This window comes from Mirounga angustirostris, unplaced genomic scaffold, assembly GCF_029215605.1.
Source record: "Mirounga angustirostris isolate CCGP_5_RB_7025 unplaced genomic scaffold, mMirAng1.0.hap1 SCAF_2, whole genome shotgun sequence".
NCBI lineage: Eukaryota > Metazoa > Chordata > Mammalia > Carnivora > Phocidae > Mirounga > Mirounga angustirostris.
In genome coordinates, this window is record NW_026991710.1 from 148,875,485 (window position 1) to 149,163,842 (window position 288,358).

The following is a 288,358-nucleotide window of genomic DNA, read 5'->3' on the forward strand; positions in this document are numbered from 1 at the left end:
GTGTACAAAAGGAAATTGGTAAGAAAATATAACAAAAACCAAAAATACCCTCCATAAAAAGAACTATTCAACTTGTTAACTTGTACCTTTTTTATGGTTTGTAATTTGTTTTTATCTGTCTTCTTGTCAGACTTACTGCTGAGGTAGAAATAACTGCCTTTTTTTTTTTTCTTCAGTGTTATTATTTATTTCGGCCTCTGCCATGGCTTCCAACGATCTATAGTTAAACTGCGCTAATCTATTGGGGGAAATCATGAATGTTCCACATGTAATGAAACTATTTGCCTATTTGATAAAGTAATTTATCCCCATCCAAAGAACTTCTAGTCTTACAAATCAATGAAGTATTGTATCAGGGTTTACTGTGTAGTCTATAAGGCTAACTGTGACATAAGCATTTTTTCAAATCAGAAACAGGATTTCATATTTTTGAAGGCTTCAAAAGGGTTTAATCTTATGGATTAGATTACATTCAGAATCCATAGTAAGAGCTCTTTTTAACTTTGGAATAACACCTAATTCTGTACAATTATGAAACCTCTCATTTTGGTCTTGTTAGGGGAGGGAAAACATTTTTTTTTCCACTACCCATCTTAGGATCATTGGCTGAGGCCCTATAAATTAGGCTGGCAAAAGACAGATTACCAAGAGAAAAACAGAATTTTATTAACATGTGCACCACACTTGTACACATGGGAACACTCAGTGATGAGTAACCAGAAGGGTGGTGAGAACTTAGGTTTATCTACCGCTTTTGGCTAAACAAAGGGAAAGGAGGTTGGGGGTTCTGGGTAAGGGATACAGGCTATGGGAAGGTGATCAGGAAATTTGTGGTAAACAAGGGTGGTTTAGTAATGTTTGTTATGCAGATTTCAGTCAGGGCCTACTTCATGGATAAGAGTTACTAAGGTTACTGAACCCAAGTTAGGCTGCCCGTTGCTCAAGAGAGGAGTTTTTGATTGGAAAGGAATTTGAGCTTAATTCAGGGGGCCAGCAACCTGGGAAGAAGGCGGACTCTCGTCCAAAAGCCAACTCTGAGGTTTCTGCCTGGCCTGGGTTTTTTTTTTAAGGGGTTTAGGGTAGTTAATTAGCAAAGGGAGTGCCGTGGCCAGCAACATTTCTTGATTACATGCAGACGCCTGGGATGCCAGCTACAGAAACTATCCCAGGGGGGTGGGTGTGTCCCCCACGCAAGGGGGTTAGGTTCTCGTCTCATGATGTGCAGGAATACTCTGTTCGTTCTGCAAAGGAGGGCCAGGTCTACAGATGCACAAAGGGAGGTCAGTAAAATCACCACCATGTGAACCTAAAAAAGGAAAAACATTTTGCTAAAAAATTGCTAGGCTAATCAGAAAGCGGAGGCAGCTTCAGACTTGCTGGCTTCAGTGGTCTGGGAAAGTTCTGGTCCTTCACTCCTCAAGGCCCGTAGTCTGCAAATCTCAAAGAAAGTAAATTAGTTCAGTTACAGATCAAGGGACTTAGGTCAGCAAGTAAGGAGTGTGTTGACTTGAAGCAAGTTAACCCTTAAGACTAGCAGGAGTGCTGTGACACGAAGAGTCCTCTATGGGGTACTGGAAAGGGAGACATCTTTACAGAGAGAAATTTCCTTTATAAATATAAATTTCTTTTAGTAAAGGAAAATTTGGGCCCCCTTTTTAGAGCTTGTCCCAGGTTTGTTGGTCTCACTGGTTTTTAGCTCAAAATAATCTATATACCAAAGAGGTATATTTTGAGGTAGCATATTCTGGTAAATTTCAGTGTCTATTCTTTAGGCCAATTTAAAAAAATCTACCTTTTGTCTTCCAACATTTGGTCCACAAAATGGTTTTAGTATCCTCAACTACTTAAGAATAAATCCCTAAATAGTTAATTTATTTTTTTTTTCATTTGGACTCTCAAATGAATATGAGGATTCCATTTTCTCCACATCTTCCCAACACTTGTCACTTCTTTCTTTCTTTCTTTCTTTTTTTTTTTAGTTATTCTGACTGATGTGAGATGATATTTCATTGTGGTTTTGATTTGCATTTTCCTGATTAATGATATTTACATTTTATACTCTCAAAAACAAACAAAAAATTGTTAAGGAATAATCTTTTTAAATAATTCAGAAAATCCAAATCAATTGTTGTATTGTCTTTTTTGTGTATGGGGCTTACTGATGGGCCTTTGGGTCAATGCTTCTTATTATAGTACTCTTGGGGCTTTTTTGCAGCTCAGATTTGGACATGTAGCTTTGATTTCAGACAGAAATACAACTGCATTTTTTTTTTGCTTGTTATTTAAATGATAATTTTAAATTTTTGTTAATAAAGAGCTTCTGCTTAGTTTCAGAGTTCTCCATCTAATGCTTTTTAATGCTTCTTAAGCTTTTAATTTTAAAATTTAAAGTATTTTTCATTTTTAATTGAAGCATAGTTGACATGCAATATTGTATTTGTTTCAAGTATATAGCATAGTGATTCAACAATTCTATATATTATACAATGCTTACCACAGTAAGTGTAGTTACCATCTGTCACTATGCAAAGTTTTTACAATATTATTGACCATATTCCTTATGCTGTACTTTTCATCCCCATGATTTATTGATTTTATAACTGGAAGTTTGTATATCTTAATTCCCTTCACCTATTTTATCCATCCCCCTCACCCATCTCCCCTTTGTCAACCACCAGTTTGTTTTCTGTATTAATGAGTCTGTTTTTTTGTTCATTTGTTCATTTGTTTGTTTCTTAGATTCCACATATCTGACATATGCCACTTAACATAATACCCTCCAGGTCCAACCATGTGGTTGCGAATGGCAAGATTTTATGCCTTTTTTTTTTAAGATTTTATTTATTTTTTGACAGAGAGAGACACAGCGAGAGAGGGAACCCAAGCAGGGGGAGTGGGAGAGGGAGAAGCAGGTTTCCTGCTGAGCAGGGAGCCCAAAGCGGGGTTCGATCCCAGGACTCTGGGATCACGACCTGAGCTGAAGGCAGACGCTTAATGACTGAGCCACCCAGGGGCCCCGATTTTATACTTTTTATAGCTGAGTAACATACCATTGTGTGTACACACATACATACACACAAACACACACACGCCACATCTTCTTTATTCATTCATCTATCAGTGGACACTTGGGTCGCTTCCATATCTTAGCTGTTGTAAATAATGCTGCAATAAACATAGGGGTGTTCTATATTTTTGATTTAGTGTTTTTATTTTTGGGGGGATAAATACCCAGCTGGGGAATTACTGGATCATATGATATTTCTATTCTTAATTTTTTGAGGAAACTCCGTATCTTTCCCACAGATGCTGCACCAATTTGCATTCCCATAAACAGCATATGAGGATTCCATTTTCTCCACATCTTCACCAACACTTGTTACTTCTTTCTTTCTTTTTTTTTTTTAGTTATTCTGACTGATGTGAGATGATATTTCATTGTGGTTTTGATTTGCATTTTCCTGATTAATGATATTGAACATCTTTTTCATGTGTGTTCTGTATGTCTTCTTTGGAAAAATGTCTATTCCAGTCCTCTACTTATTTTTTAATCAGATTAGATGTTGTGCGTGTGTGTGGTTTCGTTTGTTTTTTTGGTGTTGAGTTGTATGATTTCTTTATATATTTTGGATATTAACCCTTTGGGGGATTATTAACCTTTTGGTTAATATCCAAAACCTATAAACTCAAAACTCAACATTATCAGGTATGTTTTTTGTGAATATCTTCTCCCATTCAGTAGTTTACCTTTTTATTTTGTTGATGGTTTCCTTTGCCGTGCAAAAGCTTTTTCAGTTTGATGTACTCCCAATTGCTTGTTTTGCTTTTGTTTCCTTTTCTGAGAAGACGGATCCAGAAAACTATTGCTAAAAGCCAACGTCAGAGAGATTACTGCCTATGTTTTCTTTTAGAGTTTTATGATTTCAGGTCTTATATTTAGGACTTTAATCCATTTTGATTTTGTGTGTGGTGCAAGAAAGTGGTCCAGTTTCATTCTTTTGCATGTAGCTGTCTAGTTTTCCCAACACCACTTATTGAAAAAAACTGTCTTTTCCTCATTGTATATTCTTGCTTTCTTTGTTATAGGTTAATAGATCATATAAACATAGATTTATTTCTGGGGTCTCTGTTCCATCGATCTACGTGTCTTTTTTTTTTTTTTGGCCAGTATCGTATATTTTGAATACTTCATTTTTTGTAGAGTTAGAAATCTGGGATTGTGATACCTTCAGTTTTGTTCTTTCCCAAGATTCCTTTTGTTTTTCAGAGTCTTTTGTAGTTCCATACAAATTGTAAGAATTATTTGTTCTAGTACTGTGAAAAATACTATTGGTGTTTTGACAGGGATTGCTTTACATCGTCAATTTCTTTGGGTAGTATGGACATTTTAACCTTAATTCTTCCAATCCATGTGCATGGAATATCTTTCCATTTATTTGTGCTGTCTTCAATTTCTTTCATCAGTGTCTTATAGTTTTCATAGTACAGTTCTTTCACATCCTTGGTTAAATTTATTCCCAGATATTTTGTCCTTTTTGATGTAATTGTAAATGGGATTATTTTCTTAATTTCTCTTTCTGCTACTTCATAGAAACAGAACAGATTTTTGTATATCAGTTTTGTATTCTGTAACTTTATGGAATTGATTAGTTCTAAATATTTTTATGCTTTATATTTTCTTATTAATGTTCTAAAGTGAAATAAAATAGTTAATGCTTGAAAACCCTAAAAAGTTTAAATTTTTCATTGCCAAGAAAATTGTTTTTCCCAGTCTTGTTTCTGCCCTCTTTCCTTCTGTCTCTCCCTCTCTCTCTCCATCCCTCTTTTTCTTTCTTTCCATGCTTCATTCTTTTCCCCATCTCCACACTTTTTTGAACAAATTTCAAATACATTGGATATTAACATTTCTGGGCTTTTGATGTCCCCTAAGGAATCCAGTGTCTTCCTGAAAACTTCTCCCATTTATTCTATTCTTACAGCTCTGTGATGAAGCACACATTATAACTAAAAGAAAGAAGAATTAGAAGAGGAAAACAACAGAAATTGGCTCTTAGCTACTTTGATATATGTAAAAAGCCCAACTAATTAATGTTAATATGATAAAAAATTAGCTTGCCCCTCTAATATGATTACTCATAAATATTCTCATTTATATCTCTGCCTTGAAAAATGTTCTCTCTTGACCTTCTCCATATTCTACTTTTCTTGCCCTATGATGTTGGATATAAACATATTTAAATAATACAACTAGGTGTTACCAAAATCCAAATTATGAAACACAATTATTTTAATGACCTCCCTCATTAGTGTGGTTTTTCAAACATGAACACAGGTCCTGTTCGACGGTATGGAGGCAGCAGATACCTGGGACTCTGGGGACACACAAAGGGAAAAGTTTGAGAATCTGAAGAATCACTCTTTCTTTCTTTCTTTCTTTCTCTTTTTTTCCTTCCTTCCTTCCTTCTTTCTTTCTTCTTTCTTTCATTTCCGTAGGAATGTGTACTAATTAATTTCTACTCTATCCATTTCAGATTGTAATGTTTACACCTAGTAGAACAGCAGAAAGGAATTAGAGATGAGAAGGAGAGGGAAATGAGAGCATTGATAAGACTAACTAGGGTTCAATTAAATACTGAAAGCAGGATGTTGAGTGGAGTTCAATAGTTTAAATACTGTTTATCTAAATTCTATTAATTTGACATTTTCTAGCTTATTTATTTCTTCTTTCTCAGACTTCAAGGAATGATGTAATTTGTTTCCATGATGTTATATAAGGCTTCTTCAGATACATATTTTATTTCTTATTTTTCCATTCCTTAGTTTTGGATTTCATTCAGTGGGCCATATTTGAATTTGCAAGTTTACATATTTCATAGAAGTATAGTTTTATAATCCACAAGGGAATAAATTTTCATCAAATCAAGTTACTATGCAGGAGGCAAATTCCTAGACACCTGACTGGGACCTTTATGGACCTTCAAAATCTATTCAACACCAATTTGGCCATCTTTTTACCAATTTACTTACAGAGAAAGTTTCTATCTGTTTAAAGAGACAGATATAAATATAAGCAGAGGTAGAAATTAATTTAACTCAGGCTGACTACAAAAAAAGAAGTGATACTTGAATTGGACTTTAAAGGATGGCGAGGGGGCACCTGGGTGCCTCAGTCATTGAATGTCTACCTTTGGCTCAGGTCCTGATCCCAGGGTCCTGGGATCAAGTCCTGCATCCAGCTCCCTGCTCTGCGGGAAGCCTGCCTCTCCCTCTCCCACTCCCCCTGCTTGTGTTCCCTCTCTCGCTGTGTCTCTCTCTGTCAAATAAATAAATAAAATCTTTAAAAAAAAGTTTTGAGGGGTGCATGGGTGGCTCACAGTCATTAAGCGTCTGCCTTCGGCTCAGGTCATGATCCCAGGGTCCTGGGATCGAGTCCCACATCGGGCTCCCTGCTCAGCGGGAAGCCTGCTTCTCCCTCTCCCACTCCCCCTGCTTGTGTTCCCTCTCTCGCTGTGTCTCTCTCTGTCAAATAAATAAAGAAAATCTTAAAAAATAAATAAAGGATGGCTAAAATTTCAATAAATCTTGGTGGCTGAATACTACCCCAGGAGTCACCCCATCAGATTCCTTTTTGTCATCTACTAGGACTACTAGCACACCACCTTAGGTACAGTAGATGTTCATATTTGTTGTGAGTTTGCCTGTGTTGCACTACTTAGTTTTTAATCTTCCCTACATTTTATTCTCTCAATAGTATATACTGAGAATCTACTAAGTCCAGGCGCTGGGGATGAAACTAGGTAGAGAGAACACATTTTCTTCCCCTCATGAAATTTCTGACATTATAGAATAAGGTTTCATTGTGTAACAACTTACTCCTACCACTAATATAGTCACTTTGTACTATATAAAAAAAAAAATCTGGGTGCATGCCATGAAATTCCAATAAACTTGAGCCTTGATGGGTTTTTATCTGAAGGACAATATAAGAGAGTTGGATTGTGCTATCATCATTTTTTTAACAAGTTGTAATATGCACAGAACTGTACTTTGAAAACTATTAATGTCTCCATTTCCTCCAGTTACCTCTACATAAATCTAAATCAGAGCAATATTTTGACACTTAAATTGTATTTTTAATACAAGTACAATAAAAATCTCCAATAAAGGTTAGTTGTTTTTAATGATACCAGTGTATATTCATCTTCTGACACTTGGTCAATTATTCTGTAAGGAAGTTAACCTACGATTATATTTGAAAACTTTTAAAATACAAAACACCTGTTTAAATACTTAGAAAAAAGGGCATAGTTTCTTTAAAAAGAAATCTTTTTTAACTGACCTCTCAAAATTATATATATATATATATATATATATATATATATATATATCTTCATATTTCTTTTGTGATCTGGTCTATGATTTTCACCAGACCCTGAAATAAATTCTAGAAGCTCTGTCTTAAGAGAATTTGCAAAAGTTATAAAGATTAAGAAAATTTCAAAACTAATATTTAACATTTGTGATAAGGGGATTGAGATGGTTAATTGAAAAAAAAAATTAACTGACTAGCAAAGAAGATGAAAGTAGATCAGGGGCACCTGGGTGGCTCAGTTGGTTAAGCTCTGACTCTTGGTTTCAGCTTAGGTCATGGTCTCAGGACTGTGAAATCGAGCCCCGTGTTGGACTCCATGCTCCGTGGGGAGTCTGCTTGAGATTCTCTCTCTCCCTCTCCCTCTACCCTCCCTCACTTGCACACAGGCACTCACTCTCTTTCTTTCTCTCTCTCTCAAATAAATAAATAAATCTTTAAACAAAGAAAGTAGACAAATATTTTGAATAATCAGTTATTATCTCCTTGATTTTTCTATTTTGCTTGGAAAAGAAAGAAAGGAAGCATAGAATTATAGGAAAGAGAAGCCTTGTGAAACAGAAATCTCTAAACTTACATGAAAAAGCCCTTCGTACCAAATGGATTTCCGTAAATCCAACTACAGCTGAGAGGCTTAAGAGAGCAAAATGTATTTTCATCAGTGGAAATGGATAAAATTTACCAGATCTTCTTGTAATGAAAAGAAACTGAAACCTTTTTTTTTTTTTCCAGTGAGTAAGGCAGATACCTGAATTACACTAAACACACCAGTAACCATTTTTGAGAAGATACTGACTTATTCTTGGTTGTTTATGTAGCTATCAACTGAACCATGAATTATATAACATAGTTTCAAACAAAAAGTGGATACTTAGGAACTTTCATTTTTATGCTACTAAAAAGTATTAAAAATCAAAAATTAAGAACTCTAAGACCTATTTTCCACATCCACCTCCCAAGAAAAATCTACTCTGATTTTCTAGGCAGTTACAATGAAGTGGGCCTGCTTCCTTCCTTGTTTGCCTTCTTTTATTCTTCCTTCAAGAAGTCATTATTGAGTGTTAGCTGAGTGCCAGGCGGGATGTTAGATGCTAATGCTTAGAGATGAAAGAGAGCTTCTGCCTTTCAGGGAGATCAGTCCAGGGCAGACAGGCAAGAAAACACACAATTAGAGTGCACTAATGTTAAGTTCTAGAAGAGAATACTGAGGATATTTGCCAGGATTTGGGAAAGCCAGATGAAAGAAATGTAGTGCTCGGGTTGAGGATGCGGACTGGGTGTGGGTGTGTCATGGCAGATATCCAGTAGGAGGTGGCACCTGAGCAGAGTTTAAAGAAGTTAGAATGCCTGGCTGGATGAGAAAGGGTATGAATTTTCAGGAAATGGGGAGACATACAAATACAAGGTAGCATGAAGAGTAAGACAAATTCAAAAATTGGGTTTTTTTTTTAAGATTTTATTTATTTATTTGACAGAGAGAGACAGCGAGAGAGGGAACATAAGCAGGAGGAGTGGGAGAGGAAGAACCAGACTCCTAGATGAGTGGGGAGCCCGATGCGGGGCTCAGTCCTAGCTTAATGACTGAGCCTCCCAGGCGCCCCTCAAAAATTGTTAAGAAAGACTAGAGCAGGGGCCCCTAGGTGACTCAGTTGGTTAAGCATCTGCCTTGGGCTCAAGTCATGATCCCCAAATCCTGGGATCAAGCTCTGCCTCGAGCTCCTTGCAGAACAGGGAGACTGCTTCTCCCCCTTGCCCTTCACCCTGCTCATGCTCTCTCTCTCTCTCGCTCACTCTTTCTCTCTCAAATAAATAAAACCTTAAAAAAAAAAAAAAGAATGACTAGAGCACAGGATGTAGATGGCACAGTGTCAAATGGAGTTGGAAAACCAGATCAAAATATAGCTATGTTATGTATATATAGCTTCCCATCATGTTCACAATATTATCCACATTCCTTAGTGTGGCACCTAGATCTCATAGACGCTCTTGCAGGGTCACTTCACCATTCACCCCTCTGAGTCTTCTCGTCGCTCAGGGGTGCCTCTGGACTCTCAAACTATCTGCTTCCTCCTATAGGGGGCCTGGATCCCTTTAAAAAAAAAAAAGAAAAGGAAAAAAAAGAGAGATTTTATTTATTTATTTGAGAGAGAGAGAGAGTGCTCAGGGAGAGAAGGGCAGAGGGAGAGGGAGAAGCAGGCTCCCCGCTGAGCAGGGAGCCCAATGTGAGGCTTGATCCCAGGGCCTGAGATCATAACCTGAGCTGAAGGCAAATACTTAACCTACTGAGCCACCCAGGCACCCCGTGGATCCCTTTTATATCACATGGAAATCGGGGCCACCTAGATGCTGACCTTTTTTTTCCTTCTTGGTTTTTCCATGCAATAACTTCAGTTTTACTCTGCCGCAGGAGCCCTATGCAAGTGCTGGGTCACCCCACATGATAGACAACAGACACCACTCAGAGTGTTACACCAAGAATAGGACCCCAAACCCTTCTAATTTCAGCTCCCCCTCTAACCCACGCTTCCTCTTTGAGAATTCATTCCAGAGGGGACATGAATTTTTCACCCTGTGTCTCTCCCTATCTCTCTGCCTCCCCCAAACGTCCATATTTCCCTGAGAGAGGAAGGGGTGAGTTTTTCCCTTTTGGCAAAGATTTCTCTTTTGTCCCATATATTGGCTTTTATGTATCCCTGGCTTATTGGAACCTTAACGGTCACTTTGACCAGATACTGGGTCTTGTTGTATTATTTAGCAAATCCTTTTGATAAAGGTTTTTATTTAAGTCTATTTGCTTTTTGTAGTCTCAAAAACCTTATTTTATATCTCAAAATCTGAATATTGACTCTCTACATTCTTTATTAGAAATTCTAGACCATCTTGAGGCAAAGCATGCCTTTGGTAGAATAGAGATGAGGTGGGTAGAAGGAAATGCAAAGGAGAAAAGGTACATTCATAACATTCTACAAATAATGCCATGCTGCACTGGTGATGCTCAGATGCTGGAAGGAACAAAGCAATGTTTCAGAATCTTGATCTTTTGATAGTAGAGACTGATGTTCGCAGGGAACAACAGGGTGGAATTTCAGCAGGGAAGACTTCAAAACCAGTTAAGTGTTTGGTGCCTGCTACCATAAAGTAGAGCAAGAAAGCCAACCACAAAAACAGAAACACTAAATAGAGCAAAGAAGGGAAGGGAGTATGTTACAACAGAAGTATTGGAGGGCATCCATAACTTCCCTGAATATTTTTGCTTCCATTTTAAACTTTGACATCACTCACTCGTTTCTCTCAATTTTATTTGAGAAGTGACTTATGGGAGAGAGTAATTGATAATATGGTATTCCTTCAGTATGGTAGAATGCAAGGCATACATTGCTAATTTGGATGATATTTCTTGTGGGTTTTTTTTTATATAAAGAAGGTATATCTAGAAAATTTAAATTAGATCATGACCATATTAAGCCAGTGATATAGAATGAAAGCAAAACAAATCATATAAACCAAGCCCCAATTTATAACCCAAGGTCCAAAAGTTTAGACCTATGGAGAGAAGATAATGATGATTGCTTTGAAAACTTTAATTTGAATATATATCACCTGGGGATTTTGTTAAAATGTAGATTCTGATTTGGTGGGTCCGAGACCTGGCGTGAGATTCTACATTATCCACAAGCCCCTGGGACACTCCAACACCCCTAGTCATAGATCCCTCCTTGAGCAAGATACTAGAAAAGAACTCTCTGACTTGATTGGCTTACCTAGGTTCCATCATTATCATGGGATTTTTTTGATTTGTACTTTTCCAGATGAATTTTAGAATTACTTTATGTAGTGAAGGATGGGAGAATATGCCATCCCCAAATATACCATTTAGAATAAACATTATTTTTATCCAAAGGCACTTGAGAAACAGCAGATACAAAAGGGATGTCGTGATCTCCTCTTTCCTTCCTAAAAGCAGGAAATAAAACTCCCATATGAAAGATGCTCTCTCTGTACCAGGAAAAAAGAAACATTCTATCACCAGAGACAGGGAATTTGAGGTCAGAAAAATCTATACAAATAGACCTTGTTAAGATAACTCTGATCTTCCTTTAACCTCCCTATAATTACTTTTTTACAATTGCCACTCTGTTCAATCTAGCATGTGGGTCTTGCTACTTCTTTGGGTCTTCATTTTCCTGTGGAGGCTCCCATGTATGAGTAAATATCTGTATGATTTTCTCCTGTTAATCTGTTTTATGTCAACCTAATTCTCAGGCCTACTCATAGACCCTAAGTGGGTAGAGGTAAAGTTTTGCCTTCCCTACAGTAGCTTCATAAAAAATTCCCAGTAGCTTCATAAAAAAAATTTCACAAAAAATATTTTGATTGCAATTGCATTAGACTTTTAGATAAATTTGAGGAGAAATTGAAATATATAAAATGTTGAACTTTCTTAAATTACCTAAATTTTATGTCCATCTATAGTATTTTGCAATTTTTCTATACAGCAGTTTTGCTTATCTTTTATTAATTTTGCTCATAGAACACAATGTTTATGCTGCTATCACAAATAGAATATTTTTATATTATTACATTTTCTAATAGGTTATTGCTGGTGTGTAAAAACACCACTCACTTCTTCATATTGATCTTTTCCCCACAACTCCTGCAGAACTCTCTTATTTGTTCTAACAGGGCATGTCTGTGTGTATATTTTTAAATTTTCACTAAAGACATACATTTACAAATGTCTCCTCCTTTCTTACCCCGTAACACCTTATTTCTATTACTTCCTTCTTTTATTGGCAAGGCACTCCAGTGAAATGTTGACTTTTATCAATGATAGTAAGCATTGTTGTGTTATCTTCTCTTAGTAGGTGTTAAAACTATTAGTTTCTAGAACATGTTACAGAATTATTTCCTATCTTAGCAAATTTTCACATACCATTTTTCCCTGCCTGTGATGCTGTTTTCTCCACATTCTTCACAGCTGGTTCATTTATATCATTTATGCCAAAGCTTAAATCTCACCTGTGAATAATTCATGAATTTTTCGTGAATAATGGTACAGGAACCAATGACAAACTAAGGTAAGCAACTTAGGGATAATTTATTGGCCCCAGACTGAAATGTGCAAAGGTGGGTTGTGGCTTTAGTCACAATTGCATTTGTTAAGCTCTCCCTCTCTCTCTCTCTTTCGTTTCTTAGACAAACTCCTTCTAAGTTGTCAGCACGACACAGCCCACTTCTTACAGGCTTAGCAGCTCTACTGGAATGGGACTTCTTTCTTGTTAAAGTACCAGATTCTGGTTGTCCTCACTTGGGTTACGCTCATCCCCAAACAAATCACTGGTACAAGGGTAAGGAACCATGATCCTACCTCTTTGGTGGATGGAGTGGGCACCTTGGCCGACAGTCTCTTCAGTTTCTCAGTGCAGAGAACGAATAGTTCACTAATCACTCAGATGCAGGCTTGATAGACCAAAACATCTGAAGTCGACTAAACTTGCTCTGAGATAATCTTTTCTGACACCACCCCACCCCCCGACCCTTTTATTGTCTGTCAGCCCTCTGTAACTTTTATATCACTGATCCTGACTGGGAATTATTTCACTTATGTGTGTTTCCTGAACTAGGATGTCAGTTCCGTGACAGAAGGGACGCTGGCTTCCTCGTTTACTGTGGCATCTCCAGGATATAGGAAGATGTGTGCCACACGGGAGGAATTCAGTATTTTGTTAAAAAAGGATCAATAAGCTTAACTGTAAATATCAGGAATCCATAATTGTAAAAGTTAACATTCTAATATTTATGAAGAGATGATGATATTCAATATTGTTGTCCTCTTAACTTTTTTTTGAGAAAAGGTGACAAGAGAAAGTTGAACATTGGCTTTTTGCTTCTCTTTTTTAAGAAAGTCTGTTGTGAGATTCCTACTTACTGCCCAGCAGATCTGTTAATCTCACCATGAATTTGAATGAATGAAACATTTAGGCTGATATGTATGCATAATTTAAAAATTATCTTTTTTTCATAACTATACCTTGCCTTAATGTATTTTCATATATGTCCTTGCTAATGTTATTTTAGGCATTTTACTTTTCTAAAAGTCTTTGTTTTCTTCTCTGCAAAACTGCAGTCTTAATATTTACCTCACAATGTATCATGAAGATTAAATAAGATAATGTATTTTTAAAAACAAGCACAAAACTGGGGCATCTGGGTGACTCAGTCAGCTAGGCATCTGACTCTTGATTTCAGCTCAGGTCATGATCTCAGGGTTGTGAGATTGAGCCCTGGGTTGAGCTCCATGCTCAGCGGGGAGTCTGCTTGTCACCCTCTCTTTTTGCCTCTTCCCCCACTTATTCACACTCTCTCAAATAAATAAAGAAAGAAAGAAACAAAGAAAGAAAGCTAGCACAATATTTTACAATTAAAGAATTTAAAATGATAATCATTATTTCAGTTGTTTCTTGCCTTGTGGTGTGAGGTATCTTTTTTGGGCAGAATTCATGTCAACCATAATAGAGGTATCTGGATCCATTTATAAACAATCCCTCATTTAAAATTACATTTGACAAGTAGAGTATATATATCACATTCTTGGCAACTTCCTCTGTCTTTAGGTTAGTAAATTTTTTTTTCAGTTCTCTAAAAATCATATTGCAGAAGTCACAGTGAGTAAAGAGAAAGGAAAAAAAAATAGCTGGGGTCATTTTCTCATAAGATGTCAGTGCCCATGGCAGGCACCCAAGTCTCAGGAACTCACTGATATTCATATCTTTGGTAGAATGGTGGAAGCAAGGAACACTGAGAACTGAACTTCATTCATGTTTTCCACTATCTTCAAGCCATTCCTTTCAACTGGCTTATGAAATATTATCTAGGGTTATTATGGATCAATATATTCGATGGGTTTACCATTAAAGACATTGGTTTACATGTAAAGTAGTCTAAAAAACGCCAAGTAAAAAAGAAAAAAAATAGGAACAAGTGCACATTATCCCGGGCAGCAGGAATAGTCTGAGCTGTCTAGATCTGTTTGATGGAAGCTTTCCTTTTGGCAGATACACTGCTTCATCTGAGCCAGGTGCTCTCACAGTCATGCTCCCAGATTCATGACTTAGATTTGCCTTTCTAGAACTTTCCAAGTGAAGATATGAGGAGCAGAATGGAAGGCAGAACTCATCCAGTGGGGGGCTGCAGGAACTCCCTTTTTCTGGGAGAACTTCTTGGGAAGTCAAATATCAGTAAAGTGAAAGATAGCTGGAACCAAAGAGCCAGTAGAAGCAAATATTGAAAGCCTGGGTTCAAAGCCAAGAACTGCAAGACAAAGGAAACAATAAGAGAGGCAAGTTAAGGTGTTCCAGCCTATTTCTTGGAACAGGTTTTGTTGTTTTTTTACTTCCTTTTATGTGTAAGCCATCGTAGGGTGTGTATATGTATGGAGGGGGTGTTTAAGTGCGAGTGTGTTCATAAGAACCATGGAGGAGATAGACACTGATTCCAGTACAAATCAAATAGTGTAAACTAAAGCAGACAGCCATCTCAGTCATTAAGAGCTCAGTACTGGTGCTATGTGCTTGTTTGCTTTTCCAAATTTTGTGGATTTCCTATTTTTCTTTTCATTTATTTACTTTTTCCTTTATTTCTCTCTACTTTCCTACTGCATATCTGCGTGTTTGATGTATCTTCCAGGGAACAGCTTCCCTTCACATTTTCTCCTGGCCTATTCTTATCCATTCATACCCTTGCCTGCTTTTCTGTTTAGTTGGTTTTCTTATTTTCTTTTGTTTTCATATTTATCCAGGTGTTGATTTCCTGTTCATCCTGACCTTTGATGCTGGTTTCAGCCTGTAGGTTTTGCCTGAGTGATGACTCACTTCCTGGATCATGGGACAGGGTTGGGTGGATTTTTCAAGCCCTGCAGTGGGCAGCCCGAAGTCACGAAGTAGTATGCTTAGTCCCTGAGTTGGAAGAAGGTAGCAGGTGTTGAAAGGAGTAATCGCCTCCACAGATCTTTGGTTATTGTATGGTTTTAGCCAAATCCAGCCAGTGGATCATAATTTGTTTCAATTTGTGCAATTCCTTTTTTTTTTTTTTTTTCCGATTTAAGACTTTTATTTTTTTTCATGCCCAACGAGCCTGAGGGGCTGAAGGCTCAGTGGCGTTGATCCACCTCGGCATCCAGTAATGGGTCAGCCAGTCGGCCCGGCCCAGGTAGTGGCGTCCAAAGATTTGGTGGTAGTAATAGTTTTAGGAGTGTTGAAGGGAAATTTTGGGGCCGCCACTGCCATCATTGCATCATCACCTTGATGTTCAATATATTCCTGTAAAATCCTAAACCAGGAATTCTTAACCGAGGTTATTGCATCCCTGAAGGCTTCTTTTGGCCACCAGAGAATGTCTTTAGGTATCAGGTTGGAGTCCTCAAAGGTCTCTCTCAGGAGATGTTTTTCTATCCCCTTCTTGGGAATTCTCATATCTGGGGGCAGAGACAAGTAATAGGAAGAAAATCGATGATCCAGGAAGGGGACTCTCAATTCAGGGCTGTGGGCAGCAGTGGTGCGATCTGCCCGGGGCACATCGAACAAGCAGAGTTCCTTCCTCTCACTCTCCTCCTCAGCTTTTTCAGGAGAAGGAGGCTTGTGAAAATATATGTAATCCTGTGTCAGTTCATCTGAGCCTTCTCCGGAGAAGATCACCATGCTATCTGTGTTCTTCCAAATGTAGTGTGCAATTCCTTAAGTGGCCTCTGTGTCACCACTCTTTCTAGTTCATCCATTTCACAAATAAGCCCTGCTTGTCTTTCTTCAAGTAAAGCAAGTTATGGCACTCCTCTAATAACAAGCTCTTCTTGATTCCCATTATCTAGAAGAAAACCTTCTTAACGCCAAGCTTGATTACCAGGATTTTCACAATTCTGCAGCGGCGCCATCTTTCAAGCCTGACCTCCCACTACCCATCACTCTTCTCTCTACACCGTGAACCTACACTCCATCACAGCAGTACCTCCTCAAATCATTGGTGTGATGATTTGTCAACATTACATACAGTCTTTCCCCTGGAATCATTTTCTTCCATTTCACTTCATTTTTTAAAACTCACTTTCAAATATCATCTCTTCTTCCCAGGCTGACTATGAAATGTTCATTCATTTTTAATGCATTTTCTTTATATCTTTTTAAAGAGTTGTTCTCTTCACTTTCCCATCTCGTGTCTTTCCTCCTTGTCTTCTTTTACTTTCCTTCTTTCAACAAATGTTTTTGGCATGTGTACTCCGTGCCAGATAATGTGTTAAATCAAACTGTATGGTTCCTGTCCTCAAGGACCTTACATTTGTAGTGCCATCTAATTGTTCATGGCCTATGTTCCTCATTAGGCATAAACCACTTGGGGGCAGGAACTATGTCGTCCTCATCAAATTTTTAGTAATACTTAACACAGGAGAGGGCACAGGATAGGCCCCAAGAAATGTTTTTAGAAAGAATAGGCAAATATGATAATTTTTTAAAATAAATATCTTTCTACCTGTGTTATGTATATTTAGTATGTCTTTATACCTGCCACACAAACAAAACCGTAAACAACACTACCATTTGGGTGCTGGACTAAGCTCAGTATATGCAGGATCTCATTTATGCTTCACAACTCCCTGAAAAAGTTCCTCTTACGATCCCTGTTTTGGAGCCAAGGAAACTAAGGCGTGGAATAGTTACTCACAGAGCTACTGTTTAAGAGGCACAGCTCAGAACTGCACCAATCCTGATGAACTTTAACACCTGCGTTCTTAATCTTTTAAGAACTTAATCTTTCTCTCAGTTGTCTTCAGCTCCATTCTTCTGGTCTCTCTTTATTAACCATTGGAAATGTAATAAAAGGTGTGTTGTCATTTTTTAAAAATCATGTATATACTTTAAAACTCAAATGGCTTAATGTTTATTCAGTATATCATGATTTTTATGAAAGAGAAGGTGTCTTTTTTTTTTTTTTTTGCTTAACAAATGAATTCCTTTTTATTCAGAGAGTCCATACAAATACAGGTACCTTCATATGTGCAATATTAGTGGAGAAATTCAAGTTAACCTGACGCAGAACGAATACTGCCCGCATTTCCTCATAGGATGATGGGTATTATCCAGGCCATCATGTTTACACCATCTGATTCCATCAACAACAGAGAGATGAAATGGAAGCAAATGGGAGAAAGAAAATATCTGGGTGCTGAGATTATGACCCCTGCAACTCTCTACTGTAGTGTTCAGAACCATTTCACCATCTTGCAGTTGATATATGACGTTAAAGGAAAAAAAAAATCAATGACATACGATGATGTCTGGGAAATTTCAGGAGGCCTTGGCTTTCACCTTGGATGGCAGCACCTTATTCTTGCAGCCCTCCTCCTTGAACTCCTTCACAGTCTTCAAGTACAGCCTCTGCTTTTCTAACAGTTCCAAGTACTGGTCGTTCAATGGTTTCTTCTCATCTTGTTCTCTTGCTTCTTCTTTTCCATCTTCATTCTGCTCTGCTTAATTCCTTCTACAATCTGTTCCATCTGATGTAAAAACTGGTCCCGGGCAGTAGGGGAGGCCATGGCTTGTGAGAAGTTCTCATGAACTGAGTTCAGCAGGCTGATCTCTTTTTCCAAATAAACATTTTTACCATCCAGGGTATTATATAAAGTGAAGAACTGCTTGGTTTCTTTGTGCACTGTGGAAATCTGGCAGTAGAGTTCAATAAATCTCTTCTGATACTGTATTAGCTAGAAAGGCAAATAAAGGCCACTTTCATATTTGTAGCCTGCTTAATGTTTTTAAATGCTAAATCAAATCAAAGAAGTAATTATAGATGTAAATATAGATATAGATTTAAATATAAATCCCGTAACATTGATCATAAGGTTGGCATTTTGTATCATACTTTCGCCACTCCTGAGGGCCTACTAAGCTTCTGTCTAATATGTTCACTATTTTATTTATTCAAAAGTTATTTATTGAGTATTACTAATCAATAGATGTTGTGTTAGTCATAGGCATATAGAAATTAAAAAAAATAAAGATTGATATCAAAGAACTCAGTAAATCTGAGGAGACAATCAAGAAAAACAATGGTAAAATAGGGAATAGCTCTTAAAATAGATGTATACATAGAGTATTTTGGAAGTCAGGAAAAGAGCCCAGAAGAAAAACCTGGGTTTACTATATTCAGTATGTTTCTATAATTTATTTGATAATATTTTCCAAGGGGAATTGAATATTGTACACATGATAACACAGTGTTAACCATGGGTATTAGAGAAAATGCCACGTATAAACCTCCCTTATGAAATATGGTAATGTTAAAAATTTGTAACTAATTTAATATATTCAGAGCAAAAGATATTTGTAGGTCCTACATGAGGGACAGGGCTGGAATAGTACGACTTCCAGACCATGAAAGGCTTTCTTAGTATTTTATCAATAACAGAGTTCCACTAGAGAATGTTTAAATCTAAGCATACACCTGAAATAAATCCCATTAGAAGCTATGTGATTAATGATATAAATTCTCTAACTTTTAATGAGAAGGGACTTTAGACAGACTGCATATTACAATCTTAACAATATAACATTCTGGTGTGTTTGACTGTTCTATTACATTTTTTTAAATGTTTCATTTGTTAGGTTTGGCTTTTAAATAGTTTTACAACCCAGTAGAATTAGAGTATGGAAATTATATATTTTTTTAAACTAAAGAGAAAGAAAAATAGATTACAGATATCACTAATGTAATACCTTTTTAAAAAATTCATTAAATGTTTTCAGCATTAGCTCATGATTACAGATAATTGTACTAAATTTTTTCTTCTTCCTTAAAAGTCTGCCACCTTAAAAAAAAAAAGAGAGAGAGAGAGCATGGCACACTCTAGTGATATTTCTGAGAGTGAGAGAGAATACAAGGAAGTTATGTTTTGGGTTATGCTAAGTCTGGCATTAGAAATGAGTTTAATGTGTTTATGGGGCATACAGATGGAAAAATAGGAATTTAGAACCCAGGAGAGTGAACTGGGTTGTTGATGTTGATTTGAGAGTTGTCACACATAAGTGGTAGTGGAAGCTTTTTGTTTAGATGGAATTGCCTGCGAATAACATGCAGTGTGAGATGAAAAGAGAGCTAGAATTGAAGATAGCTGCCAGAGAAGGTCCCTAAAAATTAAGGCATGGAAGTGTCCACTAGGTTTGGCAGTTATAAGGTTGCCTTTGGGAGATAAGATAGAATGAGTAAGCTTAAAACCAGATGTAAGTATGATATAGATAATAATGTATTGATTTATAACAAATATCCTAAATATTTGATATTAAGAGGATCCAGTGCCATTGCAGTAAATGGGTAGGTCACATGAGATAAATAGGACAATGATATTGTTTTATGTCCTGGAGAGCACCCAGTTACTCTCAATGTAAATAATCCAATGAATGTTAAAAAAAGATGTTATTCGTACAGAGTCAAGAAGTTTTCCAAACTTAGATCAGTATATGACTGATAAATTCAAGTTGGCTAATTTGGAGTGTCCAATCATGCTATTTTGAAGGTACTCTATTATAATAAAAGGAGTTTCTTCAAAATTCAAAGGTTCTCATAAGAATTTAGGTGAAATAGGTCTCTGAACAGCAACAACAAAAAATAGTAGTTTTTTCCCCAGTAAGAACAGCAGCTTTTATCAGCTTTCTTGCTTAATGAAAAAAATCATTAGGCTTTCAAATAGACAAGGCATTTTTTCCCCCAAGCATAGAATTTGATTAAAGTTGCTGGTTGTGTTTCTCATTGAGTTCAGCTCTTATTTTTCTTCATAAAACATCCACCTGAGAAGTAACTGTGTTGAAAGCCCTAAATTAATTTATGCTGTTCATTTTTTTTCAGACTTTGTAATTTCAGTGTCAAGCATATATTTTTTTAGTTGCCTTTAACTTGCTGTTTTCATGCAAACTCTTACTTTCTCATTCAATGTCCAATACACTTAGACTCTTCCATCATTTATTTATTCTGCTTTTTCTGATTTTGGACATTATTCCTGAGCAGTTACATAAAACATATATCTCACAGAAAAAAAAAATCTTTATAGTTGCCATATTATGAGTAGCATGGCAAGAAAAGGCAAGGAGTTTAAAAACAAACTGAAAGATCCAATCCAAAAAACTTAAAGTATAAAGTTCATAAATACATTAACCTAAATTAACAATATTAACATAATACAAAACCTAAATTAACTGGTACCCAAATAAAGTAAGAAGGCTTAATTAATGGGATATACATGGATTTACTTTCTTGATTTAATATTCAAGAGGAAACATAAATTAAGCATGTATGTTTGCTATGTACTTCTGCATCTCTATTTCTGTACAACAAAAATTGTATATAGAATGATTGCCTTTTGGCATTTAAATTTTCATCTTTTCAGACAACATAATTTTACCCTCTTACTGGATCATACTTACTATAACAGAAAAGTAAAGTACCAAGTCTTTGAAAAATTTTCTATAGCAGTACTCAAATTAAAATAGGTTCTTATATTAATACTCAATTTAAAAAAGAAAACCCATTCTCCAAGCATATAGGTTGACTGCAGGTTAGCTACATCATGTTTATAGAGTGCTTGCTCAGTGAATTATGCAATAATTCTAATACATGGCAATCATATGTCATTGCCTTAGAATAGTCATATCAAGTAATAGTGAATATATTTACATTATGGACAGTGTTTAGGACATCCCCAGTATACAATAAATGTGTTTTTTTTTAAATTTTTAAAAATTTAATCATTTGATACAGGGAGATACAGAGAGAGAGCATGAGCAGGGAGAGAGGCAGAGGGAGAGGGAGAAACAGACTCCCCATTGATCTGCGAGCCCGATGTGGGGCTCGATCCCAGAACCCTGGGATCATGACCTGAGCTGAAGGCAGACACTTAACCATCTGAGCCACCCAGGCACCCCTACAATAAATATGTTTTAAAATAGTTGAATATATTACAATCTTGTAATTTGACTAATAATGCAGATATGACTCAATCCCAAAGAATCTGAAGAGCATGATGCCTGGATTGTTTCCATATTACAGTTGGGAACAATGTGTGATCTACAATATCTTACACTGTCTTCTTATCACCTAAGACTCTGCTTAATAATGAAAACAAAATAGGATATAATTCTCAAAAATATGAGATGAAAAATCAACTATTAATTTTTATATTTGAACACTTTATACTCATACTGAACGCTTTTCTGAGATAAGTGTTCAGTTAAATCACATTTTGAGTTGCTACTTTTAGAGACTTGTAAGCTGAATTGATTGATCATTTTAGCCCAAACAGTTGAATTATGTTTGCTTGTAGATGGCATTTTACCTATCTATTCTTGCCCAGAAGAGTGTTTTGCACAATGGGGTCTCAGCAATTCTGTTCATTGTATTTCTAAATGCTATAACAAACCCCCACAACATCTGTTATATTCATACAATGGGATAATATTCTGCTGTGAAAAAGGAATAAAATATTGACTCATGCTACAAAATATTGACTCATGCTACATGGATGAACCTTGAAAATAGTATGCTAAGTGAAAAGAGCCAGACACAAAAAAGCCATATACTGTAGAATTTAATTTATGTAAAGTGTTCGGAATAGGCAGATCCATAGAGACAGTGGTTGCCAGTGGATGGGAGAGGGATAGGAGGAAATTAGAGAGTAAATGATAATGGGTAGGGAGTTTCTTTTCAAGGTGATAGAATGTTCGTTCCAGAATCAGTGATGGTGGATACTTCACTGTGATTATACTAAAAAACCACTGAGTTGTACATTTTATTTTTTAAAATATTTTATTTATTTATTTTGAGAGAGAGAGAGTGAGAGAGAGCACGGGCAGGGGGAGGGGCAGAGGCAGAGGGCGCTGCAGACTCCCCGATGAGCAGGGCGCCCGACCCCAGGATCTGAGCCAAAGGCAGACGCTTAACTGGCTGAGCCACTCAGGCGCCTGAGTTGTACATTTTAATTATGATCTGTGAATGACATCTCAAAGCTGTTATAAAATTTAGAGTTTTAAGGCTTCAACTTTTATTAAGCACTGATTAATACAATGTGTATCTTTTACCTTTTTTTGCAATTTATTCTTAAGACTGTGTTTTTCTTGGGGCGCCTGCGTGGCTCAGTTGGTTAAGCTACTGCCTTCGGCTCAGGTCATGATCCTGGAGTCCCGGGATCAAGTCCTGCATTGGGTTCCCTGCTCAGCAGGGAGTCTGCTCCTCCCTCTGACCCTACCCTCTCTTGTGCTCTCTCTCTCACTCTTTCTTTCTCAAATAAATAAAATAAAATCTTTTAAAAAAAAAAAAGTGCGTTTTTCTTCGAGGAAAGTGTGACGTGACAGATGGGTTAATTAACTTGATTGTGGGAATCGCTTCACAATGCATACTTTATATCAAATTGGCACATGGTACACACACTTTGTACATTTTTTTTTTCTGCCTGCTGGGGCCTTTATTCACATTAGATACTTTAAATATATTACATTGTTAAATATATCTAGTAAGACAAAGAAAAATGAGAGGCTTAGAAAACTACAGTTGAAGAAGAGAGGACTGGCAAAGTACAGGTAAGTGATGAAGAAACAGCTTAGTGAGAAGGAATATGAAAGCAAGAGGAAGATTTGGTGGGAATTTCTTCTATGCCTTTAAATGCCATCTTAGCTTTGGGAACATAGACATTTTTCTTTTCTTATATTAGAACTTCTCTGCTCAAATAGGAAACATTCAGGGCACAATAAAAACAAACCAACGAATGTGTTTTTCTTGTGCTGATCATTGTACTAGAGATAGGAACTGAAAATTCTTTCATCAAGCTGATTGAAGTAGTTAGAGGAAAACTTGAACTTCAGATTCAACTTGGCAATGATATTGGTGGTAGTTTTGAGTTATAATGACCTGTTTTAATAAATTAAAGATGTGATGTATGGTTACATAATTTAATTTATGTGCATGTGCAAAATATTTAATGACCATGGGGGGCTTGTAATAGACGAATATATGCCATAGTGGGACCTAGTTTGTGTTCCAATGTCTATGGAAATACAACTCCACATTCTGCAACTGGCTCTGTTTCAAGGATCTTCATACATACAAGAATGGATTGGCAAAGGGACAGGCAACCCCTGACATCTAATGCTCTTTCCATAAGTTTTTACTAGTCTCATTTATTTTGGTGGTGTGACTGGTGAATAATGGAATACCTCTTAAATGGATGTTTCATCCCTCTTAAAATTACTTCTGCTGGTTGAGCTATTTATAAACTATTCCTTTACATGTAAGTGGTTGCATCTCACCAATGACATTATTATTTTGTATACCTGAGGGTTTTCCCCCTTTCCCAAATGAAGCCATAACGTTTTATGAATTTGCTTGGATAGGACAAGTAAACTTTTTTGCTCTTTGTATAGTCCCTTTCTAGGAAGCCTCCAAATGAGTGCTTTTCATTCATTCTTCTTGATATTTTCTCACACACAGATTGCATGCCATACCAGCTCTATATTAGATGACTCTCTTATCTTACCACAGCTAATGAAACCAGTATTGGTTGCCTAAACCAAATCAGGACCACTCAAAAAGGGCTAACAGATTAAGAGGATTTAAAAAAAAAAAATGCAAAACTCTGCCCAATAGAAGCAGACTATATTAGAATGTGACTGGCTGAATCTATTAAATTCTTGCTTTGGGGGATTGACTAGGAGACTGATGGGAAGGTTAGCAGTAGGTAATGGGAGCAGAGCTGAGAGACAGTATAGAGAAATGAAAAGTCCGGACAAGCCATTATATTGAGAGAAACATCTAGGAAAGACTCAGTTGTTACTCACAGGAGAAGTTGGAAGTAAAGACACGGTATGCTTGAGGCCCATAACCATGAAGTCGTGAGCCCTGGAGCAGAGGAAGCTGTATATGTCTGCTGTGAGGGTATGACCAAGTAGTTATTTATTGCTAGAGTTTTGGCATATATTTTGAATAACGTTCCAATGTCTAGAAATATTGGCTTTGCAGTGTTATTCACTCCACAAATACTTATCAAGTGCCTATGTGCCAAGTGCATATTCTAAGTGGGAGATTCATTAGTGAACAGGAGAACTCTCATCTTTGTGGAGTTTATATTCTGGTGGCCAAGATGATTTTCGTAATTTCTCCATATCTTTATAATAACCTTTTATTGCCTGAATTAATACAAGTGTGCCTTTGTTCCTTTCAGTCTGAAAAAGTTTAATAAAAATGCTGTTCCTATTTCAATTCACAGGCATTATTTTAAAGTTTTGTGGTTTTTTTTTAATAACTATCAATTCATTAAATTTTCACAGCAGTTCTGGAAGTATCTGAATTTTACAGCAAAAAAAAAAAGACGGAAAACAATTTGCCTAAATAGATGGTGATGGTCATACCATCTACTACTAGCAGATGGTGCAACCAAGTTTTTAATTCAGGTAGTCTGGCTTCCACGTTCATGTTCTTCATCACTTTTATTTTTTTGTTTTATTTTTTTTTAAAGATTTTATTTACTTATTTGACAGAGAGAGACACGGCGAGAGAGGGAACACAAGCAGGGGGAGTGGGAAAGGGAGAAGTAGGCTCCCCACTGAGCAGGGAGCCCGATGCAGGGCCCGATCCCAGGACCCTGGGACCATGACCTGAGCCCAAGGCAGACGCTTAATGACTGAGCCACCCAGGTGCCCCCTTCATCACTTTTATACACTGACTTTTAAAACCTTGTGGTAGAATTCCTTTTGTGTTTTGAGAAATTACATTTATATGGATATGATTCTTCTAATCTAGTGCTCATCTTGCATCTCCTAATTAGTTGTATTTTTTTTGAGGACAGGTTTTCTATTCATCGCAGGCGTCCATGGCTAAGGTACTATAAAGGTTATGGGATGATGGAGTGATAATTCTACTGGTTATGTTGGTCACCACTTATATCAGAAGGCAATTCTACTGGTTATGTTGGTCACCACTTATATCAGAAGGCAATCATTGTGCTTCCTTGACATCTTCCCAGAACCATCCATCATGAATGAAGCACACATCATCATTATACAGTAACATCATGGTGAATCACGGTACTCCTCAGAGGGCTGTGCATATTAACATATCTTTTATATGCTATAAGCTCTGAGTCACAAGGGTGAACTGACGTAACACAACTAGCCTCCAGGCACTACAGTAATTCTTCTGAAAGATGACTAATGTTGTTTGTTATATAATATCATTGAAACAGTTTTCCATATTATTCTTACCTTTGTTACATGGTAAATCTGTATTGGTTTAAGTACCGTTTTTTGGTTTTTTGGGGTTTTTTTTGCATTTTCTTTATGTGGAGTTGTGTGATACAGTTGAAAACAGTAGATACTTAAAATCCATACACAACATCCAGTTGATCTTACTCTGCCTCCTCAATTTATTGACAGTGGTAGACACCAAACATAAAGTATTATAGTCACACTACGCTACTTACACACATATATTGAATATGATCTGTCTTCTCATTTTTTGTTTCAACATATTGAATTTGGATGTAATTCATCCAGAGCCCCAAATCTACCACAGATGTTTTTTTATATTTACCCAATAGCGCCATCGGAGAAGTTCGTTAAAATTCACAGTTGAACATATTTCATTGAAATTCCATGGTGCAAAAGGATCCAAATGTTCGAGATGCTGCAGGTGGTTTCAAAGTTATTCCGTGAGGTATGAATCTGTTGCCAAGGAAACATTTTGCAAATGTTAGTAAAGCTCTCACTTACTTGCTTTTTCACACGTCCCTGTGGTTTGTGTGTGTGGTGAGCCCATTTCACAGAGTGCTGCTGGTAGCTTCCATCCTCACTATAAATACGTTATAGCCCCACAAAGAACTAAGCAGAATTATCTGGAAGAAAATTCTTCTGGTTTTCTTTTCAATGAGAAAGCAAAAAATAGAAGATAACACTAATTAGCAATGGTTTTACCAATTCAAAAAAATCTTGAGTGATAGGGTTGGAGAGAATTTGGAGAAAACTAAAAAAAAAAAAAAATCAGCAAGTGTAATGGTAACAATATTTAAACTAAATCATACTAAATAATCTGGATAATTGTAAATTTGAATGTTGGTAATTATGGGAACAATGTGATTAACAGAAGAGATACTAAGTTTGGCTTATAATAATATCATTTTCTGGGACAAATAAAATGCCATTTTATATTTTAAAATGATCTTAACCACATTTAGTGTTCATTACAAAAATTTATTAATTACCTTGTGATCCAGATTCTTTTCTATTCTCAAATTCTCAACTTCATGGATAGACATAGGTTTTGAATGTGAGTGGTATCTGGTACACTAAAATGCATATGTTTTGTGTATTTTGAAAAGGTAATTTAACTCTAATATAATCTTATAAAAGAAATTTTTAAGGAAACTAGGCTGTGAGCACACTGACGATTCATTATATGCCTCAATTTCTACAATACCCAAAATTTGGTAATTTGTTTTAATTCAATAATTTATAAAACAACCATGCATTAATTGATCACTTACCAGATAAGTGCTTGACGTTGAGGTTACAAAATTAACATATGGCTGCTATTCTGAAGAATGCAGTTAGCCCTAATACGAACATGTAAACAGATAAATGATAGTCATGTGGTATTAGAGATGAATTGGGGAGAACATGTGGGTTTTCTATTGATCCTGACCCTTATTACTAAACTTTTAATTCCATCAATAGGGAGATTGTATAAAATATTAGTCTTGTTGTATATGAAGAACAGCTTATTCATGGTTTCATGCCTGGAGTGACATTTACATGCTTTAGGGAAAGGTCTAGGTGACTGAACAGGTCTAGTACTAGATAGAAGTCCATGACTTCAGCATTTATAACAAAGGAGAATGCACATAATTTTGGCCTTCGCCCTCTTTTCTCACTCCTGATTTTTTCCCCACAGAGGACCAGAGAAAATTAGTCTGCGGCAGAGGTCTGAAATACTGCTGGGTCACCCCGAAGGTTTAGATTGCTTTTATATGGGCCAATTGTCCTATTTAGTGGGGTACACATTGAGTAGAGACCTTGAACTAAATTAATCCCCCCTAAATTCTAAACTCTGAGGATGACGTAGGGCAGGTATGAATTAAAAGGGTCACAAGAAGATAACATATTTATCTTGGAACATTCCAACTAAACTCTACTTGACATTATTGTAATAGTTTCTAAATTGCCAGGGTTGTATAAGAATTATTTTATTCATTGAAAAACCCTTGGGATTTATTTCAACCATGACTATCATTTGATTTATGTGCTTGCTTCTCAGTGTCTGAAAATGGCCACTAAGCAGAGTTTATAAACTACACAAACATCTTAAGGAAATTTTATTATTAATAAATAAATAGAAACTGAAAGTAAACTCATAGTTTCAACATTTATACTCTACATCAAACAAACAATAAAAATATCATAAATATATTGAAGAATAAATACATACTTAAAGAAAGATATAAGGGTGAATAATGAGGAGCACAGAGGCTTCTGAAGAACTTTTAAACATTAGTTCAATTCAAAAAATTTCATGTTCACTTTCTCTAATACATGTTTCTCTATATAACAATTTTAGCAGACTCAGCATGATTTTCAGGACTGATGCCAGTTCCTGTGTTTTTCAATTATTCTTATAGGAGGGGTAGATTATCGATAATTTTTCTTCCCAAATTATAATTTTACCATGTAAAAAAATGTTGATTTATAATATATTTTATTTTTCTTTGAATGACAGAACAGAGATGAATCAAAGAATTTTATCCAAATGCTTTTCAAAATTAGGCATTCATGCATGAGCTAAGTTTATAATGTCTAATTAAAATACTTCTATTTTTGTTGTTAAATAGAAATTGAGTAGTATTCCATTGTATATATACACCACACGATAAAGAAGATATCTATATCTTCAACGGAATATTAGTCATAAAGAAGAATGAAATCCTGCCATTCGCAGTGACATGGATGGAGCTAAAGAATATTATGCTAAGTGAAATAAGTCAGTCAGAATAAGACAAATACCATATGATTTCACTCATATGTGGAATTTAAGAAACAAGACAAAGGAGCAGGGCTCCTGGGTGGCTCAGTCGTTAAGCGTCTGCCTTTGGCTCAGGTCATGATCCCAGAGTCCTGGGATTGAGTCCCACATCGGGCTCCCTGCTTGGCAAGAAGCCTGTTTCTCCCTCTCCCATTCCCCCTGTTTGTGTTCCTGCTCTCGCTGTCTCTGTCTCTGTCAAATAAATAAATAAAATCTTTAAAAAAAAAAAAAAAAGACAAAGAAGCAAAGGGAAAAAAAAGAGAGAGAGAAAGCAGGGCAAACCAAGAAACAGACTCTTAACTATAGAGAACAAACTGATGGTTACTAGAGGGGAGGTAGGTGGGGCTTGGACTGGACAAAATAGGTGATGGGGATTAAGGAGTGCACTTGTGATGAGCACTGGGTGTTGTGAGGAAGTGTTGGATCACCATATTGTACACATGAAACTAATATTACACTGTATGTTAACTAACTGGAATTTAAATTTAAAAAGTAAGCAAAAAAGAGAATTGTTTATTTCTTTGGCTTCAATATTATTCAATTTTTATTTGGGAATTTGCGAATTTATGCAAATGACATCACTGAGGTGAATTTATTCAAATGACTAAAAAAGCTGGAAAATGATGATGTTAAGTAACAGCTGAAAGTAGGAATCTGAAATATCTTACCACACTATAGCCTAGTGATTATGACATTGTGGCTGTAAATAAATATTATAATATCACAGTATTCAGATTATCCCAATGCTGGCTAGTGTTATTTCATTAAAAAAAACCCAAATTTTATTTTGTGGAATATACATAATTACTTAAATTTGATGAAAAACATGGTGCTAATTTGAAGCAGTTCTTTCTCTGAATAGAAGCTGTCAAATTAATTAAATTTGAATTAATTGGAAATTCCGTGGCTTTGTAATGAGATAAGGCACTAATTAGAGCCCTACATTTAACTTGGAAACATATATGTATTTTGACCTTGGAGAAGAGAGAAGAGAAAGGAGATAACAGAAAAGTAATATGATAGCAAATAGAGGCATAGAGAGGAAAAAAAAAATAGGAGTGGAGAGAGAGAGAGAAAGCACTAATAGCAATCCTTATTTTTAAAATTTTTTTAACATTTTATTGTGATTGTGTACTTGTACTTTGAAGAGAACATTCAAACAAGATTTATGATGTATGTTTCCATTCTTGGATATTTCGTGTACTGAATTATTTTTCCTATTAAAGATTTTGAGGAACGCTTTAAAAAAGCAAAGAGATGGGGCACCTGGGTGGCTCAGTCGTTAAGCGTCTGCCTTCGGCTCAGGTCATGATCCCGGGGTCCTGGATCGAGTCCCGCATTGGGCACCCTGCTGGGTGGGGAGCCTGCTTCTCCCTCTGCCTCTGCCTCTCTATCTCTCTCTCTCTGACTCTCATGAATAAATAAATAAAACATTTAATAAATAAATAATTAAATAATTAAAAAGCGAAGAGAAATTTAAATTAAGATGAAATAGCCATATATTGAAAGACAGAAATAGTAAAAGGAAACATCTAAAGTAACAAAGCTTTGCTTTTGTGGTTTAAATAACACAATTAACACTATTGCTACTTTGAAGGTAGAGATTTTAAATCATATACTGAAATAGGAGATCTACAAGATACAGTAGAACTAAAACATGGTCATCTTGACAACATATTTTAATTTCCCATGGATTATTTTCTTTTAAATATTTGACATGCTGGGACCATGTCTTCTACAGTATTAGTGACCAGTTAACTTAATCAAGAAATTAAGCCAGTTATGTCAGATGGAGGCTTTTCACATGCTCGGATGATGGAGACACTAAGTAAGAATGTTTCTTATTGGGGCACCTGGGTGGCTCAGTCGTTAAGCGTCTGCCTTCAGCTCAGGTCATGATCCCAGGGTCCTGGGATTGAGCCCCACATTGGGCTCCCTGCTCAGTGGGAAGCCTGCTTCTCCCTCTCCCACCCCCCCTGCTTGTGTTCCCTCTCTCGCTGTGTCTCTCTCTGTCAAATAAATAAATAAAATTAAAAAAAAAATGTTCCTTATCTCTTCTTTCCCTTCATGTAAAGTTGTCTCTACATCTAGCCTTCCCAGCCTTTTCGCATCCAGTCAGGTGGGGAAGAGTAAGTTGATATAAAGTGAAGCACAGAGAAGAGGAACATGAACTTAGTGTTAGGATGTAAATGGTGATGAGAATCCCTGGACATGTTTTCTTCACTTCCAAATTAATACCTATCCTCAGCAGTGGACTGTATTTATGCTTCTTAAAATAGCTCAAAGAGAGACTGCGTGGTTCCCAGCACTTGTTAAACATTTCCACCAAGAACCCTTACTGAAATTGGAATGGAATTGGAAAACAAAGTGGTACCTGAAGCAGATTTTCTTCTATAAGAAAATTTCTTTTCTATTTCTGTTTCATATTTTATAATCATTTTAACTTTACATTTCTTTCATAACATAGGTTTTTCAAACTTTATGGTAAAGTTGTCAATCCAGGAAGTTGCTAATATTTATCTTGTAGCTTCTGATCCCAGTAACCCAGGGCCCTCTTACCTTAGCTTGAAGATCAAGAACAAGGATCACCTGAGAGGGGAGTAACAGCTCTGGCTTCAATAGTTGCCAGGGTCAGTAACATTGAGCAGAATTGCCTTTTATCTTTGGGCTCCATTTTATCACTTGTAAAATAAGGGTTTGGAGTAGGTTATCCCTCAACACCCTATTTAATAAAGGTGTTAAACAGCAGAATTATACTGATTTGTATAATTTCTTAAAACTGTAATATACTTCTTATGCCAAAATAGCGCCCTCAGTCATTAGTGAAATTAGTCTTATCATCTTTAATGACATTTATAATTCCCAATACAATGATAGGGAGCCATCTTGTGGTTTAGGCTCAGAGTGGCTTACATTTATTAGAAAAGAATGTATAATCTGCGAAAATATAATAGCCCTAGATACCTTATAAATGTGATCTAAATTTTTAATTTTAGGTAATTTTAAAAACTCCAATTATGAGTATGAATAATGGTTCTTTAGACAATTTGGGGGACTTGCTCAAAACTAAGGGTACGCAGCGCATAGGATGTTACTGCTTGTGATTTATTTTGTGAAAACTTTTCGGTATGTACTGAGTTAGTACTTGTAATGCTTACTGAAGATTCCAAAGGGGTTTGGCTCATCTTACTTAGAAATAACAGAATAATGATATTAAAATAGATAATTGCATATTACTTTTTATATTTTGTAAATGTATTTCTGAGTCATAAGAATCAAAATTTTTGATCTGTTAGGGATTTAAATATGCTAATTATGGCAAGTGAACTCATCAGATTTTATTGCTTAGGAATATAATACATAACACATATTAAAAGGTATGCATGTTTAGCATAAAAAAACAATGTAAGAGTTATTAAAAATATGCTCACAATGTTAAGTACTATCACATTAATATTACTTTTTAAAGTTTCCTTTTAGAAACTAAATTATATTGTCTATTAGGTAAATAACTCTTACGAACATAGTGTCTCCAGGTGTATTTCTTTATGATATAAGATAACATCTTTTTTCATTAGTTAACTTTCACAGACAATATGAAAATATCTCGAACATAACCAACTCAACAACTAAATGGGTTCTGATTTTATAGATTCAAAGTAAATTACAAAGAATATACAATCTCTATTTCTCATCCTTTTTTATTTAAAAAGGGAAAAAAAACAAATAGCTGGAACTGTAAAAATATTTTAATTTGCTATATGCAACATATGAATTTCCATAATTTTAGAAAAGATTGATCTTATTATGATTATTGATTACCTAGGAATAATATGAACCCTACATAAAATAAGTCTCTTGCCCATGACACATGGTTCCTGCAGATGTTATTTCCTTCCTTGCTTTGCTCCTGAACGTGAAAGAAGCTTTCCTGTTTGCCACCCCTTGAGGTTTTCAGGGCCTAATCAGTAAAGACTCAGAAAGATCTGTTGATGATGATTAGGAGAACAAAGGAAGCAGCCAGAGACAATATTACCAGCAGGTAGACTTGCAGTGTCCATCCTAGTATTTATTAAATAACAATATGCAAGATTAAAACTATATTTCAAGGGATTTAATAGTTTATTAGCAACCACGTTCTGGCAATTAAAAAAATAAATCTATGCTTTTGGTTTTCCACTCTATTTTAAATATTTCGGAATTTCGAGTGCCTGGGTGGCTTAGTCGTTAAGCATCTGCCTTCGGCCCAGGTCATGATCCCAGAGTCCTGGGATCAAGCCCCACATCGGGCTCCCTGCTCAGCGGGAAGCCTGCTTCTCCTTCTCCCACTCCCCCTGCTTCTGTTCCTTCCCTCGCTGTGTCTCTCTCTGTCAAATAAATTAAATAAAATCTTAAAAATAAATAAATAAATAAATAATTTGGAGATTTGAATATATTCACTTTGTTATTTATGCTTCATATCATATTTAGTTTTTGATTAGCTACTTAGCAAATACAATGTTACACTAGTAAGAATGATCTTTCATAGAGTAAATATTTCAAACAAGGTCAATGGTATGAAATTACTTTTTTGGGAGAAGTAATTGTTTCAAAAAAGACCCTACAAATCTATAAATGCAATTATTTCTGTAACCAACCCTTTAGAAAAGCTTTTTATTTTTTCAGAAGAAAATGGAATCCGACATCTACTCAAAACCTGAAAGAATGAATTTTATGAATGACTTAAAAACAGAGCCCTGTTTGGAAGACCAAGAGCCATTAGGCTACATAAGTAAACATTGTCATTTGATTTCTATCTAGTATTCCTTGTTTGGAGAACATGTTTTCAGACAAGTCATTCCCCACGTCACAGAATGGACTATGAGTGAGCTTTCTTTCCCAGCCCAGCTTCCAGTCAGCCATGTGCTGGAGTGAATTTTTTAAGGCAGACCACTGTGACATAAAGAACATCTACTGAAGGGGTACTTGGGTGGCTCAGTCAGTAAAGTGTCTGCCTTCCACTCAGGTCCTGATCCCAGAGTCCTGGGATCCAGCCCAGCATTGGGGAGGTCCCTGCTCTGCGGGGAGCCTGCTTCTCCTTCTCCCTCTGCCTCTCTCTGTCTTTCTCTCTTTATGTCTCTCATGAATAAATAAATAAAATCTTAAAAAAACCCACGAACATCTACTGAGGTAACTTAATTTTTGAAATGGAGTCAAAAATAAGGAAGCAGAAAAACAAAATACCTATTTAGTATACTATAGTTCAGTAATGATGGCTTCCTTTCAACTTAAGATTTCCAAGGATGCATAATTAAAAATGTAAACTGTAGGGCGCCTGGGTGGCTCAGTCGTTAAGCGTCTGCCTTCGGCTCAGGTCATGATCCCAGGGTCCTGGGATCGAGTCCCACATTGGGCTCCCTGCTCTGCGGGAAGCCTGCTTCTCCCTCTCCCACTCCCCCTGCTTGTGTTCCTGCTCTCGCTGTGTCTCTCTCTGTCAAAAAAATAAATAAAATCTTAAAAAAATAAAAATAAAAATAAAAATAAAAATGTAAACTGTACAAAGTTACAAAAAATATAATTAGAAAATAAGTTTCTCAAGGAAGAAAGCAACTGTCAGCAAGAGTAAATTGTGATAAAATACCTGGATAAAAACAACCAATTTAGTGGTATTGAAATGGATATAAATGAGAATAATTAAAATATTTTAAACTGTGGTAGTACACTTTGATTTTTAAAAATCAGAGTTTACCAATAAGCTGTAGTCACATTATGCTTATTCATGTACATTTTGTTTAAGCATCTATTACATATAGATACCTCTCGTACTTGTACTTACAGATGACCTTGCCTAATTCTTTGGAAGCATTCAGTCAAGAATCTGGTGACATTATATGACTATTCAAGTACAGTTCAAGTAGTTAGTGAAGGCCAACTTATCAAGGAATTTTCAGTCTATCAATTTTCCTCAACCTTGTGCAGCCAATAAATATCTGAAATTCTGTAAAATATTGTTACATATAAATTATAGGTGGTTCCCAAATGAGAGACTAGTTTTCACATACTGCAATATTTTCTTGGATTTTTTACACATTAATTTTCCTCTTATTTCTTTACCATTAAACTCTATCCTTCTCATGTAGAGGAAAAAAATTCCAGATAAAAACAAAACAAAACAAAAAACAAAACACCAATGTTCCATTCTGAAATGGTCCTTATGGGCCAGTGAGGTAAAAGTGGTTTATTCAATACGTAGCTTTTCAGGAAAAGGCTTTCAAATAAAAATTATAAATATGATAATGTCAAATCACTTTTCTAGATAGGAACACATCTCTCATTCTATTCTGAGTAGAAAAGCTCCATTCCCGTTTCCCTTAGCATACTTTTCCTATAATGGAATGCATATATTAAAGCTTCTCTGCATGGATATATGACTGGGTTTGTGACCTCGATGTGATAGTTTCCGTCAAAACAGAAATCTAGTATGACTTTTATCAGGAAAACAACACGACCTTTTGATAAAATTTGATCTTTATAAAAATGGGACAAAAGAGGTATCCACATCCTTGAAAAGTGTTAATTTTTATTGGTTTTGATCAAATTATCTACAGTTACATGATAAATACCACATACCGTACATGAGTTAATGACTCTGATTAGAGAGTTTGTTAGTTGCAGAATTGAACTAAAGACAGTATCATGAGAAACAAGTTGATAAAATCATGCATACATTTTTAAATATATTTTCAGCATAATGTCCTGAAAAATATGACACCATCTTGACAGGAAGACAGACATCAGACCCAGGAAGACATTTTAAATTTACAGAAAAATAGTTAACACCATAAAAGAGCAATACATTTTTTTTTTGGTAGTCTTTTAAACATTTTGGCTCACTAATAATAAAGTCACTGTATGTGATATTAAGATGGCCCATTGAGAATATATGGCACATTTTCTTTTTTTTTTGTTTTCCACAGCATATTATATAATCATAAAACGGTGGGCCACTTCACTCTATTTTACCCCCTCCATTATGATCTGTCATACACTAAAATATAAATTTAAGGAATTAAGGAATGGCTATTGCATAATTCATAGAGATGAAAGTGAAGGAGTGCAAAATTATTCAAGCATGTTTAAACACAGTCTTACATGCGAATCCCTTCCTGGCCTTTAACCCACAGCTCCCTTCTCTTTGTTCACATTAACAAACCAGGCTGGATAATGTGTGTACTAGTGGGCTGCCTGAAGGCACCTTTACTAAAGCTCCCGCAAGAGAGAAATCAACTCTTAAAATACAACAACTTAATTCATTACATTTTTACTCTACCTTTACTCTAAAAATATGATTTACATTTAGCTGATAGTTTTTTTAATGCAGATTATTTTGCAGGGTTTTATATAATATCTTTGTATGATGAAATATATTTCTAGGGACTTCATTTAAAATATTTGCTATGTTAGAGAAAGACATTTAAAGTTACTGCAAATAATTTCCATAGAAATCTACATAGACAATTAATTTTATATTTCATTATTTTATAAACCTGACAATGTCTCATCATTGTTTAATACATAAAGTGCATTTATAAATGGCTTACATAAGGATAAAGTCAGTTAATAAGGGGTTGAGAAAATGGTACTGACTGAGCCTAAACATAGACAAAAGATATGAAAAAATAAATGAAGCAATGTCTCCAGGGAATGGAGTAGACTTATTTGCAATTTACGAAGTAAAAGTAATTTCTTACAAAGATTAGCTTTCTTTTATCATTTAGATCTATGTCACAGTGGAACAGGCTGCCTTCAGAATAATGAGATACCTGTTAGTGAAGAAATTTAGAAGAATGTGGATAATTTTGGATCAGGAATATAATGGTGAACATTCTGACATTGGGAGGGAAGTTGATCTGAAACATCTCAAAGGTTTATTTTTTAATTCTAAGAATGTAAATGAGAGCTAAAATGAATTTGAAGAAAGAAAAAATTATAAAAAAATTCAGGTTTAAATTGAGTCTTCTTGGAAAAATAGGTTTATGTATGTTCAGATCAATTGTTCTCACTTGTGGAACTTTGCCAATAATCCAGAATTTCATGTCTTACTCCAAACATACTGAATTCAGCACTTAGAACAATGGCAGATTCATAGAAGGTTCTTTTTTTTTTTAATAAAGATTTTATTTATTTATTTGAAACAGAGAGAATGAGAGAGAGAGAGCACATGAGAGGGGGGAGGGTCGGAGGGAGAAGCAGGCTCCCTGCCGAGCAGGGAGCCTGATGCGGGACTCGATCCCGGGACTCCAGGATCATGACCTGAGCCGAAGGCAGTCGCTTAACCAACTGAGCCACCCAGGCGCCCTCATAGAAGGTTCTTGACAAATATTTGTTTAGTCAGTGATTGGATTACAATCTTCTGTGTTGAACCTCAGCCTCTATATGTTTTTAAAGACGCATAAGGGATTCTGATGTACAGCCAGCGATCAGAATCAATATTTTTTAAAACTATTTTAAAACAAAAATAAAAACATTTATTCTATCACCTCTAAAATTCTCTTTTTATTTTGCTTATGAGTGAACCATGAAAAATACTGAGAAAAATGCCTGTTAAGACATGAAATCATCCAGCATTACTGGTTATTACTAGTTGTTTTTTGGAAGAATGGTCTGACAAATATTTAGTCATTCTTCAAACACAGTCCAAGTAGTGTTTTAGAATTCTATTGTTAATAGTTGGAGAAAATTTTGACCCATGTAGCTTGTTCATGTGTTGTTGAGGCAAAATATTATGCTTCCATCCTTAAGAGATGGCCAAATCAAATGACTGCACTGCTCATATTTCCCATCAAGCGTCATTTATATTGAAAACATATCACAAAATTATTAACTTTGCCCAGAAAAGTTGACTTCCTTTGCATTTCCAATTTGAAGGAATTTATTCCACTAACAACCTATAAGAGTGTGTGTATACACACATATGTGTGAATGCATTTGTGCATGAGATAGAAAAGGAAAGAGATGAAGGCACCATTAACATGGAAAGTGTAGAAGAAAAAGAATGAGTGAGAGGATCTTTGCTATTAGCTCAGGATTTCTCTTTCTGTTGGTCTGACTTCTGGGAGAGGCTTCTTCAGAATATTTTCCCTGCCCTTGTTATTTGCAAATCATAGGTAGTTATATTTTTAATAATGCACAGGTTCTAAGATCTTTGTAATGGAGAAAATAAGCATCACTTCTTTTTTTAAGTAATTAGAATAGCAGCTGCAGCCCTGTAGAAGTTCACTGCTTAATATCAATATGTTTCTAAAGAGAAATGGGGGCTGGGACAAAAGTTTAATTTCAAAGTTAATTATATTAATACAACTCATAGTGTACAATTGATTGTTTATTCATGAAGAGTTTATATAGCAATGAGATTATGGGACCGCTATATTTTACCACTCTTTGTAGGATCTAACAAGAAAATAAAAGCCAATGTATCTGCTGAGGAAGACACCTCTTAGAAAGGAATAAAAGTGCGACTGGTATAATGGATATTTCATTCAATCAAGAGCGAACCCGTGTGTCATGTCCATATACATTTCATTTTCTAGAATATTGTGTTAAAAATCACCAGATTGTCTTATAGCCACAAGCAGTAATTCTTATTTTAGCATCTCTTTGAAATGTCAAAGTGAATGAATTGATACACTTCAAGGTCTACAATATATATGTCATGGAATCTAAGATTGACTGTGTTTAAAGACTATGTGGTGATTATTGAGATGGACATGGTTATTCCTACACTATTACAAATGGCATGGTGTTCTGAAATAGAGAATGCAGTAAGCAATTATGAAGGTATTGTGGAGAATAAGACTTGGTTGCCATTATATTCAAAATTTTAGTCTTTTATAGAATTCTTATCTTCATTTCATACTTTTCCACTGCCCATTATTCAGCTAAGTTCAGTTAAAGAAAGTGGTCTTGTCAAAATTACTTTAAAAACTGTACCAGAGAGTCCTTTATTTTTGCTTGAGCAGATATGGTAATTGAGGTACAGTTTAAAGAGATATTAAAATTTGTCACTTAAAAAAATTGTGCAGTCTTTTTGACTCAATTTTTCTCTGAAATGCACATGAAACCAGCAAGTGATGATGCACCTTTATAGTCTGTCAGAACTGATTGTGCTAAGTTTCAATACCTCTACAATAGCAAGTTAACAGTCCAGAAGCCAAACAAAGGCAATAAAATTATCTGGTTCCCAAACTGAATCCCCAAATTAAAGGTAGTTATCATAACTGTGCTTAATAAGTGATTGTAATTCAAAAGACAAGGTTGCTATTATAAAGATACAAAAAAATACTCTCTGAGTCACTAGACAATTCTTGACCAATCTCAGTGAACTAAGATTACTATTAGTTTATAAGCTATTTTCTATTGATTATATTTGTCTTGGCTGGATCGTTAAAATGCAAAGCCCTGTGGTAGAACCCATACTTATTCTTTTAATATGTTTAAACCCATCTCATTACTTTATGGTCTTTGCCTTGTCAGCATCAATGAATATTAATAGATTAAATGTAAATTTATGCTGTATACATGGAAAGGCTTGCTTTGTTCAGCATCAACTAGATGAGAAATACAGATGGTATGTGCTGACAAATTTTGAGAGGTTTTGCTCTTACCTCTGTTGCAAAGTACATGAAATCTGTCCTGGAATAAGAGACATGACCTCAAATATTGTTAATGACTGATTGCTCTAAGGACTGTGACACATTTTCAATCTAAGAGCTACATTTTTAGAGTGCTCTAGTTGTCGTTAGGGACATCTATGAATATCAGTATTGCCAATTTCCTATTTTTAATATGAGAGTATTTTCTACTTTTAATATTGGCAATTCCCATATTCCCTGGAGTCCATTTCATGGAATGTACTTTATAGATGAGAAGAAAATTTAACTGCCAATGTAACATTCAGTCCTCTGAAGTGACTAGCAGGTTGAGGTATATCATGCTAAGAATAGACAAGTATATTTTTAAAAAATAGGATGTATAGTATGGAAGATAGATTTATCTTTCTCTTAAAATCACAACAACTTCAGTTACACAGAGTGCTAAAGTAGCCAACAAATTTTTTCTGCCTGCTTTTTCACATTTTCTTTCTAAAATTTCCATGGTCTTCCATAAGATCCTGGGAATTCATAAACCTAAGGTATTCATATTTTAGGGATAAATAGCTTTTAAAGCATTTATAGTTCAAAATTAGGGTAAATGTTATTAGACTATATCCATAGAATAAGAATTAATTATAGAATAAAATAAGTAGTCATACAATCTTTTAAACACAGCAGCTGGGAGTTGGCTGGGCTCTGCAGGTTGAGTAATTGCCATTGAGTAACATGTGGAAAGGTTAGAGAAATTTTAAAGATCTTTGGCCTTCTTGCTTCTACAGTTTCTTTCTGGAATCTATTTTAAGTAGTAAAGAAAGTTCTAGATCCCCACTATAGATGAACTTCAATTCTAATGTTTGAGGAAGAAAGAAGTATGGCATATATATGCTAAGATACAAGGTTTCCTAAAAATTCATATACTATGGAACCATAAATTTCAATGATTGAGATACATAATAATAAGAAAAATTGCAATAAACTGCATGTCCAAAAGTTACAAACTTTCTAATGTGGCTACTTTAAAACACTTCAGAATAACTGCATTAGAATTCCAACATGCATGTGGGTAATTAGTGTATAAGAACACATTTGAATTTTCTCACCACTAACAGTTTTTTGTTGGCTTGGATTTGAAATATTAGGATTTGACACAGAACTTACTGAGACAACTACTACCTTGAAATGTTAATTGCTATGTAGTTTTCCAGTTTTAAACAATCTGTAAGAGTTCATTCCGGGGGACACATTTCTTTAAACAATTTGGAATCTGTCATACAAATACTGCCATTGTTGCCCATATGAGTCACAACCATCAGAGTATTTTCTTAGTATTGTTAAGACAATGATAAATATATATACCCAAGCAAAGTATAATACTTTTAAGATAAGAGATTTCTACCATACCAATGCTCCTGCTGACAAGTTGTCTTGTGGCTAATATTTTTACGTTCCAAGTTTGAGGGATAAAAGAGACATTTTTTAATATTCTCAAATATGAAAACAAGCGATGTCTGTGAATTTCTTTGGGGGAGGAAGTTCATTACATTTCTGTTTGCTTCTGGCAGAATTCACTTAATTGAAACAATGATGGAGAACTTTTGAAATAAGATGTGTAAAGTACAGAAAAATATATTCAAGTATTTCAGAGACATATTGAGACAATGTAGTTTATCATAACTTCAAACCACCCAGCTTATCCCCAGGGAACACAAGCAGCATATCTGGCTCTAATCTATCTTTAGTACAAGAATATACTCCCATGGTTTTGATTCATACACACCACATGAAAAAGACTGTGTTCAACGTCCCGGCCCACTTACTCTGTAAATAAAGAGTAACACTTTCTTCCAGTTGTGGCATTTGCATTTAATGACAAACATGATTTTTTTTTTTTCCCCTGCATAGTGTTTTAACTTATTTATAAAGGAGGGCAGTTTGGTCCTCCACTAGCAAAAATTGCTGAATAAACATTATTTTTTCAAAAGTTGTTTTTACAAACTACTATTGGGTAGACCAAAGTTCAATAGCATTGAGAAACTTTTAACATTAAATGGCAGTTCTTGCTTTTAGTTTGAGAGTGGTTAAAGTTCAGAAAATAATACCATTTGATTAAAAGACTGGCTTATTTTTTCCTCTTAAATTTGAGTAAATTGTTTTCTTAATGTTTAAACCTTTCTCTGTCTATCATTTGGCACATTGAGTTTCCATTTAGCAAATCTGACCAATCATTAAACGTATCTAAAAAGCATTCTAGAACTTTTTAAAAATAAAACAATACTGGTAAGAAATAATGCAAAAAATTGCCAAACTGAAAAAGAATTAGAGTCTGGTGCAATTTCACCGAGAACTCGATCATATATTTGTACTTAATTACGCTGCATGAAATGAGTTAATGCCCCATTGCAGTTAAAATAATTCCATGGGGTTGTTGATAAATTTTAAGTAAAAATTTTATTTAAAATTATTCACATCTACTGCATGGCATATATATTGAAATAATTAATTCAGAAATATAAAAACAACCAATCCTCATTTTATAGAAATGACTTATTTATATAATTTAGAATTAAAATCTTCCCTCCTTACATTGGGAGCTAAGAGTTTGAACCCATATAACTTTGATGGGAAACTGTTCTTTTTAAAAAAATCTTTCATAAATCCATTTTTGTTTTAATTAAATTCATTTTTATCAAAATGTAAATACTATAATCCCATTGAATTTTAAAGTCTCATTCTAAGCTAAAATATAAAAATCTTACTGAACTTTGTTCAATTATATCAAAACATTAAACATAATTACGTATAGACAATTAAGCAGCTATTAAAAATCTAACAAAACAAGGGTGCTGGCTTGCATTCTGTGGTATTTGGCAATAATTCAAAATACACAGCTCTAGCACTTATTTAAAAACAATGCTGTTGTTTTCAGTATTTCCATCTTCATTTATAGAGCTATAAAGTTAAGAAAAGTAGATTTTGTATATAATATGATCTCTTAAGCTATTTGTTTTAAATTTCCAAAGAGGGAAATTTTGTGTTCTAAACAATTAAATTTAGTATGTAAATACTAAATTTTTTTATTCTAATTTTATAATTTGAATTTTTTGGTAGTACGTAAGTTTTAATTTTATAATTTGAATGTTTCTTGGTATTACATAACTTGACCCCATGGTATTTGTATGTACAATCCTCAATTACTGAGTTATCTACTGAATTAATTGATTACTTTTCTGTTTTGTAGCTACAGTACAAGAAAATATTTTAAAACCTCAAGCTACTGATATTTAAAATCTTCAACATTTCCACCTTTTCCATTTATAAAGTTAATTGTGCAAATTTTACTTTTGTAAGATTTAACGTCATTGAACTGAAAACCAAGAATTTCCAAAGTAGTTTTCACATGTACTATTATGTGATTTCATATAACAATACAAACACATTGGCAATAATAGTTCCACTTACATGATATACTGTGAAAGGACAGAAAATCTTAAATTAATATGAAATAGAATCCTTACAATATATATTTTTGTATCCATTAAAAGACCCTTAATCTGCCTTGTGACTTTGCATAGCATATCATAACAATACCTTCCCATATGTCATTTTAATATGATGGTCATCATTTGTACATCACACCCACATATATACACACACCTATGGCAAAGAAACTTTCTTTTGAATTGATCATTTGCACTTGCATGCCCCCAGAGGCTTAATCTTGTTGCTGATGAATATCCTCATGCCTAAGAATTTTATAGATAACCCAGTAGAAAATATTAAAAATCAAAAAGGCTAATGGGAAACAGGCTCGAGAGATGGTGTCAATCTTCTTGGCTCTGTCGATAAAAACCTTCCTCATTTCATCAGGACTTTTCAGCATTACCTGGGCAGGATGGTTTGGGCCCTTTGGGGTCACACCATCTTTTGCTTGCAGACATGGTCCCATTCCATAGGCTGTGAAGCTGAATCGACTTTCCCTTACCTCATCATCCTGTCATAAGAAAAACATGAGAAAACACTTTAGTCATGGAATAGAGCATGTATTTCAGAATCATAACTAAAACTTTATCATGAATAAATGTTACCATTATTGTAATGGAAAGATAACTGAAGTATATAAAGATTGAGTTGCTTTTTTTCCCATTCAAGTTTTATTGATTTATCCTGCTGCATCATATAAATGTGTCCATTAAGAAATATGAAACTCTCAATGTGTTTTATTGGGACAACTACACATTCTGATATTGTCTACGTATTGTTAGAATATCTAAATAAATTGAGCAAGAAAAAGAACCTATTGGGATATTATGTGTTATATATTCATATACTAGGTTTTACATTATGTGTTTAAATGGATAAATATACGATGTCAAAGGGGGATATATCAAGATCATTGACTGGATTTTTTCTTTTTCATAGAGGCAAACTTTAATGTTTATTTCCTATGATTTTTTACATTACTTCACTGGAAAATACAGTACAGCTCAAGAACACTGCTTGGTTTTTGTTATCCTCCCTTAATGTCACTTCTCCGCTTTATGCTAACCCATTTGGAAGACTATAAGATAGTCACATGTTCTAATTTATATGCAATTACTTTTCAGGTACATTGACTGAGTTGAAATTATGAATGAAATTTGGCAGAAGTTTATTTCATGTTAAGGAAAATTGTTTAACTCACTATGTTCCGAAACCTATTATTTAACTTATGTTACTTTTCTCTTGAATGTTGCAATTAAAGAATTAAAGAATTCTCCATACACATATATACATACATGAAAAGAAAACCAAAATTTAAAAGAAAAATGAAATATGATAAATGAAATGTGCTTGTGATAGGAAAATATGGTATTTAGGAGTTTATAATGAAATTCATTAATGAGTAATTTAATTAAATGCACTTATTTAGAATGTAACAACAGATGATTGCCAATTAATTAGTTTTTTTGCTACTAAAACTGAAAGTTTAAAAGATGACATTTTATAAAGTTGCTACAGCTCTCCCTTTATGAAAGTAATTTTTAATAGTAATATAGGAGACAAAAAGTAATTGGCTCAAACTCTTAAAAAATTATTTTGAGTCTGTGAAAGTAGAGGCTCAATGAACAGTATATTACAAAATATGAAAGTGAAAAATTGAAGTTAAAATGGATTCTAAACATGAGAAGATGACCATAGTTTATGTAATAATGTATAAAATAGTTTTTTGGGAATTATGGAGTAAGGCAATTTCACATGACAAAAACAAATAATTATTGGAAAATACTTAACCTTAGGATGTATGAGCAATTCAATTTTGAGGAAACCAGTCTGAAATAAAAGCTAATGATCCTAATTACACATAACTACTGTTGTAATCTTATAAAAATTGGAAATTGATTTTTCACTACTCTTTAATAAGGATATTCATTTATACTGGCAATTTTTTTAACTTCCATGGAAATTTTAAAGCTAAATTATTGTTTGCCTTGAATTTTCTATGTCTTGGAAAAAAGTGGATATACAAGAAATTAAACCGTTTGTATGTAAGTGCTAAAGTAACACCCTTATAGTTTAGGAAATCATGCTGGTGTTCGCATTCCAGAAAAAAGATATAGTTTGTTTGGATAATTTGTCTAATTTTGAGTGCAAGTCAGCTGAGTGCTGAAGTATAAAACAGCCTTTTAACCTATATTGACCCATGTGTCGAAAAAAAAATCCATCTCAAAATAGGACAAAAAGTAATTTCTCAATGAACATTTATGATGAGGGGTTGACATATTAGTTGAACCATTAAGAGATAAATTACAGGGCGCCTGGGTGGCTCAGTTGGTTAAGCGACTGCCTTCGGCTCAGGTCATGATCCTGGAGTCCCTGGATCGAGTCCCACATCCGGCTCCCTGCTCAGCGGGGGGTCTGCTTCTCCCTCTGGCCCTCCTCCCTCTGACCCTCCTCCCTCTCATGCTCTCTGTCTCTCATTCTCTCTGTCTCAAATAAATAAATAAAATCTTAAAAAAAAAGAGATAAATTACAAAAATACTAGAATTTTAGGATTTAGCTACTGTGTTTTGTAAAGTAGGATTCACTTACTTTTGTCCCCCCCGCCCCCACACCGGTTTTACTAAAGCAACTGACCTATGTACACTGTATAAGGTGTACAGATGATAGTTTGATTTACATATATGGTGAAATGATTATCCCAACAGGTTTAGTTAATACCCATCATCTCCTATAGATAACAATAAAAGGAAAAGGAAAAAATCTCTTCTTGTGATGAGAACTCTTAGGACCTACTCCCTTAACAACTTTTCTGTAGATCATGTAGCAGCATTAGTTCTGGTGGTCACATTGTATGTATGTTACGGTCCTAGTACTTAATTTATCTATTTTTTTTAAAGATTTTATTTATTTGCCAGAGAGAGAGTGAAGGAGAGTACAAGCAGGGGGAATGGCAGGCAGAGGGAGAAGCAGGCTCCTTGCTTAGAGCCCGATGTGGGACTCGATCCCAGGACCCCAGGATCATGACCTGAGCCGAAGGCAGACGCTTAACTGACTGAGCCACCCAGGCGCCCCTTAATTTATCTTTTAACTGGAAGTTTGTATCTCTAACCTTCTACCCCCACTGACTACCTTTCTAACCATCTATTCTGAAGAACTTATTATTTTGAAACCTTAAAGATGCCCAGTTGCTCATCTCAAAAAATCTCTTTAAGATTTAAGATATTCAGTGATCAGCGACATTATTTTCAACTGTATCTTTCCACATAAGTGCAAGTAGAGGGTTAACATCAGGCCTGGGCTGAGGAATGACTGCTGATTCTTTCCACAGCATTTCCTTGAAAACAATAGAGTTAAACTAAGTGGGGAATGTGGAGTTGGCTACATTTACTGCACAGGGGTTGCTGTGTGGGGCCTACGTGACCAGAATGTATACAGGCTTGGTAAGAAATCAAGGCTGTGGCTTCTCTGTGTCGATGAACTATAATATAGGCCTTGACGTTTGTCCGAGGCAGTGCCTCTCCATGGCCTCTTGATGAGAACAAAAACAGCTGTTCTCTCAAGCAACTCCCTGCCTCCCGATAAGATGAAGATGCTGCGTCTGATGGGTTGGCTGCCTCGCATGCTCCCGTAGGACTGAGTAAACTTTATAATAGGTTATAAAGCCTGTTGTGTCCGGAGGGTTTCATTGGCAATCTTCGCCTCAAATTTCAGGGGTGGTGACGGAAGTTGACCGGGCTTTCAGATCGTTTCAGGCTCAGTATGGCCCAGAGTTCTAGGAGGGAGTTTGGTGAGAATGTGATCCTGATCCACCCTGGGGTTGAGGTTGCCCAAGCTCTGCAGAAAATAACCGGGGTAACTCTTGCTATCAGGATGTGACTGACAAAGAATTCTCCCTTGTTGAATTGGCAGATGGGTGATTAATGAAATAAAACTGAAGGAGACCAGGGTGAAGGAACTGAGGGGAAAGTGGCTCAAAATACAAGGAATTTTTTCTCTCCTATTTCACTGATTATCTATGAAACTGAAACCACTTGGCAGAGAGAGAAATTAGAGTAAGTAGAGCAAGCAGCTTCATGGCCTTGGCTCAAGATGAACATGAAAGTCCACTTGGGACTTGGAAGGACTCTGCATTTAATCCTGATGGTACTTCTTGGCAACCCCAGGCAAGCAACACAGGAAACTCATGAGTATCCTGTAGGCCTGTCCAATAGAAATCTAATGCAAGCCACAGATGAAAACCATGTGTATAATTTTCAATTTAAATTTTACATTAGCTACATTTTAACAAGTTAAAAGAAAGAGGTGAAATTAATTTTAGTATTATATTTTCCTTAACTTAGTATGTCCTAAATGTGATTTAAACATTTCCTCAAGTAAAAATTGAGGAGATAGCTTACATTCTTTGTTTCCTACTAAGCCCTTGAAATCAGAGTATATTTGTAATGTACCTCAGATCAGACTCTACATGTCCAGTGCTCCATAGCCATTTGTGGCTTATAGCTACCGTTTTGGAAAAAGCAATTCTAACATAACATCCTCTTCACTGTGAAGTACCAGCCACTATCTGGGGAATCAGTGTTTCTAGGATCTTTAGGTTAATTGCCACAGGAATGAAAAAAAAACATGAAAAGCAATGTTGACTGTGAATGCTAACTTCTAGCTTGTTGCACTTACTGGCAGGCATGGAATCAGTGACCCTTTCGGGGAAAGCCTGGGGTGGTATGAGGCTGTGCTGAGAACCAGCTCCCTAGTTCTCTCACTGCTGTGAAATTGGACAGTGCTTTGAAAGAAGTAGCCAACCTGTGCTGGCCATACAATGAATAAAAATAAGCCTAGCCAAACCACGTTCTCTGATCTCAACTCTGGTAGACACTGATTAGGGGAGTCCCCCAGGCATGGGTTTCCCATGTGGCTCTCCTTTTGGAAAGGCAGGAGGGTATGTATGAGTCATGGGGATGCTTGCTTTTATAGCTGCCATGCTGGGTTTCACTGATGGGACAAACTATCTGGGCTATTCAGAAGAAAGAGCATGGCCAGAGGTAAATCCATTAGGTGACCTCTAAGACATGGAATGAAAATTGAGAGGAGTCCTATGACAGATTTCCTGGCACATTCTTGCCAGCTGGGAGGAAGGAAATCCGTTGCAGTTCCGGCAGCTGCTTCCCTGAAGGAGCCCTGTTAAATCTGCTGCTTTCGTCTCAGAAGTTAAATCAATGATGCCGATGGGGGGTGGAAACAAAAAGCACTGATAGAAGTTGCTGAGGTTACTCCATCCATTAAGGCTGTTGAAATAAAGACCGGCTTTGAAGGCCAGGCTCTCCTTGCCCAGTGCTGTGTGGGCTCTCCAGTGGGTGCTATCACCTTGGGTTAAATGTATAACTGGAAAGGATGGGACACGTGAATGAAGGACCTTGCCATTTCTGGCTTGAACTTAATCTTGGGCTTTCCATTTGGAATTGGTTGGATGTCCTAACACAGGAAGCCCTAAGAACCACCTCAACCTTCCGCTGTGGGAACTATTAAGCAGCACAAGATTCCAGGGAGGTAAATGAAACTCTTAGTTCTGATTAAGGAAATAGTGGAAGCAGGGATGCTAGTCCTTCCTTAGTTTTCTCTAGAATAGCTTTATCTGGCTTATGATAAAGCCAAATGGGGCCTGCAGTCTGACTGCTGACCACCTGGGGTCACTAAAGAAGTCGCCCAACAGCCTCTACCATGATAAATGGGAAAAACAGAAGCGTTTCAGGACAAAGGAGGCTGGTATGCCTTTTTTTTTTTTTTTTTCAGATTTTTATTTGTAAGTAATCTCTACACCCAACGTGGGGCTCAAACTTACAACCCAGCAATGAAGAGTTGCCTGCTCCGCCGACCGAGCCAGCCAGGCGCCCCAAGGCTGGTATGCTTTGACAGACTTGAACACGGCTTTCTTTTTAAGGCCGATGTAAAGGAAAAAGTCTGACACTGTGTGTCTTCCTGTGGGGTAGACCCAATTAAGGAAACCTGAATTCTACAGCATATGATCACCATGTCACTGTCAAAAGGAAGTTGGTTAATGATAAATGGTAGTTTCCCTTTCTGAGGAGAAAGTCAAGGGAGGGTTTGAGAATTAGTGACTAGGGAAAGAAGACTGACTAATTCAGCTGAAATTCAGGGCCTCGCCCCCTCGGTCCAGTTTCTGGAAATAATCTGGGTAAACCATTAGACACAATTTATAAACAATAAAGGACAAACTGTTATCTCTTCTGCATCCCCCCATGAGAAAACCAGCTCTAGCACTTTTTGAAATTTGGCAGATGTATTCTGATTTCTGTGGCCCTCTTGTATAAAGTGACTAGAAGACAGACTGAATTGGAAAGGGGAAGAGGGGCGAACAGGGAGGTGGGTCTGAGGCAGGCAATAGCCCAAGTAACCTCTCTGAGGCCTTACCATTCATCCCCTCTAGGGGTATCTGCTACTAACACACATGTTGACTGGCATTTCCGGAAAAGGCTCAAAGGTGGTGCCCTAAGATGGCTGTTAGAATTCTAGACTGGAAAACTCTCCATGCTGTGAGTAGGTTTAATCTATTTGAATGACAACTACTGGCATTCTCTTGTGCTCAGGTAGAAACAGTCCCCAAACTGAAGGAAACTGAAAGGCACCAGCCTATATTTAGATTTAAAATGTCAGCAAGGTATTTCAATCTAAGTGACTTATTAAAATGAAAATGATATTATTGAGGAACAAGCTAAGGGGAATTACTCAGGCAAAGTAAATCATATCCATGAAAAGGTGGCCTACTGGACAATGGCCCAGAGATGGAATCTCCAGTTGAGCTACATGGAGTAAGTGATATGAACCTCATGATTCTCTTCCCACTGAGACAAAACAGGTCACCTGGTTCACTGATGGAAACTTTTATGTAGAAGGTCAGGACTCAAACCATACCTGCAGTCTAATAAAAAAAAAAAAAAGTGTAGTTGAAGAAAGCAAGGTAAGTCTACAAAATGGGCTGACTTGAGACCCAGTATGGGTGGCAGTATCAGAAGAACTGGTTCTTGCTCTCAGAGTCATATCTGGATATTCAGAGACTCCTGGCCCTAGCCAGTGGCCCTATGGTCAGGCAAATGGGCCGGGTTAAGTGGACAATTAAGAACATCCCAGGGTGGTTGATGAAATTCCTTATACAGATTCTAGGGTAGAATTAAATTAGGTCAAGTAGTCCCTGCCTAGTTGCTGGCTCAGAAGGGGACTAGAATGCCAAAGCAGATGTCTTGGACAGGCCATGGATGTGGCCACAGTGGTGTGCAGGCCACGCAGCTATGGACAAAACCGTGACGCATTCCTCTGTTGTCCAATAGAGCCACTGATGTAGTGAGAGCTTGACCTGAATATTAATGAAAGAAAATATTGCCTGAAAATTGCCTTTGAGCTAAATCTCCTGAGTGTAAGTGCTAACACGTAGCTGGCAGATGGAATACTAAGGTCTTTGATTATGGCTCCTGGGGGATTCAGTGGATTTTGGCAGAAATAGACAGTGAGTCCATCTTGGGCTTTGTTTATACTGTTAATAAGCCACAGCTGAAAATACTATTAATGGCTTGGAACAAAGTGTTTTTATATCAATCTGGGCTCCTGGAACAGATCTCATTGGACAAAGGAATACATTTAAACATGACCAGTGTATAAAATGGTCCATGAGAACAACATAACAAAGGCATTTAAATAGAAGTTGGAACGAGCAATTAAAACACTTACTACTAAAGACAGGGTGACAAGGACGTAAGAGCTGGCTAGTTCACTAGATGAGTGTGTAGATGCTGTGGGTATGAGTGATAGTAACGAGGAATGCCTTTAATAAGTTTCTAGTGTCTGGTGGTGGAAGTGTGAGGAGTCGGGAGCAATGCTGGGACACAATTCTGTCCTTCCCACCTGACAGGTACTTCTTTTGTGTTATAATGGTTCTGATGTAATATATGAGATATATATTATATACTGATATAATGGTTCTGAGTCCATGATTGCATTTTCTAGCTAAAGGGATTATTGCTACGTATGATACTATATCTATTTCTCTAAACTAGGAAGACATTCATACTTTCTGTGGGTGAGGGGACAAGACATCTTGTGCACTGGAATCTCGTGAAGCCTCCCAATTAGAGGAAGATGCTTTCTTTGCTGTTTCTCCTGCCTTTTGTCCTTCTGTACAGTTAAGTAAATGACATATGAGATTAAAGCTTATTTCTGTCTCATAAGCATGATTGCTTCCTCAAACCTGTAATCAGGGCTATGGTGCAGTAATGAACAAAGCTACTTGACATTTGGATGTTGGTTTTAATAGAAAAATGACACACTGGAACAATTTAAACTTAATCGTCTTTATGTAAAGATGGTACCTCATAAAATTTGGCAACAACTTGTAAGATTACCATCATTCTATGTGCATGCAATAATGACAGTCTAGGGGAAGGCAATGTTTCTCATACAAGTCCAACACCTATCTTGGGAGGGCTTGCTGAGATCCAGTTTTCTGAATGGGCAATTGTGGAGGTTGGAACTCATTAGCCTTTAGGTTGTCCCAGTAATCTGCATTTCCACCAAGCTCTCTAGATGATCGGAATGCACAGTCAAGTTGTGGAAACAAGCGTTTCCAAGAGGCAAGATGTATCTATCCTAGTAGGCTTGAATTTTTAGTGAGGTAACTAACACTCTTTGGATTCCTCTAATACTCTAATTTACATGTTAAGTGGCAGTTTATGAAAACATACTCTGGGATGACTTTTGTGTTAGTATTTAACTGTATTTTACTATTTAATAATTTCTGCTTTTAAGTAAGGCTGTTTCTAGGTAGGGCTATACATAAGGCAATCTATAGGATCTGTATCTTTATCCATTTTAAGTCTACAGGGCCTAAGGATATCCTGGGCAATAGGTTTCGGATAATTATGTGTTACTGTGTGATTTAGTGCATTATTGTTTTCAAAAGCATCTGGAAGATGATTTCACTAACATATCATATTTCTGATTAATTGTGGAGTTGGAAAAATAGAAACTTTTAATTTCAGTAAAAACATTTCCCTCGTGAAAATGTCTTGTTCAAATACTTATTCCCTGGTAATGGCAATAACACCAAGATGTTGAGGAGAATTTAGGTTCTAAAAACATGAAAATAGCTTGGGTATTTGCAATTATAAAACATATGTGCTAGGGGAAGTAATTTTCAATTATTTCCTATGTCACAAAAACACTGGATGGTCCAAATTTAAAATCTGACTCAAGATTGACATTCAAAATGCAAATGTATAATTAAGCATTCATCATCTGTTGCCCGGAGTCTGGATTGTCTTCATTATTTAACTCTCAGATTCTTGGTTTCTTATCCCAGGGAAAGATTATAGCACTATCTAGCAGGTTTTTTTTTAGGGTGAGGGAAAGAATATAAAACACTTGATAAAGTACTCAAATTACTGTTATTGTATTTTTTAATATTTTGTTTGTTATAATTGTGTTATTATGGAAATTGCATAATACACAACCTGAAAGGAAAATACTAATAACAACTTGAATCATTGTCCTGTTAGGTATTTTAAATATCAAACTAGCAACAAAGCACTATAGAAAATAGGCCAGCCCCAATGCTTACTCTGCAGATGGCCTTGCACTTGCGTACTGTTGCACTAAAAATTAACCAAGGGCCTAAAACTGAAGCTGCTGCCATAGCCTTCACTGTCATATTGTTAATAATAAATGGGTTTTGCTATCTGGCTGCTAGGATTCTTTGCAAATCTAGCTTCTGCAATCAAGGAGTCATTAGTGTTTTGAACATGTTCTCTGAAACAGCACAAGTATTTTGGGTGTGCCCATAAGATAAGGCACGTGGAGACATCTCACTTCTTCAGAAACAGGATCTCAGCTCTGTTGGGCCTGATTGGAATCTGGCCCAACAGTCCAGGAGGCCGGAGAATGAGGGAGAGAGCAGGGACCCTTGGACTGCAAAAAAGTCATGTGATTTTGTTGTTGTTGTTGTGTTGTTAAATGACTGGCCTGTAGCAGTTTTTTTTTTTTTTTTCAAAGGCTGCACTTAAAATAATAATTTTAAGCATGGATGAAACATTTCAATAGTTCACTATTAGTATTAGATTACTATATTAGAAGGCGCATCAAACTATTTTATGACCCAAAGTAATTTCTTTGTTTTGTAAAACTCAGTCACAAAATCACCCTGTGTTTATGTATGTTTAGTTGTGCACTGATATTCTTTATTCTAATTAGTACTCAAATATTTCTTGGGGATAATTCGGTTTTCTACAGTCATCTTCAGCTTCAGGTTCTAAGAGACTGAAGGCCAAGCAAGCAAAGGGTTTAGACAAACATATAAAACTTTTGCCTCTGATGCTATGTGTTGGCCAGTAATTAATATTCATAAAATTAAGCACTTTCCAACTCAAAATATAGGCAATAATAAAGATTAAATAGAATGAACTAAAAATGAGCAAAAGAACACGGCTGATTAAAAAGGTAAAATTGAAGAAATGGCTTAATTTATTCACAAGTAAAACCTCCTAATATGCTTTAAGCAGGTTAGAAGGGTAGGCAATGAAAAATGTAAAAACCCATTTAGTTAGTATATAATTCTTTCTGTAAGGAGGACCTGTTTTCACTGAGTTTGAAAGTGAGAAAAATGTTTCAGTAATTAAGCATCAATACCACATTGTGAAACATTCTATATGCTTTTTCATTTTATTAGAGAACTAGGCCAAAGGCTGACTCACACTAATGTGCATATTATAACTAGAAATATTAAAAATAGAAATCCAAGGGTAGACTTAGTCATTCAGTTGAATTGCTTCATCTCCATCACAAAAAATATATATATTAACCTACATGTGAGATAAGAATTAATTTCCTATCCTCTTCTTATTCCTCAAAAATGACCAAAAAAAAAAAAAAAATCTTATTTTTGGGTGTGGAAATGGTGAAGACATGAAGCTTACTAGTGAGTGGTAATAAAACATGGAGCCTCTAAGATGGCATGAGTGATGATTTATTGTGTGAACTGCTGTGAGATACAACAGCATTAAATACATTATTTTCATCCTAATGTTTCTCTCCTGGTAGGTGCCTTTGGGTGTTCTATATACACTCAAGATGTTTAGTAGTTATGCCAGAGGTCTTTCTGTTAAAATAATTTTCTGTAACTTCTAATTGCCAAATAGGAAAGTGACAAAGGAAGGAAAAGTGAATTGCTATTAATTTCCACTTACATGACTTCAAAGTGTGTGGATTTTGAAAAAAAAAAATTACTAATAAACATAGCAGTGGCTTATTTTTGTCAGGAAAATAGCCATCACTTAGAGAAAATTCTGAGGTAAGATGAAATATGTGAATAAATTAAAAATTCTTTTTCAAAATAAATGCCAGCTTAAAATAAAATACTCAGTTTAATACATCTGTATACATTTCTATATTATTTTGAAATTTGAAAAGCTTAAAAGAATACAATTATGGATGTGGTTAAAGATACTTTATAGTTGCAGGTCAATTGTCAATATAAAATTCTTTGAAATCTAGTTCCCGGATGCCTGGGTGGCTCAGTTGGTTAAGCGACTGCCTTCGGCTCAGGTCATGATCCTGGAGTCCCGCATCAGGCTCCCTGCTCCGCGGGGAGTCTGCTTCTCCCTCTGGCCCTCCCCCTCTCATGCTCTCTGTCTCTCATTCTCTCTCTCACAAATAAATAAAATCTAGTTCCCAGGAGAATTTTGCATTTATTCTTGATGACACGTGAATTAGTTATGAATTAGCCAAGTTTATGTTTGGCGTATTGAATTTAGATTCGGAAATGGTTTGGAAATTATTAAATGGTAAAAAGTAAGCTTGAAAAGATGACTACTTAAAATAAAATAACATAAAAATGGAATACATACATTTTAGGAGATTGATGAGAAATCAATAAAATAATTTTTTAAATACCCATATATCTATTCCTAGCACAATATGTTAGATTCATTCAGTGCCAACTCAGAATTATGGAGTGACATAAAATAATACATTAAAAATAGACAACATGTGTAAAAAGCACTATATACATTTTAGTTAACTTTGAGATGTAATTCACTATAATGCATGTGAAATTAGATTAAGTAGAGATTGTATTAGTTTGTTGAATACTATTTTCCTAAACTGATATTTCAGAGGGGATGTAGCTCTATGAATTAGCTGTGTTTAACAAAAACTCTGAATATTTGTTTGCAGGAAATCATTAAATTCTTACAATTTTTGTTTTACTTGAGAGGATGAAATTTCAAACCCCTATATATCAGAGTCACTCATATATAATTTAGTTTGAAATTAATTGAAAGTACTTTTCCCAGAAATGTAGGAAATCTGTAAGAAGTGTTTTCCTACTGAAAGAATATCTTATACGCCAGAATATAGCATAAACTGAGCTAGAATGGAAACTTTATTAAATAATTTAATATATATGGGTGCCACATTGCCTTCAACTGTCTGTGGAGCCTCCTCCCTTCAAAATAGTATACATATATATTTGTATATATAGACTACAGAGCTGAAAAACTGTAGAGGGCAGAAAAAAACAATCATTTGTTATTCTTAGAAGTTACCTTGAGTTATTTTTAAAGTAAGACAGCATGTAAACACGTAAGTCAATAAAAAGACAAGTTTTGTACAGATAGTCAAGATGCAGTCAATGATAATCTTAAAAAGATAACCATCGTGCCTCGCAGGATCTAAACTTGGCCGTTGTTTCTCAAATCTAGGACTAATGGTCCATCTTTATTTCATCTGAGTGTGTAAATAATAATGACTATACAATAACAAGCAGGTAGATAGAGGCGCTAGAATACGTGTGAATGTTTTCTCTTCGCAAACCATTGCGTCATTACACCGTGATGCGGAAGAAGCTACGTGAAATGCAACCCCGTATCAGCCATTTCTCTCAACAAATAACATATTCAGAAACATTTTGGCACGTCTTTATAACCCCGCAGGACTAAAGTAATGATACCACACGTGGGAAGTGCAACTTCTGACCAAAATACTTCCATATCATGCATACACCCAAACATATACAGCAGTGGGGATAAGCATCTATGACATGGTGCGGTGGGTAATCAGCACACAGCAGGCTATGACAGTGTGGGGTGGGGAAATTTGGATACAAGAGCAAACTTGTATTCTTTCACATTAGACCAAAGGTTCACCCGCTTGTACCTTAATAGAGAAAAGGTCAGATATAAGAGATTCCATATAATTCTAAGCCAATACTGAACCAAGTTAAAACTTTCCTAGGAATAATGTAAGGTTCCCTGTTGTAACAAACTTTTTATACTGAGGCTATTTTATTTACTTTACCTATTCTGCCAACTTAGAGTGCTTGGAAAAACTATGTAAACCCGTACTCATGAAGATAAAGGGCTTTGGGCCAACATTTAGACTCAGTTAGATTATGTTGATTTAAAGATTTAGATTGCTCAGACTGTTTATAAGCAAAATACATATATTTTTTTTTTAAAAATGATGAATTCAGTCAGCCCAGAGGGTTGTTAGGTTGAGAAAAATAGTTTTCAAAAAGGCAAAATGATCAACCCCAAATTTGCATAATGATTGGAATATTACAAAATAAATGGAATGCATAAATTTCTAATGAATGTATTTGCATTACCATATTGTTTCTTCTTAAAAAGTAAGTATTGATTGATTGTTGCTGAGGTAAACCTAAGTTTTCATCAGACTTCTTTGTGCATTGTTTTGTAAGGCAATACTTCAATATATTTTTTTTATACTAAAGCTCCTATAGGCATTAACTACTTAGTTACTAGAAATTTAAATATATTCTCTCCCAAAGTGGCTATTTGTGTTATGCAAATACAAAGCAATTAAATTTTTTTTTAATTTACAGTTAAGATAATTAAGTAAAAGTAATTGGATCAAGTGATTTTTTTCCTCCAGGGATGAAAAAATAAAGAAGTGGCTAGCTATGTTGGGAACAAATATGCAATTTTAGAAGAAAAATTAGTTGAATGATTACATATTATAAGAAAACTTAGTAAGGGCTTTAAAATAATACTGGCTCTAGATACCTGCTATGAAATTGAGAATCCTTCAATTAGATAAATGTAACATGTTTCTGGTCTGTTTATCTAAGGTTATTATCTATTCTTAATGAAGATGTGCAGCAGAATCATCTGAGGAGGTATTTTTAAATGCCCTTTATTCCAGAAATTTAGTTTAAAAGACTGGACTGTTTATGATTTCCCAGCCCCAATTCTTGGCTTGAGTATGTTTAAACGCAATCATTGAATGCTAATATTATGGTGGCCAAGTCCGACGACTAATACGCTCTAGTATAGACTACCTTGTGATCTCTTTTTAATTGAACATTTCAAAGGACGCTGCTATCAAAAACCGAAATTGTTCATTTATTATAAAGAATCTCAACTTCTCTTCACATTAAGGGATTCTAAAAATACATAGGTTGGACAAAGTATTTTTTTTTTGCCTTATTTTTAGGTCTCTATTTTCTGACAAGAAAGGCTGCATTTAGAACTTCTTTGTACAAATAATTTTTCTATTAATTTTTGGAACTAATTTTGTCAAAACAAATGACTGTTTCTTTCATGGAGACTATTATAAGATTATATGCGTTATTTTTGTTTATATATATTTAAAGATCATTTTGACCAATCAAATAACTCAGCTGATTAGATAAAGGATAATATTTAAGTATCTTTTTACTGAGTGAGGGAAGACAAACGGAGTTTGAAAAAGAGAATATCCTTAGCTGAAGGGGGATGGTCATTGTTTGGCTTTAAATATGCAAGGGGCTGTGTTTCCCCACCAAACACTGCCTGGGTGCAGAATATGCTCTCTGCTTTTTTCACTGATGACCACATTCCTCTACTTAGAGTTAAGAAAGTGAATTTACCGTGTCTGAGAAACGGTAAAACTTCTCCAATGCAAAAGCTTCTGTCTGTGGGAAGGTAAGGTGGACCAAGAGGGATTGAGAAACCAGAGAATCAAGTCATATATGAGTAAATATAATTGCACAATTGGTTTTAATTGCATATATCATTTTCACATACATATGTATCAATTAATCGATTTTCACATATGCAAGGTATCCAACCCCCAAAGGATGAAATGAACTAAGAACAAAGCAAAACAAAAACCCTATATTTTCCTGCACTAAATCTCAATTATAATATTTGCTGCTTGAATATTTCAACTAGTCATTAGAAAATAATAAGATATTACTCTTTTTGCATTTCTATATTTCCCTAGAGAGCCACTCACTAGAAAAATTAATCTTGTCATTTTTCTGTGAGCTAAAGAATAATGGGCTTCATTATATATCCTGATATTCTTACCGGTAGTGAAACTCAAAAGCTGCTTTGGTAGGATAATTTTTTTTTAAAGGAGAACCAAAATTGAGCATCTACACTTACAGTCTATTATGTTACCCATTGGACACTGTGTCTGTTGTTGGATGTGTGGTGGGTGTGGAAAGTGAGCTCTCTACCCCCATTTGGACATCACATACCTAATACTTCCCGGCACCTGGTCGATACATTCTAAATTGTATAGGGAGGAGGAGAAAGGTAGAGAAATGGAAAATAAAAGTGAAAAAGCAAACCAAAATGAGAAGGGGAAATAAGTATTACTTTACTTCGGATTAATGACATTAGAAGAAGTTGTCTTTATCAGTCATTTAAGGGAAAGGAAAACAGGAGCTTTACCCTAGTGATATAGAATTTTTTGTCCTGCGATAATGTTTCAGCCAGTGCCAAGTGTCATGAAAAGAAAGAGGAGCAGGTAGACAGTAGGGAGGGAGAAAAAAGGGGAATAAAGAGCGAGAAAAAGAAGGAGAAAAGTATAAGGAAACCAGTAGATGGGGCTGTGGGGGGGGAGAAAGAGATAGAGAAAAATAAATTTCCCTATTAAAATGTTTCAATATACAAATGATGTGCCTTTATTTTCATAACAATTTGATCAAATAAAAGCTCAGGCACTGTTTTTGTCCCATGTATTACTCAGAGTATCACAGTCCTCGATGTTCCTTCCATGCTACTGTGAATTGGGTATTTATTATGATTTGGGGGAGTTAATTAGACATGACTGAATTCATTATTACTTTAGAATATGTTTAATGCTCAGTACTGAGAGATCATGGGCTTAGGGCTTTAAACAATTTTATGAATATGTAAATTGCAGCGAATAATTCAGAAACTACAAGGAAGCCTCAAAAAAAAAATTTAAATCCTTTCAAAATCCTTAAAAATGCATCCTATATGAACCAGACTATTATTTCTAAGATTTGAGTATGTTTTGACTTAAGTATTCCAATACACCAGATTCTGGCCACAATTTCTCCTGTTACATAATTTGACATTTCTCTATTGCGTATGAGTCCATTTGCTTTTAAATGTCAGTTGGCACATTCACATTAAGAGAAGTAAACTGATAGATACGCTTGTCAATAGAAACTCTCCCTTCCAGAAGAGGAAAGGGGGTTGATCGAGCTTATGTGCATATAAAGACAACATTACAAGTCTTAATAGAGGGGAACAACTCCATTCTGTGCATCCAAATTCAATTATGAGATTACTTCTACAACTTCCTGTGGTCTCCTAATGATGTTCTCAATACAATTTCTTCTGGATTTCATTTAACAGTTAACAGCAAGGCAACAGTAACACATTCTTGTGTTTCCCATAGAGATTCAGAATAAATATCTTAAAAACAGGAAAGTATGCATGAGCAAGAGACCACATAGTTCTACATGAACATCATAGCATTAACAAATAGGTAATATTTTATGGAAACAATGAAAGGAATTACTTTGATAAAAGGAACAACTTTAATAGCTATATCCAATGACGTGTTAAGTAAGACCATCAGGAACACTCTCACGTTGCAAGTAAGAAATGATATATTTTGTTAATTGAAGCAAAAAATGGTGTTGTTCCAGGAAGTACATTAGAAAGAGATTGATAAAGCTCTCATGTCGATAGATACGCTATATAAAGTAGAACTGGATGTCACCATTTCATCCCTGAAGCTATTTTTGACAATTTCAGTTTCGATTGGACAAAACCAAAGGAATAGTTGTATCCTTTGGTTCTCAGACTCCACTTCCTCTCTGCACCACTCTATTACATATAACAAATTTACTTTCCAGTGACAATTGGTATCCTGCCGAACCCGATGCATTTAATCGCCTACCTTATTCTTTCTCTTTCGTCGAAATCTCAGAAGTTCTTTGTGCTGTCTTGATACAAAATTTACAGCTGCATATTCCAGAAGTGCTGAAAACACAAAAAGGAGGCATACTGCCATCCAAATGTCAATAGCTTTGACATAAGAAACCTAGCAAAGAGAGAAAGAGTGAGCAAATTGAGTTATATTGTTGTGTCCATCAAGAACAAAACCAAATGTCTGATGCTAAGTTGTACCATTTATATCAGCTGGAAAAAGAAAGCAACAAGACCAAGACTTTTTTTAACTTAATAAACATTTTTTTATTTTTTAATAATTAATTTTTGCAAGTTTGTGTATCAGTCACACATTACAACCTGTGTATGTTTTGTTAAAAATTGTTGTCCAATGAAACACAAGACCAAACACATGATGAAGAAAAAATAAGTTAAGTGTAATTTTACCTTCAGTGTAGTATAGGATAATGCTCAAAAAAGTATGAAGTAACATTGAAATATAGATAATGCCACTTACCTTTTAGTTCCATATTTGCTTCACTAAATGTTTTTATTTTGAAATAATTTTTACATTAACAAACATGTTGCAAGAACAGTAAAAAAAATAAAAAAATAAAAAACAAATAAAAAACAAACCAACCCCCCCACCAAGTTCCCCAGTTGTTAACATTTGACCAAATGTTATATTTGTCTCTATCTCTATCATTTATGTTTTCCCCTTGAACTATTTGAGTATAATTTGCAGACATGATGGCCTGTTACCCTGAAATACTTATGTGGATTTTCTAAAAGAAAATGACAATCTCCTCCTACATAACTCTAGTACGACCACTAAAATCAGATTGACGTTAATAAAATACTACCATCTAATCCTAAAAGCTCATTCTCATTTCAGCAACTGTCCCAACGATGGCCTTTTTAGCAGAAAAACAGTTTTCGAACCAGTTCCAGGATTTAATCTAGAACTGTGTGTTGCATTTTGGCATCATATCTCTTTAGTCTTCAGTGTGGAATATTTTGGTCAGTTTTTTCTCGCCTTCTGTGACCTTGATATTTTTGATGAGTGTAGACCAAATATTTTCTGAGTGTCTCCCACTTTTGGTTTATCTGATGTTTCCTCATTTTAAACTCAGATTATGGGATTTTGATAGGAACAGCGATGCCCCGTTCTTCACAGTGTACCATACCAGAAGGCACTGAACGTTGATCAGTTGGTTAAGGTGTTGTCTACCAGGTTTCTCTACTATAAAGATATAAATTTCCCTTGTGTGGAGATATTTGAAACTACATAGTATCTTCTTACTCTTTAAACTTTCATCCCTTAGACACTGATGACTTTTGTCTGCATCAATTATTACAATTATGATTTCCAAATGTGGGTTTTCTAATTCCATCTACATGTATTAGTTAGCATTCTACAGTAAGGAAAGTTTCTGTCTCCCACATTCATTTATAATAATAATGATTTTGTTTAATGGGTTATAATGCATTAACATCACTATTTTGATGCTCACACTAACTATACAAACTGGGTCAGGCCCTAGAAGTTAGGCCATGCATCCTTTTGTCAAGTCTCCCTCATGATTTGGGGGCTTTCTTACTTTCTGGCACGAGGCATTGCCGACTCATCTATAATTTCCTATTCCAGTCCTTGATTAAGGCCTTCCTTCCTTCCTTCCTTCTTTCCTTTCTTCCTTTCTCTCTCTTTTTCTCTCTCTCTTTCTTTCTTTCTTTCTTTCTTTCTCCTTTCCCCTAGAGTCATTTCTTTAGTGAGGAACGGCTTTTAGAAACCGAGGATCTAGGCACTGGGTGTGCTCATTGTTTCCTGGGTATCACTATTTCTAGGCCCTCTTAGCAGACAGAGTTAGGAATTGTATACATACATACACACAAGCATCCATAACTAATATATATATTTTTATATATATATCACTGATATATATAATATGTCATATATATCTGCATATATACAATATATTATAATATATATAACATATCTGTTTATCATCTATCTGTGCATCTTTTTTTTTTCTTTTAGAGAGAGAAAAAGAGAGCAAGAGTGGTGGGGTAGGAGGGGCAGAGGGAGAGAGAGAGAAAGCATTTTAAGCAGGATCCATGCCCAGCACAGAGTGCAATGTGGGCTCGGTATCAGACCATGAGATCATGGCCTGAGCCAAAATCAAGAGTCAGAAGCTTAACCAACTGCGCCACCCAGGTGCCCCTCTTTGTGTATCATTTATCTATCTGTATTTAAAACATGAATTCCCACTGGCATCTATAATTCCAATTCACTACCACAGGGTTCACTCTAGCTTTCACCTTTTTGATCGATGTAACACTTTCTCAGACAGCGACAATCTTGCCTCTCATTATCTTTAACATATATTTAAAGAGTCTCCCTGTATGTAACTAATATCTTAATTCTGCTGGTCACCTCCAGCCTGAGCCCCATTAACCCCAGATGCCTTACTGGCTCTGGCTTCACGCAGGAAGACCCCACTGGCCGCCTTGGTCTTGACCTCCTCCTTGACCCATGGACCCAGGTCCTGCCAACCCCAGCCAGCCTCCTTCACCCTCACTACCTCGTTAGCATGAGGTCTTGCTGTTTTCTGCCTCGTCAAGGGTAAGGAAGAGAAGATAAAGAGAAGAAAAAACAAAGAACAGAGAATTATTTTTCTTACTATTTTTAAGAGAAAAAAACCCACAAAGAAGTGAAACAAAGAGAAGCATAAAAGGAAGAAATATGTCCCTGTTTCTTAGAAACAGATTCATACAGACTGAAGACCTTTGGAGGAACAATTCAGTAAACTTTAAGAAACTGTTTTAATTTTTCTCTCAGCTTAACAGGGCAGTGATTTGAGGATGTAATTGGACAAATGTTGCTGTATATGTCAATTGCTTAAGGATGAAAATTTTCTGTAAGTTTTAGTATCCCTTCTTATTGTATATGTGTCTGTATTACACACAGTGTTATATCATGATAGCCATGCTGGTAAAATCATAACATTTTGTGCTATGAGCAAGAGCCGTTCATTTTGTTGGGTACCTTAGACACATCAGTTAGATGTGGGGGAAAAAATTCTCTCATTTGCCAGGAATGAGATTAAGAATGAAAGATATTGGGCGCCTGGGTGGCTCAGTTGGTTAAGCGACTGCCTTTGGCTCAGGTCATGATCCTGGAGTCCTGGGATCGAGTCCCGCATCGGGCTCCCTGCTCGGCAGGGAGTCTGCTTCTCCCTCTGACCCTCCCCCCTCTCATGTGCTCTCTCTCATTCTCGCTCTCAAATAAATAAATAAAATCTTAAAAAAAAAAGAATGAAAGATATTTATGTGAAATAATTTTTTTTTTAATTTTTCCTGGGAAATGGACAATTACCTAAAACTTTGCTTCCCCACTGATAGAAACAAATGTCCCTTCCCAAGAAGTCAAGGAGAGCAGAACTCGAGGCTAGATGTAAGCAAAGATGTACTAACTACTTCTTTGGACTCAATGTATCGTTATCTTAAGGATCAAAACCTTACACTTTGGAAATTTGACTGTTTCTGTGCTGTTTGTATATTCTGTATTTTTTTTTCCTCTCTATTCATTCTTAATATCTAGTGGTGTTTTTGTCAATATCAACCTGTGGAAATCTTGATCAAATTTAGGCTGTGGTTTAAAAGGGGAAAAGTGGCTTACTCTTCAGGGGAAATCTATGTTGGGGAGAGCAATAAATAAAGTAAGGACAAACCTCTCTCCCCCTTCTCATTTGGCCTTTTTGGTCTCAGGCTCGACTTTGCCCAAGTCTGGTTCAGAATCCCACGGCACTTGCGGGCTTACCTGAAGACAGTACCTTGCAAATGCTCATGCTTGTTCTTTTTCTGTTTAGACTGTGAACTCTTTGAGGGCAGATGTCATCTCTGAGTTGTTCACCACCACAATACTGTTTGGCATGTGTGTACATATTTGCTAAATAAATGGGCAGATAAACTAAGGTGTACAATGTTAAAATACAGGGGAAGAATGAATCACAGATGATGATTCATGTGGAGATTCACTTTTGAAGTGATGCTCTGTTCATACCTTGGGTTGGATTAATTCTCTTTTAAAAAGAGGCCATTTCTTGACACTTCCAACGGTGTCAACTTACGTATGAAATATGTCAACAAAGGAGCCCTCTGCATCTCCTCCACTTATTTTAAATGTGACTTCTGTTTATCAGAACGACCTCTACTGAGCAAAGACAGGTATGCCCTCATTTTATTCCCGTGCTTGCTAAGTGTCCAATTGTTTATAAAATATAGATTTAAAGCTCATAAGTTCTGCAGTTATGCCAAAAATCTTTGGCTGTCCTCAAATACATACTGTCCCAAAAGATAAAATACAGATTTCAAAAGCGCTGTCTCAAGCTACAACATTCCTGGAAGAATATTACTCATAAAGCATGTGCTCATTCTTTAACAACCTGAATCTATAATGACATGAACTGGAGATAAATTAGAAATTTAATTTCCATGTTAATCCAATGAATGTCTTCAATGACAACAGAGATATGCAAACATCATTTATGCCTGTTAGGGTTCTGCTAATTGTGAACAACTCCCGAGTGTTGAGCCTAAAGGGCCTACTTTCCTCATCTTCTTCTCTGACCTTCTTCACCAAATTCAACTCTTTTTCTCCTCCTCCACCCTCATTGCCCATCCAAATGCAGCAAACTTGGGACCTGGGAGGTTTGGAACTCTAGGGCTAATAACTAAAATATGGACAGCGGTTCTTACTCCAGCCCATGCCCAACATATTCGTGACATACAACACACCCCATGTGTTTCAGATTTATCACCTTTTTTTCCATCCCCTACTGGTTGCTATTCCTTGGGGCATTCTCACTCCAATCTGGTTCATTCCTCTGAACTACCATTTCAACAGTCCCATAGTCCAATGTGCTGTTGGAACCCTGATTCAATTTTAAGCAACAATCTCTCCTCAGTATTACTCCTTGAATACAAAAGTATGAGAAAATAAAACCTAAACATTTATTAGTTAGATGCACCAGTCAGGGGGACCTTTGTACTGGAGACCTGTTCAAAGCCACCATATTGAAGACTGCTTCTTTCTTGGAGCTTGCTCTTCCCATGGCTCCCGTGACCCAGGTTCTTCAGGTTTCCCTCCCTCAGGTCTACCACACTCTGCTTTGTGGGCCCTTCCTCTTCATCCTGAGTTCCTCAGGGATACAGTCCAAGCACTCTTCTATTCTAACTGTGAAGCTTCTCATGAGTCAACTTCATCTATTACCATGGATTCAATTTCTCCTCTGTGCTTATGGCCTCCAAATCTCTCTTTGCTGATTTGACCCTTCTCTAGCCAGGTTCTTACTTGACTGCACCTTGTGGATGTTTCACACACCTCAAATTTACTCTAACTAAAAATGAAAGTTATGAATCTCTACCAGACTCCACCAGACAAACAACAAACTAACATAACTGCTTCCTCCTTCTCCTCATTGGAAGGTTACATTGTGTTTGCAGTTGTTCACCCTCACACTAGGAGTCCTCTCATTCTCTCATATCAAAGACCCACCTGTTAATTATACTTTCTTGCTATTTCTCAAATTTATCATTTTCTGTTTTCCATCCTTCCTACTGCCATCCCAGTGATCTCAACCACAATGATCTGTTCTTCAGTCCCTCAAATCTATCCTTGACACAACAATAAATGATTATTTTAAAATCCTTCTACTTAAAACTCTTCATTTGCTTTCAATTAATTGAAAGTCTCAAGTCTGTTTTATAGTGTATAAAGGCCTACATGGTTGGCCTCCAGCTTACTTCTCTTACTACAGGCATTCAATATATATATATTTTTTCTCATTCATTGAACACCATTAATGTACCCAAGTTTGGTTCTTAGTGTTGTAGTTATGGAGATGAGTAAGATAAATAAGATCCATCTTTAATGGAACTTACATTGAATTTGGGGAAAACATACAATAAAAACACAAAGGTGATTTAAAAGAAGTGCAACAGAGAAACCACAATGGGGTAATGGGAAGAGTTGGACAGGGTGAAGGGGGCTATGTTAGATGAGGAGGGTCAGTGAAGGCCTCTGAAGATATGATAATTACCATCTTATGCCACTTTCTTACTTACTTATTATACTAACTATTCTTCCCTGCTTTTATTTTTTGGAACCTGAAAGCAACTGACAAGCAATTGATAGCAGGTTGTATTCCCTGTTATTTCTGTCTGGAAAACTCCTTCTTTTGGGTAACTGCCATTTGTCCTTCAGGTCTCAGCTTAGACAACACATTATCAGGGATCCTTCTCCTAATGCCAGGACAGCCTTTCTCACCTTCCTACCTCCCCTTTCCTCATAGAAACCTTTTCCCAGGTCACTCACTACAATTGTAATTATATTTATTTGTAAGCAGGTCTTACAAGATGACTGCTGGATAGCAACATTTGAATGTCCCACCTTCAATTAACTATTCTACTCCACGATCCCTAAGTGCTTTCTATTTTTCAAAAACTTTGGTTAAGGTGATACAAAAATGAGTATGTTCTTGAAGATTTCAAAGTGAAATATCTATACTGCTGTTTTAACAAACTGTGTGTAAGCAAACACGAAATAATTCATCTCATTGTTGACCTTGCTCCACTGCACGGACACGATCCATTTATGTATCTTTCTCTTTTTAGGCTAATATATCCGATGAGCTGAGACAAAGGCCAAGTCTTACCCATCTTGATATTTCTAGGACCTAGACTGTTCGTCATACTATGTGCTCTCAGGTCATGTTGAATTGATTGAGTCACGTACAGCAACTTCAAATCACTGGCTATTTATTATTAGAGAAATAATTATAATAATTAACATGTCAGGAAATGCTCTTGGTAGTATCCATGGAACTACTGAGTCTTCTTAGTAGTTGTCTAAAAATAACACTTTTAATCCTCACAATCACTGAGGAAACTATCCCCATTTTAAAGATGAGATTTAGGCACAATAAAAGAGCTTGCTTAAGTAAAATAACTTGTCACATAGCGACTGTTATGGACTGAATATGTTCTTCCAAAATTCAGATGTTGGAATCTAACCCCCAAGGGGATGGTATTAGGAGGTGGGGCCTTTGGAAGATGATCAGATTGTGAGGGTAGAGTCCTCATGAATGATGTTAGTGCCCTTGGAGAAAGGGTCCCAGAGAACTCCTTTGTCCCTCTACCATGAGGGGACATGGCTAGAGGATCACCGTCTATGAACCAGGAGGAAGGCTCTCACCAGACACTGAATCTGCCAGTGTCTTGACCTTGGACTTCTCAGGTTCCAGAATTGTGAGAATAAATATCTGTGGTCTTTAAGTCACCTATTCTATGGCCTTCTGTTATAGGAGCCTGAACCAATTAAGACAGCTACCAAGTTGCAAAGTTAGATTTGAATATAACTCATCTGGCTCCAAAGCCCATAAATTTAACTATTACTTTTGTCCTCTGCATCTTAATATTCCAGCCTCTTTAACTTTTATCTAATAGTTAAGACTAAAATCAGTATGCAGAATATATATCATAAAGTCCTCTTTATTTGCTGGTTCTGATCCTAAAATCTGGCAAACAACTTCCTAGGTAATGTAGAAAAAGAGACATGAGCATTGTATTTACCACATAAAAACAAACTAGTTGCTCTGAGGAAGCAAAACTAGATTAGGAAAACATTTTATCCTCTGAAATGCAATGAAAGTCCCCTCGACGACACTCTTACATTAATTATAATGAAGTGTTTTCATGAGCTGGGAAATCACTGCCTACTTGCCATGTGATAATCTAAGAAGATATCAGCTTGATGAATTATGATTTGAGTATGCAGAGTTAGGTTACTGCAAGGCCTTGTCTTTTTCATTCTAAAAATGTTTCATAATGTAGGGAGAGGAATATAAGCATCATTATGTTCTATAGACTTCTTATGCCATTTTTTCCAGAAAAATTATGCATTCATTCTACTTTTAATGTTATCATTAGAAAATAGAGACAGTCTGCTTTTTGTGTCCCAATTATATATATATATATTTATATATACATATATTCCAAATGTAGATGTGTATCTATATATATTCCAAATGTAGATATGTATGGATATATGTATATATCCATACATATATATATATCCATACATATATATATTCCAGATATGGATATATGTGTATATATATTCCAAATATATGATAATGATTATATATATATATATATATATATATATATATATATATATATATATATATATGGATTTTATCATTATCAGTCATCCGATAAAGACCGGAATCAAATTTATCTTGACTCTAGGAAGCAGTCATGTTCTGGGAGTTCGTTTAAGCATGAATTTCTACACATCTACCTTTCCGATGATGCAAGGAAGTGGGCACCAGGAGGATTCAAGCTAGGATAGCATACAGTAACCAACAGTCCCGAAATCTCACTGGCTTGAAACAAAGAACAGTAAAGGACACGGCCATTTGTCCTTCAGGTCTCAGCTTTGAGTTCAATGGTGACTCTTGTCACTGTCATTCTCACTGACCTCAGCTGACGGGGCGATCACTATCTGGAACACGGTCAGCGGCAACAGTCGAGGAAAACCGGGCCCTGACGGCTCTCATGTTGGCTAACAAATACCTGAGGCTAGCAGCGGTACAGGTCACCGTGCCCAAAACTCCTGAGCCGGCACTACTCACAGTCCGCCCCACCCCGGGACGGTGAGGCGCAACCTTACCCTGTGCCTGGGAGGAAGAGAAAGCCAGCATGAGTGGCAGAGGGAGTAGCGGTGGGAGAGTTCCCACTATTTTTATGTTTGAAACAGAAACACGGATTCCTAGAGGCACAGGACTGCGGACAGTGTGGATTATGATTTGGCCGCTGTTTATGATATCTTCCTAGAGGACTACAGCAGCTTTGTCAAAGAGCAAAACTCGCTGCTTTATTAAAAAAAAAAAAAAAAAAAAAGCTGTTGATTAATTAAAGTGTGGCATAGAAGTGCAAACCTCCCTTGATCTTCAGCCAAAAATTTCTTCAAACCTTAGTGTCAGGTCAAATTTCAATACCATCAATTGTAAAGGGGTATAAATAGAGTCCAGGTAGCATTCTGAAGCACACACTTAATCTAAGAGAGATAATAGATTGACCAGCTGGTGGAGAGTAAAGACAGGCAGGCTGCAAGCCAAACGTGGGCATGGCAATGAGTTCGCTTGTGCTACAGCATATGGAATTCACCTCACCAGTTGACCATAATGCTCATCTCCACCCCTTAATAACTACACCAGAGCACTTTGTGGTGTAATTTATTTGTGCCTATGGCCTCTGAAGCCGTTTGCTTTTGTGTTCTCTAATTAAGAGGAAGAGATGAGTTGCATTTATCTCAGACAATCCTTCATAAATACATTTACTTTTATGCTAGCTTTCGGTAGGATTATTGAGTAGCAACAATTTCAGAATACATTCCTTTACAAGTACACTGGGTGAGCTGTATTACAAGCATGGCCCCAAATGGTATAGTCAAGAAGTCTGGCAAGATACATGCCTTTGCCTTACCCTGCATAAATGTGGTTAAAAGAATTGCCTCCTGAGACTGATAATGCCCCACACTAGAGCTCATCGATGACAAATGCATTAGTGGGTAAATATTTATTAGATTATAACCCAGACTACTTATTTATAGTAAATTATACTTATTAAATTATAAATTATAACCCAGACTACTGTTAGTCAATAGCTTCTAGAAATAGAATTTTAAAATGCATTTACAAGGAGCACAACTTAAATTTAAGAATAAGGGGTGGATTCAGCCAGAACCAGGAGTTGGCATCACAAAATCTCATATAAACCTACATGTTGGCGCTCTAGGGAAGTAAAGGAAGGTAGATTTTCGAGGAACCACTTGAAAGTGAGTATTTTATCAATTCTTTTCTCAATCTAAATTTGCTTTTTATTTGAGAAAGAGGCATAGCAAAACATCACAGAGTATTGCTTTTGATTAGCTAAAATAGCCCTTCAACCAGGATGATTTTTCTCCCTTTAATGACAGTCAATCCTGATGGATACTCCCAGTTCCTTAGAAATGTAAAAGAAACTGTGAGGAGCACTTCTGGCTGTGGAATGGACAAATGACTCAAGCATTCAACTAGATGCTTTTCTTCTGAGATATGCTGGAAGATTTACTGCTACTCCCCCCCGGGGATTTAATTTCAGATCATAATTACTATTCCTTAATCTTGGTTTTGTAAAATCCAGATTGTAGTGTATTTAATCCTGCATTTCTCCCTAGTGTAAAACATGTATGAGAACTTTGTGTTTTGTAATTTGTCTAGGAAAAAATATTAGTCGCAAAATCATTTTGAGCTTCCTTCCAGACCTAAAGTGAGAGAGAGACAAGGGAAAGAATAAACAATGTTTTAGAAATAGGTGTTAAAGGAGAATGAAGTGGCTGTTGAAAAAGTGAAAGAAACTGTCTGGAGGACTGCCTTCTTGAAACACTAGGCAGTGGATCACACAGTACAAGGTTTTGTGAGTTGGACATTTATCATCCCGGAGGGCTGCTCACAACAGCAGAGTCCTTACGATGTCGCATTCATACTGATTATGATCCTCGTAACCCTTAGTGAATGAATGATACTTTGAACACAGTATTTATTTTCCACATAAAAGTTTTTATTTTAAGAGATGAAATCGTAAGAGAACAGAGCTGCAGCTTTCCTAAGTAATGGACTTGGCCAATCCCTCCAGTCACCAGATGAGAAAAGTACAACCAAAAAGGCTAAGGGATTTTGAAAGCTCATCTCGTTATCTCTGACTTCTGATTCAATTCTGGGAATTTTACCATCGTCTCTTCTACAGGACAAGGCTCTGATGTTTACCGTTTATATGAAATGAAATCTAGATATCGCAGCAAATACTTCTTAGGTGCATACTATTAGTTACTGGGATTTCTTACTATATTATCTTTTTTAACTGTTCCGTTAAGGTTGAATTCTGTGACTTCTCTCTCCTCCACATTTTTGTACTGGAGGCTTTGCATGTCTATAACATCATCTTTATTTTAACCATATACCTACTTTATCCCTTTATCTCGGAGGTCAAGACCTTCATTGACAACTTCAAACAGGAATTACAAAGACAGAGAAAGCTTGTTAGTTGCTTAAGGACACTGATGTTGGGACGGTGTTCTTTATTCCGTGGGTGAGGGGGAGTTTTCCATCCATTTTTAATCTGTCGGGAGGGTTTGTGGTATGATTCTAGGATATATGTGAACGCAGTAAAGGGGGTTTCAGACATTATTTAGGTAAAATTGTCTCAAAGTACCATATACTTGTTTTGTTTTTAAATTTAGTTTGATTCCAAAACCATTGTATTATATCCTATTTTTTTTAATTAAACTTCGTGATTTGATTATATGCTTTTTCCTAATTGTGCCATCAGATTTAAGAATCTGTGACGTGGTTATGCCTCTATGTCACCTTTAAAGGACATGCTTGATAACTGTTAGTTTTCAGCCTAGTGAGATCTAGTAAGCCTAATAAATGTAGGTTCTAACATTAAATGTAGAACCAGAGATATCTGTCAATTTCTACCCTTCCTATTATAGGACCTACCTTATGTTTAGGAATTACCTGTTTACAGATAATAGATAAAACACTATTACAATTGGATGACATTCACATGCATTATAGTCTGTGATTTTTAACAAAAAATGGAACGAATAAATGATTCTTTCACTTTCTAGACTTTTTTCTTTTTCTCTGTTTCCTAAGTGAACCTAATATGAAACCAAACTATTAGTATATTCAATACATTTTTAAAAAAATTAAGTATATTGCTCACATCAAATAGGTATTGTAAGTTAAGTATGATTATTAAAATTCATTAAAAATGAACCTACTTGCACCATTTTTGTACTGAATGTAACTGAAGTAATTTTAGTTAACTGTATTTTGAATAAATATTAGAATGCTGCATTTAAATGGCGAGGACCAAAACTACTGACAGTAATAGTTATTGCTATATTAATATGATTACTATGCAGTCCCCTCCCCTCATTTATATTACTGCTGACATTTACAGCTTACTCTCCTTTAAAACTGCAGGGTTTTTGTTTGTTTGTTTGTTTGTTTTTTGAGAATGAGAACTAATTAGATAAGAACACAATAGTGAGTACAGATCTTCCAGTTTTCTTCACATCCCTGTCTTTTCAATGTAATCTCACATATAGATCTTTGTGTGCCCACACAACCATGGTATCCAAATAAAAATATATTAGTTCAATTGATATTTTCTAACATTTGCAATCATTTCTATAATTGATGTCTTTAGGAAGAGTAAAAACTTAATATAAAAGCTATCTTTGTTACGTCTTCTAAAACCAATGTTTTCATTATACTATAAGGTAGACACATACAACATTTAATTTTTTTTCATTAATCTGGTGATTTTCAGGGGGGAAATATGGTTCTGTACAAGAGTAACTCAATTGAGCTTTTACATTCTCTTAGAAAGATATGAAAAAAATGATAGACTTCTTTGCTTTTCAAGTTTGGATGAAGTACTAAGTAAATATTTAAAAGTTCTTATCTTTAAATATCTGCATGATATTTACTCATGTACTGATTTAGTTACATGAGGATAGAAATATGTAAAAGATCTTTTGTTCTCTCAAAAATCTACTCGATGGGTTTCACAGACAAACCGAATGGGGAAAAAAAGTCAAAAAGAAATTATTCAAGATAAACAGCTTTTGTTGCAGAATTTGAGATTTTCATAGGCTACAGCCTTCTGAGCTTCTGTGAAATATTTAATTGATTATCCACATTTGAAATTTCAAGTGTTTCTTATTTTCTAGCTCTGCTCCAAATGAGATGGCCATAGTGGTGGGGGCAGAGTAGGAGAAATTCACATAGAACTTTCCAGGAATCCCTCCATCTTTCCTCTCTCCATTCCTTTTTCTTCTCTTGTTTTCTTGAGTTTTTACTAATATGACAGAGTCTGGTCTAGGAACGGAGACAGAAAGTTTTAACAAATCATTGTCCCTGAGATAGATAAGATTATTTGTTGACAGTCCTTTGTTTCTCCTTTCCACTCCAAAGCTACCCTGTGGGTGGAGTACACTCGCCCCCACCCCCTTGACTTTGGGTTTGGTTGTGAGACTTGGGAAGATTTAGAAAATAACCAAAGTGACTGTGTGCTAATTCCGAGCAAAAGCGTTGCATGCTTCTGCTTGCCTTCCTATTTTCCTGCATTCCTCCATGAAAAGAGTATGCTACTGTACCTAAAGTTCCACATGGGTGGGAACAGATGTGTGTCTACTCCACAGCCTCGATCTAAGCCCATCCAAATCAGCCAATCTCAGACAAACCTGGAAGAGTCAGGCAACTCACAGGCCTATGAGCAAAAATAAATGTGGTAAACCATTGAGACTTGGGATTATTTGTTATGCAGAACAAGTGCAACCTAACTATACTGAAACAATCCTGGGCCCCAAGACTCTATTGTGTTAAGACCTAGGGTTTGGGGGCACCTGGGTGGCTCAGTCCACTAAGCACCTGACTCTTGGTTGCAGCTCAGGTCATGATCTCAGGGTTGTAAGATTGAGCCCCACATCGGGCTCCATGCTTAGCATGGAGTCTGCTTGTCCCTCTCCCTCTGCTCCCCTCCCCACCCCACCCCCGACCCCCAGCTCAGGCACACACCTGCTCTCTTCCTCTTAAATAAATAAATAAATAAATCTTAACAAAAACAAGAAAAAGAGCTGGGGTTTGGATGAACTTGGAATCTAGAGATTCTCTGGCCCCTGCCAAGCTTGTGTCTGGGTGTGTGTGTTGGGGGGGTGGGGTGTGCACACACATCTGTCTGTTTCACATACTATGTTCAAAGATCTCTGGTATGACAATAGATTTGAAACTCATTTTTAAGACTAAACTAGTGTGTACATGGTAATATTTGTGTACTTCAGCAGATGATATGAAACAAAAAACATGTAAAAAGCTGGACCTTAAAAAAAAAAAAAAGCTGGACCTTAGCTGGTCCCTGCGAAAGAGAATGAACGGAGTAGGTCTCCAATAAGACATAACTGCTCTTTGGGAAACGAAGGGTAAAGTATATATCATAATGCTGCATAACTGAGATTTTCCCAGAGTTCCCTGGTGTGGAGTCTTGCTAGAACCCATAGCTTCCAAATTAAAATTATATTTTATTCCTTCTACTGATTTTCTGTATTCTGACCCATTTCTATACTTAATAAAAAATATAATTCTCTCAATGCCAAGATTGTAACTAAGTATTAATATAAATCAAATGTATACTCAAAAATAATTAAATGATTATTATTATCCTCTCTTTCACCCCTGATTAAACCTAAGTCTGCCAGGGAGGATTGCTTTTCCACATCTAAAAAAAAAATAATCACAGAATGTTGAGATCTCAAGAGTTTGAAAGTAAAGGGTCTTGCCTTTAATTCAACTGTCTAACTTATTCTGTGTGGGGGGGTGGGTGGGAGATGGCTGTGGGGAAAAGGAAGGAGAGAGAAGACTTTGAATATTCAGGTCCATTTCCAACTGGAGGAGGAGGGCCAACCACAAATACATCTTTTTTTCCCTTCTTTCTCGGCTTTCTTTCATTCTTAGAAAAATCATCTCTATTCTGCTTCCTTATCCATCTATGGTTTTACTCCCTGAAATCTGAGGCCTGAGTGTCCCCTGTCAGAACTTTGGAAGTTCTGACTTTTTTTTTTTTTAACATTTTATTTATTTATTTGACAGAGAGACAGAGCGAGCACAAGTAGGCAGAGCGGCAGACAGAGGGAGAGGGAGAAGCAGGCTCTCGCTGAGCAGGGAGCCCGACTCAGGGTTTGATCCCAGGATCCTGGGATCATGACCTGAGCCGAAGGCAGCCACTTAACTGACTGAGCCATCCAGGTGCCCTAGGTTCTAACTTTTTGACAATCCCATGTGGCTGTCTTATAAACATCTCAAAGTTAACATGTTCAACCATAGATTAGTTACCTCCCCCAATCTTCCTCATTAATTAACTATTACCATTACTTGCCCAGTTACCTGAATCCTGCCATCGACTCCTGCTTTTCCCTTACTCCTCAAGGTCCAGTTCATGAGCAAATCCCGTCTTTTTCACTTCCAAATGCATTTTCTTTAAAACACCCACCTCTTTCTAAATCCATCTCCTACTCTCCACCTCTACTGTTACGAATCTAGCCAGACCATCATCTGCTCTAGACTACAATAGTTTGCTTGGCAGTTTCTATGCTTCCACATTCCCTCCCCCTTCTATCTGATCTTCAAATAAAAGTCAGAATGATTACTCTTCTCATTAAAATCCTTCCAAAATCCACTCAAAATAAACCTGATCTTTATCAAGGTTTATAAAACCCTCCATTGACATGGCTCCATGATCATCACCATTTTTTCTCACTCATTCTTCTCCAAGCACAGTGTTAGGGAGTGTCCCTAATATTATACAACTTAGAAAAATTGCTGGCAATAGAATGTATTGTCACCCCCTTCTGGTCACCTAATGCAGGCATCACAGAAACACCAAATAGTTCCATGTTCAAGAAATGAATCACAGGAATCTTCTTGCTTTGGGCCGTTACACGCTTGATTTATTATGACACTGTAGAGGACAATGCAACAGGAAATATCAGAGAGGAATCTGATCTCTGTAGTTCTCAAGGTGCTGGCTAAGGTATATCCTTTGAGATTTTCTACCCTGAGTCTTACTTGACTGATTTCCAAACTCCTTTGTATCCTGCAGGAGATGCATTGGCACACAGCCTGGACAAAATACTAAGCAATTATAATAAATTAGTGCTTTATTGTCTCTTCCTCCTCTGTCTGATAATCCTCTTCGTTTCCTGAATTTAATTTTGTTTTCCTACTTCCTAGATTTTGTCACTAAGAGAATGGTGGATATTTCAGCGGCAAGACTTTTAGGCATCCGAGGGTTCTTTTGTGAGGTTGAGACTATATCAGGTCTTAAGGTGTATGATTTAGCCATCTGTTCCTAAAGGCAAGTGTGGGCCCTCGCCTCTTGCCTTTCTAGCCCCCCCAAATCACAGAATCAGAATTGCATTTTTCAAGAGATTTTCTACTTTTTGGAATTATTCTTTCCAATAGATTAACTCTTGTTGTTTATCCTGGGTCTTCAATGTCCGCCTCCCTGAATTCTAACGTAGGTAGCTGAATATGCTCAACCTCCCATTCCCTAACTATCACAAAACCTGGCTTGGATGGTTAGGCATCTGCCTCTGGCTCAGGTCACGATCTCCAGATCCTGGGATCGAGTCCCACGTTGGTCTCCCAGCTCAGTGGGGAGTCTACTTCTCCCTCTCCCTCTGCCTCTCCCCCTGCTTATGATCTCTCTCTCCCTCTCTCTTAAATGAATAAGTAAAAAATCTTAAAAAAAAACACCTAAAATGATATTGTCACTCTCTCTTAAGATACCATTTTGTTAATCAGTTATTTTTGTGGGTTGGAAATAAATCTGTTATCACATTTCTAGAGGTCATTGCCTCTATGTCTGGAGAGATGTAGAGGTTTTGTGTGCATTTATGTATATAATTGAGCTCATGGTTGAAAATTTACTCCTTCCCTGAGATCACAGTGAAATTAAAGATTTTTAAAAATGTTTTCCTATGTCTTAAGAAAATGAAGCCATCCCAAGATTTTCTTTCCTTTAAAAAACAAAAACAAAAACTTGTGTTTTAATTTTGTTTTTGTTTTTTTTTTTTTAATTTGTTGCTTTCTTTATTTCTGCTTCCTCTACTCTGATCTCCATGCTCTCCCAATTCTGCCTTAATGTTTGTATTCAAATGTCTTTATACTGTGTCTCATAGAAGCTGTAGTTTTCTGAAACGGAGCATTTTGTTCTCTTCTTTTGTTGACAACTTACAGAAGAATGAGCTTTCACTTCTGTTTAGCATTTGAGGAAAATCAATGAGTAAACTGGCAATTTCCTTTACAAATTGACTATGGGACTTCAACTGTTACTCAGAGTCCTTGAGACATTTATACATATATAAATGGGCATTGAGACTTATTAGTTTAATCTTATAAGCAGATCTGTAATTTTCACTTGAATAATATTTTATAAAGCACTAGTTGATATGGATCATTTTGAAAATTCAATTAAATATTAATAAAAGTAGACCTTATTTTGCAAGACAGCCATTAAATTTTATCTAGGCAGTGTGAGCATTGTTAAAGATCAAGTCTTCCTATTTGAAGTAACTTTTTTAGTGATAAAATGTCCTGCCATCAACTTTTATTTATTTAGGTATTTTAATCTAATAAATTGAGTCATACAATGCAATTCATGGTAAGAGTTAAGGAAGCCATGACAATAGATTTATAATTTGCTTGGCATTACAGGTAGATAGCACAAGAAAAGTTAATATAATTTTACTACATCTACATCATTGTAATGAAAATAAAAGTGAAGGTTGTTGGAAGCTAGACAGGATTACTTAATTTGGATAGTAGGAAATTTTTTTAGAAGTCATTTAGGAGAGGAAAAGAATTTTCTATTGCTGTTTGCTAAATGGATTAAAAGAGTTTCCTATGTTTTATTTCAGCATATGTTTTAAAAAGAAATATTGGGGCTTTTTACAAACCTCATAGAGAGAACAGTTTATTTTAATTCTGGCAGATCCACATGGACTAAAATCATGATATTAGATAAACTTTCCTTTTTATTGACCTATGGCAACTTAAAAGCCAAAAAGGGAAAGAAAAACAAACACAAAAATAATAAGTGCTATATACAGTACTATGGACACCCTCATACACTACTTGTGGGAGTGTAACTGCTGTAAATTTTTCTGGAGGGATATTTGGCAATACATATCAATACATACAACCATCAGTGTAGCGACCCCAGTTCTAAGAATTGATACTAAGGAAAAAATGCAAAATATATGTAAAGCTATACACACACACATATATATTCATGAATATAAATAACATTCATCATATAAATGTTCATTATTGTGTTAGTCCTAATAGTAAGTATATTATTACAGTGCATCCATACAATATGACAAAAGTTGGTAATTACATATATGTGAATTTTCTATGTAAAAATATTATATATCTATAAATATTTGTGCACATATATGTGCATGTCCCTTTGGTGCACTTACCTTTGGTAAGGAGGCTCGCGATCCTGAGCTCTGTGTGGTCATAGTCAGCACAGTAGTTATTCCCAAGGCTACCCTTGCTGGCGCAGCATCCATATTGATCCAGAATGAAACCCAGGATAGAATAACGATCAGGAGACTGGGAATGTACATCTGGATCAGGTAGTATCCCATTTGTCGTTCAAGATGGAATCGCACTTCTATACACGTAAATTTTCCTAATTGGTTGTAAAATAAATGCAGCAATTGGTAAAAATAGGTCTTTGTAGATGACATCAAATGTCACATTTTTCCCCCCATATTTTGTCCTAAAATTTTCCATTACAATGTAAAGGGATCCTGAATCACATATACAAATTGGTTTCTGAAAAATATTTTTCTTATTTTTCTGCTGGCATCTGGAAGCAACACGAGAGTACACTTTCCAGGAAATAGTATGTCATCTTATTACTTCACATTTGGGGGCGCCTGGGTGGCTCAGTCGGTTAAGCCTCTGTCTTCAGCTCAGGTCATGATCCCAGGGTCCTGGGATTGAGTCCCACATCAGGCTCCTTGCTCAGCGGGGAGTCTGCTTCTCCCTCTAACTCTGCCTGCCACTCCCCCTGCTTGTGTTCCCTCTCTCTCTCTTTCTCTCTCTGACAAATAAATAAATTAAAAAAAAATTATTACTTCACATTTGGTTAGCGTTTCACACTTTGAAAGTACTCAAAGATAGATCATTTCACTTGATTCCAGCAACTGTTTCGGAGACAGGAGAAATGCATATCTACTATATAAAGACCTTCCTTACTCATTGATTCTGTCGCCTGGTAGCTTTTAGTACTTATTGAGAGCCAGGTGCTATTTGTTCCAGAGGCCTTTATATTTGTTTTAAAGTAAGTGCTAAAGGATAAATTCAACTGAAGATGAATAATTCCTTAAATGTAATTTATGTAAGTTAATTTATGCATTAATAATTTGGAGACTATTAATGCAAAAAAGCAAAACATGTTATTCTCTATCAATAAATTTGAACATAATTTAAAAATGCACTTACTAATAAAAAACCTGAGACATATGTGTTCTATATATTCATGCCCTGTGTCTCTATTATGGTAAGTAATTAATAGAGGAATAAATTGTGTCTTAATTAACCATTTTGTTGATATCTCTGCTTATCCTCTGATTATACTCCCTACTACCATGACCATGGTATCTCTCCTTAAAATAATTGTTTATCTGAACAACCAAAATCTTGGTTTTATTCTCTCCTTATTCTAACTATGTTAAGAAAGATAAGGTCAGTGAATTAACATGCTGATCTTTTTTTTTTAGGTGATATTCTCTGATCCAGTTGTGAAAGAGAATCAAAGAGCACATCCAGGAAACTTGCTAGTGTATTTTTAGATAGGTTTCAGTGCAAAACTTCCAGGCTTGTGGCTTGAGCCATGTACTAACCGTGATTCATGAGCATAGCCACTGGATAAAGGGATGGATGAGATTCCAGGGCTTAAAATTCCTAACAAAGTTTCAGAAACTCTGGGAAAGTTGGATTCTACCCTTAAGTGTTTAGGGATCAGAAACATACATGCAAACTATCTATGATCCTTTCATATCAATTTATCAACTACATACAGAATGCCTAAAAATTCTTAAAATATATGAATATACTTTAGATTTTTAAGACTTTACTAAAATACAAAATTTTTTAAATAATGAAATGAAATAGGGCAAGAATAACTGAACTATTTTCATGATATCACTGTTAAATTATCCAAGTAATCTCAGGGCACCTGTGTTGGGGTTAATATAGAGCATGAAATCATTCCTAATACCTGGCTTGCTAAAAGGTAACACGGAGGTCACTGAGGGCAAGGGAAGGTTTTGGAGAAGGGCGTAGGCCTTTGGAATGCCAAGGCCTGCATGACCACTCTGCCATAGGAATGTAGTGGGGAGTTGCCTTTCCTGAAGCTTTCTTAGCCCAAACAGCTGCCCTGTGATCTAAAGAGATATATGCATTGTCCCTTAGGGTATGTTTAGCAGAACTCATAGAACACGCAGGTTAGCATATCGTATCTTTCCTGTAAACAGATCCTCCTAGTTCCAGTAAGGCCCCTTCTCCCACTTTACATGCTTGAGAAACAGTGATAGATTTATGATTATCCTGAAGGACCAATAAAGGTGGGAGCGAAGAAGAGCAAAGGGTCTTTGTCTCTGAGCAGTGACTCCCCCCCCTTGCTTTCTCCTCTCTTTCACAGAAAAGTCTGGAGTAATCTTTCATCCCTCAGTACAGGGATTGCTGGCCATTCCCAGCAAGCCTGGGTGGCACAGTCAGTTGAGCGTCCAAGTCTTGGTTTCAGCTCAGGTCATGCCCTTAGGGTCGCGGGATCAAGCCCCCCCTCCATCAGGTTCTGCACTCAAAGGGGAGTCTGCTTAAGAGTCTCACTGCCTCTCCCTCTGCCCCTACACCCCCTCCAACCTCCCGCTCTAGCTGGCTCATGGGCATGTGTGTGTGCTCTCTCTCAAATAAATAATATGTAAATCTTAAAAAAAAATAAAAAAATAAATTATCCAAGTAATCTCATGATGAAATTAGTAATAATTACTAACCATTTGGGTACTTTGAATAGATTCTGTAAGGTTCATGCAATTCTCAAAAAAAAAAAAAAAATTGCCTTATAAAGAGTGTTTTCATAACTATCACTGGGAGTAAAAATAATGGTATATTGTATATACATATATATAAATAAATATATAGTACATGGGTATGTGTGGCTCTAGAGAGAAAATGAGCAAGTGATGCAAGTTCTGACATGGTAACCCTGGTACAACAAGACTGGAGCTCTTCAAGCACGTTTATATTTTAACTGTCATTTTACTTTATTTTAATTTATTTAATTATATATTTTACTTTTCAGACTTAAAGTTTATTTCTTTCAGGTGATTCAAAATTTATTTTGATTTATTGATTCATATTCTAGTTACAAATTTTAAAAAATCTGCATTCTAGTCTCAATTCTCCTTCAAAAAAAAAAAAAAAAAACTAGAAACAATATAAACCATACTACAATTCATTGATAAAAAGACAAATAATCCAATATAAAAATGGGCACCAGATGACAATTTTATAGCATTCGAGCTATTTATTTTTGGTTGTCCATGATTTGCAATTAAAAGTATCCTGGCTGTGGGGCACCTGGGTGGCTCAGTTGGTCAAGCTTCGGACTCTCGGTTTTGGCTCAGGTCATGATCTCAGGGTCATGAGATCCAGCCCCAAGTCCAGTCCCGGCTCAGCACAGAGTCTGCTTGAGATTCTCTCCCTCTCTTTCTCTGTCCCTCCCCTCACCACCCCCCTGCTTGTGTGCTCTCTTTCTCTGTGTCTCTCTCCAAAATAAATAAATAAATAAATAAATAAATAAATAAATAAATAAATAAAACCTTTAAGAAAGAAGTATCCTGGCTCAGATGGATGAAGCAAAAAAGGAAGGAGAATCAAATTATTAAAATCAGGTATGAAAGAGGGGACATTACTATTTAGAGAAATTAAAGGATGATAAAGAAGTATTATGAATAACTGTATACCAACAAGTGGAATGTCTTAGATGAAATGGACAACTCTGTAGAATGACACATATTACTGAAACTGATTCAAGAAGAAACAGAAAATCTGAATAGACCTATAAAAAGTAAAGAGCTTAAATTAGTAATCTTAAAACTTTGCACGAGGGAAAACTGAAGACCTCTGTTAAACATCTAAAGAAGAATTAATAACAATCCTTCTTCATAAAATCTTCCAGGAACTAGACAGCAAGGAATAATTCCTAACTCATTCAATTAGCTCAGGGTAATACTGGTAAAACCAGACAAAGACATCACAGGAAAAAAAGTATATAGACAATGTCTCTTGTGAATATAAATGTAAAATCCCCAGAAAAATACTAGCAAACTGAATCCAGCAACATATGGAAAGAGCTATACAACATAACCAACCAGAATTTATCATGGAATGCAAGCAAGTTTGGCTTAATGTAATACAAGTCAATGTAACACACTATATAAATAGAACCAAAACAAAAACTATATGATCATCTCAATAGAAGTAAAACTGTCAAAAATCCAATAGTCTTTCATAACAAACACACTCAACAAACTAGAAACAGAAGATAATTTCCTCAACTTGATAAAGGGCATTTATGAAAACCTTATAGCTGATACCATACTTAATGGTGAAAAGCTGAATGCTTTCCTACTAAATTCTGGAACAAGGCAAAAATGTCTTCTCTTGCCACACCTATTAAACATTGAACTGAGAGGTTCCAGCCAGGATAATTAGGGCAACAATTAAGGAAAAGGTATTTAGATTGAGAAGGAAGTAGCAAAACTATCTCTATAAGGAGAAGATATTACCTTGCATAAAGAAAATCCTAGAGAATTCACTAAAAATCTAGTTGAACTGCTGGGTTCAGCAAAGTTATAGGATACACTATCAGTATACAAAAATCAACCATGTTTCTATACGCTAGCAATAATCAAAATAATTGAGCAAACAATTCCATTTACGATAGAACCAAATAAAATAAAATACTTATAAATAAATTTAACAAAAGAACTGTAAGGCTTCTACACTAAAAAATACAAAACACAGCTGAACAAAATTAAAAAATTGGAACAAAATGGAAAATCATTCTGTAGTCATTAATTAGAAGACTAAATATGGCTAGATCAGAATACTTCCCATATTGCTCTACAAATTCATTGCAATCTCTATCAAAATTTCAACCGGCTTTTATGCAGAAATGTACAAGCTAATCCTAAAATTATTATGGAAATTCAAGAGATCTAGAATAATTAATATAGCCTTCAGGGTAAAACGAACAAATTTGGTGGACTCACATTTCCCCATTTCAAGACTTGCTACAAAGCTATAAATAACAACAAAATAGGATAATGTCTTAAGTATAGATCTGCAGATCAGTGGAATGGAATTGGAAGTCCAGACATAATCATTTATGGCCAGCTGATTTTCAACAAAGAACTAAGGCTATTCTATAGGGAAATAATGGTCTCCTCACCAGATGGTACAGGAAGACCTTGGTATTCACATGCAAAAGAATGAACTTCTACCTTATCTCATACTATTCAAAATGGATCATAGACCTACATTTAAATGCTAAATTAAAAATTCTTAGAAGGCATAAGAGTAAATCTTTATGACCTTAGGTTAGGCAACAATTCTTTTAAATACGATACCAAAATCACAAATGACAAAAGAAAAAAGAATGATCAATTTGGCTTACTGAAAATTAAAAGGTTTTGTGCTTCAAATGACATCATTAAGAAAGTGAAAAGACAACATACCAACTGGGGAAAAGCATATGTAAATCAACAATAAAAAGAGAAATAACTGACTTAGAAAATGGACAAGGGAATCTAATAAACATCTTTTTCCAAAGAGGATAGGGAAATATCAATAAGCACATGAAAAGATGCTCATCCTTACGCATTAGGGAAATGCAAAACAAAACCACAATGAGGTAGTAGTTCACTCACTAAAATGGCTATAATAAAGAAGATGGACAATGACAAGGGTTGGTTAGGATGTGGAGAAGCTGGAATCCTCATTCATTGCTGGAAGGATTGTAAAAAGGTGTGGTTACTTTGAAAAACAGTTTGGTGCATTGATATGTCATATGATCCAGCTTTCCACTCCTAATTCTATACCCAAGAGATATGACATATATCCACCCCAAAACTTGCATGTGAGCATTCATAAGTGGTCCAAAGTTGGAAATACCCCAAATGTCTAGCAACTGGCAAATGAATAAACAAAATGAGGTATATCCATACAATAGAGTACTATTTGGCAATAAAAGGAACGGAGTATTGAAATATGCTACCAGAGGGATGAATCTCAAAAACATTCTTCTAATTGAAAGAAGACTATCACAAAGACCACATGTGATTCCATTTATATAAAGCATTCCCAAAAGTACAAAACTATAGAGACAGAAAGTTGATTAGTGATTGCCTGGAGTTGCTGGATGGGGAGGACTGCTAATGGATATAAGGTTTTTGTTTTTTTTTTTAATTCAGGAGATAAAATATGGTGGTGGTTGTTGCACACCTAAAAATCATTGAGCTGTATTCCTTAAACAAGTGAATTTTATAGCACCTAAATTAAATCTCAGTAGAGTTGTTTTAAAAAATTCTTTAGGGGTGCCTGTGTGGCTCAGTCATTAAGCATCTGCCTTCGGCTCAGGTCATGATCCCAGGGTCCTGGGATCGAGCCCTGCATCGGGCTCCCTGCTCCGCGGGAAGCCTGCTTCTCCCTCTCCTACTCCCCCTGCTTGTGTTCCCTCTCTCGCTGTATCTCTCTCTGTCAAATAAATAAAATCTTAAAAAAAAAAAAAAATTCTTTAGTTACAAGATGAACAAGGTCTGAGGATCTAATATGACATGGTGGCCATAGTTGATAACACTGTACTGTATAATTGAGATTTGCTAAGAAAGTAGAACGTAAATATTCTCGCACACACAAAAGGGTAACTAGGTGAGGTGATGGATGTGTTAACTAACTTGATGGGGGGAACCCTTTCACAGTGTATACATACATTAAACCACCCCGTTGTACACTCATTATCCTATTATTTTACGTCAATTATACACCTCAATAAAACTGAAGGACAAAAAACCTTCTTGCTGATACAGATCTAAAGGAAAAGTTTCCTGTTTAGGGTAAATCTGCTCCTCCCCGGGGGCAGGTTGTAATATTCTCACATGTACAGAAAAATTTGGGGTTCAAATCCACTTTTTATTTATTATTTTACTCAACAAATGTGTATTGAGCATCTATGTACTTCAGCAGAGCCCAGAAAACATACAAATAGAAAGCATATCTATAATGGTTGGCTTTAAAAACTTTTGGTAATAAGGGAAACAAACCATACATAAGTAAGCATATAAATTAAAGATAAATATTAGACCGTGGAAGCAGTAAGTGGAAGGTGGGATGTGGGTGTTTAACATATACTTGTTATGGAGATGATTTGAGGACTGGTATTTGAGCAGTCCTGAAGAATGTGAAAGTATTTGGTTTGGGATAATTTGGGGAAAGAGTATGTATGTATAGAAATATGTATGTAAGGAAGAAGGTGGGGGAATGTGGTTGCCGGGTGATGGGTATGAAGGAGGGCACCTGTTGTGATGAGCAATGGGTGTTATATGCAACTAATGAATCGTTGAACACTACATCAAAAACTTATGATGTACTATATGGTGGCTAACTGAACATCATAAAAAAAATTAAAAATTAAATTAAATTAAATTAAATTTAAATAGCAAAAAAAAATAAAAATAAAAAGAAGAAGAGTATGTGCAGAAAGAAGAGCAAGTACAAAGGCCCTGAAGCAGGAATCAGTGTGGCATATGTAAGAAAACAAACCACTGTGGCCAAATTACAGAGTAAGGGGAAGAGGGATAAGAGGGTCTCGGGGAGATGGGCAAGGGATACCACCAAGTTTGTGGTACTTTGTTACAGCAGCCCTAGGAAACCAGTCCACCAACTTAAACCACTTCTAGAGGCCTCTTGGCATCTCTCTAAAATTTTCTTGTCATTGTAACCGCCCCTAGAGAATGGAGCAAGGACACTGGTATTGACCTGCTTGCCCTTTATCTTTGTGTTGAGATGTTAACCTTGAACTACCCAACTACACCTCACCTCTGGGTTAAGAAAATGGCAGTGACTTTTTCACCAGACAATATGAATTGATTAAAGAGATAAAAGAGATTAAAGACTTGGCAGAGTGAAAGGTCAGGTCACAGTCCTGGAAAATGATGAGCCAAAGAGGAATCATAGTTACTGTAAGGAAATAAGAGCAGCAGTTGATGCTAGTGGGAGGCTGTGGACTAACTACATTGAAGTGATGACTCATTTGTGGGTGGTTTAACAGAATTTGTAGGAATAGGTTAGGCAGCGAGAATAGATATTATGAGAATAGCCTGTACTGGTTGAGAGAAGTGAACAGATCCCATGAATGTGCAAATATCACATTAAGTCTATCAGTCCTTGACAACAATATCTTATATCTAGCCTCAAAGGCAAAAAGCCACCGTGTCAGTGTGAGTAGTAGGTACTTAAATAACAAAAACTTGAAATGCATGAAATTGTAGCCAAAAAGAAGTTTAGGCAAATGAAGCCTTAAAAAAAAAAAAAAAAGCAATTTCTTCCATTTTGTTTTTTTTTTTTAAGATTTTATTTATTTATTCATGAGAGACAGAGAGAGAGAGGCAGAGGGAGAAGCAGGCTCCCCGCAGAGCAGGGAGCCCGATAGGGACTTGATCCCAGGACCCTGGGATCATGACCTGAGCTGAAGGCAGTCGCTTAACCAACTGAGCCACCCAGGCGCCCTCTTCCATTTTGTTATCAAACACAATGTATATTGCCCAAGAAGAGCTAAAAAGTACATTTTATTGCTCACATAGAAATTAAAGGAACTTTTTGGAAGCATCATTAGTATGTAACTATGGGCTTTTGGCAAAAAAAAAAAAAAGAAAGAAAAAAAGATGTAACTGAATACCAAGCATTTCTTTGATCCTATACAAATCAATTATATCACAATATGCATTGAGTCCAAGTATTCATAAATTTCATATGCATTCGTTTTCTGCTCTATGACTGTGAAAGACACTAAGCTATAAATAGGTAAAATAATTAGCCTACCACTATGATTAAGAAACACTGGCTATCATAAAACCAGAAGTCATAAGTGTAATAAAGAATGCTTGACCCCTACCTGTGTTGTAATGTTTAGTGCAGTATCGTAAATCTTTCTCTTCTTTCAGCAGGAACTGGGGCAAAGTGAGTCCTTCGGCCACTTGTACGGGTGCCTCCTCTTGCCATTCAAAAATGAGATCATTCATTGTGTACCCAACTAGGCAAAACATAATAAAAATATTCATAGCATAACAGGGCATTCAAAGAAATCAAATTGTTTTTAAAAAGCTTGTACATTTCACATAGGGTGGGATGACGAGGGTCATCTTAACTCAACAGTTTGAGGTATGCCTTGCACGATTCCACCTCACCAAGGTCTACTGAAGTTTATGCACATGGAATACTCCTCAAATAACATAAGAAAATGTAGTAGGTTAATAAAAAGCATGACATGGCATATAGAAACTTCAAAGGACATGCATATACATTCTTTCTTTGGAATGGGCAGCTCCTGGATTAGTTCAACAATTCATTTTGGTTCCACTCCATTAGATAGCCCCTCACCTTCTCTCAAATTATTCAGGGCTCTTTTTTTTTTTTTTTTAAAGATTTTATTTATTTATTTGACAGAGAAAGACACAGCGAGAGAGGGAACACAAACGGGGAGTGGGAGAGGGAGAAGCAGACTCCCTGCCGAGCAGGGAGCCCGATGCAGGACTCGATCCAGGGACTCCATGATCATGACCTGAGCAGAAGGCAGTCGCTTAACCAACTGAGCCATCCAGGCGCCCAGGGCTCTTTCAACAAAAACTGAAGTTGTTACTGGTTAGGAAAAGACCTGAACTACAATATCTGTGGGGGAAAGTACCAAGGCTTTTATCTTTCTTGATTTCATCATTAACTATTTTAGTTAACAGCATCTGCTTCTATGTTCCAAATCCCAAAATGAACAAACCGATATTTTAAATAGAAATGTCAGCTATTCAGAGAAAATCAGAGTACAAAGAAAAATTCATGTGGAACAGTTTGTGGAGGAGGAAACTCTTGCACATACTATCAGTGAATTCAGGATAGAATTAGCTAACATATTTTGTGATAAGAAGTCAGCATCTAAGGGCGCCTGGGTGGCTCAGTCGTTAAGCATCTGCCTTCAGCTCAGGTCATTATCTCAGGGTCCTGGGATCGAGCCCCGCATTAGGCTCCCTGCTTGGCGGGAAGCCTGCTTCTCCCTCTCCCACTCCGCCTGCTTGTGTTCCTTCTCTTGCTGTGTCAAATAAATAAAATCTTAAAAAAAAAAAAAAAAATAAGAAGTCAGCATCTTTTAGTAAATGGAAAATTCATATTTATACAGGAGAGGTATCTAAGAAAAGCAGAATTTCACCTTTTCTTTTCTTCCTCTGAATGAGAAGCTATTAAAATATACACTTAAAGCCTGCTGCCAGAGTGGGGAGTCAAAAGTGAATGGAACTTGAGGGGCAAGACTATTGTTACAATGTACAACTACCATGGAGGTAGAGAGAGAAAACACACGATCTGGCTTTTGGACTAAGTCAAGTGGGCAGATAAAGGAAGCTGAAGCTCTAGATTCATAAGCAGCAAGCAAGGGAAATTGTCCCAAACAAGTTATCCTGGAGGCAAGCTGGTATAGTAGGAAAGAGGCTGTTTAGTGTCTAGAAAGAGCTGGTGTGGAGCAGATTTGGCTGGACAGAGCAATGTGTAAGGAAGACAAGATACGTGAAATTGCATCCCAATTTAGACAGACCAATAGAGAAACTAAGCATTATAATTTTATTAAATTTTAACCCTTATATAAATGTCCTTTTAATATTCTCTGTGTTAAAAGGCACATATGAAGTGCTTCTGCTGCATACTGTATTATGTTGATTCTTTTAAGGAAGAGAACTGGGGTGATTGACTTGCAAGTTAAATCAAGTTTTTGGGTTTTTTTTGTGAAACACTGTTTTTCTTGGAAAAAAAAGACTGGTAAACTATGGTTATTACATATGGCAGACCATTTTCTCAAAAATAAAGGAAATGAGGCTAGCATATTGAGGGAAACAACTGAGAGTATTTGTCATCAATGATAGATTTTGAACTTTTAAGTCAAAATTAGAATTTTGAGAAAAATCGTTTGCTCAATATGTAATGATTTTTTGATGAGCTTAATGGTGATATTAACAAACGTGACCTTTCAATATTGTACAATGATATGCATCAGTGTTTGGAAGATCTAAATAACTCTTTAAAGTAACATTTCCCAAATGACCAAAGCATGATGTTAAAAATTATGCATCGGCAAAATATCCATTCAAAGTGCAAGATAGACAAATGGATTTTAATTTACAAAAGTATGAATAATGTGTTGATGGGTTTCCAATTTCACATTGCAACTAACCTTTCAGAGAGTACAGGTTTTTTTGCATATTGCAGAATTTTTTTAAAGGCTGAGTAGTATTCCATTGTATGTTTATACCACGTTTTCTTTATCCATTCATCTGTCAGTGGATATTTAGATTGTTTCTACATTTTGGTTATTGTGACTAGTACTGCAATAAACATAGTAGTGCTAACATTTTTTGAGATCCTGATTTTAATTCTTTTGGAAAAATACCTAGAAGTAGGATTACTGGATCATTTGGTAGTTCTCTTTTTAATTTTTGCTACAACATGGATAAACCTTGAGGACATTATGCTAAGTGAAGTAAGCTAGTCACAGAATATCAAATACTGCATGATTTCAATTATTTAAGGTATATAAAATAGTCAAATCAGTAGAATCAAAGAATAGAATAACAGTTGTCAGGAGCTGGAGAGAAGGGAAAATGAGAATTACTAATCACAGACAAAGTTTTAAGCAAACAAGATGAATAAGTTCTAGAGATCTGCTGTACAACATTGTACCTACAATCAACAATAATGAATTGTATACTTAAAAATTTAAAAGGGTAGGGGCTCCTGGGTGGCTCAATCAGTTAAGCGTCCAACTCTTGGTTTCTGTTCAGGTCATGATCTCTGGGTGGTAAGATTGAGTCCCAAGTAGGCTCAATAGGGAGTCTGCTTGAGATTTTTTCCCCTCTGCCCCTCCCCTTGCTCATGCGTGTGCTCTCTCTCTCTCTGTCTAAAATAAATAAATAAAGCTTTAAAAAAAATTTGAGAAGGTAGATATCATGCTAAGTGTTATCACAATACAGTATATTAAATTTTTAAAAAGGGTAATTTGCATTCTTGAGATGGCAAAGGAAAAAAAAAACTCATTCTTGTCCAATGGTCCATCAAGAATACAAGTCAGAGGTAATATTTCAGTCGCTCATTTTGTCAAAATCAGGGATTCATTAATATATATTTAAGGAAAAATAAGAAGTTGAAACAACTTCAAAGTTTCAAGTCTAACTCATTGATAGCAGCTATGCCTCAGTCTTTAGCTTATATCTCATGTCATTTGAGTAGCTTTCTCTGTCTTATAAAATGATTTTTGTCCAATCAATCAGCATTAGTTTTTTCTATTCACTTTTCCCATAGAACTTATCTTTATTTGACATTGTATATATTCATCAAGGTTTGGGGTATTTTTCTACCTAGCCTCCTAGGACTGAAACTTCATAAAAGCTGAGATTATTCCATTTTAGTCACTGGCATATTTTTCAGTACCTAAAATATTACATAGCATATAGCAGGCTGTTAGAATATTTGAATTAGAAATAGAGAAAAAGGAAGGGGAAAGGGGATGGTGTGTGTGTGTGTGTGTGTGTGTGTTCGTATATGATGAGCTTATTTTGGGGTACCTTGAGCTTAAGATGCAAGCGGGAGATATAGGTGTTGATGGTCATAAATCTGAACATTGACTTATATGTTGAAAATACTTGAAATCACACCTATATATTGAAAGTGAGGTTAAGATTGAAGATAAAGGTTTGAGAGTCACCAATGATATTAAAATTACACATCTTGGTTTGCCAAGACAGCCCCACATTACTTGTTTTTTCCTCATATCCTCTCTGGCTTAGCACTTGTTCTAGATTTTTCATATTTAGATTAGGTATTATTAAGCACTGTTTTAAAATACATCATTGTTGGTTTGATAGATCCTTCAATTTTACTTCTAGATTCTCCCATGGCATATGAGTACGAGACTATCTTATATCTTAATATGAGGTTAAATCTGTACAACAACAAACATCAGGAATGGCCCATCTATCTTTACCAGACCCTTTCAGTAACAAAGAAACTAGTGTCTCCCTTTCAGAGGCAGCTGACTCCTGATCCGAGTTGTGGCAGAAGTGTTTAACTTTTCTCCCCTGCTGCCCAGGTGGTGTACAAGCCTGTGACATTTGTGAGGTGTCACTTAAAAGTATCCAAGTGACATGGAAAATTATAAGTTACTTGTAAGTGAAAGCAGAACAGTGCTGCTATGGACCATATAGAAAGCAATCTGAATGCTTTGAAACCTACAAACATTTATTATTTGGCAACACTCTTTTTTATTGTTATGTTAATCCCCATACATTACATCATTAGTTTTAGATGTAGTGTTCCATGATTCATTGTTTGTGCATAACACCCAGTGCTCCATGCAGAACGTTATTTGGCAACACTCTTAAATCTTGCAATAAATCCTTCTAGCAGCAATGAGCTAAAAGAAATGAAAGTTCAATATTTATTGAAAAATTAAGCACCAAATTTCCATTTTACAAGAAAGTTGATGATGAATGTGCAACTTAAACAAGACATTGTTTCTATTTGACATTCACAAAAGCTCCGTCCACATAAAAGCCACAAGACACACAGAGTTAAAACACATCAACATCGATTTCAAAAGTTACAGTCCTCTCAAGAATACTGCCCAAAGATGGTCATTTGACATGTGCATTTGTAGGCGCAGCATTTACACACTACTCTATAAAAAATGAGTTTTTATTTAGATCAAATCGTTGCTTTTCTGAATTAATTTCCCTCTTTTTTAATTTCATTTTTTCTTGGAAAAGTGCATGACAGGAAATTTGCAAGCAATTAAATGATGTTAGGCTTGTTTCGGTATCATTTCCTGCTTTAAAGAGAAATTGGTTAAATTAATTTTAAATTAATTTTTAAATCTAATTCTGTAATCAAAGTAAAGCTTTTGGAATTACATTTGTTGAAGATGAACTATGTAATGTCATCGTAAATTCTATTGTGCAGTCTCTCTTACATTAATTTAAAAAGTTTAACATTGAGAATAAATGTCATTCGTTTGTGATAGATCTGAACAAAATATTTGTTGGAATTCATCATTGTTGTAAAAAAAGCCCAGTAAATCACGGGGATGAAAGTACAGCATAGGGGATACAGTCAATGGTGTTGTAATAGTGTTGTATGGTGACAGATGGGAGCTATAACTTGTGGTTAAGTTGAGCACAGCACAACTTAAAAATAAAAAATAAAAAAAATCTGTAGAGCTGCAGTGTTCTTGGAATTATTTATGATGCATATATGATTTATTTCATTTTATTTTTTATTTATTTTTTTTAGAGAAGGAAAGAGAGGGGGACAGGGAGAGAGGGAGAGAGAGAGAATCTTAAGTAAGTTAAGACTCCACGCCCAGCATAGAGCCTGACTCAGGGCTCGATCTCGGGGCTTGATCTCACAACCCTGAGATCATGACCTGAGCTGAAATCAAGAGTTGAATGCTTAATTGACTGAACCACCTGGGCGCCCACATATGATTTATTTTACATGTATAAACCCTTACACTCTATCAATGAAAGAAAAGCTATAGGTTTTTTTTTTTTTTTTTTAAGATTTTATTTATTTATTTGACAGATAGAGACATAGCGAGAGAGGGAACACAGGCAGGGGGAGTGGGAGAGGGAGAAGCGGGCTTCCTGCGGAGCAGGGAACCTGATGCGGAGCTCGATCCCAGGACCCTGGGATCATGACCTGAGCCGAAGGCAGAAGCTTAATGACTGAGTCACCCAGGCGCCCCAAAGCTGTAGATGCTAACATTTATAATTTTTTTATTGGAACAGAGTACCTGAAGTATAATTTTTTGTGTGGGACAAAGTTGATGTTGAATTAAAAATTATATTTCATTATGGCACAGCATGCTTTTTCTTTTTCTTTTTTTTTTTTTTTAAGATTTTATTTATTTATTTGACAGAGAGACACACAGCGAGAGAGGGAACATAGGCAGGGGGAGTGGGAGAGGGAGAAGCAGGCTTCCCGCCGAGCAGGGAGCCCGATGCGGGGCTCGATCCCAGGACCCTGGGATCATGACCTGAGCCGAAGGCAGACGCTTAACGACTGAGCCACCCAGGCGCCCCACAACATGCTTTTTCTATTTACTACTTGTTATCAGTTAAATTTTTAAATAAATTATGAACATTTGAAGAAGTATTTTGTAAATCAACTTATATGTTATGCAATGGTATTGAATTCTTGGTAAATAGGTTCTCTAAATTTTGGTTGCCTTTGTTCAAAATCAGTTGGAAATATTTAATCAAATTATTTTATAAGTGGTACATTAAAATTTTGGATTGTGAAGGTTTTAGCAAATAGCAATTATAAAAATGAAGTTTCTAAAAAGGAACATCTTGAGATTAATCCCTACAATATAAAAGAAGAAAGGCCTCAGATGATGTACAATATTTATTTATTGTAACTTGATAACTGTGTTTTGGAATGGAAAGACTATATTGACTGCTTGTTTTTAATTGGATAACTAATATTGAAATGGAAATGGAATTAAGAAGACCTATTTCCCAGCATCTAAATTAGGCAAAGAATTAAAAATGATTGTTAAGTAGAAACAACTACTTTGACTGAGTTTTGTACTAAAAGCATATTTTTGATAAAAGGTACTCTTATTCAAGACAAAGACAACATCTGTAAAAATATATGGGCTGAAATGGTTACCTATATCAATATAAAATACATAAAATCAGGCTCTGAAATTATTAGGTATAGATAATTGAGTTGAGTTACCTCAACTATATAGAATATTTTCTTATTAAAAAAAATTATAGTCTGTACAGCAGGGTCAAGTGACAGTGTTAACAATTCCAATGTACCAAAATTGCAACTTTTAAGATGATGCCAATTATTTTGATTTGCTTTAATATACATGCATATAATTCTTTAGAAAGGATATATTTTGTTTATTTGTCTGTTTGCTTATTTATTTATTTGTTTGTCTATTTATTTTTAAGAGATAGGAGACAGACAAATGGAGAGAGAACATACTTCCACCCTGGTGCTTGACCATGTTCGGGGTAAGGGGCGGAGGCACAAAGAAGTCTGCAAGGTAGAAAGGATATTTTGAAAATAAACAGTTTAGAGCTATTTAATTCACCCACTAATTAAAAAAAATAAAACTATCAGGGGCAACTGGGTAGCGCAGTCGGTTAAGTGTCCGAGTCAAGTCATGATCTCGAGGGTGTGGGATCGAGCCCCACCTTGGGCTCTGTGCTCAGTGCATAGTCTGCTTCAGATTCTCTCTCCTTCTCTCTCTCTCTCTCTCTCTCACTCATTCTCTCTCAAATAAATAAATAAATAAATAAAATCTTAAAAAAAACCCCATCAGTTATTAAAATATAATAATTTAAATATCTGTGGTGCCTTTCTTTTAGTCTCAAAAGTGCCCCTATTTCAATGATAAGTTATATGGTTACTCTGATGATAGGGAGGAGCTTCAGGGTCCTCATGGCAATGAGGAGAAATGAGTGGAAGGCCACTTTAATCTGTATTATTTCACTGGTGGTTTTTACCCTCCACTTTAAGATGTTTCACCATGGGTCCAGGGCTGAACTTTCACATCCAACAAGATTTGAGTCTGGTAAAATATATAGTCTGTTCTCTTGGCGTCATTGTTCTTTAATGTTTCCCTTGTTGCCAGGATACAGAATTTCAGCCATACCTTCCAACCAGTTCTTATCTTCATTTATGTAGCGTTTAGGCTTTGTTCTAAAATCTTTTTACTCACTGAAATAATAGGATATGGAAGCTTTTTTTTTTTTTTTAAGATTTTATTTATTTATTTGACAGAGAGAGAGACAGAGAGAGCAGGAACACAAGCAGGGGGAGGCGGAGAGGGAGAAGCAGGCTTCCCGCCGAGCAGGGAGCCCAGTGTGGGACTCGATCCCAGGACCCTGGGATCATGACCCAAGCCGAAGGCAGACGCTTTACGACTGAGCCACCCAGGCGCCCAATATGGAAGCTACTTTATTGTTAACCCAATGGTGGATCACTTAGAAATTGAGATTCGCAGCTATATTACATGTTCATGCATTTTTTTGGGACTTCTAGATCTCTTCCAAGTAATGTAACAGCTATAAAAGACAGAGGAACTACTGGTTTAGCTTATCACCTACCTACCTATCTTCTATCATCTATCTCCTTAAGTATTTACATATGCCACACTGATACATTTTTGTTTACTGTGATTGCCTATATTGGCCGTGGCCACCCAGCAAGCTGGTCCTGTCTCAGAAATCCTGTAGTCCCTCAGAAATGGGACACAGGATATCTCCATTTTTCAAATCTCTCTAACCACTCTGAAGCATTTATCATTTTGCTGGTCTGTCCTCCCACTCGACTGAATCCCAAATGGGTGGGGGAAAGTGTTCCCAAGGCACCTCGACAGACTCTTTCACCTCTTCCTCCTGTGAACATAGTTCATTCACGTGGGAAGAACTTCCATTTCCTAATATTTTCATGGGGAATTCCCCTTTTAATTCTCTTTGCTGTCTTCCTCACCCTATGATTTTATCTGCTCTAGGCAGTTCAACTCCTCACCTCTGGACAACTAAGATAAAAGTCTTTTCATCATGATATTAGAATATGGATTTAAATGCTACTGCACCATTTAAGATGAATGTGAACAAAATTTTTATTCTCAATTTCAACAAAAATATATAATATGTATAGTAATGAGTTAATAAAGAAATGTGAAAATTAAATAATTAAATGTCTTTGACAGACAGAGAAGAAGATGGTAATAAAGATAGAAACATGCTGTGTCTTGGATAGGACTCATTATTGTAACAATAATTAATAATTAATCTATAATATCAATTCCACTTAAATAAAAATTCTAACATATTTATCAACTAACCTGAAGTACAAATGTATATACATGGCAAAGGCAGTTTTGAAAAGTAAAAGTAAAGAAGATCTGCTTGACATAGGACAAAATGTACAAATAAAGCTGTAGTATTCAAAGGGCTTCAGACATAGAGCCTTTGTACCAATTAGGTGGAATGGCACAGAAAAGAGGCCAGAACCAGACCTATATATAGAGATTTAAGGTAAAAATGACATTTCAAATCTACCTAGGAAAAAATTTTAATAAATAATAATGGGAAAATTTTCTATACATTTAGAAAAAGGGTTATACAGAAATAAAATCTACTAGTATTTAAAATGTAAGCACAAGCTATGCTATAAAATTTCTGCGTTAAAAAGCATAATGTTGGGATGCCTGGGTGGCTCAGTCAGTTAAGTGTCTGCCTTCTGCTCAGATCATGATCCCAGGATCCTGGGAGCTTGCTTCTCCCTCTGCCTGCCGCTTCCCCTGCTTGTGCTCTCTCTTTCTCTCTCTGACAAATAAATAAATAAAATATTTTTTAAAAAAGGATATTATAAAAAATGCATAATGTTTTTGTATTTTGGATATAGAAGGCATACTTCATTAAGAAAAAGAGATTCAATGATATATATGTATTTAAAACCCTCTAAACTATGAAATATAAAGTTAAACTATCATTAACATCTATAAAATAACACATATAAATAAATATGAAAAGAGAATCCCCAGAAAAAGCTTAAACAGGCCATGGACAGAAGAAACAGTCATGATCACTAAGGATGAAGAAAAGAGATGCTCTACCTAAGGGAGATGAGATGTAATGAGATAAAGTTTCACACCCATCACATTAGAAAAATTATTTGAATCTGAAGTAAAGTGGCAATGTTAATATGCAAAACACTTTTTAATTTTCTTCAGTTTAATGTTTGAAATGTCCTTTATGTCTTTTATGTTTCTTTTATATTTGTGACCATAGACATAGCACATGGGACAAACAAAATTGGTTAACACTAGTAAGGAGGATCAGAAGTCGAGGCTAAGGCATGTCTTTGTTTTACAGTCTCTAGTGTTCAGATTTCTCAGTATAAATATGCTGATTTTTTTAAATTATTTTTTTAAAGATTTTATTCATTTACTTACTTGAGAGAGAGAGAGAGAGAGAGTGAGTGCAAGCTGGGGTAGGGACGCAGGAGCAAAGGGAGAGGGAGAGAGAAAATCTCAAGCAGACTCCACACTGAGCACAGAGCCCAACGTGAGGCTTGATCTCATGACCCTGAGATCGTGACTTGAGCTGAAAATAAGAGTCTGTCATGTAACTGAATGAACCACGTAGGTGTACCTTACTGCTTTTGAAGACATCATTCAAATGTATTATATTATCATTAAAAGAAATCAAATGACCTTTGGTCATTTAAAAAACAGCTTAAAAGACCACAGAAGAAAAAAAAAAGAAGTTATTGTTTAATACTTTGTACCATGAGTAGTATGTAAAAGAAATACTTATTTGAAGGGAGAATATGCCTAAGAATATATTTAAGTTGAAATCAATTTTGAGAATTATAAATCAACTATAGATTCACATTCAGTTTTAAGTGATCTAGACTCACATTTGCCCCAGCTTTCTCAATTGAAAGAGGAAGAGAGGCTGAGATTTCTGGGTTTGACACAGCTTGCAAATGCTGATGTCCTTAACTAGCAGCTGGAATTTAAAAAAAAAAAAAAGAAGAAGAAGAAGAAAATGCTCACACTTGGCACATGCTTGCTGATTATTGCCAGGAGGAATATTACTCAAGTAAATTTTATTGACCTGACAAGGAACAACTGCTATGTCAAAATCTATTTAACTAAAACATTTTTATGTACAATTTGTGCATTTAATTTGAATAATCCTACCATTAACCAGGTCGTTAGATGTGGTTTCCTTTAAGTTATACGCCTGCTCAATTATCTTCTTCGTAATTACACTTTTCTCTAAAATTCTCTGGTGTAACTAACCTATAACCATTATTCCATACTAATGATTCTAACTTTGGTTACTAGAGATAGATTTTGAAAGGACTGATGCTTGTTTTAAGCTTATGAGCTATTAGTACACAGAAGTTTGCTTTGTCCACTTCATCATTGTGTGACTTTGGGAAAGTCACTTAACCTTTCTCAACCTTAATTTGCTGATATTTACAACAGAAATAAAACCCATCTCATTAAGTTGTGCTTAGGATTAAATCAGATAATATGTGTAAAAGATAATACAACTACTGTGACATCACATTTTTGTAAGACTTGTAACTACACTGTTTTTATTAAATCACCATATGTTTAGAATATCTGATAATCAGCAAAAGTGAACTTATAAAGATGAGGACAAACTGGGAAAGAATAGTCAGAGGGTTAAGTAGGATGGAATAATGTTTAAGTGGGGAGTAATTTTAGAAGTAGCTCATTCATTAGTGAATATTTGTGTCTTGGGAAAACTTGCTTTATAACTAACATTGTAACCAAAGAAGCTTCAGTAATAAATACTCAGCAAAGTAAGAATAATCTGTATCTCTGACTAGCCAGGCAAAAGGCATAGTATTATTTTGAATAATATCCAAACTGTTCTAAATTATGAAAGAGCTTGAAAACAGTAGAGATTGTTAGGAAATAATTTTGAAAAATCTTCACCAAATTCCTTAAATAGTCTTGGCATAAATTCCAGAGTAACTGGTCTGAGTCATATCAGATATGGTTTTGAAATGAATCTGAAAAGTAAATAGCAAAAACCTCCCATCTATCTTTAGATATTTCTACCCCAAAACCCCATTAAAGCATGTTTTGAAAGCTTATCAGTATTTTTTTTAAGTTGACCTTAAAAAGATCTTTTCCTATAATTTTAGGGATTTAGGCTGCTCTTTGTGGAAGAGTCCTTTCTTCCCTGAATTATTTCCTTGTATTTTCTTTTCTAACCTGCGTAATTAAAATTTCTTTAACTTTCTCACATTGGTGAGGTTTTCCTGTTTTGTTACCTACATTCCTTTTTAGATATGAAATGAGGAATTAGACCCTTTATAGATATAGTGATAGTTTATATACCCCATGTCATCTTTGTCTTTTTATAAATCACAAAGCTTTATTATGATGTTAGGAAATTATTATTCAATGTTCTTACAAGCTTAAAAACATATCTTCGGTGTCTTTTTTTACCTGGGGAAAAAATCGTCAATTTAGAAATTTTTGTTATGGTATAAATTAAAGGCTAAAAATTAAATCTTTAGTTTTTTCCTCACCCCTATTCCTGCACATCGATTTGCACTGTCAATCTCTTAGGGGCATAGTCTAAGTTATAACATAGCTGTTTCCTTCCTTCATAGACTAGTAATTTGTGAAGCAAATGAACAAGATGCATTTATAAACAAAACTGTGATATCATAATGAAAATTTGTTCTTTGAAAAGATAGCTTTATGTTTACTTCACAAGGCCAATTAAAAAAAAAAAAAAAAGATCATGTAGTAGACCCCAACTTCAGTACACTAAAACAATCTAATCCTGAGAAGGAAGGCTAGTGATCACTTTACTTTAATCACTTTACTTTATCTTCAGTACAAATGTCACTCAATCTTACACCATTATCAGCAACAACACACAAAAATTGGGGCACAAATCACACACTATTTTTTAAATTAAATGAAACATGTAATGAAAAGTAGAGCTTCATTGCAGAATTCCCTCTGCAGCATATATGAGTTAATAATTTTTATTGATATTTTAATAGGTTTCTACTGGTGTGAATTTTGGAGATGCAAATTGTCATAGTAATTGGCCTATATTTTCTGACTGAACCTGACACTAAAAAAAAAATGAGTATTAGAAAGATAAATGAAACTAATACAATTTCTATATACCCAACAGCAAGCATTCACAGTATTTCTTCTAGAATTCTCTCATGAGGGTGAATGAGGATGTTGTAGACTGGAGGCATAACAGTATATTGAACTTCTGGCTTTTATAAAAGCAATTGGGTAAAATCTGTTGAGATTTGACAAATAAGCACTCTATGGGGCAGGCCTTTAGATTTGATAAAGGAAATGTTTGACTTCAAACCTACAGGCGTCCTCAGAGATATGTTGCAGGTTCAAGTCTAGACCACTGCAATAAAGAGAATATTGCAATAAAGTGAGTCAAATAATTTTTTGGCTTCCAAGTGCATATAAAAGTCATGCTTATACTATACTATAGCCTAGTAAGTGGGCAATAGCATTAAGTCCAAAAAAAAAAAAAAACCCACAAAATGTACATACCTTAATTTAAAAATATTTTATTGCTAAAAAATGCTAACCATCATCTGAGCTCTCAGTGAGTCATAGATTTTTGCTGGTGGAGTGTCTTACCTTGATGTGGGTGGCTGCTGACAGTTGGGGTGGCTGTGGCGATTTCTTAAAACAAGACAATAATGAAGTTCGCCGCATCAGCAGACTCTTTGTTTCACCTATGATTTCTCTGCGGCATGTGATGCTGTTGGGTAGCATTTTCCCCATGGAACTTTTTTCAAAACTGGAGTCAATCCCCACAAAGCCTGGTGCTGCTTTATTGACTAAATTTATGTGACATCCTAAATCTTTTGTTGTCATTTCAACAATCTTCATAGCATCTTCACCAGGAGCAGATTCCATCTCAAAAAACACTCCATAAGACAGAGTTCTTCATCTGTTCAAGTTCTGTCATGAGATTGCAGCAATGCAGCCCCATCTTCAGGCTCCACTTCTAATTGTAGTTCTTTTGCTATTCCCACCACATCTCCAGTTATTGCCTCCACTGAAGTCTTGAAGTCATCCATGAGGGTTGGAATCAACTTCCTCCAAACTCCTCTGCATGTTGATATTTTGATCTCTTCCCATGAATCACAAATGTTCTTAATGGCACCTAGAATGGTGAATCCTTTCCAGAAGGCTTTCAATTTACTTTGCCCAGATCCATCAGAGGAATCGCTATGTATGGCAGCTAGAGCCTTATGAAATGTATTTCTTAAATAATAGACTTGAAAGTCAGAATCACTCCTTGATCCATGGACTGCAGAATGAATATTGTGTTCTCAGGCTTGAAAGCAACATTAATGTCAGTGTCCATCTCCATCAGGGCTTTTGGGTGACAAAGTGCGTGGTCAAGGAGCAGTCATATTTCAAAAGGAATCTTTTTTTTTCTGAGCAGTGGGTCTCATGATGCACTTCAAATATTCAGTAAACCATGTTGTAAACAGATGTGTTGTCATCCAGGCTTTGTTTTTCAATTTAGAGCATAGGCAGAATAGATTTAACATTAGTTCTTAAGGGTTCTAGGATTTTTGGCACAGTCAGGGAACATTGGCTTCAACTTAAAGTCACCAACTGCATTAACCCCTAACAAGAGAGTCAGCCTGGCCTTGAAGCTTTGAAGGCAGGCATTGACTTCTTTCTAGTTATAAAAATCCTAGCGGCATCTTCTTCCAATAAAAAGTTGTTTCATCTACATTGAAAATGTGTTATTTAGTGTAGCCACTTTCGTTAATTACCTAAGTTAGATCTTCTGGAAAGCTCGCTGCAGCTTCTACATCAGCACTTGCTGCTTCACCTTACATTTTTATGTTATGGAGACTGTGTCTTTCCTTAAACCCCATGAACTAACCTCTGCTAGCTTCCAACTTTTCTTTTTTGGCTTCCTCACCTTTCCCAGCCTTCACAGAATTGAAGAGTTAGGGCTTTGCTCTGGATCAGGCTTTGGCTTAGGGAAATGGTTGTGGCTGGTTTGATCTTCTATCCAGACCACTCCAAACGTCTCCATATCAGCAATAAGGCTGTTTTGCCTTCTTATCTTTTGTGTTCACTGGAGTAGCACTTTTAAGATCCTTCGAAAATTTTTCCTTGGTATTCACAACTTAGCTAACCGGCATAAGAGACCTAAGCTTTTGGCTTATCTCAGCTTTTGACATGGCTTCCTCACTAAGCTTAATCATTTCTAGCTTTGATTTAAGTGAGAGCCTTCCTTTCACTTGAACACTCAGAGGCCATTGTAGGATTATTGATTGCCTAATTTCAGTTTTATGTCTCAGAGAATAGGGAGGCCCAAGGAGATGGAGAGAGATGGGGCAATGGCTGGTCAGTGGGGCAGTCAGAACACATACAATTATCCATTAAGTTCGCCATCTTATATGGGTGCAATTCATGGTGCCCCAAAACAATGACAGTAGTAACAATCAAAGATCACTGATCACAGATCACTGTAACAAATATCATAATAATGAAACTGTTGGAAATATTGTGAGAATTATCAAAATGTGACATAGATATACAAAGTGAGCAAATGCTGTTGAAAAATGGTGCCGATAGACCCTGTTGATGCAGAGTTGCCACCATCTGCCAATCTGTAAAAAAACCCTACAATATCTGTGAAGCACAAAAAAGCAAAGCGCAGTAAAATGAGCTGTGCCTGTACACATGAGGACTCATTCTCTCCTTTGGCTGCAAAGGAATTCTCGGTGCTGAGATTTAGCTCTCTAGGTTAATCTAAAGGGAAAGTTTCAGTCTTATTGTGGCTATTTCGTTTTGATTTTAAATGGCAGCAATTGGATCACTCAGGAACACCATTTGAATCGCAGCTAATACATTTCTATTTATAATTAAATACTGAAAAACAGTAACCTTGGTTTTCTGATTTTTTTCAAGTTCAGTGAAAGTGCCAAATGAATGTACACTCCATGAATAAAGTAGTAATATTTGAAAAGCAGTTTCTAGGAAACTTATGTTAAAATGTCACAAAGAGCTTTTCATTGTCTTTCTCTGTTTTACTCTTTCTATTTGTCCCTCAACTGTCCTTAAACTTAATGATGCTGCCTTCCTTGTCCTCTCTTTTGCTCTTTATTTTTAAGACTATCTTCAGAAATCTCATTTATCTTCATGTCTCCAAGCAACACTGCTAACCTTATTTCTATATTTCCACAACCATTCCTTATTCAAGCTATATTGCAAAACCCCAGTAATCTAAAATAAATTTCTAGTGAAATCCACAATTTTATAAGAAACACAGCATATTTAAGCAGAAGTCAACTTCTGTACTACTTTCTCCACTAATCACCTACGTTTTTCTAGTTCATGGAACTGAAGCAACATATAATTCTTGTGATTAAGAGAAAACTTGAATCACCTGTACGCTTAATTCTTAGGCAAATCATTGAAAAAGTCTTCAAAATGTTCTCTGTTTTCCCCACTATTGTCTCAGCTCTTTGAATTTCTCATTAATTTATGATGAAATTAGCTATCTGTGGTGTGTGGATTTCTTTTTATTCTCTTTTTCAAATAAAGCTTTTGCCTGAGGTTCTTTTCTAATGTCAGATCAGTAGATAGGACTGGAAAAGATGGAGTGCTCAGGATTTTCCTTTATTGTTTTCAATCTAGTATATTTACCATTATTTCCTTCTCTTCACTCTGTATCTCTTATATGCAACCTAATTTCTTTTTTCTTTGAAGAGTTTCTCCAGAGGTGTCTCTAAGTTCTTGGACTTTTCAAAGTACCAGTTTGGAGTTTTTATGTGATTCTTTGAATGCTCTGTTTTTCCTTGTTGGTCTTCTTGAATCAAAGGCATAGCTCAGTAGTTTTAAGTACAGCAAACTGCTTTAGCTGTGTCTCAAGATTTTGATAGTTAATGCCTTCAATGTCATTTAATATGTAGTTTTCCTTTATTTCTTCTTTAAACAAGGAGTCATTTATTATATGCTGTTGGTTTCCTGATCTTTGTTTAGTAATATGTAATAATTTAGGTTAATATATAGTAATTTATAGTAATGTTATATTGTTATCAGTCACATTGCATTTTAGTGAGAGATCCCATCCCATCATGTGTTGATTTTTAGGAATTTATTAAAGCTTCCTTTGTGGTTTACTATAAAATTTTTGTAATTGTTTTTCTATGCTAAAAACAAACCAGGAGTTTTCTCTTTATCTATAAATTACTTTTGTTCCAATACCTGTACCTGTACTTTCAAATAAATTACTGATTTATCCATTTTTTTTAAATTGTAGTTCTGCCTGCTTTTTTGCTTTATACACTTGGAAGTTATATGGAAGATAATTTTATAATTACTATAGCTTACCTACATGTTGTTTCTTTATCAGCATGTTACTCAAGCATTTGTGTCTTATAATTTTTTTCTATATTTTTTTTCTGTTATTGAAATTATTATCCTCGATTTTTTCAGACACATTCCTCTGATATGCATTTTTCTGTCTTTTTCTCCCCAAATTTTTTGCAAAATGTTTTTAAAAAGTGTTTAGTTGACAACATATTGTTAAGTCTTAATATTTGTTAACATCTAGTTGGAGAATCTATTTTGCTATGTGAATTTAACCTTTGCATTTATATTGTTGTTTGTTTTGGGTTTTTTTGTTTTGTTTTTTTAAGTTGTTTGTTTTGTTTTGTTTTTAACATGGGGCTTGAACTCATGATCATGAGATTAAGATCTGAGCTAAGATCAAGAGTCAGACACTTAACCGACTGAACCATCCAGGTGCCCCACATTTATTGTAATTATGGTAATATTGAAAGCTATTTTTGCTCTCTTTCTGTGCTTCCTATATATTATATTTTCATTTTTTAAATTTTTGTCCTTTCCCACATTCTATTTGATGAATCAGTATTTTTTAGTTCTGGCTTGAAAGTTATTTACTCCATTTTTATTCCTTCATGCTATCCTTAGCTCATACGTGTTTTTGGTTTTCTCATCAGTTTCTATCACAGGACTTCTCTTCCCCTGGACTTGCCCTGCCCACCCTTTCCTGGTGACTTGCTTCTCCCTACACTAGGAACTGTGTATCACAGATTTTCTTAGCATCTGCTGAAGATGCTTGATAAACAGTATCTCTGTTGTGAGCTCAATTAATTTTTAATAAGAGAGCAGGAAGTCTATAAAGACTGAAATATGAAAGGGACAAGTGAAGCAATCTATTCATTCCTGATAAAGAAAATTAGAAACAAGTCTGAGGAGGCAAGAGGAGGCAAGAGGCCCTGTTTTCCCATGTTGAGTTTTTGATTGATTTGGAAATGTTCTGGGAAAGGCAGAAACAATGAAAGGCCTTGTTCATGTCAGCTTTTTGTCCTGCAAAATAGCCCAGTATGCTTTCCTTATTCTAGAAAAGAAGTCCGGTGACCCAGTTATCCCTCAGGCACTATACTCTTTCCCATCTTTCTTTAGTAACTAACATTCATGGAGTAATAGATTTTACTCACTGCTCCCACTTTCTCATCATGCACTTAAACATTTTTTTGGAGTCCACAGTCTCTCATGGTCCGTCTCCCCCTCCGATTTCCCCCCCTTCAAAAGAAATTTTTTTTTTTGGACATCATTCTAATCACATTTGTCTTTGCCATTGATAACAATGGCACTTTTTTCAATTACCTTAAAAAAAATTTTTTTTTTGGTAGCATTTGATACTGTTAAACAGATCTCAGCAGTTTCTTTTGAGATTGAATGATACTGATTTTAATTTGCTATCTATGACCATCCCTTGACTGGAAATCCTTCCAACTTATCTCTAAATTCAGGCATTTCTGAAGGGTCTGTTCTTTGTTTGCCTCTATATTCTCTGCTTCAGAAATGTTATCTTATTGTTTGAAACACTTCCTTTACAGCTTTTAATAGTGTATCCCCAGGTCTAACTCCTCCTTTTAGTTTTATACCTAAATTTCCCAAAACATGACTATATTAAGATGGGATTTATCAATATTCCCTTTCACGTTTACTTCTCATCCTATGTTTTCTTTCTCTGTTAGTAATTCCAGTATGATTCTATTTGCCTAAGCTTTGAACTCATCTGCTCCCAGAGGCTTCACATCTATTTTGGATTGAAACAAATTAAGTGTGGTAGATTCTGCCATCCCAAAGTATGTCCCTTTTGTATAAGGATTATTTTGAGCTAAAGGCATTTGAAAAACAGCAAATGCCAGAAGGGCACTTTAATCTCCCCCTTTTTTTTTTTCTTTCTGAAAACAGGAGTGTTCCTACACCAGGAAAAAAGAAATATCTTCAATGGGGAATCGAAGCCAAGAGAATTCTATACAGACCTTATTAAAATAATTCTTTATCTTCCTTTAGCTTCCCTGCATAGTTTACCTGCCTTTTCATAATTGCTTCTTCTTGTCCAAACTGGTATAAAAACATTTAGGTTTTGCCATTTCTGAGTCTTCATTTCATTATGAGGGATCCCATGTTACATAAAACTTACATTAAATAAATTTGTATTCTTTCTCCTGTTAACCTGTTTTACCCACCTGAAAAAGGGTAAGAGGGTAAAGATAAAATTTCGCCTCCTCTACGGTATCAACCTCTACTGTTTCTACCTTCCACATCATTCCCCTTTGTCCCTACTTCTACTTTGTTTTGGAATATTATGAAACCTTCTTAAATAACCTTGGTTCATTTGGCTGAAAGAATCTTTAAAGAAGATTCATTCTCTTGCTCCTAAATCTTGAACAATTCCTCCTGCCTAGTGGATAACATCCACCATGTCTGGTTTAGTAATGAGGGCAACTGTTTTTGTCTTCGACTATTTTGCACAGGATTTTTTTTTTCTTGATACCCTTCTATGTACCTAATTTTGCAACCAAGATACAGAATCAGCCTGACCTCAAAATGCCTTCATGGTATGGCTCAAAAAAAAAAAAAAAAAAAAAAAATCCATTGATGAGAATCTTTTCTTGCCCCATCCCATTTATATTTCTAAATAGTTCCCCCAACTAAAATTACATTCTTTTATTTTCCTTTCATTTGCTCAGTACTTTATTCATGTGTACACTTAACATTTAAGAACTACTTATAAAAGTAATGCATTTAAATTTAACAAGAAGGGGTTATTAGCGTTGAGATATTTCCACTTCCTTACTTGAAGGGAAACCAAACGGAGAGGAATGGCCGCATTCCCCCATGAAGTAGGCTCGCCATCTAGCGACAGATCCTCTGCACTACAAACCTTGCCTCGGAGACCTACCTGCCAATTTTCCTCAAGGAACATGTCAGACTTTTTTTTTTTTTTTTTTTCCTGATATAACACAGTACTACAAGAAAAAGATTGCATAATGCTTACATTTTTATGCCTTTAAACACTGAAAATCAATTAAGTTTGGGTTGATTCTATAGACAAGCTCAAAGAAACAGAAAGATCTGAAATTTTTATGTTAACATTAATCAGTGATGCACGTGGATCCACTTTGAAAGACGAAATTTAAAGGAATGCTTGTAAGCTTGGTTAAATCTCTGATCAAGTGTGAGAAATTTCTCTTCTCCCGAGATAACACGCATAACATTCCCAGCAGAGCACGCTCTCAATAAACTTTAGCAAAATGGCTCAAAGTAAGCATAAGCTTTGGAACCAAGGGATTTGTTGTTACCACCTCCATAAATTGGAGCACGATACTCAAGCACTCAAAATGACCATTTTGACATGTGGAAACATGGGGACAGCAATATCTTTTTTGTGAGTATTGAAAATAACATACAAAATGCTTGGTCTGTAGCAGGTACCCAATGAAAAAATGGCGGTTTGATATTAAGGATTATTATCTTTTTTACCTTTGGTAATTTGTATAGAGATACATAGCTGTTTGTCAAGCATAAAAACTGTTATTCTTAGGTCCTCAATTTATTTATTAAAGTATAGACTGCATGTGTTGAAAGAGATTACTTTCATTACGTGGTGACAGATAACATGCCTATTTATTAAATATCTGACAAAAAATATTACATAATTATAAATTATCTACATAATCCATTAAAGTTTATATTGACTATACTTTTTAAAGTGTTCAGAAAAAGTAAGTTGTCCATACTTACAACTTTCCAGTTGCATTATACATGTTTGTACATCCATTGGAAAATTCTTGAGATCCATTGGACAAGAAAGTGTTAATGTCAATCTGAAAGAATTCAAAGTAATTATTTTTTTTATTATGTTATGTTAATCATCATACATTACGTCATTAGTTTTTGATGTAGTGTTCCATGATTCACTGTTTGCGTATAACACCCAGTGCTCCATTCAGTACGTGCCCTCTTTAATACCCATCACCGAGCTAACCCATCTCCCTACTCTCCTCCCCTCTAGAACCCTCAGTTTGTTTCTCAGAGTCCATAGTTTCTCATGATTCATCTCCCCCTCCGTTCCCCCCCCCCATTCTTCCCCTCCTGCTATCTTCTTCTTCCTCTTTTTTTTTTTTTAACATATAATGTATTATTTGTTTCAGAGGTACAGGTCTGTGATTCAACAGTCTTACACAAAGTAATTACTTTTAAAAGTAATTTATGATATCATATGAATATTCTGTTGTTCAGGGTACAACTGGGAAACAAGCTTTGGTTAGTGACTAACAACTCTTTGAATAAAATTTGCCTTGGGTATGTTATTTTTTATGAAGCAGCTGTACCTTTATATATAAATCTGTTTTTCAGGGAGGAGAGAAGCTGTATATTTAAGCATCCAATCACATTTATTTATTTTGCTCAAGCATTAATTCCTTTACAGAGGACTGTAGATGTTTACAAAAGGTCTATATTTCCAGAAAAGACCTTCACAAAGAAATTTGAGAGTGGGTTCCATAAAATTAATACCAAACGCCAAAGGGCACAGTTCCCCAAGATCACATGTACAGCATGTTTGAGGAGGCAAGTATATTCAGGGAATTAGAAAAACAGGGTGTAAGAAGGAATCTGTGTGACAACTTTCAGTCATCTTTGAAACATTGAAGAAGTTGTCAGTGAATATCCAGCAGTAATATCAGAGGAAAAAAAACCTGAATCTGGAGGACTTGAAAATTCTAGGTATTAGAGTGGGGTCCTCTGCTGTAGGACTCGGGCATTTCATCAGATTTTACCAGGGTCAAGAAATAGCCTTCTAGAATCTGTGTGATATAATCCTAAACTTACCAAACAAACTTCTAATTTGGCTCACAGAAACTAGGATGACCTGGATGGTGTACACCAGCATTCTGCCCATTTTCCCCTTCCAGAAAATATTAGTATGTTGGCATTCCAGATAATTCATAACTCATGAAAATATACATTTTTTATTGGGAAACATGATCTTGAAAGATTAGCAAGAATTTGTAGTTCTTGGACCAAGGAAAAAGAGGCCCAGATCGAAACAAATCCAAGTTTATTCAAATAAAGTTCTTACTGAGAACTCTCTAGTCAGCCCCTTAAAGTATTCCCGTTGAAATTCAGCATATCAGTGAGCACCTTAGGTGGGTTTTTTCACCTAAACTTTGTAGCCGTAGGTAGATTACTTTACTTCACTATATTTCAGGGTTCTCATCTCAAAAATGAATGTAATCATAGTACTTGCTCTGGAGAAATGTTGTGAGCAATACATGAGTTAATACATGTAAAATGCTTAGACAAGTATCTGACACATAGTAAACACTCAATAAATAGTATTTATGGGCGCCTGGGTGGCTCAGTTGGTTAAGCGACTGCCTTCGGCTCAGGTCATGATCCTGGAGTCCCTGGATCGAGTCCCGCATCGGGCTCCCTGCTCGGCAGGGAGTCTGCTTCTCCCTCTGACCCTCCCCCCTCTCATATGCTCTCTCTCATTCTCTCTCTCTCAAATAAATAAATAAAATCTTTAAAAATAAATAAATAAATAAATAAATAAATAAATAGTATTTATTAGGGATTACTAGTATTCTACCACCTCCAGACTCCTCCATCTTCCCCATCACTGAATTAAGTAAGAGGAACACAAAGATGCCTGAATTAATCAAATATAAAGTCAGGGTACCCAGGTGGCTGAATTGGTTAAGCATCAGATTCTTGGTGTTCATTCAGGTCATGATCTCATGAGTAGTGGAATTGAACCCAGTGTCGGACTCCCCAGTGTCTGCTTGAAGATTCTCCTCTCCCTTCACCTGTCCCCCCATGCTCTCTCTCTCCCCCTCTCTCTAAATGAATAAATAAATCTTTAAAAAAATTTTTTTAAATCACATATAAAACTTATTTAAGCTTTAACAAAAAATAATCATCAGCACTACCAAATGTACCCACATTCTCCAAAATGGCATTTTCATGTAGACCATAGACATAAAGTTATAATAATGCATGTTCTACAGTGACTACTCTTGGTGAGGTCCAATTAACATAATTTGAGAGATATAAACAGACATTTGAAGCTGTTGAATGTTTTAGAGTCCCAGGAGGATCATTTGACAACTCCTTCAAGTCAGAGTCCATAACACACTAAAATAATTCATAGGGTTCATTCTTCAGGGGCAATTTTCTCCTGGTTCAGCTAGGTTAAGTGATCCTGTATGATCTTGCAGATTTACAAAATTCTCTCTGGAAAAAGGCAACTGTAAAATGAGGTGGACACAATGTTCTGTCTTGTGAAAGCATTCATTAGAAGTGTATGCACAAGTATATTTTGAACATACGCACATTAATTTTCCAAACATCCAAGGCTCTCGGGACAGCCAGTTTCAAACGTTGGCTTGGAGAATTAATTCTGTGACCTTTTGTAGGGAAGTGAATAGCATTCTCAGAATCTTTTCCAAGATCTCACCATGCATGTGATGTCAAATTCATATCCTGGCTATTTTTCTGGCATAAAATGAGAGATATTACATAATTCTTTAAAAAAGAAGGGCTTGAAAGGAATTATTTGGCAAAGAAAATCACTGTTTGTAGAGCTTCTGTCATAAGTCATATCCTGAAAAACATCTGTTTATTGACAATCTTTCTTTTGTTTAAAGTACTATACACTTACCTCTTTAACAACATACGGATGAAAAAATACATGTCAACCTGATGGGTGTGATACTGAATTTCTTCATCAAAACATTATATATAAATTAAAGATACGTTCTGACCACATCAAAAGAAAACTAAATCAAAAGGCAATTAATCACATTCTACTGTTTTGGAAATGAATATCTTCTTGTGTAAGTGAGGACACTAAGTTCTCTTTCTGAGACAAGACACATAAACAGGATATGGTATTTTCTATTTTCTCTTAAGTCTTGGCTTAGTGCAGTAGTAATGTTAAAATGGATGACTATAATCTATGACAAACAGTTGACCTGATTAAAATGGAGGTATTGCCCATTTTTTTAAGATTTTATTTATTTGTTTGAGAGAATGAGAGAGAGCACAAGCAGGGGGAGAGGCAGAGGGAGAGGGAGAAGCAGGCTCCCAGCTGAGCAGGGAGCTCAATGTGGGGCTCGATCCCAGGACCCCGGGATCATGACCTGAGCCGAAGGCAGACACCTAACAGACTGAGCCACCCAGGAGCCCCAGTATTGCCCATTTTTGAACATGCATTGCCTAGAGTATGGTGTCTATCTCAATCATTAATTATGTATATATATACACAAACTTTTCTGACTCCATTTTTGGCTCTTTATGAAACTGATAATTATCTTTATTGGTTCCTAATTTTTCTAAATTTAATGCCATAAGAACAATTACCTCTTTTTTTTTTTTAAGATTCATTTATTTAGTTGAGAGAGAGAGAGGGAGAGAACAAGTGGGAGGGGCAGAGAGAATCTCCAGCAGACCCCATACTCAGCAGAGCCCAATCTCAGCCCAACCCTGAGATCATGACCTGAGCCAAAACCAAAAGCTGGATGCTCAACCGACTCTGCCACCCAGGACCCCGAACAATGACCTCTTGATTAACTATCAGCTTTGCAATATTATCTGTAATATCATAATAAGGGTAATACATCTATTGTACTTACTATGTAGTAAACACTATTTTAAAAACTTTACAATTTCTCAACTCACTTATTCCCTACTACAAATTTATAAGACAGGTAAACAATATTGCCTTATTTTAGAGATGAGGAAACTAAGAGGGCAACTCACCTAGGGCATTACAAAGCAGAGATTAATAGGGCTGAATCTGCAAATCTGGGAGTCCAGTTCTAAATTCTATACCCTTAATCACTAAGTATACTGTCTTTGAAAGGCAATGAAACATTTTTCATGAAAATGAAAATGGGTTTTTTAATTAAATGATTTTTCAAATTTTATATTTATATAATACAAGAAATGACATATTTCATTCAGCATTATTACATTTAAAGTAAAAGATACATAAATGATTCTTCCCAAAAAATCAGACAAATGTAATTAAACTTTAGAAAATATAAAGAGTTTACCCATTGATATTATGTATTTACTTGAGTGATTTGGTATTTTATTATGATTCTATAAAAACAAAAAACTCTCAGGAGAGATTAGATTGTTGGAGAACTAGAAGGGAGATTGTAACTAATGTTCTAATCTGGAATTTTGTTGTCATCTGATTTTAGAGATGATTTTAAAGCTTGTCAACCCATCACCAGTGAAATCTCTGTGTTGTCGATGGTTCCGTCAGGAAGTTGATGTAAGCTTTTCTTCAGAAAAATACGCATAATCACACACATGCAAAATTCTCCTCACAAAATCTATTCTATGGTATTGTAAATTGATTGCCCTTGAATAAACATCTTCAAAAGCTTCTGTTGATAGTTTGCTTTTTCTATTAAAAATTAATATTCAAAATAAATACATATTGTGTAAGTAAGCCTTAATTCTTTTCACAACTGAATTTCAAAGAAAGAGTGATTATATTTAGTTTAAATAAAAGTTGAAATTGTGTTATGATCTTCGACAAGTCTCTGTGCATAGCATTTTTTATCTAAAATTTCTTCTTGTTATTTGATTTCTAATACACTAATGCTCCTGTAATATAAGCAGTAAAGCTGAATGTATTAGTATGTATTAGTAGTATTAGTAAAGTAAGTAGCAGATAATATTAAACTGCCTCTGATGTGCTTCCATTATCTTGTGATGAGGATTTTGCCATCCCCCCTTTACAAGTGACAAAACGGAAACTTACATTAATAACTTGCAAGTGTCCATACAGTGCTAATTTACAAATTCTGGAGAACACCAGCACTTATACTTTTGGGGGGGCTTTGTTTTCTTTTGAGGAAGATACAAATAACAAGTTTACTATCTGTTGTATGCCTGGCGCTATGCTGGGGCCTTCACATACATTATTTTAGGCTCAAGGTAATTAGCACTTTCACTCTCACGCATATAAGAAAAATGAGCCTTTCACACGTAGAAACTTGCCCCAAATCACAGCTGGTAAATCGTAGAGCCTGGATCTGGCTTGGAGAGACAATCGTCTGTGGGCCTCTGTGCGTTTTGCTACACCTCTTGCTGAGTATGCCAAGACTGTAAGCCCCGGACCATTCTTTTACCTGAGCCATTTCTCGGGGTTGTTTATGCAGCTGCTAATTTTGAGAAATGAGATAACGTTGTTCTTATCTTACCGCTTGCTGTAAAGGCAGTGGATTCCCCAAACTCAGTGTTCCACAGCTGGGACACAGATACACAGTGTGTGTTACATCCACAAGGATCGAATGCTGTGTTCCAGTGAAACTTGAGGGCAAGGGAGAAGTTAGGCAAATTCACTGATGCCCGTGTTGCTTGCTTGCAGTAAGTAATACATTCCTTTATCTCTGACCCAGTGTTGTGTCTGCTGTCAGCATCCATAAAATAAGTAATAGGCTAATTTTGTAAGTAGAGTAAAACCAAACCCCAACTTGGACCATCTAAGGGCCATGCAGCTGGCTCAAAACCCTCCCTTGAAAAGGACTTGATTTAAAAATTATCAATATAATTCATGGATACCATTTGGAAGTTCAAACGTTAGAGAAAGCATATAAAAAAACAGTTGTATTTTTGCCCTCCCCATGCTACCCCCACTTCAGTTCTAGCTCCTCGGAAGCAGCCTCTCGTCTAAGATTTGCCGTCATATATCTCAATTGTTATTATATTATGCTTGATTTTTTAAGTTTGTGAAATTGCCTATTAATTTCTTACAAGGAAAAAATTTCTTTTATACCACACTCCATGTACTTAACTCTCCCGTAATACTCAAAATTTAGTTATATAAATATTTATGGTTAAATTAATATTCAGTGTTTACATGTTATGAGTAATTACTGTTCGTGGTTAAGCATAGTAGTTTGCTATAATTATAACTCTCATGTAGCATTTTGTTTTTCCTAGTACTAATAATTTTCTCATTTTAATAGTCAACAAATTCCCTATCAGAGCTACAAATTCAACAAACTCCCTATCAGAACTACAAAGTCCCTCTCAATGGTCAATACAGCAGGTAATCTAGCAATTCCTTGTTTTTCATGGAAACTTCTATTTTTTTCTGTTCTTTCTTTCAGTAACATATCAAGTCTCTGTATTGATGTCCTCATTTTCACATTCTTTCTCCTCTATTTCTTTGTATCTTGATTCTACTTGGGAGACATCTTCACTTCATCTTCCAAATATTCTACTGATTCTTTTTTTTGTTATGGTTTACTATTTGCTCCTGTTATGGTCTGAATGATTCCTTTTATTCCTTTCTTATTTCATGCATGCAGTTTTCTCATCTGTCCAGAGATTTTTTTTTTTTTTGTAATTCTCTGCATTTTCTCTACGTAAATCCTTTTCTCTTTCTTTAATTTTCTCCTCTTCTCTCTTCATTTCCTCTGTGTGTTTCTTTTGGCCTCTGCTTCTTTTTTTTTTTTTTTTTAAGATTTTATTTATTCATTTGAGAAAGAGAGACAGAGAGAGCACAAGCAGGGGAAGAGTGAGAGGGAGAGGGAGAAGCAGACTCCCTGCTGAGCTGGAAGCCCAACATGGGGCTCAATCCCAGGGTCCTGAGATCATGACTCAAGCCTAAGGCTGACGCTTAACCATCTGAGCCACCCAGGCACCCCATTGCCTTTGCTTTGCTTCTTTTTTGATTATTAATATTATAGAATGCTCTCAAATGTCTGTTTTTATGAATGAGGCAAGAAAAACCATTTGGAACTCAGTTAGTAGCAGATGGTTCATTGAGTAATAGCCTTAACAGTAGAATAATAACATGGCTGTGCACATTTTTCCTTGGTGGTTCCCCAATTGTCAGTATCTGTAGGTATTTTTTTTATTTTTTATTGTTATGTTAATCACCATACATTACATCATTAGTTTTAGATGTAGTGTTCCATGATTCATTGTGCATAACACCCAGTGCTCCATGCAAAACGTGCCCTCTTTAATACCCGTCACCAGGCTAACCCATCCTTGCACCCCCCCTCCCCTCTAGAACCCTCAGTTTGTTTTTCAGAGTCCATCGTCTCTCATGGTTTGTCTCCCCCTCCGATTTCCCCCCTTCATTCTTCCCCTCCTGCTATGTTCTTCTTTTTTTTTTCTTAACATATAGCGCATTATTTGTTTCAGAGGTACAGATCTGAGATTCAACAGTCTTGCACAATTCACAGTGCTTACCAGAGCACATACCCTCCCCAGTGTCTATCACCCAGTCACCCCATCCCTCCCACCCCACCCCTCACTCCAGCAACCCTCAGTTTGTTTCCTGAGATTAAGAATTCCTCATATCAGTGAGGTCATATGATACATGTCTTTTTCTGTTTGACTTATTTCGCTCAGCATAATACCCTCCAGTTCCATCCACGTCGTTGCAAATGGCAAGATCTCATTCCTTTTGATGGCTGCATAATATTCCATTGTATATATATATCACTTCTTCTTTATCCATGCATCTGTCAATGGACATCCTGGCTCTTTCCACAATTTGGCTGTTGTGGACATAACTGCTATAAACATCAGGGTGCACGTACCCCTTCGGATCCCTACATTTGTATCTTTGGGGTAAATATCCAGTAGTGCAATTGCTGGATCATATGGTAGCTCTATTTTCAACTTTTTAAGGAACCTTCATACTGTTTTCCAGAGTGGCTGCACCAGCTTGCATTCCCACCAACAGTGTAGGAGGGTTCCCCTTTCTCCACATCCTCGCCAACATTTGTCGTTTCCTGACTTGTCAATTTTAGCCATTCTGACTGATGTGAGGTGATAGCTCATTGAGGTTTTGATTTGGATTTCCCTGATGCCAAGCGATGTTGAGCACTTTTTCATGTGTCTGTTGGCCATTTGGAAGTCTTCTTTGGAAAAATGTCTGTTCCTGTCTTCTGCCCATTTCTTGATTGGATTAGTTGTTCTTTGGGTGTTGAGTTTGATAAGTTCTTTTTTTTTTTTTTTTTAAAGATTTTATTTATTCATTTGAGACACAGAGATACAGAGAGAGAGAGAATGAGCAGTGGGAGAGGAAGAGGGAGAGGAAGAAGCAAACTCCCTGCTGAGTCAGGAGCCCGATGTGGGACTTGATCCCAGGACCCTGGGATCATGACCTGAGCCGAAGGCAGACGCTTAAACATCTGAGCCACCCAGGTGCCCCTGATAAGTTCTTTATAGATTTTGGATACTAGTCCTTTATCTGACATGTCATTTGCAAATATCTTCTCCCATTCTGTCGGTTGTCTTTTTGTTTTGTTGACTGTTTCTTTTGCTGTGCAAAAGCTTTTTATCTTGATGAAGTCCCAATAGTTCATTTTTGCCCTTGCTTCCCTTGCCTTTGGCGATGTTTCTAGGAAGAAGTTGCTTCGGCTGAGGTCAAAGAGGTTGCTGCCTGTGTTCTCCTTTAGGATTTTGATGGACTCCTGTCTCACATTGAGGTCTTTCAACCATTTGGAGTCTATTGTTGTGTGTGGTGTAAGGAAATGGTCCAGTTTCATTCTTCTGCATGTGGCTTTCCAATTTTCCCAATACCATTTGTTGAAGAGACTGTCTTTGTTCCATTGGACATTCTTCCCTGCTTTGTCAAAGATGAGTTGACCATAGAGTTGAGGGTCCATTTCTGGGCTCTCTATTCTGTTCCATTGATCTATGTGTCTGTTTTTGTGCCAGTACCATACTGTCTTGATGATGACAGCTTTGTAATCGAGCTTGAAGTCCAGAATTGTGATGCCGCCGGCTTTGCTTTTCTTTTTCAACATTCCTCTGGCTATGCGGGGTCTTTTCTGGTTCCATACAAATTTTAGGATTATTTGTTCCATTTCTTTGAAAAAAGTGGATGGTATTTTGATGGGGATTGCATTGAATGTGTAGATTGCTCTAGGTAGCATTGACATCTTCACAATATTTGTTCTTCCAATCCATGAGCATGGAACGTTTTTCCATTTCTTTGTGTCTTCCTCAATTTCTTTCATGAGTATTTTATAGTTTTCTGAGTACAGATCCTTTGTCTCTTTGGTTAGATTTATTCCTAGGTATCTTATGGTTTTGGGTGCGATTGTAAATGGGATCGACTCCTTAATTTCTCTTTCTTCTGTCTTGTTGTTGGTGTATAGGAATGCCACTGATTTCTGTGAATTGATTTTATATCCTGCCACTTGACTGAATTCCTGTATGAGTTCTAGCAGTTTTGGAGTGGAGTCTTTGGGGTTTTCCACATAAAGTATCATATCATCTGCAAAGAGTGAGAGTTTGACTTCTTTGCCAATTTGGATGCCTTTGATTTCTTTTTGTTGTCGGATTGCTGTGGTTAGGACTTCTAATACTATGTTGAATAGCAGTGGTGATAGTGGACATCCCTGCCATGTTCCTGACCTTAGGGGGAAAGCTCTCAGTTTTTCCCCATTGAGAATGATATTCGCTCTGGGTTTTTCATAGATGGCTTTTATGATATTGAGGTATGTACCCTCTATCCCTATACTCTGAAGAGTTTTGATTAAGAAAAGATGCTGTACTTTGTCAAATGCTTTTTCTGCATCTATTGAGAGGATCATATGATTCTTGTTCTTTCTTTTGTTAATGTATTGTATCACGTTGATTGATTTGCAGATGTTGAACCAACCTTGCAGCCCAGGAATAAATCCCACTTGGTCGTGGTGAATAATCCTTTTAATGTACTGTTGGATCCTATTGGCTAGTATTTTGGTGAGAATTTTTGCATCCATGTTCATCAGGGATATTGCTCTGTAATTCTCCTTTTTGATGGGGTCTTTGTCTGGTTTGGGGATCAAGGTAATGGTGGCCTCATAAAACCAGTTTGGAAGTTTTCCTTCCATTTGTATTTTTTGGAACAGTTTCAGAAGAATGGGTATTAATTCTTCTTGAAATGTTTGGTAGAATTCACCTGGGAAGCCATCTGGCCCAGGGCTTTTGTTTTGTTGGGAGATTTTTGATGACTGCTTCAATTTCCTTAGTGGTTATGGTCTGTTCAGGTTTTCTATTTCTTCCTGGTTCAGTTTTGGTAGTTGATACATCTAGGAATGCATCCATTTCTTCCAGGTTATCTAATTTGCTGGCATAGAGTTGCTCATAATATGTTCTTATAATTGTTTGTATTTCTTTGGTGTTGGTGGTGATCTCTCCTCTTTCATTCATGATTTTGTTGATTTGGGTCATTTCTCTTTTCTTTTTGATAAGTCTGGCCAGGGGTTTATCAATCTTGTTAATTCTTTCAAAAAACCAGCTCCTAGTTTCGTGGATCTGTTCTACTGTTCTTTTAGTTTCTATTTCATTGATTTCTGCTCTGTTCTTTATTATTTCTCTTCTCCTGCTGGGTTTAGGCTTTATTTGCTGTTCTTTCTCCAGATCCTTTAGGTGTAGGGTTAGGTTATGTATTTGAGACCTTTCTTGCTTCTTGAGAAAGGCTTGTATTGCATTATACTTTCCTCTTAGGACTGCCTTTGCTGCATCCCAACAATTTTGAATAGTTGTGTTTTCATTTTCATTGGTTTCCATGAATGTTTTGAATTCTTTTTTAATTTCCTGGTTGACCCATTCATTCTTTAGTAGGATGCTCTTTACCCTCCATGTATTTGAGTTCTTTCCGACTTTCCTCTTGTGATTGAGTTCTAGTTTCAAAGCATTGTGGTCTGAAAATAGGAAGGGAATGATCCCAATCTTTTGGTACCGGTTGACACCTGATTTATGACCTAGGATGTGATCGATTCTGGAGAATGTTCCATGGGCACTAGAGAAGAATGTGTGTTCCATTGCTTTGGGATGGAATGTTCTGAATATGTCTGTGAAGTCCATTTGGTCCAGTGTGTCATTTAAAGTCTTTATTTCCTTGTTGATCTTTTGCCTAATGATCTGTACATTTCAGTGGGGGGTGTTAAAGTCCCCCACTATTATTGTATTGTTGTTGATGTGTTTCTTTGCTTTTGTTATTAATTGCCTTATATAATTGGCTGCTCCCATGTTAGGGGCATAAATATTTACAATTGTTTGATCTTCTTGTTGGATAGACTCCTTAAGTAGGATATAATGTCCTTCCTCATCTCTTATTACAGTCTTTGGTTTAAAATCTAATTTGTCTGATATAAGGATTGCCACCTCAGTTTTCTTTTGGTGTCCATTAGCATGGTAAATTGTTTTCCACCCCCTCACTCTCAATCTGGGGGTGTCTTTGGTTCTAAAATGAGTCTCTTGCAGACAGCATATCGATGGGTCTTGTTTTTTTATCCAATCTGATTAGCCTGTGTCTTTTGATTGGGGCATTGAGCCCATTTACATTCAGGGTAACTATTGAAAGATATGAATTTAGTGCCATTGTATTGCCTGTAAGGCGACTGTTACTGTATACTGTCTGTGTTCCTTTCTGGTCTATGTTGCTTTTAGGGTCTCTCTTTGCTTAGAGGGCCCCTTTCAATATTTCTTGTAGGGCTAGTTTCGTGATTGCAAATTCCTTTAGTTTTTGTTTGTCCTGGAAGCTTTTTATCTCTCCTTCTATTTTCAATGACAGCCTAGCTGGATATAGGATTCTTGGCTGCATATTTTTTCTCATTTAGTGCTCTGAATATATCCTGCCAGTCCTTTCTGGCCTGCCAGCTCTCTATGGATAGGTCTGTTGCCAATCTAATGTTTCTACCATTGTAGGTTACAGATCTCTTGTCCCAAGCTGCTTTCAGGATTGTCTCTTTGTCTCTGAGACTCGTAAGTTTTACTATTAGATGTCGGGGTGTTGACCTATTTTTATTGATTTTGAGAGGGGTTCTCTGGATTTTGATGGCTGTTTCCTTCCCCAAATGAGGGAAGGTCTCTGCTATAATTTGCTCCAATATACCTTCTGCCCTTCTCACTCTTTCTTCTTCTTCTGGGATCCCAATTATTCTAATGTTGTTTCGTCTTATGGTATCGCTTATCTCTCGAATTCTGCCCTCATGATCCAGTAGTTGTTTATCTCTCTTTTTCTCAGCTTCTTTATTTTCCATCATTTGGTCTTCTATATCACTGATTCTCTCTTCTACATCATTTATCCTAGCAGTTAGCGCCCCCATATTTGATTGCACCTCATTAATAGCCTTTTTGATTTCGACTTGGTTAGATTTTAGTTCTTTTATTTCTCCAGAAAGGGTTTCTCTAATAACTTCCATGCTTTTTTCAAGCCCAGCTAATATCTTTAAAGTGATGATTCTGAACTCTAGATCCGACATCGTACTAATGTCCATATTGAGTAGGTCCCTGGCAGTCGGTACTACCTCTTGTTCTTTTTGTTGAGGTGATTTTTTCCATCTTGTCATTTTGTCCAGAGGAGAACAGATGAATGAGAGAACAAAATGCTAACAGGGTAACAACGTCCCCAGAAAATATAATCTAAAGACTTGAAGCCGGGGGAAAAGAAGGGGAAAGAGAGAAAAAAGAAAAAGAAAAAGATAAAGATAAAAACAAACAAAGACAGAACAAAACAAAACAAAAAAAACAGAATATGATTAAATATGATCAGTCTGGTACATAGATCAGTGCCACACAGTAGATTTTGGTGTATTTTGGTCTGTTAGAAGAAAGTGCCTCCCAATATTTTAAAGAAAGAAAAACTTATATATGTACAAAAATAAGGGTTGATATGTTGAAGGGATGGAATATGACTGTAAAGATGAAAATTAAAAAAAATTTTATAAAAGGAATTGATAAGAAGTTGTTTGAAAAAAGAAAGAAGAGGATTTAAAAAAAAAGAAAAAAAAAGGGAGAGAATGTAATCAGGCAGGAGAGTAGTAAAAAGCCATACACTAGAGATTTAGAGTATATTTTGATCTGCTAGAAGAAACTATCTCAAAATTTTAAAGAGAGAACAACTTATATATATATATATGCCAAAAATATGGGTAACTACTATGTAGGGATAGAATATGACTCTAAAAATGAAAAATAAAAATGTTTTTTATAAAAGGGATTGATAAGATGTTGGTTGAAAAAGGGAAAAAGAAAAAGTCAAAAAAGAAAAAAAGACAGTTAAAAAAAATTAACTTTGAACAACTAAAGAATCATTGGAAATAAGCCATGGATTCTATGTGCGTTATTCCCCTAGCGCTGGGGTTCTGCCGTTCTCATTGATCGGTAAACTTGGTCTTGGCTGGCTGTTCTCACTGATTGGTTGCTGTGGTTCCCAAATGTCTTTGCTGGAGGCAGAATTGCCCCGCCCTTGCCCGGTCTGGGCTAAGGAATCTGCTCGGGTTTGCTCTCTGGAGCTTCTGTTCCCTGCAAGTTTTCCACACAGCTTTGGAGGATGAGAGTGAAAATGGCGGCCTCCCAATCTCCACCCTAGAGGAGCCGAGAACTCGGGGCCCCACTCCTCAGTGAGCCCCCAGAGAAAAGCAGTCAGGCACTCCCATCTCCCCGGTCTCTGGCTGCACTCCGTGCTCACCCAGCCTGTGACCGTTTCTGTCTCTGGCACCCGACAGTGTGGAGTCTCCAAACCCAGCAGATTCCTGCAGTGCGCTCCGGTGCCGCTCCTCCTGGGGGACGAAGGGGAGTCTCTCCAGATCTGCCGCTTGTTGGGTCCCTGCTGGAGGAGGAGTGGCCCGACTGTGCCCTGGATCACAGTCTATGGCAACCCTGAGCTGAGAGCCCACACCTCGGCTCCGTCTCTGCAGCCGGCTTCCCTGGTCCAATACTTGGGGGCTCTGCCACACTCAGGCACCCCCAGTCTTTCTGTGACCCTGAGGGTCCTGAGACCACACTGTCCTGTGAGGGTTCCACCCCCCACTTAGTCACTGGAGCAAAGTCCCTCAGTGGAGCAGACTTCTAAAAGTTCCGATTTTGTTCTCCGAGGCTCTATCACTTGCCAGAGCGGCCGACGTAGGCCCCCTCCCCTGCCATCTATCCTCCCGTATATCACCTCAGATTCACTTCTCCGCACGTCCTACCTTCCAGAAAGTGGTCGCTTTTCTGTTCAGAGAGTTGTTGCTATTCTTTTCTTCGATCTCCTGTTGAGTTTGTAGGTGTTCAGAATGGTTTGATCCCTATCCAGCTGAATTCCTGAGACCAGAGGAAATCCAGGTCTCCTACTCCTGCGCCATCTTGCTCCGCCCCCCCCCCCCCCCCCCCCCCAGTATCTGTAGATATTTTCCCAGAGGTATATTCTTCTGACTACTACTGCTCAGTGGAAGAAGTTTAGGACTGGCTTTCAGTATTTTAGGGAGAACAAAGGTTTCACCATACAGTGTGCAAACCTCATGTAATCTCCATTTTCTCAGTATAATGTCACATGACAGATGCCAGCTATGCCTAGAGTCTCTACTCCTGAAGTTCTTGGTGCAAGCTCTCCCAGATTTTCTGTCCTCTTTCTGCTCATTTCAGGTGGCAAAAAGGTAGTTCCTAGTCTGAAGGACATGGACAAGAAAATCAGGAATAGAAAGCTTAGTCTTCTTTCTGCAAATTTTAAATCAATTCTTGTCCTTTTCTTTTTTTCTAGCTCCCACTTTCTGAAGTCCTAGCTGCCTTAAATTTCTAAAAGTTTGAGGATATTATTTTCTTCTTTTTGGGTTCCACCACTGTAGCTTAGATTTCAGTTGTGCTTGTTAAGTCAGTTTTCAATATGCATTCATTTTCCAGAATCCTAAAATATGTCATCATTGCTCATCTGTCACTGTCTTCTTTCCCATCACTTTCATCCTCTGGTGTGCTAATGCCATTTTTATTCTTACTCAGTTTATTTCTTTGTTTTAGGAGGTTTAAGAAGGAAGTACAGATAAACGGATAAGTTCAATAAGTCAGGTTTGCCAGGACAGTCTTTAAACAAGCAGGAAAGCCAGGTCTCTCATGAGATATCACAGATGTTCCATTTGTAAACTGAGTGAGATTTTTTTTTCTAGCACAACTTTTGTTAACAAAGAAACTGTTTGCCATTTGAAGATTTTAAAGTCCTGTGAGATTTTTAAAAACAAAATATGTTTTAAAAACAAAATTCACAAAAAATGAATTTAGTCTGATTAAACGAGTCTGGTTATAACAAACAAAAACTAGGAGCTGAGAGACATCATCTGTTTCATCTGAACTCATACTGAAAGACAAAAGATGCAATTCAGAATCATTTCATAACCTTTCTCAAAAAAACTGCAAGATACGTAAGCAAGTCATAATGCATGGCACCATTTTCCAATTCCAATAAGACTTGATATAAATAATGAAATATCCATAATCTACCCCTAAACTAAATAAAGAAAATAATTATGGAAGTTTTAAGATAATAATTTTATTTTAAAATATTTTTCATGTGTGACACAAATTATCAAATATATCCTTTCAAATTGTTATTTATTGATTTTACACCTGTTTGATATTTAAAAACAGACAAAGTTGAATGGGCTCTAAAGTTCAACAGTCAAGAAATTTTAATATTAGTGTTTATTTGTTGGTATTAATTATTGTTATGTTTTGGTGTTAGTTTTTAAAAGCTACATAGTCTTCTTAGAAATACATGATAAATAACTGAAATGTAAATAAGATCTTTTCTAAAGAATGACCAGAGAAACCCAAGGAGATCAAAAAAATACAAATACCTGAAAAATAATTTATGGAAAATGAATCCCAGACAAGTAAATAAAAATATTTTTTCACTGACAAATATTTAAAGGAAGTATGCATTCATAAAAATATAATCACAGTGTATGAATCAGCTATCATTCAATTTGCCTTAAAACTGCCCACCAATTTGGCTGATATTAAGAGGCTGAGCCATTTGTTTAAAAAAGTGGATTTCTAAGAATTACTCATACAGTTCCTAGTTCTGGAACTTGGGTCTATTATTGGTGATTAGACATATTTGGGAAATGGTATATTAGAGGAACTCAAGTGGAACAATGATAGCACTTACTCAAAAATCTCAAAACACTCATTAAAAAAAAAACACAGTATTTCACTGAAATCAGGGACTTGTCTATGACTCACCTTATTGAATAAAGAACATTTCCATTCTTGAAAATTCTTAACAATTTATTGTCTGTAGTAACTTCATGAAAGTTGGCACCCTTTTCATTGGCAAAGAACAAATCAGGTTTCCAAATGGAGTCCAACATGGAAGGGTCTAGGTCTAAAGAGTCATCAGGATATTCACTATATGCAAGGCGAGGATCATTCCATTTCTGACGAAGAAAGATATTCACTCTGTAATCCTATGACAAAAGAAAGAAAAGAAAAAAAAACCTGCTTTAAAAGTTTAGAATCTTATGTGCTATTCTTTGGGCACCTCTGAATTTTAGCAAAAGCCACTGACATCCTTGTGAGCTTTCCATACCCCACAGTCCTCACTCATTACTACTGACAAAAGTCATTTTAGTTACAAGGCTTTGCCCATGTTTTTAGTCATCTATATGTCTCTAAAGAAAAGGTCACAGAAGAGTACAATTTTATTATGCTTATATTTTGCCATTCCATTCAAATTTCACTTTCCTGGTTTGTCAGAATAAAATGTTGGATTGCTATCAGACACTTGAAATAAAATATTTTCACCTTTGCATTTATTTTCTAGAACCATTTCTTTTAGTAGATATCCAATAGCATCCAGAATGCATTTAGTGAAATTTTCTTGAAAGCTGTTTTATAAAAGTGATTACATATGTTTCTTTACAATGAAGACATGTTTCCTCATGTTTAATATAGCATATAAGTTCCATGAAACAGGTGATTTGGAAAAAAAGGTGATTTTGAAATAATGAAAGAAAAATAAAGTAACATTATTGCCAGTAATCCTTTAAGAAGATTTGGCTAAAGAGTTTTTCTGATTAGACTATTCACAGTTGGCTAAAAAGGGGAAGAGTCAAAGATATCAATCAAATTCTTACTCACAATTTCTGGACTAATGTACAGAATGACATAGATTCATAGCCAGGTGTATGTGTGGGTTTTGTACACAAGTATATGAGCATAAACACTACCTATGACTTTGTAATTTTCCCCTTAGATTTTTGAAATGAGTGAATAAATTAAACATGCAGACTTCGTTATAAGCGTGAGTAAAGTGAACATTTTAGGAAGATTTTATTTCCATGGAAAATAGTCAAGGTTGGAGATATTCAGAGAAACTGAACACCAGTTTTCATCTACTTTTTTATTCCTTGAAAACCAAATTACATGTTAACAGAATATAATAGCCAAGCAATCACAAAGAATGTTTCCATAATATCAGGCCTGGTAGATTGCTTCTCGTGCAGGGTGGTCAAATTCAGAGTAGTGAACGTTACAAATATTTATGTTCCCGTGATTATTATTTGTGCACTGAGACCCTTATCTTCTAACTGTAACTGAGGTTACATACCAGATAATATTTTTTTCTGCTTGCTAGGTGCCCCATGTATCTTCCAAAGTGACAATGGAACAGAGTTCACTTCAGCTTTTTACCACAAAGTTCACGATAATGTGGAAATCTCACCAGCCACAAGGATCTGCAGAACCTGTAAATGCGGATATATGAACAAGCTTCTCCCAGCCAAAGACAGGTCATCCTCTCTTAGCCTAGAGTTCAGAATGCCAAGAAGCATAGCTCCCTGTTCTATGGGCAGTTCTTGCAACCCTAATTACTCTGTAGTCTGTGCCTCAACCCTAATTATCGCCAAAGGAATAGGTGATCAGACTGAAGTCAGTTTCTCTCTGCCTTAACTGTAGGACAAAATGAAAGCAACTCCAGTTATAATGTTACCCGCCAGGAAAAATAACTGACAAGTAAGGAATTTCCTTTGGACCGATTCTTAAGATTTTTTATATATATACAATTATATATAATTGAGACAGCCTGCAAGTGTTCCCCACTGTGAGGCTAAAATAAAAGTACTTTTAAGCTACAGTATATGTAATAAAATTTGGTTGAATCTCCTGATCCTATGCTCTTGGTTTAGTGATAATTTTATAGACAGAATCTTGGATCTTCCAGGAACACTTTTTTTTTGCTACCGGAATGAGCTAAAAAACAAAACACAACAGAACAAAAAACCCCACAAAAACAAAAACCACCCAGGTATGCTTCAGTTTCTGTTTCTAAATTACACAATGCAGAAATCAACTGTCACCTGTCACCGAGGCCAAATGCTATCCTATATCCATTGTGCTCTTTTTGTGAATAACCAGAAATATCTTTGTTTACAAACACATTTAGGTCTTCGGTTTAGGGCCAGGGTCCAAAGCAAAATTCAAAAATGACCATCTCCTGAAAGCCTAGAAACTGAGGTTTTAACAGTTCTCGCAGTTTGGGTTTTAACCTGCCTGCAAATGAACATTGTTCTGGGAAGCTTCCCTATTCTTTTTTTTTTTTTTTTAAAGATTTTATTTATTTATTTGAGAGAGAGAGAATGAGAGAGAGCATATGAGAGGGGTTAGGGTCAGAGGGAGAAGCAGACTCTCCGCCAAGCAGGGAGCCCGATGCGGGACTCGATCCAGGGACTCCAGGATCATGACCTGAGCCAAAGGCAGTCGCTTAACCAACTGAGCCACCCAGGCGCCCGAAGCTTCCCTATTAAACAACCAAATTCAGCATTTTAAAAATAAATGTTTAAAGCTTATTCTTCATAGCCAGTGTATCCCATTCATACTGGGCAACCAATATTATCTGTGCGTCCTGATCATTTGTGAAAATGTGCAAAGCGTAAATAAAATGACATCGTCAAATAATGCCACCTGAAAGAAGTCCTTGTAACTTGATTTGCAATAACTTGCCTATACTAAATGACCATGAACTAAAGCGGGAAACAATTTTGCAAAATAGAGATAATGGATGTGTATGCAGCACATGCAAAAAATTTTAAAATAGACCCACTAAAGTTGGTTTAAAATGTAATCATTCCTGACTATATGTAAAACAAAGACTAATTGTTTTATTAATGGAATTTTCCCTATTCACCTGGGCTATGCCCTATAAGGGTGAAAATGTAGAAAGGTTATATGTGAGTAAAAAGAAAAAGACAATAATAAATATGAGATAATATATATGAAAATGAAATAAATATTTATATTTCACATTTCTGAAAATCTAGACATGTATTGAACTCATTCTTAAGTCTTATAAGGCACCTAAATTGACTTTTATATGGAATCATAAAATTTTAGGACAGAGACATGTAATGATTCTTTTCTCTACAAACTCCTGCAGTAAAACCTTCAGAAGTTAATCTTATTTTTCATCACTTTTTCATGTTACATAATAAATAATATTTATTATATGTTATACTATATTAGTATCAGCCCTATCTACCGCCAAAGGAATAGGTGATCAGACTGAAGTCAGTTTCTCTCTGCCTTAATTATAGGAGAAGATGAAAGCCACTCCAGTTATAATGATGTTTGTCAGGAAAAAATAACTGGCAAGTTATATGTTAACTATATGTTATATAGTTATATGTATATGTTATACTATATTAGTATATTATTAATATTGTACAGTAACAGTGATGAAATAGTTATTATTTCATAATACAAAAAGACTAATTTTGACATTTCAGAAGTCAAAATTTCTTGTTATTATTCGAATAGAAAAATACACTTTATTCTAATTAGTTTAATTAATTCTTTAAGAAAATATTTTGCTGACAAAGTAAAGTTATATTTCATGTTTGGTTTTGAAATAAGTATCCATTAAAATGTAGTTTAAATTGCATCTGTATTTCACATAGTAAATAATAGAACTTATATTTGAAATCTTACGTTATGAGGTACAAAAAATAGTAATTCCATTAGGCAAATTGTATAATGGTTCATATACTAGACTCAGGAAGTAAGTTTTTTTAGGATGGAATCTCAACTCTCCCAGTGAGATAGCTTTCTAATCTCCCCGTGTCTTGTTTTTTCTTCTGTAAAATAGAGTTACAATAGTACTTCCTCTCAGACAGGTGCTGTGAGCATTGGCTTGATCCACACAAAGTACTTAGAACCGCACTCATTAAATACTAGCTTTTAGAGCCTCAAAATTAAAATTCATATTAAATACAAATTTGGTTGTTTTTTCTCTTTATAAATTAGTTTTTGAAATAATAGGGGCATTTTGATATGCCATATAAGAATTTGGGGCAGATAATTGTAATGTTGAACCTGGTGAATAATATCTTATGGAAAATTTTCAAACCAGTGTGATAAGCTTATCATTAACTTTTTGTATTAACTTTTGCATTTCAACATTTATATATTTTTGTATTTCCTGTCTTTATTCAATTGCCCCTCCTCCCCTTCTCTCTATATAATTGGTTTGTGTTCCACGGCCCTTTTCCATAATGGTAAATATCGTTGCTTACATTTCACTTTGTGCCAGATGTTTTACTAGTTGCTTCGTGGATTACTCCTGCCATCCTGATAGAAAATCTATGAGGTAGGTATTATTATTTGCCCAATTTTACAGATGTGGACTAGGGGACAAAGATAGGCCAAGTAACTTCAACATGATTACAGAGCTAATAGGTGGCAGAGTTGTAATCCAAGCTCATACATTCTGGTTTCAGAGCTGTAAAGGATACATTGCCTTGTATGCAAAACAACTGTTTTCTAAACTAATGCAAAGGTTCTGGGTTTATGTAGTTCATGTTTGTGGTTTCTTGTTGTTGTTGTTGTGTTTTGTTTCTTTTTTGATTTTTGTAAGGAATTTGGGGGTTTACTGATCAACATCCTTACTGATAGGAAACTACACGCCCTATAACGAAATGTTATCCAGTTAAATCTAATAGATGCCAGGTTGTCATTTTTCCAAAATAGGTACCCTGGGGAAAGACCAAACTCAGTAAAAATCACAACCCAGTGTAGCACCCAAAATAACACAGAATACAGCATTCATCTTTGGCTGTCTAGGGGAGTATAGGATTGCTAGAAACTAAAACGACCAATTAGAAAAAATGTAAGGAAAATAATCATCAAATGTTAACAAATTTGTTAAGTGCTTCTCTTCCCTCTGGTCTACAGTTCAGGTAAGTCTGAAGTTCCCTAGTGCTTTCAGGTCCTTTCCAATCCAGCAGACTTCTCTCACTTCTTTCTTTTCTCCCTGCCTTCTTACTTATTTCTGCCCTGTCCTCTCCTTGCTTCTCTGCTTCTCTGTCTCTGTGTCTGTCTCCCTCTTTCCTCTTCCACCACTCCCCCATACACGTACACATGCACTGCTTCTGCAGGACTAGCCACCACATTTCTATACTGGTGGTGTGTGCAAGTGGTTTTCATTTGCATCCTTATGGAGTAAAGGAAACGGGTCTCTACAACACTATCACTATTGATACCTTGACGTCTTTGTTTTTTTCTCTTCTTTATCCTACACATTTTCGTGTAGTTGAAATTACAGTGGACATGTGTTTTTGCATCTTTCATTTTCACTTAATGAATTGTATGCATTTTCTAGTATTCTTCTTAATCATCATTCCAATAGTTGTATGATGCATTTTTCTTTTCTTTTTTTTTTTAGGTTTTTACTTAAATTCCAGCATAGTTAACATAGAGTGTAATATTAATTTCATGTGTACAATATAGTGATTCCACACTTCCATACAACACCGGGTGCTCATCACAAGTGTACTCCTTAATTCCATATCACCTATGTCACCCATCCCCTCACCCACCTCCCCCATGGTAACCATCAGTTTATTCTCTACCATTAAGAGTCTGTTTCTTGGTTTGCCTCTCTCTCGCTCTTTTCTCCTGCCTTTGCTCCTTTGTTTTGTTGGTGCATTTTTCTTACACAAATAATTTTTCATGTAACTGATGAGGGTCTGGAACATACAGAATCATGCAATTGGCAAAAAACTTAAATGTGTTGATTTATTTACTATAATTAAACATCTTTTTTTATCATGTCTCAATAAATTTGAGCAAAAATTAAGGATATAAAGTATTCTTAAAAATGAATATGCTAGGCATATTTTCAGAAAGCAATATTTCTAAAAGATACTTTTATTATAAAAATAATCATCACAAAATAGCACAAAAATAAATAATATCACTAACTAGAGTATTTTTTCTAAACAACTTGAATGCTTTCCAATGATTGTAAACAGTTTCATATAAAATAATGATTATAGTGAAAGTATCACTGCCTTTTTTATTTATAATCTCATTTAATAAAAATGGTTTTACAAATTCAAAATTCAGGGTACTAATTAATCTTTTGAAAAGATACTTTATTCAGGTTAAAGAACTCAGTTTCTATTACTGTTTTTAAAATTGTTGATGATGCTGTTGATGCTGTTATTGGGGAATGGTATTTAACCTTATTAAATTATTGGAAATGTATTCGAAAGCTATGCGATTCTTAACTTGACACAAATTTTGGCATACTACATTGTTATCAATTATTTTCTGTAAAAGTAAAATATGTATGCTTAATGGCACATGTATATATTTGAGCATGAGGTAGATCATTTATTTTTGCTAAAAGCTCAATAGAATTTAGTCAAATTAAAAATATTAAAAGACCAATGTTAGTCTCAAATTTATTTAGATTCATTCAACATATGTTTATCACATATTACCAATCTGGAATTTAGTTCAGTGCTGATGATACAATATTGAAAGATGGTCTCTGCTGTCAAATTGTTTATTATGTTGTGGAAGATAGACTGTAAAGAGACAATTATCTTTCCACATAAAAGTGCTATGCTGGAGGCACACACAGCATGCTATGGAAACATAAGGAAAGCGTAGCTAATAGGGACCAAGGTGGAAGGATCAGGCAAGATTTCCTGGGGAAAATCTAATTGAGTTTTGTCTTCAAAATGGAAAAAAAAAAAAAAAAAAAAGAAGTTATCTAGGCAAATGTTGGAAACATAATAAAACGTGTCCTGTATTTTGACACAAAATCCAGTAATCACTGTATTTTTGTACGATTAATACAGGAATTTGGCTGACTTTTAGTATTATAATTTATTTTTTTTAATTTGATATCTATTGAGCACCTTCTGTGTACCAGGCATTGTGCTGAGGGTTATAAAGTTGAATTATGCATAGTGCCTGTCACCTCCAGGCAAACAGTCTAAAGGAAAGGGAATGGAACACAATATGAATAAAAAACAGAGGATATGGAAGGAATATATTATGAAAATAAGAACTTTACTGATTTTTACCTGGTGTTAGTCTTCTTTTAAAAAAATAAAATAGAATGAAGAGTGTGAGAAAACAAGACTTGATGTACAAGAAATATAGACATAGATACAAATATAGATGAAAAATGTATTTATAAAGGCTTTGTCCTTCCAACATAATGGTAGACTAGACACATAGAGGGCCTTCTCCTGCACATTATTTTCTGGATAAAGGAAAAAATACACACTTTTTTTTTTTTTGAGATTTTTTTTTAAATTTATTTGACAAGAGAGAGACACAGCGAGAGAGGGAACACAAGCAGGGGGAGTGGGAGGGGAGAAGCAGGCTCCCCGCAGAGCAGGGAGCCTGATGCGGGGCTGGAGCCTGATGCGGGGCTCGATCCCAGGACGCTGGAATCATGACCTGAACTGAAGGCAGACGCTTAACGACCGAGCCACCCAGGCACCCAAAAATACACACTTTTAAAAAGTTTGTTGTCTTACAAGAATATAAAGGGATTCTTCAAAGACAAAAATAGTAACAAAAATAAGAGTGAGCTAAAGCCAAAATAAAAGCAGTGGTGGTAAGCAAATACAAATGCTTAGATTGGGAAACCGAGTCTCTCACCACCACAAGATGGAAAAACCGAACCTGTGACTAAGGATTCATTAATTAGACCCTCAAGAATGTCATAGATTAAGTTCAACCAAATATGTGTTTATAACCACAACAATAATTTACTACAGACAAAAGAAAGTAGACATGAGCCTATGGGGAATTCAGTGGAAATTCCACATCAAAAATATGAGATAAACAGGTAAAATGTATTTAAGGAAATAAAAGGTAAATTCTGCAATAGAAGCTGATAATGACCAAGAATATTTGAAAAATAATAAAATAATAATAAAATGAAAATACAATTGTTGAAATTAAAGACTTAATGGATGTGTTAAAGCATATAAGAAACTTCTGAACAAAGAATTTGAGGAGACTGTAGAGTTGGAAAAATGTCCCAGATGTAAATAGTGGGAGAAGAGGAGAGAGGGGGCGCCTGGGTGGCTCAGTCATTGAGCATCTGCCTTTGGTTCAGGTCATGATCCCGGAGTCCTGGGATCCAGCCCCATATCGGGCTCCCTGCTCGGCAAGAAGCCTGCTTCTCCCTCTCCCATCCCCCCTGCTTGTGTTCCCTCTCTCGCTGTGTCTCTATCTGTCAAATAAGTAAATAAAAATCTTAAAAAAAAAGAAAAGAAAAAAGAAAAGGAGAGAGAAAATTAAAAAAAAAAGGGGTTAGACTTTCAAGATAAAATGGGAAAGTCTAAAGTAATCTACATTGAATTGAGATTCCAGAAGGATGAAATAGAATAGCAAAAATGACAAGAATTTTGCAGAACAAACAAAGGAAACTAATGCAAAGATACAGGGAACTCAAACATACCAATAAAGGTAAATAAAAAGAAGTCTATATGAAGACATTATATTAAAACTGTAGAATATCAAAGGCAAAGAAAATATGTTTAAAAGAATCACCCTTCTACTGCCAAAAAATATCCCATCATATGGAACACCACATTTTATTTATCCAGTCATCAAAATAAATGGAGTATTGATACATGCTGCAACATGGATGAATCTTGTAAATACTATGCTAAAAAAGCCAGTCACAAAAGATTCTGGGTTGTATAATTCCATGTATAAAAATGTTCACATTAGACAAACCTATGGTGAGAGAATGCAGATTAGTAGTTGGGGAGAGGTGGGGAAGGACTGCTAAAGTGTACATGGTTTCTTTTGGGGCGATAAATGTTCAAAAATGGTTGTGGTGATGGTTGCACAGTTGTGTGAGTACACTAAATGTCATTTAATTATAGACTTAAAAGGATGAATTGTATGATATGCGTATGGTATATATATAATTACCTTTTAAAAAAAATGTTTATTTACTTTGAGAGAGAGAGAAAGAGCAGGGGGAGGGGCAAAGGGAGAGAGAGACTCCCCAAACGACTCCCTGTTGAGTGTGGAGCCTGATCGGGGCTTGATCCCACGACCCATGAGATCATGACCTGAGCCAAAACCAAGAGTCGGATGCTTAACCAACTGAGCCACCCAGGTGCCCCATAATTACCTTTATTGGAAAACACTGAGACTGGTGGCAGACTTTGCATCAATAATGAAACCCAGAATATAGTGGGTTAACATAATCAAAATATTAAGACAATATTATAGTTAATTTGATTAGTGTACTCAGTAATCTTTCCAAATTGAAAGTGAAAGAAAGTCATTAAAGTAAAACAGTTTTCTTTTGAACGTTTATAAAATGGACTTTTAATTAATGAACTTCAGAAGGACAGAATTAAAAATAACCCCACAGAATGCTGTTCTGAAGTGCAAACCGAAATGAAGAACAAGAAACTGGCGAACTTTGATGCAAATTTGACTAGACTTCTATATAAAAAATTTCTATGAATGCATAATTTATGGGGTTGAAATGAACTGAAATATTGAAAAACCAATATCACATGCTATGACTGATCACATAAGATATATAGAAATAAATCTTTAAAACCATGAGACTCTTACCTAGAACATTTTCTAATTTCTTGAAAACTTAAGTAAATCAATAAATGGGAGGGAGATGCCATGATTATATAAAGAAAGAGGAAATGTTATAAAGGTAACAATTATTTGCAAACTAGTTGCTAGATTCAATGTCATTTTTGTCAAAACAAAACAATTTCTTGAGGAAATTGATGAGCTAATTCTATAATTTATATAGAGCACGACTGAAAGTGTAGGATAGCCAAGGCACTCTTAGAGAAGAAGAAAAAAGTAGATGGACTTCCTGTAGTAGGTATTTAAAATGATTATAAAGCAGTAAAACATTATGGTTGGTGCAAAGACAAATTGACCAATGGCACAAAATGAGGAGTCTAAACAACCTTTATTTGATATATAAAGGAAGTAGAGTTGTAGATTAGTGGTGCAAACATGGATTACTTAATACATGGTTTTACTTGTAACAAAAATGTTCAATTCTATCCCAACAATAACACTCAAAAAAACAAGTTTGGATGTATTAAAAGTTCAAATAAGATGGGTTAAAAAAATAGAAAGAAAACATAGTTGAGTATTATATCCTTGAGGTAGGGTAGATTCTTTAAAAAGCACAATAGTAATGATCATAAAATAAAGATTAATAAATTCTATGATGTCAAAAGTTAAGAAATTCTATTCATTAAAAGGCCCCTTAAGGATAATGAAAAGCCAAACCATACTGGAAAACGATATTTGCCACATAGGTATAACTGAGCTGGCTATTGCCAAGCTATAAAAGATCTCATACTAATCATTGAGAAAAAGACAAAAAACTGAGTAGAAAAATATTCAAAAAAAGACACATTTCACTGGGCAAAGATCACAAATGTCCAAGAATTGCGTGAAAAAATGTTGAAACCCACTGATAAGCAAAGAAGTGCAAAATTAAGAATTAATAAGATACCATATTTGTACTAAAGGGATTGTTAAAAATAAAAAGTTTGGGGGTGCCTGGGTGGCTCAGTTGTTAAGCGTCTGCCTTTGGCTCAGGTCATGATCCCAGGATCCTGGGATCGAGCCCCGTGTCGGGCTCCCTGCTTGGCGGGGAGCCTGCTTCTCCCTCTCCCACTCCCCTGCTTGTGTTCCCTCTCTCGCTGTGTCTCTCTCTCTCAAATAAATAAATAGAATCTTTAAAAAAAAAAATAAAAAAAATAAAAAGCTTGATGGTATCAGAATTTGGCATGAATGTGGAGGAAAATTATACCATATACATTACTGTTGAAAGTAGACAAAGGTGGGAAAGATTGACATTGTACTGTAAATTAGATATATGAATACTCAAGAGACCAATATTTTAGTTCTAAGTAAAAGTTTAAACTCTTGCACATGTGCACCAGAAGACATAACACAAAAATATTTATAGTAGCGCTGTTAGCTATAGTAAAAAACAAAACAAAACTGGGAACCAATCCAAATATCCATTGACAGGAAAGTGGATAATAAATTATGATACGTCAACAAAATTAGATATTACATAGCAGTGACATGGGTTGATACTGCTATTTACAATAATGAGGATAAATCTTAGTTAAATTTAGTGAAACCAGAGTGTCAAAAATATGTTATGGCACTATTTTTTTAAAACTCAAAACCAGGCAATCTTTCTCTCTTTATCTATGATCTATCTATCTATCTATCTATCTATCTATCTATCTATCTATCATCTATCTATCTATCTATCTATCCTCTATCTATCAAAATTGTGAGGGCAAACAAGGGAATTAGAAACACAAGATTCTTGATCGTGGTTACCTAGGGAGATACTAGGGGAATGGGGTTGGGGTGGATTATACAGGTATGTTTAATATTGGTAATGTTTTTGTTCTGAAGTTAGGTGGTGGTTTCAATAGTTTTTGTTTTATCAAATTATACCTTGTTACTTACATATATTATTTATGTAATTATATACCAAAATATTGATATCTGAATATGAAATGATTCATTGGAAATGCTCATTGGGACTCTCTATTCATTTATGGGAAATAGGTTACACAGAGTGGTATTTAGCCATTGATACACATTTTGTAATATATTTTATAACTTTTACCACTTATTATTAGCATCTTTTTATTGCACATCTTATATGTTGTGGTAGGTGGAGGGATGGCCCAAAGATATGCATATCATAATCCCCAGAATCCGTGAATGTGCATCCTAATTTAGCAAAAAAAATTTTGCAGATGTGATTATAAACCTAGAAATGGGATGATCCAGGTGGGCCCAATGTGATTACAATGATCTTTATAAGTGAAAGAGAAGCAGAGTCAACATCAGAGTAATGTGATGTGGGATTGACTTGGGTTTCAATAAAGGAAAGGGGCCATGAGCCAAAGAATAAGGGCAGCCTCTAGAAGCTGTACAGGGCAAGGGAATGGATTCACTCCTAGAGCTCCCCCAAAGGAACATAGACAGCTCTGCAGGCACCTTGATTTTTTGCTCTGTAAAATGGATTTTGGACTTCTAACCTCCAGAATTGTAAGAGGATGCATTGGTGTTGCTAATCCACTAATTTGGGGTAACACTTTCTTAAGACAGCAATAAAGAAACCCTGATATATATATATGTTTTTGGATTGTTTTGCATACACGATCATTCTCATGTCTTAAAGAAGTTTCTAGAACAATAGAATTTTTTTGCCAATCACTTGAAAAGAGAGAACATTTAAGGCAAAAATCACTGAATTCATAGCCAAATGGAAAAATAACTCAGAATTCTTCCTCTTTTTTAGGAGTTCTAGCAAGAGACCCTGAATCATTTCAAAATGATTGGAAAATAATTTTCCTTTCTCAATGAAATGAGGACAAAGTGCAAACTCTTTAACAAATGTGCCTGTTTCATTTTATAAGATTTTCTAATTCTGAAGTACTGCACACAAACGTTCCCATGCATCACAAAATGTAGAACACTAATACTCAATGGTGGAATAATTGCTGCTAATGTCATCTCCATAACATTCCCCATGTTGCCTGCACCATTTGCTTGCTCTATAAACCCCACCACAGGGAGGGTGGTCGTCTGGGGCCACTGATTCTGAAAATAATGGCCCACTGGGAAAGTGCCTTTCCGTTGTCAGTTAGTAAACCCACGGGGAAGAAAACCCATTTTGTAAGAACTATTTAGAGTCTCAGAAAGGTTATTTAAAATCTCCCCTTGACTTCTTCATTATCCATATGTTTAATTATCCTCTAGAAAAGGGTAGAACTGTTGTAGAATTATGAAAACATGTTTTAAGAAAACCTAATTATGTACCGATTCTGGAAACATAAAGTTAAGAATTCCCAAGACTTAAAGTAGACTCTCAAAAGTATGTAGATGATAAAATAGAAACAAGACCAATCCCTATTTCTTTCAGAATTTATGAGGATTTTTCTTAGAATGATCATATTTAAAGGAAATATTATTGTAATTTAGCAGAATTGGTCAGAACCTAAGTGTGTTGAGTCTGTGAAATAACACAGTCCGATTCAGTGAACTCCGATCTGTCTTAGTCTATTCAAACTGCTATAACAAAATATCATAGATTGAGTGGCTTAGAAACAGCAAACATTTATCTTTCACAGTTTGGGGGCTGGAAGCCTGAGATCAGGATGTCAGCATGAGGGTGAGGGCCCTCTTCTAGGTGGTGGACTTCTCATTGTATCCTCACATGGTGAGGCTGAGGGGCTCTGTAGAATCTCCGTATTAAGATCACTCATCCCATTCATGAGGGTTGCCTCATGATTTCCACACCTCTCCAAGTCCCACCTACTACCTTTGGCAGGGTTAGGATTTCAATATATGATTTTGCGGAGGACACAAACATTCAGACAGCAGCGAGATTGAAAACTAAACCACCGGCAAAAACAAGAAAGAGCTATATTCCGCGGCTCAGTGTTTTCACTCCAAGGTAAGAATTTCTGGGGAGGTAAACTTAGTCCTTGGGAATATTCTTGCAGAAGGTGATAGACATTTACTCCAACTAATACAGTTCATTCAGTTTGGACATGCCTGGCTTTAGAGGTAAAGATGTGGACAGAGTCCGTACTTCCAGTGGCTGCTTCCTTTCAATGACAACTAGTAATTTCTGTTCCTCTCTGGTTGTAAGGTAACAAGTTGTTCTCTGTCCTAATGTGCCCACAACAGTGTCACTTAACTAGTGACACCCTTCTGCTTCCAGTGCTCACTTGCATTCCTATTCAATTCCCCTTTGTCTGCAAAAACTGTCTGCCCACAGTCAGGTAGAATTCATTTTCTCCTACATAGCAATCTGTGCCAACAAACCTGAAAAAAACAAAAAACAAAAACAAACAAAGCCAAAAAGCCCAAACTGGAACAATCTTCCTTCCTCCTATTTTTGCCCAAATCAGTGTCTAAACCTCAGTTTACTCCATTTGATATTACACTATGTGGGAAGAGGAAGTTTATATGTTTCTCCTGGTTTAGGCAACAAAAACATGGAAATTCTGTGACTACTACTTCTATTCATGAACAAAAATTTATATCAAAATTTGTATCCAAAATAGAATGTGCTTCTTTGTTGGATTTTATTTCTACTTAACATGACTCTCATAATTCATATGTTCAAAAGAACATAACCATTTACACATAGTACTTACTAATTTGCAATTCATATATTTAATGACATATGGGCAGTGATCTGCTTATGATTATTTGTTTTTGGAACTTCCATTAAATAATTGTTGTTTCAGGGACCCCTGGGTGGCTTAGTTGGTTAAGCATCTGACTCTTGATTTTGGCTCAGGTCATGATCTCAGGGTTGTGGGATCGAGCCCTGAATCAGGCTCCGTACTCAGCTCAGAGTCTGCTTGGGATTCTCCCTCTCCCTCTGCCCCTACCCCCACTCCTGTGTGCTCTCTCAAATAAATAAATAAATAAATAAATAAATAAATAAATAAATAAATAAATAAAATCTAATATTTATAAATACATAAATAAATAATTGTTGTTCCACTACTGGAATATATCACTTGGATAATAAGATAAATGTCTTTTGGAAAATAAACTATTATTTGGCCTTCAGAATATCCTATTGTCAGTCAACAATATAAAAGCTCTTTAAATCAAGCAAGAAATTCTAAGAACTCACTGACAGGAAGAGAACTTTACTGAGGATAGCTGAGAGATATTCCACACTAAAATAATACCTTTTTGAAGATCCTTTGATGTGTTTCCGTGAATGTCTGATGCAAACTGTGTTTACAAAACTATATGCTTTTTTTTCTCTTTAAATTGTGGTCAAATACATGCATATAACATTTATCATTAGTGACATTTAGTACACACACAATATTATGTAACCATCACTACTCTCTACTTTCTGGATGATTTTCATCACTTCAAATGAAAACCCTGTACCCATTAAGCAGTCACTTGTTTCCAGTTTAAATATATTTAGATTTTTAGTTACACACCTACATAGTACTAAAATTTAATCCATTATTTTGAGATCATGTTCACACTCCCTTCCATTATTTTAATGAAATATTAATACTTAGCAATATGACTTTTGGGAAAAGACACCGTTTAATAAAACAAAAACAAAACAAAGGAATAGGTATTATTGGCAAAAGATTGTTGTTTTTTATTTTGTTTTGTTTTGTTTTGCTTTTGTTTATTTGTTTTCATATTTGTCCTCAGTTGGAAAATTGGTCATGTAAATCAATTATTTCAATAAATATTTTCAGTATTTTCAAATTGTTCTCAATATTGAGCCTTGTTATCACAATTTTACATTCCAATTGATATATAAAAATTCAATGTTTTTCCTGAAAAATCCCTGTGTCTTCTGGGAATCTTTCAATTCATGAGGGAGGGCTTATATTGCATATGATTTTCCATGAAATGAGAGAGGATAAATATTAACAGAAGTTAACTTTAGAAAAGATTTAGTGAGTTACATATTATATGTTCCAGATTTGGGTTGATTCCCTTCTGAGCAATCCAGATACTTCTTACCTAGCTGTTCATCTGAGGATAGGCCAAAAACCTGTGTGGAGGTTATTAGCTGCACTTTAGAGCTCTAGGGGAATTAATTCTTGTAGAAACAATCATTGCATATTGCAGTGAAGTTGCTTCTGCCCCTCGGGCCAACCTAGTGGTCCTTAAGCTTTAAGAATCACTCTTAGCCCATGTGATTGAGTCACTAACTATTCTTTATACTATAGATCATATATTCTTTCCAAGAAAGAACAGAGCACTTCTGCACATCACGAAAGAGGACCCAGACCTCTCTGGATAACTCCTTTGCACAAGCTCCAAGCAACGAGATATCGTCTGTAGCTGGCACCATCGAGTCTGCACGTAATCTAGAAATGTTGATTAACCACTATACTCCCTCAACTGATTAACTGCCCTAAATTTCTTTTCAAAACCCCTGGGCCAAGCAGAAACCTTGGAGCTGGCCTTTGGACAAGAGTCCACCTTCTTCCCAGGTGTCTAGCCTCCTGAATAAAGCTATTATTCCTTTCCATTCCAAACTCATCTCTTGAGTATTGGCTTCTTCAGCGATGGGCAGCCAAACTTGGGTGTCAGTAACAAATTTTGGTGAGCCAGCCAGGAGGCAATACCACTGTGGCATCCAGTTCCCCTAGGAATCTCAATGTGGCCCAGGCTAGGAACTTGGTTGGCCACAGGAGGTTAGCTGCTGGGGATTAGTTGGTCTCAGGGAGGGAATCTGAAGGATCTGTCCCTGCAGCTGCCAAGACTATTTTTGTCTCACAGAAACTCCCTGCTGATTCTCCACTGATGCTAGCTGCCAATTTCTCCTTTTGGTTTGAGTGAAAAGGAAAGGAGCATTTGGGGAAGGTGACCAGCTTCTGGACCAGGTAAACCCTTCAGAACGCATACCTATCCAAGTTTCTCATTTATGAAGCAACTGTGTGTGTTTTTCTTTTGTTGTCCATGCTTTTCCCATTAGAAAGGTGTGGCTTTGGGGAGAAACTAAAAGGGACTTGAATAACGGTCTCTGCATTTGGAATTTGGAACAGCTCTGTTTTGGTATATATGGGGGTTGTATTGGCTTGTGCTAAATTTGTGTAAATGGGAGGATCTACCTCTATGCTACCAAGTAGCCCACTGGGCTGAATCTTGAATAAGTGGAAGGAAAGTAGCCAGGAAACCTATATCTAAGAAGAAACATAATTTTTATTGTAACACCCCCTTGTCATATGGGTTAAGCTCGGAGGAAAGATGGCCACCAAATGGCTCTTTAGGATGTCTTCCTTCCTTTGGGTTGCCTCAAAACATGGGGTTTTAGTCTGGCTCTCTCAGCTTGTCTAGGGAGCCATTTGGTTTAGTCAGTGGAACTTTGACTTCTTTGGGAGGAACCAGAAACTAAGAAGCCATTTGGCTCAGTTGGTAAAGCCCCTAATATTTGGGGGAAAGTGAATGTGAACAGAGGTACTCTGGGTTTCATGTAGTCATGGTTTTGTTTCTTCTGTGTTCTTTCTGAACTTCTGCCCAGGAAGATGAACAATACTCCTTCTGTTCCCAAAGAAAGTCCATTAGGACATATTTTCAATAAAAGGTGCAGAGGACTGAAAAGTAACAAGAAAAACAAAACAAAATAAACCCAAAACACAGAACTTGTTTCGCAGCAGGGACAGGCAGGAGACAGAGAGCTGGCGACACCTTTGCATCTCTGCCTCCGCCTCCTTCCCCTGTTTCTACACCACCATGGGCAAGGCTCACATACCAGACTCCTATACCCTCCTCAATACCTCGGGGACCATTGGCTCCTTCTCCTCTTACCCTCACTATCAGGGAATGAAAAGCACCTCAAGCTGTAAGGCTGCCTTCTAAAGACGTTCAAACTGAAGCACCTACCAAATCAATAAGAAATGGGGCCCAGAGGCTCCCCGGGACTTAAACTGCCCACTTCAGATCTCCCCACAGGAGCCCCAGGTAAAAAGTTGACAGTGGGGAACAAACTGATAGAATTTTAGTGGACTCAGATGTAACATATTCAGTCTTAAAGCTAGTTTAAGTGTGTTGGTTTAATTAAAATAGACAAATTTTAGAGATATCCACATTAAATATTATCTCAGTGCTTAGAGTTTGTGCAAGGGGGTTGTCTGAAGGGGTCAGGTTCCTGTTTCATGATGTACAGATGTGCTCTGTTCTTTCTAGAAAGAATGAAGGATCTACAGATATACAAAGAAAGGTGGGTTAATCAATCACATGGGTTAAGGGTGATTGCTAAAGCTTAAAAACCACTAGGTTGGAGGGTTCTAGAGGGGAGGGGGTGGGGTGATGGGTTAGCCTGGTGACGGGTATTCAAGAGGGCACGTACTGCATGGAGCACTAGGTGTTATACGCAAACAATGAATCATGGAACACTACATCAAAAACTAATGATGTAATGTATGGTGATTAACATAACATAATAAAAAAATAAAACAACAAACAAACAAACAAACAAACCACATCAAAAAAACCACTAGGTTAGCCGGAGGGGGGCAGAGGTGGCTTTGATACCCCCCTGTCAATTTCCTCATTCAATTTCTATGGGATTAGGGGCAAAGGTCTGTCTTCCATAACTACCTCCTGCTGATCAGCAGCGATATAAGGGATTTTAGAGTGGAAGACTTTTAGAAAGTGGGAGAATCTGATTTCTGGCACAAAAATCATAATCATCTTCCTCCATTCATTCAGTCCCATATTACTAATTCTTATACATTTGAAGGCAGTTTTTCCGTTATTTCCGGAAATTCTTACCCAGGTTAGTTTTATGGTCTTAAAGATTAGGAACCTGTGTTGGTCAAAAGTCCTTTTCAGCAATCTCCTTGAAGACAACACATTTTGCAAGGGCATCAGAACAATAACTGTAAATGACAAATAATAAAAAACGGATATGACTAAAGATCTGATGAGACTTCATTATAGTGCAGTTGGCAAGGAAACCTGGTTATTTCTGTGACACAAAACATTTCAATAATTAGAATGTCAAGTGATGGCCTTACACTGGGGCCTCCTAAAACTTCAGGAATTTATGTATTTTCTAGAACCGTTAGAGCATTTATCCATACAATACAACCTAAGAAGTTTTATCATCATTTGTTTTACAATGCTTCCCAAGGAACTGAACAGGCCAAATAAACAAGCTTAATTAGTCAAAAAAAAAACTTCATTTAGGATTCCAATCTTGGGAAGTTTGTTGAAAACCTCAGCAAGTTTTAAAGTGCATTCTGATGTAGGATTACAGGTCATTACAAAACTTAATATTTAATTATCTATTTAACAAAGGTGGCAATAAGAGAGTCTACACAAGGGTAGACAATTGTTAGCAAAACTTAACTCCTTTAATACTGAGATGTTTACTTCCCTTAAATAATCAAAGACCTGATAAAGACAAAACAGAAACCTCAGTTCTCTGGGCCAAGAATAAACAACTTTGTTTCCAATTTCTTATCAAGTGAAAGCCAACAACCCAAGAAAACTTTGGCTTTTTAACAGAGAGTAAAACAAAATTTCAATCTTACAGCAGCTTACAGTATAGCTTTCCAATCCATTCATTTCGATCTGAGTCAGTTCTGACCACATGCAAAATTATTTTCCAAAGCTTTCCCTTCTCAAACCTTCTACAATTTTCTATTTCATTCAGATTTTGTCCTAAACCTTCTCTCTCTAAATAACCAGTCTCATTTCAGAATTTACATTGTTTTGCCTCAACAAAAATGAATTCTCCTTTCTTATGCCTTTCTGGCATATCTACTACTTTCCTACACACAGAGTTGCTTTCTTATCATTTCCATCAGGCTTAACTACATTTAGCAGAATCTTAACTCTAGAAACCTCAGCCTCTAGGGAAAATTAAATTGTAATCAATTGTGAACTGTCTGTTATACCAGAATTCTTTAGATCAGAGATTCATGAATATACTTCATAATTTCTAGAAATATGAACTTTTCCACAGTACAGTCTTTTAATAATCATAAAACATGTTTACCCACAGACTCATGTATCCTCAGTCTCTCTGCAATAAGAAGCCAAAGCGGTCAAACCTATGTTCAGTAATCAGTGCTTTAGTATTCTATCTCATTTGGAAAAGATCTAGCTATCCAATGAATCAAACCCAATTGATCATTTTACTTAGCAAAACTTTAAACTACTATGTTACCAATGATTTTGAAAACTATCTTAACCATTTTCATGATAAATGTTTCTTCATTCCCTTACTGGTGTCTGAGTCTAAAATGTTTTTTATCCATTCTGAATACCCTATGTCTTTTGATTGGAGTGTTTAGTCCATTTTCATTCAAAGTTATTATTGATAGGTATGTATTTAATGTCATTTTATTACTCATTTTGTCTTGTTTCTGGAGGGTTTTTTTGTTGTTCCCTTTCTTGTCTTTGCCACTTTGGTCTTTCATTTCCACTCAAAGATTCGCCTCTAATATTTCTTTAAGGGCTGGTTTAGCAGTCATGAACTTTTTGTTTTTGCTTTTCTGGGAATCTCTATCTTTCCTTCTATTCTGAATGATGGCCTTGCTTGATAAAGTATTCCTGACTGAAGGCTTTTCCCATTCAACACTTTGAATATATCATACCACTTTCTTCGGACTTGCCAAGTTTCTGTTGAGAAATCTGCAGCTAGCCTTATGAGTCTTCCCTTGTAAGTTAAGGACTTCTTTTTATGCTTATGGTTTTTTCTTAATTGCTATATTTTGCAGATTTAATTACAATATGTCTTGGTGTTGACCTATTTTTGTTGATTTTGATGGGAGTTCTCTGTGTCTACTGCATCTGGATGTCTGTTTCCTTCCCCAGATTATAGAAGTTTTCAGTCATGATGTCCTCAAATAAATTTTCTGCTTCCTTTTCTCCCTCTTCTTTTTCTTCGATTTATAATACAAATGTTATTACTTTTAATGGAGTCACCAAGTTCTTTAAATCTATTCTTGTGTTCCATAATTCATCTTTCTTTCTTTTGTTCAGCTTCAATATTTTCCATTACCTTGTCTTCTATATCATATTCATTCCTCTGATTCTTTCAGCCTTGTTCATTGCATGAAGCCTGTTTCTAATCTCAGTTATTGCATTTTTCATTTCTGCCTGATTCTTTTTTAACTCTTTTATCTCTGTGGTAAGTATCCTCATAATAAAGGGAACAATACAACAAGAAAATCTAATTATTGTAAATATTTATGCACCCAACATGGGAGTATCCAAATATATAAAAAAATTAATAACAAACATAAAAGAACTAGTTAATAATAATACAATAATAGTAGGGGACTTTAATATGCTTCTTACATCAATGGACAGGTCATCTAAACAGAAAATCAACAAGGAAACAATGGTTTTGAATGGCACACTGGACCAGATGGACTTAACAGACATATTCAGAGCATTCCATTCTAAAACAGCAGAATACACATTCTTCTCAAGTGCAAATGGGACAGTCTCCAGAATAAACCACATACTAGATCACAAATCAGGTCTCAACAAATATAAAAAGATTGAGATCATACCATGCATATTTTCTGACCACAATGCTATGAAACTTGAAGTCAACCACAAGAAAAAATTTGGAAAGACCACAAATACATGGAGGTTAAACAACAGGCTACTATCTATAGTAGCCAAATTATGGAAAGAGCCCAAATGTCCATTGACTTATGAATGGATAAAGGGATGTGGTGTATATATATATATACACACATACACACACACACACACATATATATATATATATACATATATACACACACACACACACACACACAATGGCATATTACTCAGCCATCAAAAAGAATGAAATCTTGCCATTTGCAATGATGTGAATGGAGCTAGAGAGTATTATGCTATGTGAAATAAATCAGAGAAAGACAAATACTATGATTTCACTCATATGTAGAATTTAAGAAACAAAACAAATAATCATAGGGGGAAAAAAGAGAGAGGTAAACCAAGAAATAGACCCTTAATTACAGAGAACCAACTGATGGTTACTAAAGAGGAGGTGGGGGGGGGGGTTAAATAAGGGACAGGGATTAAGGAGTGCACTTGTTAAAAAAAAAAAAAAGGAGTGTACTTGTTATGAGCCACTGGGTGTTGTATGGAAGTGTTGAATCACTGAATTGTACATGTGAAACTAATATTAAATTGCATGTTAACTAACTGGAATTTAAATAAAAATTAAAAAGAAATGTTACAGAAAGTGTATTTCCTTTACTGATTAACTGCCCTAAACTCCTTAAAAACCCCCGGGGCCAGGCAGAACCTCAGAGTTGGCCTTTGGACAAGAGTCCACCTTCTTCCTGGTTGGCCAGCCTCCTTAATAAAGCTCATATTCCTTTCCAACCAAAACTTATCTCTTGAGTATTGGCTTTTTGAGTGATTCAGAGCCAATCTTGGGTTTTGGTAACGGCAACCTCATTTAGGATAATTCTTGAGAGTAACAGATGAAATATTTCCTTTTTCGGGCACCTGGGTGGCTCAGTTGGTTAAGCGACTGCCTTCAGCTCAGGTCATGATCCTGGAGTCCTGGGATCGAGTTCCGCATCAGGCTCCCTGCTCAGCAGGGAGTCTGCTTCTCCCTCTGACCCTCCCCCCCTCATGCTCTCTCGATCTCATTCTCTCTCTCAAATAAATAAAATCTTAAAAAAATAAAAAATTAAAAAATTAAAAAAAGAAATATTTCCTTTTTCTACATGAAATTATATAACCATTTAAAAAACCCAAAATTTACTCTTAAAGCAATTACTTAATAGTACATATGCAATCCACCAAAAACAGGATTAAAAGACAAACTTAATCAATAATTAGATATTTTGTTTCTTTGGTAGACAACACCATGCATTTTAATATTTCTGTATTTCTAGATATTTGAGATTATGCTTACATCTTCAAAGATATTCAGATGTAGGGTATCATCATAGACAAAAGAAAAGTTGCCAAATTTCCATGAGTTTTTGCTTTTTATAAAATATGTGACAATCTAAAAGTGTGCTCTTTGTTTGAATTTGTAAACTTGAGGATATCCATATTTTATCAAATGCAAATCCTAGAGTGGGTGTAGCACAATATAGATGCTAAAAGTTTTAGAAATACTTAAAAATGATTACTTTATTTCCACATTATAATTTTATTTTGGCCCATTTCTGAATCTACTGATATATTATTTTCTCTGTGAAATTAGCTTGCTACTTATACTGAAGTACTTTCATAGCAAGAAAGTTATTTCAACTGATGAAAACTCATGGAGTAAAATAAGAGTCTCTACAAATACCATTTTACAGAACAAAAACAAAAACAGAGATCGCTCTCATTTTCATTCAGACCTTGAACTCTCACTGCATGACACACATGCATTGCTTACTGCAAATGATACCATCTCAAAGGCAAAGTCTTTTTCACGGAAGCATATTATTTTCTCCTAGGTCTTATGCCCATCCACCAGCTGAAACCCACTGAGTGACTTCTGTTGAAATCATGTGGGAAAAGCCCAGGATACTTGCCCAAGTCTCTGACCTATGAAATTATGGACTATAATAAAATGTTTGTTTTTATAGGCCACTAAGTTTGGGGGTAGTTTGGGATGCAGCAATAACTGAGGTGGAATTAGGTAACTAGAAATGGATGCTGCAGTAAGAAAAAACTTAAAACACGTGCAGTTGACTTTGGGACCAAGTCATAGTCAGAAGCTTGTGGACTTCGGAGACTTTTGTGGTGGCTAAAAGGATGAGGAGGAAATTGTTATCAGAGGATGGAGAAAAACCCCAACCACTCTCATCTCAGTAGTGTGGAAAATGGAAAATCCAACTAATTAACTATTGTATTTGGCTAAGGAGATTTCCTGGCAAAATCTTGAAAATGTTACTTCACTTTTTATGGGCTCAAGGTAAAGATCTTCTTGACAGGTAAGGCTGTGAAACCCTTGTTTTTACTTCAGGAGATTAAAAAGTTGCCTCATCAATTTTCTGAGCTAGATTAAAAGGTTTCTAAGAATCTTAAGAGCATTCTCCCACAGAATCTTGATTCCTGGTCCCAAGCAGGGAAACCTAGGTAGCCCACAAAAATGGTAAGAGAATTCAATGAGCAGAAGTACCATCAGCTTCTACTAAAATGGATGAGTACAGTTCAAAATGCAGACAGCTTAAAAAGTTCTCAAATTTTACACACAAAAAAATTCTCAAATTTCTATGGGCAGGTTGTGGAATGAAAGTCTACTCAGCAGCAAACATAGTCCATATTTTATAGAAAAGTAAAGGTGACTCAGAAGACAAAACTGGAGCCCAAATGGTGAAGTCAAAATCCACAAAGAATCATTTGCAGGACATAGGGCTGGGCTCCAGTCATGTAACTGGAAGGAGGTGCTTATCTAGACTTCAGAACTGCAATGAACCAGTGCCTACAAGGAGGGTGGTACTCCCCAGCCCTCCCCACCCTGAACAAGAGTCTCTACTTCAGTTACCCTATTCTCCCAGCACCTCTGCATGTTGACTAGGTTGAATGGATAACTTCCTCTTGAGTCCTTTTGATCTTTTGACAAAGAGGAAACAGTATCAAGATTGGCCCTTGGGGAGCCTAATTTACCCTTGGACCATGGCCAAGAGGTCTTGCAGTTTATACCCAGTCTCTTGAAACTCTGGGGCAAACTAGCTACCTTGCTTATATCCCTGATACCCCTGATAAGCCATGTGAGAGAAGCCACATATAGGTCCTTTTTAATTTTTTTTTTTTAATTCAGAGAAAGCTTACAAATACAGTTGTTTTTTTTTTTTAAGATTTTATTTATTTATTTGACAGAGAGAGAGACATAGCGAGAGAGGGAACACAAGCAGGAGGAACGGGAGAGGGAGAAGCAGGCTTCCCACAGAGCAGGGAGCCTGATGCCAGGCTCGATCCCGGGACACTGGGATCATGACCTGAGCCGAAGGCAGACGCTTAACGACTGAGCCACCCAGGCGCCCCTACAAATACAGTTCTAACAACTCTGTATATTATCGGAATACAGAATAGATCCTTTACCCACAAATATTCCCTTGTACTGCCCTTTATAATTAAGCCATTTCTGCACCTATCCCTTTAAAACCAGTAATATATTCTTCATCCCTGTCATTTTGCCTTTTTTCGAATGCTATATAAATGGAATCATGCAATATTTAACTTTTTAAGTCTGGCTCTTTTACTTAGCTTAAGTTATTGTATCAGTTTATTCCTTTGAGCTATTGAGTAGAATTCCATTGTATGGACAAGCTACAGTGTTTATTTGCCCACTGATGGACTTTGGGTGTTTTCCCAGTATTTTATGATTTTAGAAAATTCTTCTGTATGCATTTGTGTACAGGTTATTAAGTGAGCATAAGTTCTTGTGTCTTTTAAATCCCACCTAGGACCAGTAGGATTACTAGCTATATGCGAAGTATATGTTTACAGGTAGAAGAAAATAAACTGTTTTCTAGATTGGCTGTACAATTTGCACTCTCATCAACAATATATGAGACTTACAGTTGTTCCGGTATCCTTACCAGGACTTGGTATTCTCAGATTTTTAAAAAATTTAATTTTAGCTATTCTAATATGTGTGTAGTGGTAACTCACTGTGGTTTCAATTTGAATTTTGCTATTGACTAATAATGTTGAGCAGTTTTTTGTGAGCATATTTGTAATATATACATATTATTTATTTATTTATTTATTTAGCGAAGTATCTATATAAATCATTTGCCCATTAAATTTTTTTCTTACTGTTTTGAGAATTATTTATATATTCTAAATACATGTCCTTTGCCAGATATGAGATTTGCAAACATTTTTTCCCCCATAGCATATAGGGTTTTCTCTCCTTCTATTAGCAGCATTTTTCACAAAAGTTTTTAATTATGACAAAGTTCACTTTATCAACTTATCTTATAATTTGTGTTTTTGGTTTTATATCTAAGAACTCTTTGCCTAACCTAAAGTCACTAAAATTTTCTCTCATGTTTTGTTTTCTTCTAAAAGTTTTAGAATGTTAGGTTTCATATTTAGGATTATGATCCATCATGAGTTAATTTTTGTATAAGGTATGAGTATGTGTTGAAGATAATTGTTTTTATTTGTATGGTTGACAAATTGCTCTAACACTATTTGTTGAAAAGACTATACTTTCCTATTGAATTGCCTGTAGAACTTTTTCAAGACTCACTCAATCATGTATGTGTGGGTCTATTTCTAGACTCTATTCTCTGCCATTGATCTATGTGTCTAGACTTCACTAATATCTGATTCTCTATAGTGTCACTTTCTAGTGAGTTTTAATATTGGGTAATGCAAGTCCTCTAACTTGGTTCATTCTTTTCAAAATTATTTTGGCAATTTAAATTTCTTTTCTTATCCACACCTAAAAAAATTCCTGTTAGTATTTTAATTGAAATTGCATTAAAACTATAGATCAGTTTGAAGAGAACTGACATCTAAGCAATGTCTTGAGTCTTCTGATTTATAAACAATGCACATCTATTTCTCTCTTTGATTTCTTTTATCAGCAGTTTATAGTTTTCAGCCCATAGATCTAGCATATGTTTTGTGAGATGTATGTAACTGTTGCATTTTATTTGAAAAAATTATTTCTGTATTAAAGTGGGATAAAAATGAGTGTGCTTATGATTTTATATTTTTCTAACTGGGGGAACAACTAAATAAATTTTAAATATGGACAATATGTTTGACAAGTTGCGTTGTGAAACTATTTCTCAAATAAAGGCATTAAATGAATGTAAGTACTGAATCTGAGTATATTTGGGCTGAAGTATTTATGCATTTTAACTCAAAGAAATTACAATTGGGAATATCTTTCATTTAGCAGAATTTTTCTCACTTTACCAAGTACTGTGGAGCAAATATTTTTTGCTCAATGAAAAATACTGTTCTATTATAAGTCATTTGAAGGTTTCAATTCTTTCTAATTTAGTAATCATAATATTCAACTTTAAAGAAAATTTTAGGTAATTTTATGAAAAAAAAAAACACCTTAAAACCAGAAGTAACAAGACCATATAGGAAAAATAACTCATTTTCCAGAAAAACATCAATGATGCAGTATTGGAAGCATACACATCTAAGGAACTAAGAAATTGACTGTTTGCCAAGGCAGTTATTCTGCCTCTGTTATATTTTAATGGTCAGATAATTTACATAAAAAGTCTGATTTTTTTTGTTTGAATACAAACATATAGGCATACATTACTTTTATTATTTTATAATGAATTTTATTAGTTGAAATAGGTTTAAATAAATATTTTGTAAATTCTCAATATAGTAAAACTAATTTGTTAGGCAATAAATAATTTTCAAAAAGGAATCTCAGTTCCTTCCTTTATTCTTAAATTTTTTCCTATTTGGAAGATAGATTATACGGTCACCTTAACCTAAAGCATAGTAGTGAACTCATGACATTATAATGATCCTTATAAAGGCAGCTATCCAAACACCTAAATACCCGTAGGATCAGTTGTAGTTTATAGGTACATATAGACTCTATTCTGAATATAAAAGTAGTGGGAATATCTGCATTCAGAGTTCAAACATTGAATCAATTATCTTTTGCTGTGTAACAAACCACCTAAATTTAGTGGCATAAAACAGCAATTTTATTTGCTCACGATTCTGTGGATCTGCAAAATGGGCTAAGATCAGCTGGGATAGGATGGACTCTGTTGGGTCTTGTCTGTGATCACTCAAACAACTTTAATCATTTGGTTGCTTGGTTGGGGTGGAATGATCTAAGATGCTTCAATCTTAGGTTTAATCTTTACTTGCTGACTGTTGATGGAGGCACCTTGGTTCTGCTTCACACGGTTACTTATTATCTATCAGGCTAGAAAAGTAAAGATGCTAAGATGGTAAAAGCAGAAACCGCAATGCCTGTCCAGGTTTAGGCTCAGCTCAGCAAATCGTATAGTGTCACTTTTGCCACACTCTTTTTGATTAAACCAAGCAACAAGACCAGTCCTCGTTCAAAGAGAGGGGAAATAAAATTGATTCCACCTTCTGATGAGAGGAAGAGAAAGGTCACATTTCAAAGAGGTATGCAAAGAGGTATGGGAGGAGATCCTTGCAAATAATTTACCATTAGACATTAGGACAATGGATGAAAAAGATGGTAAAAAGTCAGGAGTTGGTGCATGAGAAAAATTGACCTGTGTTTTTCTCCAATATGCATATCTCCTAGAGATATTACATTAAATCATAGCATTTTCTTTGTAGTAAAATAATTTTAAAATATTAAGAAAATTTATACATCACTTAGACATGCTTTAGAAAACAATAGCTTGACAACTTTTCTTTCTTCTGACTAAACACTTTTCTCACAAGAAGAAGGATCACAAAGTATTTTAAAAACAGAGACTTCCTGTTTCCATTTATAGCCTCAAAATCACAAATACTTTATTATTAAGGAATATGTAGGGAAAAAAACCTAAGGAGGGCAACGTAACAAGGGTATTCTATATTTTGAATCAGGTGGGTATTACTTTAAAACTACAAGAATGATATCATTTTATGGTGCAGATTAGGAAGAACAGATCTAAAATTGTATAAAGTAAGAGATTATTTGTTCATCTCTGACTTTCATTTAGCTTTGAATCCAAATGAGGGAAACTGTCCTTTTCTCAGCATACAGCATAATCGGCATTAGCTAAAAATTTCCTAGCATAGTTTTTGTAAGAGTAAGATTTTAAAAAAAAAGTATGACAAAGCATAACTCAAAAAATGTTTTCAAAGGAGAAAAATGGGAAGAAAATATCTTTAAGTTTTAACAAATGTTCTTCATTAGGAAGCAGAAAGGCCCAAAATTGAATCAGTGGTTTAATATTTGCAGGCATAGTAACCAGGAGCATATCTAAATCATTTGGGGCTAAGATCTTTTGTCCAATGTTTTAAATATGAACCATTTTGAGAAATATGATTTGAAGAATAAGAGCACTAAAGCTTGCTTCAAGTACTGAATTGGTCGGGATGAATTAAGTTTTATAACATATTTTACAGTAACTGTAGTACTAAAAATTGTCGAGGGCAAACAATTTAGCCCTAGTAAGTAATAAGAAATAGAAGCCTCAGCAAAGAAAGAGGATTACAAAAACATATTGCATTCTGACTCTAATGGCCAATAGACTTTTATAGGGCAAGATACTGCTAAACTCAAACAGCAATTTAAGAAGGTAAAGTAATCTCCCTCTTCTGTTTGAAATATTTGCTTTTTCCTTTCTGCTCAAGGGTAACATGAAGTTAGACAGAAATTCAGATTTACAATGTAAGTAATTTGCAGTTGTAAAGTCTCCATGATTACAGCAGACAAATGACAGCCCTTTCTGCTGGCATTTCATCACTTTTCCCAGAAGGACAAAAACTACTAGAAGGGAATTTCTATGAACACATCATTCCTTTTCTTAAGTTATCTTGATCCTTGTGAAACCCAGTTTGCATCCTGAGGAGCAGAGTTGTGGGGAAGGGATGACCATAGAAGAGAGATGCCAGATTATTGGAAGCCGATTCTGTTGGCTCTGTTGTTTTGCCTTAACCTTCCTATTTCACAGCAGCAAGAACAACTTATTTGATTGTATGAAGCTCCATATGGGTTGTGCAACTAAAAATATTTATTTGGGAAATCCAGAAATAAGGTATTTCCTCTATTCTAATTTGAGGTTTACAGAAAATTTGCACAAATAGTACAGATTGTTTCTGTAAACCTTTCACCCACCTTCCGCTAATGTGATATATAACCAGAAAACTAACATTGATACAATGCTATTAACCTGTCTACAGACTTCCTGTGAATTTCATGAGTTTTCTCTCTAATGTCCTTTTCTCGTTTTTCTGGCTTAGGATCCAATCCAGGCTCTCACATTGCATTTAGCTGTCCACGGTCTCTTCCAATCTGTGACAGTCCCTTAGCCTTTTTTTTTTTTTTTTTGTCTTTCATGTCCTTGACACTTTTGAAGCCAGTCATTTTATAGAATGACCCTCAAGTTTGAGTTTGTCTCATGTTTTCTCACAATTAGATTGGTATTATTCATATTTTTTTTATCTGACAGAGAGAGAGAGAGGGAGAGAGCCTAAGCAGGAGAAGTGGGAGAGGGAGATGCAGGCTCCCCGCTGAGCAGGGAGCCTGATGCGGGGCTCCATCCCAGGACCCCGGGATCACGACCCGAGCCAAAGGCAGACGCTTAACCAACTGAGCCACCCAGGTGCCCTGGTATTATTCATTTTTAACAAGAATATCACAGAAAGGATACTCTTCCTTTCTTATATCAGTGACATTCGATGTTGACATGTCTCATTATTGGTGATGTTAAGCTTGATTACTTCTGTAAGCTGGTATCTGCCACTTTTATTCACAGTAAAGTCATAGTGAAGTTTGCTTTCTGTTTGCATTATATCTTGGGTCTCCCAACCCAAATCCTGGCTGAGTTTAATTATTACTTGTTTCTGGTGAGGTGAAACATTACCATGTTTCTGTAAGTTAGAGCCATACAAAATTATTCTCAGATGCCTAGGGCATTTACAAAACATTTTGTCATTTCCGAAATTTGAATGTTACATAAAATAGATGTTTACTAAATGTTTATAGTGTTGCTATAATTTTCAGTCAAAAAAACTGTTGTTAAAACAATAGTGTGTCTTAAAAGTGAGAGCACCTTAGAATGATATGTGAACTCACAGAAAGAATGAAGTCTTAAAGTTGAAGGATTTAAGTCTATCTGGGTTACATTGAGAATTTATATTTTACATAACTGTGACCAAACTATAAAGACCCTGCAGGGATATGTCCCATTATTAGTCATTAAATATTCTGGTTTTTCTCTACATGGTTCTTTCTTTGGAGAGGCAATATAAATTGTATGTTTTTAAGGTGTACAACATGATGATCTGATATACATATACATAGAGAAATGATTATTACAGTTGAGCCAATTAACATATCTCTTCACATAGTTACATCTTTGTTGTGCGATGGGAGTACCTAAAATCTACTCTCTTAGCATATATCCACTGTTTAATACAGTACTATTAACTAGAATCATCATGCTGTACAAAAGATCTTTAGACTTATTCATCCTATATTATTGCAACCCTGTGCCCTTTGACCAATATCTTCCCATGTCTGGGGTTTTGGTAGCATTGAGTTTTTCTGCAGCAGGGTTAGGAGTTCCCAATTCTTGTCACTAGTTTCATGCTCGTTGAAGGAATACAGAATATTGAGTAAATAGGGCATATCTACTACTTCATGGTGGCCCAGTTGTGATGGTCTCTTGATTTCTACATTTCAGCAGTGTGTTTTCCTGGAGCCTCTTGTTTTCCCATCTTCTTGAATCAGGCAGGGGACAGCTTGGCTGACAAGTAAAATCTATAGCATAATTCTTCTTTAGTTTTATAGTAATTTTATGTATGTCTAATTCCCAGTGTTAAGTCCTTTTTGTGTGTGTGTGTGTGTGTGTGTAACGTGGTTTCTGTTATAACCACTGAACACCACTGGATTAATATTTGTCACCAGGGGTAAGTTGCACGAATAGGAACCATGGACTGTGCAGTTGGCCTGTTTTTATTTGAAGGCCATGCATATTTCAACTCCTGTAAGGAAAGAACACTAGTAGTACATGGAAATCAGTGGTAAGATTACCTGAAATTTTTACCCATGACCATCCAAAATGAAGTGTATGATTTTGCAGACCAAGTGCTAAAGGCCACAGTGGAAATATAATGCCATAGGCATGAAGGACTCAAGAAATGAGAAGTGGGCGGGGCACCTGGGTGGCTCAGTCGGTTGAGCGGCTGCCTCCGGCCCGGGTCGTGATCCCAGAGTCCTGGGATCAAGCCCCACATCGGGCTCCCTGCTCAGTGGAGAGCCTGCTTCTCCCTCTCCCTCTGCCTGCCTCTCTGCCTACTTGTGCTTTCTCTCTCTCTCTGTCAAATAAATAAATAAAATCTTAAAAAAAAAAATGAGAAGTGGGCTGTTTGCTTCTAATTGGGTGTTTAAAGAAAAATATTCAGTTCAGAAAGTTAATCATTTCTCTATGTATATGTATATCAGATCATCATGTTGTACACCTTAAAAACATACAATTTATATTGCCTCTCCAAAGAAAGAACCATGTAGAGAAAAACCAGAATATTTAATGACTAATAATGGGACATATCCCTGCAGGGTCTTTATAGTTTGGTCACAGTTATGTAAAATATAAATTCCGAATGTAACCCAGATAGACTTAAATCCTGAATTCAGTTCAGAAAGTTAAATTTTTAAGTTTAAAGAAAAATATTCAGTTCAGAAAGTCCATGGCTGGACTACTGGGGATTTTTTCATGATTTTCCTCAAAGAGTATCTTATATCCTGTACCTTTATGGACAAGGATTCTATGGCTGAAAACCAGATGCAAAAAATGAATCTGTGGGTTGCTAAACCAGAAAGCACATTATATTCTTTCTCTTGCAAGGTGACATATATATGAATATTATGGCCTTGATTGCAAAGAGTGAAACTTCAACTGTTAGAATGGTTTAAAAAAAGAAAGGGGGGGAGGATTTAGAAAGCTCCAAGTATTCTGAGCAACAAAACTCCACTGCCCCTGTGTTTGCGGAAGCAATTCCTCCTCCCCAGTGTAATGACTGATACGCCTATTCTCATTATACTCCACCTCTAGCAACCATCACTGCCCCCACCGCTGTACCTAAGATTGGATCTCTGACAGCAGCCAGGAATAGCCAATTATAGTTAATCCCAAGAAGAGAAGTTTTACACCCCAAGAAATTGCTAGGTGTTTCTAATTTACATGTGCGTAAACACTTACATGGAGTAGTAGTTTCTGAGAGTACTAGACCAAGGAGTGTTGAAATAAACTTTGGAGGACAGATTAAATTTATTGATATGGGTGTATCTGTGGAGATTCTGGATTCAGTGTATTAGAGAGCTAAGAGCTAAGGTTCCCATTGTTTGCTCATTTGGTTAACAGAAAGTGGAAACAGCAGTGACCTGTGCTAATAAAGTCGATATACTGTACCTTTGTTAGTCAATTATAGAAGATATCCAAAGACTTAGGAATTAAGGGACATAGAAACGGATTTTAAATGCGGAACTAATTCATTCATTCCCCACAACTATGTACCCCAAGAGGACCCATTTATTAGGGCTTTGAAAAATACACTGGTGAGTGAAGGAACAACATTTTAAAACAGCACTGTGATGGCTGTCCTCTTAAGCTAGAGATATTGCCACTGAAATGTGCTCCTAGGTTTCAATAGTAATGAAAGCTGTCAGTGTGACAGATATCACTTAGCATTATTTACTTAATCCCAGAGGCAAAATAGACATGATTACATAACTGGAGCAGAGTTGGAGTGGGTATTCAGAACATGTGAATCATAGTGATCTTTGATTGTAGATGGTTGATTCATAGGCTTGAAATATATAGGTAGTTCATTAAGGAAGATTCTACTTGTTCTGAACAATCAAAAGAACCCTAGGGCTGACAAAGAGGATTTATGTGAGTTACCAGTAGAGACACAAAACTTCATTTAATTAGAAAACATGAGTGAGTTCACAGATTCAAGTTCCTCTGGAGTAGGACATTGCAAATGCATGCCATGATTCTCCCTACAGAGACCCACAGCAATTTATTTTGACTGTGTGTTGAGGAACAAGAACTATGAAGAACAACGTTTCTGAAAATATTGGACCACCATTCTGAGTTAATTCCAGTTCCTAGACCTACAAAATACTACTGTTGTCAAATCGTCGGAGTAACAGGTTATGAGAGTCAGATAATAATGAAATTTTGATGAGAATTTATCTCACATTGGTTCTGATGGTTCTGTGAATCCATTCTGTTTTATTTTCTCATTTCCTAAGTGAATGGCTGGATATATAGAAAGTCACCACTGCAGAATTCTCATATAATCTCTTGACCTGTGAAGCAAGAATTATGAAAGTGGGAAGACACACATGGAATTCTCTAAAGCCCTTTTCTTGCCAATATTGTTAGTGACGAGCAGTGTTGGATCCTGAGGGAGCCAAACAAATTAATGCCTCCTTCAAATGACTTGTATGATGGTGGGGTAGTGATTCCTTTAACATGCCCATTAAACTTTCCTTTTTTGGCCTACACAGAAGATACTTGAATCTTGGGAAATTACAATGGATTTCCTTAATTTTATTCAGCTGATTACTTCAATTATAGCTGTTATTTCCATGAGTATATACTCTCTTTGTTGGAGCAAACCAATAGATCCATTGGCACCTGGTTTATGACTGATGTGTTAAATACATGTCTTCTAAATTCTTAAGAGAGAACATCAGGAGTATTAGCTTTCACCTGGTAGAAATATCTTTGCTGTTTTGCAAAGAAGGAATAGGTCCATCTCTGCAGCCCAGTTGCCATAATTAAGTCTATGAGAACACTGATCATCCAGCATCACAAGACATCCCGGTGGTCTATTATATTGAAGATATCATGCTGCTAGAATAAATAGGTGAGTAGAAAATAGCAGATATTCTTATAAGAGCCAGAGAATAGGAGATAAACCCCAAGAAACTTCAAAAATGTTTTAGGGCATCAAGATATTAGAGCCTGTCTGGGTATCTCTTTAAAAATGAAGAGCAAGTTGCTTCCCTCCCACTAAGAAAGAGGAACAATACTGACTAGGTATATCTGAATTATGGCAGCAACATACACCACATTTGAATGATGATGCTTTGGCCCATTCATCAAGTAACCATGAAACTGCTAGTTTTGAGGAACAATCAACCTAGAGCTCCCTCTACCAAACCTGCCCACATTTTTGTAAGTATTTTAATCTTTGCGTTGTATCCATTTCCACATAAAATAACTAGTGTGTGTTTTGCTGTTATGGAATTCAATGTGGAAAGATGGGAGAGAGAAAGAGATTTGAAATTAACATCAGAAGTTGAAATGGTTGAGATGTTTGAATTTGTTCAAACTCTGGAGCAGATTTCCCAAACTCTGGAGCCAAGTCCCAGATATATCCATGGAGGTGGGTGATTGAACTTACGTGAAAAAGATGTTTATTAGAGGTGAGAAGGTTGGGGGGATGAAGGTGCTGGATGTGGCAACCACTTAGAATTAAGGCAGATGGAGAAGACTCTGGATCAGCTGCTCACGTCTTAGATGGATGGAGTAACCACAACACTGGCATATGACGAATCTAAGCAGGGAAGGAGTGTGGATAGTCAACGAGAGTAGCTTCAAAGCAGGATGGAAGAGTAAGTGTCTGCAAGTGGAATGAAGAAGTGAGGAAAACTTCCTGTTCATGGGTTATGGGAGACTTTTTCAAGGATTGAAGTAGTGGAGAGATCCTCCTTCAGTGATACCCAAGAAAATGGAGATACTCTTCATCATAAAGGGTGTGTATGTGGGGGGGGGAGTGGGGGAAGGAGCTGGTAGGAGTGGAAAAAATTAAGTTGTCAACTAAGAAACAGTGATTCCAGAGGAGACAGTGGACAGCTTAAGGAGGGAGAGAGGAAGTGGGAGATGGATCATAGGTGAGGAAAGCATGCCCCAGAATGATTTACTTCAAGGACTGTGCATGAAAATACATGGCATGTGAAACATGACATCTGCAACTAGCAACAAGCTTCTGAAAAAATAACCCTCAAGACACATCCTGGTTAATGGAGGTGGGAGGAAGAGCAGGGTAGAGGCCTGGTGTCTGGGTTCTGGGCATCTTTCTGTTGGAAGCTTAACTAATAGGGGGATTGATCTTTAATTTCTTGGGGATATTTTCAGGCGATTCTTAAAAAATGTCTCATGAAGAACTTTACTCTCAGAGGTCTAAGACCAGTTTCTTTTTCTATTTTTGAGTTAATTATACCTTTATAGAACCTTCTTCTGGCATAGCTATGACAGTAATGTCATATGTACTATGGGTATCTCCCAAAGATTTGTTGCCACTGGAACGGTCTTGAGGGATGAACTACATGGGAAATATTTTGAGATCAATTTTATTAAATAGTGAAAGTATGATACAACAGTGGTTATAGGAGTAAAAGCAAAACATAAATATCATCACAGAAGTAGAAAAGGAAACAAATCTGGTCCTTATGTCAGACATGGAAAATAAATTTGAAACAAATCTGAATGTATTTACAATTAGTCCGAGGGTGTGTGTCTGTGTGTGTGTGTGTGCAAGCACACATTTAAAGTTTGAAAAATAACATCTAAAAAAGAAGTAAACACATTAATAAGACAGAGAATGTAGCCTGGCCTCCAGTCCATATGCATTACTAGTTTTGCAAATAGCGAGGGGCATAAAAATGTATCCATTTCCCCTCAGAATGCACAGTGCTTTTGTCTCATTTTCTCCTGCTGTTCTGTATGCTACCAAGCAACAAGGATAAAAATATTAGCCTTGGGCAATTGGACTCATGAGTACCCCTATAAATATGTACTTTGGAGTATATGTTCTCAACAACAACAATATTCTTCCCAAAGGAGTAGAACTTGGTTCTTGGTAAATGAAAGAAGAATATTACTCCTTTTACATATAATTCAGAGATATACATAGAGTATATAAACAGATACATGGTATATCAAAAGTATTAAAATTTCATAGGGAAGGCAATTAGGGTAAACGATGTCTAAAAAGGCTCCTTAGGGAGGCATAATGGGGAAACAAATGGCTGAGAAACATTGCCTTACAGAAAACTAAAGAAAAAAAAAGTGAAGCAGAGCTTATTCATTTCTTTTTGGATCAGCTGTCAAATTTTGATTAATCATATTTAATTTTATAGCACATGGGTGAGGAATAGCAATTATCTTTATAGTGAGTTAAAATATGATAAATAGTAAAATATACTTAGAATCAGAATTTTTAACCATTTTAGTGGCTGTTTCTTGGGATGTGTACCTAACATGCATATAATACAGGGTTTATTAGAATTAAATGATCGTCAAAAGACTGAGTGAGCAGAAACCACAGGAAGACCTGATATGGATAAAAAATTATTTTAGAAAGAGAAAATCAGTGAAAGAACAACCTAAAGCAAGCAAAATGACTTCCACCAAAGAAGGGGGTTAAATTTCATCCCATTAGCTCAGAGAGGGATCAGCCATTCTCTTACTACCTCTGGGGGAGAGTCATGCGCCAGGCCAGAGGCTTCCTGGAGGTCTGGAAGTGACACTTCACCTCCTAACACCATTAAGGGATGGAGGCAACTCCAGGGAAGAGAGAGCAAGATGAGAGGTCAGATAGGGAAAAGTAGAGAGGAATTCTTCACCAATTCCAAAAATCTGTAGAAAGAAGGGTCCTGGCAGGGCTGGAAGACGTAACAGAGGAGAAAGCATTCCCAAACTTACCCTAAGGGGAAAAATAAGACTTTATTATCATGTATAGATGAATTGAATGGGTTTTAGATGAAGATTGCCCAGGACTCATCTATGAATATTTGCAGTTCATCTACTTCATGTTGATATATGTTGTAAGCTCATTTTTGTTAATTAAGCTCTTAATATAACTTTATGAAAGAATTATTTGTCTTGTGCTTTAGCTAGTCTCTAGAGTGTTGGCAATATTCCAAGAAACTACTAAGGAGGAGTTTTAAAAGATAGTGCGGATCATAGTGATATATATGTGCTCGTAATAAATCTATACACCTTCATGTTCTCCCATAGAACAAATAGTTTGTTATCAAGTCTTGATGAGATTGAGAACAAAATTGCTTTCCTTGTATTTTTAAAACCAAATCTTGAAGTCTAAACTCATTTGATACACATACACACACACACATACACACACATCATTGTTACCTAGGAATTTTCCATTTTCCAGCGGACTCCCTAAACAACATGAACAGCTTAACTATATGCCTGCATCTGTTCTATTTGACAGGGCACTTGTGACACAATCCCAGGTCCCCTGTCATCTGGCTTGTTTGAGCCCATGTGAAGCATAGTTAGTTAGCTTGTTTTATAGATAGGCTGCTAGTTTCATCACAGCAATGGAAATGTATCATCTAACCGGTCTAGAGAGTGTCAGTGCTAACTTTAACTCATTCATCTGTCAGAGATTCAGCATCACAGCTGAAGAGCTATTTGCAATTTAAATTGATTGCCAAGTAGTTAACATTAATTGACATGCTAAATTCATGACTAAGTAACGAATTATGCCTAGTGCCAATCATCTTAGAGAACCCAATTCCCTCTCTTGCTGCCCATTTTATCTTTAGAGGTTGAAATGACATTTTGGAGTATATTCTTTTAGAAAATCAAATTCTCTTAGAAAAAGGTGCCTGATAATATCTTGAAGATGAATACCATTGCTATGAACTGTTCATGAGAATCAGATCTTTTCTATGCCATGTTAGGTGGCCAACAGTGCTTAATTGATCTAGTAGCAGTGAATTCTATACAACATCTTCCTTTAGAGAGGACCACGTGCAGATAATAGGCCCTTTCCATTATAAATTAGCTGTAGTAGGCAGAGACGAGAGTTAAATTGACACTACATTTACCCCTATAATCTTCCTCCTTTTTTCTTAACCCAAATATTTCAAATGCATAAACAAAATACAATTAACCTTTCAATCTGCATAGTCAGAGTAACAGGAAATTCTACAAAATTCTACAAAAATATGTGGGTCCAATAAAAGAGAAAAATTGCAAAAGTGTGTGCCTGACAACTCCCTTCTCCCCATAAAGCTTTCTTTCTGTTGTTATTAGTTTCTCTTTGGCACTTTCCCCCCATAGAATTGGAAATATGCTTTTAAATATCATATTCATTTTAATAACATTGCAGCATAATTAGGCAATTGTATTCTTCGTGGCATTCTTTATAAGAAATTTTACCTGTGTGAACAGGATCTGCAAACAGTCTCTTTTTGAGACACGTGAATATAAGGATGCTCCTGTAAATGACTACACCAGGCAGAGATTTATTCGTATTTCTGATGGGGTCACCAGGATGTGTAACCTTCATGCATACCTATCTTTCTGCAACCTTTCCCATAAATATGCCCTATTTCCTATTCATGCTTATAAATGATAGTTCAGAACACATTCATGCTGCCACTCACTGGTTACTCATGCTTGAAATTAAAAATCTTTCAGACCAATGCTATTGCTGTATTTGGTTAGGCTTTACCCATTACTCAAAGTAAGAAAAATAAGACAGTGAGGATAAGATGTTAACAGACATAATCTTAATGTTAAATGGATAGCAGGATGCTTTCAGGCTTTCCTAAAAGGAAATGGAATAGCGTCCATCTAATCATATGCTACATTAATATTATTAAATCTAGAAATATGAATTACACAGAAATAGTCATTGAATACTATTACGACCCTCATTAAATGAACCTTTACAAGTACTTAAGTCATTGACAATAGATACAAAGGTCCAATGACTCATTTTTGGAAAAGTTTACAAAAAGACAGGAAAAAAGTGGACTTTCCTTCAAATTACACACATTTCCTTCTAACTGTCATTAAAAAAATACTGTTAAAACTAGTTATCTGAAATATTTGCTACTTGATATTTTAGATTTTTAAACATTATTCTTGATTACCATAAGCACTATAAAATAGGAGCTCTAATTTCTTATCATAGAGAACTCTCCATACAATTTTTTTTTAGAGAGAGCAAGAAAAGGAGCACGTGTCTGCATGTGGGCTCACGAGTGGGGTAGAGGTAAAGACAGAGGGAGAGGGAGAGAGAAAATCTTAAGTAGGCTCCAGGCTCAGCACAGAGCCCATTGTGGGGATCGAACTCACAACCCTGACATCATGACCTGAGCCAGAATCAAGAGTCAGTTGCTTAATCGCCTGAGCCACCCAGTCTCCCCCATAAAAATTTTAATGTTTTAATGAACCTATCTATCAATACAGCTGAAAAAGCAAATGTTTTTTGAGGAAAGATAAAATTGCAAGGAAATTTTTGAATAAAAAAGCCATGTTCATTTGAGCAAAGTTAGCAAACAGTAACTTGATTATACACTTAGTTACTTAGCTCATATTTAAGAGATTGTAGCACCAATTTAAAACAGTGACCAGGACTCAGAACTGCAAAAATAGATCATATTGGGGGCACCTAGGTGGCTGAATCAGCTAAGCATCTGACTTTGGCTCAGGTCATGATCTCAGAGTCCTGGGATTGAGCCCCACATCAGGCCCCTTGCTTGGTGGAGAGTCTGTTTCTCCCTCTCCCTGTGCCCCTCCCTCCCTCTTGTGCACACACTCTCTCCCTCTGTTTCTCTCTCTCTCTCTCTCTCAAATAAATAAACAAAAATCTTTTAAAAAAAAGGATCATATTGCAAAGCAATACAAATAACAAAGAGTTTATACACTGTGACAAGGACACAGTAGGGAAGTTTTCTTTCTGGAAAAAATACTCTTTGTTAGCCAGAATACATGTATACATATATTCAACAATATATATTTAAGAGCTACTTTGTGCTAAGAATTATTCTAGTTGTTAATGGTATAATGATGAATATTGCAGAGTGGATTGCTGCTCTATGGAGCCTATAATCAAAACATTCTAAATAAATGTCTATGGACTTAAACAGAATATTAAAAAGATGAAGAACACTTAAAACTAGATTGAATAAAATAATAGGATGTCAATGAAGTCTATTTGTTAAATCAATACAAGGAGTTAAATGCCATCTTTAAAAGCCAAATAAAGTAGTATAAGAAAAACTTACCATAATCATAGTGTGTGAATGAATTGCCTTTATGTAAGTCATTGAGATATTTGCTGTGAAGGAATCTAAAATGGATTGATATGATATTGCAGCTTTTTGGGGATTTTTATGGAGTTCCAATAATTTATCAGTGACAATTCTTTTTTTTTTTAAGGTTTTATTTATTTATTTGTCAGAGAGAGCACAAGCAGGGGGAGCGGCAGGCAGAGGGAGAAGCAGGCTCCCTGCTGAGCAAGGAGCCTGCAGAGCTCGATCCCAGGACCCTGGGATCATGACCTGAGCCAAAGGCAGATGCTTAACCAACTGAGCCACCCAGACGTCCCTCAATGACAATTCTGAAGTAGAGGGAATGTGCAGCACAGAAATATAAAGAGATAGAAATTCTGATTGAGAGAACAATGTACCAAATATTCAGTGTAATAGGTTTTACAGAAAGAACAAATGGAGAGATAAAAATTGAGTACTATTATTTTTAAAAGATTAACATCAATCATAGATTTAGAAAGCAGCAACAATTCCTAGCAAATAAAAAATTCCATATGAAAAAAAGGAGCTAAAACAAAATTATTAATGAAAGGGATGAAAATGGTGGCATTAAAAAGATCCCCTCAGATGAAATGATATGGAACTATATATGTGTATGTCAGTCATTTGAAATTTTTAAAGAAATGGATATATTTCGTAAAAAACAAAACTTTTGCAAAGTGTGCACAGTAGAAAAAGTGAATAGTCCTCGGGGCACCTGGGTGGCTCAGTCGGTTAAGCGTCTGCCTTCAGCTCAGGTCATGATCCCAGGGTCCTGGGATTAAGCCCCGCATCGGGCTTCCAGCTCCACGGGAAGCCTGCTTCTCCCTCTCCCACTCCCCCTGCTTGTGTTCCCTCCCTCACTGTCTCTCTCTCTCTCTGTGTCAAATAAATAAATAAAATCCTAAAAAAAAAAAAAAAAAGTGAATAGTCCTCTATCTGTTCAAGAATGGGATCTATAATTTTAATCTTTCCCCAAGTAGAATGACCAGCACAGATGGCATTACTAGTAAATTCTACCAAATAATTATGGAAGAAATGATGACAGTTTTACACAAACTATTTTACAGAGTAGGGGAAGAATGACTACTTCCCACTAGTGCAATAATTGATACCACACAGTGCTCTTGACAATGCAAGAAAATTATAGTTCAATATCCAAAATGAATATCGCAGCAAAAATCCTAAACCAAATATCAGAAAGTTAAATCCAGCAATACATAAAAAGATGAATCAATTATGATCAAATGGGGTTTATCCCAAACCTGCAAAGATGACTTTCCAATTGAAAATCAATATATATTTGATTGATTTGAATCTAACCCATAATACTAACAGAATGAAGGAGAAAAGTCAATCATTTCCATGAAAGCTGAGATAGCACTGGATAAAATTCAACGCCTGTTTGTGACTAAAAAAAAAAAACCAAAAAAACAACTTAGTGTACAAGTAATGGAAGAAAGCTTCCTCAATCTGATAAAGAGCACTTAGGAGAAATCTACAGGTAATACCATTCTTTTTTTTTTTTTTTTTGAGATTTTATTTATTTCAGAGGGAGAACACAAGCATGAGCAGGGTGGGAAAGTAGAGAGAGAAGCAGGCTCCCCACTGAGCAGGGAGCCCAACGTGGTACTCCATCCCAGGACCCTGGGATCACCACCTGAGCTGAAGGTAGACACTCAACCGACTGAGCCACCCAGGCGCCCCAGTTAATACCATTCTTAATTGCAAAATATTGCATGCTTTCTCACGGACATCAGAAAAAACAAACAAACAAACAAACAAAGGTGGTCATTCTCTATCCATTTTATTTATCACTATACAGGACTTGTGAACTAGTGCAATAAGATAGGATGGAAAGGGAGGGAAAGAGGAGAAGAGGGAGAGAGGGAGGAAAAGCGATTTAAAGCATAAATATTGGAAAGGAAGATGTACAAATGTACAGTTTGTTGAACATATTCATAGAAAATACAAAGAAATTGGTAAACTACTACTAGAACTACCTAGGTTATCAAGTTCTTAGGATGTATGCCAATATTCCAAGATATAATTGTCTATCTATTCGTAGAAACAATTGGAAAATAAAATTTAAATTATAACATTTGCACACACATACATACACACATTTCTAAGCTCTGTCTGCTGGGAAGGCCTAGAAGCAATGATACTTGTGTAGTAATGACCATACCTAGTAACCAGATTTGGGTTTCTCATACTGTTCTTCAGTAAAAGGAACCAGGGATCCTTGGAGAATTTGCTGATTCTAGGGCTGGAGCAGGGAATATACAAGATGAGTCTAGAACATCTTGTGGTGGCAGGATGCAAGAAAGTACACCAAAAACAAAATGATGGAGATACGTGAAAAGAACACAGAAGTCAACTATACCGAACTCAAGCAAACATCATATTTATTTTGGAAATACTAGATATATCCCCTTTAAAGCCAGGGAACAATGTAAATTTCACTCAATACTGTTTTTGCTAAAACAGCAAGACAAGTAAAAGATGGAAAGCATATAAGGACCAAAAGGAACAAATTAACATATTATTGCTAGATAAAATGATTGCATGAAGGAACTGGAAAGTCTTAGGGCTAAAATGAAAGCATATTAAAATAATGTAAAAAACAATCGTATTCCTATATACCAGCAATAAAGAATTAGAAAATATAACTAAAATGTTGCAATTTTTAAAGATATATTTTAAAAATAAAGGGGAAATTATTAACATTAAAAGATACTCAAGAAATTTATGAGAAATTATATGACTTTGTTAAGTAAAAGGAAAGATACATTATATTCATGGATGGGAAGACTCAATATTTTAAGGTGACAATTCTTTCAACACTCCTTCATATAGTCAATTCAAATTTATTTTGTGGAACTTGACAAGATAATTCTAAAATTTATATGAAAAAGCAAACTTCCAAGAGTCAAGAATACTTTCAAAAAGAATCAAGTGTGTGTTTGGAAAGTTGTCCTACTAAATATCAAGTCCAATTTAAAGGTATAGGGCGCCTGGGTGGCTCAGGTGGTTAAGCGACTGCCTTTGGCTCAGGTCATGATCCTGGAGTCCTGGGATCAAGTCCCGCATCGGGCTCCCTGCTTAGCAGGGGGTCTGCTTCTCCCTCTGCCCTCTTCCCTCTCGTGCTCTCTGTCTCTCATTCTCTCTCTCTCAAATAAATAAATAAAATCTTTAAAAAAAAGGGGGGGGGCGCCTGGGTGGCTCAGTTGGTTAAGCGACTGCCTTCGGCTCAGGTCATGGTCCTGGAGTCCCGGGATCGAGTCCCGCATCGGGCTCCCTGTTCGGCAGGGAGTCTGCTTCTCCCTCTGACCCTCCTCCCTCTCATGCTCTCTGTATCTCATTCTCTCTGTCTCAAATAAATAAATAAAATCTTAAAAAAATAAATAAAAATAAATAAAAATAAAATAAAAAGGTATAGAAAAATACCTTTGGTATTTTAAAGGTATAGGTATAGAAAAGTATAGGTAGGGGGTGCCTGGGTGGCTCAGATGGTTAAGCGTCTGCCTTCGGCTCAGGTCATGATCTTGGGGTCCTGGGATCGAGTCCTGCATCGGGCTCCCTGCTCCTTGGGAGTCTGCTTCTCCCTCTGCCTCTCTCTCTCTCTCTGTCTCTCATGAATAAATAAATAAAATCTTTAAAAAGAAAAAAAAAAGAAAAGTATAGGTAGGTATAGAAAGGTATAGAAAAATTGACCATTGGCACAAAATTAAGAATTCTGAAATTAAGAATTCAATATATATGAATATATATGACAGAGGTACAATTGTAAATTAGTAGAAGTAATTATTTAATTGTGAAATAAAAAAATAAATGTCTACTACACATCATATATACATATACAACTACACAAAATTCCAGGTGGACTAAAACCTAAATAGGAAAAGCAAAATGCTTTTAGGAGAAAATATAAGAAAATGTCTTTATGAACTTGGATGAGAGAAGGATTTCTTCAGACAAAGCATAAACCAGTGAGTAAAACAAGGTTAGATTTTGTAAATTAAAATGAAAATAATGTATACATCAAAAGACATCATGAACACACTGAAAAAAAGCAAAATTGGTATTTAAAATGCATGTAACAAAGCATTCATCTTCAGAATAATATATGTGTGTGTGTGCATTGTAAAAATAAACAAGCATAAATGTAGAAAAGATATAAAAAGGCATTTTGCACAAAGGACACCAGAATGGTGAAAAAAATAATCAAGAAAAATGCATAACCACCCTATTAATCAAGGAAGTATGTAATAACAGCAATTATATCCAAAGTGAGTAAATATTAGTTGTGGGAGATGTAAAACAATAGAAAATCTCATAAAATTAATAGTAGGTGTTTAAGACAAAATGGCCACTTTGGAGTGCAATTTAGTAATATTTAAGTCAAATAATTTCATTTCTGAGAATGTAACCTTGGGCCAAATAATTCCACTCCTGGGTATATATCCTACAGAATATTTTGCATATGCATATTAGAAGAAAATATGCAACAATTTTCAATCCAGAGTTTTTGTAGTAGTAAAAACATTAAAAACAATCAAATGTTCAGCAAATGTAGAATGGACAAATACAATATAAATATAATATGGAATACTTTCCTGAAATGAAAACGAAATGAAAGAGTTGAAGGCTTATGTCAAAAAACATGAATTTGAACCAAAAAATCAAATTATATGTGGATACTACAGTATGGCTATTTTGTTCATGTTTTCATGACTGTAGAATGGAACTTTATCTCTTGATATCAAATTTGGGAACAAAGCTTCTTTTGGAAAGGTAGTGAGGCAGTGTTTGGGGCAAGAGTATATGGTCAGCTTCAATTTATTTTTAATGTTTAATTTCTTAAGATGATAGACACATGAGTGTTACTTACATTACTTAGGCATAGGTACTTTTGCATAGGTAATAACTCTAATTGATTAAAACAACTTTATTTGATAAAAATATACTTAGAAAAAAAGAATGGGTAAGATTTTCCATTAAGAATCTGTAAATGGACACTATAAATTTTGTATGCCATACTGGCTTAGATTTCTTTGGAGATTATAATGATCCAACAATTCAAAGTAGCATCTACTTATGTATGATTATTGTTGCAACTAATACATGAACGCATCACATATGTGAAAAATTGAGAAAATGTACAGTTTGACAATTCTGTGAGATCACAGCAGACCTTCAGATACTCTTATCCAACCCCACCACACATCTGTCTACAGACACTTGAAAAACTATTATATCAAAACATCTAATCTTTTTTTTTATTTTGTAAATATAATTTATTCTATCGGCACTCGTGAAAAGTAATGGCTCAATGAGTAAATATTGACTTAAGGCACATAGCCGAGCAATTCTCTCTCTCTAACATATGTGTAACAAGATGGAGAGCCATCTGTTTTCTGAAGATAGGAGGGTAAGCCAATATATTCAGTTTGAGACACTGCTATCTATGCACACCCAAATTACTACATTCATAAATGAGTTTGTTTGTTTTTTTAAAAAGCCCAACTTACAAATGCTTTCATCCTGGCATTTAAGCCTTATCCACAACTCATAACAGGTTTGCAGGAGCCACATTAATGTGGAGATCTTAAGCTTCCCCTCAGAGAAGCAATAAAAACAATCATGAATGAGCTCCTTCTGTTACCACAGGTTTAGAAGGCAGGACAGATGCACCTCCCTTACCAAAGCCATGTTACAAAAGGGGAACAAGAATGACTGTAATGGTGGTAAACCAGTTTCATCTTGAATTTATTTTTTTTTTAAGAACTGTGGTTTCCAATAGTTGAAAAATCATTGTCTGCTTAAGAAGAATATGAACTTGGAATAATGAAGGCTGAACATGTCCTCATAGAATCTCGTTATACATGACACATGACTCAGATGTAAGAGAAACAAGGAAGTTTAAAATTTCCAGAATATTTATAGGAAACAGTTGATGATTACATGTCAAGAATAATAAAATTGTGCTCAAGTGAGAATGGTTGGAACTACATTAAGTTAATTAGACAAATAAATATTGGGAAATGATGAGTTTCACAGTTAAAAATAATTTTGAATTTATGCTCTTGGAAAGATGCACATAAATTTTTTTAAAAGATTTATTATTTATTTAAGGGGGGTGGAGAGAGAAAGAGCATGAGCAGGGAGAGGGGCATAGGGAGAGACAGAATCCCAAGCAGATTCCCTGCTGAGCATGGAGCCAGATGATGCCTGGGGCCTGATCCCAGAACCGTGAGATCATGACTTGAGCTGAAATCAAGAGTTGGACTCAATATACTGAGCCACCCAGATGCCCCAATGCATTTAAAAATATTTAAAAAAACAAGTTTGGTGCAAGAATAAAATGCAAAAATACATTAAAATTTTGAGTTAACTTAATTTTCAAAACAGAAATAGTAAGCAAGTAGAATATTTACTAGAGAAATTTTCTCAAGAATCAAATAATTACCTCAAACGGACTAAAGATGAATTTTAAAATGGGGAAAGATACAATTGCAAGAAACTAAACCAGCAGAGGGAGCTTAATATATTTGGTCAGTAAACAGACATTGAAGACAGTTAAGGTCTTTGTTAAGCGGAGATATATAGATTGGGAGAATTATTTAGATTTATTTTAGATATGAGATCTCAGGTGCAAAGATATCCATTAATGATTATAGGTAATTTGAAATTCCATCCTCACAATTTTAATATATTGTCTTAGTTGAATTAGGTCATTTGTATTATAAAAACAAAAGTAAACTATATTAGTATAAGAAATGTAAATATTTTTAAAAATATATAAATGCTCTTATAAAAACAAATTAATTTAAACAATATTACAGCAAATAAAATAATCTCAGATCTGTACCTCTGAAACAAATAATGCAATATATGTTAAGAAAAAAAGAAAGAAGAAGAAGAAGGTAGCAGGAGGGGAAGAATGAAGGGGGGGAAATTGGAGGGGGAGATGAACCATGAGAGACGATGGACTCTGAAAAACAAACTGAGGGTTCTAGAGGGGAGGGGGGTGGGAGGATGGGTTAGCCTGGTGATGGGTATTGAGGAGGGCACATTCTGTATGGAGCACTGGGTGTTACGCACAAACAATGCATCATGGAACACTACATCTAAAACTAATGATGTAATGTATGGGGATTAACATAAGAATAAAAAAAATAAAAAAATAAATACAGAAAAAATAATTAAAAAATTTTAAAAAAATTTAAAAAATTTAAAAAATAAAAAAATAAAATAAAATAAAATAATGGGACAAAGTTTAGTTGCACAGCTGTGATGGTAGAAACTATGAATAAAATTTATCAACCTAATCAGTGGTATGAAAATATTCTATGAATCTTTTTTTTAAAAGATTTTTATTTATTTATTTGGGAGAGAGAGAGTGAGCGAAGAGAGAGAGCACAAGTTGGGGGGAGGAAGGCAGACGGAGAAGCAGATTCCCCCCTGAGCAGGGAGCCTCATGCAGGACTCGATCCCAGGACCCCGGGATCATGACCCAAGCAGAAGGCAGAAGCCCAACCAACTCAGCCACCCAGGCGCCCCTCTATGAATCTTAAGATAGAAATATAATAATAAGTGTTAATTTTCTCCATTCCTATGTATGTGGATACCATGTTGCAGCTCTTCTATCTAATACCATTAAAAAGTTTACAACTATTGAATCTGATCATATGAATAGAAATAATATCACCTATCTGAAAGTTCAGAAGACTAAAAAGAAAGATAACAAAGTGGACATAGTAAATTTTATAATACTTTCTCTCTGAGATGTCTGATTAATGTTCATTGATGTTGCTTGTGATTCTGAAGAGGAAAGTGATAGATGCTAAAAATGATTTCAAAAAAATACATTATGATAGAATATGTAGGAATAGAAAGGATTTCTATGTTAGAGAAAGGAAATAAAACCGAGTAAGAGTCACTGAGAGAGTGTATTTGCAATATTCTGCAAGATTTTTTTGTAATATTATTTTATAAAGGGAGTCTAAAATTATTACAGGTAAGAAATTTAGCTGGTGTACTCATCCTCTAGATTGTGTGCTACAACCCTTTAGTGGAAGACTGATGAATTATGTTCTAAAAAGCAAAGACCCTCAGGAACCTGACGATCTTTCTGGTTTTAATGAGGAGGAAATCTGGCCACGTCTTCTCTTTTTTCCCAAGTCTCTTCCTCCATCCCACAAAGACAAGTAAGGCTGTAAATTTTTCCCACTATTGCTGCTGAAAGTATTTTGTGGAAACGATCTTGCAAAAGAGAAAGTATAAACATATTTTTAGGTTTTTGAGATTGTACAGGGTGTGTATAGCAGCTATTAAAATGAGAAAGTTGCCAGGGCTTGAAATACAATTTGGAAAGTCTAAATAGAAAAAAGCTAGCAAAGATTCCTTCATCTTTAAATACGATTTGGACTAAGAATGTACGGTAGAGGAACAAAATTTTCCATCCTAAAATGTGTCTCTTTGGCATATGGATTATTTTAGGTTGATTATTTTTAAGAAACAGAAAACTCAAGAAGTTTTTCTTTTTGCTAATCTGCCTAAAAGAATTTAGATAGAGGACCTGTTCCAGGAAGGGAGCTAGCGCCATAGATAACTATAGTTATAATATGAACTGGGCCCTGGTAAATAGGTAGGAACCTGGCAAGGCCTATTTGATCAAAGTCCTCTCAATGTCCCATTGTTTCTGAATGGCCCAGCAAACATTTGTTTACCAAACATTTACTCTTTTTCACCTTCCTGTGAATTGCTTTCCTTCCTTTTGTAGTCCCAGACTCCTATCCCCTTCTCCCTAGTTCAGAATGACATATATACCACATTTTGTCTGTCTTTGGAATCTCTTATGTTTATGTGAATTCCTCAGATGTATGCTATTAAATTTGATTATCCTCTATTAACTGTCTCATGTCAATTTAGTTCTTAAACCAGCCAAAAGAATCTTGAAGGGTAGAGGAAAATTTTTCTCCCCAATAGTACAAGTGCAGGATATAAATCAGGCCCAAATACCCAATGAGAATCCAGAATACGTCAAAGCCTAAAACAGGATTATAGTCATTTTAGAGTCAGAATTGCACCAGAACAACACTGTGCTAATGCAAGCAAATTATATACATTTTCTCTGTTTTTACACAAACACACACACATTCATGTTAATTTATACACTGTAGTTAAGATAATTCTATATAATGCCCAAATATGTGAGTTCAGTTCTTCTTCACTGATGCTTTTATTGTAGTTATATTATATTGTTTGATAAAACCACAGAGATGCCACTAAATGACTAAATATTGCACACATGAGGAAAAGAGAACTAAAAAAAAGATACCTGAGTAAAGTCTCTTCCTGTTGAGATAGATCCTTTACACACACACACACACACACACACCCCTACATCCACCCATAATAATTTACATATTAGATTATTTTTCCTTAGAGAATTTGCTATCAAGTCATTCTGAGATATGTACAATGAGCATGGCTCACTACTTAATAATGGTTTTGGAAGCTAATAAATCTTTAAGTATTTCACATCCTATTTTGCTAAAATCAACTTTGAAAATTAATGCAAATTATACTTGCTAAATTTAGGACTAGAGTATAATTCTAGGTAATTTAAGAACCACCATACATAGTTTTAATTAAAAAAAGTTGCCTGCTAGACAATTTTACAGATATTGAGTGGTTCATGAGTCTATCTCTGCATTTTATTTCAGCTAAAATGCTCAATAAAAGCTGTAGTGCAAAGCAGAGATACAACATGATCTTTAGAGAAAGTTATAAAATCAAAATCAAATCAGAATAAACTTGGTCTGTAATGATGACTTTTTGGCTTTAATAACTTCATTATATAAAATGTTCTCGATTACGTACTAATGAAGTCTCTGTTCAATGAGTTTCAGTAAAGTAAGGTATATACCACAATTCACAAAATATTTATGATATCTGAGCAAATACTATATTCATTTGGAAAAGTAACCAAATAAAATACTTAAAATAATATTATAAACACACCATAAGCATACAGAAAAATTGAACATGAAACTATTTGCTCCTATGTTTATGTCTGGTTATTAAAGAGCATTAAAAAGAAATAAATTATATGGCAAAATTTTAGTTTTAATTTGAGATTTAATATTTAATTACCAAAATGGGAAAAATCAATCTTGTTTTCAGTTACATTTATTCTCTAATATACCATCTCCAAATGAATTGCTATTACCTGCAGTTGATTGCAATTTAATTATACCATTAATTTTATTTTCAAAAATCTCATTATATTAACTTTGGCTTTAAATTACATAACACTACCAGAAAAATTTGTCATTAATGTAATCACAAATTACTCCAGTGTGAAACTTGTTACAAAGTAAACATGCCTACCATGGTTGTCTCAGCGATAGAGCCAAAGCTGTTTATGAATATGTTGCATGTGACATTAACAGGAGGGCCTGAAAGAGAGATTAAAACATAAAGTCTATTTAGAATATTTTCAAATAATTCCATATTTTTCATTATCAGTTTTTTAAAAAAAGAATATATATTTTTTATATTTTTAGACACACAGATGCTTAAAATTGAAGGCAATCATTCTGTGAAATAATCTGCATTGAAAATCACAAATTCATAGACTCCTTTGACTGATGTTGGCCATTATATAAGTCATTAATGTCATTTGGTCTCAGTTTCCTTGATCTAGATATCTTTAATGACTTTGTAAATGTCCGATTTGGTAAGTCCAGCGTCTGAACCTCTTAAGGCTGTTTCAATGTTTTTTTCCTCCGTGTATGGGCCCTATATTTCTGCATGTCACATGTTTTTTTGTTGTTGTTAAAAACACTAGATATATTAGATAATACAATGTGGCAACTCTGGAAACCAGACCTCCCACTTGCATCCCACAGGTGGTTGTTGCTGGTGTTTCTTATTGTTGTTGTTGGTTGTTTAATGACTTACCTGGACTGATAAAATCTGCATATCCTCATAGTGTGCAGCCAGAGGTCTCCGCTCAGTGACTTTAGTGGTCAACTAGTGATTGGTCAGAGGTTTCCTTAATGCCTTGAACCAATAAGTCTTCCACCCTTTGCAAGGGGACTTCATATTTGGGGGCATGCCTTTAACGTTCATGACTTTACCTTCGCTTCCTTGCTTGCACAGGGTTTGAGGTCAGCCAGAGGTGAGAGGTTGGGGCCCTCCCAGGTCTTTCCACGGCCTTACACGTGTGTGTGTATCCTCTAGATCTACAAGAGGATATCAGAACTTCTCAAAGCTGCCTATGAGCATCTCATTCCTCAGATCTTCTTTTAAAATTTTTGTTCAGGCTCTTGTTTGCCCAACTGGTATCACAGCCTTAGGTAGCTGCATTGTCAAACAGTTTCTGGAGATCATTTTCAACAAATGCACTGGGATAGGATTTTCCCAGTGAGGGAGTTCCCAGTCAAAGCCCAGTAATGACAGATCTGAGTGGGATTCCTCTAGGGAGCAGGCCAGATAAAAGTAACATAGCTGTGGAGATGGACTTTCTGAGGAGCTGGCCTTTGAGACCTGCTAGGCCGCTGGATTGTACAGCTTCTGTGGTTGAGAGGCTGTTGGTGTTCAAGGCTACCAGAAACTCAGGAGTGGAGCCATATTTAAATGCCCTCTGTTTCTAGAGAAACCTATCAGTTTCACTTGAATACACATTTGTCAGTGTGTTGCAAGCTTTTCAGAGTCTCTGAAGGTTCATTTTGACCATTTTTCCAGTATTTTGTTACTTTTTTTTGGAGGAGTGAATTTACAGAGAATATTGCTCCACCATTCCAGAAGTCCCCTGTAAATGCTTGATTTACCATTTATCATAATACCAACAATTTTTGTTTTTATGAGATCCATTTTTTCATTCCTTTACTAATATTTAAAACTGTGTTTACAGAAATTTGAAGAAGACACAACGAGATTATCACCCAGCAAGGCAGAAGGAATAAGATCTTACAAATTGGTGAGTACTTCTTGTTACCAGGTATTGTGCAGGTTCATAGATACCATTTAATCCATATAACATTGAAAGTGGGTAACATTTCATCATTTACAAAATAGGGAATTAAAGTTCGGAGAGGATTACATAAGGTGCTAATAAATAGCACATTTGGAATTGGAACCACTGGTCTGATTCTAAGAATCATTTTTTTCCCCATCATATCAAGTTGTCCCACGATCGTCATATAACATTACATCCAAAGCATTCCATTATCTGGCTACAGACTTTGTTATTAGGCTGATAAGTATATAAATCAACAACACTGAAATATTACGTGGTAGGGATTAAAATAACTGTGAGTTAAACTCTACCTAATAGATAATGCCACACACAAAAACTAATATGTAAGCCTTACCTAAGATAGCAGCCCCTTGCCCTATACCTTTATGTCCCCCTAAGTAGAGATAGTCACTTCAATTTATTTAATGGATTGTTTGGGGATTTACCTAAATTTCTCTAAATAATGAGTTTATTTTGTGACTTTCAAATGCTCCAGTTTTAGGCATATGTTCTGATGCCCACAGCAGATGAGGATTTAGCTTTCTTTCAAACATTATCAACACTCCTCTTAACATAAACCTCTTTCTCTGTCCTCCCACGACACAGATATTGTTATGTTGTCATTGTTGTTAGATTAGCATCTACTTTTTACATTATGACAAGGTGAATATTACCTCCAATTAAGTCATGCAATAAACTATGATTACTTTTCCTGTCTTGAAAAACATTTCTTGAGGTTGATAATTGCTTTATGTATTTCACATAGTTTCCTCCATATCATTAACTTACTCACAAGTTCTGAAATGTTTAAATTATGTTTCAATGTTAGACTCCTCACATATTTTATTAGCTTTATCTTCCTTTGCATTTACTCCCAAATTAGATTTTTTGCTCTGGAGCATAGCAGTGATCTTATGATCTCCCATAATCATTATACTGGGGATTACTGCCACCTCTCTCTTCTGTGGGATCTCCTTTCATGGCCCCAATACTTTTTTCTTTCTTGGCTTATTTCTTCATTTTAGTGGAACATAACCTTTAATAATTTTTTGAGAAATGGTACATAAAGATATGAAGCTTTTGGGAATTTGCTTGTTCACAATTTTTTTTAAACATCCTCTCACTTAATTAATATCTAAATTTGGTGCCAAATTTTAGGCTGGAAAATTTTTTCCTGAATTTTAAAGACATTTCTCTATTATTTTTTATTTTCTTGTATTGCTGTTAAAAGATACCAAGACATTCTGATTCTTGGTCCTTTGTAAAGATAAAAAGGATATTCTTTGTACCAATATTAAAACATAAATAAATAAAAATTAAAAAAAACACAATGCCTCATTAGTTAGAATAGTTGAAAATCATTTGTGGTTTCAGTTTACATTTTCTTGATTACTGGTGCATAATTTTCATCTTTGTTTTTCTACTCGTTTCCTTACAGCCATTTGTCTTGCTTGAATAAGAGAGAAAAAAAAAAACCCAAAATTATTCAAAAATGAAGTCCATGATCCATAAACCAATGAATGAATCCTATGCACATTGAAATCAAAAAAAAATTTCACAACTGACTTTAACCTAGATGATGGGACATGCAACCAAAGCACCAATATTTGTAAAAATTCCCCAGATGGGGGGGTGGAGCAAGATGGCGGAGGAGTAGGAGACCTGGATTTCGTCTCCTCTCAGGAATTCAGCTGGATAGGGATCAAACCATTCTGAACACCTACAAACTCAACAGGAGATCGAAGAAAGGAATAGCAACAACTCTCTGAACAGAAAAGCGACCACTTTCTGGAAGGTAGGACGTGCGGAGAAGTGAATCCGAGGCGATATTCGGGAGGATAGACGGCGGGGGAGGGGCCTCCGTCGGCCGCTTGTGGCAAGTGATGGAGCCGCGGGGCACAAAATCGGAACTTTTAAAAGTCTGCTCCGCCGAGGGACGTCACTCTGGTGGCTAAGCGGGGGGTGGAACCCTCCGGGACAGTGGGGTCTCAGGACCCTCGGGGTCGCAGAAAGACCGGGGGTGCCTGAGTGCGGCAGAGCTCCCAGGTAATGGAGCAGGGAAGCCGGCTGCAGAGGCGGAGCCCAGGCGCGGGCTCTCAGCTCGGGGTGACCATAAACTGTGATCCGCGGCACAGTCGGGCCCCTGCTCCTCCAGCAGGGACCCAACAAGCGGCAGATCCGGGGAGACTCACCTTCCTCCCCCGGGAGGAGCCGTGCGGGAGGGCACCGCAGGGATCTGCTGGGTTTGGAGACTCCACCCGGGGTCGGGTGCCAGAGATAGAAACGCGCGGTCACAGGCCGGGTGAGCACGGAGTGCGGCTGGAGACCGGGGAGACGGGAGTGACTGACCGCTTTTCTCTGGGGGCTCACTGAGGAGCGGGGCCCCGAGTTCTCGGCTCCTCCGGGGCGGAGATTGGGAGGCCGCCATTTTCACTCTCCGCCTCCAAAGCTGTACGGAAAGCTCGCAGGGAACAAAAGCCCGGAGAGCAAACCCGAGCAGATTACTCAGCCGGGAGGGGGCAAGGGCGGGGCAATTCCGCCTCCGGCAGAGACATTTGGAAACCACGGCAACAGGCCCCTCCCCAGAAGATCAGCGAGAACAGCCAGCCAAGACCAAGTTTACCGACCAATGAGAACGGCAGAACTCCAGCGCTAGGGGACTACTGCACATAGAATTCATGGCTTTTTTACCATTATTCTTTAGTCTTTCAAAGTTAAATTTTTTTTAACTGTCGTTTTTTCTTTTTGAATTTTTCTTTTTCCCTTTTTCAACCAACATCTTATCAATCCCTTTATTAAAAAAAAAAAACATTTTTATTTTTCATTTTTAGAGTCATATTCTATCCCTTCATAGTAGTTACCCATATTTTTGGCTTATATATATAAGTTGTTCTCTCTTTAAAATTTTGAGATAGTTTCTTCTAACAGATTAAAATATACCCTAAATCTCTAGTATATGGTGTTTTCTATTCCCCTGCCTAATCACATCCTCTCCCTTTTTTTTTTCTTTTTCTTTTTTCTTTTTTTAAATCCTCTTCTTTTTTCAAACAACTTCTTATCAATTCCTTTTATAAAATTTTTTATAATTTCCATTTTTACACTCATATTCCATCCCTTCATCATATCAACCCTTATTTTTGTACATATATGTTTTTCTTTCTTTAAAATTTTGGGAGGCACTTTCTTCTAAAAGACCAAAATACACCCCAAATCTAGTGAGTGGCACTGATCTATATACCAGCCTGATCATATTTGATCACATTCTGGTTTTTTTTTTTTATTGTTGTTGTTTTGTTTGTTTTTGTTTTTGTTTTTATCTTTATCTTTTTCTTTTTTTTCTTTTTCTTTTTTCTCTTTTTCCCTTTCTTATCCCACTGCTTCAGGTATTTTCTGATTTGTTTAGAGTATATTTTCTGGGGACGTGGATACTCTGCTAGCATTTTGTTCTCTCATTAATCTATTCTCCTCTGCACAAAATGACAAGACGGAAAAAATCACCTCAACAAAAAGAACAAGAGGTAGTACCGACTGCCAGGGACCTACTCAATACGGACATTAGTACGATGTCAGATCTAGAGTTCAGAATCATCACTTTAAAGATACTAGCTGGGCTTGAAAAAAATATGGAAGTTATTAGAGAAACTCTTTCTGGAGAAGTAAAAGAGCTAAAATCCAACCAAGTAGAAATCAAAAAGGCTATTAATGAGGTGCAATCAAAAATGGGGGCGCTAACTGCTAGGATAAATGAGGCAGAAGAGAGAATCAGTAATATAGAAGATGAAATGATGGAAAATAAAGAAGCTGAGAAAAAGAGAGATAAACAACTACTGGATCACGAGGGCAGAATTCGAGAGATAAGCAATACCATAAGATGAAACAACATTAGAATAATTGGGATCCCAGAAGAAGAAGAAAGAGAGAGGGGGGCAGAAGGTATAATGGAGCAAATTATAGCAGAGAACTTCTCTAATTTGGGGAAAGAAACAGGCATGAAAATCCAGGAAGCACAGAGAACCCCTCTCAAAATCAATAAAAATAGGTCAACACCCCGACATCTAATAGTAAAACTTACGAGTCTCATAGACAAAGAGAAAATCCTGAAAGCAGCTCGGGAGAAGACAGATGTAACCTACAAGGGTAGAAACATTAGATTGGCAACAGACCTATCCACAGAGACCTGGCAGGCCAGAAAGGACTGGCAGGATATATTCAGAGCATTAAGTGAGAAAAATATGCAGCCAAGAATACTCTATCCAGCTAGGCTGTTATTGAAAATTGAAGGAGAGATAAAAAGCTTCCAGGACAAACAAAAACTAAAGGAATTTGCAAACACAAAACCAGCCCTACAGGAAATCATGAAAGGGGTCCTCTAAGCAAAGAGAGAGCCTAAAAGCAACATAGACCAGAAAGGAACACAGACAATATACGGTAACAGTCACCTTACAGGCAATACAATGGCACTAAATTCATATCTTTCAATAGTTACCCTGAATGTAAATGGGCTCAATGCCCCAATCAAAAGACACAGGCTAACAGACTGGATTAAAAAACAAGACCCATCGATATGCTGTCTGCAAGAGACTCATTTTAGAACCAAAGACACCCCCAGATTGAAAGTGAAGGGGTGGAAAACCATTTACCATGCTAATGGACACCAAAAGAAAGCTGGGGTGGCAATCCTTATATCAGACAAATTGGATTTTAAACCAAAGACTGTAATAAGAGATGAGGAAGGACATTATATCCTACTTAAAGGTTCTATCCAACAAGAAGATCTAACAGTTATAAATATCTATGCCCCTAACATGGGAGCAGCCAATTATGTAAGGCAATAATAACAAAAGCAAAGAAACACATCGACAACAATACAATAATAGTGGGGGACTTTAACACCCCCCTCACTGAGATGGACAGATCATCTAAGCAAAAGATCAACAAGGAAATAAAGACTTTAAATGACACACTGGACCAAATGGACTTCACAGACCTATTCAGAACATTCCATCCCAAAGCAACGGAATACACATTCTTCTCTAGTGCCCATGGAACATTCTCCAGAATCGATCACATCCTAGGTCATAAATCAGGTCTCAACCGGTACCAAAAGATTGGGATCATTCCCTTCCTATTTTCAGACCACAATGCTTTGAAACTAGAACTCAATCACAAGAGGAAAGTCGGAAAGAACTCAAATACATGGAGGCTAAAGAGCATCCTACTGAAGAATGAATGGGTCAACCAGGAAATTAAAGAAGAATTAAAAAAATACATGGAAACCAATGAAAATGAAAACACAACTGTTCAAAATCTTTGGGATGCAGCAAAGGCAGTCCTAAGAGGAAAGTATATAGCAATACAAGCCTTTCTCAAGAAACAAGAAAAGTCTCAAATACACAACCTAACCCTACACCTAAAGGAGCTGGAGAAAGAACAGCAAATAAAGCCTAAACCCAGCAGGAGAAGAGAAATAATAAAGAACAGAGCAGAAATCAATGAAATAGAAACTAAAAGAACAGTAGAACAGATCAAAGAAACTAGGAGCTGGTTCTTTGAAAGAATTAACAAGATTGATAAACCCCTGGCCAGACTTATCAAAAAGAGAAGAGAAATGACCCAAATCAACAAAATCATGAATGAAAGAGGAGAGATCACAACCAACACCAAAGAAATACAAACAATTATAAGAACATATTATGAGCAACTCTATGCCAGCAAATTCGATAACCTGGAAGAAATGGATGCATTCCTAGAGATGTATCAACTACCAAAACTGAACCAGGATGAAATAGAAAACCTGAACAGACCTATAACCACTAAGGAAATTGAAGCAGTCATCAAAAATCTCCCAAAAAACAAAAGCCCAGGGCCAGATGGCTTCCCAGGGGAATTCTACCAAACATTTCAAGAAGAATTAATACCTATTCTTCTGAAACTGTTCCAAAAAATAGAAACGGAAGGAAAACTTCCAAACTCATTTTATGAGGCCAGCATTACCTTGATCCCAAAACCAGACAAAGACCCCATCAAAAAGGAGAATTACAGACCAATATCCCTGATGAACATGGATGCAAAAATTCTCACCAAAATACTAGCCAATAGGATCCAACAGTACATTAAAAGGATTATTCACCATGACCAAGTGGGATTTATCCCTGGGCTGCAAGGTTGGTTCAACATCCGCAAATCAATCAATGTGATACAATACATTAACAAAAGAAAGAACAAGAATCATATGATCCTCTCAATAGATGCAGAAAAAGCTTTTGACAAAGTACAGCATCCTTTCTTGATCAAAACTCTTCAGAGTATAGGGATCGAGCGTACATACTTCAATATCATAAAAGCCATCTATGAAAAACCTACAGCGAATATTATTCTCAATGGGGAAAAACTGAGAGCTTTCCCCCTAAGGTCAGGAATGCGGCAGGGATGTCCACTATCACCACTGCTATTCAACATAGTATTGGAAGTCCTAGCCACAGCAATCAGACAACAAAAAGAAATCAAAGGCATCCAAATTGGCAAAGAAGTCAAACTCTCAGTCTTTGCAGATGATATGATACTTTATGTGGAAAACCCCAAAGACTCCACCCCAAAACTGCTAGAACTCATACAGGAATTCAGTAAAGTGGCAGGATATAAAATCAATGCACAGAAGTCAGTGGCATTCCTATACACCAACAACAAGACAGAAGAAAGAGAAATTAAGGAGTCGATCCCATTTACAATTGCACCCAAAACCATAAGATACCTAGGAATAAATCTAACCAAAGAGACAAAGGATCTGTACTCAGAAAACTATAAAATACTCATGAAAGAAATTGAGGAAGACACAAAGAAATGGAAAAACGTTCCATGCTCATGGATTGGAAGAATAAATATTGTGAAGATGTCAATGCTACCTAGAGCAATCTACACATTCAATGCAATCCCTATCAAAATACTATCCACTTTTTTCAAAGAAATGGAACAAATAATCCTAAAATTTGTATGGAACCAGAAAAGACCCCGCATAGCCAGAGGAATGTTGAAAAAGAAAAGCAAAGCCGGCGGCATCACAATTCCGGACTTCAAGCTCTATTACAAAGCTGTCATCATCAAGACGGCATGGTACTGGCACAAAAACAGACACATAGATCAATGGAACAGAATAGAGAGCCCAGAAATCGACCCTCAACTCTATGGTCAACTCATCTTTGACAAAGCAGGGAAGAATGTCCAATGGAACAAAGACAGTCTCTTCAACAAATGGTGTTGGGAAAATTGGATAGCCACATGCAGAAGAATGAAACTGGACCATGTCCTTACACCACACACAAAAATAGACTCCAAATGGTTGAAAGACCTCAGTGTGAGACAGGAGTCCATCAAAATCCTAAAGGAGAACACAGGCAGCAACCTCTTTGACCTCAGCCGAAGCAACTTCTTCCTAGAAACATCGCCAGAGGCAAGGGAAGCAAGGGCAAAAATGAACTATTGGGACTTATTCAAGATAAAAAGCTTTTGCAAAGCAAAGGAAACAGTCAACAAAACCAAAAGACAACCGACAGAATGGGAGAAGATATTTGCAAATGACATATCAGATAAAGGTCTAGTATCCAAAATCTATAAAGAACTCATCAAACTCAACACCCAAAGAACAAAGAATCCAATCAAGAAATGGGTAGAAGACATGAACAGACATTTTTCCAAAGAAGACATCCAAATGGCCAACAGACACATGAAAAAGTGCTCAATATCCCTCGGCATCAGGGAAATCCAAATCAAAACCTCAATGAGATACCACCTCACACCAGTCAGAATGGCTAAAATTAACAAGTCAGGAAACAACACATGTTGGCGGGGATGCAGAGAAATGGGAACCCTCCTACACTGTTGGTGGGAATGCAAGCTGGTGCAGCCACTCTGGAAAACTGTATGGAGGTTCCTCAAAAAGTTGAAAATAGAGCTACCATATGATCCAGCAATTGCACTACTGGGTATTTACACCAAAGATACAAAAGTAGGGATCCGAGGGGGTACATGTACCCCGATGTTTATAGCAGCAATGTCCACAATAGCCAAACTGTGGAAAGAGCCAAGATGTCCATCGACAGATGAATGGATAAAGAAGAGGTGGTATATATATACAATGGAATATTATGCAGCCATCAAAAGGAATGAGATCTTGCCATTTGCAACGACGTGGATGGAACTGGAGGGTATTATGTTGAGTGAAATAAGTCAAACAGAGAAAGACATATATCATATGATCTCACTGATATGAGGAATTCTTAATCGCAGGAAACAAACTGAGGGTTGCTGGAGTGGGGGGTGGGGTGGGAGGGATGGGGTGACTGGGAGATAGACACTGGGGTGGGTATGTGCTCTGGTAAGCGCTGTGAATTTTGCAAGACTGTTGAATCTCAGATCTGTACCTCTGAAACAAATAATGCAATATATGTTAAGAAAAAAAAAGAAGAAGAAGAGGGTAGTGGGAGGGGAAGAATGAAGCAGGGGAAATCGGAGGGGTAGACGAACCATGAGAGATGATGGACTCTGAAAAATAAACAGGGTTCTAGAGGGGAGGGGGGTGGGAGGATGGTTTAGCCTGGTGGTGGGTATTGAGGAGGGCACATTCTGCATGGAGCACTGGGTGTTATGCACAAACAATGAATCATGGAACACTTCATCTAAAACTAATGATGTAATGTATGGGGATTAACATAAGAATAAAAAAAAAATTCCCCAGATGATTCAGATATGCAGCAATGCTGGAAGCCACTGGCCTAAGGAATCCCAGACTAGGAAGTATCTGTGCCCATTATATCATAGGGCTAAAAATGAACTGAGATTTTCTGAGTGGTGAAGAAATAGAGAGAGAGGAGTCAGAACTTACAGCTAGGCTTTGAAAATGCAAGGCATTTAATTTTGATTATAGAGTAGTCTATAATAAGTTTGATTAACAATGTTAATAAAACAAGTAGATGCTGTACAGTTAGAAAGAGCCCAAAGTCTATTGACCATCAAGATGCATAGGAACGTAAAATTAAACAGACATAGAAAGTATATCAGTTTAAACATGAAGGATGGATTTTTAAGAACAAGAAAACTTGACGAAAGTCCTGAATCCTGGAGGTGCTATAATTATTTGATTACTAGTAGAAAGCTTTTTAAAATATTTCTTCTTTTTTAAAGATCTTTATTTATTTACTTGTCAGAGAGAGAGAGAGCAAGAGAGGACAAGCAGAGGGAGAGGGAGAAGCAGGCTTCCCGCTGAGCAAGGAGCCCAGTGCGGGGCTCCATCCCAGGACCCTGGGATCATGACCTGAGCCGAAGGCAGACGCTTAACCGACTAAACCACCCAGGTGTCTTTTTAAAAAAAAATTCTTTTTTATTTCTAAATATTTACAAATATTTAAAATTTCTGAGACAATAAAGGTGTCTTATGTGTCACTATGTGAGAACGGAGAAAGCATCAGTCTTTTACTTCATGATTATTTTATCCCATCACAAGAGAAGTATAAGGTCACTATTAAAGGTTAGATTTCTTTTGACTTAATATAAGTCTAAGGTATTGAACTCTAAAATATGTACACGGAGTATCTGGAAATCTTGAAAAGCTAAAACCAATCATTCATATTTTCTAGGTTATTCTCTGTTTTCTAGAGAACATGAAAACTGCTCTTTTCTTTTGCTGCTCACAGTAATATGAATCTAGGGAATATCGTTCAGCTTGAGATAAATTCTCTTGTGCTCTATCGACTCACAGCCTTCGGAAGAGGGTAAACACAAGAGCACTGGTATTGGGTTAATTCATCTTCCAATAAAATGTTGATGGAAGTGCATCCATGTTGGGGGGACATGGTCCAGGGCACAGGACTGCCTGCTCCATCTGACTGTGAACTTTTTGGCTGAAATTGGGATAAATAAAATAGTGAGGGAGAGGGTAGTGATTTTTTTAAAATTTTTTTTCTTATTTTAATTTAGCAAGAGGCAGGGTCTTTATTTTTGACACTTTAATTTCTCTGTGGACATTGCCTAAAAAGGGAGGCATTTTTTAAATTATATTTTCTGATCCCATCCTTTAAATTTAATTATTATCCATACAATTTTAGGTAGTGGTGGTGAAAAGTAGAATGGAGGTGAAAATTCAGCATAGGCTTTAGGGCCCTGGCGTTCGTGATATCTGTTCAGATGCATTTCAGTGTCCTCTGGGCTTCATGGCACACCCTAATGATTCCAGGAAGTTTCTGAAAGCAGCAGTGTTAAGTACCGTGCCAGGAGGAGGGCTCCTCTGATGTATTTGTCTTCTCCCTAAAATGCGCACTGGCATCCCAAGTTGACGAGAGGCTTGCATAGTAAGGTCAATAAGGAAAATAAGGAAAACAACATATTTCCACAGAAGAGCAATGGTCAAAGGAGAAGTAACTAATTGAGGGTTTCACTTATAGTTGGGAACACGATGTTTTATATTCTATGAAACAGACTTCAGCCCTTGACTCTTCAACATGCCTCCAATCACATGTGGAAAGCTCCTCCTAAAGGCAGAAAGCCAACCTGGTTTCAAAGTCTAAATTTCATGTGGCAGTAAAGTAAATCACAGTGGTCTGAGGTATAAGCATTATTGTTAACTCCAGTGTTTATCACTAGTGTTCTTTGCCTGATTATTAGAACAAACAAGTTCCCATTTGACAACTTATGTGTGTATTCTTTTCTTCAACAGAAAGAAAGGTGAATGAGTTCAGACACTAAAACTTAATTCCAAATTTCAAAAATAGAGCAGACACTAACTTGAAATATGTGTGTGTGTGTGAATATATATACATATATATGTGTGTGTGTGTGTGTGTATAGTTTTGTTTTTATATATTTTTTAAATATACTAAAACTATAAAGCAACTTGAAAATAAGTCATTGTTTTTAAAGGTAGTCTTGGGTTAGATCATAGAATCTCTTCAAAGTGATACAAAGCATTTGGAATTTACTTCATGAAGATGAGGGAGCTATTACAGATTTCTGATCATGGTTGTGCAGTGAACCAACACAACATGGTGAGTTGTTGAATGGATGACAAAAGCTTAGAGATAGAGAAAACAAGAATTTATTGTTACAGTCCAGATGGGAGATAGAATGGCCCTGACCAAGCCAGCGGCAGTGGAGATGGATTACAAAGAATGAAGTGGATACAGTACCATAATGTTTATAAAGCACTGTATTCTATACTCTAAGCTTCTGGTCTATGGTGGATCAGAGCAGCAATCTTAATCATTCTACCTTAGCTATTGATACGTATATTCAAAAACTTTGTAGAGAATGAAGCTCAGAGGAGATTGTAGATATTCTATTGCCATTACAGAGAGCACCTGTTTAGCAGTCCCTGGCCAATCTGCCAGTGCAAAAGCTGTTAAATCCATCTAATACACTGCTATGTTTAGCAACAGAGCAAATAATTGCTATAGCATCCATATGGCAAATTGTGCCTTTATATTGTTCATTACATTAACCATCGTTGGCCCCGAAAAGCAAACGACAGTACTTGCAGATGTTTTCTTTTAGATGTCCCTTAAAGAAATAGAACATGCCCTTTAAATTCAGAGATGGATAAAGGCAAAATGGCAAAGTCCATTGCAAAGCCTTGGCAATTATATTATTGCTGTTCATACTAGGGAAAAATGATTCACAAGGCAAAGCTCAAGCAAACAAACAAAGAAACAGACAAAAAACAGCCCAAGTGTTCATGAAAATGATTCCAAGAAATTTTTAACATAATGTTCTATTAAAACCTCACCCTTTTTAAAGACATAAAATGCAACTGAAAGACTAAATCTCAAAAAAATGTTATATTTACATCTATATACATGTACATATATATATATATGTACATGTCACATATATATGTAGTCATGTCCCAAGGAGAGATATTATTTTATTTTTTTATTTATGTTTATATTAAAGATTTTATTTATTTATCTGAGAGTGAAGGGGGGGCAGAAGGAGAAGGAGAGAGAGAATCACAGACTCTCTGCTGTGCATGGAGCCCTAGGTGGGGCTCCATATCAGGATCCTGAGATCATGACCTGAGCCGAAATGAGGAGTCGGCTGTTTAACCGACTGAGCCACGCAGGTGCCCCCTTTTTATTTTTTAATTGACAAAAATAAACTTGATGACTTTAAATCCACATTTTAAATTATTTGTTAGATGCCTGAAGAAAGTTTGAAAATTATGACATAAAAATAGGATCTAGTTTCTTCTTTCTGTTGCCTTTCCTTCCATTTCCTTCCTGAAAATGCAGTCTTAAAGTCATTCAGTCAGGCAACACAAGATGGGTGTCCATGCTGGGTTGGCTTTGGGGAGTGTGGTAAACTAGACAGGATGAGTAGGACATCTGTGGAGAAGAGGTATATACACAGCATACAAGGGATGCTAGAGCCAGAGTGAGTGAGGAGGATGGTCCTAAAGTGGGGCAGCTGGTGTGGAGTATTAGAGCCAGAGAAGGGTGAAGGGAGTGTCCACCTGGGGGCATCCTGGCACCATCAGACAGAATCCGAACAGGAGCCTAGGACGTTTGTGCGGGAGAAGGAGTGGCAGCAGACAAGGGAGATTTATTACATATTGATCAAATACGTCATTATTTTAAGGATAAAGGGAGCCATGTTTCTTACCCACAGATGAGGAAGTTAAAATATGGTAACTCAGAAGCTAGAATAAACCTATGGTATCAGAGATACCAGTGTGAATCATGGTTTTCATGACGTTTCAAATACGTCACGTATTTGCATAAATATACATGCACACACATCCACACGTGTATATATCCATATACATGCACACACACCCACACATGTGTATATATCCATATGTATTAATAAGTATTAATTTACTTAATCAATTAATTAACTTAATTAATCAAAGTGAACATTAGTAGTGATGGTAAAAATTAACATGGTCCACCATCTGATAAAATGCAATCAGAACAAAGTATCACTTCTATGATATTTCTATTAAGATGCATTATTTAAATTGAATCATGAAGAAAATTACTAATGCAAGCTAAGGCATGTTATGCTAAATAAAGGGATAATAATATAATTTTTAAATGTCATGGTCATGACAATCATAGAAAGCATGAAGTTCTGGTTCAGACTGAAGGAATCAAGGAGAAATGACAAATAAAATACATGACATGATTCTAGACTGGATTCTTTTGCTATGAAGCCATTATTCAGATTGTTGATAAAATTTGAATGGGGGTCCACAAATTAGATGGTAACAATATATTCATGTTAATTTTCTTGTTTCAATGGTTAGGTTGTGGTTGTCTAAGAGAATATTATTTGTATGATATACTCAAGTATTGGGGCATCAAGTCAACAACATTCAAGTGGCTCAGGAAAAAAAAAACATTTTGTGCTAGTTGCAAATTTTGTTAATTTGAGATCGTTTTAAAATTAAAAAATGGGAAATTACTACAGGAAAATACATTAAAAATTAAAAATCAAAGAAAACAGAAGATACAGGGCACACCAATCTGAATTTGTGAGCATTTCAGGTGAACATTTATAGTTTTAGAAAGACTTATTAAAGACATTCTTCCTGTTAAAAAGACCTTGTATTATGTAAAAATGCAAGTGGAAAATTACCCTTTTCAAAAAATAATTGTAAACTTTATTCAAGAACAGTAATGTCTGCCTGAATATAAATAGTTAAAATGATAAAGAAGTTGCTAATACTTTTCCCTGAAAAAAGAAACCAGGTAGGAAATAAGTATTAGGTACACATGCCATTCTGGGGATAGAATGTGTTATAGCAGAATAGATTATTTGAAAACGGGATTTGTGATGTGGGAGAAAGGGATTAATATAGAGAAATATTACAGATGAAAAGACAGAAACCGGGCGCCTGGGTGGCTCAGTTGGTTAAGCGACTGCCTTTGGCTCAGGTCATGATCCTGGAGTCCCTGGATCGAGTCCCGCATCAGGCTCCCTGCTCAGCGGGGAGTCTGCTTCTCCCTCTGACCCTCTTCCCTCTCATGCTCTCTCTCATTCTCTCTCTCAAATAAATAAAATCTTAAAAAAAAAAAAAGAAAAGACAGAAACCACAAAGACATTGTGAAGACAAACAATGTTATCTCTAGATAAAGAAAGTAACCATTGGAGATAGAATGAAAAAAAAAACCAGCAAAAATGCAATAAATGTTTGGAAAGAATATGTAATTGAGTGATTGCTAAGAGAATATTTTCTGCCTGGATCCAAATGAAACTTAAGGGTTGTCAAACAATAGGGTCAAAAGAAAGAAGGAAAATCCAGAAACAATTGGTAAAATGGCCTAGTAAATAACATTTTATTGTCTATGGATGTACATTTATTTGTTATCTGATTGCTTTTCATCTGTTAAACTGGCTTCTAGTTTCAAATGACTCCTAGATGCTTCTATTTCAAGATGGAAAGTTGAACATAGTTTTCTTTCTCTCTGAGAACATCGAATGATGTTAGCAAATAAAAATGAGACTAAACACATCACACCAAAGAGAATGGCAGGAAAATCATAGTTCAATGACATAAAATATAGAAGGCAGAAAAAAAAAAAACAAAACGGTTGATCGATGAAACAGGGTAAGCCTAAAATAAATGCAGGTTGGGACTGTATGGGGAAGGGAGCTAATGTGCTAAGAACAACCCAGAGAGGCACAAAGCTTAGGGTCATCCTCTGCAGGAAGGCAGTGGGGAGTTAAAAGGAGTCTGCAGGGAGAGGCCATGGGTACCTGTCTCAGAAGTTCCCTGCTTCCCATCCCTATTCTACAGAGCAGGAATGACCTGGGGTTTAGCCCATTTTTGAAAGCATGGAAATAACTTTTTTTTTTTTTTTTTTACTTTTTGCAAACATAGTTCATTAAGGTGATTGGACATAAAATGGTTCTGTGAATCAATGCCGACTTTAAAAATGTTTTATTTTTCCAGCTTTACTGAGATATCGTTGGCATGCAACATTGTTGAAGTTTATGGTGCAAACTGTGTTGATTCGATACTCCTACATATTGCAATATGAATACCATCTTAGCATTTAGCTTACATCTCCATCATGTCACATAATTACTATTTCTTTTTTGTGGTGAGAACATTGATGATCTACCCACTTAGCAGCTTTTAAATAGCAACTTAGCAATTTTTAATAATACAGTATTAACTATAATCACAATGCTGTGCATTAGATTCCCAGAATTTATTCTACTTCTAACTCTTTGCAAAAAGTTAAAAAAAAAAAAAAAAGATGACTGGAGAAAACAGAGTTCCTGAAAGTACCTTAAAATTAAAGCCATCTATAGTTTGGGATCTGGAAGACACCAGACCAAAGCCTAGATGACACTCAACATTCATCTAAAGCACAGTTCTGTTCAGGGCAGGAATGTCTGTCAGAGTTCCCTTTCCAGTGAGAAAAATAGCAGCAAATCACCTCCTTACACACACACACACACACACACACACACAACCAGACAAAACCTGTATCAGCACACAAATCAACTCAATCTTTCCTGAACTACAGAGTATTTCCATCACATATAAGAAAACCAGCAGCTTAAAGAGAGTGAACAAGATGAATAAACATAATTGTTCCTGCAGGAAGAAAAGAGAAATCATGGGGCCGAAAAGCAAAACAGAAGAGGCAGAATACCAGAATTGAGGCATTAAACTAGAAGTCTAGTTAGTGCAAGGGAATCTTATAATGCCTGCTTTGCAAAAGGCCTAGAAACCATCAGACAGATTAGAACAGGTACTCACCAGAAGCAACCAATTTTACTTTTGGAGTGATTGCCTCAAAGAAGAGCAACCGTGCTTAAGGGCTGCTGAGGCAAGGAAGTGCTGCTTCTCATCATTAATATTTTTAAACAATTGCATTTTTACCAAGTCCAGGTACCTGCTTTTTCCTACTGCTGCAAACAAAACAAACAGCTAAACATACAAAATAGTACCTGCCTAGCAACCTGTAGCATAACCTCCATGACGTCACGTTCAAGGAAAATGGTTCAGGATAAAGAGGACTGTGAAGATACCAAAACATAATCACAGACTTAAAATCTTCCTAAACGTTCCAAATGACACCAGGTAAAATATCAAAGAGTCATTTACAGAACAAATCTGACCAATCCTCCCTAAATATAGAGGAAATATAGAGGAAAAGGACAAAAGGGTGAAGGGTATGAGTGGGAGAGTATTAGATACAGATGATAAAAGATCAGAATTTTTTTTTAAGAGAAAGAGAACTGTTTTGGAGAATAACACAAAACAATACTAGCATAAGTCATACTTTTTTTTTTAAAGAAAAATATGCATAGTTAGAAAAAATATAGGCTACGTATAAGGGAGCAAAAATCACAAGAGGATTTTAACTTTTCTTATAATACTAAATGTCAGTAGGCAATGGAACATCTACAAACTTCAGCTAGAGTTCTGTAGCTCCATAATTGTATGAAGTTACTTTCATGTCAAATGGATAAACAAGAGATTATTGTATTTACTGTAATTATTGTAATACTATTCCGTGACAAAAAGAAATGAGCTATCAAACACAAAAAGACATGGAGGATTCTTAAAAGCATATTTCAAATCTGAAAAGTCTTCACACTGTAGGATTCTACCAGTATGACAAAACTCTACACAGTAAAAAGATCAGAGGTTGCTAGAGATTTGGGTGGAGAGGGAGAGTGACATTTGTAGCTGAAGCACAGGGGATTTTTAGGGCAGTGAAACTTCTGTATGACAGAGTAATGATAGTTATCTGTGGGTTATTCATTTGTCAAAACCCATAAAATGTATAACACAAAGACTGAACCCCAAGGTAAACAATGGACTTTAGTTAATAATAATAACATATTATTAACTGTTGATGAATAGCTATTCAATAGTTAATCAATATTAATTCATCAATTCTAATATACCACACTCCTGCAAGATGTAAACAATAGGGAAAATTGTGGCGGATGCGAGGGGAGATGTGGGAACTCCCGGTAATTTCCAATCAATTTTTCTGTAAACCTAAAACCATTCCTTAAAAAGTCTAGAAATTAAAAAAAAAAAAAAAGATAATCAGAAAAACCAGAGATCAGAAAGTGTATCTATCAACTTACACATGCTCTGAAAATAAGAAAGTGTTTTATTCTATCTCTGTGTGTGTGGAGAGATAGAAATAAAACTTGACAAAAAAAAAAGAAAGAGAACTTGAAAACTAAAAGAAGAGTTGGATATAAATATGAATTCGAGAAACTGCTGGTTACAAGGATTTGGGGGTCTTCCCTTAAATCGTCTGGAACTCCAAGTGAGTAACATGCTTGGGTTTTGTGTTGAGCACTGAATCTCTACACCATGCGGTTCAGGCTTATGTGCAACGCTTTGTCACTGTGCCCTTCCATTTCTGCTTTCCCTTAGATAGGAAGAGTTCTAAAAGAGAAAGGATTTCAAACTTCAGGGAAGAAATAACGTTGCTTGCCTATTATTTTTGTATTTCAAAATAGAAATAACTGTTTCTATACATACCATTTCTGCTCTCTAAGACCAAATTTTTTGAAATAATGATTTATTCAAAACTGTCTTCTGTTGAAGGATTAACAAGTTTAGTGACAGGTGGAGCTTTACTTGCTAATTCTTTTTAGAAGACTCTCAGATAATTTATTTATATACATATATTTATTTATTAGTTTATTTGTTGAGAAAGAGGGGTGGGCAGAGAGAGAGTGAAAGAGAGAATCTTAAGCAGGCTTCGTGCTCAGTGCGGAGCCTGATGCAGGGCTCAATCTCACGACCCTGATATCAGGACCTGAGCCAAAATCAAGAGTAGGACGCTTAACCCACTGAGCCACCCAGGCACCCCTCTCAGATCATTTCTAAACCCAGTTGTTGTTATTAAGTGTATTTTTTATAATAGTTCAAGAAATCATTATATTTAACAGAGCTAAGATATAATGGAGATTTGGTTGTTTTCATACTCAGATTATCCTCAAGGCAAAGAGGTTTTTCTTGGAGAAAATTGATTCTCATAAAAGTTTAAGATAAGTTATGAGCATTCTGGAGGGGAAGAGAACAGTTGATTAATTAGTGACCAAGAAAGATAATGTTGGTGAGTTAGGCATTTAAATGTTTTAATTTCTTTCAGTATTTATTTTTGTAAGTAGCTAATCGTTATATTTAATTTAATTACTAAGATAATTTTTGATGAAGAGAATGTCCTATCTGTGCTTGGTACCAATTTAAAGTGTTTTAAGAGAATTATTTATTCCTACTTTTGTGCAGTATATTTTAATAACATATTTAAAATATTTGATCTTGGGTGCCTGGGTGGCTCAGTTGGCTAAGCATCTGCCTTCAGCTCAGGTCATGATCCCAGGGTCTTGGGATGGAACCCCGCGTCGGGAATCCCTGCTCAGTGGGGAGTCTGCTTCTCCCTCTGCCCTTCACTCAACTTGTGCTCTCTCTTGCTCGCTCGCTCTCTCTCAACTAAATAAATAAAATCTTTAAAAAAATATTTAATCTTAAACAGGTCAGATTTTTTTTTTTTTGAAAGACTTTATTTATTCATTTGTCCGAGAGAGAAAGAGAGCACAAGCCCCGGGAGTGGCAGGCAGAGGGAGAAGCAGGCTCCCCGCTAAGCAGGGAGCCCAATGTGGGGCTCGATCACAGAATGCTGAGATCATGACCTGAGTCGAAGGCAGACGCTTAACCGACTGAGCCACCCAGGCGTTCCAACAGGTCAGGTTTTTTTAAGGGTGTAGGTTGTTTTAGAGAAATGTGACAAAAAATGCAAACAAGTATCATAATTTACGTTAAAGAAAAAATGTCTACATCTAGATTTTTTAAGTTAGCAGTATATAAAAGAACAAAATCAGAGTAATATTTTAACAAAGCCAATTTATATTTTTTAATAGTTTTTCTCCACTATGGCCTGCAAGATATGTTCCCACTTGATGTATACATACTTGTGAAAACAATTAAAAATTTGAAATCAATGTTCTAGAAATAATTTCATAATAATGTATTTGAGCTGGAATAATTAATATTATTTTTAAATGTTGATATTTTGAAAGGTGAAAATACTATCACATTATTATTACAATTATTACAATTGCACTTCACTGATTGCTAATGAGACTGAATATTCTTACTTATTCCCTGTAAATTGTCTGAGAAAGTCAATACTGAAATTTTATGTTTTTCTCTTAAAAAATTTGTAAATCCCTGAGAGTTTAAACACCCCTGCGAGATTTTTTCTAATGCTTTTATTTTTGAAAACACTTGCCTACTGCCTGAGCAATTATCCAGGTAAATTATTTTTATTATTAGTTTTTATTAACATTTTAATCTATGAAGATGTGAGGACTAAATCAATTGAGTTATTGTAATATATTGTTATATCTGTTTTGGCCAATTCCTACCCCTATTCTTTTAAAAAATTACTTAATTTTGCTTATTTAAAGAAACGAAACAAAACAGACTAGTAGAATATCACACTACTGATACACATGACCCTAAACCCTTATAGTATTAATTTCTGTCTTTGACAAATTGAGAGGTGAAGTATATCCCAGTTTAAATTAGTTTATTTGATTAGCTAGGTAAACTCCTTTAAAAAAAAATAGACAAGAGGAAAAACAATCAATATGGGGGGATGTTGTATTTTTAGTCTTGTGAGCTACTACACAAAAGAATTGAGTTAAATATTACCAGAACAGTTTCTTCATACTTCTGCCTGATGAACTTCTTTCTTAAAGAGGTCTGGTGAGTCCCTAGGTCCCTGACAATAGAAGGGCTAATCTTCCTCTCTGTCTAATCATTTCCTAATAGGTCTTGGATTTAGTTTGTTAATACCTAAACACCTCAAAAATATTTAAGTATATTTTATTTAAATTTCAATATTAGGCAATGAAATGATGGTCAAAGGATTATGATGTTATTTTATTCAATTAAGTGAAACTGCGCTGAATGTGCTTAATTTGGGGAGGAAGTTGTGAGCTTCCCCGGAGACAACAACGTTTCACTCTTAATGAGAGGTGAAAAAACAAGAGTGTTGCTAAGAACTGATCCATTAAGGTATTGTTTTTAAAAAACTGACATTATTCGTGTTAATCAAATGAGCATCCTTGCTTTTCTGATATTCAGAGTATAACATATCTTGAAAACCATAAAGGAGAGAAAATCCCCCATCCCTTTCTTTTCTGTTCCTTTATGGACACTGGGACGTAAAAATTGATTCTCCTATTCTCAATTAAAAAAAAAATCTACTAACTCTAAACTGGCTTTGGTTATCAACTAGTTTTTAGAAATGTATTTTTATTAAAAAAAAATCAGTACTTATTTTAAGCAAGACCAAATCTTTTCAGTCATTTCCTGGCCTCACACATAAATAGTAATATTAATCACATTTAAGATGGTTTAAAATTTCCTTTTTTAAATGATTGAAATGATAAAATAAAAGTCAACTTTCCAAGAAAGCAGCAAAGGCACTCAGACCGCTGTTGTGTGGTTAGTAACTTACCTGTATTTTTATTAAGATATCCATTGAGTCTATGTGACTTTTTTTAAAAATGTTCACAGATATTTAAAAATAGAAACATTTCCCTCTGTAGTTTTCAGTAAAACAAAGCAATACTTGTGAATCACTGAATGGTATCACTATAATGAATCCACTAATTACTGATTATGTTTCTTGCTGTTTACTAATACGACAACTGAATATTTTTCAAGATCAGTTCAAAGTTAGTTTTCAACCTAATGTCGGGGATACTGCTCTTCCTCAATTTGTAGAAGATCCTCATAATGCTGAAATCTTGTTTCATTTGTGTATGAATCTCTTAAGCTGCACTATTTTCTCACAGCTTACATTTAGTGTTTTCCTCTTATGCAGTTAAAAATATTTATGGTCAGGGCACCTGGGTGGCTCAGTCGGTTAAGCGTCCAACTCTTGATTTCGGTTCAGGTCATGATCTCAGGGTCATGAGATGGAGCCCCACCTCAGGTGAGCACTGCACTGTGTGTGGAGCCTGCTTAGGCTTCTCTCTCTCTCCCTCTCCCTCTGCCCCTCTCCTACTCATGCTCTCTCTTTTCTTCTAAATAAATCTTAAAATATATATATATTTGTGGCCAAAAAATATAAAAATAAAATAAAAATATAATAGTCAAAATGCTTAAAAACAAATCAAGAAAAGCAGTCTACATGTCAAAATAATTTTGAGATTGAAGCAATGCATAATTTTTTACTTCTAAATTATCAACAAATTTTGCTCTTATTTTTTTTCTCCTGCTACCCATTCTTGGTTTTTATTAGTCCTCTCTAAATAATTCTTAAACCACTGCTAAGCAATTCTTTTTCTGTTCTTCCCATAAGAACAAATTCAGGAAAAAAATAATTATTGTAGACTACATTGTATTTCCTTTTACCTTTAAGAATGAAAATAGCTTAACTGAATCTCATGGAAAAGGTAGGCATTCTTATAATTTGGATTATTTTCTTTATTGAAATAGAATAATTTTCAAGAGATATTAAATAATTACGGGCATGAAAGTAACTTTCTTTTTTTTTTTTTTAAAGATTTTATTTATTTATTTGAGAGAGAGAGAATGAGAGAGAGCACATGAGAGGGGGGAGGGTCAGAGGGAGAAGCAGACTCCCTGCCGAGCAGGGAGCCCGATGCGGGACTCGATCCCGGGACTCCAGGATCATGACCTGAGCTGAAGGCAGTCGCTCAACCAACTGAGCCACCCAGGCGCACCTGAAAGTAACTTTCTAATCTTTTACCCCAGGACTTATTGTGGTTTTGGATAATCTACTTACTTATGATGTATAAATATGTTGCTTAACACTATATTAGACAGAAGAACAAAAAAAGAGTATTCTTGAATTGACAATTACGCTCTTTCCTATAAATTTAGGCAAAATATTTGGTAGATGGAATGATTTTTTAAATGTTATCAGTAGCTTTTAGTTATTCAAACTCTTTTCCCTGTACATAAATTCAACAGCTGTTTGATTCTCCACAATATAGAGAGTCTTGCTGTGGGGGATTTAAAATAGGGTTTATTGCCAGCTCTAAAGAAGCTTCCATTCCAGTGAGTAGGAATACATTTTAGGAATATATTGTAGGATATTATATATATATATATAATATATATAGGATATTATATATATATATATAATATATATAGGATATTATATATATTTTAATATATATTAAAAATATATTTATGGGCAATATAAAAATAAAATAAAATATTTATATATTCATATATACAGTGAATATATATTCATTTTAGGAAATTACGTAATTTCCTAAAATGAATCATCATGACAATAAGTATAAAAAGAAAGACAAAGAAATACTATTGGTCCAAAGGAGACAAATTCTGAGAACTATTAACATGAGAATAATTTTTTTTCTTTCAAGACATATCTTTGAATAGTACAGTACTTGGAAGAGTACTGGAAATAAGCTTTAGAATTTTTGGTGGAATCAATCTGAAAATTTATCTTGTTTAAGCATATTCAAAACACATTTCATATATAATGGTAATCAGAACAATTACCTTTAAAATTGGGTCTGATTCTTGCATCGTACCCTGATGTCCTCCCCATTAATTTATCCAGAAAGTCAGAAGGTGACATTGGAGCACTTCGAGATCTTGCACTGTCTGTTTCCTTTGTTGCAACCAAGCTACAAATGAGAAGAACATTCAGATTTTACAAAAAAATGACAACAAAAAGTCTTCCTAATAGTTGTCCCTATAAATAGAGAATAAAAATGGTAAGCAAAAATACCTTTAAAAAGATAAACTTTCTATACTATACAGTGAATGTTATCATAATGACAGATAGGCCTTTATAGATCTACAGTCAGTATTTATAAAGTTTCATATGTATTCAGCCCAAAGGTCAGAGGTGACATTTTGTGTTAAGTCTGGAAACAAAGCCATTTCCAAATTAGTAGGCTTTCAAAATTTGTATTTACCCAAACTTGACTTTTAATTGCAATTTTTAGTTAAAAGTGTCTTTAGTGATTCAGGCTTAAGAAAAAGAAAATGAAAGTTCAGCTGTGGAATGTAATTCTTATTGCTTTTATTGAGGGAAAAGCATCACCTTTCAAGTTTTGTGAATTCTTTCCAATGGTAATAAAACTTCTGTCCTACAGATTAAACAGTAATGTTCTTTTCTTCAATTAGATGCTTCCTCTATTAATAGCATACCCCGTTAAACTCATTCTGCTTTCACCTTGTGTCATTCATCTATAGAACCTTTTGGTCAGATCAAAAATGTGTGCATTAAGATTGAGAAATTACCATCAATGTGGTGAGTGCAGCTGGCTATTACACAATAAGAATGTGTGTCCAGGGGGGCGCCTGGGTGGCTCAGTCATTAAGTGTCTGCCTTCAGCTCAGGTCATGATCCCAGGGTCCTGGGATTGAGCCCCGCATCGGGCTCCCTGCTCCGCGGGAAGCCTGCTTCTCCCTCTCTCACTTCCTCTGCTTGTGTTCCCTCTCTTGCTGTGTCTCTCTCTGTCAAATAAATAATTAAATAATCTAAAAAAAAAAAAAAAGAATGTGTGTCCAGGAAAAGTAGAGAGTTACCGCACTGTTTTTTCATTCAGACGCGTTCTGTTTTATGCAGCTGCTCATGCTAGAAGCCCACACGTGTCACGACACCCCGTCCAGTTCCTCATTTACCTAGGCTGGTCTACAGAGGGCCGGGGCCTGCGTGCTAAGATCAAATAATTCTTTTCATCCATAAAGCTTTGCTCAGGTAAGTGAAACAGACTTCCAGAGCACACATGTGTTTGAAATTGATATATTCAAGCTGGTATTTCCTGGAGATGGTCAGTCATCATAGCCTCCCAGCTCTGTCATTCAACTCAGAGCATTGCCAGGCCCTGAACTTTTGTGGTCATAGCTTGATGTCAGCAGTATCAAATTCCTCCTGCTGAAACTTATCCAAGTTGTCCTATCCAAGTTAGGAGTGAGGTTAGGTAGTGAAAATGGGTCTTAACAGCCATCACTGTTGAATTGTCTACCACACACAGAGGCACAATTTTAAAATCCAATATCAATCATTGTGTGAGAGTGATGTTTCTGCAAGTGGAGGATCACAGCTAACAGCGTCCATTAACTATTGTGCAGTTCTAAAGATCCTAGCTCGTTCTAGACATTCTAAGCCACTTATCAGGCCAATGGCTCACTCTCTCTGTCTTTCATGCTCACTACCGAACCATAGGTTTCTCCTCTCTCTATTCTTTTGGCTCTATGTTACTTTGTGACCCTTTACCTCTGATTATTACTGGTCAGTTGAACTCCATGCCACCATGATCTCTGGAAAGTTTATTCTAATGTAATAATAATAATAATAATAATAATAAACAATAATAATAATATCATTAAGAAACCACTATGTTCTCAATGACTTTAGAACTTTCTCTACCATCTGGTTTTAAGTAACTTTCACCTGTCCTCTTAAGCAGCATTTGCTCATTTTCCATAGCCCAAGAACATAGGGCAGAAAGGATTGTCAGAGCCCTCATAACTACAGATTGCTGCTTCTAAACCATTCTTTGCATTTCTTTTACAAAATCCTTCCTTTCAATGATCATAAAATAAACTTCTACATCCTCCTAACAACGAATAAACCAACTTAACTGGATCTGAACCAGTAATGCCCTGCCCTTCACTTCTTAAAAAAAACAACAGAATATTATGTATGCTAAACTGACAATCCCTCACATTTTGCACTGCGTGGGGGGGATTATTCCAGATTATCCAAGTCAGCCCTACATGCAATGACAAATCTCCTTATAAGAGAGAGGCAGAGGTATATTTGACCACAGACAGAGAGGGAAATCACTGTGACCAAAGAGGCAGAGATTAGAGTGATGTGCACAGCCAAGTAATACCAGAAGTCAGGAGATGCAGGAAAAGGAAGGAACAGATTCTCCCCTAGAGCCTCTGAAGGGTGCATGGTCCTACTCACACCTTGTTTTGGGCCCAGTGAGCTGACTTCAGACTTCTAGCCTCTGAAACTGTGGCAGATTTAAACTGTGGTGCTTTGTTATGGTAGTCATAGGAAAGTAGCACTGGCCTTCCAGTGAGTTTTTCATTGGGTGATTCCACTTTTCAACTCCAGAATTGCTCTTTTGGGGTGCCTGGGTGGCTCAGTTGGCTGTGTCCAACTCTTTATTTTGGCTCAGGTCATGATCTCAGGGTCATGGGATTGAGCCCTGAGTTGGGCTCCACGCTCAGCATGGACTCTGCTTGCCCCTCTCCCTCTGCTCCTGCCCCAGATCTCTATCTCTAAAATAAATAAGTAAAATCTTAAAAGAAAATAACTGGTTTAGGGGCGCCTGGGTGGCTCAGTTGGTTAAGCGTCTGCCTTCAGCTCAGGTCATGATCCCGGGGTCCTGGGATCGAGTCCTGCATTGGGCTCCTTGCTCAGTGGGGAGCCTGCTTCTCCCTCTCCCACTCCCCCTGCTCGTGTTCTTTCTCTCTCCCTGACAAATAAATAAAAAATAAAATCTTTAAAAAAAAAAAAAAGAAAAGAACTGGTTTAAAGTCTTTGTCCAGTAGTTCTACTCTCTTTGCTTTCTCAGGGAAGATTCTATTGATTGTCCTTTTTTTCCCTATGTATGAATCATAGTTTTTTTCCTTTGAATGTCTCATATTTTTACTGAGAATGGACATTTTAAATAATATAGTATGGCAATTCTGTACATTATATTCTCCCTCCTTCCTAAGGTTTGTTGTTGTTGCTGTCTGGTGTTTTTTGTTTTTGTTTTTGTTTTTAATTGGCTTTTCTAAGCTAATTCTGTAAAGTCTACATCCTTTATTGTGTATGGCCATGGAACTATCTGTCTGGGTGGCTTAGAAATTACCTAATAATTGGACAGGGATTTTCTTAAATTTCTAAAACCAATAAATCTCCCAGGATTTTCTGGAGGCTTTGTGTTTGTGGGGGTCACACCTTCAACACTGAGTCAGGCAATTGACAACTCTGCCTCTGCCTTTACTTGCCATTTGCACAGGGTTTCAAGGCCAGCTAGTGTTCAGAGCTTAAGGTCTTCTCAGGTCTTTTCTGAGCATGCACACAACTCTATGTGTATTAGTTTGGTAGGGCTGTCTTAACAGTACCACAGACTGAGTGGCTTAAACAACAGAAATTAATTTTCTCACAATTCTAGAGGTCCAAGATCAGGTTGTTGGCAGAGTTAATCTCTGATGGCCTCCCTCCATGGCTTGCAGATGGTCATCTCCTCTCTGTGTCTTCCTCTCCCTGTGTCTGTGTCTTAATCTCTTCTTCTTAGAAGGACACATCACAGAGTAGGACCAACCCATATGACCTCATTTTATCTTAATTATCTCCAAATAAAGTCACTTCCTTAGGTATTGGGAGTTAGGATTTCAACATATGAATTTTGAAAGGATGCAATTAGGCCCATAATCCTGGGCATGCTCACAGCCCCATACATATGTGTAGTTTTCTAGATACCCAGAAATATGTGGGCTTTTCCAAACCCCTATAGACATACCATTCCATTGATTTTCCTCTTAAGCTTTTTGTTTAGTCTGTTGTTTGCCCCCACTGTTACTCACTGCATCGGACACCCATGAAGTTAAAACATTGCCTCTAAATGCTTTTAATGAAACTCACTAGGGAAAAGACTTCTCATACTGAGTGAGCTCCAAGTTAGGTCTAAAGCAGTCTTGTAAGTGGAGTCTTCCAGAGAACCTCCAGACAGGTCAAATAATGACAATTCTCCAACAACGAGGCTTTAAAGGAATTCAAACTCCTTTCTGCCCACTCTGGTAACTTCCAGATTATTGTTTTTTTCCTGCAATTGCAGGCCATTGGTTTATAATGCTACCATGGAGCTAATAAGGAGGACAAGAATAGGACAAGTTATAGCCACAAATCCCATTGTTCTTACCAATATTTAGCTGTCTTTCTTGATTAAATTACTTCATGTATTACTGCAAATCTCTGATTAATTGCCAGAGTTCTGAAAAAGTTGGTTGTCACATTTTTTGATAGTTTTCTCCCTGCTTTTATGGAGGAGAGGATTTACAGAGATTTGTAAAACTGAGAGAAGTTCACTAACAATAAAATTATAGTGCATTTTTATTATATAAAAATATCCTTTCTCATGTCAAAATGCACTTAAATATCTGCTAAATGTTGAAACAATGAATTTTGAGTTCTCATAATTTATTAGGTGCAAAGCACTGTGCTAAGAAGCTGAAGTATGTAGAACACAAATTTGAATCTTTAAAGTATTCATATTTTAGTAGATTACTCTGTCTGGGTCCATCTGAAATCTACAGAGAATCCCTGGGAAGTATCAGTGAGCATGACCTGGGAAGTGAGGTTATAGTGAAGAAGATGATTGGCTGGCTGGCTCCCTTCTTCCTACTACTGAAAGCAAAATCTTCATGTTTTGTAACGGATTCACAACCAAGCTTTGCAGAATGATGTCTATAAAAAAAATGAGAAAATTCTGAGCCAAGAAATATTCCAATTTTCTTTACTAGTTATGTTCCTTTCAATGACACAAGAACCATTCAACCACTTAAGAGACAGTTGATTTTATTTCTAAAGATTCACAATTTTGACTCAGAAGGAATTATTGTCAACATGGAGTAATTGGCTGAAAAGCATCTCTACATCGTCTATCCCTTCCTTTTCTGAAAAGATTAGAGGCTATGCATATAGGAAGACTTCCTATCACCTACAATTCCTGCTCTGGCATTTTTTTGTTTTTAAGATTTATTTATTTATTTTAGAAAGAGAGAGAGAGCACAAGCAGAGAGAGGAACAGAGGGAGAGGAAGACAGAGAATCCTCAAACAGACTCCCCACTGAGAATGGAGTGCAAGGCTGGGCTCCATCCCAGGACCCTGAGATCATGACCTGAGCAGAAATCAAGAGTCAGCTGCTTAACCAACTGAGCCATCCAGGCGCCCCTCTGCTCTGGCATATTAATCCTGGAACTTTCTTCATAGTACAGTAATATCTGAGACTTGCACCATGTGAACATTAATAGACTGTCTTAAAAGAAGTATTAAAGAGAGTCACTGAAGAAAGTTTATAGGTAATAAAGCTCCATATGACCAATCTGGAATCTTTCTCTCATTTTTAAATAGTCAACATCATCATTTGTACAAACATATTGAGTATCAATAAAACTATCGTATTTATAGCAAGTTACTAAGGTTCTTAGCAAATTAATCGTGATCAGTACTTCTGAAACAAACAGATTTGAATTTTTTAGAAGTCTTTTATTTATGAACGTCTCAAATCTGTTAATTCATCTGCCTCCCACACTTGGCTCTTCTGTTCTCTACTACATCAAGTACTGTATTTATTAATTTTACTATTTACTATTTACTCTTACTTATTCTTAACTACTCTTAATTATTTACTATTAACTCTTCTTGGAAACTTGTGCGGACTCATATACATTCCCATCAATGAACATTTGTTTCAGTTAAATATTTATACATTCTTATTTGTAGAAAGACATGCTACTTGAAAGTTCAGAGACTTCAATTTCTGAGATACGGGAAGAAACTTTTCTTAAAAATTGAAATAAAAAAGGGCACCTGGGTGGCTCAGTTGGTTAAGCAACTGCCTTCGGCTCAGGTCCTGATCCTGGAGTCCCTGGATTGAGTCCCGCATCGGGCTCCCTGCTCGGCAGGGAGTCTGCTTCTCCCTCTGACCCTCCCCCCTCTCATGTGCTCTCTCTCTCAAATAAATAAATAAAATCTTTAAAAAAATTGAAATAAAAAATCAAAATTTGGGGCACCTGGGAGGCTCAGTCAGTTAAGCATTGACTCTTGGTTTCGGGTCAGGTTATCCTCTAGGCTCTGTCATGGGCACGGAGTCTGTTTAGGATTCTCTCTCACCTCTCCCTCTGCCCCTCCCCACCCTGCTCATGCCCTCTCTCTCTTTCTCTCTCTAAAAAATAAAAAACAAAAATTCATAAAAAAGATGTACCTTTCCTTCCTCTTCTTTCCCCTTTGTCCTCCTCACTGAGACAAGAAAATAAAATACATCCACTTTTTGAGGACAGAAATAACCATTAAATATGGATGCTTCTAAGATGAATTTAGAATAATTGTTAATACCTATTTACCTCTGCTAAATGCACCTTAAAATTGAGAGAACATATGAAAGATGTAGCTGGGCAACATAAAGAGGGTTAGAGACAAGTCTTGGCACATGGGGCCACAAATCTCAGTGCATCTATTTTCATGAATTGATTTGCACAGAAGGAAGGGTGACTTGTAGAAAATAAATCAGTGCCCAGATTCCTGAGGTAGAGAAGATTTGGGTATGACGGAGAAACACAGTTTACCATGTAGTTTATAGCTCCACAACCAGTCTCGTAGGGCTATAATTCTTTGTGGAAAAAAAATGTTCACAGTTATTATTTGGAACTTTGTGAGTTTTAGAAATATAAGCAATTGATATTTGTTCGAAAAACAAAACACAGAATGGAAGAGATGTGCATTCTTCCCATTTCTTTATGGCTTCAGTCTCATTAAGAGAACTAAAGAGAAACTGGGATATCTAGGAGTATGGGAAGTTTTGAATATTTCACATGAAAGCATTCTGCCTTAGAAAAGGAACCATTTTTTGCCATGAAGACACATGCAGTGAAGGAGGCTTTAAGTTGATAGTTTGATGATATGAATTATTGAAAAAGGAGACCATAGTGGAGGAATATAAAAAGAACTAATCTAGAATACCTCTGGAGACTCAGAAAAATAACTAAAAATTTGCAAGGCACTAGGATCTTGATTCTTGCTACTGTGAGCAATATGCCAGTCAAAGATGATTATCATTTTAAAGTGATCTCATGTCTGAACTCATATCTGCAGTTTGATGGGGCCTAGCCTGTTTTAATTTATAATAAATATGATAAATATTATAGCTGCTTCCTGATCTCTTAGGAACATATACATGATATCATTTAAATCTCATAACAATGTTGCTAGTTAGATATTATAACCTATGTATTACAGGTGAAGAAACTAAGGTATAGAGAGGTTTACTGCCAAGCCACTTAAACATTAATGTATAAACCAATATTGTAAACAAATGGAACTTTACACTGAAAACAACTAGACAAGTTTAAAATGAATCTGTGCATTGAAGAGCTGAAAACACAATGGAAAATAATATGGCTGTGACCTAAGAGAAAGAAAATTCATAGAAGGGAGCCAAGTATTTAGAGCTGCATTTCTCTTGGGGGTCGGGTGGGGTGGGATGAGTAGTAATTGAGTAGTTTACAATCTGTGTACAAGTTTTGAAAGCTTTATGGATTTAGGGGGACTGAAACTGTATTCAAGGACTCATCCAAGGGGTGAGCTCCTATGAGTGGCTTTAAGATCTCAAAGACTTTTATGTAAGAATGAACCAGAAATGTAGAGGGCTAGCAGGAGACTAGGCATAGCTTAGAATCATCTCAATTTCTGAAACTAGAATAAAATAATCACAGATTGCTGGCAACCTAGCTCTCTAATAAGAGCAAACATAAACTCCTTCTGTTTCTACACATACTTGTTTTTGTTTTTGTTTTTGTTTTTCATTCTTTTCAAACTTGGTTAATGGCACCTCCATCTTTCCATTTCTTGGGATAAAAATCTTTTATAACCCTGACACTTCTTTTTATTTCACATATTATATCAATCCACTTGGCCCTACCTTATAATTTAGATCTGTAATCCTATGACTTCTCACCATGTTCTCTTCAACGCCTCTGATATAACCTACCACTAGCCATTACCTTTGCCTGGAATGCTCATTGGTCCTCTCTACATCTAATTAATTTATACTTATCTTTATGATCTAGGTTTAAGTATCATTTTCTCAAGAAATCTTAACTATTCTCTCTGATTTTGTAAAACACTGCTAAAGTATTTCCCACATTTGTGCTCCTCATTAGTAGCACTTATCACAATTGCAATTGTCATTTTAATATAATTAATCAATCAATGTCTATCTCCTACTTTGTAAGATCTACTATGTTACCCAATCATGACTCTTCCAATTGTTTTAATAGACCCAGAAGAAATCCAGAACATCCAGAGTAACAACTGAAGAAATATTTTTGAAACAAATTAACTAAATATAATGATGTAGAGGTCAAACAACAGACTATGACCCTCCAAGTCTCGCACTAATCATGCTTAGAGTATATGTTTAACACAAGTGAAAGTCCGACTTTCTCTCCTTCTGTCCTTCTATCCAAGTTAGGAGTGCTGCTAATAAATAACCAAGGACAATCTTAGAACAAGTATTTAGAAATGGAAAAAATCAAGATACAGAAATCTGCAAGAGAAACTTAAATCATCAAATCATGAAAATCGTCATTTAATAGTAGAACTGTAAAGTTGTAAGTTAGAATGTCATGGGGATATTGCAATGGTGTCTACATTCAGCGCTTACATAAATTAGTGCTTTTTAGGGTCTATGCTGTCTACGTTCAATGCTTGCTGGTTGTTAGTGATAATTACATATTGTTTGTGTGTTTGTAATATAAAAGGTTAATACAGGGTTCTGGACAAGGGATAGGATGAAGAAGGAGGACTCCATTTAATAGTAAAAATAGAAACAGGATTAGATAGTGCAGTCATTTGAAATTTCTTTTTTTTTTTTTTAGATTTCATTTATTTATTTGAGAGAGAGAGAGCAAGCATGAGGGAGAAGCAGAGGAAGAAGCAGACTCTTTGTTGAGCAGGGAGTCCAATGCAGGGCTCAATCCCAGGACCCTAAGATCATGACCTAAGCTGAAGGCAGCCGCTTAACTGACTGAGCCATCCAGGCGCCCCTGAAATTTCTTAACTCTAATCTTTATACAATCTTTTTTTTATCTACAAATTTATTTTTTTGTCATAAAATCATTTATTTTTACTAAATACTTGTAGAGTATTGTGCTCAAAATTTATAATTGTTATAACTTCTATGAAGACTTCTAACTTCTATATAAACTATCCTCATGTTTAATACTGTACTTCTTTATAGTTTTGGCATTAGCTTATTTCAACTGAAAGAACGAAAAAGCCATAACACAGCTAATTAACTCGCTGATTTGTAGCTTATTAATGACTTATTTATTTTAAAGAAAACTAATTAAGTGTTTCAGATACATTGGAAATTACTTAGAATATACTTAATAGTTTCTGTTATGTGTTCAGTGCACAAGATAATTAAATGGAAGTCATCATAGTACAATGGTTGAAGTTCCAGATGGACAACCAGGAGGCTTATATTTTTTTCCAGTTTTGTCATTAACTAGTTGTTTTGCCTTGAGCAAAACAGATATTGTTTTACCAGTATTAAAATGGAGACTTGAAGTGGCACATATTTTTTATAGATAAGTTTAGTAAAAGAAATGACACAATCTGTATATATGTTTTGAAAAATGCCAGCTCCTTATGCTAATATTTGGATTTTGCATTTGATACCATGACTTCTTTGGTCCAGGATATTTAAGTGAAATAAAGAGAAATTCACTCAAGCTAATTTATATAAAAGGGTTCTGGACGGATATAATAGTATTCCATGATACTCAAGTGTAGAAAAAGTTAGGCAAGCTTTAGGAAAGACTGAGCAACATAAAAGAAAAAGATCTGATTGACCCATCTTAGTTCATGGATTCAACTTATGGTTGAAACCACTTTAGCTAGAGAGGTTCCAAGTCAACATTGCCAATGTATAGTTGTAAGGGACTTAACTGACACACTAGTTTGCTGCTTAAATAATTAAATACCTTCTCATTCAGAACATTAAGTCTTTCAGAACTCAACTATTGAGTGACTAGTTAAAGCAATTTTGGATATATATCATTTTCTGTTCAGTAGTTCGGTTTCAGTTTTGGCATTCTAGCCAAATTCTAAATAATTCAAAAGGATTCTATCAATTTCTGTAAAAGTCAGTGAAAATTTCTAAGAGGAGGGGCTGCTGAAGTGGTAGTCCAGAATTACCGACAGGAACAAACTGAATGGGTAGATACAAGAGAAAATATCTCATAACTTGTGGTGTCATGGAAAGTACCAGAGACTAAAAGAATATTAGTGTGTCTGGAATAGAGCCAGAGTGTTAATATTAATATCAAGTGAGATTGGAGAGTTGTAGGTACCAGATCATGCACTGCTTTATAGATCATACATGGACTTTTGTCCAAAGTCCCATTTGGAAACAATTCCAGTGGTCAAGATGAGAGCTGAGGATAGTTTGAGTAATTTAAACAGCAGTGGGGTTGGAGAAAAGTAGAAGAATCTAAGAGATATCCACAAAATTGACAAAATTTAGTAATGGTTTGGTACTGAATGTGAATAAGAGGAACATCTCAAGCATAACTCTGAAGATTTAAAAAATACTTATTCAATTTTTTTGGCATTCCTCCCTTCCAAGGGTAGAGCCCAATTTTTCTCCTGTTGAATATTCATTATACAAAGTGACTTGATGATGGCACATGAATTCTGTAGTAAGTTCATAAAAGACATTGCTGCTTCTATCTAGCTTTCTTTTGGATCACTCACTTCTCCCAGGCACTCAAGTAGCTACATGGAAGAAATTGAGGGCTTCCATCAAGAGAATTCACCAAATTGTCAGTCATTTGACTGAGCCACTTTGAAATCAGATTCTCTACCCCAGTCAAGCCTTCATACGACTGCAGCCATGGCTCACATCTTGACAGTAACTCAATGAAAGATTCAACTTAAGCTGTTCCTAAATTTCTGACCCATGAAAACTTTGAGGCTAATAAATATTTATTGTTGTTTTAAGCCACTAAATTTTAGGATAAGTAATAGATAAGTCATATATTGATTCAACTTTCTGACTTGAACAACTATATTTATGGACATATCATTCACTGATACAAGACAGAGTGAAAAAGGGAACTAGGTTTGAGAGCTATAATAATGTGTTCAATTTTGGACCTGTTGAATTAGAAGATGTTCTGAAATATCTAAGAGAAACTTATCTACTATGATATGTTCTCTGTATTGAGAAACAAAATCTGCAATGATATTTTACTGGATGGTTTCTTCAAAAACTTTAATAAGCATTCTGGCTTCTAAGGGCTTTCATCCTGGCTATTCCTTCTGCCTAGAATAATCTTCTGTGGATAATCACATTAATTGCTCCCTCATCATCTTCAAGCTCTCACTCAAATGACATTTTCTCAAAAGGTCTAATTGAATTACTTAGCTAAAAATGTCTTCCGTGTCACATTTTCTCTTTTCTTTCTGCTTTACTTTTCTCCAAAAAACTTATTATTATCTAAAATATTATTTATTTTACTTTATTTTGATATTTTTCTCTAGAAAAATATCTCTAGAAAATATAACTTCATAAGAGCAAGGATTTTGCTGTTTACTGCTGTATTCCCAATACTTGGAATGTTGATTGGCAAATAGGAGACATTAAGTAAATATTTTGGAATAAATGAACAAATAGTACTTGAAATATGTCACTAGAGGGATAAATAATATATATTTTTAAACCAAGAAAATCTTGTGTGATAATTAAAATAGGTTGATATGGAACTCAACATAATTACAGTAAATCATATAATTATTATTATTATCATCATTTTATTTTCATAGAAGTTAGATCTTCAAGAGAGTAGTTCAAGTAAGGATATATTTTCCCAATGATGCTATCTGACAAAGTCAGTGTTCAACTCTTTCAACTTTAGTGTAGCTCCAGAAAGTAGTAGAAGTACCCTTTATTTGATTTAGAATATCACTGTCTCTTTGGGAAGTAGAACACATTGAGTCTTTGGAAGAAACTTCATATTTTCTCTCAGACTAAATATATCTTCCTTAAAAAGATTAGGTGAAAACTATAACAAAGATGTTTCCTGAAGTTAATAGTTAATGTTCTTATTCCATGTAAACATTTTTGAAGAATCATTTTTTAATCTGAGAAGCTTAATGTTGTTATTTAGGCACTTACAATAATTAAGTTTAAAATTATAAACTTAAATCTGTAGCTGTATGCAAATATATCATTATGCTAACAGCTGTATGCATAAGCCTTTCAGCAAAACTATGTTTAATTCTCCCAAACAACAATAAAAGCAAGTTTTTAAGATCTAAGAATAAACTAAGCAAAAAACTTCAAAATTTTGATGGAAGAGCAAAATAAGCAGATTGTCAAGACAAGACAAAAAAAGTACTTGTTCCCCAAGATTTTATTTCATATATATAACATATGTATGTATTAAGTATATATGCATATATATGTAAGTATATGTGCATATATATGTACATTAATATATAATATTTATATAGACATATATTTATTTATATAGACACACATAAACTTACAAAACACATATTCTTGTATTCATTTAGTTGTATATATGCAGTAAAAAAGTTACCTAAAACTGGATGCAGTAGAGGAAAATACCAATAAAGTCTCTATAGCCAAGGAGTTTATGTTATGATAGAAGAAACACACAACAAACAAACAAACAAAAAATGTAAGTAATAAAGATAACTAGAGATTGTTCTATATTCTCAGAAGAAAATAGCCAAGACGATGAAACAGAAAATAATGAGAGAGGCCATATGGAATGGATGGTCAGTAAAGACTTGCTAAGGAATTGAGATGTGAGCTGAATATGGAGCGGAGGGAGGAGTGTTCAGGTAGAGGAAACAGCTACTTCAGACTAATGGTCAATAATCAGTCAAAGATCTTTTGGCAAATAACATAAATTTGATCTCCTATTTCACAACATAAATATAAACAAATTTCAGATGAATTAAAGTTCTAAATGTTGGTATATAAATATTTAAAATTTTAAAATAGTTTAATAGTGTTTATTTCCACCCCTTTGCCAAGTCCATTAAATTAATACCAAATGACAAAAGAGGTATAAACTGTAACTAAACAACAACAAAAAAGGAGATATCAGCAAATTAAAAATTCTTACAAGTTCTAGAAGATGAAAAGAGGAAATAATAGAGAAGTAGGTGAAGGGGATGAGAGAATTTTCAGAAATGGATAAAAACAAGTGTTTTCAAAGTGAATTAGCTGATTGAATTCAACAGAGATTGAACTAATAGAGAACTATGTCTAGAGCCATTGTTGTAAAACTGCCTAATATTAAGAATTAAGAGAAGATCCTGAAAGATTTTGAAAGAAAAAGGAAAATACAAAATGAGATCAGACTGGCTTTAGGCTTTTAAATGAGCATTTGTACATGTTATAAAACATCAAGATAAAGCCTTCAAAGTTCTGGGTAAAAATTATTTTTATTTCATATTTTCAACTCAGCATTTCAATCAATATGTGAATCAAGTGAGCAGTAATGAAGCAGCCACAAATACAAGGAATTGAATAGTCTACCTGCATTAATGCTGTCTTGGGAAAATCATTGAGAATATACTACAGCAAAATGAGGGAGTAAACCAAGAAACAAAATCCTAGAAGGAGCTGATACAACTTAGAAAGTAGTAATGTGATTTCCTCAGATGAGGTCTATGCCGAAAACCTCAACAAACAAACAATATAGCTTTGCTCAGAAGAAAGAACTCTAGGAAGGCCATTTTGCTGTGCGGTGTAGTGAGATTTGGAATATAGCACATAGACAAAACCATAGAATTAAGAGGGTGAGAAAAAAATGAGTCTTTAAAGAAGCATTTAATGTAAGTAAAGACAAAAGAAGAAATTAGAAAATCGAGGGAAAACAAAATGTAAAACAGTGATGACATATGGATATTATTTAGGTGTGTGGAAATAATCATCAGAATAAGAAAAACACATAAGCATTTAAAAATGGTTGCTATCCAGAAAGACAGCTAAGTATGAGGAAGATGGGATTGAGAAATGCTGTGAACAACATCAGAGCTCTTTGCACCATATAATTTTAAAAATTCATATGAAAATTTTACTTTGAAAATAATCTAAAGGATTAGAAATATATAAACAATTGTCTAGAACTTGTCACAGACAAGAGAAAACGAAAGCCTTTTTTTAATTTTATTTTATTATGTTATGTTAGTCACCATACAATACATCATTAGTTTTTGATGTAGTGATCCACGATCCATTGTTTTCGTATAACACCCAGTGCTCCATGCAGTACGTGCCCTCTTTAATACCCATCACCGGGCTAACCAATCCCCCCTCCCCCCTCCCCTCTAAAACCCTGTTTGTCGGGGCGCCTGGGTGGCTCAGTTGGTTAAGCGACTGCCTTCGGCTCAGGTCATGATCCTGGAGTCCCGGGATCGAGTCCCACATCGGGCTTCCTGCTCAGCAAGGAGTCTGCTTCTCCCTCTGACCCTCCTCTCTCTCATGCTCTCTCTCTCTCATTCTCTCTCTCTCAAATAAATAAAATCTTTAAAAAATAAATAAATAAATAAATAAATAAATAAATAAATAAATAAAACCCTGTTTGTTTCTCAGGTCCATAGTCTCTCATGGTTCATCTCTCCCTCCAATTCCCCCCCCCCATTTTTCCCTTCCTTCTCCTAATGTCCTCCATGCTATTCCTTATGTTCCACAAATAAGTGAAACCATATGATAATTGACTTTCTCTGCTTGACTTATTTCACTTAGCATAATTTCCTCCAGTCCCATCCATGTTGATGTAAAAGTTGGGTATTCATCTTTTCTGAAGGCTAAGTAATATTCCATTGTATATATGGACCACATCTTCTTTATCCATTCATCTGTTGAAGGGCATTTCAGCTCTTCCCACAGTTGGGCTATTGCGGACATTGCTGCTATGAACATTGGGGTGCATATGGCCCTTCTTTTCACTACATCTGTGTCTTTGGGGTAAATACCCAGGAGTGCAATTGCTGGGTCATAGGGTAGCTCTATTTTTAAATTTTTGAGGAACCTCCACACTGTTTTCCAAAGTGGCTGTACCAACTTGCATTCCTACCAACAGTGTAGGAGGGTTCCCCTTTCTCCACAACCTCTCCAACATTTGTTGTTTCTTTCCCTGTCCATTTTTGCCATTCTAACTGGTGTAAGGTGGTATCTCAGTGTGGGTTTTTTTTTTTTTAGATTTTTTTATTTATTTGACAGAGAGATACAGAGTGAGAGGGGAACACAAGCAGGGGAGTGGGAGAGGGAGAAGCAAGCTTCCCGCTGAGCAGGGAGCCCGATGTGGGGCTCAATCCCAGGACCCTGAGATCAGGACCTGAGCCGAAAGCAGACGCCCAACGACTGAGCCACCCAGGCGCCCCTCAGTGTGGTTTTGATTTGGATTTCCTTGATGGCTAATGATGATGAACATTTTTTCATGTGTCTGTTACCCATTTGTATGTCTTCTTCAGAGAAGTGTCTTTTCATATCTTCTGCCTACTTTTTGACTTGATTATTTGTTTTTTGGGTGTTGAGTTTGAGAAGTTCTTTACAGATCTTGGATACCAGCCCTTTATCTGTAGTATCATTTGCAAATATCTTCTCCCATTCTGTGGGTTGCCTCTTTGTTTTGTTGACTGTTTCCTTTGCTGTGCAGAAGCTTTTTATCTTGATGAAGTCCCAAAAGTTCATTTTTGCTTTTGTTTCACTAGCTTTTGGAGATGTATCTTGAAAAAAGTTGCTGTAGCCGATGTCAAAGAGGTTACTGCCTATGTTCTCCTCTATGATTTTGATGGATTCCTGTCTCACATTGAGGTCTTTCATCCACTTGGAGTTTATCTTTGTGAATGGTGTTAGAGAATGGTCGAGTTTCATTCTTCTGCATGTGGCTGTCCAATTTTCCCAGCACCATTTATTGAAGAGACTGTCTTTTTTCCATTGCATGTTTTTTCCTGCTTTGTCAAAGATTATTTGACCATAGATTTGAGGGTCCATACCTGGGCTCTCTATTCTGTTCTATTGGTCTATATGTCTGTTTTTGTGCCAGTACCATGCTGTCTTGGTGATCACAGCTTTGTAATATAGCTTGAAATCGGGCAACGTGATGCCCCCAGCTTTGTTTTTCTTTTTCAACATTTCCTTGGCAATTCAGGGTCTTTTCTGATTCCATACAAATTTTAGGATTGTTTGTTCCAGTACTTTGAAAAATGTCATTGGAATTTTGATCAGGATGGCATTGAAGGTATAGATTGCTCTGGGTAGCATAGACATTTTAACAATGTTTATTCTTCCGATCCATGAGCATGGAATCTTTTTCCATCTTTTTGTGTCTTCTTCAATTTCTTTCATGAGTGTACACAATGAAAGCCTTAAGGAAAAGGCTGATTTATTTAGTATTCACACTCACTTTTTTCTTTATTATTTTTAAAGATTTTATTTATTTATTTGTCAGAGAGAGAGACAGAGTGCACAAACAGGGGGAGCAGCAGACAGAGGGAGAGGGAGAAGCAGGCTCCCGCTGAGCAAGGAGCCTAATTTAGGACTTGATCCCAGGGCCCTGGGATCATGACCTGAGCTGAAGGCAGACTCTTAACCGACTGAGCCAGCCAGTCATCCCTCTTTTCTTTATTAAATGTTTCCTGAAAATGTACAACATGCCAAGCATTGTTATGAGGGTTTTGGATTCAGCAACAAGCAAAACAAACCCAAATCCTTGATCTCGGCGAGTTTACATTCTAGCAGAATGGAATATAATAAACAAGAAACAACAGATTAGTAAATTACATGCTATTTTAAAATAAAGAAAAAGTTAGAGCACAGCAAAGGATGATCCAGAATGATAGAATGTTGGGGAGGGGGGAGGCACTGTTAAAGTTTTAAATAAAGTATTCATTGAGAAGGTAATACTTTATCAAGACATTAAAGAAGGTCAGGGAGTTGGCTACCTAAGTATCTGAAGGAGGAATATTTATTCCAAAAAGAGAGAACAGTGAGGGCAAAGGCTCTAAGTCAGGAGCATGATTGATGTATTCACAGAACAAAAAGGAACTGGAACAGAGTCAGTAGGCAGGATAATAGTGAGAAATTGGAGCAAAATGTTAGATGGAACACCAAATCATGTAGGGACACAAAAGCCTTTATATGAAATTTGGCTTTTACTCTGAGTGAAATGGATGATTTTAAGACATTGAGTAGACACATGGCATGGTCTGCCTTTCTTTTATAAAAATCACAATGCATGACTAATCTGTTCAATATGTGCTGAGGTGGGGCTGGGATGGTTGACAGAGGCTAGTCAGATTATTGTTACAGTCCATGTAATGGTAGCTCAGACCAAGCTGTCACATTGGAGGTGATAAGATGTGATCATATTTTGGATGCATTTTGAAGTTTGAGACAAGGTGATTTTCTGACCGATTAGACGGAAAAAGAGAGTGGTTAAGGATGAGTCCGTTTTTTGGCCTAAGTAACTGGAAGGATAGATTCGATATTAACCAAAAAGGGGGAATTGTGAGTAGACTAGGTTTGGGACAAGAAACTGGAGATTGGTTTGGGACATGTGCAGTTTGAGATGTCTATTTGACATCTAAGATGCTGAGTAGGTATGCAGTTAGTTTTATGGGTCTAGTGTCTGAGGAAGGACATCTTTTTATTGTTTAAGGCACAAATTTGGAAAGTATTATAGATAAGTAGGTGGGATTTAAGGCCTTGCAACTAGAGCACGTCACCAAGGGCTTACATACAGATAGAAAAGAGAAGAGATGGATGAGGAGAGAAGAAAACAGCAAAGCCAGGCAGAAAGAACAGCCAAGGGAGTTGCAGGAAAACTGTAGAGTGTGGTCCTGAAGCCAGTTGGAGTAAGTATATCACGGAGGAGGGAATGATCAACCATTAAATGCTGTTAATCGATCAAATAAGATGAGGACTGAGAACTAGCTATTTTATTTTGCTAGGTGAATGTCAGCAGTGACTTTGACAAGTGCCGTTTTGGGGATTTGGTGGAGGTAAAAACCTAGCCAGATGGGTTCAAGGAGTATGGCACTAATGTGCAAATCACTGGAGTAATGCATCAATATTAAACATTTATGAATGAACCTTTGTGCACAGTTGTTGGGAATACAAATTGCTGCAGCCAAAATAGTGTGGAGTTTCCTTGAAAAATTAAAAATGGAATTACTATATGATCCAGTAATTCCACTAATGAGTACTTAGCCCCTAAAAGATAAACACTAATTCAAAAAGATATATGGATCCCTGTGTTTATTGCAGCATTATTTATAATAGCCAAAATATGGAAGCAACCTAAATATCCATCAGCAGATAAAGAGGATGTTGTATATATACACAATGGACTATTACTCAGCCATAAAAAAGAATGAGATTTTGCCATTTGTTACAACGTGGATGGATCTAGAGGATATAATGCTATGTGAAAGAAGTCAGACAGAAAAAGACAAATACCATTTGACTTCACTCATCTATGGAGTTTAAGAAACAAAACAAGTAAACAAAGATAAAAAGAGACAAACCAAAAGTCAGACTCTTAACTATAGCGAACAAACTGATGGTTACCAGAGGAGGGGTGGGTCAGGGGCTGGGTGAAATAGGTGAAGGAGATTAAAAATACGCTTACATGATGAACACTGAATAATGTATAGAAATGTTGAATGATTATATTGTACTCCTGAAACATATAACACTGTATGTTAACTATACTTCAGTATATAAATAAATAAATAAATAAATAAATAAATAAATAAATAAATAAATAAACAAACTGAGGGGAAAACTTATGCATAACAAGGAGCACCACAACAAATTAAACAAGCAAATTAAAAGCGGGTACCTAACCAAGCACTAATATGTTCATTATATAAGAGACTCCAACAAATCATTTAGAAAAAGGTAATCCAATGGGAGAATAAGCAAAGCATATAAATAAGCAATTCATAGAAAAAGAAATAGTAATGCACATTTAGTATAAAACAGGATGCTCAAACTCAGAAATCAGGAAATTTCTATTATTTATTTATTTGTTTGTTTATCTGTCTATTTATTTAGAGAGGGAGAGAGACGTGGGAAGCGGGACAGAGGGAGAGGGAGAAAGAGAATCCCAAGCAGGCTCCACATCCAGCACATAGCCCAACAAGGGGCCCGATCTCATTACCCTGTGAGATCATCACCTGAGCCAAAATCAAGAGTTGGACATTTAATTGACTAAGTCACCCAGGCGCCCTGCAATGTCCATTTAAACAGAGACTAGGGCGCCTGAGTGGCTCAGATGGTTAAGCATCTGCCTTCGGCTCAGGTCATGATCTCAGGGTCCTGGGATCGAGTCCCGCATCGGGCTCCCTGCTCCTTGGGAGCCTGCTTCTCCCTCTGCCTTTCTCTCTCGCTCTCTCATGAATAAAAAAAAAAAAAAAAAAAAAAAAAATCTAAACAGAGACTAAATACCATTACAACTGACCAAATTTAAAAGTTTAGCAATATCAAAAATTGACGAGTTTATGGGTAAAAGTTACTTTTGTAAGCAATTTATACACTGAAGAATAGCATATATAGTCATTTTAAGGGGGAATTTCATGGTCTATATTTAAATTATTAAGATATCCTCCTTATGACCCAGCATTATTTAATGTGAAATTGGTTATATTAATAAAAATAGAAAATGACCTAAGTTGCTATAAATGTGCTTTTAAAAAATCTCTAATATTAGCCTAGTTTAGATTTATACAGCCATAAACAAAATAAGGTATTCTATGTGTTTTGAAACAGAAAGTACTCAAATACCATTAAATGAAAGAAATAAAAAGTACAAAATAACATTTTTAGTATAATCTTGGGATCCAAGGTGATCCAAAATAGCATCTTCCCTTTCCCCCTCTAAATGTAGAATAATTTGAGAAATCTTTTCAAAAGGGTAAAGGATTTGGGATCATAACATAACTTATAACTGATAAAACTGATAGTATTTGAGGACACATTGGCTTCCCAGCAAGAATTGAGAATGATGTCTATATATCCACACCTTACTCAAGGGTCCCAAGGCTCTGGGCTATGCTTGCCCAGATTTTCCTTCCAAACCCCTCAAACAGAAGACCCACTTCTCTCTTGTAGGATAGAATGAGTGAAAGAATGGAAAAAAGCCATTTCCATCCCCCTCGATCCTGGAATTGAGTCCGGAATCAGGCTCCTTGCTCAATGGGAGGAGAGAAGCCTCCCCTCTGATAACCATCAGTTTGTTCTCTATAGTTAAGAGTTTTACTTTTGGTTTGTCTCTTTTTATCTTTTTTCATTTGTTTTGTTTCTTAAATTCCACATATGAGTTTAGTCAAATGGTATTTGTCTTTTTATGTCTGACTTCTTTCACATAGCATTATATCCTCTAAGTCCATCCACATTGTAACAAATGGCAAGCCATTTTTTTTTTTTTAAATAAGAAAGGAGTTTGTTTATTCCATGCAAAAAAAGTTAGGGGGCAGGTAGTCCAGAGTCAGGATGCCAGCTCAGCGATGGGTCTCCCACAGGGTATGCTGGCTCTTTCCATTTGCTCCATTCCGTCATTCTTCACAGGCAGCTTTTTTTTTTTGGTCCTCATGTTTGTCACCTCATGGTCATAATATGATTGTTCCACCTCTGGTCTCAGGTGTGTGCTTCCTGCCCCCAGTGTTGATGAGAAGGGGCATCAGAAAGGGGTCGCAGATCATGTGACTTTTTATAACCAAGGGGGAGTTTGGATTCATCTGAAATATTTGGATTTTTATATTGAAAACATAATCATGTATTACTTAAGTAATTATAAATAAGTAAAATTAAATTCACATAAATACTTTGAAATTGATTTTAATTAAGTGCCTATAATGATTAAACTCAAAAAATAAATACAGATTTGTGGTCATTACACCTCAATTATTACAGCAATTGCATATCTAAGCTTCTCGAAAGATGTTAATTACATTCTTAATCTCTATAGCAACATACAACAGGAAACATGTCACTATCACCTTTTCTTTTTTCTTTTTTTAAAGTTTTTTTTTTATTTATTTGAGAGAGAAAGAGTGAGAGAGTGGGGAGGGGGAAGGGGAAGAGGGAGAGAGAAACTCAAGCAGAGCCTGCACTGAGCAGGGTGCCCAATGTGGGGCTCAATCTCACGACCCTGAGATCACAACCTGAGCCAAAACCAAGAGTCTGTTGCTTAACTGATTGAGCCACCCAGGCGCCCCCAATTATCACCTTTTCTTTCACAAATCAGTGAAATAGCACTTAATTTCTCAAAATGAATCACCAACAATAAAATGTTCCTTATAAATACTGTTGCCCCTTTCTTCCTTCTGAGAGGGATATTCTTTAATTTTTTTTCTGACTTGTTCAAAAAGACTTCCTCCCTTAGCCTCATTTTAGACCATAATGTCTATGGAGTGTCTTTTGAAATTCTCTTATTCTAGTTGTGTTCACACACCAACACCCCCACACTCATACCTAGTATGCACAAAGTTCACTACCTCTAGACATTATTTTTTTCAATTGAAAAATGATAAAGGAATTTTCCTCTGCTTCTGGAGTATAGTGTGCTCTTGGACAATACACTTAATAAAAACATTGGGTTTTCAAAAAATCAAAATTAGAAAGATGAAATCTTGGAATAGTACACTTTACATTTCCTTCAGTCAGAAAATGGTCAGGGGACTCTAGAAGTCATAATAGTAACCATTCAAAATCCAGAATGTGCCCCAATCACATGTTTGCCTGCTTTATGGAATTTTACCAATTTCGTTGCTTAAATGTTGCATCCTCTACATTGCTTTTCTTTGCTTATCTGACCTGGAAATTATCCTTCCTCCACTAAATTCTTACAGACCTTTTGGTTCTGTCACTGATTTCCACTGTGATAAGTGATGCTTACCTGCCAAGATCCCTCTCTATTAGCTAGTTTCTGCCTTTGTCATATAACTCATGTCACTGGCACTCATCTCATAGCACTGATATACTACTTCACTATAATTTCTAGAGTCCTTCTAGAGTTCAGTTTGACAGAATTCAATTTGATAAATTTGTTCCTTATATTCCAAGTATACCTCAACCAGTTTAACTTATCAAAAGATCACCGATTTTAGAGCCATTTTTCCAGTGATAATTTGAAAGTGATTACATCAAATTGATGGAGGAAATGTTAATCAAGAATTGTTTCTCTTTTATGGGGTGCCTGGGTGGCTTAGTCAGTTGAGCATTCGACTCATGGTTTCAGCTCAGGTCATGATCTCAGAGTTGTGAGACTGAGCCCCCCAAGATCAAGCCTGGTATTGGACTCCCTGCTGGGCACAGAGTCTGCTTGAGATTCTTTCCCCCTCCCTCTCCCTCACCCTCTACTCCTCCCCTTGCTTGTGCTCTCTCTCTAAAATAAAAAATAAAATTAAAAAGAAAAGAATTGCTTCTCTTCTAAATCTGATTTGTCAAAACCCCTTAGACTTTTAAAATATGCACAAAGCTTATTTTTAACAAAACACTATAAATTTCATTTAATCTAATATACGTTCACTATAAAAAAATTCATAAAAATATAAAAATAAGAAAAAAGCATTTTAACGGCACCTGGGTGGCTGAGTTGGTTAAGCATCTGACTCTTGATTTCTGCTCAGGTCGTGATCTCAGGGTCATAAGATGAAGCTTGGCATGAGGCTCCATACTGGGCATGAAGCCTGCTTAAGATTCTCTCTCCCTCTCCCTCTGCCCATCTGCCCCATCCCCACCCCACTTGTGTGCACACATGTGCACACATACTCTCTCTAAAAAAAAAAAAAGAAAAAAAAGCATCTTAATCCTATCACCCAGGGATGAGTGATACAGAAATCATCCTCTTACCTGAGATCTTAACTGTGTTATAGATATTTATAAAGGAAACAATTTAGCAAAAGTAGTACTGCTTTATTTTGAGCTCTCTTCTTTCTATTTTTGACTGATTGTGCTTGCATCAGTGCCTACTAATGAAACACATTTTTGTAAATCCCCAAATCAATAACATTCAGGACAGAAAAGCATGATATTTTAAAGCACCAATCTTTGGAGTCTCTGAATCTGAAAGAGATGTACAGAGAATATTAACGTGAAATCATACTAAGTTTCTTTTCCTGAATAATACTGAATCAGCAGAGTATGGAGTTATTCAGGTTTTGGTAGGTATTCCCATTTGTGTGACTGCAAACATTTACGTTAATGTCACCTTTCAATGGAAGGTGTTCTGACTTAAGCATACTGAAGGCAGATTGGACCTTTTTCTTCCCGTGGTGCAGGGAGCCTCTTATTTGCCTGACCATTACATCCCCATAAGGAGAGAGAAATGGCACAGAATAAAGGAGGGAATCAAACAACAAGGCAAAAAAGAGTTTATAATTGAAAGAGGTAAGGAAAGGTAAACATAGCGATAAGTATGGTGCTTTTCAGTTTCCCTCAGAAAATTTGACTATCCATCAAGGTTTGTTGTTTTCACCGAGGTTTTTATTGGACTATATTCTTTTTAAAAATTGAAAGAGATGAGGAAGATACAATCACTGGTGTTAACATGATACTTAAAGCTAATGCACAGCTGAGGCTACTCACTCTCTGACTCTCTTGTCTGCTCCCCTTGCCTCACCTCTGTCTCTTCCTCCCCTCTTCCCCCCTTCTTTGTATATGCCTAAGCTATTTTGGGAAACATGTTTATGGTTTCCCAGGAAACAAAAGGATTTTAAAACCCTCTAGATTATAGAAGTTATTTCCTGTGGCAGTAAGAGCATATGTTCTCTTTAATCAAGCATAGCACAATCCCTAGAGACAATGCTTTATAGGAAAAGGCTAGCCACATTGGGGATATAAAAGAAACGTTCAGAGTTATGAGCGCAAACTGTATGCCAACGTTGCCAAACTTGGTGCTCATGTGTAGAACTATGAGAACAAAGAGTACAATTTTGAAAATGGGTTCCATTCTTGTATTTTTTGATGAAAATATCAACAAACAAATCTTCCTATGACTCTAACTGAATGAGTCGCATTTCACCTTTTAAGGAGTGATGTGATCATTTCTTTTTCTACTTTAGAACAGCCTCAATTACAGAGCTTGGAAAAATAAGCAGTTAATTTGAATTAGGTGAGGGAGGTTCTACCTCTGGCTTTGCCACGTAAATTCGTGTGGTCTGAATAATGATCATGTCTCTAGACTTCCTTCCCCTCCACTGCAGAGTGATAGGGTATCTGCTGCGAGGGGGCTAGGCTCTATTCTCGTTGGTAACTGGGAAGTCAGCCTAAACTTGTTCGCTTCATTGTTTATCTTTATCTCAGCAGATGACCTTACCTCCTACTTCAAAGAGATAATTGAGCATTCAGCTGCTGAATTATGAAATCACAATTCCCATATCAACAGCTTGCCGTATTCTGCATCTATTTTAACCTTCTATCTAGTCACAGAGAGAGACCTGGCACTCCTCTGGTTCAAAAGCTATCCTTCAACTACGGCTCTTTTTTTGCATTTTCTCAGTCACTGACCCTTTTTTGTACCCTCCTGTCTCTTTCTAAAGCAATTCCTAATCTCTTGGCTTCTTTCTTCCAGACATAAACAAGCTTAAACTCCTGCCACTTAAACAACAAAACTAAACAAATCAACAATTGCGTATCTCATCTGTGTCCACTCTTACTTCTCCTTCTAGTAACCTCTTACCAAAAAAAAAAAAAAAAAAAATCTGTATTTATCTTTTTCTTCAGATCATCAATCAATGTTATATTTGTACACATATATTTGTACCAAAAATTCACTTGAAAGGCTACCAGTAATCTTCCATATTTCTTTTTGTTTTTATGGCATTTGATGTTATTGATCATTCTTTCCTTTCTAAAACTCTTCTGTTAGGTTCTGTGACATACTCAGTGTTAATTCTCCTTTTCTCTTACCATACCTGCCTTTTTTTTTGCCAGTACTTCTCTCTCTGCCCATCCCTCAGATGATGTTCTTAAAATAGTGCTTTTTAAACCTAAATGTGCTTATGAATCATCCGGAGGGCATGATAAAATGCAGATTCGGATTCAGTAAGTCTGTGGTGGAACTCAGACCCTGCAGGTCTAACAATCTCTCAGGTGACATCGTGCTGGTTAAAGGACCGCATTTTGTGTAGTGATGCCCTAGGCAAGGAGGGACTTTCCCACATCTGCATACCCCAGTGATTACAGGTATGCGGTGCTGTCCACAGCTCAGCCTGAAGTATGTGAGATGGGGTCTGGGAAAATAGAAGCTTGATGACTCTGTGTCACCAGGCTTGTTTGCTTACGCCGATGGATGAAACATCGGTGTGTGCTCAAGTGTCAAAAGCCCTGGCCCAGAATGCTAGTCATCCAATCCGATCTATGCCCAGGTCCTATACTCCTCCCACTGTGCTGAAGTGTTTCATTTAGCTGGATATCTTAGAGGTATCACATTCATTATACCTATCTGGAACTTAAATTAGGGTACTTTTCTACATGACTATTCCTCTTTTCGTATGTTCTATTTGTGTCATGACACTATTGTTCACCTGGTTACTAAAAGTATGATTATGAGAATTATCCTAGACTCTTCTCTCTGTTTCCTCACTCCCAATTAGTGTACAAGTCTTTTTTTTTCTTTCCTTTTCTTTTTGTCACTTCTTACATCTGCTCCTTTCTCTCCATTATTAGGATGTTCTATTGCATTGACCATGAACTACTTTCCTTGATGCTAGTTTTGCCCCTTTCCAACATCAACATCCTTTCTTCTGAGTTCTCCACATTACTCCTTTAGCGATATTTCTGAAACACAATCTGTTTGTGCTCCTTTCCTACTTATAAGAGTTCCCTTTTGCTTCAGTTAGAGACTGAGTTCCATGGAGAATGCAAAATGTGATCTGGAGCCTCTGAATCTGCCTCAAATGGCACTTCACAGAAGTTGAACATGCCACTTCTATTTACAACTTAGTGGCCAGAACTTGGTCTCAAGGACACACAAAGCTGCCAGGGAAACTAGGAAATCTGTAACTTCTTGGAGGTGTCTTTAAATAGAAGCCTCTTTCTCTTTTCTGATAACTGGAAAATACCTGTGATGACTGGATCAGAGCATCTGGCTTGGATGTCAAGGAAGAAACCCCATGTTAAGGGGTGGCAAAACAACAAGGTAGAAGGAAGGATTGGTAAACTCCCATTCCAGACTTGGTCTGCTCACTTCCATAGTTGTTCTTTTTCTTTTTTTAGTTTTGGAAGGAAAAATAAAATCTTTCTTAAGCCGATATTATTGTGCACTCTCTGTCACTCACAAATGTGAGACTAATCTGAACCAACAACAGCAATAAAGGGCTGGTTTGTTCATTCCTTGTTGATTTTGCTGCCACTCAACACCTCTCACATTTACCACTACAGTGGATTTTAGGGGGAAAAAATAGGCTACTAATATTAAATGAAGTGAGAAATTATAGCTGTAATGCTTGGTACATATTTTCTGTTATGGAGAAATTATCACATTTCTGACAATGTTAGTAAAAAAAAATTGTACTCTATAGACGGATACAGCTCTACACACTACATTTTTAAAGTAGCATATCAAATACAATCACTCAGTCTATAGAAAGTTCACTCAGCCCTTCAAAGACAGGACTGAGACCTGACCCTGAGTCCTCTTTCTCTTTCTTCTTGTTTTCCCGTGTGCACCCAAATGCTTGGCCCAATGGGATGAAACATTGGTGTGTGCTCAAGTGTCAAAAGCCCTGGCCCAGAATGCTAGTCATCCAATCCGATCTATGCCCAGGTCCTATACTCCTCCCACTGTGCTGAAGTGTTTCATTTAGCTGGATATCTTAGAGGTATCACATTCATTATACCTATCTGGAACTTAAATTAGGGTACTTTTCTACATGACTATTCCTCTTTTCGTATGTTCTATTTGTGTCATGACACTATTGTTCACCTAGTTACTAAAAGTATGATTACGAGAATTATCCTAGACTCTTCTCTCTGTTTCCTCACTCCCAATTAGTGTACAAGTCTTTTTTTTCCCCTTTCTTTTTATCACTTCTTACATCTGCTCCTTTCTCTCCTTTCTCCACAGAGAAGATAGAATGCAAGAACAGTTAATTTAGAAAACATCTAAAATAGACTAGCTATTTCCTATAGAGGTATACATCTCATCTTCTTTACTCTTTTTGTTGAGTTTGAATTTTTATTTGCTCTAGGAATTGAATTGTTTTTTCATTTCAATCAAACTTTTCCAATGTATCTTTGTTGTTTGTTGACATATATGATAATGGTGTATGTACACACAGAGAATGGTATACACTTTGGCTTTTTAAAGTAGAGCAAAATTTTAAGTTCATATGTTATTATTTAGAACATATTTAGGCTACACACAAAACCTAAATCCCTCCTATAGTCTTGGGAGGTACTAACTAAGGTCTGCAGCAGAGTCAGTGTCTTTGATGGTTCTCATCTCATTTAAGATTCACAGGAAGAAAGATACCCTAAATTTCAGGGATTTAAAGGGGAGAGAAAGGATTTCACAATTTTCTAAGTGGTTTAAGGCTGTTCCAAAGAAACAACATAAAGTAGATGGGAGATATCTAATAATTTTTTCCATATAATGCTCTGCTACCTCTGTTCTTCCCAATAAATGAAACAAGAGGCTAGTTAAGGATACAGGAGAGTCAGTGGGATATGCTGTGGGATATGCTGTACAAAGTTGGGTCAGTGTTTTAATAAGGAGAAGTCTCCTCCTAAAAAGGAATAATGTAAGAACTGGTGGAAAATATTACATAATGCATATTAGAGTGTTCTATAATTTTTTAATAGAAAGAAATGTGTACAGATACATTGTTTTTTAAGTTTTGAAGGTCAAGATTTCATGACATATGCCATTCTTCCTTCCCTTGTCAGGAAAGTAACCATTTGTTTATAGAACTATGAAGCCATAAATCTTTTCTTTTCCTGGATTTTTGTTTTATTTAATCTGCTAGTAATTAAGTTTCAGTCCTTAGACTTCTGATATACAGAATAAACACATTTAAATACTACAAATCAATAAAAGTAGAGTATACTGACATCAACAGGACAAGCATATATAAAATACCTCATTCAAATATTTTCTTCCCTCAATCAAATGACAATGAAACATTTTGTTTAGAAATAGAGAAACATACTATTTGAATAAACATTTGCTGATGTTTTCTAACATCCTACAATAGTCTTATAGATTTTTCCTACAAAGTTAGTCCTAAAACAACGTAAGCATAGATTTATTAGAAAAGAAAACTTGGGGGTCCCCTGGTCAAACTGTTACTATGAGGTTGGCAATATCCTCCATTTCTCATGGAAGTTGACCTGTTGCCTCTGCTAACACTGCTTTTCCTGCCTGAAAGGATCACTCTTTTCTGAAAAAAGGAATCACTGTTAAACCACCCTTTATAGAGTTTCTTGGGCCTAAAATATTAAAAGTATGTGAATAAACAGATTAAAGAGCAAAAACAAATATTTTGTGTTATCGATGGTCTCAGTTTATCTAGGGAACTGGAATATTGTCAGTGATTCTGATACCAGAACTGTGATAGGTATAATAATAGAAATGTAAACATGATATCTTGAGAATATACATTATTTACTTGATTACTATGTAGGATGTTCATTTAATTACGTCTTCTCTTTCCAGTGTAGAGATCTTATAAAAAATAGATAAGTAGATAATTAGAAGTTATATATTGATATAAAGATATATATATATTTTATATATGCATATATGTGAACATTTTGTATATACATTTAATAGTTATTTTAATAACTATTATTATATGAATCATTATATACAACGATTATTATATGAAGTGTTATTTCCATTTTCTCAATGTTTAAAAAAGAAGGAGCTATCACAACATGAAAGCTAGGTACTGATTTATTTAGTAGAGGTGGGACAGATCCCAAATAGGAACAAGTAAGGCATAAGTGAGTAGTTGAGAAAATGAAAAAATATAGATGATTTTTTTACCTAAAACTTTTCCTGTAAAAGAGAGATAAGAGGTGAATGGGTAAATATATTACCACAGAAAAATAAAGTTAGGAATAAGGAAAAAACAAAGCATCATATCGTTCACAGAATTTTCTCCTGAATGCTAGAAGCAAAGAAAGTCAACATGGTATTTTTAGTTGTGCCAAGAAAGAGTTATTTATTTGGAATTGTCAATCTGCTTTTAGAAATAAAAACTATGCCTCATTCCAGAAATGAGTGAGCACTTTCAGTGTTCTAGACACTCTTTCAAGACCTGGAGATAGAAGTGGACATCCATTACTGTCCTGCCCTGAAGGACTTCACAGTTCAAAGAAGAGATAGTATTCAGGTGATTACCACGACCACCCCATCAAGATCTGTGCAATAAAGGCACTGGGTGCTTGGGTGCACAGAGGAGGTAGCCTCACCTCAACCTGGGGAAGATAAGAAACGGAGTCTTCGAGAAGGTGAAGTGAGTTGAGGAGAAATTATCCAGACAGATGGAACTCACACTTTCCTCCCAGTCATTTGATGGGGGGCCTTTGAGTGGTCATTTTGTTGAGGTTCATATCACTTATCTTCTCTCAGGTCCCCACCTTAAAGTGTTGTATGGACAGTCTGAACCCCAAAACAACAAAAACAATACCAACAACAGTAACAACAGGACCAATTGTTTTCTGATGATTTGTTCACACTCACGGACCATTAGTAACAACTTACTTTCTTTTCTTTTAGTAGCATTTTACTTGTTACTACAGTTTTCTGCCAATTAGTTTTTATTTTTAATAATAACACATTCTCAGCTTTTTATACATATCCTTAACCCCTGCATTGGACAATATCCAGAGCTAACATAGGTACTAACTGTTGATATTCTGTTTTATCACAACTAGAAATTTAACTTAAAAATAAAGTGAAATTTTTCATTTATCTAACATCAATAACAAAAGAAAGTCAACAGAGTCTAAATCATAGAAAAATAAATAAACTTTAAATGATAATAACTCCAAGACTCTTTTTTTTTCTTTTATCTTTTTTGGGTTTTTTTTTTTTCAGTTTTATTGAGAAATAATTGACATATATCACTGTATAAGTTTTAAAGTACAGCATAGTGGTTTTATATATATATAGTGAAATGATTACCACAGTAAGTTCAGCTAACATCCATCTCTTCTCTTCTAGATACAATAAATAGAAAAGAAAGATAAAAGAAAAAGTAAAAAATATTCTCCTTGTGATGAGAACTCTTAGGATTAACTTGCTTAACAATGTTCCTATATATCATACAACAGTATTAGCTGTAGTCATTATGTTGTATGTTACATTCCTAGTGCTTAATTATCTTTTTTTTGGTGGGCGGGAGTTGAAAAAAAAAACTTTTACTTTTTTTTGATGTTTTATTCCTTTTTTTTTTTTTTAACAGAGCCACATAGGTGCCCTTTTTAATTTTCAGTTGAAGTATAGCTGATACACAATGTTACATTAGTTTCAGGTGTACAACATAGTGATTTGACATACGTTATGCTATGCTCACCACAAGCGTAGCTACCATTTATCACCCTACAACGCTTTTATAGTACTATAGACTGCATTCCCTCTGCTCTACTTTTTATCCTTGTGATTTATTCATTCCATAACTGGAAGCCTGTATCTTCCACTCTTCTTCACCCATTTTGCCCATTCCCCCCACCTTGATACACAAAATAATTTTAAATGAACTTAAGATACCCATTATCCAAGGGAACTTGAGTTGAATCATTGTATAATATGAAGAATTATTTTATAATATGAACCACTCTTTTATTTATTTATTTATTTTTAAAGATTTTATTTATTTATTTGACAGAGAGAGACACAGAGAGAGAGGGAACACAAGCAGGGGGAATGGGAGAGGGAGAAGCAGGCCTCCCGCGGAGCAGGGAGCCCAACGCGGGGCTCGATCCCAGGACCCTGGGATCATGACCTGAGCCGAAGGCAGACGCTTAATGACTGAGCCACCCAGGCGCCCCTGAACCACTCTTTTTAAAAGAATTTTTTAGCTTATATATATATTTTTTGCTTTTCTTAAAAGTGGGGCCCATTATATATTTTTTCAGTGATTCATCAGTCTTATATAATACCCAGTGCTCATTACATGATGTGCCCTCCTTAATGTCCACCATCCAGTTACCCTACCCCCCCAAGGGAGACAAATCGTAAGAGACTCTTAATCATAGGAAACAAACTAAGCATTGCTGGAGGGGAAGAAGGTCCAAGAAATGATGTATGAAATTGTATGAAATTATGAGAGCCATCTAACAATGGTGTTAGTAGGAGCAGTAGTGATTTTAAATTTATTGCTGAAATCCTAGTGGTTTTGGGGAGCCATATGTATTTATGGAAAAAGGTATTGCTAAAGTACTCTAATGACTTAAGGATTAACTTATCTTACAGTGTCAATTGAAAAATGACATTAACTATGTGTTCATTTTACAAAGTTGCAAAGCCCTAATAAAGTCCAAACAAGTAAATACTTCCTCTATTGGTTTATTTCTAGGTCATGATTCAAAATAGTAAAACTATACAACTCTACTCTAAGCGGCATCATGAGAAAGTAGCAACAATTACACCATGCATTCTCAGTAGGGATGAGTGGAGTGAGTGGAAGTTTGATATAGGGGATAAAAAATCATATTATTTTATGTATAAAGCCATTATATATATATATATAATTATGGTACACACACACCCCATATACAGACAGATTGTATATACTGTACATGAGCAAATATACAGAATGCTGTGGTATTACAATTCCATGAAGACAATTAGAAAAAAAAAAAATCTAAAAATATCTTTAAAAGGCTCCTTAGAAGGCAAAAATGGAAAAAGAAAAGTTGAGAAATGATGCATTATACAATACAAATTTTAGTTTCTCATGGTGATAATGAGAAACAAATCCATTACTTTTCCACTAAATGCTCCCAGAGTAATATCTGAGATTTGTTTGATCTCATATCTTTTATGAGATCTTGAACACAGACTCCCTTTTTGCTCCAAGTAATAACACAGATTTAAGTAGAATTCAAATCTAAAGTCACGGGTAGGTAGACAGATGTAACAGGCAAATGTTATCTCTGCTTACTTGCTGTTTATTGAGCATCTACTTCATGCAGGCATGACATTGAATTAAGTATTATACAGGTAAAATAAACATCAGAAATAATCCTATCATTGTAGGACTTAATAAGAGCAAGAGAGAAGACTTGTATGAAAATCTAAAATACACACATAACCTCCATAGTGGTATATTGTTAAAAGTTGAAGTTCTGTTTCCCCAGGACTTCACACACTGCCTGGAATGGAATCATCACTCCATAAATTTTTATAAAAGTTATAGAGAAATTCAGGTAGAATGCTACAGTCACTCTGAAACTGGAGAATACAAGCTTCATTCAGAGAACAACTGCACGGAAAAGGTTATCAATTCAAACCATGCCTCAAATAAAAGCACACTTTCCATGAGAAGTAGGGTCATTTAAGTGGAGAAAAAAGTATAAAACACAAGTGGAAAATACAGAGACAAATATTTTGGAAGCACATATAGGGGGAAAAAAAGTTTACTTTAGCCAGGAGAAAATAGAATGGCATTTTAGTAAAAACTAATCGATAAAAATTGATTAAAATCATTTGGTAAATATTTTCCTTCTGGGGTAAAGGCATCCTTATTGCTAGAATTTGAAAGTTTATAGGATGACCACCTGTTAGAGATAATTTTGAGAGATTCTCGAATTTAGGTAAGATATTGGATGGACCAGTTACCTCTAATGTAACTCCAATCATCCTGCAGTGGTGATGGTTGTATAAGAGCAGCAGAAATATCTGTGTTCAGCAACAGTTTCTCTTTTTTTAAGATTTTATTTATTTATTAGAGAGAGAGAGAGAGAACGCAAGAGAGCACAGATGGTGGAGAGGAAGAAGGAGGCTCTCCGCTGAGCAGGAAGTCTGATGCGGGACTTGATCCCAGGACCCTAGGACCATGACCTGAACCGAAGGCAGCCTCTTAACTGACTGAGCCACCCAGGTGCCCCATTTAGCAATAATTTCTAATTGGTTATGGCAAATGTTTGATGAACTCATAGAGAATTCTTCATCATTGCCTTGAAAGCTATTCCGTTCAATAAACTATTTCTAGAAGATGTTAATAACCTTTAGATTTTATGCTATTCTTACTTGTACCACTGAAGTTACTGCTTTTGTGCATTAAATTGTCCTAGAGGTACTGGTAATACTTCCTCTTAAAAGTATCTCTAGTATGGAGATTATGAAAGAATTTCAGAAATGCACTATAATGAAGCTGCTTTTTTCCCCATTGTTTACTTTTCTGACATCTGAGAATTCCAAACTTAGTTTCCTTAAAATGCCTTAAAATGTGGTTGCCTGCAGTTAGAATAGTTTTGTCTTCTGCAGCTGAATAGCTCATTCTATTCACATACCTTCTGTTTGTTCCCAAACAGTTGATCCTGTCTTAGAATTCCTGCCTTCACTCCAGAACCAATTCTCTGAAGATGATGCATATGTCTCTTTTCCTGACCCACTTCCCCAAGCAAAACAAAGCTACAACTATACCACTTCTCCTAGTGGGGAAAAACAAACAATCTATGTTTCCACATAGACATTTACCTACACATGAATTTATTTTCAATAAATACTGTTAATCCACTATGAAGATAACCATATGCAGAAGAGTAAGAGAAATGTTTGTTGGGAGAATCAAAAAGGATCCACCATATATCATTCATGAAATAAGGAAAAGTAAAAGATATACTTTCTCAAAATAATTCCCTAAAAGTCTCCTGAGAAAACTCAGTGGGTATAATGTATCATCTGTGATTGTGAAATTATGAGATTAGTTGAAATTAGAGCATTGGAAGATTCTATAGAAAAGTTTTAGAGGGGCACCTGGGTGGCTCAGTCGTTAAGCGGCTGCCTTCGGCTCAGGTCATGACCCCAGGGTCCTGGGATCGAGCCCCGCATCGGGCTCCCTGCTCAGCAGGAAGCCTGCATCTCCCTCTCCCTCTGCCTCTCCCCCTGCTCATGCTCTCTCTCTCTGTATCTGTGTCTCAAATGAATAAAATCTTTTAAAAAAAAAAAGAAAAGTTTTAGAAAGATATATACTGTTGATATGAGCAGGTCTCTAGGATCAACTGTATAAAACTATGATAAATCTGTGACTTTGTCACTTAGTTATAATCAGTTTTACCTCCAGTTTAACTCAGTGCTTTCTGTGTACTTCTTTGTGCCCTACTTTATAATGTTCTACCCTTATTGCATATACATATTTATTCTTTTTTCTTTGCACATAATATTATCACCTTCATAACATTCTGACTGTTAAATCTACAGTTCAAAAATCATCTCTGCATCCCCAGCTGATGGCAGGCTACCAAGATCTACAGCTAGCATCTCAAACTCAAATACCCTAAACCAAATTCAGTGTTTTCTCTTCTTCCAACAATCAAAATCCTCTACTTGATTTTCTTTCTTTAAGGAAACCATATTTTGATGAAAAGCTCAAACATAGTTTTCAGATTCTAAAAAAAGAGAGATCCTTTTCTTCTTGTAGTTTAGCCATTATTGTTTATACAGTTCTTACTATTACTAATTATTAGTAGCAATTTTTTTAAAGATTTTATTTATTCATTTGAGACAAAGAGACACAGAGAGAGAGAGAGAGAGAGAGAGAACATGAGCAGGGAGAGAGGCAGAGGGAGAGGGAGAAGCAGGCTCCCCGCTGAGCCAGGAGCCCAATGTGGGCTCGATCCCAGGACCCTGGGATCATGACCTGAACCGAAGGCAGATGCTTAACCATCTGAGCCACCCAGGCGCCCCTATTAGTAGCAATTTTATTGAGATATTTTGAGCCAAGTTAAAAGACCATTCCTATGACAACTCTTCAGTTATAATTAAATTATTTGTTTTTAAATTTTATCCATTCTCTATTGTGAAAGGAAGTTGTTACTTCTCCATATTTCTGCAGGTTTATTATTGCAGCCAGCTCAGTAGTTGTTGCTGGTAGAATATGATTATACACCATAAATCAGAATTTCTTCACTGAATTTGACAATCACCACTCTTTAAGCATACTATATACCCATTATCATTTCCTTTATGTCTCATTTCAGCCCAGTGAACAAGCATCTTAACAAGATCCAAAGTACCAAACCTTCTAGATAGTTTTCCTACCTCACATTTCCAAACATTGCTGTTTGTGTTTTTCTTTTGTTATTTGGTCCTTTGTATTTTCTTCCCTGCTGTGCTTTAAGTTCCATGATGGGAAAAGTGGTAGTTCCCAATCAGCCAAATTGTACCTAGCACAAAAGTTTGTGCACAGAATTCGGTAATCTGGTTGAATTGCTTAACATTACACATTAAATACATATTCGTTAATTGACTTGCCTCAGTACCTAATTGTAGTTAAGGGAGGAAAAAATATATAGCATAGGAAATATTTTGCAAGCTGTTTTCTGAACCTACAGGGCAAATTGCCTGAGGCACTAACCAAAGAACTGGGCCATGATCCTTCTATACTTGGGAAAATGTATGATTATTTATAGACATAAACCTAAGGAGCATATATTATGTGTAGCATAATTTTTTAAAAATTATATAGACTCTTACTGTACCTGCATATAAGAAATTTCTGTGGTAAAAGTTTATTCTTTGAAGTACATTTTTCTTTAGTATCTTACATAAGAAAATAGAGCCAACACTAAAAAGGATTTCTCCCCATGCTCCAAAACATACCAAAAGCAAAAACAAGAAATTCTATGTCAAAATGTTTTTCTTAGGCTTCAGAGTAAACCAAGAAAGCATTTTATTTGTGATTATCATGAAGTCTGAAATTCACACATTTAGTTTTTGACAGACTGTACCATAATTTATTCAAGTAGCAAGTCCGTGTTGGTATAAAATTGTAAAGATGAAAAATAAAATTGTATTTTATGAAAATAATCAATTTAAATGAAGTATTTTTGGCAGCTCTCCTGTTTTTAGAATTTGTTCTGCAAGCTCCTCATAATCATCACTTATCTGCATTTCAAAGAAGGCTGAACACTGGTGTTTTGTTCTTTATTAATATGAGGACTAGATCCCAAAAGCCTAGAAGGATTGTTTAAAAAAACAGCAATATCTGAGCAAAGTGTGAAACTTTTAAAAAACTTTACTACTAGGAAATTCAGATTTTTGTCATCTGTTTACACAATTGTCTCACTAGTATGTTTTAAAGAATTATCTTTTTTTAAATAATTTCCCTTCAAGCTTTGCGCAGTGGCAGTATCGTAGCCAATGAGGTTTATCCGAGGCGCGATTATTGCTAATTGAAAACTTAAATAATTTCCCTTCAAAAATTGTATTTTTAAAATACCTGATGTAATCTGGTAATGAATAATTTTAATTGTATTATAGAAGTAAATATATTTGTTCCCCTGTTTTTGCCTTAGTAAAACTCATTTACGAAAATGTAGAAATTATGCCAAGATAAAAAAAATTAAAATATCATCTGTGGGCCTGCAATAATAGTCTAAGAAAATGCTAGAAATGCTTATAATAATATACACTTAACAAACTTTGTACTAGTAATAACAACAGAAACTCTTACACATTGCTGATAGAAATATCAATAGGTAATATTACTTTGGAAAATTTGCAATATCTAATAAAGCTAGACATACTCATGCCCACCCTATGATCCAGAAATTCCTCTCCTAGAGAAAGTCTTAGACCCAATCCATACTGCCCCTAAAATGCATGTATTCACATGTATTCACATGTACTCACAAAAAGACATGTTCAAGGATATTCATTGCCGCGTAGCCAAAACCTAAAAGAATACCCAAATATCCTCCATAGGACACTGGATAAATTGTAATATCTTCATGTAATGGAATACTATACAGCAATGAGAATAAGCAAACCATTGCTACATGCACTTACATGGACAAATCACATAAACATAATGCTCATAAAAATAGAGCAGACTCAAATAAGTATTTATATAAAGTTCAAAAGCAGAAAAACATATTCATTGTTGTATAAGTCAGGATAGTGATTATCTTTGGGCAAAGTGGTGCCTGGAAAAGGTATGGCAGTGGGAGGGGGAGTGCATTTGTGATACTGACAATTCTACTTTTTTTATTTTTATTTTTTCTCATGGAGTACTTATCTTTATGTGCCTGGCTTATTTCACTAAGGATAATGTCCTCAAAATCTATCCATGTTGTTGCATATTGCAGAATTTCCTTCTTTTTAAATGCTGAATAGTATTCCCTTGTAGTTATATACCACATTTTTATCCATTCACCTGTCAATGGACATTTGATGTTTCCACACCTTAGTTATTGTGACTAAACATAGAACCTTAGCCATTCTGCAATAAACATAGAACTACTAATATCTCTTCGAGATCCTGACTTTAATTCATTTAGATAAATAACCAGAATTGGGACTACCAAATCATATGATAGTTCTTTTTTAGTTTTTTGAGGGCAATTCTACTTCTTGATCCATGGTCTCTTTGCATGAGTGTGTTAACTTTGTGAAACTTTACATGGGAGCCTATTATTTGTGGACTTTTCTGTGTGTATTTTATATCTCAATAAGGTTTTTAAAAATCTTTAAAACCTATCAGAAGAAGCTTGTACTAATAAATTATTTAATTAAAAATTACTATGGTTTCCAGTTGTAGTTCTTGCCTCCAAGTTGCCTTAAAAGAATATTTCTAACTTAAAAAGATATATTTGTAAATTAATACTAAATACTTTTTTGTCTTTATTTTTTATTTTATGTTTCCTTTTCCCTTTATACATAAGAAATAGATTTAATGAATAAAGAATAGTTTTCATAAGGACATTTATTTTACAAAATATTTCCAGTAGAGGGAGCATCACTTTTTTTTTAACTATAAGAAATTTTATTTTAAGAGCCATCGCTGAAAATAAATATATTTAAATTTTTAAACATAAAGTTCTTCATAGAGTGATGAGTTACTCTCACCTAAGACCAGTCTAAGAGAAAAATTTTATTTAATTTATCAAAGAAGAAGAAAAACCTGATGACAAAGAATATATATACCATACAAACTTCTATATTGGGTATGTGTTTTTCAAGAGATTACATCTTTGGATTATTCACAAAAACATTTTTATTATAATTATTTAATATTAATGAAGACATATTTTTATAATTATGATCATCAATTTGAAATAAAATTTTTGTGAATTTCAATAAAACTAGACAAAAATCAAAGGATGTACTGATGAAGATTATATATCTAAGAATATATTATAACAAATATCATGGTGAATTACCATTATACAAATTTGACCTTATTGACCAAAATGGTTTAGTTACTGACATTAAACTTCCTAAATCTAAGTGTCTGTGAACTAAGTTACTTTGATTTCTTTGAAAAAAATATGCATATCATCATCTAAGATACTAAGAAATAATTATAGTAAAATGATCCATTTCACTTATAACATGAATTTTGTGCTCCCTTCCATGAAATTTTTGTAAATATAAAAGCTTTACACTCTTTGTTTTAATCCCTATAGATAAAATTTGTAACAATTGTAGTTACAAAAGTTTATAGTCATATTAAAATATTTTTCACTGAAAATATCCTAGTTTATAGTGGTTCAACCCTGTACTTCAGAAAATAAATAATTTCAAAATTATAATAACCTTCACAATTAGTTCCTGTTACTACAGGCATGTCAAAATGACATAACTTTCTGTAAGGCAGTTTTTATGACATACACTATGTTTTCTAAGGTGCCCAAAGATGAAAAATTGACATAACAACCCAGAAGACAATATTTACATACTTAAAATAAAAATATACAGAACTTACTTACTCTAATTATTTCATTTCAATCCTCTTGAAAAGCTTGTGGACCATAAAAATGGAAATCTTAGGGTAATTATAAATAGTAAAGTAAAATTTACATGGTGGTTCAAAAGTCTATATGAGCATAATCTTGCTTATATATTGTTTGATTAAGAATAAGGGTTAAATTATCGGATCTTTTGACTAGCCTCTTTTATTTAAAAAAATAAATAAAAAGGAAAGCCCACCAAATATGACTGGACATTATAAGAAAATTACATATCATTGAACAATTTTATTCTTCAGTAGGTTTCTTATATCACTTTCTCCAAAAAGATTATTCTTGACATAGAACATATCTAATGATTTATGATTTTGTCTTCATGTGTTACCCGAACTAAGCTCTTTAGACATGGTACTTGTAAGGCCTTAAGTGTTATTTATTTAACTTATTCTCTTGATATACCAACAATGTTCAGAATTTCTCTGATTAGTATATGCTTATGTTCTAGATTTTTTGCCACTTAAAAATATTATTTCTAATTACTAAATGTTTCGTAACTTTCAAAAAGAGAGTAACACTCAGAATTTATATTTCACTTAGAAAAAAGAAACTCTAAAAGCAATTTGACAAAGAAAACCTAGGTTTGGGAAATAATTTTTCTAGGGTAATCTCAGCTGCAAATAATATGAGGCCAGTTACTAAAAAGCTCTAATTAGTGAAAATAGAACAAAATTACATATTTTTAGAGGTCTTGACAGACCTCTAAAATTGCTGGACAGTTTTAGATAGAAAACAATGCGATTTAAGGGATACTTTCAACAAGTCAATTTCGAATTGCATTCTTGACTTCATCAATAACAAGTGGTTGCAACCTAGTGCACAAGCTTTGTTCTTCAATTGGTAAATACAAGGGGACTCACCTGAGTAACAGTGCAGCTTCCCAGAAGTAAAATCCCGAAACTAATGTCCGAAAGTGTCTCACGTGGGCCATGATACGGAGAGATTTTCACGATCCTGAAATTAGTCTTACCCAAGGCATGGGGGACGAAAACCAGGAACGAAAATGTGCAATCTAACTCCGTGTGGTTTTGCAGGAGACGAACGCCTGAAAAGCTTCAGCACCTTAGACAGCTCCCCGCAGTAAGTAAAGACCTTTTTCAAACACTTAAAATTCCCTTTCGACCCCCGCTCTGAGCATTGAGCAGAAGGAAGATTCTCAGGGTACAAATGTGCAGGTGACTTACACGGTGAACGCGGAATAAGGGGTGAGATGAAATGTCTGAAGTGCCTAGGTTCTGGGCAACAGTTCATTGAAGCTCTAGCGGCAAAGAAAGAATGCCTGACTCTCAGACACTGAAGAAAAAATAGCAGCAACAGCGGGAACAAGGATGCTTCTGCACCTGCTCCAAGCGCCGCCCGCCGAATCCCACTCTCCACCTTTGAGTAAAACCCGTCACAGCTAGCGCGGCAAAGGGAAGCGGGGGCGGAGCCAGACGACACTGTTCTGTCTGCCAATCACGACCGCACAGCGGGACAGAGTGGCAGGCCACTCACGACCGTAGGCGGTGCTTAACACTTTACCCTTTAAAAAAAGCGGTGAATAACTGATGCAGAGCCTTAACTATGACTGGAGGGAGTTGGGGGAAGAAAGCCTCAGGACTCAGCATTGGAAGAGCCAGCAGCTTTTGTGAATTAGGTAGCAGAATAGCGCTGGAGAGACCCTTTATTGTTCCCTTCCGGGAAAAGGCACAATTTAGGAACGAAAGGTCTTTTCAGATGTGACCCCATGTCTTTGACCTTATGTCGAAATGCAGGAGACAACAGTAAACCCAGACCCTTAGAAAGAGCTAGGGTAGAGCAGAAAAATTGGTACATGAGCATCAATGAAACAGGAGAATCAGCTGCTTCTAGAATTCTCATAACCATGGTTAGCTTCCTTCTGGCCAGGAAGCATTGTTGACTAGAGTAAGTTGAGTTTCTTTCCGTTGTAATAAGGGTTCTAAAAGGCTGAAGGTGGGAAATCTAAAGAGATGGGTACTAGAGACACAGTGCTAATTTTAATTGTATTATAATTTTTTTTTCTTACACATTTTCCATATCTTAACAGTAAGTTCAAGTGAAGAGGACAACTAGGTCATAGGGTACATCTTCTATCATTCATATCTCTCTCCCTTCTCTCGCCCTCCCTCTCTCTCAGCCCACCCACCCCCAACCATTTACATGGGAATTTGGATTGAAGACTAGAAAGGAAAAGTATGTGTATGTTGTGTGCATGCTTATTCATGTATCTCAAAATAAAATTTAAAAAGATTAAAACCTATGCTATTAGATCTTTATAGTGACTTTTATTTACTATCAACAAAGATTAAAATTTTCACTACTTGAATTTTAGCATCTCCCTAAAACTTCCTTAGATATTTATTCTGAAAGCCCTACTTTAATCACTTAACTTTCTCAATGACTAAACTATATGCCATGAATGTCTTCTTAATCTTTCACACATTTTCTTGTTAATTAACTTCCAGCAGCAATTGACATATTGACTATCTTGTAATTCTTTATTTAACTGGAAAAGTATAAGTTATTACCTTCTCACCCTCTTAAATGAGGACACAATGAAAAAATATCTCTTTTTATTCTTTAGTAGACAAGGTTATTTACATTTAGTGAGAATAAAGAATTTTTGGATTTATTGTTATGTGTTATTACTATATCTGTCTCTTTTTGCATCTTAGTTTTCTGATTTAAATTACAAACTTCCAGAAGTCTCATAAGAAATATCACTGGTTCAACCCATGAAAATGGCACCCAGAGAAGGTTCATACAATTTTAATCAACTCAATTTTTCAATGAACCTTTTGAAAGCTTAGTAAGAACAAATGCTTTTTAGCTGGTCATTCTTTGAATGGCAATAATTCTTTTAAAAACCACACATAATAAATGAAACAAAACTTACTATATTTCACGAAGGCCTGGATTCCTTGCCTTGCTTCACCACTACCTAACTGGCTATCTTTGGAAAAGTAATCTACTTTTAAAAGTATCTTTATTTAATATATTTTTAAAAATATATTTATTAAGGGAATTGAGTTAAATTACCTCTGAGATTCATTCTCTGGCCCGAAGGAAACAACCAGTGGATGCTTGTTTAAGTGAGCAAATTAATGCACAATATTTAAAATTCTGAGTTTACATTAATCTGGAGAGTTAGGTTACATGACAGTTTTTAAAAGGTAGGATAAATTTAGCTATTTCATCTCATTATTAACATGAAAGCATATAAATATTATACTTTATCAAATTAATAGATCTAGTCAATCATTTTTTGGGTATAAATGTCATGTAAAAGAACTGTAATATGGAATCCCCAGATTACTAGTTTTTCATAGCACCATTATTATTTCCTTCAAATTATTTATGAAAAGTTATGATCTTTCTCATTTATTTGTTTGACTTTTCCACTGCAGTGAGGATAATGGCCATTTATTTAGCATAGAACCTAACATATAGTATATACTCAATAATCAGTGAATGCATTAATAATCATATTAGAAATGCAATATACATATTTTTTAATTAGATTTGTGAATTTGTTACAATGCATTGGGTACTAGGTTAATTTTGATTAAATAAACTAGAAATTAATGAAAGGGTGGGTTGTAATGCCTTGTTTCTTAAGCTAACATTTAATGATTAATTTTCCAGGGCTTCTTGTCTATGAATTTTTATGTTGTTTGCTTTTAATTTCTGTAAGATCAAAATGAATTTCATGCATCTACATACTTGTGACAGCTATTCTTATACATTATATCCTTTTGAGAATAATAGTCCTGATTGGATGGGTAGGTGAATGAAAGTGTTTTTGGAAAAAAGACCATTCTACGGCTGATGACTAGCCCATTTACATAAAATTAAGCTGGATTCTGATTTGGTCAAATCTCTTCTCTTCTCCTCATTGCTTTTATTATTTCTTGAACTAATGAATTATATTTTATATTATATAAGACATGGGATTTCAGAGCTGAATGGGATATTAATCTTCATCAAATTTAATACTTTCCTTTCAAAAAGAAAGTAATTGTAGCCTGAAGTGGTTAAGTGATGGTTACAAACCCTCATATTCAGCAAGTTGAAAATATCAAACTTGAATTTGGTGTCACTGGCTCAGTGTCTAGCATTTTGTCTACCCCCACTCCTCTGTCTTTATTATGTCTACTAGTGTCTCAAACCTTATGCATATTGACTAACCTACAGATAAGTAAATCAATTTCAGTCTAGTGATAAAGCTTTTTTCATACGCTCACTTGTTAGTACCTATGACCTAAAACATATAATGCTTTATACATATATTGATAAAATGATTTGCAATTTAATTTTTTTTAATTTTTTTAATTTATTTATTTGACAGAGACAGAGACAGCGAGAGCAGGAACACAAGCAGGGGGAGTGGGAGAAGGAGAAGCAGGCCTCCCGCCGAGCAGGGAGCCCGATGTGGGACTCGATCCCAGGACCCTGGGATCATGACCTGAGCCGAAGGCAGTCACTTAACCAACTGAGCCACCCAGGCGCCCATGATTTGCAATTTAATAAAAGTCTAATTTACTTTATTGAAGTCAATGTAGTATGTGGTTAAAAATAGTTTACTGAGAGTTGATCAGATTTAGTAGTATTGGGTCTCACCAAAAGTTTATGTATAAGTCAAAATGCCAATTTAAAAAGTTACAAAAAGTTACATCATTTTTGGAATAATTAGAATATTTATATTTTTGAATTAACACTCTGGGAAAGTTGAAAGTATTGATTTATTTTTTCTTTTTTTTTACCTTTATTTAGATATAATTGACAAATAAAATCATACTATATTTAAAGTGTAAAACATAATGATTTGCTATATGTGTATACACTATGAAAGGATTTTCACAATTGAGTTAATCAGCACATCCATCATGGCATGTTTACCTTTCTAATTTTTTCCTTTTTTTCAATTAATTAACATATAATATATTATTTGTTTCAGGGGTACAAGACTGATTCATCAGTCTTATATAATGCCCAGCGCTCATTACAACACATACCCTCCCCAATGTCCATCACCCAGTTACCCCATCTCTCCACCCCCCACCCCTCAGTTTGTTTCCTATGATTAATAGTCTCTTATGGTTTGTCTCCCTCTCTGGTTTCGTCTTGTTTCATTTTTTCCTCTCGTCCTCTATGGTCTTCTGCCTTGCTTCTTAAATTCCACATATCAGTGAGATCATATGATAATTATCTTTCTCTGATTGAAGAAAGTCTTAATTTAGGAGTCAATCAGAAAGTTGCTTGTTCAATACAAATCAGATAGAGGAGAATTAATCTTATTCAAGATGTAGTTAATGTCACCAAGGATGTGAACCTAGTGAATTTATCTTTTGTATAGGGATCTGCCTACTACTAAACAAACTACAATAATCATGATATGTTAGTTGATCAGGTGCCTCTTTTTGGAATAGTGGTAGAAATATCTAATAATTTATCTCCATTTTCTCGTCCAAGATACAAAATTTCTCACATGAATCTCAGCAACAGCCTCCTAATTATTTCTCCTGTTTGCTCTGTTATTCCCCTTGTTTATCCTCGCTTGTGAATATTAGGGGGTTTTTGTTTGTTTCTTTTGTTTGTTTATTTTAGTAAATCAGAAAATGCCACTTCTATTCCTAAAACCCTTTAATGCCTTTCCATTGCAATAGATTAAAATCTATAGTTCTCTTCACAGATGACAAGGCCACTGAATGATTTTCTATCGGCAAACTCCTCAACTTCATTTTTTCTTAGTCTCCCTTTTTCCCACTATGCACCAGTAACATAAGCTGTTTCTTATCTCATGATTTTTCTACCTCATTCTTCCTCTTGGACTTCTTATGCCTAGTCTTTTTCTAGCCTTTAATTCATAATATAGATCTTTCTTTCTTTCTTTTTCTTTCAAAAATGTCCCTTTTACCCTTACATCAAGATTCATGTCCTTCATAGATTAAATTATAATTTGATGTTTGCCTTTGTTTGAATACTCTTGAACAGCAGGGGCTATATGCATCTTTATGCTAACACAGTGTCTGACACATCATAGGTGACCAGGAAATATCTGCTGAGTGAATGAGTGAATGCATAAACATTCTCTGCTCTTGATCCTCCCTTTTCTAGAGTCCATTCTTATTAATTTCTTTGAACCCATTCTTTTTTCAAAATTATTTAAGATATCTACATCATGGTGTTCTTTCCAGGCCAAATATATTCCTTCGTCATCTAAAGGTAACCTTCAAGTTCATATGTGTGCCCTCAGTTCATTCTGAGAGTGCCTTCTTTATAAGTAAGATTAATATTATTCAGTATATGGTAATTTTTACTATTTTAGCACTCAGACTGTCATCTTTTTTTTTTGCAAAACTGTAGTGGTAATTTGCCATAATTCCCTAGATGACGTTAAATAGTGAGATATTTGAAGCAGTTAATTTACTGAATATTTCATTCTTTCCCTGAATATTTGGTGCTAAGTAGGCACAACTTGTAAGAGTACCTCCAAATCATTTCTTCAACCAATTTATTTATCAACAAATATAGTTTATAATATGCACATCTCAGGTGCTTCCTGAGATACACATGTGAATGACAAATCTTTTCCCAGAGGAACTGCAATCTATATAATATGTAAGATATACATGAATAGATGCAAAGAGAAATGCTATGGGAATTCAAATGAAGTATTTTAAAATGAAAAACATGAGAACATCAGAAAATTTTCATAAAGTAGGGGATATTTAACAAAGCTTTGAAACCAATTCACAGTTCATTTTTAGAATTTATGTGGAAATTATAGTGAAAAAAACTTTGTAAGAGGAAAGCAAAAAATCTTCAAAAACATAGAAGCAGAGAAAGTGGGGTGAATAGGACTTGAGTGATAACATTTGTGCAGTTAACAACTGTATTGGATACTTTGCCTATTTTCTTAATTTCTGCTCTCAAGACCCTAAGGTATACATAATCTGATCCATGTTTTAATGATGAAGAAACTGAGGTTCAAAAATTTTAAGCAGCTTTTCCAATATCACAATTTACATTATTAGTTTATAAAAAAAAGGAGTGACTGAAGGAAAGTAGTGAAAAAGAAGTTTGAGGCATATCATAGAGGGCCATAGATACTGGGTCAAACAATGCACAAAGTGAAAAATTGTTGCTAAATTTTCTGGATGGTTAATAACATGTAAACATGGTTGTAGTGTTAGGAGATTCCTTCATACACTTATTAATGAGCCAATCAGTAATCCCCCCACATGTCCTATTTATACTCTTGAGGAGATTTTCTCATTGCATAGATTTTTCCATCACAGGCCTCTTACATATTGAAATATAAAAAAGCTCTCAAACAAAACACAAAATACCACAACTTTAACTGGTATCCTTTCCATTTTGGATCTGAGGTGACTTATGAGCATGATTCTCTTTCTCAGTATCAAACACATGTCATCATACACTAAATTACTCGTGGCAATGAACTACAGATTGGAATACATATCAATACCTTATTTTTCAAAATGGGTAACAATACTACTTTATGAGAAATTCAATAAAAGATTTTCTTCAAAAATCTGACTTAATTTGAAAATGATGAATACTGACATCTATTGTTAAATTTCCAGGCTAGAAAAAAAAAAAAAAAACAACCCTGAAAAGTTTAGCACTCTTTTACATACTCATAGTGATTTATTTCTAAAATAATATTATTTACTTCATTAACAAAAAGGTCAGGCACAAGATGTGAAGTGCTACTGAACTTTAATTATTAGGCAATAGCTAACCACTTGTGATTTGAAGGCTAAAGATTACAGTTTTATTATTTTGTAGGATAATAAATTAGTGATGCATATATTAATCTCCACAGCTTTATCAGGAACATTAAGAACTTACCTATTGTAACATATTACTAAATAACAATTAGACTGCATAAGCATTAATCAGAATACATAATGATATGCTATAATTAATAATTTACCCCTATATAAACAATTACAACCCATAGATTTATACAGTTAATAAATAGTCTATGATTTTGACTATTAATTTCTAATTTATGAAAATGATGAAAATTTATATGTATTTTTAATTTTTTTTATTTTAAAGATTTTATTTATTTATTTATTTGAGAGAGAGAGAGAAACAGCATGAGAGGGGAAAGGGTCAGAGGGAGAAGCAGGCTCCCCGCTGAGCTGGGAGCCTGATGCGGGACTCGAACCCAGGACTCTGGGATCATGACCTGAGCCGAAGGCCGTCCCTTAACCAACTGAGCCACCCAGGCACCCGAAAATTTATATGTATTTTATAGGAAAATTATTGCTCCCAACTTTCTTACAAATTTAGTTAAGATTTCCTTAACTGTTTATTTCTGGTATTTTTGACAGAGTAGATATCCTAAAAAAAAAAAAAAATCATTTTGTAAATACCTAAAGTACTAGGAAAGTATTTGCTTAAAAAGCCGAAACACTTAGCTGAGATTGCACAGAAATTGCCTAAGCCAAAAAAGCAGGGAGCAAAAAAATCAAGGGAGGACTAAAGCTATAATGATTCCAATAGTAACCAGTTGATCCATCTTGGACTACAGCTTCAGTTTTTACCACATACTCAACGACTACAGCTCAAACAGAGGGCTAAAAGACTTATGTCTTTTTTTTTTTTTTTTAAGATTTTATTGGAGCGCATGAGTGGCTCAGTCGTTAAGCATCTGCCTTTGGCTTAGGTCATGATTCCAGGGTCCTGGGATCCAGCTCACATCGGGCTCCCTGCTCATCGGGGAGACCTGCTTCTCCCTCTCCCACTCCCCCTGCTTGTATTCCTGCTCTCTCTCTCTTTCTCTCAAATAAAGTCTTAAAAAAAAGATTTTATTTATTCATTTGAGAGAGAGAGAGAGACAGAGAGACAGAGAGAGAGACAGAGGACGAGGAAGGGGGAAAGGCAGAGGGAGAAGCAGACTCCATACTGAGTCGGGAGCCCAACGTGAGGCTCAATGTGGGGCTCGATCCCAGGGCCTGGAGATCATGACCTGAGCTAAAGGCTCAATCCCAGGGCCTGGAGATCATGACCTGAGCCAGAGGCAGACACTTAACCATCTGAGCCACCCATGTGCCCCAGAGTTATGTCTTTTAACCAAAAACCCAAGAATTAATAACCATAGGGGAAATACTGGGAAAGCTATCCACATTCCAAAGGATTCTGAGAAAGAAACTTGTCTCAGCTTTAGCTCTTAATGGAAGCAGAAAAATCTCACTGAAGACTTATTTGCCAAAACAAACTAACACACAGTTTTTGAGCCAGAATTCACACCACCTAAGGGCACATAAATGCCAGGTTACAAATATGTATTTAACTGGTGCTGTGATTGTGATGTCCTAGAAATGTGGCAGAAACAACCATAGATACTCCCTGGAGGAATGTATTTTAAGACTGAGTTTGAAAGAATTCCCACAGAAAAAAGTTCCAAAGAACATATGGTCAATATATATAAAATGAATAGACAGGCCACCTTGAATTAGAGTCAGCAAAGCAGTTAAAAAAGAATTAGAAAAGCAAAGACTATAGATGTTGAGCAAAGACTATACACTAGAGAATATAAAATAAGTGTGCTTACTATGTGAAAAGAATAAAAATATGACAAGCACTATAAGCTGGCCAGATGGATCTGAAAAATAACTAAGGGAGTATCTAGAATAAAACTTATGAAAGCTGGGCGCCTGGGTAGCTCAGTTGTTAAGCGTCTGCCTTCGGCTCAGGTCATGATCCCAGGGTCCTGAGATCGAGCCCCGAGTCGGGCTCCCTGCTCAGCGGGAAGCCTGCTTCTCCCTCTGCCTCTTCCCTCTGCTTGTGTTCCCTCTCTCGCTGTCTCTCTCTCTCTGTCAAATAAACAAATAAAATCTTTAAGAAAAAAAAACAAAAAAAAAACTTATGAAAGCTGAAATTAAAAATCACTGGATAGTTGAAGCAGCAGATTAAATATGCTGAAATAGAATTTGTGGGTTGGAAGATAGATCTAAAAAATTATATAATGCGAGCCAACAGAGTCAGAGGTATTCAGAACAGTTTCAAAGAAATGGAGAAAAGATTCATAATTTCCAGCAAACATTGGATTTGTGTTTCTCCCCCTTCCCTCAAAAAAAAGATAAATTAAATGGAGATAAGTAAAATACAAAGAAATATTAACTAAGATTTTTATCAAAATTATTAAAGACATGGTTTTTACATTTTTATAAGTGAAAAGTGTCCCAGGAGGACAAGTAGACAGAAAACTACAACTAGACTTACCTTAATTAGTACCATTAAAGAAAAAAAGCATTCAATAAAAATTAACATGTGAGAAAGGCTTTATTCAAGGGGATAGGAGGACTATCACCATAGGTATATCACTACTGAGATGGAATTTTGCAGTGGGGGAGAGAGATTAGACTCAACTCCAGTATAGCTTGGGCAGGTAGAAATTTATAGTCAAGGAGCAGAGTGCAGGTCAGTCAATAAAAGTTACTAAGGGAGGGGAACCTGGGTGGCTCAGTTGGTTAAGTGTCTGCCTTCGGCTCAGGTTATGATCTCAGGGTCCTGAGATTGAGCCCCTCTCTGCTCAGCAGGGAGTCTGCTTCTCCCTCTCCCTTTGCAGGTCCCCCTGCTTGGGCTCTCTTGCTCTCTGTGTGTCAAATAAAGAAATAAAATCTTAAAAAAAAAAAAAAAGCTACTAAGAGAAACAGGGGCAAGGGGGGATTCTGGCTAAACTGACCTAACAGGATTCTTGCTATAGACTACCCAGCTGACCTGGGGCATGGTGGAGGATGAGGAACAAGATCAGATACCAATGGCTATCAGATATTGAGGGTGTGGGGTTCTGATTAAAAGGAATTAGCAGAATTCTTGCTAAAATTGGGCAATACAGAGATGAACTCAGAAGTCCAAAAGTCAGGCCTAGTTGGAGTAAAGTTCAGGGGAGGCTGAGTAGAGCTTGGTCAATGAGAAAACTTGTGTCAATACAACTACCTAATACTAAAGTTAAAGAAAAGGTCTCAAACTCCACGACAGAGAAAGGACAGATTATTTTTAAAAATGAAGATAAGGAGGAACAGCTATATGCAGTTTCTAAGAATCAGAAGTAAACTAAAGGATATATGGAAAGATAAAAGTAAAAGGAGGGGAAAGTACATCAGGTTACTGTTAACCAATAAATAAAAGCCAGTGTAGCCACACTAATATTAAACGAAATTGAAGAAAATTGCATATTTACACAAAAAAGAGTCTTTATATAGTGAAAGAAGTTTCACCAGAAAGATATGAAACTTCTAAATGTGTATGCATTTAATAATATAGTTTTAAAACTTGTAATGCAAAACACAGGCATTTGAATACTCTATTCAAGAGCTGTTAGATCAAGCTTACAAAAAAATCAGGATATGAATTTTGAAAAAATATATTTGGTATTATATTTTATATTTATTATGTGGGGTGTGTGTGTGTGTATACACACATATAGTCAACAAATTTTATCTAATGAATATTCAAAGTTATATCCCCAAATTATGTCATAAACATTCTTTTTAGGCATGTGTTGAACATCCGTAAAAATTGAACATAATAATGTATGCTATAAATTTCAATTAATTTAAAGAAGTGCTATCATTTCAGAGGATGCATTTATGACTGAAATTTAATCAAGTTAAAATGACTGCATTAAGAAACTTGTTGGGCAGGGTTGGGGGTGCTGTAACGCCTGGGTGGCTCGGTCTGTTAAGCGTCGGACTTGATTTGCACTCAGGTCATGATTTCAGGGTCATGGGATTGACCCTGTGTAGGGCTCTGTGCTCAGTGGGGCATTTACTTGAGATTTTTCTCTCTCCCTCTCCCTCTGTCCCCACCCTGTGCTCTCTCTCTTTCTCTCTAAAATAAATAAATAAATCTTAAAAAAAAAAGAAACTTGTTGGTGCAACAAATATATAAATATTTATCAGTATATATGGCAAATCAAAAAAAATCGAAGATAATAAAAATGCATATTAAAGCAGCTAAGCTGTTGACTAATTAGAAAGGCGTAGCCTTAAATGGTCATAAAATAAAGGCTGAAAATTAGTAATATATGATACCTCTTTGGCATGTTGGAATGAACAACTGGATGTTCATAAATGTAGAAAGAAAAAATAAATGTAAGAGTAAAAATACAGTGTAAGACAAGCATAATATAGACGACCACCAAAGCCAAATATTTTTAAATTTTATAGTTGATAAATTTAATAATAATATAACATATTGTTATAATATAGTAATCAAAGTATTTGTAGGCAGGATATTTCCTAAAAATAATATAATAATAATATAATAGTCTAAGTATTGGTAGACAGAATATTTCTTTAAATCAAGAAGAATAAAGACTGACAACTCAAAAGAAAACAAACATGGAAAGATTTCGTCAACCGGAATTTTAAAAAAAGAAATAAGTCATTTATGCAATTAGTTGCAATTTATGCAATTTAAGATACTACACTTCATTTGTAGGTAAGGAATGCAAATTATATTATGAGATAAAATGTTAAAGCCAACAGACTGAAGAAGTTAAGTTTAATCAATAATACCAGTTGTTCCAAGAATGTGGGATCAATATAGAATTTATGTAGAGCTAATGAAAATATACATAAGACCTATTAATACCATGGTTATGAGCCAATTGTGCATTTGATTGCAATAGAAAATTACCTATTCTCCCTTTTTAAATTATAAAACTCTAAAAATTCTTTTGAGTGGCATATTTTAGAATATTTTTAAAGTCTATTTAATTAAGTAGTTATTAACTATTTTTCCTTTTTAACAAAAGAAGGCATTTAACATGATTTATTAATTCTTTTACTTCTGAATTTTCAAACTAAAGCTTTTCTTCTCTTTGCAATTTTCTCCCCTCCACCTTTCACTAAGCTTAAATGAAATGCAAACTGATTTGTTTTACTAGGGAGCTCCCACTTGACACTTAAAGTGATTAAACTTAAATGATGACTACTTTTAAACCAAGTAGTTCTTTTTCTTTGTTTTTCCCAAATGTATTGGAAAATATTTTATGCCTTACCTTTCACTCAGGTGAAAATGCAAATAAATAACCCATAGGGTCGTGTATAGATAAAAACTTTCATAGCAGCAATAACAGCTTTGAGTGTTTTAAAAAATTCTCATTCATTTTCAGCTGGTAATGTGTAGAATGTATATGTAAAATTCTAAGGTTGCTCATGATAATGTTCTCTTGGTTTTCATGATTCCCTAGCCTAGAGTCCTTTTATGATTCTAGCTATGTCCAGATTTGGTGTTGCAATTTGCCTACATTTATGGTACGTGGGGTCAAGACCAATCTAGCTTAACTAATAAATTCAATAAAGTATTACGGATAGACAGTTGATCTAAATCTGACGGTTGTGAGTTGAATCATATCCCCTGAATGGAGGTATGTTTGGAGTCCTAACCTTCTATACCTCAGAATGTGATTATTTGGAGATAGAATCTTTATAGAGATGATCAAGTTAAAATAATTCATTAGGAGGGGTCCTAAGGCAGTATGACTAGTATCCTCATAAAAGGGGAAATTTGGACACAGAGATAGATACTCATAGAAAGAAGATGAAAGGGGCACAGGGAAAAGATGGCCATCTATGAGCTAAGAAGAGGGGCCTGGAACAGATCCTTCTTTCATGGTCCTCAGAAGGAACCAAAGCTAACACCTTGATTTTGGACTCCTAGCCTCCATATCTGTAAAACAATACATTTCTGTTGTTTTACCCCCATTTGTGGTACTTTTTAAATGGCAGCCCTACCAAACTAATACATGGGGCTCTCTACACATTTTCTCCAAACTCTTGCCTACTTGTCTTTTCCAAGTCAATTTGCTGTTGAAGTCAATCCACTAATGGTAACAGGAGAAGCTTTAGGCTTGAAGGAGATCTTGACAGAGAAAACTGATGAGGACTCTTTCTTCCCTGGGCTAGAATAGAATCACCACGTACTGAGCAAAAACCTGGCACGCAGAAATTCCCAGAGGAAAATTTGACATTGGTGAAAGTTTGTCCAATGTGTGTGATCTTAGAAACTAGGGAGGAGCTGGACTACATCTTCTCTTGAAGTTCCCTAGAGACCTGGGAACTGCAAAGGCTTCATCCTGCTACTTAGCAGGGGACGAGCAGCCCTTCTACCCCTGTACCATTGGCTCAGGGTTGTAAAAACTGGCCAGACCGCCCCATTTGTTTACTCCTAACACCAGATCTAAAGGCCAATAGAGAAAATAACAAATCATCTAAGGGATTCTAATGGCCAGAGAGAGGAAGATCCAGTCAGTACAAGCACAGTTCATGCCAGCAAAATAGAGTTGCTGCAAGAGACAGAAAGCTACTTGAACAAATAACAAAAACCCTTAAGAAAATTCAAGTGAAACCCCAATCACAAATGCTTTCTGGAGTTAAAATAACAGGATTTCCCGACTAAATACTTCAGTAAGTAAACTGAAAGATAGTATGTTCAAATCATGAACACACTTACAGATATAGAAGATCTAGCAGAAGAAATGTCTCAAAGCCCAGAGTGAAAATACAAAGTGGCATGAGTTGTGGTGGAAGAAAAAACCTCAAACAATATGCCATTTAGAGAGTAGATACAATAAAAATAACAAAAAATTTGGAATTCCATAAGAAAAAAATTATAGAGCTTAAGAGATAGTAAGGAACAAATATATAAAGAAATCTCTTAATGAGTTGAATAAAGAACTAAATTATCCTATTGAGGAGACTCACTGAACTTTAGGCAGGTTTGAAAAGAAAAAAGAGCCAGGCATACTTTGTTAATGAGTAATTAATAAATTTAAAATCAAGAAAAATACCACAAGCTTTCAGGTAGATTCTAATGTAAAAATCTAAGTAAACAATTAGAAAAAAAAAGAATCCAGCAATTTAGCTAAGGAGAAAAAGCACTGTGTAAGTGGAGTTTACAGCAAGAAGACAAGAGTCTTTTGATATAAGAAAATATGCTAACATAATCAAGTATCAACAAATTTAAGAAATAAACATGATTACTAATGGAGTTTGTCAAGATCTGATAAAATTTCTAAATTTCAAAAATAAAAAAGGTATGTATGTATAATATTTGGATGCAATAAATATTGTCACACATGCTGCAGAAAATATTATGGTAAAAGTTAAAGCGTTATAGCATTTTAATAATATTTGGAAATTAAACCTTTATTATTCTACAATGTTTGCAGGTTTTGTGAATGCAATAAAGCATTTAGAATAATGAAATGACTCATATAAGACTCAAAGCCTAGAGAGCTCATAGAAGTAAGAATATTTAGTATGGTCTAATTATATAATGTCAGGAAGCAAGAATTCCTGTCCCCTTCAAGGTCCTTCTAGCTGGACTAAGACTCAAATTAACATGAGACAGATTAACAGGAGAAAATAAAATTTGATAGCATATGGGAATCCACATAGACATGGAAATTCTAAAGACAGGCAGAATGAGGCATATATGTCATTCTGAACTAAGGATAAGGAGGTAGGGTCTGGGTCTTCAAAAGACAAGAATGCAGTCCTCAGGAAGAATGAAAAAGAGTAAATGTTTGGTATGCAAATGTTTGCTGGGCCACTCAGAAACCGCGAGACAGAGAGGACTTGGAAACTGGCCTTGCTAAGTTCCTCCCTGCTTGCTATATCTAGTTCATATCCTAATGTAGCTATCTACGTTGGTGTTAGCTCTTTTCCTGGAACAGGTCCTCTGTCTGAATCGTTTTAGGCAGCTGTGGGATGGCAAAGGGCTTTTCCTGAATCTGCTGGGTCTTGATTGCTTTAAACTCAAAATAATCATTATGCCTAAGCATATTTTGGGAGACTTGTCTTGAACCCCTTCAATAGGATAAATATATTTAGGTTTAAGTGGAGAGAGGGAAATGGAGACATACATACAAATGGAAAAAAAAATACACTTAATGCTTACCTAATTTAGGTATTTTTATGAAATTATATTTCATGTGCAACATGCAGAGAAAGTTTGGCAAGCTTTTCCATAATGACCAGGCCTTAGAAATCTTAACACACATTGTTTGGGAGACGGTCTTGGAAAATTATAACTGAATTAAATGTTTTTAGACCAGTTTTTGTCGTTGGCTATCAACACAGTTTTTCTCATGTTCTTCAAATTATATAAGAAGTGTTGACATCAGCCAATCAAAATAGTTTTTACTATATGTACAGTTTTATCAGAATTTTGTTCCCTCGTATGTACTGGTGTTTAAAGATTTAAGACTTATTAAGTCACATAGACAATATTTATGAGATGAATTCTATGGCTAATAAACACAATAAATTTTGTTTTTTGGGTTACCATCAGAAATTTTCATTTGTAAATATTGACTTAGCCTCATTCTGTGTAGTGTTTAAGGAAATAAAGAACAGTTATTAAAAAAATAAAATTGTTAATTCCTGAGATATGTTCTTTCATTTTTGAAGTTAAAAAATATCTATTACATATTTAACTTTTTAACCCCCAATATTGGAATTATTCTCAGAATATCATGCTTTTTGTCTGTGTAATACTAACTTAAAACACAGAAATATCTAAAGATACTGTTAAAGGTTTATCTAGATATATTATATACATTGTATATTTTCTTTTGAATTGATTTTTTCTATGAATTGCATAAATTTGCTTCCAGGCAAAGCATTTAATCGTGTTTTCATTACAGAAGATTTTCCCCAGTCAGATTAGTATAGTTGTTTTCCAGTTAGTAATTTGTTGCTTTTATTCGTTGCTTTTATCTTTCTTTTCTTTTTTTTTTTTTTGAGAGAGAGAGAGCAAGCATGTGCAGAGTGGGGGGAGGGGCAGGAGAGAGAGAGAATCTTAAGCAGGCTCCACACCCAGTGTGGAGCTGGACTTCAGGCTGGATCCCATGACCCTGAGATCATGACCTGAGCCGAAATCCAGAGTTGGACACTTAACTGACTGAGACGCCCAGGCACTCCTATTCATCCTTTTTTTTTGTCTTGTAATAGAATGTTCACATGTTTAACTTCCTCAAAGGTATTAATCAGTATATTAGTTGGAAAGTACTATAATATAAATCCTCAAATGAATCCCAAACACTTTTTTTTAAGATTTTATTTTATTTATTTGAGAGAGAGAGAGCACAAGAAGGGGTAGGGTCAGAGGGAGAAGCAGACTCCCCGCTGAGCAGGGAGCCCAATGCGGAACTCAATTCTGGGCCTCTGGGATCATGACCTGAGCTGAAGGCAGTCGCTTAACCAACTGAGCCACCCAGGAGCCCCCAAACTCTTAAATGTTCTGTTTTGCATATGCTACATGATCTGTTTGGAAGATAATGAGATTCATTAAATTTATGCATAATTTTGTGCTCTTACTTGTCTGAAACTACACTGATTTCTTTTTTGGTAAGCACAGAAGTTAGGTTGTAGCTGGGGGTTGCTAATTTTGTTTTTCTTTTAGTCACCATATTGTACAATACATCCACAGGACTTATTTATAAGTGGAAGTTTGTACCTTTTGACCACCTTTACACATTTTGCCCATCCCTCAACCCTAACTCCTGGCAACCACCAATCTATTCTCTGTACCTATGGGTTTTATTTTGTTTGTTTGTTTTTAGTTTCCTAAAGGAATCATACAGTGTTTGTGTTTCTCTGTCTTATTTCACTTAGTATAATGCCCTCAAGATCCATTCATACTAGAAATGGCAGATTTCCTTCTATTTTTATAATATTCCTGTATTTCTATTATATATATTTCTATTTATAAATATTTCATATTTTTTTTCTTTACACATCCATTCATCAACGGACATTTAGGTTGTTTCCATAACTTGGCTCTTGTAAATAGTCCTGCTATGAACATGGGGTATGGAGATATCTCTTTGACAGTGTTTTCATTTCCTTTGGATAAATACCCAGAAGCGGAATTGCTGGGTCGTATGATAGTTCTATTTTTAATAATCTGGGAACCTCCATACTGTTTCCCACAGTGGCTGCACCAGTTTATATTCACCCCAATAGTGCAGCACAAGTATTCCCTCTTTTCCACATCCTTGCCAACACTTGTTATTTCTTGTCTTTTTAAAAGTAGTCAATCAACAGGTGTGAGGTAATATCTCATTGTGGTTCTAATTCGCATTTCCCTGATGATTAGTGGTGGTGAACACCTTTTCATGTACGGGGGCTTACGTTTCACTTGAAAACTGGAAGAGTTGCAGCTTCAGTAATTGTCATAATTTTTTTTATTTTGAAAAAAGAAATTCTTGACTTTTTAATTTAGAAATTTTATTTCAACACTGCCACTCATCTACCCACTCAGTAGATTTAGGTGCCCCTCCTCTATGCCATATGCTTATATCAACTTTAAAATTATTGTAAGTATTTCAAATTTTTATTTATGTACTTGTTTCTTTAACTAAACCAGGAAGACCTTTAAAGATACCTTATATCATGATCTTAAAACTTACTAAAGTACCTGACACAGAATATAGGTTAGAGGACCATTTAGAATGAATGAATAGGGACGCCTGGGTGGCTCAGTTGTTAAGCATCTGCCTTCGGCTCAGGTCATAATCCCAGGGTCCTGGGATTGAGCCCCGCATGGGGCTCCCTGCTCAGTGGGGAGCCTGCTTCTCCTTCTCCCACTCCCCCTGCTTGTGTTCCCTCTCTCACTGTCTCTCTCTGTCAAATAAATATATAAAATCTTTAAAAAAAAAGTAAAAAATAAAAAAAATTATAGAATGAATGAATAAATCAAATATATATATTTTAATAACAATCGATGCAGCATCTTTTTCGGTAAATTGGAATTTTTATCCAGAGAGATTAACTTGCCTTCATTTAATAGTGACAGAACTGATGAATGGCCTATTTTCATACCAGAATATATTTTTCATATTAAATAGATACCAACAAAAGAGATGTTTCTGAACTAGGTACCCCAAATAAACAAGACAGCTTTAATGACACATATGCAAACAAATGTTTCACAGGAGCAGTTTCAGATCAGTGGTCACAATGGTTAGAATTCTATTTGTTTGCAAGCATTTTTATTAGTGCTTTTCTGGATGTTTTTGAAATTTTAACTATCTGGAGTATTTAACATGCATTTTCTCTTTCTTCTGCCCTGAAGAAAAAATGTTAGAAGTGTAAATATTTTTAAAGTATGAATTTTTAACACCTTAAAGATTTTTTTATTTGTGTCCTAGAAATATGATTTAATATGAGAAAGAAATTTATTTGCTAAGACACAAGAATTTTAAGAAAACTTCAAGAGCAAAACAATATTTTTGGCATTGGCTATAACTGCCCTGAATCCAAGTACTAGCATTGGCACTTCCTCTCCTTCTTACCTGGGCAAAAGTCCTTGTTTTTACTTAGCTTTAGTTAGTTATCTATAAAATAAACATTATAATGAGTTTCATACATTCTTTTTTGCTCTTTAATTCTTCTAAAAAAGTCTGACTTCTTTTGAGCTCCATTTGAAAATTCCATTGTATTATCTGAAAAGTTTGTAACTCTATTACTATTTGCTTTTATCCACTTATAAAACAACACTTTAATGTTTGAAGATATTTATATTTAATTAACTTTGAAAATAGCAGCTTTATTGGGCTATAATTTACATTTGTACCTTAAAAATTCATCCTTTAAAAATGTACACTTCAGTGGTTTTTAGGTATATTCATATAACTATGCAACCATAATCAGTATCTGATTTTAGATTTTAATTATGAAAAAAAGATCCATTAACAGTCATGTCCTGTTTCCTTCTGTCTCCAGCCCCTGGGAACTTCTAACTTACTTTCTGTCTCCATCAACAACTAACTCTATTCTAAACATCTCATATAAATGGAATCATACAACATGTGGCTTTGTGTGACTATTTCTTTCATTAACGTAATGTTTTTCAGATTTGTTGTCATACATTGATCTTGATTCCTTAAATTAGTTTGATGTCTAGTGCTTACAGTTCTATTTTTTTTAATTCAATAGACTTTATTTTTTTTTAAAGATTTTATTTATTTATTTGAGAGAGAGAATGAGAGAGAGAGAGCATGAGAGGGGGGAGGGTCAGAGGGAGAAGCAGACTCCCTGCCGAGCAGGGAGCCCGATGTGGGACTCGATCCTGGGACTCCAGGATCATGACCTGAGCCGAAGGCAGTCGCTTAACCAACTGAGCCACCCAGGCGCCCCAATAGACTTTATTTTTTAGAGCTGCTTTTAGGTTCACAGCAAAACTGCGCAGAGGTACAAAGATTTCCCATATGCCTGAGCCCTACACATGCACAGCCTCCCCCATCATCAACATGTTCAGTTTGGTACATTTGTTACAATTGATGAGCTTGTATTTGAACGTTATTATCACCCGAAGTCCATAGTTCACATTAGGGTTCACCCTTGGTGTTTACATTCTGTGGTTTAGACAAATGTAAAGGGCATGTATCCCCTATTACGGTATCATACAGAATAGTTTTGCTGCCCTAAAAATATTCTGTTCTCTACTCATTCAACTTATCTCTCCAACTAACCCACGACAACTGCTGTTCTTTTTACTGACTCCATAGTTTTGCCTTTTCTAGAATGTCAAATGGTTAGAATCATGCACTTTGTAGCCTTTTCACTTAGTAATATACATTTAAGATTCCTTCATGGCCTAATAGCACATTTCTTTTTATCACTGAATATATTTCATTCTCAGGATGTACATAGTTTATTTACCCCTTTACCTGCTGTTTCAATTTCATTGATCTCTACTCCAATTTTTATTATTGTTTTTGTTTTGCTTACTTGGGATTTAATTTGCTCTTCTTTCATAAAGTGAAAGCTTAGATAATTAATTTTTGATCTTGCCTCTTTTCTATAGTACTACTTTTCTGCTTCATCCCACAAATTTTGATAAACTGTGGTATTTATCTCAAGATATTTTAAATTTTTCTTGAGATTTCTCCTTCAACCCATGTGCTATTTAGAAGTATGTTGTTTTTCTCCATGCATTTTGAAATTTTCCAGCTATCTTTTTGTTACTGGTGTCTAGTTTAATTCCCTTGAGATATGAGAGCAGACATTGCATCATTTCTATAATTTTAAATTTGTTAAGATGTGTTTTATGGCCCAGAGTATGTTCTATCTTGGGGGCTGCTTCATAGGAACTTGAGAAGAGTGTGTATGCTGCTGATGTTGGATCAAGTAGTCTGTAGATGTACATTATATCCATATATGATGATGTTGAGTTCAGTTATGTCCTTACTGATTTTTTCCCTGCTGAATCTATCCATTCCTGATAGAAGTGTGTTGAAGTCTCCAATTCAATAATATTGGATTGTGCTGCAATAATGGAACAACCATAAATAGGCCTTTAGTAAAGTGGTGGTAAGGTGTGGGGGGTGGGGAAGCATTCCATAGTTCTATGATTAGGTCTCAGTCTTTTCATGAGCCTGTACCTCCGGACTGTGATCTTCACAAGAGCTTCCTAATTTTTTTTTTACCCCTTAGGTAGCATAGGGTGACTAGACTGGACCAGAGTTGGGTATTTCTCTTTCCTCAGGTCATTTATTTTTTTATATATTTATTTATTTAAATAATCTCTACACACAATGTGAGGCTCGAACTCACCACCCTGAGATCAAGAGTCATACACTCTTCCGACTGAGCCAGCCAGGCACCCCTTCCCTCAGGTTTAGACTCTAATAAAACACAGCAGCTTAGGCTTTGCTTAAATAGTTTCTCCTAGGGCAGACATTATTAAGAATAGAATGCTGTGGTATATTTCAAAATGTTTCCTTTTCCCCTCTCCCCGCTGTAAGCAGGAAGAGATTTTTCTTTGATATTCACTTCCCTAACCCGGTAGAGCTCCAGGAGGTAAAACTTGAAGTGTGGGGCTCCTCCTATGACTCTGAGTTCCCTGCAGTTTTTACCTCTCAGACTTATTCACCCAGAGCCTTCAGCAATTCATCATTTACAGTTCAGGATTCCCTTCCCTGTGATGATTTCTGCTCATGGGTTTCTGCTCTAGTAAGCTGCAATTCTTTGTATTTGCCTGTTGGTTCCTCCAGTTTGGAGGGCATTTGCTTGCTCTGTGACATCACTTCTCTCACAGATCTAAGAAAAGTTACTAATTTTTCACTTTGTTCAGCTTTTTACTTGTTGTTAGAATAAAGTGGCAACTTCTAAGCATCTTACCTGCTGAACCAGAAACCTCAAGTTTCTTATAGTTTCATTTAAAAAGCCTAACCTGATATTAGATTTTTGGGGTTTTCACAGCTTTGGGGGTTTCTCAGCCTTTTTAACTACTTTATATTTTGACCTACAGAGAGGACTTCACTTGAGCCTTTTAATATAGGCATATTTAAGGCATTTAAGAAAACAGTAGGGTCTATGTCCGTGAATAAGTGAATACTAAGAAAAAAAAACTAATTAAATTAGAGTCAAGTTATATAAATGATAAATTAGCTTCATTTCATTTCCTCAATATACTCAGCTCTCTCTTGCCTAAAGACTATAAATTTGCTCTTGCCTCTAAATGGAATATCCAATGCTCTGCATGGGTAACTTTTCTTATTCTTTATGTTTCAGGTTAAATAATCCTCAAAGAAGGCTCTCCTGACATATGTAAAGCAGCCACCATACCTGTTATTTTCTATTGCATTACCCACTTTATTCACTTAATAGGTAATGATTATTTATCTACTTATTTATTTTCCATCTTTCCTCCCCTAGAATAAGGTCCAAGAGGCAAATATCCCTTTAGACTTCCAACTTGCATTTCTCTGTGTCCTAAGACACAAAAACAAGACAGTGAAAAGTACAGGAAGAAAAACTGTCACAGAGGAGTCATGGTGAGTAAGAAGAGCAGCAGAGGAAGCTCCAGGAGCACCTAGCAGCCAAGGGAAAACTGAAGTGCCAAAACACAAAGCCTTATCTAAAATCCAAGAGTAGTTGTCTGAGTCCGTTACCTTCTTCTTCTTCTTTTTTTTTTTTTTGAAAGATTTACTCATTTATTTTGGAGAGAGAGAGAAAAAGAGTGTGCGAGGGGGGAGGGGCAGAGGGAGAGAGAGAGAATCCCAAGCAGACTCCCTAGTTGAGTGTGGACCCCAATGCAGGGCTCGAGTCCATGACCATGACATCATGACCCAAGCCAAAATCGGAAGATGGACACCTAACTGACAGAGCCACCCAGGCATCCCTGAATCCTCCACCTTCTAAGTCTACTATCATACCCAGAAAGGATGTTACCAACCATGTTGCTTTGCCTATCAAAGCTATAAGACCCATGGGCATTAAACTCCAGCCCAGACCCGCTTATATCACAGGATCCCAGAAGCCAATGTTGGAGGCACCAAAACTTCTGGGCAAAAGGCTGACTTCAGGATGTTTTTCTTCTAAATCAAACTGTAAACCTTCTAGCATGAAGGTGGATCATCCACTACTGGAGAACAGTCTAGAAAAACCATGGGGTTACTTAATATACAGGAATTGAAAACTACAAAACAGCTGTAGCAGATCAATGAAATGCTAAATGTGCAGACTCTGTGGACAATAACCATGTTAAAAATGAAGCCTTGGATAGCTTTCTAAAACAGACGAACAAAGAGAACTGGCCCCAAACCTTACCAGACTCTGAAAGGAAGCTAAACCCTAAATAATAGGCAACAGTTAAGCCAAAGACTGACTCTTATCATCAAACCAAGAGCAGTTTGGCTCCTAAACAGGTCTTGAGCGAAAGTTCAGGGAATAGTGCTTTTCTGAAAGACAGAGCTAATAAACAATTTGTTGGAGAGACACAAATTAAGATACCACCAGTAAAGTCACAGCAACTCTCCAGAGGAACAAATCTTGCAAGACCAGGAGAAAAACTCCCAAAGATAGTTTCCTCTCCCTATGTTCATTCAGTTCCTTAGCAGGACTCATGCATCAAAGAAACTGGTGGTCAAGGACATAAAAGATATTAAGGTTAATGGAGATAAACATGAAAGACCAAATGAAACTAAGTTACAGTCACACACCATTACTGAGCAGAAAGTAGAGCAAACCCTGGTGTGCTTCTGGGAAGCTATTACAACAGACATCCAAACACTGAGCAAGGTCAGAAATCTACTCAATGTTGTTTCAGACCTTGGACACCATGTACACTGCAAGAATCAAAAGCCATAAACCAAAGGCCTAATTTGACAGTTGCAGTTTTAATTCAATCATTCCAAACACCCCTAACACAAGAGCAAATGGAACCAATGGAAATAAATGCAGCAGCAGCAATCAACAAAAAGCACAGATTCTGGACTTCAAGTTGAAAAAGACTCTTCCCCAGAACCATTTTCTCAATAAGACAGCTCCCCAAACTCAAGCTGGTAAGAAAACCATAAATAGAAGGAGAGTCCCAAATGGGACCCAGACTAATCCAAATATTAAGAAGAAGATCACAGCAGAAGATTGAAGGAAGCAACTGGAAGACTGGCAAAAATCTAAGGGGGAAAATCTATAAACAGCCTCCTATGGAACTTGAAACAAGAAGAAAAATAATAAAGGAAATGAAGATTTCATTCGGGAAAAGTATGGAAAAAGAAGATGAAGAAAAGAAAGCACAACTTAAACTGTCCAAAAAAATTAAGAACATTCTCACAGAATGTCTGTAGCTCATTGAAGAGGGTGTACTTTCTAATGCAATATTGACCGTATTGCTCAGTATTCCTGAGGCTGAAAAATTTGCTACATTTTGGATCTGCAAAGCAAAGTTGTTGGCAAAAAAGTACTTTTGGTGTTACTGGGCTGTACTAAGAGGCTATTAGAAATGGGGCAACACTGTTACAAGAGTTGCGAGAAGTTGTTCATAATATTTTGCAATACCCAAACAGAATCATGGAAGGAGTTACTTCTGACTCTTTAGTTGCTGAAACAGATATAATAACATCAATAGAAGAGCTGGACAATAAGATGGAATTTGAAAAGTCTTGTCTTTGAAAGAGAGAGAACAGTTTACATCAACACCCCAAAGAACCAAGACAGAACAGGATAACCATCCTGGTATCAAGTTAAGATCCCCTTCCTATCCCTATCCCATGGCTTAGGGATCTGCTACAGCTGTTTTGTAGAGTAAGTGGAACATCAGAAGTGCAAGCCATGAAGCTCATCAGTCTTGTACAGCGTTGAACAAGGACTGAGCGAGATGTGTCCCGCTATCTGGAAATGCTGCAGGGACATGATTTAGTAGTGGCTTCTCTTAATGAGCTATTAGAAGTGGCAGAAACAGAGTGTTTTATATTCCGTAAAAATGAGGCTTTGCCTGTAACATTAGGGTTTAAGATCCTTGAGTCATAATTTATCACGGCCTTTTTTTTTTAAAGGAGTTTCGGAGTGTCCATGAAAGAAGGAATACCCTTGTCCAGGTGACCTGGAAAAAACTGTATAATGACAGGCAGATTATGGGCTCTCAGAATTTAGTAATTCACTGAACTTACTCAAATTTAATATCCCCATGAGACTGTCTTTGGTTTATTTAAGACTATAGTTTGCCATAGTTTTGTAGCATACGTACATTTTAAACTATCGAATATTAATTTACCCAACAATTATGGTAAAAGTTTTCACTTTATTGATCTACTTTATTCTCAGTATAGTTCTTTTTTGTATCAGAAGAATTGGTGCCACAGCATGAAAGACTTTCCTTCCAGCATCCACCTTAGCAGAAAGGGCAAGTCCTTCCAGCCAGGAGGAGCTGTGCTTAGAAGCTAGCCTTCCCAACTAGATGCCATGTGACAGACCATGTGGTCAAATCCCCTCATTTTGCATAGTTGATGCTAGCTGTGGCTTTGCTCAGAGATTGCAAATGACTTTTATGTGCGACGTGGACTTCTGTCAGTGTCCGTAGAGATGAGGGGCATTTCATGTCCTGCCTGTGCCAGAATTCCTTTGATGAAACACAGTTCTGAATTGGGGTGGTCATCTAGCTTTTCATATCCATATCTGATTTCACATTTATTATCCAGAAACACTTCAAGTAAAAACAAAAGGAAGCAAGGGAGAAAGGAGGGGAGGGGACATAGCTTCTTCACTTCAATTCTTTGCTCTGCTATGGGACACCTGGCCTGAGAAGACAGTACAAGCCCCACAGACTATGACAGGTTGCTTTTCCTTCCTCCTGGGCAACTGCTCTTGGAAAGGCAAAATCAGAATCATTATGTAAAGGTAATGTATAGAAAAACCAAGCCAACGTATTTTGAATTTTAAAATTTCAGCTTTCTTAATATTTAAGTATTATCTACAACAAAAAAATAAATTTCATGTTAAAAAAAAAACAGTGAAAAATACAGAGAGGGAGTGAAAGGATGGGAGAGAGACCGACAGAAAAGGGACATAGGTGTTTTTCTATAATGTGAGGTCTTAAAAATTTGAGAACACAGATCAGAGATGACATTTGTGCCGATGGATGAAGACAAGGATGGCATATTTGGCAGCATTCCTGTCCTAGTCAGTAGGGTCCTCAACATTAGCAGTCAGTAATAATTGGTGCAGATCTTAGTACCAAGGTCAGCCCCCAGGGTAGATGTTTGAATCTGTGGCAGTAGCAGATGGAGTTGTATCTCTAGTGGGTACTGATAGCATAGTTGACATTTTAGGGATAGCAATAAATGGGATAGTCAGGGAGCAAAAGAAGAAAGACAAAACGCTAAAAATCATGCAGTAGTCATGGAGACAACAAAGTTCTTGGAGCATTGGCACTTCCAGGAACCTCTCAAAATTATCAAGGAGGAAATTGAGGAAGACTGGATTTCCTGAAGAGTAAATAGGAACATGCAGTGCCAGAGAAATTTTTACTTTGTGGACTTGTTTTTTATCTTCTCTTGTTGCTAGACTAAGATGCTTAAGAAACAAAGGTTTCCTTTGTTTTCTTGTGTCCTACTGTAATCTATAAAACAATGATTTTAATATAGTTAACATGATCTACCATTTCTCTCTACAGATAATTACTTCAACATTAATTGGCATTCATGTTTTAGGATCCTGTGATATTGAACCATATGTTTCATCCAAGTTATACACCCTGCACCTAGGTTGTGTTAAAATTGTGTATCTTCTTAGAACACTTAGAGGCTGGCAAAACAATATCAAATAAAATTACATTTTATCTTTATAAATGAACATGAAAAATCAAATACATTGTTAAATCCTGATATTTATCCAAAAGGAAATTCGATTTGGAAAGAGTTAACAGGGCATTTCTGAAATGAAAGATGAGATTTGAGGGTCAAAACCGAAGACTATGCCTTTTGTTTTTTCAGTCATTTTCTTTTTCCCAATGCTGCCCTGGATAAAACAGGTGCTTATTTTGGTCGTTATTGAATTCTCTCCAATTTATGATATTAGGTATTTCTTATTCTCGTAAGACTGTCTGCAAGAATAGGTTTTTCTATCTAGAAAGTAAGAAATTTATAAACCTACAAACCAGGACCTATAAAGTAACATTTCTTGTTCAAAAAGATCTCATAAATTGTATATGTAACAGATACTTAAATATTTATTTTCTTTCCTTTCAGGTATACTCACATTAAAATATGAATCTTTCAACTTTTTCCCCTCAAAGCCTTTAGTATGATGTTAAAATATAAATGATATCAAATTTTACAGAAAATATAGTAGCATAATATTATGAATGAGAAGACAAGGCAATTTAAATATGAAAAGACGTAAGTAAATGACTATTTACGTGCATAACCACGTTTTACAGGACAATAGGCATAGTCAGAATATAAATTAAATAAATGATCATATACTATTTCAGAGTTGTTTTAGTCTGAGGATTATGATGTACTGCCATTTACAGTAACAGCTGCTTCCTTAAACTGAAAGAAGTATTACCTGTGTTTTCTTCTCCGTCAAAAGAAAGTGATGTTTCTGAAGAGAAATATGAAGCACAAACTGGAAAACATGACCTGTATGCCTTGCTCCTGGAGTTGGAAGTTGGGAAAATCACATTCTCACAGGAAGAGTACTATCTGCCTGTGAATGACTTGCAAGTGGAGATTTTGACATATCCAATCCCCAAACTAGTTAGGACACTGCATGGCAGCAAGCCAGGGTCTCCTACCTCTTAATGAACCATTGCTGGTAAAAGGCTACCACTTCCATGACCTGTGTTTGGGGTAAATTTAACCTAGAAATGTGTTCACATATGCACTGGGCCTTGTTTGTTGTACTTAAGCTACTCAGTAGGTTTTCTGCCTGTTTGATAATTTTTTTGCCTGAACCCCTTGATCTTCGCTCCCAATGCTGTTACTTGTGAAAACAATTTGATCATAAACTTCAAACCAGTTAAATTGCTTCAAACCACTTGAAATGCAGCCCTAACATATGCATCCCTCTACAACAAATTTGACTACATACTTCCAGATTTTTACCCTCCTCCCTGAACCAAGTCGTTTTCCAGAATTTTTTTTCCTGTTTTCAGAGAACATTTATTGATAAGAAAAAATGTTCATAACAATTTGTTAAATAAAAACTATAAGTTACAAGAGTATACGTTTGAACTCAATGTTTGTATCCCCACCTCCTAGCCAAAATTCATATACTGAAGCCCTAACCCACAATGTGGTGGTTTTGGAGGCAGGGTTTTTTTTTTTTTCTTTCTATTTTATTATGTTATGTTAATCACCATACATTACATCATTAGTTTTTGATGTACTGTTCCATGATTCATGCGTATAACACCCTGTGCTCCATTCAGTACGTGCCCTCTTTAATACCCATCACCGGGCTAACCCATCTCCCCACCCCCTCCCTTCTAAAACCCTCAGAGTCCATAGTCTCTCATGGGGAAGGCAGGGTTTTTAGGAGCCAATTAGATTTAGTTGAATTCATGAATCCCATGATGGGATTAGTGCCCTTATAAGAAGAGAAAGAGAGACCAGAGCTCTGTTTCTGACATGTAAAGATACAGCAAGAAGGTGACCATCTATAAACCAGGAAGAGGGTACTCACAGGAACTGAATTTGCCAGCACTTTGATCTTTGACTTCTCAGCCTTTAGAATTGTGAGACATAAGCGTTGTTTAGTTTACCTGATCTAGGTTATTTTGTCACAGCAGTCTAAGCTAACTTATATAGAATGCATACTGAGTTCCCATGTTCTTCCAGTATTTTTTTGTTTTTGTTTTTGTTTTTATATGAATCTTCATTTAGGATGCCTAGATGAGAATTGCCTTTAAATTACAAGAGTTTAATCCACTGATGCTCTGTATGACTGACTAAATTTTTTCTCCAAGATGTTTTCAAAAACAAAGAAATCTATATATTTTTAAAGCTTATATCAAAGACATACGCACCTAGTTAATATAAAATTAGGACATTTATATCATGGTGGGAAGCATCTTAATCTTAGCATGTACTGGATAAGCTATAAAAATATGAACAGACATTGACTGTGTGTATACTATGTTTCAGGCACTGAGTTAAAATTTCACATACCTTATGTAATTCTATCAAGAACCCACAAGGGAGTCACCAATATTATTTCCATAATAGAGAAGAAGAAACTGAAACTTATAGAACTTAAGAGCAGGACAACAGACCCTAAATGGAGTTGTTTATACTAAGCCCCACATCACTAAACTGATATTTAATTACACTTTTGGTTATAATGGAATTTTAAGCCAGTCAATCAGGTATTGTCTGATCAGCACTAGTTAGATAATCTGCCTGGTAGACACCTGCCATCCTCTAAGGAAAAGTAACCTTGCAATAGCCAACCCATTTTTTGGCCTAATACAACTTCCTTGTTCCTGCTCCCTTCTGCCTATAAAAGGTTTTTATTTTGTGTGGATCCTTGGAGTTTCTTTCTATCAGCTAGATTGGATGCTGCCTGATTTGTGTATCATTGAATAAAGTCAACAAGATGTTCCAAATTTACTCAGTTAAGTTTTGTTTTTTAAGAGAGAAGTTATGTAACTTGTTTATGGTCAAACAGAGAGAGAAGATCTGACTCTGTCCTGTGCCTATCCGACTCCAAAGGCAATATTCTTACCTACATCACACTGACTTTTATGTATGGAATGTTAATTATTAATCTTAACCACCTCTGAATGGCGGGGTGAAAAAGATGACCTCCTTTCTTGTTGCTTTGGACATGGTGTATTCCCTTACATCTGAGTATATTTTAGAAAGTCACATAGGTTTAATTTTCCTTTTTGTTTTAAAATTATATTCAATGTTTATGACAGCCGAGAGCTTATTAGTCTGGCTATAAGAACTATGGTGCTAATGAGTTTCAATTTCAGGTAGGTGTTTTGCTAGCCTTGGTTAGCCATTCACAGACACATTTAATTGGATTTAAGGAGCTCTGAGGATTAGTTTGAGTCCATCAACAAAAATAGAAATAAAACAAAACAAAACAAAAACAAAAACTAGTGTTCTAGAGTATGATTGGTAGTTCACATGACTTCATGAATCAACTTTATTTTACTTTAATAAATACTTGAATTGCAATAATATGTAGTAAGTTATTTCTGCTTATCATCATGAGGTTTTAAAATAAATAGTAGTACCTCAGTATAATCTATATATGACACGGCATCATGAAATATTAATAATAAATTGGGAATATAAACCCAAGAATACTGTCATGATTTTGCAAGTGATTTTTCAAACTTAAAAATCTGAAAGTTAATTGGCTAGGAGTAGAATGTACCATTTCACCTGCCAAGTGCCTTGAGAAAATTTCTTCACATTGGAAAGATGATTTGAAAGCCCAAATCCACTTACTAAATTTTATTGATTTTTATCTTCTTTTATATAAAATTTTACAATCCATAAATCCAGTCTATAATACTTAAGGAGCAAAGGCTACCTGTTCAAGGGAATTCATGATTTTAATCCTTAGATTATAAATGGGAGGAAGCTGTGCAGCCAGAGATTATTATTCCCAGGTCTATTCTCATCTAGGTGAGCCCTTGGAACCACTACTTGTTAATAAAATGTGAGTAAAAGTGTGTTAGGAGACAGTTCTTCATGTTTCTCTTGCATATCTGTGAGCTTTGTGAGCAGAGGCATTGACTACATTCTGTTTAGGGCTATATTTTCAAGGATACTTACATTAGTAAGTGGCCCCAGAAAATAGAAATAGTGTCTCCTGGAGAAAATGGCAAGCTTGCTTATAGCAGTGGAAGATAAAGACAGGGCCTACCTGTGTAGCATAGGGCCATAGGACAAGAGTACTTACTGTCTAGTACTAAAATAATAATACAAGTAATCATAATATTTTCTCAGAAGCTGAGGGTAGGTATGATTACGCCGATTACCAAAAATTCTAGTTCTGTAAGGTCAGAAATTCTTTCTTGTAACGTAACCCACTGTGTGTTCAGCTTTCTGGCCTTCTTTGTGTTGCCCTGAAGGGTTCAAGGCTTGGTAACTGTTTAAAAAAATAAATAAATAAATAAAAGCTGAGACTCTGGCTGTTCCTATTGGTGTAGCTAGTAAATTGTCTTTTGTCTCTGACTTCAGAGTCTTGTGTTTTCTGAAAGCATTCATGAAGTTGTGGTAGGTGCAGGGGAGGGAAAAAACAAAACAAACCAAAAAAACCCTCTTCAGCTATCTTCCTAGGTTCAAAGGCCAGGGCCCTTGGATCAAACTGATAAAAGACAGATTAACAAGAGAAAAAAACAGATTTAATAATTTATGTGCACATGGGAGTTTACAAAGAAATATGACTTAAGTAGGTGGCCGCAATTTCGTGGCTTATATACTATCCCAAAGGGTGACAAAGTGTGGGGAAGAGGCTAGACAAAGCAAAAGAGGGTTGAAGCCTCTTGAGGAGGGAGTAAATTGTGGAAAAGTGACTAGGAACATATGGTAGACAAGGGTTGTTCAGTAAGGTTTGCTATGCAGAGTCTGGGCTTATAGGAGTCCAGTCATCTCAGATGATTAAATGTCCCCCTGATTAAGAGTTGTTCTCTTTCTGGTACAGGAGAAGACACATTTACAAATGTAAATTTACTTTATAAATGCAAATTTCCTTTACAAAAAAAAATGCTCTGTTTTTAGAGCTTTTCCTGTGTCTGTTTTTCAATTGCCTTCAGCTCAAAATAAGCCTTATGTGAAAGTGGCATATTTTAGGGTTGCATATTCTGGTCCCCTTCACAGGTTAGCTGGCAAGTAGGGTAAAATCTCAAACTCTTCACAGTTCTTGATGGTTTTGGCTCTGGAGATGGGGGGATGCTGACAGAGACATGGGTTTTTGGAAGAGGAAGGACAAAAGCCTTGCATTCTGGGATCAATGATATGAGAAAACTACCCAGTGAGTGTTGTCCCTCAAGTGTTGAATGGGGAGAGGGAATAATGGCCAGCACTTGCCCTACTTGTTAATGAAAGTTGAGAGGCCGAGTAGCAAGAAATATGTTTGAAACAAATGAGGCAAATGGTGACTTGGTCATTCCCACTCTTGTCTGGGCCAGCAGAGGAAGAGGTATTATCAGGAAGATGGGATGGGCATTGCCTCAGCCTCATCTGAAAGGCAATGTAATTGTGGCTACTGAGCCAAACAGTTTCTAAGCTGAAATAATATTGGCAATGAGTACCTTGCAGTACAATTGGAACTTTACGTGTACTGAAAGCATTACAATTTTTTGGTTGAGCCATGAGAGACTGACAGCAGAAACTGAAAACAAATGTGCCTTGGTCACTAATGAGGAGCCACTCTCTCCCTCTTCACTCACTGGACTCACTCCTCTACTATTCCAGTTTCATCTGCTTTTAAGGATAAAGCGGTAAAGCCGAGGTCTTTCTGATCCCAAGGAGGACCAGAAGTCATATACACTTTGAACTTTGGGATGGGGGGATTTCAAACTTTCATCACTATGTTGGATCAGGTACCCAAAGAGATAACTAATTCACTTCCATGGTGAGAGGAGTGCCCAAATACAGCTAAAGCAGTTTGGCTAGAGTTCATAGTAGGGGAAATACTAATGTGACCTTGTAGGGATGCCCTTTGGACAAATTCAGTGTACTTTTTGGACTGCTTCTACATCTGATGTAGAGGAAATGATATGTTATATGTTTTACTTCTCATCCCAGTGGTGTCAGGGAGATGCTTCCCGGAGTCAGGGTAGAGAAGCGTTTCTACTTTTGGTGTACTGAAATCCCACCAACCTCTTCGACCTTCAGTGACTGATAATTTTGATAACTGGAACCTATTGTGGATTGAAATGTGTCCTCCCAAAAGATATGTTAAAGTTCTAACTACCAGTACTTGTGAATGTTATCTTATTTGGAAATAAGGTCTTTGTAGATAAAATAAAATTAAGATGAGATCATGGGGAATTAAGGTGGTCTTAATCCAATGGCTGGTGTCCTTCTAAGAAGTACATTTGGGCACAGACGCACACAGAGGAAAACACCACATGAAGGCCCAAGGCACAAAGGGTGGAGGCTGAGAGTATAGTGACATAGCAGCAAACCAAGGAATGCCAAGTCCTTCTGACAACCACCAGAAGGAAGGGAGAGTCAAGGAAGGCGCTTTCTCTAGAGCCTTCAAGGGGAATATAGCCCTACCGACATCTTGATTTCAGACTACCAGCCTCCAGAGCTGTGAGAGAGGTAATTTCTGTTGTTCTAAACCACCCAGTTTGTGGTACTTTGTTATGACAGGTACTAATATATAAGGAACTAATATATAGCCTCTGGTTTCTACCTGGAATTGCTAGATGTAGTTTTGGATTCATCACCTCCCTGACATGACACTCAGGTAGAGACCCTTTGAAAAGCAGCTATTAGCTTGCTACTAACCTTTTATCAAAACTAAATACCTGATTTATGGAGTCATTGTGACTCTCCTGTCTGATATTCTCATTTTGGGGTGGTTCAACTCAGACTTGGTGATCAAAAAGACAGGAAGCACTTACCAAGCCTTGTTAAATAGAAATGGCGTGTTCTAGAATACAGCCAGCCTTTTTTCACTGGAATCTGTTTTACATTTAAAAAGTGGCAGCTGTTCCTTCCGGGAAAACATAATATCCCACTCTACAGCCCAAAGCAAAATGGCTAGCTCAATGGGACCCACAATTCTCAGAGATTTCCCTAAATTCCTGATCATGGATCACTAATGGTACCCACTAATCTGAGTTACTGGACTATTCAACCTGAGCCCTAACTATGCAGAAACAAAAGCACTGGTGGTCACTCCACTCAGGAGGTAGAAGTAAAGTCTCTTGTTATATCTCTGGCCAATACTCTCTTTAGTACATTTTTTTAAATATATAATTTTTCTGAAACATAAGCTATTGTAAATAACCTAGCTGTTTGGTAGGCCATTTTAAACATTGCAACCTGGCAGATTAAAGACATCCTTCTTTGGGATTACGAACGATAGGAACAAACTGCAATTGCTGTTCAGAATCCCTAGTTCACCCATGTAAACATTCATGATAAGGGCCTGTTTTCTGATAATACCAACTAGAATCAACAATGGGCTCATAGATGAGGTGTTTAATGAACCTACTATCCACAGCATTTGGTATTACCGAATACCAAATACCAAACATTGGAATAACCTTTTCAAAAATTGACTCAGAACATCTGACTCTACATCCTGTACCTCTTTCTAATCCACATACCCTGGAAATGCAAATTAGTCAATATAATGCAGCTATCTCTAGAAAGGCATCATGTCCTCTTGGGTGCTTCTTGGGTAATGATCGGGATGAACATGATGGAGGTTAATAGACTTATTTTGAAAATTCAGGAATATGCCTTGACCATTTCTGGGTATGATACTTCTTTCTTTCCTCCAGCAATAACTCTGGTCTGGCCTGATTGGTGGGCCCTCTTGGTGGCAGTCTACTGTTTGCCAAGTCCCCCTAGAATGGCCCATATGTGACCTTTTTGGGGATGTAATGGGTTTCTTTTAAGTTTTATAAAAATTCCCTCGAACTTCTTGTATATGAATTTTCTAGACAAAAGGTTTGGCTGTGAGTACAAGATGATTGAAAGAGACAGAAAAAAAATGTGGTTAAAGCTAACTGGAGTGGGATTTTGCGGGGGCAGCAGATGTAGGGTAGCTCCCCAGGATTCCTAACTTTTAATGTATACAGTGGCAGAAAGCTTAGCAAAACTGTTTCCTGATGTCAAAGGAGAGCAGAATTGTAAGTGAAGAACTTGTTTAGCTAAAAAGATTACTAAGCAAAGTAATGAAGGTAACACCTCTGCTTATGGTAAAATAATTTCTTTCCTCTGTTTATAGTAAAAGGCAGGAGAAAGAAATTTAGGATAAAACTGTTAAGCAAAAAGGAATCAGAACTTGATGAATTTGGAAATTCTCACCACATAAAATGGCAAAAATGCAAAAATTCAGACATCATTTCTGAAATCTTGGCTTAGGGAGAAAGTCAAGGCTGTGGCTGTATAAACTTATGATAAAACTTCTGAAAAAACACAAAGAGCATTCCTTCACACAAAGGGCCTTTTGAAGAGAGTAAGGGTGTGCCTCATTGATCCTCTTAATCAAATCACAGGGCCTCCAGGAGGCTTAAAGGCATTGACCCTTATCTATCACAGCAGGAAGCTAAGACAGAGAAAGAATTAATTTGGAAAAATCTGTGGAGGTGAATTTTGTCAAATGGAGCTAACCCCATTGAAATCAAAGGGAGACCTAGAAAGTTCTGGAGAAGTTTATTAAAAAAAAAAAAGATTAAAAAAAACCCAAAACCACTGTTCATTGGACTGAAAGTGACAGAGAGAATGTAAAGTAAAAGGCAGTTGTCAGATCTCCAAAATTCTACTGGCAGGAAGTAGACTGATAAAATTATTCAGCTTCAGAAGTGTGCTACCTTCCATAAAAAAGGAGGAATCCAGAGAGTGAAGCTGAATGACATGGAGAGTTATCCTCAGATCTTGAAAACTAATCAAGAAATGTGAAACATTTGTCCAGCTGTATTTCAGACTGCTGTGCCAGTGACCCCTTTGTACATCCCCCCACTAGCCCTCCTTTCTGACTGCGACTGTTGAAAGGTAGCAGAATATTCCACCCTCCAAAATAATGCCTCTTGGCATAAGAATTAGTTTGAGCTGATTATTTTGAGAAACTGCAGACACAGAAGCTCTTAAAGCAGAGTAGAAGTTACCCTTTTGTAAAGAAAAGCTATACTTATATGGGCAATTTACTTTTAAAAGGGGACCTGCACCAGGGAGAGAGCTATTATCAGCAATAACTTCTTCATCTGAGAGACTAATCTACATGGAAGAACAACTTTTGTTTACCAAACATTTCCTCCACTCACTTTCCCTTGAATTGACTCCCCTTCCCTCAATGTCTTTCTTTTGGTTAGCTGAAGATGATATTCAAGGTGGTTGGTTGGGCCATTTTAGAGGGTTACTCAGTTTTCCTGGGTATCTCCCATGTATACATGAGGTATACATATTAATAAAACTTTTTGTTCCTCCTTGTTAATCTTTTATTACATGGGGTCTTATCAAAGGACTAAGAAGGTTAGAGGAAAATTTATTTTAGCTTATAATTATGTATAGTTTTTATTCTATCTTAGTCTCACTATTTAATATTGGTGTTCTGGGTGTTGAAGGCTTGTCTTTAGTTTTGCAGGTGCACAGATGAAGAAGTGTGCCCTAGGAACTTCATTTAACACATTACAACCAGAAGCCTCCTCTGCATCTGGACCTTATTTTGATGATTTTGGACTTTGGACTTGATGAATGAATGGCACCCTTGAGAACCTTGGGAGGCAATGAATGTATATTGTATGTGGTAGGGGCATGAATTACTGGGGGCCAGAGGACAGACCATGGAGGTATAGATTATAGGGTGGCTCTTTATAATTCTTTCCTCCTTGCGTAATCCCTTTCCATTGATTATGGGCATGACCAATTGTTGCAGGATTTCTTTTCCTTTAGTCCCTGCAGTTCTCGGTCACGCAGCTTCAAAGAATGAAGAGGTAGACCAGATGAAGAGTGGTGGGCAGCAAAGCAAAATTTATTGAGTGAGAGTACAAAGCTCCCAAACAGGGAGGGTCCCGAGAAGGTTGCCAGGGAAATTTCTAAGTCCAGGGGTTTTTATGGGTTTTGTTGGTGGGCTGTTTTAATCTGATTAACCCTTCATGTGCTGTCACCCCATCAGGTTTTTGTCATCTATCATGTGGGAAAGGGTGGAGGGCTCCTTCCAGGGTGGTGTAAAATCCTTTAAAGGGTGGTTTCCTCTTGGGGAGGAGGGCTTGTCCCTGCCAGCCTTTCTTCCAACTATCCTTCATTACTATGACAGCAAAGGTGATGTTACTCCCAGGATTACTTTACAGCCTTATGCGTCCAAGGTGATGGCATGCCACTGCTGTGATTACATTATGATATCCGTGTAATGCTGGTCCTGAAGGAACAAGCTACTATGTAGTGAGGAACAATGGTTTCAAGAACTGTGGATGGCCTCTAGTTGCCGAGGCAGTCTCCAGTAAGAAATTGAAGTTTAGTTCTGTAGCCACAAAGAAATAAATTCTGCCAGTAACTTGAGGATTTTCAATAACTCAGATTAAGCCATGTCTAGACTCCCAACCTACAGAAATTTGGAATGATAAATGGCAGTTGTGTTAAGCTGCTAAGTGTCTAATAATTTGATACATAGCATGGACACCTAATACAGGGGTGATAGAGAGAGGAAAGCCTCAGTACTTTGGGAAGAAACATTTTAGATCCCCAGATGTAGGGAGAAGAAGAAAGGACATTGATTTTTTTTTTTTTTCTGTCTTTCTGACTACCCAAGGAGTCTTCCTTTTGGGGGAAAAAATGACCCATTGTATTCTCTGTGATGGTTAATTTTATGTGTCAACCTGGCTGGGCAAAAGGATGATCAGATAGCTGGTAAAACATTATTTCTGGGTGTGTCTGTCAGGGTGTCTGTAAGAAATTATTTGAATCAGTAAACTGAGTAAAGAAGATTGCCCTCACCACTGCAGGTGGACATCATCCAATCCATCGAGGTGGATTCATCCACAAAAGGTGGATAAAGGGCAAGTTCACTCTTTCCACTTGAACTGAAACATTCACTGTCTCTGCCCTCAGACATTAGTACTCTTGATTCTCAGGCCCCATTTAAGACTGGAACTTACATGATTGCCTTCCCTGGTTCTTAGGCTTTGGGGCTTGGACTGGAACTACACCCCCAGCTTTCCTGAGCTTCTAACTTGCAGATGGTATAGATCATGGGACTTCCATAATCACAGAAGCCAATCTCTCATAATAAATATCTTCTTATATATCCGTTTCTGTTTTGGATCTGTCTCTTTGGAGAATCTTGACTAACACATTCTCTCACAGAGAGTTTCAAGCGTCTTTAACTTTATTACTGCTGGGTGTACAATTTATCACTAAGTAGCTCTAACACAATTTGATCATCGATCTCATTGATAACTGTATTGGGACAGCAGACAGTGACTCTAGCCCCTCTACCTTCCATGCAAAGCAACTGTCATCACCTCCAAATATCTTTTGAACCCCCATTGTCACAGCTTTAACTCAGTCATCCCATGAGACAGATGGTTGCATATGAATAGTGACATAGACAATGAGACAGGTTTGACTGACAGCTTTCAGGTAGTCCTTCCAAAATCAATGACTGGACTAAATTATTCAGGATGAATAGTAAATCCTAAGGCTTATTAGCAAACCAGAAAGCCCCAGGGGTTCTGGGACCCCCAGAAAGATGTAGGCCCCATCTGGGAGAGGGGTCCCAACAGTTGCAAACAACTCTCTTATTCTAGGGTCATAATTTGTGCCCTATGACTACATTTCTTTTATGGAAATTACTTATTAACTTGCCTTTCACCTGAACATATATTTCCTTATACTTTAATGGTAATTATTAGGAAAATTCAAAGTGTTTTTGAGAACGTTGCCATTAGATCAGGTAGTCATTAGATAACTACTGAGATTTTCCCCAAATGTGGCTACCACTGTTTACTTGGGAGAATTTCCTGAAGTGTAACTGCCTCATGAATTAGGTCAATTTTTTTCCTACAATGCGAATCAGCCATTTAGAAAAGGTGATGCAATATATGTGCTCACTTCAGCTGGCATGATGCCATTTGGGCTTTGGAAGCATTCAAATCAGTCTCAACTCACAGGCTAGGATTGCCTTAGACTTTATCCTTAAGAGCCAAAGAGTAGTCTGTATGATAACATAACCTGCTGGATTAATGCCATGGGCAATTTCAATGCAGAAACTTGAAAAAAGCCACCTGGCTTTCTAAGGTAGACCTTACTGGTTCATTAGACTTGTTCAGCTGGGATATTGAGGGGCATATAGTACTGGATGAGGGGTGCTACTGCAACTACTACCTAATATTGTAGGTAGACCACATCTGGCTTCTTGGAATCCTATTGATCATAGCCTTAAATGCTATACAAGAAAAATGAAGGAATTTTATCATATTTTTCAGAGTAGCTGTTGGGAGTAGCATAATCTAATGGGGAACTTTATCAAAAACCAAGATGATGCCAAAAGGATGGATAGACATTTTGGCGAGAAAATTCTCTATAGGATCTCTTATGTCTCCATGTTTTACAAGCAGAGACACTGGATGTTGTTGTCCTGAACTATCTTCTAGAATGTGTGCATAGAGATAATATCTTCCTCTGGGACAAAGAGTATGCATACTTACTGCCGAGTATAATAAACATAATGTTTCCCTCGGAGCAAACAACAGGCATGCATCTTGCCCATTACTAAAGATTCACATTCCCTAAACTTAGGGTTCCTTCCCAATGGAATATAATCCACTATGTGCAAGTACCATCTGGCCCTCTTGGTGTCACCATATGAAAATGAGGACTCAGAGTATAGGAGCAAAATATATATTGATACTCTGGCTGCTGCTGTTGGGGTAAGTAATGAACTGTCCTTTGTTTCTGAGTGAGGAATCTCATGTCTTCTGCAACATCCATGAAATTGTGACAGTCTTGTTAACTTGTTAACTTGCAAGTAAGGTAATTCTGACCTTTCACAGTTCTTGACAAAGTCATATGTGTCACTTTTGGGCCAACACAAAGGAGAAATTTATATGCATGCTCTGTGCCCACCTGCTCCTTTTTTTTTTTACTTCTATTGACCAGAACTGTTTCTCTGAATTGCTTCATGGAAGATATCTCTCTGCATAATAGAAAAACTGGTAGTTCTGTTAGATAAGAGAGAAATAAGTTTTTTAATATACTAAGTCACTGAAATGTTGGGGTTTATTTGTTATAGTAGTGGGAACCGTGCATTTATTTGATCAAGAATGACAGATTAACAATGTGACTGTCCAGACAGCACACACACGAGGTCTTCTGAAAATGTAAAAACCAGCTATAGATGAGTGCCTAAGGCAGTTCATCTTAGTAGGTAGCAGAAGGGTTGATTCTGTTTACTCATCTGCCAAGTTATATAAGCTGCAATTTCAAGGCCTAAAAATCCCATAGACCTCAAATTTCTCTTGAAGTTTGGCATCTTGTCCTTGCTGGATCCCTGAACATTATTCTAGAACCTGTTGAACAATGAATGACTTGCTTATCTATTGATTGTGAATTTCCCCTAGAAAATGCTGTTTCCGCAGGGCTAGTTTCTGTGCTGTCTAGGTATTCTTTGTTGATTTATTATTTCTCACATCTTTAAAATTACTCTATTTAATATAGAAATAGTACTGGATGAGGGGTGCTACTGCAACTAATCATAGACATATGTGGCAATTTATCAGTGACTAAACAACCCACTAAGAAATAGTATTTCAAAAAAAAAAAAAAAGAAACAGTATTTCAGGATAGAACTGTTGGATAACTGTTATTATGTTACAAATATTTAGTAAAATCACTGTTTGCCACAATATGGAAAGTGAACCAAGATTTCACTAGACCTATAGCTCTTGGGAAAATTGACTCTAAAAATTAAAAGCATTAGTATCGTTGACATTATTATTATTATTATTATACCTTTAGAATAGGATTCTAAGAAGTTAGTTCATGCAAGAATTATCTATTTTGAGAGCTAAAATGAGAAGGAATAAAGAAATTTGTAGTTTAGCAAGATTGGGAGAATCTAATAACCACAAGGGTAAAATAAGACTAAAAACAGATTTAAGGCAACAAAGGCCTAGTAAGATTTTTCTGTTAAAACAAGTGACTCAACACTGAAGCAAAGGTAAGGTGTGGATTTAACTTTCCCTTTTAATTCTATTATTTTAGGTCGCCTCAAGAGAGCCACCCTTAAAAGAGAGTAGAAAGTGTGGGAGAGAAAAACCAAGAGATACGACAACTATGAAAAGTATTTTTTTAAATGTGACATTTTATTTATTTATTTAATTTTTGAGAGAGAGAGAGTGAGTAGGGTGGGGTAGGGGGAGAGGGAGAGACAATCCCAAGCAGGCTCCACACCCAGTGCAAATCCCTACATGGGGTTTGATCTCATTACCCTGAGATCTCATGACCCTGAGATCTCACGACCCTGAGATCATGACCTGAGCAGAAACCAAGAGTCCAACACTTAACCGACTCTGCCACCCAGGTGCTCCTGAAAAGTATTTCTAAGAAAAGACTTTGGTATGGTTCCTGGTACCTACAACTGGCTAAAAGGAAAACCTGCCCAAGTTGTAGGTAATTTTATTGCCAAAGAAACCAAATCCCTGGCAGAGAAAACTTTTGGCATTTATCAAAATGTCATTCCTTAAACCACCATCAGATCCCCAAACTTGCCTATGCAGAAAGCAGACTGCCAAAACCCTGTAGCCGTCACGGAGTGTATAACACCTAATACCCATGTCACCTGTGTCTAGGCAGGAAGGTGAGCTAGGAAAAGCTATGCAGACTGCAGTCCAAGTTCACAAAGAACAATGTTCTGAGTTGTTAGTTTCAGAGAACAGAATCGGGGTCTAATCACGTAATTTCCGCTGTTGCCAGAGCAGGTCTTGATGATGCCCTCCCACAGGATTACATCTTTGGTGTGTTTTCCCCTTCTTCCCTTCTCTGAATGTTGAGGTGTTTTTTTGTGTGTGTGTGTTTCTTTAAAGATTTTATTTATTTTAGAGAGATAGTTGGGGAGAGAGAGAGTGGATGTGGGCAGCAGAGGGAGAAGGACAAGCAAACTCTGTGTTGAGTATAGAGCCCTACTGGGGGCTTGATCTCACAACCCAGAGACCGTGACCTGAACCGAGATCAAGAGTCACATGCCCAACCAACTGAGTCACCCAGGCGCCCCTGTTCAGGTGTTTTTATTATGAATGTCTTGTTCTTGCTCCTTAACTGTAAAATGGATGGGCATATATTGTCTTCTAGTTAGTAGGACATAAGACCACAAGTGTATCTGACAGCAAGGTCCTGGATTTTGAGCAGAGGTCTCTGAGCCAAAATTTAGAAGCAGTCTCAGTGAAGGAAAGCAAGATCCACATGGATACACTAATGAGAAAAAGAATTTTATTGTGTTAAGCCACCAAAATTGGAGATTTCTTACAGTGTTGCCCTAAATTGGTGATTCTCAAACTTATGTTCATTTTCAGTTCCTAAAAGAGCCTTTTTAGACAATTTTTTTTACTAGTCACTCCTCCCATTAAATTTTAACATTAAAGTTATACTTGGGGCGCCTGGGTGGCTAGGTCGTTAAGCGTCTGCCTTCGGCTCAGGTCATGATCCCAGGGTCCTGGGATTGAGCCCTGCATCAGGCTCCCTGCTCTGCGGGAGGCCTGCTTTTCCCTCTCTCACTCCCCCTGCTTGTGTTCCTGCTCTTGCTCTCTCTCTCTCTCTCTCTGTGTCAAATAAATAAATAAAATCTTTAAAAAAAAAAAGTTATATTCTATTTCTCTTTGTGTACTATATGGATAATCTGTGCTTTATACATAGAGTAGGATTCACCACCCACCCTCTACCCACCAAGAACCAATTTTTGTCCCCTTGGGGGAGCTATTGCCCCAGTTGAGAATGCACCTCTCTTCAAATTCCCCACCTATCCCTGCATACTAATCATTTCAGCTTTGTTTCAATTCCTTGGACTTAGGAAACTCTTCTGAAGTTTAAGAACTTTATTGCTTATCTTTCTTCTGTGAGCACTCTCAATTTCAATCTTTGCATTACTGATTTCCTCTATTTTTTCAATATATTTGTTAATATTTCCTTAATTGTTACTTTCACAGAGACAGCTGATTTTAAAGTGGTTCTACCACTGTAACTCTTGGTACTCTTCTTTCATAGCACTTACGACAATTTATAATAATATATTTGGCTGTTTTGATACTTAATGTTTGTTTCACTCACTATTGTGAGATAGGGAAACTGAGGAGTCTTTTGCTCTTTTTCCTGCTTCTATTCTTGCTAGGACCCGTACTCCTGGCCTTCCACACCCTTTATAGTACTGATAATACATGTTCTCCTTATAAAGCTCAAGGAGTTAATGATTTCTCTGGAGTCTTCGGTATAATCTAAGGAGTGAGTGGGCAAGGTCATCATGTATGTTTTCTAAGACCACTGACTCAAGAGACTTTGATGCCTAGACCCCTGGCTCTTACGGAAGACACTTGAACACTCGCCCTTGTTTTGACCAGTTCACGGGTGCCTAAGAGGACACATACACAGGACCATAATCCTCACTAAAAACACCAGGCTCCAAGTGAAGGTGACACTCTCTCTCATTTCCTTTCTGAGTTCCCCAGACACTCCATCTGCTATACTCTATCACTTACGCTATTAAATCAACTCTGCTCTCGCTTCCTCTATGTTCACATTTGATTTCTTTTTTTTTTAAAGATTTTTTTTTTTAATTTGAGAGAGAGAGAATGAGAGACAGAGAGCATGAGAGGGAGGAGGGTCAGAGGGGGAAGCAGACTCCCTGCCGAGCAGGGAGCCCGATGCAGGACTCGATCCCGGGACTCCAGGATCATGACCTGAGCCGAAGGCAGTCGCTTAACCAACTGAGCCACCCAGGCGCCCCTCACATTTGATTTCTATTCTGCACAGAGCCAAGGACTCTTTTGACTGATCCTGTGGGATTCCCTCTGGGTCCTCGGACCCAGCCAGTCTGCATCAATAGGACACTCCATACATTCCTAGAACCTAATGTTGAAATAAAATGTCTAGACCCAAGATGGAGCCACACCTGCCCAGGATACCATGTCTGCACACTGAAACTTAGATAACTTTTGTGCCATTGTGAATGCTCCACTTGACCAGATACACAATATATACAGCCAACCAGCCCCCAAGTGCCAAATATCTATAATGATTTCCTTGTTCTAAATAAGGTCAGATATGAAACCCCAGACAAACAATTTAAGCCAAATATTCTCTCCTTATTCCCTGACTGACCAGTTGGCCTTGAAGGAAATCCCTGACCCCCAGCCAGTCATGCTTTTTCCTGCATTGCTACTTTCAACACTCTACAAAACTTATGTTTGCCCAACATTCCTTGGGAAGAGTGCTCCCTTGCTTGTAAGGAACGATATTCCCCAATCCATGGATTGTATTCTCTTGAATAAAAGACATCAAATTCACTACTCAATTCCCTACTTTTGTCATTTGATATTAGCCAATTAATATTGAAGAGTATTATAAAAAAGTATAAGTGAAAAAAGAAAGGAAGGAAGGAAGGAAGGAAGGAAGGAAGGAAGGAAGGAAGGAAGGAAGGAAGGAAGGAAGGAAGGAAGGAATCAACTGTAGGTCAATTCCACTCTTCTTTTTTTAACCTTCTTTTCCTCTCCACTTCCTCTTTTGCTCTCTAGAGTTCAAAGTTCGTATCTAGTATAGAGGAAGAAAAATAATTTTCCCTCCACCCTTCTGAGTTCATGGCTGAGACCTCTTGCAATAAAAGACAGATTAGTTAACAAGAGATAAAAAACCCAGAAGTTTATTAACATATAGACCTCATGTACACATGGGAACTACCCAGGGAAACAGAGTAACTCCCCAATATGGCCCAAGCTACGACCTTAAATACCATCTTCAACTAAAAACTTTTAAGTTGATGTAAGTATAAACTTATGGCATAATAGATCTAATAATAATCAATATATGCTGGATAGTTTTAATCACATAGTCATTTGATGCTTCACAATCAGACACTCGGTCTCCATTAAGGCCCCAAATCCAGAAGTTGTACTGCAAGTGTATACAGTTCCCTTCTGAAGATGGGCAAGTCTCATACCAAAACCCCAGTGGTCCGTGTTGTGACCCTCTTATTGGAGTATTCCAAGGACTCTACATAATGTTTTGGGTTTTTGTTGTTGTTGTTGTTAGTTTGTTTTTCTATAACAGGACTCAGAATACTATGGCATATGGGCCAAATCTGAGTCAGGGCCTATTTTTGTAACTAAAATTTTACTGGAACACAGCCATATTTATTTGCTTATGTATTGTCTGTGGCTATGTTTGCACTACAAGTTTGGAGTTAAGTAGTTATATTATAAGGGCAGGGTTGAATAGTTGCACTATATCAGCAGAGTTAGTAGTTGCAATAGAGACCCTATGGCTCTCAAAGCCTAAAATATTTACCCTCTGGCCATTTGCAGGAACAGTTTGCTGACTCCTGCTCTATAGTATTATTGGATCTGCTAGATTATATGACCCAAGTGACAAAGCTGTTTGTATTGCAGCCCTAAATCTGCTGCTGAGCTTTTTTCTGCTCTGGGGCCCACTTGAAATTGGCAGCCTTGTAAGTCACCTGATAAATGAATCAGAGCAAGCACTGTGACTTTTTCTCAGTGACAGAAATTTCCAATATCCTGGCATGTACTAGATCATTGGACATTGAAAGTTTCATGAATGTGGCAGGCTCTTTGTTTCAACAAGACCTTGACTTAACAAGGCATATGGAGTATTTGCTACCTCTGCTTACTAAGTCCTCAACAAAGAATCAGAGAGATGTTCTGTAGAATGATCAGATAATCAAGACCCCTTCAGACTACAATGTGCCAGAGTATAGCAGAGTTAACACAGTCCTTGGCCAAGTTCATGTACTATTTACTGTCTATTTCAATGAATGCTTTTGATTTTGATTTTTTTTTTTAAATTTTCTTTCCTGAGAAAATTCCTGTGTTTGGGAATGAAATGCATTTACTAAATTAACAGTTATTACATTAGCTTTCTATTGCTGCTATAACAAATACCACAAATTTAGTGGCTTAAGATGACACAAATTTATCATCTTGCAGTTCTGTAGATCATAAGTCCAACACAGATCTCACTGGACTAAGATTAATGGCAGGTTGGTGGGGGGACAGTCCTTTCCGGAGGTGCTAGAGAAGTTTTCTTTACCTTGCTTTTTCCAGTCTCTAGATTTTCCTTACTTTTTTTGGCCTCCTCCCTCCATATTTAGAGCCAGCAATGTTGAACTAAGTCTTCTCACACTGCCATCTCTCTGGTTCTCTTCCTCTTTACTCTTTTGCTTTTAAGGTCCCTTTGGGCCCACTTGAATAATCCAGGATAATCCCCCCATTTTAAGGTCTTCTGCTTAATTCCTTCTGCAACCTTAATTCTCCTTTGCTGTGTAACCTAACATATTCACAAGTTCTGGGGATCAGGACGTATACATCTTTGTGGGGACTTATGACTACCATAACCAGATACCAAGTGTAGAATCTCTCTGGTTTTGTTCTAGAAAATACACCAGATCTGGCACAGCACCTGTGAGAATGGGTCTGTCACATAATTGAATACATGCAGCATCAGTCATCTATGATGACCTATCTGAATTTTCTTGCAGGTTACTATTTGGGAATTCAATGAGTATATAAATGGGGATGGCAAAACTTAAATTTTTTTAAGTCTTTGAGTTTGGCATCAATTTCTGCCATTTGACTTGAAATGCAGTGGTTTTTCTGATTTACTCTTCCGGCAGGGAAGAAGAAGCAGTATGAGAGATTTCTGCTTACACTTTTCTACCAAAATCATTCTCACCCTACACAGCAGGAAACCAGTGTAAGGGTTCTGTGAGCTGCTAAGTATATTCATGTTAACATAGTTAGGAACTGTGAAAATGACCACAGAGGGGGTGGATGGATCTGTTGGATCTGCTGTAGATTGACTTGGTCCAGGAATCTATCATAGAGCTCTATACCCTCAACCCACTCTAAACTGTGGATTATGATGATGTTTTGTTTTTATTCTGCAAAATTTAGCTCAGACTTTTTTCCCAACAGCTCTAGGAAGATCTGCAAATTACTGGTTCTACAATATGTAATTACTTTGGATATTTGATATAGATCATTTGGGGGAAGATCAGGGGAATCACTCCTGTATACACTTACTGTGGTACCAGAATCTTTCGAAATAAGGGCCCGATTTGCCTTTTAACCTGCATTAATAAGGTTTCCAAAAAAAGAGGCATATCTGCTTTGTCAAAAGAGATATTTCTCTGTATTGACATTAGTGATACAGAACATATTATTAACGATATACATTGTGGTAGGGCAGAATTCCAAGTTGGGCCCCAAGATTTATGCCCTCTGGTACATGCATCTTTGTGTAATTCACTCGCCCTGAGTAACTAATCTAATCAGTTGACTTTGAATTAATCTAAAGGGAGATCATCTGGGTGGGTGTGATCTATTTAGGTGAACCCTTAAAAAAGATGGAGGCCTTCCTGAAGTCAGAGAAACTGGAAGTATTGGAAGGTTCATGACAGCCTCTATGAACTAAGAGCAATGCCTGGCCAACAGCAAGCAAGAAAAAGGGATCTCAGTCCTACAACCACAGGCAACTAAATTCTGTCAATACCTGAATGAGTTTGGGCAAAGACCCTAGATGTAACGAGAACCCATTCCTGACAAACACCTCGATTTCAGTTTGATGAGACCCTCAACAGAGGATCCAGATAATCTGTACCTAGACCCCTAACACAGAGGAAAATGGGAGAAAATACAATTGTGTTAAGAAACCAAGTTTGTCATAATCTATTATGCAGAAATAGAAAACTAATGCACATTTTATACATTTAGCAAGTTTTAATAATTTTCCTGCTAATGAACTAAGCAAAGGGTTATAAAAAAGTTTCTGGTAAAATTAAGTAAAATCAGTCTGTACATTGTTAAGAATGTATGTGTGTGATTTTAATTGTTTCTCTATTAATCTTTTCAATTAATACAATTGTTATAGTCTGAATGTTTGTATCTCCCTCTCAAATTCATATGTTGAAATCCTAACCCCCAAAGATAATTAGAAGGTAAGATCTTTGGGAGTTGCTTAAGTCATGAGGATAGAGCACTCATGAAGGGGACTAGTGCCTTATAAAAGAGGCTCCAGAGGGATTCCTAGACCACTCCATCATGTGAGGACACGGTGGGAAGGTGTTGGCTATAAACAAAGAAGACCCTCACCAGAATGTGACCATGTTGGGCCCTTGACCTTGAACTGCTAGCCTCCAGAACTGTGAGAAATAACATTTTTCTTGCTTATGAACCCCCTAGTCTGTGGTGTCTTGTGATAGCAACCTGAACAGACTAAATGATCATAATCAACACAATTGTGACATTTCTTTGTGGTGTCTTTATAAGTATATGAAATACTTGGTTTCTATTTTCATACACTTATTTTTTATTCATATATATCAGAAGTAATAATCTTTCAAGATCTATTTTATATTTTAATTACCAGCATTTTCCTGCAAAATGAGCACAGTTGTATTTTGTTCTGTTTTGTTTTGTTTATTACTGCTATGCTTAAATATAAGTCAAATAAAATTGTCTACTTATTTTAAAGAAAATATTTTGCCTTCTCATTTGTTATAGTCATAGTTTAAAGAAAACCTGGTATTATTTTATTTTTTCCTAATTTTAAAAGTAGGTATATGATATTCTACTTATATCTTATAACTTATATTCTACTTATAACTTATTTTGTTTTATTTTGCTTGCTTTTACATAAAACTTTACTTTTAGACTATCTTTTATCTTTAAAAATTCCTATAACCAGTCAACAACTAATATGAAAGGAATGTTTAAAGCATCCATTGTGTTCATTGACTTCACCCCCTAAATCTCCTGCCTGGTGTTTATAGGAATAATAATTGTTTCGGGTGACTTACCAAGGTAACACAACTAGTCAGTGGGAGAACTAGATGGACTTAAACATAATTCATTACTTTTGGACCATATCAGCGGCTATTTCATATATATATATATATGTTTGTGTGTGCGTGTGTGTGTATGTGTGTGTGTAGGAATGAACCAAATGACAGAAAACTTCACTTATCTCTGTTCCTTAAAGTGAGTGTGCTATATAAAAGAAAATGACCTTTGGATATTGCAATGCTGATGCAAATCATAGCAAAATAAAACAACATAAAAAGGATTTTGAGCTTCCAGATAAGGCCAATCAATCAGACATCATCATGTAAAATACCTGAGGTGTCCTGGACACTTAGAAATATTAAATATTGATTATATGGAGTATCTCTTATAGCTTCTTATTCATTATCTTACACACTTACGGTATGCGGATATTTCTTACTTTATTGAGAATAGAGTAGAATGCATTCATGCTTTCTCTCTCCAAAATACAATTAGACAGAAATACAGATATAAGCAAGCAAGAATGTTTACATATACAAATTTGCTTTGCTTTGTCTCAGGAAAAACTCCCCTGATTGGGATTTCATATATGCCATGACAGCCAGGGCAGAATTGAACTAGAAATTATTGAAGGAGAAGACATTCACAGTAGAAAATACATAATTTATGAAGGCATAGATGGGTTTATAAAGTTCAGAGAAAATAAATAGCTTTGTTAACTTCTGTGAGAAATGAGGAAAAATTGGGGTCTAACAGGAGATGATTGTTTAATTAATAGTATGTACTGGAGTATGTGTTTGAAAAAGGGCTTGGATAATTAGGCCATTTAAAATAATCCTCATGCATACAATATAGATTATTACTCTAATTATCAGACAAAAAGCTAAAAACTGGAATTTAGGAAGGGAATTTAAAAAGTTAATAAAAAAAACTTTCAAGAGCAAAAACGTTTCCCTCATTATTTATTCCATTTTCCTGTCTCAGTTCTTTTTTTTTTTTTTCCTGAAGATGACTCAAACCTATATAAGGTAAACATGTCATGGATAGTGGGAGTGGGGTTTGCAGGCTGTGTGTGGCTCCCACATTATACTTAGAAGCAGCACGGCAAACTGTTCAAGATCATGGTCTCTAGAGCCAATCTCCCTGATTTCTAATTCCAGTTTAAGCACCTATTAGTGTCTGATCTTGGAAAGTTAATTAACCTCTGATTCCTCATCTATAAAATATAGATTGTAGGATCTACCTCATAAGGTTATTATAAAAGTCAAATGAGAAAACTATCAACGCATGTAAAAACAGTGCTGCGTGTATATTAAGATCCATATTTAAAAAAAAAGAAAAGAAACAACAGACTCTAAATGCAATCATTTGTGCTAAGCCCACTGAGACTTAATACCCAATCTAAATGTAGTTACAATTTCCCCTCAGGAATGTAATCCTAACTAGTTGGTGTGGAATCT

At 36.0% G+C, this 288,358-nt stretch overlaps 1 protein-coding gene, 1 non-coding gene and 1 pseudogene across 3 annotated transcripts; 2 read left to right on the forward strand and 1 right to left on the reverse strand.

Annotated features, from left to right (window-relative positions):
• Nucleotides 1-42,808: 42,808 nt before the first annotated feature.
• Nucleotides 42,809-238,884, reverse strand: GLRA3 (glycine receptor alpha 3). Of its 2 annotated transcripts, XM_045880116.1 has the most exons (10): nucleotides 238,766-238,884; nucleotides 198,690-198,817; nucleotides 174,508-174,575; nucleotides 123,768-123,991; nucleotides 107,529-107,611; nucleotides 86,718-86,855; nucleotides 77,950-78,164; nucleotides 59,800-59,943; nucleotides 57,503-57,547; nucleotides 42,809-43,087 (listed from the first exon to the last, which is right to left on the reverse strand). In XM_045880116.1, the coding sequence occupies exons 1-10, from the start codon at nucleotides 238,834-238,836 to the stop codon at nucleotides 42,809-42,811; spliced, it is 1,395 nt and encodes a 464-aa protein (XP_045736072.1). In that variant the 5' UTR covers nucleotides 238,837-238,884. The 2 variants fall into 2 exon arrangements, with proteins under 2 accessions (XP_045736072.1, XP_045736073.1); XM_045880117.1 differs by lacking the exon at nucleotides 57,503-57,547 and having other exon boundaries at nucleotides 238,766-238,836.
• On the forward strand, nucleotides 235,271-235,407 carry LOC123849015 (U4 spliceosomal RNA). Its single transcript, XR_006791891.1, has one exon. It is a non-coding gene; the product is annotated as a U4 spliceosomal RNA (small nuclear RNA).
• Nucleotides 238,885-255,765: 16,881 nt separating the features above from the next.
• On the forward strand, nucleotides 255,766-263,218 carry LOC123847794 (cytoskeleton-associated protein 2-like; annotated as a pseudogene).
• The last annotated feature ends 25,140 nt before the right edge of the window (nucleotides 263,219-288,358 follow it).

Bases quoted from the DNA above. Each gene is read 5' to 3' on its own strand.
- GLRA3 (XM_045880116.1), bottom strand. From the start codon at position 238,836: ATGGCCCACGTGAGACACTTTCGGACATTAGTTTCGGGATTTTACTTC. The intron at 198,818-238,765 runs GTGAGTCCCCTT...TCTCATTTGTAG, and splicing joins GAAGCTGCACTGTTACTCAG to CTTGGTTGCAACAAAGGAAA. The intron at 174,576-198,689 runs GTAATTGTTCTG...TCTCTCTTTCAG, and splicing joins AATCAGACCCAATTTTAAAG to GCCCTCCTGTTAATGTCACA.